At 41.9% G+C, this 251,189-nt stretch overlaps 3 protein-coding genes and 1 pseudogene across 8 annotated transcripts; 3 read left to right on the forward strand and 1 right to left on the reverse strand.

Moving 5' to 3' along the window:
- Window positions 1-18,794: 18,794 nt before the first annotated feature.
- Window positions 18,795-19,799, forward strand: LOC308515996 (dolichyl pyrophosphate Man9GlcNAc2 alpha-1,3-glucosyltransferase-like; annotated as a pseudogene). Its single transcript has 2 exons — window positions 18,795-18,877; window positions 19,012-19,799. The product of its transcript is annotated as a dolichyl pyrophosphate Man9GlcNAc2 alpha-1,3-glucosyltransferase-like (transcript).
- A 23,846-nt stretch (window positions 19,800-43,645) lies between these two features.
- Window positions 43,646-81,968, forward strand: SIRT5 (sirtuin 5). 5 transcript variants are annotated; one of them, XM_081087541.1, is made up of 10 exons: window positions 44,070-44,225; window positions 44,924-44,988; window positions 56,066-56,215; window positions 59,831-59,964; window positions 62,933-63,158; window positions 65,877-65,964; window positions 67,067-67,120; window positions 68,375-68,498; window positions 76,542-76,657; window positions 81,446-81,968. In XM_081087541.1, the coding sequence occupies exons 3-10, from the start codon at window positions 56,101-56,103 to the stop codon at window positions 81,519-81,521; spliced, it is 933 nt and encodes a 310-aa protein (XP_080943667.1). In that variant the 5' UTR covers window positions 44,070-44,225; window positions 44,924-44,988; window positions 56,066-56,100; the 3' UTR covers window positions 81,522-81,968. The 5 variants fall into 5 exon arrangements, with proteins under 5 accessions (XP_080943668.1, XP_080943666.1, XP_080943665.1 ...); XM_081087542.1 differs by lacking the exons at window positions 44,070-44,225; window positions 44,924-44,988 and adding an exon at window positions 43,646-43,853; XM_081087540.1 differs by lacking the exon at window positions 44,924-44,988 and having other exon boundaries at window positions 44,066-44,225.
- Window positions 81,969-85,071: 3,103 nt separating this feature from the next.
- Window positions 85,072-89,607, forward strand: NOL7 (nucleolar protein 7). The gene is made up of 8 exons (XM_081086254.1): window positions 85,072-85,455; window positions 85,538-85,598; window positions 86,208-86,266; window positions 87,505-87,536; window positions 87,760-87,838; window positions 88,188-88,309; window positions 88,386-88,463; window positions 89,002-89,607. Exons 1-8 carry the CDS (start codon window positions 85,193-85,195, stop codon window positions 89,076-89,078), a joined length of 771 nt encoding a protein of 256 aa, XP_080942380.1. The 5' UTR covers window positions 85,072-85,192; the 3' UTR covers window positions 89,079-89,607.
- Window positions 89,608-90,155: 548 nt separating this feature from the next.
- On the reverse strand, window positions 90,156-194,814 carry RANBP9 (RAN binding protein 9; the record flags this gene model as incomplete). The annotated part of the gene is made up of 14 exons (XM_081086253.1): window positions 90,156-91,145; window positions 94,724-94,835; window positions 101,839-101,990; window positions 103,747-103,868; window positions 107,310-107,454; window positions 108,588-108,778; window positions 110,195-110,303; window positions 111,669-111,781; window positions 114,634-114,818; window positions 128,151-128,173; window positions 133,210-133,377; window positions 134,546-134,598; window positions 172,313-172,424; window positions 194,262-194,814. 14 exons carry the CDS (start codon window positions 194,812-194,814, stop codon window positions 91,015-91,017), a joined length of 2,169 nt encoding a protein of 722 aa, XP_080942379.1. The 3' UTR covers window positions 90,156-91,014.
- Between the last annotated feature and the right edge of the window lie 56,375 nt (window positions 194,815-251,189).

The following is a 251,189-nucleotide window of genomic DNA, read 5'->3' on the forward strand; positions in this document are numbered from 1 at the left end:
TCCCCTGCCCAGGCCTAATGCTTCAGCCAGAGGTGTTAGGCCTGGGCAGGGGCAGAGCGGGAGATTGTGGGGAGCTGGGAGTCCCCTGCCCAGGCCTGACACCTCTGCCGGAGGCCTCAGGCCTGGTCAGGGGGCCGATCCAGTGATTGGTGATCGGAGGGTGATGAGGGTCAACTCCTCTGGCCGAGGCATCAGGCCAGGCAGGGGGCTGGGGGTCCCCTGCCCAGGCCTGATGCCTGGGCCAGAGGCATCAGGCCTGGGTGGGGGGCGGAGCCGGGGGTTGGAGGGATATGATGGTCCCCTTGCCCAGGCCTGAAGCCTGGGTCAGAGGCGTCAGGCTTGGGCGGGGGGTGGAGCAAGCGATCAGAGGGAGATGGGGGTCCCCTGCCCAGGCATGATTCCTGGGCCAGAGGCCTCAGGCCTGGGCGGGGGTCAGAGCCAGTGATCGGGGGGAGATGGGGGTCCCCTGTCCAAGCCTGACACCTCTGGTGGAGGCGTCAGGCCTGGGCAAGGGGCCGATCAGGCGATCGGAGGGTGATGGGGGTCTACGCCTCTGGCCGAGGCATCAGGCCTGGGCAAGGGGCAGAGCCAGCAATCGGAGGGGTCTAGGGGTCCCCTGCCCAGGCGTGACACCTCTGTCAGAGGTGTCAGGCCTGGGCAAGGGGCCGATCCTGCGATTGGAGGGTGATGGGGGTCAACGCCTGAGGGCTCCCAGTATGTGAGAGGGGGTAGGCTGGGCTGAGGGACACTTCCCCCGCCCCCACCCAGTGCACGAATTTCGTGCACCGGGCCCCTAGTCCTATATAATAAAAGCCTAATATGCAAATTTTCCCCTTGACGGAGAGTTCGACCAGGGGGCAGGGCTGGTGGCAGTGGCAGCAGATGGCTGAGGAAGGGAGGCCCCCCCGACTGACAGTCAGCAGCCGCTAGGGACCCTCTAGTTCAGTGATGGTGAACCTTTTGAGCTCGGAGTGTCAGCATTTTGAAAAACCCTAACTTAACTCAGGTGCTGTGTCACATATAGAAATTTTTTGATATTTGCAACCATAGTAACACAAAAACTTATATTTTTGATATTTCTTTTATATATTTAAATGCCATTTAACAAAGAAAAATCAACCAAAAAAATGAGTTCGAGTGTCACCTCTGACACGCGTGTCATAGGTTCACCATCACTGCTCTAGTAAGTTAATAAAGGGACTATTTACATAAGGGTGAGCAGGATTACAGGAAGTGACGAGGGGTGCTGAGACACCCAGAACCACCGAATGCCAGAAGCTGTTACCACCAGGACTGTAGAAGTAAAGGGAGGGAATGTGTTACCAAACGCAGTGAGCATCTCCATCTCCTGGAGGTGCCCTCCATTAGCAGAGAGCCCCCCTTAGTGAGGCTGTCCATAGGCAGCTCCCGGGCCACCATCAGGGCGAAGGACAGAGAATAAAGGGGTGGAGCAAGCAAGTGGAGAACACCCAGCACGTGACCACCACATCTCGTCCTGGGTCTGTCCACACACGGCATTAACTGAAGCCAGACAGCGTTTGAGCTCCAATTGCCTCTAACAGAGCCAACGTGCTCTGGCTCGTGCTTCCTCCCAAAATGCAGCTGTTTGACGTAGACCAGACAGTTCAGGGAGCATCAGATCTCGTCTGTCTCTTTCCCAGGGACTGCCCTGGGTTCAATCAGCACCGCGGAGCCTGCCAGCCCAGTGACATACAGAGGCAAGCTCTTTCCCCCCTTCATCAAGGATGAGTGAGCAAAATCCCAGAGCTGTCTCTCTTCTCAGCACCTGTCTTTTAACCCTTAGTGCTCTAACTTTTAACATTTTACTTCAAGGGGAAGGCAGCAACAAAGAGCAAATGATTTTTCAGGCCGGTTGTGCTCACCTAGTCGTGGGTTGTGTCTGCAGGTAGGTGGCAGGGAGGGGCACATGTGCCTGCCAAGCATCTTAGCCCAGGAAAGAGGGAAGGAAAGGGTGGGAGTCACAGGCAGAGATCAGTGTGTTACCATGGAAAGAGGAGAGGAAGGGTTTTCTCTTGAGAATCAGGAGAACTTGAAGAGAAGATGTACGGTAAGCTTCAAAACAAAAGCAGCCTCCAAGGCCTGAAATAAATACCCACACTGGAGGGACTGCTGTGTCAAGCACAGGCCGCAGCAGCCTGCCCCGGGGGCGGGGGGGAAGGGGGGGGGAGGGGGTGGGCCTCCTCGCACTTGGCCCGGCCTTTAGAAGATCCAGGATCTCACAACTCAAGTGACAGCTGCCCTGCAACCTCTAGGTGGGGAAAGGAGGGGGCAGGCTGGAAGAGGAGTGTTCATGCTGTATCCCTTTCTTAGTGGTAAAGTGGATTTTATTTAAATTGTGGGAAGAAGGGGGGCTTTCCTCCCCTGTTAGACTTGTCACTCAGCTTCATCTCCCAAGGCACCTGGAAGATCAGCATCTTAATAATGTTTGACAAGAACTGCTCTCAAGTGGAGAACAATTATACAACATGGCAAGTTAGGATGAAGCCCAGATTGAAAGATGAGCAAGTCACAAATACACTGGAGTGTGGGGGAGGGTGGGGTGCGGAATCGTAAGTGGCCCAACCATGTTTCCTAGTCTGGTTCTTAAGGGTCCCAGGTGTTTCCCTTTACTCATTGTTTACACAAAGGATCCCTGATAGTGATAATAAACAAACAAATGAATGAATGAACAAATGGATGGATGAATGAATGAATGAATGAATGGAGCTACTTTAAAATGGAGCAGAGCTGCCATGCCAGAGGAACTGCATTACATGTCTTATGCCTCAAATCTTTGACATGTTAAACAGGGCAAAATAACCTTTGGATTGGGACCAAAGCAACGCTGTTTGTAAAGATAATAAGAAAGCACTTATTATGACTACTGAACCGATGTCTACTGAACTGAAAAATTTTTAATTGCTTAGAATTAACATCACTATGTTACATTATCTGCACAAATGGAAATGCCTTCCTTCTATTGATGTAATTGTCCCCCTTCCCTTTCTCATAAATACCATTGTTTGTGTCTCCTAATTGGAACACTATTTGGGTTTCTGCCTGAATCAGTACATTCTGAGTAGATATTCTTATTGATCTTAAATAAATGCTTGTTGCCTCTTTCTTTGAAAGTCCTTTTATGTTTAGGTTAACACAGTGGAGAGAGACCAAAAAGGTCATTATCAAATGCCCAGTGGTCATAGTCTGGGCTGCCCCACCTCCAGTATTGCTCTATTAATGACATGCCTATCAGCCTCATCACTCGGACCCTAAACCAGGAAGTCATCTTGGACTCTTCCCTTTCCTCCAACATGCAGTATTCCACCAGTCATCAAGTCTGACTGAAAAGGCAAATAAAACATTTATTGTGCAGCTATGATGTGCCAAGCACAATCAAGGTAGTGAGGGATTATAGGCCTAAGGCCCTCACAGCCCAGGAGTTTACAATCTTATCAGATAGGACAATAATCAATATATAAACAAATAAAATAATCTCAGATTATGTGTGAAGCTGCTTTTGTCTGTTAGGTAAAAGAAACTGACTTAATTGTAGTTGTGGAGAAGACTTCAGAGGTTCATAATTAGTGGCTGAGACTGTCATCAAGGACCCAGGTTCTTCCCATCTCTCTGCTCTGCCATCTTGTTTTGCTTTGTACTAAGGCCAGAAGCAAGGTGGCTGCAGCAGCTCCCGGCACCACCTTCAGACATTACCAAGGCCAGTGGGAGCAGAGGGGCCCTCTCTTCCTGTGGCTCTCCAAGGAGGGCGGCACTAACTTCCTGCCGTGTTTCATTAGCTACAATTGGGTCACCTACCCATTCCAGAACCAAAGACTAGCAGAGGGCCTGGGATGCCTTTAGAACAAACAGGATGGAGTCTCTCCCCCAAGGGGGTCTGGGGGAAGGTGATATCTGAACAAAATTAAGGTTCTTTTAAGGAGGAAGAAGAGGGGAACAAATTCTGGGCTGGCAGTCAACAGTGTTGACAATAATTTTAAAAGGGCATTAAAAATAAGATGGGGGCTGGCTGGTGTTGCTCAGTGGTTGAGCATCAACCCATGAATCAGGAGGTCAAGATTCAATTTCCTGTCAGGGCACATGCCTGGGTTGCAGGCTCAATCCCCAGTAGAGGGCATGCAGGAGGCAGCCAATGGATGATTCTCTCTCATCATTGATGTTTCTCTCTCTCTCTCTCTCTCTCTCTCCCTTCCTCTCTGAAATCGATAAAACATATTTTTTTTAAAAAAATAAGATGTGGTAACAAGACAGAGGGGATCAGGAAAGGCTGCCTTGGATCTCACCCCCATTGCCACCAGCTGTGGTTATGCCAGTAGCCTCCTAACTGGTCTTCCAGCTGCCAGCCTTCCCGCCCTCAGTCCATGAAACCATTTTTCATATTGCCCCAATGAATCTGCTGAAAATGCAGCTCTGCTCATGTCATTTTCTTCCAGTAGCTCCTATTTCATATGGGATAAAAAGACAAACTTTTTGGCATGATGTGATAATTGAGTACTTATAATTGAGTACTTACTTCATGCAAAGCAGTATTCTACGCACTTTCTATTGTGTTTTTACTTCACCTCTCAGGATAGCCCTGTGATGATAATGCTTTTATAGCTCCATGTGTAGACAGGTGATCTGGCACTGGGATGTTAAATATCGTGTCCCTATTTACTACTCCAACACGTGATCACAAACGTATTACCAGCACAAATTGATTATCTTACCCTTTTGAAGGTCAGAAGTCTGAGGTCCGTTTCCAGTCAAGATGCCTGCTGAGCGGCGTTCCTGCTGGAGGCTCTGCATTTTTTTGCCTCTTGTACCTTCTAGGGCAGCGGTTCTCAACCTTCCTAATGCCACGACCCTTTAATACAGTCCTCATGTTGAGGTGACCCCCAACCATAAAATTATTTTCGTTGCTACTTCATAACTGTAATTTTGCTACTGTTACAAATCATAATGTAAATATCTGATATGCAGGATGTATTTTCATTGTTACAAATTGAACATAATGAAAGCATAGTGATTAATCACAAAAACAATATGTAATTATATATGTGTTTTCCGATGACCTTAGGCAACCCCTGTGAAAGGGTCGTTCGACCCCCATAGGGGTCGCGACCCACAGGTTGAGAACCGCTGTTCTAGAGGCTGCCTGTATTCATTGCCACGTGGCCGTGTCGCTTGACCTGTTTCCATCCTCTCGTTTCCTTCCCTCCTTTCTGGTTTCCTGCCTCCTCCCATAAGGACCGTTGTGATTACATTGGGCTCACTCAGATAATCCAGGATAATACCCCCAGCTCAAGAACCTTAATCACATCTGCAAAGTCCCCTTTGGCGTGTAAGGTAACAGAGTCACAGGATACAGAGAGTAAGAGAGGGACATCTGTAGGAAGCCTTAGTTATTCTGTCTACCACTCCCAAGGTCAGAGGGCAAGGAAGTAGTAGAACCAAGGTTTGAATTCAGGCTCTGCAGCTCCCAGAAGAGGCCAGGCCCTGCCTCCAAATCTGACCGTTTTGTCTTCTACCTGGAAGACCTCTTCTGCGTACCCCAGCCCCTCACATGCTAATTACCGCTGAACCTCAGGACCCAGCTCACAGTGATCTCTCTGGGAAGCTTTCCTTGACAGCTTTTTCCCTATCCTCCACCCCTGCACCTCTCCTCTGGCTGGATGTCCCTCCTCTGTGCTCCCGCGTGCCAGAGCTCACTACTGAAATAACACACAACTCTGAATGTGAATTGGCTTCGCATAGAGTGCATGGAGCTCAGGCAAACTGGTTGGTGGTTGGTTGGTTGGTTGGTTGAATAAATTGGCTGAAGGTAAGACATTTGAAAGAAGATAAAATATTTTAAAAGCTAATACATATTAGGGAAGCTAATACATATTAGGCTTTTTGGGCAATAGTCTTTTGTAATCTGTTTAAGGGTTGAAGTACATTTTGGGGTTTGGAATACCTTATAATTTTTAAATTCATTGATTGACGAGAGAGAGAGAGAGAGAGAGAGAGAGAGAGAGAGAGAGAGAGAGACATCCATTTGTTGTTCCGCTTATTTATTTCTTCATTTATTAGTTGATTCTTGTATGTGCCCTGGCTGGAGATGGAACCCAAAACCTTGATGTATCAGGATAAGGCTCTAAGCAACTGAGTTACCCGGCCAGGGCTGGAATACCTTATACTTTTAAGAACCAAAGGGATCAGTGTAGGGCTCAGAGAAAGAGGCAGGTAAGTGGCCCTCTCCTGTTGCTCTAGCTTTCTAGCTCAGTCATCAGGTGGGATAGGAAATGAGGGAATGAGTTTCAGGACAGGAGATGGATTCTAGTCTAAAGAGTGCGCATGTGGTTATGGGTCTCTCTCAGGGACAGCGGTGTGATGGATGAGGCACAGGGTGAGTGTCAATCCTTTAACCACTCCCTGATTTGTGGACGTCCAGTTCATTAGAGCTTAGAATTTGAAGCCCACACCACACACACACACACACACACACACACACACACACACACTGTGGGGAATAAAATTAAATGTGTAGCCACAGTCACAAATCTAGTAAGTACTAGAGCCAGGTTTGGAACCCACACTGTCTGGGTTTAATAATGTGTGCTTAACACTGCATCATGCTACCCGTCAAATACCAATTGTGCTTTACGTATCTATTTTAAGTTTTCTTTTTAAAAAAATGTATCTTTATTGTTGAAAGTATAACAGATGCTCCCTTCCCCCCCCCCATGGCCCCCTCCACCCCATACCTCCCCTTAAAACTTCACAACACTATTATCTGTTTCCATGGGTGATGCATATATGCATGTAACTTCTTTGTTTAATCTCTCCCCACCCACCCACTCACGTCTTCCCTCTGAGATTTGACAGTCTGTTCCATGCTTCTATGTCTCTGGATCTATTTTGTTCATCAGTTTATTTTGTTCATTAGATTCCACATATGAGTGAGATCATGTGATACTTGTCTTTCTCTGACTTGTCTTTAATGCAATTACTTTGGAAAAGAAAGCAAATATTTGGAGACTTTGGAGCCTGGCCTAGTGGGCAGCCATGTCACAGAAAGAAATAAAGTCTAGGAGAAGAGAGGGTGAAAGAAGGGGTGAGAATGAATTTCAAAGGGCATGTCTCAAAACCAGATGTCAGGAGGGTGAGCGTAGCACTAGGTCAATGAGCCATTGTCAGGACCATTTGTTTTCTAAATGACTTTGCTTCTCAAAATCTGCAATGATCATTCACTGAGGATTATGATTTTTACCAAGGAAAAAGGAATCTTAAATGTAAAAGAAATTTTATGCTATAACTCAAACTAATTCAATGCTGTGCACAAGACACAGAATGACTTCTCACCCAAAAGGGCATATTTATTTCAAGTGTGCCATTTGCCAATGAGTTGAATCAGTCAGGGGTCCTAAAAGGCCCTGCCTAATATTCTGAATTGTGTTTTTATCTAATAAAAAAAATATAAAACCCTTCTGTTTCCCTGTTTCTAGGGAAGCTAAAATGCCAACATAGCTTGATATAAACCATGCTCCCCTAAGCAAACCAACATACACTTTTGTTGAATAATAAATGGACTAGGGATTTAATTCTTATTTCCCCAAAAGAGGTATTAATATATATTGACTAGCATGTGTGCACAGTTCAACTCTGCTTACCAGCCATAGGTAGGTCCCTGAGATAAGCCAAAGCCTTAGCATGGTGGAGAGTATTGGCAATTTTCCAAAGGTAGCCTTTTTCTACAAACATGAAGCTCTGCATTCATAACAATTGTGCTATGTCTTGCTTAAACATAACAATAACACCTACAACATTGAGGGTCCAGTCCATCATTTTACAGATGAGGAAGTTAGGGTGAGGGAGATGCATAACTCGAGGTCCTTGAGTTTAGGGCAGAGACCCAGGCTGGGGGTGTGGGTTTGGCAAGTTTCAAGATAATAAAGAGAGGAGGCAACCAGAAACAGCAACATTGAAGGGTAAACAGAGGAGAGAACAGTAAAGAGGCTCTGGGAGTGCTCCTAAACATGGAAGGAGAGGGGGAGAGAGAGAGAGAGAGAGAGAGAGAGAGAGAGAGAGAGAGAGAGAGAGACCAAGGTCTGGGAACCAGATGAAGAAAACAGTCAAAGCAGCAGTCATCCTGTCACAAAGCTGAACAGGGGTCAAGAAAGAGAAGAGCTGAAAAATCCCATGGATGTGGCGACTGGAGGCCACCGGTGACCTTTGGCAGAGCTTTCAGCTGAGTTTTGGGGACAGAAGCAGATCTCAGGCGCTCCATGAGGGGTGGGAGGTGAGTGGAGACACACTTGGGGGCTTCCTTTGAGAAGTTGGCTGTAAGAAGAGAGGGGAGAGGGTACTGTGGCTGGGCAGGTCTCAGGTGGGGGGAGACATGTCTTCATGCTCCTGACCTTTGGAGACAGGCAGTGAAGAGGGAAGACTAGAAGTATGGGAGAGGTGAGGACTAACCATCAGAGCCACGGAAGGAGACAGGAAGAGTTCCCTCCTCATTAGACACCCAGCTTGGCATACCAGCCAGAGGGACCTGGTGAGGAACGTCCTACTTCCAATGACAGGAGAATTCACTAAAATCTCAGTTGATTGAAATGCCCAGAGAGGACTAACTTAGTGCTCCCCCAGTTTGTGATCTGAAAGGCTAGGGAGACCCCATGTCTCCCTAAACTACCCTGGCGAAGGTGCCCTGGTGCAGGCAATTTTCATTTTTCTGTGTCAGAAAAACACTACAGGTATGAGGAAATTTTTTCTAAACCAAGTCTATCGCCAAACCGGTTTGGCTCAGTGGATGGAGCTTCGGCCTGCGGACTGAGGGGTCCCGGGTTCGATTCCGGTCAGGGGCATGTACCTTGGTTGCGAGCACATCCCTACTGTGGGGCGTGCAGGAGGCAGCTGATCAATCTCTCTCATCGATGTTTCTGACTCTCTATCCCTCTCCCTTCTCTGTAAAAATTCAATAAAATATATTTAAAAATATAAAAAATAAACCAAGTCTATCAAAGAATACATTCTGGTCCTAATAAATGACCACAGAGGCCTAATGGTTCTTAATTTGGCATTTTAATCACGACCACTAATCTATTTGGAGGTAATTTATTCTCTCTGGAAACTGGCTGAAGACATTGATTCAGCCTTTATTCAATGATTGTTATTGTTGTTTTACATGAAGATGGTTAATAGGCCCTGCCTGTTACCCCAAAACTACAATAACTGGGTGTTCTTTCTTGGTCCAGAAGGGAATAAAATCCAGCACACTGGAGGGAGCGGGGGCAGGTCAGAAGGTTCCCAGGTGTCTCCAAAGTGGCTCACAGACTTAGGGCAGCCCTGAATATAGAGTCACTTGGAGAAAAAAAATTTTTTTTTTAGATGAAGGGAGAAAAGTAGAGATAGAAACATCATTGAGAGAGGAACATGCCTCCTGCATGCCCCCTGTTGGGGATTGAGCCTGCAACCCAGGCATGTGACCTGACAGGGAATCAAACCAGTGACCTCTTGCTTTATGGGTTGCCGCTCAATCACTGAGCCACACCAGCTGGACTGGAGAGATTTTTAAAAACAGTGGTGCCTGGGCACCCTCTCCAGAGACTCTGACCCAAGTGATCAACAGAGGACCTGCGCAGTTTATTAAGGTGTCCAGGCGAGTCTACTGTGTAGCCAGGATGGAGAATCTGTGGCCTAAACCTGGTCCCTTCATTAAATCAGCCCAGGCCAATGAGTCAACCTTGAGTCTTACCTCTTCCATATCGTCCAATTTTCTACCGTGGCCTTCTGCCACCAATGATTATAGGGTGAGGAGAAACTCCACTTTGTTTCCCTGCTAATTTACCTGGGAAGTAAAACCAGCACCACCCTTTTCCCCCTTCTATTGAATTTGTTGGGGTGACACTAGTTAACAAAATTATACAGGTTTCAGGTGCACAATGCTACAAGACATCTTCTGTACACTGTATTGTTTGTTCACCACCCAAGTCAAGTCTTCGTCTATCACCATTTATCCCACCCACAACCTCCTCCATCCCTCCATACCACCCCCCCCCAACCCCTGCAATCACCAAGCTTTTGTCCGTGTCCATGAAACCAGTACTACCTTAAACCACCAGCCATTTATACCTTTGTGCTTTGACCCCTTCCTTACCTTTAGGGCACGAACCCTTTGGGAAGTTAACTGGTCAGATTTCTGATGGCAAGAGAAGTGCAGAAAAAGGTAAGGAACAACAGAAAATCAACTCAATTCCTTCATCTGAACCATTCTCCCAATTCTCTGAATTCCACAGAAAGTTCCCATTCTGCTCATACGCCATCCTCTGTGGTACAGTTAGCTAAGCCTGCAGTGGGAGAGGGGACTTGAACAACTCAGGCATGTAGCAGTATCCAAAAATGGGAGGCTGTCAGGGAGGGCGAATGAAGAGAAAGATACATTTGTTGGGGTGGTGAGGCGTGCAGAAATTTGAGGAAGTTCACACCCTAGGCAGTAAATCAATCCTCTGTCAGCCACATGAACCTTAAGAGAAGTTAAATAGCTTTCTCCAGGCTTCAAAGTGGATGCCAGGTGTCTGTGACTCCACAGTTGGTTTATTTTCTCTGAGTGGTGTTGGCATCATGTTGAAATAGGCCCACAGTTGCTTATTTGAAACCGCTGGGGCCAGAGTGGCTTGGAATTTAAATTTGGGGGGGATTTTAAAAAAGTAAAACATTAATATGTCTGCAGCAAAACTTACTAATATTTTTACCAAAGAGGTCGAGAAAGCTCAGATCAGCTTTTATCAATCAGGCCAGGTTGTACCACCAAATTTAGGATTCAGAGCTGTTTGGAATTTGGTAATTGCAGATAAAGGACTGTGGAGATGAATGTCAAGGGAAAGAATTGTATGTAGCAACAAACATTTATTGGAGAGTACATATTTGCCAGACATTCTGCAATGCTCTAGACAGGCATAACCTTCACAATAACCTTGTGAGATAAGTACTATTTCTATACTTATTCTAAAAATCAGGAAACTGAGGCATGGAAGTGTGGATGAAAAATGGTTCTAGGAAAGTAACCTCACCGGGTGGCGATCTGATCATAAATCCTGAGCGAGGCAGGTCATGGCGGGTGGTCACCCCAGGCATATAACTGCTTTAGTAAAAGGTTTATCTTTGCCTTAAGCAAGGCCTGTCCATTATTTTTTGTGCATCTAAATTAACACATCTTTGAAATAACATCTCAAGAGGATGTTACCATTATAATAAACCTGGTTATTATTTAACTGGGAAGGAACAAAGGGAATGAATATTAGACACATGACCAGTCAGGCCTGAGTGACATGAAAATAAAAACTATTAATTCTCCTGGGGGGACCTCTGGAAATGCTGATTCTAGGGGTACCCCAATCTTGTTAACTATCTTGTAATCCAATCCTTGCCTTTCTTTCTCCCACCTTCCTGTAATCTACCTTACGTCCTCGCCTTAATTCCAAATGCATAAAAGAAACTGCAAGCTGCCATTCTCTGGAGCATTTGAGATCTTGCTTCCCAGCCATTGTGGTCAGTTCAGCTCAAATAAAATCTTATTAAAAATTGTGGAACTGTACACTTGAAACCTATGTAATTTTATTGACCAATGTAACCCCAATAAATTCAATACAAAAATTCATTACATGTTTGAATGTTCTTACATTGACAGATGGGTTGAGTAACTTGCCTAGTCACCTGTCTAATAAATGCATTCATTTGTTCAGTCCCCGTTTAAATTAACATCTTATAGAGAAAAATTTTTAGAGAATATATATATTTTTTTATTTTAGTGAATGGTAGACTATTTCCAGAATGACTGGCTGGGCACTGGGCCCTGGTCTGAAAGTGTAACATAGTGAAATGCTCTCTCTATTTCCAGCCTGCATTTCTCCCATGGTCTTCAGGAAGTAGCTACTGCTATAGATGTGCTATTACAGGAATTCTGCTTGAGGCTTGAGCTTTTGGCAAGGATTTGAAGGAGCCTCAAAACCAGTCTCAGATCAGCAGGGGTCAAGAGACTTGGGAACAAAGAGATTTGGAGATTTCATGCTCTTCCTTGGATCCTTGTTGATGCCTAGATGTCACACACCTCTTGCCTTACCTATTTTCCCTTCCCTTGACATAAAAGAAGCCTGAATTCTGGGCTCTCTTAAAATGGATTTGTGGAAGCTGTAAGTGCCCCCACCCCACCCCACCCTCATCTTCTTAAGCAGGCGCCTTCTCGATTAATAAAACTTTCCTTACTCCAAACTCAGACATTTTCAATATTGGCCTTTTGAAGCATCTGCACACGAACCTTAAGCCTGTAACAAAATGCATTCATTTGCTGCTTGTTGAACACCCACAAAGTTCTGGCATGTTTACAGCATTAGATCCACTTCTGATAAAGCAGAACAGTGTGTGAACTTCCACGAACGCAGTGTTGTAAAATGAAGGGTGGACAGTTGAGGAAGGCTCTTCCTTGGTGATGAGACTCCACGTGTCCATGGCAGAACCTGGCATGAACAGTGTGTTCTGCCTCATGTATAACTCAGCTTCCTCTGGAATGATAACCTTTGCCTTCCTAAGTAAGCTACTAAAACTCATGCGTGGTCCTACTACTGTTCCCACTACTGTTTTTTCAGGATACACTTTACTGTCAAAGATTTATCAGAAAAGTATCAATGTTCTAATAATTATTGAAATAGAGAGTCTTGAACTTTACACAACCATTTAAAATTCTGAAAGAAAAATGCACTTTGCTGCCCTGAATGGTTTGGCTCAGTGGATAGAGCGTCGGCCTGCAGACTGAAGGGTCCCAGGTTCGATTCTGGTCAAGGGTATGTACCTTGGTTGCGAGCACATCTCATCGATGTTTCTAACTCTCTGTCCCTCTCCCTTCCTCTCTGTAAAAAATCAATAAAATATGTTTTAAAAAATGTACTTTGTTAATCTTTTTTTTCCTTTTAGAACTGAAAATTATTGTGCAAATAGTATAAATAATATAGACCATATAAATAATGCCAGCTACCATGCATGTATTTTGTGATTAACTGAATTTTTTTATTTCAGAAAAGTAGAAAATTGTCCTTTTTCCATAAATGCATTTTTTTTTAAAATATTGGTTGTTATCTTAAGAGTTATTTTATTAGGCTTAGGCAATAAAATTATCCAGATAACACGATCCAAAGGGAAGAAAGGTTTATCCATAAAAAAAATCTATGGGCAACTTTGAACAAATTTATTCTTAAAAAAATAATGATGCGTCCTTATGCTGAGTGGGCTTGCCCTACAATATGGTCTACTACTTCTTCACAAGGCTCCCTCTGGTGCTTAATAAAATCCAACTTCCCCCAGCTCTTTTCTAATTATCCTAAAAAGTTATCCATTGATACCTCACAAATTATTTAAAAAGCTAGAACATTTGACCACATTTTGAAAAATATTGAGTACATAGTACTTTCTCAACAAATGTTTGTTGAATGCATTGGGATATTCCTATCAACCTCACATCATAAACCAAGCAATGAAGGCAGACAGAGGTAATTTAACTTTCATCTATTGGCTATGTGACCTTGGACACATAGTCACATTACTTTCTTTCTTTATTCAACAAATATTTGTTGACTGTTAATCCATGTCAGGCACCATCCCTTTCCCCTCCCATATTGGTGCAGGGGACACAATAGTTGGGAGGCAGGTATGGTTCTTGCCTTCATGAATCTTACAAACTGAGAGGTCCTCCAACTTGGTGTGCATCAGAATCACCCAGGAGACTTACAAAGAAAATGGTTGCTGGGCCCAATGGGCAGAGTTTCTGATTCAGTGGGGTAGGGATGAAGAATTTGCATTTCTAACAAGTTTTCAGGGGATGGTGCTGCAGCAAGCCTGGGGCCCCACCGCAAGAGCCTCTCCTCTAAGAGGAATACAGCCCCAGGAGCATAAGGGCTATGAGAAGCAGTCCATGGGGATAGAGGAAGCTTCCCCAGACACAGCATATTTAACCAGTTCAAAGGCCTTAACATCTCTGAGACTGTGATACAGTAATCACTGACCATTCTTTTCACTCTTTAAAATCTCCAAAATCGAAATCATTTGCTGAAATATTGCCACAACATTTAATTAGACAGAACCTTATGTATGAAGGTCTGGAAAACATGAAGCATGTAAAAAAAAAAAAACAACACAAAAGAATTTTGATATGGTTGGCAGATATTCTCTTTGAAGGAGAGAAGACTGAGAATTAAGAAGAGTGGGGCCAGGCCACAAAGCTTTCCTGTTCTTCCTGCTTACACTCTAGGCCAGTGGTTCCCAAAGGATGGTCCCAGACCTGAGAACTTGTTAGAAATGGAATTCCCTGGGCCCCACCCCACACCTACTTGATCAGAGACTCTAGGGGTGGGATCCAGCAATGTGGGAGTTAACAAACCCTCCAGCTGATGACACTGAAGTTTGTCTGCTTAAGTATCTGACTTGGGAACAGAAACCAAGTGTATGTCTAACGGTGTAACTCTAGTCTCAGCACTCCCTTGCTTAAAATCCTCTAACATTCCCCAGTAACTGCTTAGTAGGCAGAGGGCTGACCCTTGTGCGTTCAAGTCTAAAGTTCAAATTCCTTAGAATAATTTAAAAAGAAATTACAGTCTTCCCCAATTTCTTCTATTCAGTTTCAATTGGAGGGGTTCTTGGTGCCTGGGTAGATGGAGGAGCTCCTGTAGGACCTCCAGCCTGGACTAATTGTGTTCCTTCATGATGTGAAAGAAAAGTGGGCTTTGCAATAAACCTGACAAGCTGGTGGGGGGAGGGCAGGGAGGGAGAGGGAGACACATGGCGAGCCTGACAGGTTTGGTGACCAAAGGTAACCACATAGGATGGTCTGATCATAAATTCCTAACTACACAGCCCATGGTGGGTCGTCACATCTCAGGCCTATAGCTTCCTTAGCAAAGGTCTATCTTTAAGTGAGCTCTGTCCATTGTTCTTATGCATCTAGGATAACAGGCCTTTGAAATGTCAGAGTGATTTTCTTTTCTAGACCTCTCGAAGGCGCAACTGCAGGCACCAGAGCACAGAACCCCTCATTGTTATCTTATTCCCTGAATACCGTCTCCATGTGCTGCCATTGTTAATTATTAACTATTCTGTACCCATCAATGTAAAAGAAATATGTGTTCCTCCATTTGGCTTATAACCTAATCCTAGAAATTTCCCCGATATGATTTCTCCCACCTCCTTAACCTATCACCCATGGATTTCATGAACCTTCCTAACGTCTTCTCCTTTGATTCTAACATATGAAGGGAACTGCAAAATCGCCATTCTCCAGACCATTTCTCAATCTGTTAAGATCTTGCTTTCAGGCATGCACTCAAAATTTGGCTCAAACAAACTCTTATAAAATTTTTCTATATTTGAATGTTCATGAGGTCCAAAATGTCACCCATCACACCACTTTTCAGAAAATTCAAGGTGTTCACAGAGGTAAACTGCCGGGGCTGACCGGCAGACCCTGAACGATGGATGAATGATACTCTGACACACGTTTCTGTGAAAGAGAAGCTAAGGGGCTAGTTGGCATAAGGAGCCAAAAAAGCCCTGATTGCCTGCCTCCTTAGGCTTTTATTGTAACAACAGCTTGACCTAAAATTAACCTCTAGATACAATCAGCAGGGTAAGTATCCTTGAGAAAGCACATGCTTCTACAAGCTCAGGTCTAAAAGACTAAACAGAGACCTTGGCAAAACACCCAGGACTCAGACTTGTTTGGAAAAGTCAAGGTAGGGGCTGCTGCCTTTGGCAAGGTCCCCCCAAAGGCCCCCAACCTTTCAGAGAATCCTCCTTACAGACATTCCAACCAAGTCCTGTGCTTCCCCACAGTAAACCTGGCCCCACAGCTACTCATTGGCAAAACAAAAACCACCACCACCACCAACAACAACAAAAAAAGCCAAACTCTGGCCTTTAGAGCAGTTATTCAGGAAAAAATTATGTTGCAGACACCAATACCTTGATGATGCTAAAGATGACAATAGCTGAGAGAGGACAGAGGAACTGTGGTGTCAGCTTCACCAGGGAAAAACTAGTCAGGCCCAGTTATCCAGAATCTACAATTTGCATACTCATGGTTCTTCCAGAGACTATTCCTACCAAGAAATTAATTACAGCACTCTGTTTACCATTGCAGGGGCGTGGGTGGAGGGTTCTCCTGTGTGCCTACTGTTTCCCTTCAAAGAGTAGTGTAGGGGTTCAGAACAAGCTGCCCCACTATGTGCCTGCCTCCATGGTATGCAGATTACTTTTGAGCTAAAGGCAGCCAAGACCCTACAGGCTCAAAAGAAACTTCTGCTCCACACTTAACTCTCTAGAATAATTAAATTAAGAGCCTGGCCCACAATAAGAGTTATCACCAGCAGCCACATTTTACCTATCTGTATGGCAGGGCAAACTCCTGATTACTGAACATGTGCTCTTCCTGCAATTACCTTCTGAGCCCCAAGGTGCCTTAGCTCATCCCTAACTTAGAATGTCTTATAGACCTTATTTTCTCTTTCTGTCTCTGAACCTCTTATATATGGAGTCTCTGGCTCTCTCATGTATTCATATAATGGGGTGACCTGTGGAGACGACCACCAGGGACTCAGATCAAAATTGAAGAGCCTTTATTAAGCTGGCCAGCGACTACAGTTACAGCACCCTGCAGAAACAGAGGCTGAACTGCAGTCCCGACTACAGGAATTACAGCGTTTTTATTTGCAAAAACCACAAAGTTAGTTACAAAGCCTTGTTTACACAATTTGTTCCGGGCACAATACAGTATCAGTACAGTGACTACCTTTCTATTTATGTGTTCTAGGACAGCGTGCCCTGCCTGGCCAAAGTGCCAAATATGCAGCCCAGCACCTCCGGGCCTTCTGAGAAAGAAGGCCTGCGTGCTGGGAAGGGGCCATGAGACCACATCCCAAGGCCTGGCCTGGTGTCAGCACTGACAACTCAATCTAGGGCATAGTTTACGGCCTCTCTGGAATGGGAGTAGGCCTATTTTCCTTATTATTTAAGACAGAAGCCAGAATAGCAGGGTTAAAATTTCAAACAGCAGTTTTTATATAAGATGGATACTTCATGCAGAGTTCCCATACTTATGTATGTAATTAAATTTGGTTGTTTTCTCCTGTTAAGTTGCCTCACGTCTATTTGATGATTAGAACAGAACCTGGAGGGCAGAGGAAAGAGTCTTCTTCCCCATAGGAGCATTGAAGACATCCCTACTTTCTTCCCAAGTTTAGGAATTTGCAGCAGCCTAATCATTACATCCTATTCATATCTCTCTTTTTTTGTTTTCTTTCTGGTTTATTGAAGAACTCTAAAGTTTGATTTCGCCCTTTGAGTCTTGATCATTTAAAGCTAGAAGTGAATACACAAATGCTCTGTACACATGGGACCTGCCTGTATTTTAAAGCTCTGACCTGCAGACCTGGCTGAAAAACACCATGACAGCAGCAAATGATTGTTACAGCCATAATGATTAAAAGTTCTTTTCTTCATAATTTGGTGCTTCTCACCTTTAGTGCACAATAGAATCACCTGGGAAGCTTAAAACGAAAAAAGAAAAAAACAATACCTGGGCTCCACTCCAGATAAATTAAATTCAATCAAAATTTGGGGGATGAGGGTGGGTGAGGAGTCGAAGGATCTGGGCATCTGTTTAATACGTTTCCCCAGGCAGATTTAGTGTGCTGCCAGGGTTAAGAACCATGTGACTTGCTGACACCTTGGGCAGTCACTGGTTCCTCTACCCATCACTATTCCTTGGTTTACCTCCTCATTTTGATTAAATACATCCTCCAGCAGCCTTTTAGGAAAGGTGTACAGGATGTAAGTTTTCTGAGTCTTAAAATGTCTGAAATGTCTTTTATTTGGTTCTCACCCTTCACTAAAGTATGATGAACGAATAGTTCACTATATGAGCTAATACACTAAGAGTTTGCCTGTGCACAGAAGTTTATGTCACCATAATGATCCCTCCGAATTTTGAAAAACTGCTCAGGAATCCTGAGTTTTTCTTGGAGATTCTTAGAGTATCCTATAAAGCTCTTGAGAAGCCTCCTGCTTTTCTAATTCTCATTCAGTCAAGTGGGATCTATTATTTTTCTCTGGAAAGTTTAATCTTCTTTATCTGTGGTGTTTAGAAATTAAGCCTGAAGAAGGGAAGGGAGAGGAAAAAAGAGAGGGAGAAAGATTATGTTTATATATTGTATTGGAATATACAGGGCCATTTCAGTGAGGAGACTCATGTCAAATGTTTTAAATATTATTTTCTTAATAATTTCCTTCTCTCCATTTTCTCTATGCTCACTTTCTGGACTCCTACTTGTTGATCACTTGACCTCCGGATTTGATATTTCAGACATTTTTCTCACTCTCAAATTTTCCGTCCCCCCCCCCCCCAAGATGTCTTTGACTGTTTTCCAACCATATCACCAAATTTCTTATTTCAGACAACACTTAATTTCTTTTTGAGGCTATTTAAATAAACACAACAAAAATTTTTCTAGAACCCCGCCGCGGGGGCGAGCGCGCAGGCGCCTTCTAGGAACCCGCTGCACGCGCGAATCTCAACTCCGGTAGGCGGCGGGGCTACTTCTTCACAGACATAAAAAAATCAGTATTTGTTTGGAAACGAAGCATCACTTAAAATCCTCTCCAACTCCTAATTCCAACGAATTGATAACATTCTCTGATCAAGAAGAGAAGTGACTGACAGCGTGTTAAAAGTATTCTGGCACTGGTCGCGTTTTTTCCCTCCCTACATTTGAAGAAACATGGAGAAATGGTACTTGATGACAACTGTGGTCTTAGTAGGACTAACAGTACGGTGGACAGTATCTCATAATTCTTATTCAGGGTAGAGAAGGCATGTTATTAGATTGAAAGGAAGAGATCAGTGGAGAAGAAGATTGGGAGTGATGTGAGAGAAAGGGAGGGAGAATTGATGGAGTGTGGACCAGGAGATTGGAGATGGGATTAAATTTAACCCTGTGCTGGAAAACCCCCTATGTTTGGTGATTATGAAGCTCAGAGACACTGGCAAGAAATCACTTTTAATTTACCAATCAAGCAATGGTATTTTAACAGCAGTGATAACAATGTACTGTATTGGGGATTGGACTATCCACCTCTTACAGCTTATCATAGTCTTATGTGCATATGTGGCAAAGGTTATAAATCCAGATTGGATTGCTCTCCATACCTCACGTGGACATGAGAGTCAGGCACACAAGCTCTTCATGCGTGCAACAGTGTTAATTGCTGATTTGCTGATTTACATACCTGCAGTGGTTTTGTACTGATGTTGTTTAAAAGAAATGTCAACTAAGAAAAAGGTTGCTAAGGCATTATGCATATTGCTGTATCCAGGCCTTATTCTTACTGACTATGGACATTTTCAGTATAATTCTGTTCGTGCTGTTCGTTAAGCTGGCTGCGCTGTTGTGGCTTCCTTCGTTCCCTGCTGGCTGCCCTTCGTTACAGAAAAGGAGCAAACCCTGCAGGTTCTCAGGAGGCTCTTCCCAGTGGGTCGTGGATTATTTGAGGATAAAGGAGCCAGTATTTGGTGCAGCCTAAGTGTCTTTCTGAAGATCAAGAATATTTTGCCACATCATACCCAGATAAAAATCAGTTTTTGTTTTACATGTTTGAGCCTGCTTCCTGCATGTATAAAATTAATACCTCAGCCCTCTCCCAAAGGATTCAGATATACTCTGGTTACCTGTGCATTATCATTCTTTTTATTTTCTTTCCAAGTACATGAAAAGTCCATTCTCTAAAAAAAAAAAAAAAAGAAAGAAAATTTTTTTTCTGGAAATATTCAAGCATATTTTGACATTTATCTGGGAAAATAAACCACAAAAGCCCTTAATGTTCTAAGAGGTGATACGTTGAGAGGGGACAAGCCTTGTCAGATATTAAAACATACACAAAGCCTTAGTAATAAAAACAATATGGTATTATGCACAAAAAGACAAATAGAGCCTTGTAGCAGAATAGAAAGTCCAAAAACAGATTCAATCTTATAAATAAATTTAATTCATGAAAAAGGTAACATTTCCAATCAGTATAGTAAAAATAGGCTTTTTAGAAAAAGATATTGCAGTAACTGGGAAGCTATTTGGAATAAGCTAGAGTTGGATTCATACTTCACACCAGACTCAAAATAGATCAAAGTTTTAATGTAAAGAATTAAACTGTAGCCGAAACCGGTTTGGCTCAGTGGATAGAGCATCGGCCTGTGGACTGAAAGGTCCCAGGTTCAATTCCGGTCAAGGGCATGTACCTGGGTTGCGGGCACATCCCCAGTGGGAGATGTGCAGGAGGCAGCTGATCGATGTTTCTCTCTCATCGATGTTTCTGACTCTCTATCTCTCTCACTTCCTTTCTATAAAAAAATCAATAAAATATATTTTAAAAAAAAGAATTAAACTGTATAGCATACAAATATCTAATAGAAGAAAATAGGGGTGATGTTTTAAAACTAAGAAATAGAGAAGGCCTTCCTAATTATGACTAAAAATTCACAAATCTCCACAGAAAAGATTGATACATTTAACTACACAGAAAACAAGGAAACAAACAAAAATCTACATGGCAAAAATAGCAAAAGAAAAATCAAAAGATAGAGTGGGGAAATATTTGTAAATTATATGACAAAGGGCTAATTTTTCTAATGCATATCAATGACCCTTACACATATGAAAATATGAACAACTTCACTTATAAAAAGAAAAATATAAATGTAAACTGCACCAGGATGCCATTTTTAACCTATCAGATTGACCCCCCCCCCCCAAAAAAAAACACCTTAAAAATTTGCTATCACACTTTGTTAGAAAGGCTGGGGAGAAATAGGTACTCCCATATTTTGTTGGTGCAAAATCATACAACAGCTTTTTGAGGGGAATCTGGCAATTCTACCAGAAATACATATATATCTTCCTGTTGACCCAGCAATCTCTCTTCTGAGGATATAGCTTACACATCTTTTCCATAAGTAAGATTTAACATATGTACAAGTTTATTGATTGTGGCATAATTTTTAAAATTTAGAGATTATAAACAACTCATATATTTAGTGGTTAAATACTAGTTAAATAAGTGAAGGCACGCCCATTTGATGGAATACTATGCAGCCGTAAAAAGGAGTGTGGAAGACCCCTACTGATGTGAAGAGATCTATCTACAAGGCAGCATCATTAAGTAAGGAAATGAAGGTACAAAATAGTGTATATAGAATGTATAGAATATGCTACTTATAGTGAAATAAGAATATCTATTATATTCATCTTTATTTATACTTATTTACATTAAGAAACAGTAAGAAACTGATAAAATATATTCTCTTTGGGAGGAATGATTAATCAATATTCAATTCCTCTGAGGATATGAAATGGATTTGAGTGAATTGTGGAGGCTTTATTTGTTTTTCTGTTTCCTGAATTATTTACTTTGGTCTCTATATCAGTTAGAAATGTTTTCAGCCACAAGTCACAAAAAGCTTAAATAAACAAGAAATACGGTGTTAGGCAGATGCTGGGCATTGGTTAGGGCTGGTATCTCTACAGTTCTCTTTTTGCATTTTAAAAGTCTTTATTGTTGAGAGCATTACAGATGTCCTCCTTTTTCCCCCCATTGCCACCATCCATTTCTTCACCACCCTATTGTCTGTGTCCAAGGGCAATGCATATATGCATATGTTTTTGGTTAATCTCTTCCCCCCGCCTCCCTTCCCTCTGAAATTCGTCAGTCTGTTCCGTGTTTCCATGCCACTGGTTCTAGTTTATTCGTCAGTTTATTAGACCACATATAAGTGCGGCCCCAAGCCTGAAGACTGTCCTGGCTCCTGGTCTCTTTAAGGCAGTGGTTTTCAAATGAGGTGCGATTTTGTTCCCCAGGTAGAGTTGCCAAATTCAGCAAATAAATATACAACGAATGATTTGTTTGTATAAGTGTGTTTCAAACATTGCATGATTTATCTGAAATTCTCATTTAACTGGACAGCCTATATTTTATCTGGCAGCCCTATTCCCAGGGGATATTTGGCAATGCCTGGAGACATGTTTGGTTGTCACGACTCCAAGGGTGGGTAGAGGCCAGGGATGCTGTTACACATCCACAATGCCCAGTGCAGTCTCCCACCACGAAGAATTATTTGATCCAAAAAGGCAAGAGTGTCAAGATTGAGAAACCCTGCTCTAAGGCAAAGCTGTTTCCTTTCAGCTTCTGAGAATAAAGATCCAAGCTCCTGCCTGACATTTTGTGCCTAGGGTGGGGCACACTCATTTATTTTTTAAATCTCAGCATAATTTATTTTCCACGGTCATAGCAAAAATCAAACATTCTTCTCAGTGTTCTTCTATCGCTAATAGGCAGGCCACAGAAACCCTGGCCAAGAGAAGACAGCATCTGCATTAAGTCCCTGGCACTAGGGCCAGCCTGCACACGCTCCTTGAGCCTTTCCTTGGTAAAGCCAGCCTCACAAGCAGCCCTGAGCTGGGGGTGGGTTTGGAGGGAGCCTTCTCATCACATTCAGGCGGGGAGTCCCACCTTCCTGGTGGTGAGGAGAGGGACGTGGCCGGCCACACACAGCTGCACTGCTCATGAAGAGAGGCTTTCTTTGCAGGCCCGGGGTGGGAGGGAGAGGCAGCAGAAGGTGGGGATGGTATGCATGGCTGTTGGAGGACGACGTTTAAAAGAACCGGAGAGGAAGGAAGCAAAGGGGCGGGGAAGGTTTTCTGGTTGGAGATGTGTATAAATTCATGGGAGGTTATTTGAGGATATTTACCCCAAGCCCTATTCACAGTTGTCCTTGACATGAATGCCGGAACATTAGAATTCAGGGTCATCGCTCCTTTTCTGCAATTTCCTTCCCTCCCAGCAGACCCCTGGTTATAGCAGAAACTCAAACCCTCACACATGTTGGTGTGTATGCAAACAGAATGAACACGGATCCTCATTCACCCAGTTTGTAGGCTTTGATGTTCCTGGGGGAAAATTACTGGTAGGTTTTTTTTCTCCCCTTTATTTTATTAATTTTTAAAATAAAGACTTTTTTTTTTTAAAAAAAAAATCACTAACTGCTGACTCAAGGATAGAGACCAGGGGTTTTTTCGTTTTTGTTTTTGAAAATTTAAAAACTAAAAATTCATCATGAAGTCAAGTATGATGAATCAGGCTGTTAGCTATATAAAAGCCTGGCTTTTTCTGGAAAATCTGTCTTAGCAGTTCTCTGCTTGCTGGAGAAAAGAATGCAAGAAGCATAAAAAGCCAGACTGTGCACACAGCTTTATAAACACTGGAAAAACCCCTTTTAGGCTCTGCTGTGGTCTAGCACAGCCTAGATAACAAAACCTATGAGTGAGGGGTGGAGCTTGGGGGGTGGGCACTCATGACTGTTCATTGTTTGTCTGCAGTAAAGTCCTGAATTGACTGCCAGATAGTGTTTGTAATTTTTGTCTGAACTTTAGTGACTGCATCTATTTCTATTGGAAAGTATTGTAAACTAAACTAAATCATATATGTCTAGATATTTTTAAAATAGTCTGATCTATTTATGCATTGTGAAGGTAGTAGAGATGTGTTAGGGGAAAAACTCAGAAAAATTTAAAATAGAGAAAATAATACTTGAACCATATTTGAACCCATAGCTGTTCACCCACAGAGACAATCCTTGCCTTTGACATATTTCTTTCCAGGTTTTCTCTAAAGCTTAGTTTTTAGATTGAAATCTTATAATGACTCTTTAGATGTAAGGTTCTAGCTCACTCAAAAAAAAAAAAAAACCACAAACAAAACAAACACAAGAAATAAGAACTATCATTTATTGTGCAATTACTGTTTGCCAGACATATTGCTAACACTTTATTTACGTAAATCCACTTACTAATCAAAACAACCTGATGGAGAAGAGACTGTTGTTACTTCCCATTTTATAGATGAAAAACTGAGTCTCTTACTAGCCACAGAGTAAGTGGCAAAACTAAGCATACCCTACTGTTTTCACACCTAATTTTGAACATGACCTTTTCCCTGTTATAACTCTAAGCATAATTTTAATTGTGGTCAATATACTGAGTTGTTATAATTTATGAAACATTTATTTATCATTGGACATTTGGGTTACTTCCAATTTCTTGTGGTTGTGGGTAATGTTAAACTTTTATCTGTGATTGTGGATAATGTAACAAATATCTTTGAGCAAAATTATTTTTAGATTTAGATGTTTTAGGAATAGATGGGATTTCTCTGGCCAGGCAGTTCAGTTGTTTAAAGCATCATCCTGACATGCCAAGGTTTGGGGTTCAATCCCTGGTCAGGGCACATACAAGAATCAGCCAGTGAGTGCATGAATAAGTGAAACAACAAATTGATGTTTCTCTCTCTCTCTCTCTCTCTCTCTCTCTCTCTCTCTCTCTCTTTCTCAAAATCAATCAATAAATAAAGAAAGAATAGATGGAATTTCTAAAAATGTGTTTAAGGAGTGCTACATATAGAGAATCACACTGATGTCCAAATAGGCCCCTTTCTCTGTATCTTTATGAGCAATGGGAATTATTATTGAAAAATAATTTAGTTGACTTTTTAGAAAGAAATTTATACTAAGTGGTTGAATTTAATTTTGCTTTATAAGTAGCCAGATCAAAATATTTTTAATTCATTTGTTGGCCAGAAATAAATCTCCTTTTATGAAGTTTTTCATCCAGCTATTTATTGGGGCTTTAATGTTTTTCCAACCAAATTCAGTGAATAATTAGATAGCAAATATTTTGTCATTTGTCATGGTCTCAGTATTGTCCTCAGGTTGCTATTTTTCTTTTACATTCGATTACTTTTGTCATAACATTTAGAAATGTTCATTTTAAACCTCCCGGTGTTTTCCACTGTGCTGTCTCTCATGTAGAGTTCAGACACTCCTTTTTTTCTCCAAGTAAACGGTTTTTAATACTTCTGAGAAATTTCTCAGTAGTATTTATATAAATTAAGGTTCAAAATAACACAGAGAAAAACAACATACCCCTACCTCAACCCCAGCTTTACTTGAAAAATTTGATTGCCGTGAGCTGTGGATTTCAAACCAACCGGAACTGATTTGTGCAAGCCAGCCCCGGGCACAGTTCTGGCTCCTGCACTCCCCTGGCAAGCCAACCCAGGGTTTAACAGCTCGCATTATGTGAGGTCGAAAATTCTCCAGTACAGCTCGTTTGAAACTCTTCTTCTGCCACGCAGATCCATTTGCCTTTGTTCCATTCTCAGCACAGCCAGAACAGCTAGGCATTGTCCCCTGGGGACACTTGCCCAGTGCATGGTAGGCTCTCAATAAATAGTTTTTGATTAAAATTTATATTTAAAACCTCTAAATAGAGCATTCTCAGGCTCCCCCTCTCTAAGTTAAATGAGCTAATAACTTTTCTATTTTTAACCCTTTCGATCATCTCTGTGTTTCTCTCTAACTTACTTCCAGGCGCTCCCAATCTCTTCAGGCATTGTCTCCAAGCTGAGACAGAGAAGTCTGTGTCCTCGGGTCCCCCTGCCCCAGAACCTCCAGGGTGGGCTGAGAGTCACTTAGCACCCTCACCTACAGTTTGGCTCACCTGGAGATGTGATGTAGGTCAACCTGGAATAGATAGAGGCTGACACAAAGATGCAAGGCCAGAAGGGGTAAGACTGGCTGGGGACGGAACTGAGCTCTCAGGCCCAGGAATGCCAGGCACAGGCAATAGCTAGCTGAGGCTCACAAGCTGGCATTGAACTGAAGATCATCCTGTTTCAAAAATAACCCTCATTAGCAGTGAAAATATTTGGCATTAATGTAAGTTGATACATTAATGTCAGCAGATAGTCCCATATGCTCTTTACTAGAGGCCCAGTGCACGAAATTTGTGCACTGGCCGGGGGGGGGGGGGCGGGGGGAGGAATCCCTCAGCCTGGCCTTCGTCCTCTCGCAGTTTGGGAGCCCTCGGGGGATGTCTGACTGATGGCTTAGGCCCGCTCCCCTTGAGCCAGCAGTCAGACATCCTTAGCGCTGCTGCGGAGGTGGGAGAGGCTCCCACCACCACCACTGTGCTGGTCAGCAGTGAGCCTGGCTTTTGGCTGAGCAGCACTCTCCCTGTGGGAGTGTACTGACCACCAGGGGGCAGCTCCTGCATTGAGCGTCTGCCCCCTGGTGGTCAGTGCACGTCATAGCGACCCATCATTCTGCCGTTCGGTTGCTTTGCATATTAACCTTTTATTATATAGAATAGTAAGCTAACTCTCAAAATATTTAAGATATTGTCTGAGAACAGCATGCATGCCCCCATCCTTAAAATATCCTCAGGAAAGATCAGACTAATACAAATAATAGCGCTATAAGCCTTGTTCCTATGTCACTCTATATTTGATGCAGAGGTCACCATTATTACTTTTGAAAATGATAATAAAGGAACTGGAGACTGGAAAATGGAGGGGCTTTGATAGCTGTTGTTTTACCTGAAAAATGTATGTAGTTTTTATTTTAAATCATCAGAAGTTTCTCTTCCCAGTACTTGACAACCTTAGTTGTTACTAAAATCAAATTAAGAATGGGTGACATGAGAGCTCAAATGCTGTGCAAAAACCTTGCTCAGAGATGAAAGCCATTTTCAACGTAAGCCAAAAATAGGTCAGTACCTTAACCTGCTCAGGGAAAGAAAAGGAAGACCCTAGTTTTTAAAAAGATTTAAAAGTGGGATAGGGAGAAATATAACATTATAGCCACTACCAGCAGCTTACTAAGAGCCACACATCTTAACAAATGCTTTATGTATGATTTTATTCAATTCTGTGAAACAGGTATTATTTCCATTTTACAGATAAAGAAACTAAAGCTCAGAGAAATTAATTTAGTCAAGTCCATACAGCCAGTGAGCAGGGGACCATGATTTCAATTAAAACCTGTCTGATACCAAAGCTTAGACTTCTTAAAAAATATATTTTTTTATTGATTTCAGAGAGGAAGAGATAGAAACATCAATGATGAGAGAGAATCATTGATCGGCTGCTTCCTGCACCCTTCTACTGGGGATCAAGCCTGCAACCAGAACCGGGACCCTTCAGTCCACAGGCGACACTCTATCCACTGAGCCAAACCAGCTAGGGCAAAGCTCAGACTCTTAATCCTTACTCAGAGCTGTTTGAAACCTAGCTTAACCACTACTTTATGACCTTAACTAAGCTACTTAACATCCGGAGCCTTAGTGTCCTCATACATCAAATGAGCTTCTGTAGTGACATCTGTCATTTTTGGCTGCCCAACATCTATTTCCCAGTGGACTTCTAACAGTATATTGATTTTCTCTTGGGTGATCACTCTCTTCCATTCTTATTTAGTGCATGTGGCTCAGATGCAGCTGGTCTACCTCTCCACTCCTTGGGGGATTCGGGACCCACGTCTGGCCAATCATCATCTTCCAGCCTCCTGGCCCCAGTGATTACTTTTAGGGTGGTCACATGACCCAAGCTAAGCCAATGAGATTCAGCCCCTGTCTGGTAGCCTCACTGGCGCGGAGACATTCTGTTCCTACCGGTGTAAACCTTTTGTGGCCACCTTTACCACTACCTAGAAAGAGCCTGCCTGAGAATAAAACCAAAAAGAAGCAAAAACTGCATGTCTCTGCACTTTATCGTTTCTGAAAATTCTCACACACAAAACCACAATTAGATGACAAAAACGCTCTGTTCCTTAAGCCAGTTTGAAGTAGGTCTCTGCCTCTTGCAATGGAAGTTTCCATTAAAGCATTATGTAAAATGCTTAGCATCGTGTTTGGCACCTATGAAACCTTCAACAAATAATAGTTATTATTTTTTAGGACATCTTTCCCAAAGTGCATGCACTATTTAAAAATTAAAAATAAAAAAGGAACTTTTGCTTTGTTTTACTTATTTGGCCTAAAAAAGAAATACATTCCCATCTCCCTCCCTGTCCCCATTTTAATATTTGTCAGGGGGAAAGGAGTTATGTGGCTTACTTAAATGTCTCATGTCACCTTCATTGGATGCTCAATATAGTTCCCAAAAAAGAGGATTTCACCAACCAGGAAACATGTCCATGAGCTTGGCGATGCTCAGCTCAGACTTCCAGCTAAGCGTTCTTTCCAACATCCATACCTACTTCCCTGGTTCATGATCTGGACACTGAAATGTGGCAGAACCCCAAAGTAATTGGTTGTTTTGTTGGTTTTGTTGGTTTGTTTTTTGAGCCAGCAGCAGAATTACTGGATGGTTGATTTGGAAAATGACCTCTCAATAGTTTAGCTGCTGGGTTTTGTTTCTCCACACTCAACAGGTTCTGTTCCCACCTGCCCTGGGTCGAATGACCCTATACCACTTGCCTTCTCTAGAATAATGCTTTCTGCTGCCTCAGAAATAAACAACTGACAGCTAAGAGGTTAATTGGTATCCAGAGGATAGAATGCAAGAGTGAAACAAGAAGTTGATGTAGGCCCAAGCTTTTTCTACTGACCCTGCAGAAGATTCATTTCCTTCGGTTCTCTCATTAAGTCACTATTGCTTAATTACAGGGTTCTCTGAAAGGCAAAGGAAACCAAGTTTGAATTCCCTTCCGAAGGTTTTCTTCAGCTTCTCTGAGGAGCGTAAGAAGGAAAACTGGAAGACAAACACTGTTCTGACGCTTTACTGGAGGTAGCACCTATTGATTTTGTATGGCAGGGCCCTGGGTTGCCTGTGAGTGCTTTTAACCTGCCCTTGCTTGAGAGTCCTACAAAAACGTATTACATTTTTTGCCAAATACGTTTTAAATGGACCCTGCTACTAAGCAAAGAATAATAGAATATTAATTTCTAATCACACTTAAGAAATGACTCCTTAGCTTAAGCTAAAATTCTCTCTTTTTTAAATGATTTTTGAGAAAGTGTGAGAGAGAAACATTGACTTGTTCCACTTATTTATGCATTCATTGGTTGCCTCTTGGATATGCCTTGACCAAGGATCAAACCTGAAACCTTAGTGTATCTATGGGGGACATACTAAGCAACTGAGCTACCCAACCAGGGCTAAAATTCTCTTTTTAATATCAATTTTAGTGACCCGAGCTCTAAGTCACCTCTTCCATTAACTCCTCAGAAGGTCATTTTTAGAACATGAGTGTGAATGTATAAAAACGCAGGGAGAAATGTCTGAAGTGGCAGTTTCAGTGTCTAAGCTTAAGGCCTTGAACCACACTGATTTACAAGTCCTATCACAGCATGATTATCAGCCCTTCTTGGCTAACACTTCTCCAAGCCAAGTTTTAAACAGCTCATCACTTAATCTCTCTCTTTCCTTTGAGTGGCCTGGCTCAAGAGCAGCCTTCTTCCAATGAATGATATAGTGTTGGACTCTTCTTTTTGTATTGAATTACACTGTACAATCCCAGGTTTGACAGTGCCTCACCACCAGACCTTGGGCCAGTCACTTAACCTCCATGTCCAAGTGGCTGCACTTAAAGTGGAAGATGTTAACAGTGACCTGAAAATTCAGGAAAGAATAACTTATTAATGATTTGAAAGCACTTAAGACCCATAAAGCACTATAAAAATCTCTCTTGCAATAATATGCAACTAGCATTAAATGAAGCATGATAGCCAATTGCCATAGTGGAAGCGAACCACTTAAGCACCGTTTTGGCATCCTGTGAATTCAAGCAACGGAGGATATATATCCCTTTTCCACCACAAGGTTTTTGCCAAAGGACAAATCCATCAAAGTAAGTGGACACTTGTGAATTTGCCTTCTGCTCATTTCCCTGTGGTTGTACTGTAACAATTTGATGTAATTCAAATCTCTCTTTATGTGTCAAAAAGTCTGGGGTCTCCTCATTGCCGTTGTTTGTTTTATTATTATTTTTTTCTTGACCAAGAAGATAGAAAGCAAAGCTTGTACTATTCAACAAGTTGGAACATAAAATGCTAGCTGGTTTGGCGTGTGTAAGAGTCTTGTCTCGAAACTGCAGTGGAGTATGTGGAAGGAGCGATGGACAGGCAAGTGGATCCCTGTCAACCATCTCAGTGTTTTGCAAGAGGTGTAGATGTGCTATTGTAATGCGAGTCATTTCTGGACCCAAAGAGGCCAATTTTAGACAACACTTTAAAGAGATAGTGTTTACTGTCACAGTGGATATTGTTCCCTTGCTGTACCTGCTTCCACTGTTGGAGAATTCTCCCATCTTAGGAATTTTGCTAGGAGGCAGAGTCTGCATTGGACTCAAGAAGGTGAAAATGCAATATTCTCACTTTCCTAGGACACCGCCACAGGACAGTGCCCAAGAAAGGCACCTGCCCTGGACTTTGAAGACAGAGCTAGGAAGGGGCCAGAAGGAACTCTCTCTCTGACAGTGGTGAAGGATGTGGAAGCTCAACTCCCTGGGCAGGAGAGAAAGTGATGCTGTGGCAGCATCCATATCCAGAGTGAGCAGAGTCCACAGCTCAAGTTCAGATGTGGTTCCCAGTGGGGCTGGCTATAAAGGTGTTCTTTCTATAGCAGTTCTACAGTGGGATTTTGAACATTGCTCCTGATCGGAGATCTCAAACTTGCTCCCAGTAATTCTGTGAAATACCTGGTACCCTTTTGCTGTTGTTTACCTTTAAATGTGAAATTTCCAAACATACACAAAAATAGAGGGAACAGTCTAACAAACACTCCTTACCTATCTGCTATCTCCCCACCCTCCACTCCTTCAGGTATAATAGAGCTGCTAGCCAAGATCTTTTTTTATGTTTTAAAATATATTTTCATTTTGAAACAATTAAAAACTTACAGAAAAGTTGGGAGTACCATACAATTAACTTTCTGAACCATTTGGCAATAATTGCTGATCTGATGTCCCATTATTTCCAAGTACTTTAGCATGTATTTTCTGCAAACAAGAGCATTCTCCTACATAACCACAGGACAACAGTTACAATCAGGAAATTAACTTTGACACATCACTACCACCTAATCCTCAGACCCATTAAAGTTTATTCATTTGACCCAATAATGAATTTCACAGCCAAAGCATGCAGGTCATGATCATGTGAAGCATTTGGCTGTCATGTTTCTTTAGTCTCCTTCTGCCTGGGACAGTTCCTTAGTCTTTCAGTGGCTTTCATGACCATGACCTTGATACTTTTCAAAGATAATAGCTAAGTTATTTTGTAGAATATCCTTCAGCTGGGTTTGTCTGATGTCTCCTCACTATTAGATTAAGTTACCATTTTTGGAAGTGATAGCATCCTATAAGTTCTGATTGTCCCATTACTGATGATGTCTACTTTCAACCCTTTGATTTAGGTGATGTATACCAGGCATAATAAGTATTTTCTGGCATGGTACTTGGAAAATATCTAAATATCCTGTTCTGCATCAAAGTTTATATATAGACAGTGTTATATATATTACATTCCTATGGTTTTCTTTTTATTTCATAGGTTGTAATCCTTTATTATTATTTTTTTTTCATGTTTAAATTATCCCGTATTTGGCCAGTTGGGAGCCCCTTCACACTGGCGCCTATTACCTTCTGATGTTCACATCATTCCTGGAGCATGTTCTTGCTTTCTGACACTACAAGATGTTCCGGCATCATTTCGTTCTTTCCCTGTGCCAGGCATGTTAAGTGATACTAGGGTATTGCTGCTCCCAGTCTTTCAGTAGACGGAACTAGGAATATATATAAGCATATGCATATACACACATACACAATCACATTACATCTAAATTTCTATCTACCTATCTATCTATCATCTATCTAATGAAAACTATAAGTTTACACTGATACCTCCACTTCCCAAACACTAGAGTTTATTTTAGTTTTTCTTCTTTCTTTTGACTGCCAGTGAGAAACATCGTTCATATTATTGCTGAATCATATGGCAGTTCTAATTTTAATTTTATTAGGAAACTCCATACTGTTTTCCATAGCGGCTGTGCCATTTACATTCCCACCAATAGTGCACGAGGGTTCCCTCTTCTCTATATCCTCCCCAACACTTGTAATTTCTTGTCTTTTTCATAGTAGTCATTATAATAAATATGATGTGATATCTCATTGTGGTTTTGACTTGCATTTCCCTGGTGATTAGTGATGTGGACTACCTTTTCATGCATCTGTTGGACATCTGTATGTCTTCTTTGAATAAATGTCTATTCGGTTCTTCTGCCCCTTTTAAAATCAGATTGGGGTTGTTCAGGGCTTTTTTGCTATTGAGTTGTATAAGTTCTTTATTTTAGATAGTAATCCCTTGCCACATATATAATTAACAAGTATTTTCTTTCATTTCGGAGGTTGCCTTTTTATTTGTTGATAGTTTCCTTTGCTGTTCAGGAGCCTTTTAGCTTAATGTGTTCCCACTTATTTATTTTTGCTTTTGTTGCCTTTGCTTTTGGTGCCAACCCCAAAAAGTCACCAGCAAGACCAATGTCAAGGAGCTCACTCCCTATGTTTTCTTCCAGGACAGTGATGGCGAACCTATGACACGCGTGTCAGAGGTGACACACAAACTCCTTTTTTTGGTTGATTTTTCTTTGTTAAATGGCATTTAAATATATAAAATAAATATCAAAAATATAAGTCTTTGGTTGCAATATAAGTACTATGGTTGCAAATATCAAAAAATTTCTATATGTGACACGGCACCAGAGTTAAGTTTGGGTTTTTCAAAATGCTGACATGCCGAGCTCAAAAGGTTTGCCATCACTGTCCTAGGAGTTCTATGGCTTCAGATCTTATGTTCAAGTCTTTAGTCCATTTTAAGGTGTCTTTTGTTGTAGTGTTGTGGAGGTGAGACTGCTCTAAGATATAACCTCTGCCTGATGCATGAGCTGGACCCAGATCAGGGGATAGAAATTGCTTCTCACAAACCCCTCTTGGAGACTGTCCGATTGCAATCAGTGTTCGTTGTGACATAAACCAGGACCCCTCTCCTGCCTCCCACTATATGCTGGTTCCTAGAACAGGCTGTTATCCTGACCTGGTCAAACATGTGAAGTAATTTTCTCTACCTGTAGCATTCACATACTAGTACCTATGGCTACCCTCCCACCCCCATATAATTCTTTGGCACCTGCCAAGTGGGGCAGGAATCCATATTGTCTTTAAGTCACTCAAGACATACCTCATATGTAACTTTCCCTTAATAAATTCTATTAATTACCATAGTGGAATGGCCAGCCTCTTTCTTCGGTCTTTCCCTGACCTCCGCTTGGGATGTAGATTTTCAGTTTTGGGACCTTTCCTTAGGTCTGTGTGTACTAACAGGTATAAGATAGAGGTACAGTTTCATTCCTTTGCATATAGCTGTCAAGTTTTCCTGAAATGATTTATTGAAGATTATCCTTCCCCATTGTATAGTCTTGACTGCTTTGTCATATATAATTGACCAGATACACATGGGATTATTTCTGGGCTTCCTATTCTGTTCCATTGGTGTGTGTATCTGCTTTTATGCCAATGCATACTATTTTCATTACTATAGCTTTGTGATATAGTTAAAAATCAGGAAGTGTGATACCTTAGCATTCTTCTTTCTCAAGATTTCTTTGGATACTCAGGGTTTTTGTGGTTCCACACAAATTTTAGGACTGTTTGTTCTATTTCTCTGAAAAATGCCATAGGAATTTTAATAGGGATTGCATTGTTTCTATAGATTGCTTTAGGCAGTATGGGCATTTTTAACAATGTTAATTCTTCCAATCCATGAACATGGAATATCTTTCCATTTATTTGTGTCTTTCTCAATTTCTTTCATCAGTGTACAGGTCTTTCCTCTTCCCTGTTAAAATTATTCCTAGGTATTTTGTTCTCTTGATGAAATTATAAATGGGATTGTTTTTCAAATTTCTCTGCCTAATCATTTGTTATTAGTGTATACAAATACAGCTGCGTTTTGTATGTTGATTTTGTATCCTGCAACTGTACTGAATTATTTATTGTTCTGACAGTTTTTTGATGGAGTCTTTAGGGTTTTCTAGATATGATACCATGTCACCTTTAAATAGAGATAGTTTTACTTCTTCCATTCTAATTTGTTTTTTTTTCTTTTTTTTTTCTGTTCATCAGATTATTTATTCACTTGATTCTTAGATTCACTTGTTGATAGATGCATATTTGTTGTTCATAATTTGTATCTGTACCTTTTTCTTCCTCTTCCTCTTCTTAAAGGATATCTTTCAGCATTTCATATAATACTGGTTTGGTGGTGATGAACTCCTTTAGCTTTTCCTTATCTGTGAAGCTCTTTATCTGACCTTCAATTCTGAATGATAGCTTTGCTGGATAAAGTAATCTTGGTTGTAGGTTCTTGGTATTCATCACTTTGAATATTTCTTGCCACTCCCTTCTGGCCTGCAAAGTTTCTGTTGAGAAATCAGCTGACAGTCATATGGGTATTCCCTTGTAGGTAACTGAGTTTCTTTCTCTTGCTGCTTTTAAGATTCTCTCTTTGTCTTTTGCTCTTGGCATTTTAATTATGATGTGTCTTGGTGTGGTCCTCTTTGGATTCCTTTTGTTTGGAGTTCTCCGCGCTTCTTGGACCTGTAAGTCCATTTCTTTCACCAGGTGGGGGAAGTTTTCTGTCATTATTTCTTCAAATAGGTTTTCAATATCTTGCTCTCTCTCATCTTCTGGCACCCCTATAATTCTGATGTTGGTATGCTTGAAGCTGTCCCAGAGGCTCCTTACACTATCCTCGCATTTTTGGATTCTTTTTTCATTCCGCCCCTCCGGTTGGGTGTTTTTTGCTTCCTCGCATTTCAAATCATTGACTTGATTCTTGCGCTCCTCTGGTCTGCTGTCGGGAGTCTGTATAATATTCGTTATTTCAGTCTGTGTATGCTTAATTTCTAGTTGGTTCCCCATCATAACATCGAGGGTCTCATTAGTTTTCTTGTAGATCTCATTAAGTTTATTGGTGGCTTCTAAACAGTTCTTGAGAGACCTTAAAAGTGTGGTTCTGAACTCTAGATCTTCCATTGACAATTTTGTCCTGTTTCTTTGTCTCCGCATTTTGTTATGCTTTCTTGGTGCACCCCCTAGTGGTCTTTGTGCGCAGTCTTGTAGTTAAGCCATGATTGTTGTAGCTAATACCAGGGAGGGTTTGACCTCCAGGCCAAGTGGCTATGAGAATCCTCTCATTTGAATACCTTTTATTCCTATTTCTTGCTTAATTATTCTAACTAAGACTTCCAATACTATGTTGAATAAAAGTGGAAAAAGTGTGAATCCTTCCTTATTCCCTATCTTAGAGAAAAATCTTTCAACTTTTTACTGATAAATATAATGTTAGTTGTGGGTATTATTATGTGGAGGTACATTCCCTCTTTACCCACTTCATTAAGAGTTTTTATCATAAATTGATGTTGAAGATTGACAAAGGCCTTTTCTGCATTTATTGAAAATATCATATGATTTTTTTATCCTTCACGTTGTTAATGAGGTATGTCACATTGAAAGTTGATTGCTTTGTGCATATTGAACCATCCTTGCATCCATGGAATAAATCCCACTTCACCATATGATCATTTAACATGTTGTTGAATTAGGTTTTTAAACGGACTTTTGCATCCGTGTTTTTCAGGGATATTGGCCTGTAATGTTCTTTTATTGTAGTGTCCTTGTCTTATTTTAGTATCAGGGTAATCCTGGTCTCACAAAATGAATTTGAAAGTATTCCCTTCTCTTCTATTTTTTTGGAAGAGTTTGAGAAGGATTGGTATTAATTATAATTTAAATGTTTGGTAAAAAGCACCAGTGAATCCATCTGGTCCCATACTTTTGTTTGTTGAGAGGTTTTTAATTCGTGATTCAACCTCTTTACTAGTAATTGGTCTGTTCAGATTTTCAATTTCTTTATGATTCTGCAGGTTGGTAGGTTGTACATTTCTAGGAATTTATCCATTTCTTCTAAGTTATTCAATTTGTTGATGTATAATTATTCATAGTAGCCTCATGATCCTTTGTATTTCTGTGGTATCAGTTGCAACATCTCTTCCATTTCTGATTTTATTTATTTCAGTTCTTTTCTTGGTAAGACTGTCAAAAGATTTATCTATATTTGTTTATCTTTAAAAAGAACAGCTCTTAATTTCATTGATCTTTCTATTGTCTTTTTAGTCTGTATTTCATTTATTTCCACTCTGATATTTGGTATTTCCTTTCTTCTACTAAGTTTGGGCTTAGTCTGTTCTTCTAATTCCTTTAGGTATAAAATTAGGGTTGTTTTTTTTGAGATCTTTCTTATTTATTAATGTAGGCATTTATCACTATGAAATTCCCTTTTTCTTTGCTCTTGCCGCATCCCATAAGTTTTGGTATGTTAGTCTCCATTTTCATTTGTATCAAGACAGTTTTTGATTTCTTTTTTGTTCCTTCTTTGACCCACTGGTTGTTAGCAGCATGTTGTTTAATCACCACATGTTTGAATTGTCTAGTTTTCTTCTTGAAATCCTATATAATAAAAGCCTAATATGCTAAGTGTCTGACTGTTGGACTGTTCAACCAGTTGCTATGGCATGCACTGACCACCAGGGGGCACACTCTCTGACCAGTAGGTTAGCTTGATGCTGGGGTCCCGAAGATTGGGACTGGGTGAGACGGGCCGGACATGCCCTGGAGCCCTCCCACGATCCCTTCCTAGGCCCGATTGTGCATCAGTGGGGTTCCTCGGCCTGGGCTGCGCCCTCTTGCAATCCAGGACCCCTTGGGGGATATCAGTGAGCCAGTTTTGGCCCAATCCCCACAGGCCAGGCTGAAGGACCCCATTCGTACATGAATCTGTGCACCGAGCCTCTAGTTGATTTATAATTTCATACCATTGTGGTGAGACAAGATGCTTGATAATGATTTCAATCTTCTTAAATTTATTAAAAGATCAACCATAAGATTTATTATGAAAAATCTTCTGTGTGCTCTTGAGAGAAGTGTGTATTCTGCTTCTTTTAAATGAAATGTTCTGCATATGTCTATTAAGTCCATCTGGTTTAACATGTTGTTTAAGTCTAATGCTTCCTTATCGATTTTCTGTCCAGGTGACCTATCCACTAAAGAAAGTAGGGCATTAAAGTCCTCTAATATTATTGTAGTGCTGTCTATCTCTCCCTTTAGGTGTGTTAATATTTTCTTTATATATTTGGGTGCTTAACCTTTATAAATATTATATCCTCTTGTTGGAGTGATCTCTTTATCCTATATAATAAAAGCCTAATATGCAAATCAACTGAACGGCAGAACAACCGGTGGAATGACTGGTCACTATGATGCACACTGACTACCAGGGGACAGATGCTCAATGCAGGAGCTGCCCCCAGCCTGCAGGCCCCAGGCCAGCCAAGGCAGGTGCCAGCGGGGGGTCCCCTGTTTGCCCCACTGGTTGCCCCACAGATTGGCCTTGATGGCGGCCAGGCCTAGGGACCCTACCCATGCATGAATTTTGTGCATTGGGCCTCTAGTCGTTATATAATGCTCTTCTTTGTCTCTTACTACAGTCTTTGACTTAAAGTCTATTTTGTCTGATATTAGTAAAGCTACTGCAGCTATTTTTTGGTTTCCATTTGCATGGACTACCTTCTCCACCCCTTCACTGTCAGTCTGTGCATATGTGCCCTTAAACCTGAATAGTCAGGTCTTCTTTTTTTTCTTGTTTGTTTGTTTTTTTTTTTTTCATTCAACTACTCTGTCTTTTGATTGGAGCATTTAGTTCATTTACATTTAAAGTACATATTGATTGGAATGAAAGTATTATTATTTTAGCAAGTGTTTATGGCTGTTTTAGAATTCCTTTTTTTCTTCTTCTTCTCTTGCTCTTTTTGTAATTGATGATTTTCTGTAGTGGTATGCTTAGATTCCTTTCTCTTTGTTTTTTATGTACTACCAGAAGGTCTTGCTTTGTTGTCACCATCAGGCTTACATAAAACAACTTATATTTATAACAGTGCATTTTAAGTTAATAACAGCTTGTTTGAATGCATTATAAAGCTCTACATTTTTATTCTACCTCTCCTCATGTTTTATCTTGTTATCAATTAACAAATTATTTAAAGTTATTTATCCAATATCTTTAAAAATACATTCATTTTTTTCTAATTAAATCAGCCAGAATTACTTTCTGTTGCTGCAATTAAGAACCAGACTGCTGCCCTGGCTGCTGTGGTTCAGTTGGTTGGGCATCATCCTGTGCACCAAAAACTTAGGGGCTTAAAACAACAAACATTTTCACTACCTTACAAGAAACAGAAGTAGCTTAGCATGAAGATCCCTCAGCAGCAGTCAAGCCTTCAGATGATAGCAGCTCTTAGCTGACACCTTAGATGCACCTTCATGAGCGATCCTGAGCACCATCACAAAGCTAAGCTGCTCCCAAATTCCTGACACAGCAACTGTGAGATAATAAGTGTTTATTGTTTGGAGCTGCCAAGTTTTGTCATAATTCGTTACATAGCAATAGGTAATTCTAAACCTATACCCTTGTTTTCTGTTTATAGCTCTTTTTTCCTTTCAAAACATGTTCTTATTGATTTTAGAGAGAGAGGAATGGAGAGAGAGAGAAACATTGATGTAAAAGAGAAACATCTATTGGTTGTCTCCTGCACGTGCCCTGATCAGGGATCGAACCTACAATCCAGGAATCAAACCAGCAACCCTTGGGTACACAGGACAATGCTCAACCAACTAAGGCACACAGACCAGGGCTACAGTTCTTATTTTTTAAAGTCAGGTTGTTGAGATATAATTTATATACAGTAAAATTCATCATTTTTAGGGGTACAATTTTATGAGTTTTGACAAATATATGTATAGTCATATAATCCCCTCCTCAAAGAAGAAATAGAATATTTCTATCTCATGCTTTTTTGTAACCAATCCTTTACTCCACCCACATCACTGTCATCTAATCTGATTTTTATGCCTATAGTTTGCATTTTCCAGAATGTGATATAAATTAAATCAAGCAAATTTTGAGTTTTGTTTTTTTCACTTAACATGATGCTTTTGAGAGTTGTCTATACTGCTGCATATGTTATTCATTTCTCCCTTGTTATTCCTTAGTAGTATCTTTTTGTAAGGCTCTACCACAATTTGGTTATCCATTCACAATTGATGGACATTTGGGTTACTGCCAGGTTTTGGCAATTTAAAATACAGCTGCTATATACATTAGTTTTGAGATGTTTCTGTGCACATGTTTCCATTTTAATTGAAATACCCACGAGTGAGATTTCTGGATCAAATGGATCACAAACCTAAATGTAAAACCTAAATCTATTAAACTTCTGCAGCTACATTTTCCAATATAACTTTCTGTAGTGAAGGAAATATCTTATTATTCTGCCCCCCCTATCTCCTGTTCACCATCCCTTACAATTCAGTTCAGTTATTCGTGTCAATTTTATTTTCTTAAGTGTGGGTTGTGTGTATTGTTGCTGTATTAGATGCAGACCTGTTATATACAGACTAGAGACCTGGTGCACGAAATTGTGCACTCGCGGGGGTGGGGGGGCAGGGTCTCTCAGCCCTGCCTGTGCCCTCTCACAGTCTGGGAGCCGTTGGGGTATGTCAGGCTCAGGGCTTCTGGCTGAGTGGCACTCCCCCTGTGGGAGCACACTGACCACCAGGGGGCAGCTCCTGCATTGAGTGTCTGCCCCTGGTGGTCAGTGTGCATCATAGTGACCAGTCATTCCACCATTCAGTCGATCTGCATATTAGCCTTTTATTATATAGGATGTGATGACTGGCTGATGGAGGTGAAAGCCACACACCTTGGATGCTGTGTATGGGATCCGGCTTAGGGCAGGCAGGTCATTCTTAGTGTCAGCTGCTTCTCTGGCCTCACACTGGAACCTAAAGAACCCAAGGAGCTGTGCAGACAGAACATTGCTCTCTTGCTTTTCTCCACAAAGATCCCAAGACCAGTGCGTGATGATGTTACATTGTGGAAATAGACTGGAGCTGGGAAATACAGAATCTAGTGGGGCTGGGACTTAGCACAATTTCTGGATTGTGTTTATGTTTCTTGCAGTTTTGCAATCTTGAGGTTTATTTTCTTGTTGTTCTCCCTTTTAGAGTAAAAGCCTTAGAGAATTTCAGCTTTCTCCTAGTGTGTCAAAGTCAATCAACCAAAAGGCAGCAAGCACAAGTGTTCATGTCCATATTCATATTTGTACCAGAGTCCACCTCTGAAGGGCAGCATGATAATCAGTAAAGTTAGTGACCCTGAGAGGATATAAAGTTCAGGAGGAAGGGAAAAGGGTGGTATGTCTGAATTTCACTTAAGAAAGGAAATAGTACTATCTTGCCAGGATATGCACTGCTAACTTTTATGCACCTACCTGGTTATCCCAGGAAAACCTCCATAAATAGCATGAGTTATTGATCCAGTGCTATTTTTTATTAGTTTTGAGAGAGGGAGGAAGAGAGAGAAAGAGAAACATTGATCAGTTGCCTCCTGCGGTATGTGTCCTGACCTAGAATTGAACCCAACATCTTTTGTTGTATGGGACAACACTCCAACCAACTGAGCCTTACCGCACACTGGCCAGGGCGATCTACTTTTTTTTGCTAATTTTGTGTGTGTGTGCTGCTAGGCACTTATAAACAACTAGAGGCCCAGTGCATGAAATTTGTACATGGGTAGGGTCCCTGGCGGCTGCCTGCTGCCAGCCGGGGCCTGCCTTCCTGCAGTTGACTGGCCCCAGCGGTGGGCAAACTACGGCCCGCAGGCCGGATCCAGCCCGTTTGAAATGAATAAAACTAAAATAAAAAAAGACCGTACCCTTTTATGTAATGATGTTTACTTTGAATTTATATTAGTTCACACAAACACTCCATCCATGCTTTTGTTCCGGCCCTCCGGCCCAGTTTAAGAACCCATTGTGGCCCTCGAGTCAAAAAGTTTGCCCACCCCTGGTCGAACTCCCGGTCGAACTCCTGGTCAAGGGGACAATTTGCATATTAGGCTTTTATTATATAGGACTAGAGGCCTGGTGCACAATATTCATGCACAGGGGGGTGTGGTCCCCTCAGTGAGCCTGCACCCTCTCCAATCTGGGACCCCTTGGGGGATGTCCGACTGCCAGTTTAGGACCGGCAGTCAGACATCCTTCTCACAATCCAGGACCACTGACTCCTAACTGTTCACTTGCCTATCTGCCTGATTGCCCCTAACTGCCCCCCCTGCTAGCCTGGTCACCTCCAACTTCACCCCGGCCCTGCCAACCTGGTCACCCCTAATTGCCCTCCCCTGCCAGCCTGGTCGCCCCTAACTGCCACCCCCCACCAGCCTAGTCACCCCCAACTGCCTTCCTTACCAGCCTGGTCACCCCTCAATGCCCTCCCTGCTGGCCTGGTCGCCCCACACAGCCTGCTATTTGGTTGCCCCTCACTGCCCCCCCTGCCGGACTGGTCGCCTCACACAGCCTGTTGTTCAATCGTTTGGTTGTCCCTCACTAACACTCCTGCTGGCCTTGTCGCCCGCTCAGCCTGTTCAGTCGTCTGTTTGGTTGTTTTGGATGTGACGGCCCCTGGCTCTTTATATATATAGATAAGAAGGAGAAAGTAATTTGCTTCTCAATTTTAATAAAGATAGCCAAACCATTAACCTGAGTTCTGGGATGCTTTTCCTGTGAGGCTGTTCATTCATTTAATACATATTACACCAATAAATTGAGCATCAGGCACTGAAGGGCTGGAAATATCATGGTGAGAAATAGAAACAAAAGTGTCACCTTCAGTGAGCTTATAGTGGAGAGAAAATGTGATCAAATAAACAGAAATACATTTGAAATTTGATGGGATAACTGCTGTGGTACAGTAAAAGCCTTCATCAAAGACAAAGGACCTCACTTAGTGGGGCAGGGGAGGCTGGCTTCAGACAAGGCTTTCTTGAGGAAGTGACAATGAGCTAAGACTGGAAGGGAGAGAGGAGTTATTATGGAGTGAATGGGAAAAGAACATTCCTGGAAGAGGGAACAGCTTCTTGTCTTGGAAGGACAAGAACATCAAAAAGTTAAGCTGAAGCCCAGCTGCTGTGGCTCAGTGGTTGAGCACTGGCCCATGAACCAGAAGGTCAGGGGTTTGATTCCCAGTCAGGACACACACCTGGGTTGCAGGCTTGATCCCTAGTTGAGGGCATGTAGGAGGCAGCCAATCAATGATTCTCTCTCATCATTGATGTTTCTATTCTTCTTTCTCTCTCCCTTCCTTTCTGAAATTAATTTAAACATTTCTAAAAAAATTAAGCTGGACTTGCTTGAAAGATGGAAAGAATGGTGGCTGATGTTTCAAGAAGAGGATGTAGCCTGAAACTTGTGAGGAAGATTCAGCTCTCCCAAGCCTGGAAGAAAGGATGGGGCTGAAGGGTGATATGGAGGGTAGCTGGGGGTGGCAGACTCCTGGACCTTGATGGGATGCAATGTCTCAGAGGTGGCCCAACTATGGGTGGTAACAACGGGCTACATATTGGCCCTTCAGACCATGGAAGGCTTCAATGAGGGCACTGGCCTCTTCCTTCTCTACATCCCGCCCCCCCCCCCCCAAGTCTGGATGAAGGCAAGGATTAACACTTGATGGCTAATTCATAAGCACAAAAAGCAATGCAACAATAACACCTGAATGAGAGGCAATATGTGTGGTGGAGGGCTAAGTTCAAATCCCAGCTATTCTACTCAACAGATTTTCTGCCTGGCAGTTACTTGACTTCCCTGGGCCTCAGTTGCCTCACCTGTAAAGCAGAGATAACAAAATCTGTTCTACCACGTGGCGGGGGGATTTTAGTTGGCTAATACATGTGAAGTTCTTAGAAGTGTCTGTCACAAAGTTCCACATACAAGTTAGGGGGGAAATGGCAGCCAGATGTGAGGTCCTCCTCCAATGATCTTGGAACCTGTACGATCCTGAGGGGCCTGTAGGGGCCAGAGGGGCTCCAAAGTGGGCTGAATTCCCAGCTAAACTGTGGGAAATGGTTGAAGTTTGGGAAAAACAAATGTTAATGTAACTTTTTTTTTTTTTTGCGCTGGAGTTCTCAGACCACTGCTCTTTCGGATCCATTGGCACGCTCCAAAGCAAGTACATATATTCTAGGAAAAGTAGTCCTGGAGGTAAACTGGATTAAAGAAAAAGAAAGAGCCCTGACCAGTTTGGTTCAGTGGATAGAGCGTCAGCCTGCGGACTGAAAGGTCCCAGGTTCGATTCCGGCACATTCCCAATAGGGGGTGTGCAGGAGGCAGCTGATTGATGTTTCTCTGTCATTGATGTTTCTAACTATCCCTCTCCCCTCCTCTCTGTAAAAAATCAATAAAATATATTTTAAAAGGAAAAAGAAAAGAAAAAGAAGAAAGATGCCGGATTTTAAGAGTCGCCAGTCCTCGAAGCCCTCAAATAAAGCCCTTCCCACGGGCACGGGTAAGGACCCCGACACCAGCACTCGGGTTTGGTGGGCTAGCCTGGGAACCCAATGAACCACCACTGGAAATGGATGTTCCGGGGAAAGCCCCAACATCTGAAACGCTCTGTCCTGATTTGTGCGATCCAGCTGCGGCTCAAGAGGGAAACAGGGCGTAATTCACGACATCACGACATATCCGGGAAACTCTCAGAGACCAGGCTCGGCGCGGTCTCCTGCCTCGCTCCGCCGTCACCCAAACAGAAAAGCAAAGATACAAACGTTAATGACGAACAAGACCCGGGACCAGCCCCCACCGCTCGGGAGCCCGGCAGGTGTGGGTCTCAGGCAGGGGCCGCTGCAGCCCGCGCAGTTGGTCGCTCCGCCCCGCCCGGCCCCGCCCCACCCCGCGGCCTCCTGCCCGCCCCTGCGCCCGGGCGCCGCCGCCGCCGCCTCCTGCAGGTGCGTGTCCGCGGGCCGGGTCCCGGGGCCTCTCAGCTCCCGCCCGGGTCCCGCCGACGACGCGCTCCCGCGGGCCGCGCGCAGCTCCCAGTGCGGACCCGGACCCGGGTCGGAGCGCGCATGCGCAGCCAGTCTCTTCCCTCCCTCTCCCAGCCGCACCCCCGTCCCCGCCCCACCCCCGCGCTCGGGGCTCCCGGCGTCGGCGGTTGGGCGGGGGAGGACGGGCGGATGCGCGGAGGGGAGCGGCCCGGCCTCTGCGGGAGGGCCTAGGCTCCTCGGCCCGGAGTCCTGGCCCCGCAGCGGGGCGGCGGCTGCACGCGAGACCAGGGCGGGGGCAGGAAGCCAGGCTGCAGAGTAACGCGGCCCGAGCAGGTGGGCTGGTGGGCCGCTCGAGGGGGGCCCGGGAGCCCCTGCGCGGAGCGGAGCGGAGCGCCCCCTCGGAGCAGTCACCCTGGTCACCGCAGCGTCCGGGTGGCAGAGGGTGGGGGCCTGGGGCAGCGCGGTGGCCGTGGGCCTGGGAGGCGGGTGGGATCGGCAGAGTGTAAGGTGCAGCTGTCAGGACAGTGACCAGCCTGGCCGCGGGGTGTGAGGGGGCAGAAGCCGGCCGAGGAGGGTGATGCCCTAGGCTGTGCGGGTTGAAGGTCCGGGGACAGTTCGGGGCTTGGCCCTGTGGGTGGGAGCCGTCTGTCTGGAGTCCGGGGAGGAGGGGCCTCAGAGAGTTTGGTGGGAAACCAGGCGAGGGCGTCCCCGGGAGCCAGGAGAAGCAGGAGGAGAGGTGAGCAAACGGGTCGGAGACTGGACTTCATCGAGGTTTGACCTGGCGGAGGTCGCCAGTGACCTTGTCGGGGGCACGTGGTAGAGGAGGGCGGGGCAGGAGCCTGCCGGTGTTGACAGCCTGGGACTGGTGCGTTTCATAAGTTTAGCTCGTGGGTGTTCAAAGTATTTCTTGAACGCCTGTGTAAGTTTTGGGCGTTCCTTTGCAGTATACTTCTCATGAGCTTTCATTTTTTTGCGTGAAATATTTTTCTCTTGCATTCCTGATATAACCTTTCATTTATTATATTTTTCAGAATTAGTAGGTTGCCCCCTTTTTCCCACAGGGAACATACATTTTTCTTTTTTCCTACTTCCATAGGTGAGTTTCAGGTTTCACAAGAAAGCCTGGTTACACTGGGGACTGCCATTCCAGTGGTTCTCAACCTTCCTAATGCCGCGACCCTTTAAAACAGTTCCTCATGTTGTGGTGACCCCCCCCAACCATAAAATTATTTTCGTTGCTACTTCATAACTGTAATTTTGCTACTGTTATGAATCCTAATGTAAATATCGGATATGCAGGATGTATTTTCATTTTTACAAATTGAGCATAATTAAAGCATAGTGATTAATCAGAAAAACTATATGTAATTATATATGTGTTTTCCGATGACCATATGTGTTTTCGTTCGACCACCAAAGGGGTCGCTACCCACAGGTTGAGAACCGCTGCATTAGACTAATGCCAGTGTTTGGGAGCCTGTACCACCTCCAGAAAGCCTGTTTGATGAATGAGTTTATTTCCTCCCCTGAGGCTTGTCTTCTCCCCCTGAAGATACAATCAAGGCAGAATAATTGGTAGTTTCAGCCAGGGCAGTTTTCACCCTGGGGGTTTCTGAAGGGGATAACCTGAGTTCTCATTGCCCTGTGGCCTTTCCCTTTTCTTCTGGGAACCTCCTTTTACACTTGAACAGGGCTGTGAGCGTGTGGAAGGTAGGACCACTGCTCACTCCCACTCCCCCCAGGAAAGCAGATATATGTTGGCACTCAGACAATATTTTGTGGTAGCCTCTTTAAAACAGCCTTATGATCTGAGCATTTCTGATCTTGGAAATAAATTTCTGGTGGCACTGACCAGAAAAGATGCGAACATTTTGTTTTCATTCTCTACTTTGCTTTCACATTTACTGAGAGATTTGCAGACCATCTTGTAAATTAACAGGAAATTTGGCAAAACAATTACCACATTTATTTAAAAAAACAACAACATGTGAAATGTTGACTAATAAAACTGGTAGTAGAATGGATTTTGTAACCTGGCAGACCAAAATTTTCTCACTGGTTCATTATGTCAGCTATACATTAGATTTTCAGTAATAATTAGTATGATAAAAGATTTGAAATTCAAAAATACACACTTAGAGCATTTTTAATTTTATACAATTCTTGAGTGTGTGTATACATGTATGTGTGTATATATAATACATGTATGTCATTAAACATAATTCACATGAGAACTAAAGCTATCTTTACAAAATACTTGCTGATTGCATTGCCTAGGCCAGTGGTCAGCAAACTGCAGCTTGGCAAACCACGGCTCGCGAGCCACATGCGGCTTTTTGGCCCCTTGAGTGTGGCTCTTCCACAAAATACCGACTTCTGCACATGGGCCACGAAGTTTCAATCGCACTGTGCATGTGCGCTTGCACGTGGTATTTTGTGGAAGAGCCACACTCAAGGGGCCAAAGAGCCGCATGTAGCTCGTGAGCCGCGGTTTGCCTACCACAGGCCTAGGCAAGGGATCTAGAAAGCTAGTGATTTTTTGGAAATGTTGAAACATGAGCAAGTAAATCTTTTTTCTATTTTTTCACTTCGAGTTGACTGCTCTGGTGAAAGTAATTATTATTACTTAATAATAAAAACATTTGAGTAAAGAAACTTAGATGAAAAATAGTAACATTTTAACCGAATAATACAAGTCCTAATGTTGTCAATCCTACAATTAAAAATTCCTTAATATTCTCTGACAACACAACAAATTCAAACTCATGTTCAGAGTAGAATGAAGACTTGTCTTCATTGCACAGCTACTCAGCAGATGACCCATCCTTAGATCCTCATGTAGAAGAGTTACGCTGATAGCAGCATAGTCAACTGGTTTATGGTGCTGCCTCTGCCTTGTAAGAGCATCCAAACCTGTAGTGAATTTTTATAAGAATTTATTGGAGCCCAAACTGATAACATTGCCAGAAAGCAAGTTCTCAAATTCTCCGGAGAATGAGATTTGCAGTTTCTTTTTCTTCTTTTTATTTATTGATTCTAGACAAGAGGGGGAGAGGGGGAGTGAGAGAGAAGCATTGATTTGTTGCTTCACAGTTTATCTTTATTGTTGAAAGTAATACAGATGTACCCTTTTCCCTCCCATTTACCCCTTCCAGCCTACCCCCACCCCCCGGCCTTCACCACACTATTGTCTGTTTCCATGGATGGTGCATATCCTATATAGTAAAAGCCTAATATGTAAGTGTCTGGTCAGTTGGCCTTTCAAACAATTAAAGCATAATATGCTAATGATATGCTAAGGCTGCTCAACCACTCGCTATGACGTGCACTGACCACCAGGGGGCAGATGCTCTGACTGGTAGATTAGCTTGCTGCTGGAGACTTCCTGCAGACCTTCCCTGGCTGGCCAACCTTCCACGTCCCTCCCCAGCCCAATCATGCACCGGTGTGGTCCTTGGGCCTGCCTGCACCCTCTCACAATTGGGGACCCCTCAGGGAATGTGGGAGAGCCGGTTTCGGCCCAATGGCAGAACAACTGGTCGCTATGACGCACATTGACCACCAAGGGGCAGCCACTCAACCCAGGAGCTGCTCCCTGGTGGTCAGTGTGCTCCCACAGGGGGAGTGCCACTTAGCCAGAGGCTGGCTCACAGCTGGCGAGCACAGCAGTGGTGGTGGGAGCCTCTCCTGCCTCAGTGGCAGCGCTAAGGATGTCCAACTGCCAGCTTAGGCCCACCATCAGTCGGGCATTCCCCGAGGGCTCCTGGACTGCTAGAGGGCACAGGCCATGCTGAGGGAACCCCCCCCTTGTGAGTGCACTGGGCCTCTAGTATGCATATAAGTTCTTTGGTTAATCTCTCTCCATCCCACCCCCTCACCTCTGCCTTCCCTCTGAGATTTGACAGTCTGTTTCATGCTTCTATGTCTGTGGATCTATTTTGTTCATCAGTTTATTTTGTTCTTTAGATTCCACGTATGAGTGAGATCATGTTATACTTGTCTGACTGGCTTATTTTGTTTAGCATAATGCTTTCCTGGTCCCTCCATGCCAGAAGTGGGCAAACTTTTTGACTCGAGGGCCACAATGGGTTCTTAAACTGGACCAGAGGGCTGGAACAAAAGCATGGATGGAGTGTTTGTGTGAACTAATATAAATTCAAAGTAAACATCATTACATAAAAGGGTACGGTCTTTTTTTTTTTAGTTTTATTCATTTCAAACGGGCCGGATCCGACCCGCGGGCCATAGTTTGCCCACGGCTGCTCCATGCTATCTCAAAGGTTAAGAGATCCTTCTTGAAATTCTTAATGACTTTAAAATCTTACCTTCATGCCTGCCCTTGCCAGTGTGGCTCAGCTGGGTGGTCGTTGTCCCAACCACTAAAAGGTTGCCAGTTCCATTCCCGGGGCACATTTCCTGGGCTGTGGCTCCATCCCCCATAGGGGACATTCAGGAAGCACCTGATCAATGCTTTGCACTCACACTGATGTTCTGGCCTCTCTCTTTCCCTCTCCTTTTCTCTCTCTAAAAATCAATAAAAAAAGCCCCCAGTGTGGCTCTGTTGCTTGAGCATGGTCTCATGAACCAAGAGGTCACCAGTTAGGCCTGGCCGGTGTCGCTCAGTGGTTGAGTGTTGACCTTTGAACCAGGAGGTTACAGTTCAATTCCAGGTCTGGGCACATGCCCAGGTTGTGGGCTCAATCTCCAGTGTGAGGAATGCAGGAGGCAGCCAATTGTTGTTTATCTCCCTCTCCCTTCCTCTGTCTAAAAAAGTAAAAAAACAAAAAACAAACAAACAAAAAAACACATTTAAAATATCAATAAAAGATTTTTTAAATGTAATTTAAAAAATAAAATCCTACCTTCATGTCTGAGAAAAAAACATGACAATTTATTCAGGAGTTATTCAGAATTCTTTGACCATAAATGGGAATGTTTGCTAACATTTAAAATTAACAGAAGAAAATTTTCTAGATCAAATTAATGTCTCCTAATTAAAATATTATAAAGCAACAGTGGAATCAGACATCTTTGGGAGAAATAACTAAAGACATATATTAAGCTCAAAATGATAACGTAGTAACTTCATGCAACATGTAAGGAGCTTTTAGTAAAGTTAGACAGTACTGAGTACTTTAATCTTCACAGTTTTCAAGATGTGCAAGTTTAACAACATCATCTATGACAATATCTTAAAGCCTCAAATGGATCTGAGGAAACTGCTTTTTTTTAAATTTAACCTTATTGTTGAAAGTATTACAGATGTCCCCTTTTTTCCCCCATTGACCTACTTCATCCCACTCCACACACCCCCTCCCCAGGCCTTCCCAGCACTATTGTCTGTCCATGGGCTATGTGTACATGTTCTTTGGGAAAACGTATGCATATAAGTTCTTAGGGGAAAAAAACTTTTCTTGATAATTATTGAAGCTAGGGGATAGAACAATAACTCCTATTTTTATAGATGTTTAAGTCTTTCCATAATTAAAAAAATAAACTATAGTAACACCTTACTTATCCATTACTAATGTATTCCGATAATTAATTTTTCCAAACAAATTGAAGCTTGCCAAAGCTTATCATGCCCCAGCTGGTTGAAAATCATGCCAAGCTATTTTCTCCCATGGGGTGATTTTCATGATGGTTGGGCATTCCATTGTTAGAGTCTACAAGCTGCTCACCAGAGTGGCCTTCCTGGTGGTGATGTCTGAGTCTGCCTACCTTCTCCACTGGTAACCAATCAGCCAAGCGCCTTTTCTGACTCTGACCTAAATTCCCTGAGAAAATGACTCCAGGCAGCCAGAGGCTCTTGTCTCCTGAAGTGTTCTGGAAACCAGCACTACCCCATTTTCTCTTCAGTATTCCAATCTTCTCCTTTAGTTTTTTGTTTTGTTTTGTTTTTTAAATTATAGCAGAGACAGGTTACAATGAAAATTTGTTGACATGCTTTCTTCTTGTCATTAAGTGAGGTTTATTGAAATACAATTTATATACTATAAAATTCACTCTATTATAAAGTTCTATGAGATTTGAAAAACAAGCACAAAATACATAGAATTTTTCATTGCTTTTTTTATTGATTAAGGTATTACATATGTGTCCTTATCCCCCCATTGCTCCCCTCGCCCCTCCCCCACTCATGCCCTCACCCCCCTGGTGTCTGTGTCCATTGGTTAGGCTTATATGCGTGCATACAAGTCCTTTTGTTGATCTCTCCCCCTTACCCCCACCCTCCCCCCACTACCTTCCCTCTGAGTTGTGACGGTCTGATCAATGCTACTGTGTCACTGGATCTATTTTTGTTCATCAGTTTATGTTGTTCATTATATTCCACAAATGAGTGAGATCATGTGATATTTATCGTTCTCTGACTGGCTTATTTCACTTAGCATAATGCTCTCCAGTTCCATCCATGCTGTTGCAAATGGTAAGAATTCCTTCCTTTTTACCACAGCATAATTCCATTGTGTAGATGTACCACAGTTTTTTAATCCACTCATCTGCTGATGGGCACTTAGGCTGTTTCCACATCTTAGCTATGGTGAATTGTGCTGCTGTGAACATAGGGGTGCATATATCCTTTCTGATTGGTGTTTCTAGTTTCATTTTCTTGCATGTCTCTGTCCAATTTTCCCAACACCATTTATTGAAGAAACTGTCTTAACTCCACTGTCCTGTCTCCTTTGTCAAATATTAATTGAGCATAGTGGTTTGGGTTGATTTCTGGGTTCTCTGTTCTGTTCCACTGGCCTATATGTCTGTTCTTGTGCCAGTACCAGGCAGTTTTGAGAACGGTGGCTTTGTAATACAGCTTGATATCTGGTATTGTGATCCCTCCAACTTTGTTGTTCTTTCTCAGGATTGCTACAGCTATTCGGGGTCTTTTTTTATTCCAGATGAATATTTGGAGAAATTGTACTATGTCTGTGAAATATGCTGTTGGTATTTTAATGGAGAGTGCATTGAATCTATAGATTGCTTTGGGTAATATGGACATTTTAATGATGTTGATTCTACCAATCCATGAACACGGTATGTTCTTCCATCTGTTTATGCCTTCCTCTGTCTCTTTTTTCAGTGTCCTGTAGTTTTCCGGGTACAGGTCTTTTACCTCCTTAGTTAAGTTTATTCCTAGGTATCTTAATTTTTTTGGTGCGATGGTAAATGGGATTGTTTTTTTAATCCCTCTTTCTGTAAGTTCACTATTGGTGTATAAAAATACCATAGATTTCTTGGCGTTAATTTTGTATCCTGCTACATTGCTAAATTCATTTATTAAGTCTAATAATTTTTTGATGGCATCTTTAGAGTTTTCTATGTACAGTATCATGTCATCTGCGAATAATGACAGTTTTACGTCTTTTCCAATTTGGATGCCTTTTATTTCTTCTTCTTATCTAATTCCTATGGCTAGCACTTCCAATACTATGTCGAAAAGGAGTGGTGAAAGTGGGTATCCCTGTCTCGTTTCTGTTCTTAGGTGAAATGGTTTTAGTTTTTGCCCATTGAGTATGATGTTGGCTGTAGGTTTGTCATGTAAGGCTTTTATTATGTTGAGGTATGATCCCTCTATTCCCATTTTGCTAAGAGTTTTTATCAAGAAAGGGTGTTGGATTTTGTCAAATGTTTTTTTTGCATCAATTGATATGACTGTGATTTTTATCTCTCAATTGTTTATGTGATGTTTCACATTTATTGTTTTGCAGATATTGTACCATCCTTGCATCTCTGGGATAAATCCTACTTGGTCATGGTGTAGGACAGTGATGGTGAACATTTTGTGCTCGGCGTGTCAGCATTTTGAAAAACCCTAACTTAACTCTGGTGCCGTGTCACATATAGAAATTTTTTGATATTTGCAACCATAGTAAAACAAAGACTTATATTTTTGATATTTATTTTATATATTTAAATGCCATTTAACAAAGAAAAATCAACCAAAAAAATGAGTTTGCGTGTCACGTCTGACACGCGTGTCATAGATTCGCAATCACTGGTGTAGGATCTTTCTGATGTAATGCTAGATCCGATTTGCTAGAATTTTGTTAAGAATTTTGGCATCTGTGTTCATGAGGCGTATTGGCCTGTAATTCTCTTTCATTGTGTTGTCTTTATCTGGTTTTGGTATTAGGGTAATGCTGGCTTCATAGAATGAGCTTGGAAGTGTTCCTTCTTTTTGAATTTTTTTCGAATAGTCTGAGAATAGGTTTTAGTTCTTCTTTGAATGTTTGGTAAAACTCCCCTGTGAAGCCACCTGGCTCAGGCTTTTGTTTGCTGGAAGCTTTTTGATGACTGCTTCAGTTTCCTCCATAGTTATTGGCCTATTGAGATTTTTAGATTCTTCCTGATTGAGTTTTGGAAGGTTGTACTTTTCTAGGAATATGTCCATTTCATCTAGGTTGTCTAGTTTGTTGGAATAGAGTTTTCATAGTATTTTTTAACAATCCTTTGTATTTCTGTAGGTCTCTTGTTATTTCACCTCTTTCATTTCTGATTTTGTTTATTTGGATCCTCTCTCTTTGCTTCTTGGTAAGCCTGGTTAGAGGTTCATCAACCTTGTTTATCCTTTCAAAGAACCAGCTCTTGGTTTCATTGATTTTTATTTATTTATTTATTTTTTTGGTGTCTATGTCATTTATTTCCACCCTGATCTTTATTATCTCCTTCCTTCTGCTCACTCTGGGCTTTTCTTGTTGCTCTCTTTCTAATTCTTTAAGTTGTAGAGTTAGATGATTTATTACCATTTTTTCTTGTTCTCTGAGGTAGGTCTGTAGAGCTATAAACTTCCCTCTCACGACTGCTTTCACTGTGTCCCATTGATTTTGGATTGTTGTGTTTTCATTGTCATTCATTTTCAGGATGTTATAAATTTCTTCTTTGATCTCTTTGGTAACACAATCATTGTTTAATAGCATGATATTAAGCTTCCAAGTGTTTGAATTTTTTTATTTTTTTTATCATAGTTTATTTCTAATATTATGCCATTGTGATCTGAGAAGATGCTTGATATGATTTCAGTCTTCTGGAATTTGGAGAGACTTTGCCTGTGACCCAATATGTGGTCTATCTTTGAAAATGTCCCATGTGCACTTGAGAAGAACGTATATTCCGTGGCTTTGGGGTGAATTGTTCTGAAGATGTCAATTAAGTCCATCTGATCTAGTGAGTCATTTAGGATTGCTGTTTCTTTGCTGATTTTTTGTTTAGAGGATTTATCCAGTGATGTCAGTGGTGTATTAAAGTCCCCTATTATGATTGTATTGTTGTTAATCTCTCCCCTGATATCTTCCAGGAGGGGTTTTTTTTTTTAATGTATTTGGGTGCTCCTGCATTGGGTGCATACTAGTATATGTTTACCAGGGTTATATCCTCTTGTTGTATTGATCCCTTTAGTATCCTGATCTCTTGTTATGGCCTTCACTTTGAGGTCTATTTTGTCAGATATAAGTATTGCTACCCCAGCTTTCTTTTCCTTTCCATTTGCCTGATAGATATTTTTCCCTCCCTTCACCTACAGTCTGTGTGAGTCCCTTGTTCTGAGTTGGATCTCTTGTAGACAGCATGCATAAGGGTCATGTTTTTTTTTTTTTTTAATCTATTCAGCCACTCAATGTCTTTTGATTGGAGCATTTAGTCCATTTACATTTAAAGTTATTATTGAAAGGTACTTGTTTGTAGCCATTTTTATTTTTTGTGCCTGTGTTCCTTCTTCCCTTTTTATTTCTTCTTTTTATACCAGTCCCTTTAGCATTTCTTTCATTGCTGGCTTGGTAGTGATAAACTCCCTTAGCCTTTTTTGTCTGTGAAGCTCCTTATTTCCCCTTCAATTTTGAATGATAGCTTTGCTGGATAGAGTATTCTTGGATTTAGTCCCTTGCTTTGCATCACTTTGTAAATTTCCTTCCATTCCTTTCTGGCCTGATGTGTTTCTGTTGAGAAATCATTTGATAATCTAATGGGATATCCCTTGTAGGTAATTTTCTGTCTCTCTCTTGCAGCCTTTAAGATTCCCTCTTTGTCCTAAACGTTTGCCATTATAATTATGATGTGTCTTGATGTGGGTCTTTTTGGGTTCATCTTGTTTGGGACTCTCTGTGCTTGTGTGCCTTTTTTCTTCTCCACATTAGGGAAGTTTTCTGATATTATTTCTTCAAATAGGTTTTCTAACCCTTGTTCCTCTTCCTGTCATTCTGGCACCCCTATTTTTCATTGCTTTAAAAAAGTTTCTTGGGCCTACTTGTCTCTTCCCTCCCCCGGACCCTGAAAACCACAGATGTGATTTCTCTACTTACAGTTTTGCCTTTTCAGAATATCATATAAATGGCAAGCATTTGAAATCTTGCTCCTGGCATATGTCATCAGTTTGGCTCACATAAACTCTTATAAATATTTATTCTCTACAGGTTTGGATGTTTCTTACCTTCACATTATATGCTAGAAAGGGCATGGTGGTGAAATTGACAAAAGGGTACAAATGTAAACATGGTTGGAAGAGACTTCTCTAAGGAAAAGATATTTAAGCTGAGATGTAATGCATGAGAAGGGCCAAGGGAATTATAGAATGGCAAAAAGAAAATCAGGTACAGAGAACCTGAGCAGAGACTAAATAAGGGTATGGCAGGCAACACATTGAATTCAGGAACAGATATGAGAAGTGAGTTATATTCTATTTAACCCAACATTAAAGAGATTTGCAGAAATGTAATCAATACCACTCCTTTAAGTATATTTTTGTTATTGTTGAAAATATAGTTCTTTTTTTAATAAAAATATGTAATGGGTTAAAAAAAAGAATATCTCAATAGTCACAAACATGTAGTCTTTCACTTAGTATAATGCTTATCTTTATCTTATTTATTTTTTAAAGAAAACTTTATTTTGAAATATTTTTAAGTTTACAGATATGTTGCAAATATGTACATAGAGTTCCCAGATACTATTTACCCAACTTCCCCTAAGGTTAATATCTGACATAATTACAGTACAGTGGTCTGAACAAGGACATTTACATCTATACCATACTATTAACTAATTTTCAGACTTCATTCAAATTTTGTCAGTTCTCTCACTAAAGATCTTTTTCAAGTTTTGAATCCAGTCTAGGATATCACATTGCATTTAGTTGTCCTGTTTCTTCAGTTTCCAACCTGGGACAAGTCCCCAGTCTTTATCTTTCATAACCTTAATAACATTTTTAAAGAGTATTAGCCAGTTTTGCTGTAGAATGATCCTCAATTGGGATTTTTCTGATGCTTTCTTACAATTAAATTGAGCAAATGCATTTTGGGGGAAAAATACAACACAAATGATGTTTTGCCCTCCTCATTGCATCCTACCAGGAGGGTACATGAAGTCAGTGTCTTATTACTGGGGGATTGACTTTGACTACTTGGTTAAGATAGTGTCTGCCAGGTTTTTCCACTGCAGGTTACTATTATCTAATTCTTTAAAAATTCATCCATGTTGTTTTATGTATTAGCAGTTGGTTCTTTTATTGCTGAACCGTATTTCATTGCATGGATAGACCACAATTTGTTACCCATTTATATGTTGATGGCCATTTGAATTGCTTACAGTTTTTGGCCTCGCACTATCTCATAGGCCTTGGTGTTCTCCTATTAAACATAAATAATTTCACAGAACACCTTTATCCGTTTATTGTCATAAAAATATTTTTTATGCTTACTTTAGTTCTCAGAATTTACATTCTTATAGAACAGTATTTTAACCAAAAAATGAGAGGCCAATGATTTTCACACCTTTTTAAAAGCTACTGAAGCTGTTTTTCAAATGAATTCTCATATCTAACCCCTCCTCAATCTTCTAAGGCAGATTCTCAAATTTGAGCATCAGAATCACCTGGACACAAATGTGGGCCCCCACCCCCAAAATGTCTGATTCATGGGCCTGGGGTGGAGCCCAAGACTTTGCATTTCTAATAAATCTCAGGTGGTTCTGTTGCTGCTGGTCTGGGGAACCACACATGAGAACCACTGCTCCAGGGCATGTAGGTGCTCTTGAGAACCGATTGAAAACAGCTGAATACCATGAAGATCTCACACTAAAAATATTGTGAAGGCCTTTATATATAATATATGTACATATATAATAGATATTTGTAAAATACAATTGTTTTCTGATTGTTTCTATTTGTTTTTGTGATTTTTCTGAAGTCCATCTCAAGAATTAATACTATAAAGAAAACCTGATGGGACTTCTCCAGATTGTCCCCAGCCGATTAATTTCCCAACTGTATTGTGGATTGAAGTCTCCAGTTGCCACAGGAACCAAGATTTGCCTAACAATGGCTCGTCCAAGTTCAAGTAGGTCTTTCTTAGCCTGCCATCTCCTCATCTCTAATGGAATTTGAAGTACCTGAAAGTTCCTACACTTTGAGGGGAATGATTATATTGAAATGGGTGCTGGGCAAGATTTTGGAGGAGGCCATTCTGTCCTTTTCTCCTTAGGCAAGCCCCTTCCAAGACAGGTCAGAGATGATCTCTTAATAGTTAAGGTAAGTCTGTTTAAGAATTTGTTGCTTCTCATAAAATATTTGCACCTAAGCCTTTCACACATTATTTGTATTTTAAACCCTTCATCTCTCTGCAGGGGAGAAAAGCTGTTGATTGTCCTACAGGGTAATATTGGATTAAATTTTTTACTGGTTAGAAATGATTTGTATCTCTAACCAAACACAAGCAACCAAAGCCAAACTTGTAAGATAGGTGCTGGTGAGAAGGAAAGAGGTTTATTCAAGTGCTGGCAACCTGAGAAGATGAGGGACTCTCATCCCAAAGATCATCTTAACATCTCAGTGCAGGTGGAGGTTTTTATTAGGAAGGAGAGGGAAAGCAGAACAAAGAAATCAGGGGTAGGTGGGGTTGAAAGTTCCCTATATGTAAATAAGCACAGTCCATTCCCAATGATTATCTTAAAGCTGGTCAAGTGGAGGTCATTTTTATGGTCGAGAGTAAGCAAGTCTCCTGGAGCCAGCATGTCCTTCCCTGAAGCTAGTTCCTGTTATATGCTCAGAAAGCTGCTAGCAATTTATGGCAGGCATGACAAGCCTGGCCTTTGTTTTAAGGCATCTATCCTCTTCCCTGATTTGGGGAAATTATATGTTATTTAATCAAGAAGGTTATTTTGTTGATTAGCATAAGATTTCATGTATCCTCTGTAAATCTCTACCTGACAAAAACCTACAAGTTAACATATCTGGGCCCTTCCTCTGTAGTGGGTATAGAGTTTAACAGATTTATGTAATAAATGATCCCTGTTAAACAGTTCTTCAATGTGGCATTGAAAGGCCAAGTTGAACTCTTTTTGCCTCATTTTCAACTTTTGGATAACTTTTTCTAATATTACAAGTCTGCTGAATTGTAATAATACCTCCTTCCATTTTGCCCAATCTCAGGAACAATAAAGAGCCCAAATAACCCAGTTCCACTCATCTGTCCAACCCTTGGTGTTCACAGCTATGCAGGACAGGCTGCTAGAGGCTGTGGTGGGACCCAGAAGCATGTGCTTGACAAAAAGTGGGTCACCTGGGTCTGAAACTGTAAAACATGCTGGTGTGTTTTCCTTGAGCAGTTAGGAAATGCCGTCTATAACACAGCTTTAACATTATTATAGCTTACATCCTGTTTTCCAAAAACCAAACCTGAGTTGACTTCTTTATCTGTTTCTAGAAATTGCTTAAAGTGGTACCTTAGCAGAGCTCACTCTGACCTGGGAATCTATTCATCAAAAGGATGACAGACTTTACATTTGAAGTAGAAAAGGCATTCAGAGCAGGGGAAAGTTTTATGGGTGAACTTTGAAGTCCTTAAATATGTTTGTATGGTTCAACTCAGGAGTCATATAAATAGCTACAAGATGTAGTTAGCATCTTGTTCTCTCAGTGGATAGATCGGACTACAAACTCTGATCCACTCAGATTAGATATTTTTTTCAGAAATATTCTTGGTTGGACAGCTTTAGCAGGCCTTATTTTTCACATCAGTCCATTTCTGAAAGGTATGTGAGGGTAGGCAGAGTGTTAACATGGCTGGCAGGTAGTTGGGCTGGTTATACCTAAAGGCAACAGTGTGCCTGAGCCATCTTCATTCCTTTGAGCCTTGCTGTGAGAAAAGTGATCCCAGAGAGCTCCAGGAATGTGGCCATCAGGGAACTGGAGCCTCTGCTTTTCTGTTTCTGAAACCAGTTCCATCTCTTAGTGTATGCTCAGTCAGCCCAAGGGTTAACCTTGGTTGCCATTGGAAGACCAGAAAGTCCACTCCATCAGCTGTGGGACTCACTTCCATTTTTGCTGAACTTTTCTGTTAGCACAGGTTGGCCACTCCTAGATGTCTGCTTTGTGGCCCAGGCCAGCCCCAGGCAGTGCTGGTCTGGCACTTGCTTTTCCAGGTAGAGGGCAGAGAGGGAGTCTCACTTCTCCCTGAAGTTTATGCTCAGCTCTGTATGGCTTACATCTGGCTTGCTGGAGCTAAGCACTTACCCCTCGCATGAGGGCCTGCAGAGCCGCAGGTTCTGTGAGAGAAGGGTGTTGCTCTCAGCCATATGCTGGGTCCTGACCTAATACTCTGCCACCCAAGAGACACAGTGGCACTGTCAAATCTGGCTCCTTGTTCTTATCCTGGGATGAGGACATTCTCTTCAGGGGCAAACTCATCTTGTGACCCATGTGAAGTGCTTGGCACAGCCTGGGGTGCAGTGAGCCCTTACTCTGTAATGGCTACTGCCTGTGTTGGTCTGAGATCAGGGTAGAATGCCTGAAGGTGCAGAGCAAGGCCTTTGATCTAGAGGGCAAGCCATGGTCTGTGACTATGATTACGTAGTGCCGTGTTATTCTCTATGTTCAATTCCCTTTTGTTACCCCAAGTCTCTGATGACATCTTGTTAAAAAGTCTAGCTCTTATTTGAGCCATAAAGGAAAAAGTCACGTGTCTAGGTTTAGAGCACAGCATTTGTTCACAGGGGAGGGGCCCTCATCCTGACCTTTGGTAGTGATGCTGAAAGAAGGTAGGATTCTTTCGCACGTGTGTGCGCGCACACACACACACACACACACACACACACACACACACAACTTTACTTTCTTTACTTTCATGAAGGAAGTTGCATTCCCATCCATTAATCTTCATAGCAGCCCTGTTCTGGGGAGGACAGTATTATGCACACTAAATTGCCAAGGGAGCCCAGGATAGCAGAAGGTCAGTGATTCACAGAAGATCTCACACATGAGTGGAGGTGGAGCTGATTCAGAGCCAGTGCTGTGTGCCTGAAGGCCCTGCTTCTTTCTTAAGATGTTGTACATTCACACATCAAGGGCGTGGATAGCGTTTTCATGATACAGGAATGATTTTTATTTGAGTATCTTAAAGTATAATTTCACACAAGGTCAAGTTTCAAAATATAGATATCTCTTGCTTTTCCAAAGTTTGCTCTACACCAGCGGTCGCCAAACGGTGGTCCATGAGGTCCAAAAGATTGGCAACCACTGCTCTACACCACTTCACTATTACAAAAAACTAAATTAGTATCTGTTTTCTCTAACCAAAAGAAAACTGAAGAGGATTTTGCATTGAAAAAAGGTTTAAGACAAAAATAGCATTCAGCATTAGTCTTGCAGCGAGTTACAGAGACAGGGCACACCCCAGCAGCAAGAGGGCCCCCCAAGCTCCTTCTCTGGAAGCTAGATTCAGCATCAAGCACTGCAGCTTTGAACTGTGTCTGTGAGCATCTGTGCTTTATCTCCACTTATTTTGTGCATCCATTAGCACAACGTGCCCTAAGGTAGTTGCTTCTCTGCTTTATGCAAGTTTTCATAAGAAACACTCTACTTTCAGAGAGCAGGGGAAACCTATGCAGATGATTGGTATGAGATATAAATATCCAAATGGTGCACTGGATTGATAAAGATTTTATTCTCTCTTTAGGTATGGCCGATTTTCGGAAACTTTTTGCAAAAGCAAACCACATAGTCATCATTTCAGGGGCTGGTATTAGTGCTGAAAGTGGGATTCCAACTTTCAGAGGAGCCGGAGGTTATTGGAGGAAATGGCAAGCTCAGGTTAGTAGTGTTTCCAGAATATTAAGAGGATGTCCTGAAAGAAACCATAACAGAGTTTGACTCAGAACCTAATGATGGCTGAAACCCAGAGAGCAAAGTTTTGAAATTGGCAGTGACTCTTGTCCTGTTCATTTTGGCATCGACACAATGTCCATGTGATTAAGATCTGAGATTTAAGCAAAGCAGCCACGTCCCTTATTTTTTAGGTAAGTATAATTTGCATTTTTTCAGAAAAAAAAAAATAGAATCAGAAAACCTTGATTAGCATAATTCATTACTATAGATATTGAAATTAAGGATTACACATTTTAAAGTTTCTGTGAACTTTTCATATTAACATTGAAGTTGAATTCTTGAAGACCTAGAGCTTAATAATCAAAACTTTATATGAAGGCCATTAGAAATTAAGTTCTTTGGGGGTGTGGATTTTTCAAAAAAAAATTTATTGAGGTATATTAGCCATACAATAAAATTCACCCATTTTAAGTACACAATTCAGTAACTTCTAACAAGTGTATACAGAGTGTAGCTACTACCAAGATCACATGTGGAACATTTCTGTACCCCGAATTATTCCCTCAGGCCCTCTGCAGTCAGTCTCCTGCACTGCCCCCAGCAATCCCTAATTTTGAGGGCAGGGAATTTTGTCTGTTTCATTCATTGTTCCTTCCCCAGCTCTGAGAACTCTGGAACAATGTAAGTGCTTAATAGATGTTTCTTGGTTGAATGAAAGCAATCATAAATAATTACTTCAATACCTGACTTCCAAATTTAGCAGATGATTTCTTATTGAGTGAAGGGTTAATGAACCTGCCCTTCTTTCCTGAATGAAAGGTCTCAGGATGGCAAATGTTTAGGACAACCATGTCAAACTGCCGCCCGTGGGCCACATGTGACCCACAACGAATATTTTTGGGGCCCAGCCAATGTAATGGTATGTAAGAAACGTTTTAATAAAAATTTCGTTACTTAATTTTTACAATATTCCATTATACATAATTATTAATAACTACAACATTTGCTAATGACTATTATAATCATGTTGCATTCATTTCCCTTACGTACCTTACGTGACTTATGCGCCTTACGCACAAGTGCACCATTTCTCTCCACTAATACTAGCAGCAAATATTTTAGCTACCGATTGCCATGTCATTGGTCTTTTACTGACTTGTTTGGTGTGAAAAACAGGAAATATTTCACTTTCAGAGAACAAGTGTTATGCTTATTAATTTGTGCAGTTATTCAGTGTTGGGTAAGTTAATGTTCAAGAAAAATATTAATTTTTATTAAAATGTTCTATTATTTTATGTTAACAATCACTCATTTATTTCAGCCCTTTGTATTCAACATGTCTCTATAGAAATAAACCTATGTTTCTATGAAAATTGAAGCTTTTGTTTTTTTGAGGCCCACATAAACTTGCTCCTTGTTTACTTGGCCCATGTTAGCCTTTGAGTTTGACATGCTTGGTTTAGGACAGTGGTCGGCAAACTCATTAGTCAACAGAGCCAATATCAACAGTACAACGATTGAAATTTCTTTTGAGAGCAAAATTTTTTAAACTTAAACTATATAGGTAGGTACATTGTTATTAACTTAATTAGGGTACTCCTAAGGCTTAGGAAGAGCCACACTCAAGGGACCAAAAAGCCGCATGTGGCTCTCGAGCCGCAGTTTGCCGACCACAGGTTTAGGATGTTCTGTCACCCCTCTGCTGCCCTCCAGGTAAAGCCTGGGGATGTAGACATGGCATCATCACCTTAAAGGTGAAGGAGAGGAGAAGGAAGAGTGAGGGCCATTAGGGTCCCACAAGAAAGAGGAGCCACAGAGAACCTCCACTGATTTAGAGATCCAGGGGATGGGGCTCAGATGGTGTCAGGAGGAACTTACAGAGGGTGGTCAGTCAGGTCAGAGCAGCTGATTTTGTGGGGAAGCAATAGATTACGTTTGACTCCAGCTGTGTTCCCAGGACACATACAGGGTGGGGCACAAAAGTAGGCTTACAGCTGTGAGTTCATGAAGCACAGTTTATTCTTGTTTTATTAATTAATTACTGTAAATCCACTTTTTCCCACCCCTGTATATCCAGGTTCATGTGCTTCAGGCCACTTGTGCTCTAAGTAGAGGGCAAGAAGGAAGGAAGTACAGGGTTGAAATGGATAATCCACAGCGTAGATGATCCACTCCCCAAATGAAGGCTGACATGGCTACCAGGCAGTTAGGGACCTTTACAGTAAAATAAAATGCATGATGCCACCACTGCCACCACGGAGACACAGAATACTTTGGTCATTGCCAAGGTTCCCTTGTATATTTCCTGTCAGCTTCCAGCCCTAGACAACTACTTCTCTGCTGTCTGTTCACTGTAGATGAGATTTGTCTGTCCTAGAAGAGGCATTGCACCTTAAAATACATATTCTTCTATGTTTTGTTAATATAATGTGTATGGTGAGTGTGTAACTGTAAGTGATAAAAACTGAGTTTCTCAACTATGGCCATTATACTTCAATTGGACATTTTACATTTCACTTTTTTTCCTGGACAAATGATACTGACTCCATACATTTTGGAGCTCCAACCTAAATTATCTTCTTGCATATTACTTTACCTCATGTTCATAACTTCCTTGAGGGTCAAATGGGACAGGTTGTATTTTCTCTGAGTTATAATTGGGGAAATTAAAACCAATTTCTCCAAGGTTTCTTGTTAGTTCCAGGATTGGGACACAGGCTGGTGCCCAGGCCCCTGCCCTGTGTCTGCCACGCTGCACGAACCTAAGCAGACGTGTGCCAGCTTGCACCCTCCCAGAGCTGCCTGCCCATTGTAGGGAAAGAGGGGCCGGCCAGTGTTTGCCGCCACTGCCCCGGCACTCCAAGGTTCGTTCGCGCCGCTGCCTGTGCTCTGTGCTCTGGACGGAGCATGAGCGCTCGTTCCCTCCCTGACTCCTGCCTCCTCTCACCCCCAGACCCTGGCCACTCCCGAGGCCTTTGCCCAAAACCCGTCCCTGGTGTGGGAGTTCTACCACTACCGGCGGGAAGTCATTCAGCGCGTGAAGCCAAACCCCGGGCACCTCGCCATCGCTGAGTGTGAGGCCCGGCTGCGTGAGCAGGGCCGCCGGGTCATGGTCATCACCCAAAACATCGATGAGCTGCACCGCAAGGCTGGCACCAAGAACCTTCTGGAAATCCACGGTGAGAACCCCCAGCCTCACACGGGAAGGGGAACTAGACTTGAAAGCATATGTCCTGCCATTTTCCACGTGGACTCACGGAAACAGAATCTGCATTTTGACAACACACCCAGGTGTCTGGTGTGCGCCTGCTACACCGGAAAGCGCTAGTCTGCACAGCTGCGCGCCCGCCCTGAGCAGCTCTTGAGGGGGCTGTGCCAGAGACAACTGCCCAGCTGCGCTGAAGGGAACCAGGAGGGGCGGGCCATTGAACAGGTGGCTTTAGCAGGATCTGGCATGGGGGGCCTTGGCATTCCTGGGGTATCTATTTACTTTCCCTTTGTCCCACTTGGTACTGTCTACTAGGCTGTGCTTCTGCTAAGCCCTCCAGCCTTTAGGGAGCTACCTGCTCAGCGACCTTCACTGAGTCGAGCCCACCAAGTTGTGACACACATAGGTTTTGTCTTAGGTCCCTCTGGCTTTCCCTCTCTTCCCTGACGACAGCCTCCTTTCCCCCTCTTGTCTTCTTGCTCCTTTCCCCTCTTTGCTCTCACCAAAAATCTAATAAACCCATTCATACAAGAGCATCAATGGGCAAGCAAGGATTTTTTCCCAAGGACATTTGCATTTAAGAGTCTACAAAACTTAAATTCCAAGGGATGCATTTCTAATAGTGGCTTTTCCAGGAGCAGTGAGCCAATGGGGATGGTGCTTGTGTGCGCACGCCGTGAGGTTGCCCATTTTTGCCTAGGCTTATGGTCACCCTGATAATGAGAGTTGAGCACTGTGTGCTTGGATCCCATCCCATCCCTTTTTTGTGTCCTAACAGTGTCAGCCACCTACTAACCGAAGTCTTTTTGGCACCTTCTTCTGTTGGATCTAGGATACTTTCCACATGGCTCTTCTCGTTTCTCTGCAGTGTCAGATTATAGGCTGTCACTTGCCATGTAGAATGTATAAAATCGGAATCCAGTTATTTTAAGCATTAAATAAGATAATATATACATATTAGTTGGGACTTTTTTTGTTTGCAGGTGATGAGAACTCTCTTCAAATTCAGGTAAAAACAAAAGGAAGCCCTTTCTTTCATCAAATTGAAGATGCAACAGTTTTTTAATGTGATACTTAGAAAGAAAATCATCTGCCCAAATCATGATATCTTATTTTATTACTCCTTAGAATTCACTGCTTTATACAAATAGAAAGGGCTTGTTAAAACTTATTTAGATACATATTTTTAGAAACGATCACTCTCATGCATATAAAAAACAAAACATGGGTAAAATAGAGTGGTTACGATATTTCTTCTGAATGACCTCTGAAGGCCTCCGCGGCGTCAGTGACTGCTTTCCGCAGTGTGTGGGACCGGTGACGCCGCATTTCCTAAGGGGGATCCTCTCATCTCTGCGTTTCCCTCCCAAGCTGCTGACACACATTCTGCGGGTTTGATGTTGGGCCTTTCTTGATCTTACCAAAAGGTGTGAGTGGAAGGTTCTAGATGGCAACCAGGACTCATTTTTCTTCCCCAAATGAACCTTAACTGGTTTGTTGGCTGAAATATGCAGACGCTGCCTTTGTCCAGTCAGGACACATGCCAGTCATTGGTGTAATCCTTCAACAAGTCTGTGCAAGTGCTGGCTGTGGCAACCACATTACACCCGTCATGTGGCCAGTGGCAGTTACAGGACGCGTCTGAACTTCAGAGATGCTAACGGGAAAGTAGCCATGCTAAAACTGACAAAATACGTACATTGGTTGGCAACACTGAGGAGCCTGGGAGAAGCTGACGTCAGCAGCAGGCTCACTGTCTTTCTCTCCCTGTCTCTCTGCCTCTCCTTCCCTCAGCTTTGCTCACTCGCAGTTACTTTACCTCTCGCTCTGTAGTTGATCGCCTACATGTGCTAGCAAAGTAACGTCTGGCAGCTCCAGGCTCACTCTAGCTTAGCTCTCTCCTCAGAAAACCAACCTCGGGGAGCCTTGCTTGGGTCACTTACCTGCTGTTAACCAAACACTATCACTAGAGGGATGGGGTACTGGGATTGGACCAGTCTGAAACGTGTATCCAAGCTTGTATTTTAGGATGTGATTGACACCTTCATCAGCTTGGCATGGGAGAGAGGAGAGATGGGTCCTCAACAGAGTGACACTGGACAATGGAACAATGTGTATCCACCACAGTGTGTGTGACATGCTCAGCACAGCACTGGGCACATGACAATATGTAGTGAATTGTGGTCACCATTATTGGGTGAGCTTAACAAATGGTTGCTAGTTTTACAGTTATTTTCTTCATTTATTAGTTGATTGATTATTGATTGATCTGGTTTTACATAAAATATTCAAGCTTTATTAATTTAAAATTAAGATTTGTAAACACATCCCAAGCTATTAAACCTTTATCAATCATGTACTTAGTAAATCATGCCCTTAGTTGGTTGGCTTCATCTACCCTATTGATCAGTTCAGGCCTACCTGAGCATCACTCTGAGTAATGTGAGAGCTCCTTAGTCATGAATAATTATTTCATCTGTCTCTCTTCCCTCTAGAGTACAAAGTCCAGGAGGGTAGATGCTCCTGGCTTGTTCAATAATGCTGCATGCCTTTACATTTCCCATGATGCCTAGGGTAGGCCCATTTGCTAAAATGAAAATATAAAAACTAAGTGATTTTGTACCATTTTGGACATGGAGACAGTTGCTCTTGATATTATTTCTGGTCTTGCTTGACTTATGTTTTTCAGGTAGCATATTCAAAACTCAATGCACCTCTTGTGGGGTTGTGGCTGAGAATTACAAGAGTCCAATTTGTGAAGCTTTTGCAGGAAAAGGGTAATTATGCTGTACTATAGAATAAGTGTGTGTTGTTTTCTCTTTTAAATTGAACATAAATGCGAGGAAAATGAAATATTAATCTAAGATTTGCATGGATATTTATAAAAAATAGGATCCAATACATTATACCATATTATGAAAGAAATATTTTGCTCTCAATTTATAATATTAAGTGAAAACCACAGGATCTAACTCTATATAGTTTGATCCCAACTTTGTATTTTTTTTTAATCCTCACCCAAAAAATGAGGATATTTTTCCATTGATTTTAGAGAGTGGAAGGGAGGAGGGAAGATGAAAGAGAGAGAGAGTAAGGGAAAAGAGAGAGAGGGAGATATCAACATGACAGAGAGATATCGATTGGTTGTCTCCCACATGTGCCCCAGCAGGGTGGGGATCAGACCTGCAACGCAGGTACAAGCCTTTGAGTGCCGTTAATAAGGAATGGAACCTGTGGCCCTCGGTGCTCAGGCCCACACTCTAACCACTGAGCCATGCCAGTCAGGGCCCAACTTTGTATTTAAACTCTCTCTCTCTCTCTCTCTCCTCCTCTCTCCTCCCATGTTGATGTATTTGTGTATAGATGACAGACCTAAAAAAAAGCGCAGCAAAATTTTAACAGCAATTATCAGGAGTGGTGGGATGATAGGTAGTTGTGATTTCTGCTTTATATCTTTTTGAATTTTTCAACATTTCTATGATGAATGTGTACTATTATTGTAGTTAGGGAAAGAAATTAAGAGTAGACTCAGAATATTGAGAAAAATTCTACCTTATTTTAAATCAGTATAAAGTATACAAGAAATATATTAACATAATGTCATTGAAGAAGATTCAAATGATTACATATAAAATGTAAGTCACGAAATTCCCCCGTTAGCGCATATGGCTGCTCCACCTCCTCCCCACATACAAATTCCCTCTTGAGGTAAAACCACTAGTAATTAGTTGGTGTCCATTCTTTGAGTAGCTCATGTATTAATTAGGAGTTTTGTACCATACCCTGCTATGCAAATATACATACTTATTGGGTTATGTTATTCCTTTGTTCTTTGATGATACCAATGACATTTTCTCTTTTCTAATATTGTTTATTCAGTGCTCCAGAACCCGAAACGCAAGATGCCAGAATCCCAGTGGAGAAACTTCCCCGGTGGGTAAAATCTTTAATCTATACTTGTTGTTCCAGGTTGCAAGAAAAGAAAGTTAGGAATCAAAATCCAAGTTCATTTGGTGAGATGCCTCTTAAATCCTCAAATGTAAATACCAGTCCTGACCTATGAGGCCAAGGGCAGAAATAGAGAGGATGAACCAAACCTGTGGAAAGAAAACTGCTTTTCAATCCTTCTTGCTTTTCATTAGTTACTGTCATCTTCATCCTCTTCCTCCTCATCAGTGTTATTAATCCAGTTTTATGGAGACAGTAAAAGGTCTTGCAAAGATGAAATTATAGGACCAAAATGTTGTAGATTTTTTTAAAAACCTAGAAAGATTTTTGTCAAGTTTTCAAAGCCAGATATTAAAATAGCACTTCCAAAAGTGTTTCAGCGAGCACTATATCCATGTGATGTTCATAGGCATTGCTTGAAAGAAAGATGTTATGTGCTCAGATCACACTAGATTAAACCAAGTCAGAGTATGTTTGCTTTACTGTAGGACTTCTCAGAGCATTTCATATGCTAAAGTATATTGTTACTCTCTAAAAAGTGGTTACAATATGCTAATATCTCACTGGTTTATTTGACCACAGAACCCTTTTTATTTTTCTTAATAAGGCTTTTCATTACTAAATGCTAAAGTTTCTATTTGAAAGAACAGGGACTCCTGAGGGGTTCCTGGGTAGGACATTAATATGATGAAAACTATGTTTGGGGGAGGTTACTTTAGAAGGTAGAATAAAATGACTAAGAGAGAGTGGGGAGGAAATGGTGACAGGTTTCTAGTAATTGATACTGGAGAACTTGACTATAGACAGGATCAGAGAGAGGCGAATCTCAGAGAAAATAAAAGGAGGTCATTGATGAAGTTAGGGGATGATTGGGTGTTTGAGACAAAGCTTAGTCCAGTGTGTCCTCCCAGGCCTGGGTCACTGAGCAGAGTCATGCCCATGAGGGTGATGAAGTCACTGTGAAAGAGAAAACTGTTTAACGATTAGGTCAAGCTTAGCTGAAACACATTTGTCTCTAAATCAACCCAATGCATTCAGACAAAATAGAAACTTTATAAGGCAGTTAAAGTTAGTGCTTCATATTCAGGACAAGCTCCTATGGGCTGGGAGGGCAGGGATGGTGATCAGGGGATGAGGTGACCTATCTGGACAGACTGGATTTGGGGCAGCCCCTGGTCTTCCTCCGACCCTCCTGGCAGACCTTCAGGCAAGGTTGAGTTAAGGATGATGTTTTCACAGGTGTGAAGAGGCAGGATGCGGGGGCCTGCTGCGACCTTATGTAGTGTGGTTTGGAGAAAACCTGGACTCTGCCATTCTGGAGGAGGTTGACAAAGAGCTGGCCCTCTGTGACTTATGTCTAGTGGTAGGTTTCGTTTTTACCTGATTGTGGGGATTTTCTGAAACACCAGGACTGGGGTGAAGATTAATGTTGTTCCCTCCCTCCCAATCACCCTCTTTTCCTCCCTCCCTCCCTCCCTCCCTCCCTCCTTCCCTCTCTTCCTTCCTTCTTCCCTCCCTCCCTTCCTTTCTCTCTCCCTCCATCCTTTCCTCCCTTCCTACTTTCCTTCCTTCTTTCCTTCTCTTAAGATGTGTTTTGAGAATTGTGGTGTTCTACATAAAAACTAAAAAATAGTGAATAAGAATTTATCTTAAAATACAAAACAATACAAGACCATGTCTTCGGCTTCTCAAATCCTTTTCTCCCCACAAAAAATATCATAAAAAGAGCATGTTATTGGTTCTAATTTTTAAAATAATACATGCTCATTATTAAATTTAATTGAGAAAACACAAAAAGAAGAAATTAAAAATCCGATAATTCTACCATACAAAAATAATCAGTTAGCATTTTAGTATGTTTTCTTCTAGACCTGGGATGAGCAAACTGTGGCCTATGGGCCAAATCTGACCTGCCACCTGTTTTCGTAAATAAAGTTTTATTGGAATATAGCCATGCCCTTTCTTCTTTGTATAGTCTGTAGTTACTTTCACACTACATTGGCAGAGCTGAATGTTTGCAACAGAGACCATGTGGCCTATGAAACCTTAAAAAAAACAGCACTATTTGGTCTTTTACAGAAAAAAGTTTGCACACCCCTGGTCTAGACCTTTCCACGTGAAGATGTACACATACTGATTAAAATTTTTAAAAATGTGTACATACTCCCAAAACACTAATTAGAAAGAATATATGCACCCTATGTTAATTGCAGCCTTATTTAAAATAGTGAAGATATGGAAGCAACTCAGTGTCTATCAATAAATGAGTGGATAAAAAAGATGTGGTACATATATACAATGGATTACTACTCAGCCATGAAAAGAATGAAATCTTACCATTTGTGACAGCATTGATGGACCCAGAGGGTATTGTGCTAAGTGAAATAAGTTAGACAGAGAAAAACAAATACCATATGATTTCACTTACATGTGGAATCTAAAGAACAAAATAAATGGAAAAAAAAATTGAAACAGACTTAGAGATACAGAGAACAGACTGATGGTTGCCAAAGGGAGTTGATTAGGGGGCTGAGTGAAAAAGGTGAAGGAATGGATAATTACTAATTGGAAGTTACAAAACAGTCCTGGGGATGTAAATTATAGCTTAGGGAATCTAGTCAATAATCTACACTAATAAAAGACAAACACACAAATTGACCATACCTTTGCTACACCTTAAGCCACACCCACCAGCCAATCAGAGCGACTATATGCAAATTAACCCAACCAAGATGGCAGCTGGCAGCCACAGAGCTGGAGCAAGTAGGAGGCATGGTTGCCCCAATGATGGAGGAAGCCAAGCTTCCCATGGCAGCTCTGAGCTCCACTCAGAGCAACAAAGTTTCAATTATAGAAGGTAAATAAATTCCAGAATAAATGTAAAAAAAAAAAAAATGGAGAGGCTGGGAGCTTCCGTCGCCAGGGGGGCTTGGCCAGCCTGAAAACGGCCCTCAGCCCCTCACACAGACTGGCCAGGTACCCCAGTGGGGACCCCCACCCTAAAGGAGGTCTAACCAGCCTGCAAACAGCCATCAGCCCCTCACCCAGGCTGGCCAGGCACCCCAGTGGGAACCCCCACCCTGAAGGGTGTGTGACCAGCTGCAAACAGCCATCAACCCCTGCCCAGGCTGGCCAGGCACCCCAGCAGGACCCCCATCCTGATCTGGGACACCCTTCAGGGCAAACCAGCCGGCCCCCACCCATTCACCAGGCCTCTATCCTATCTAATAAAAGAGAAACATGGTAATTAGCGTACGACTGCTACCCTTCCCATTGGCTAATCAGGGCTATATGCAAATTAACTGCCAGCCAAGATGGCGGCCGGCAGCCAGGCAGCTTGAAACTAACATGAGGCTTGCTTGCTTCAGTGACGGAGGAAACCAACGAGGAAACCAACGTTCCCCGCCTGCCTTGCCTGCCTCTGAGCCTGCAGTTTGAAACATTGTAACAAATATAGAAGCTAAACAAAACCCCAGAAACCTGCTTTCAGCGAGCCGGGATCTCAGAGCTGGAGTTATACATTGTTTTGATTATAGAACCTAAACAAACCAGATACCTGCTTTCAGCAGCAGAGGCCTAAGAGCTGGAGCCTCAGAGCTAAAGCTGGCCCAGAATAAAAAAAAAAAAGAAAAAGAAAAAAAGGAGCAGTTGGGAGCAACAGCCCTGGCCAGACTGGCCAGACACCCCAGTGGGGACCCCCACCCTGAAGGGTGTGTGACCAGCTGCAAACAGCCATCATCCCCTCACCCAGTCTGGCCAGGCATCCCAGTGGGGACCCCCACCCTGATCCAGGACAACTTTCAGGGCAAACCAGCCAGCCCCACCCATGCACCAGGCCTCTATCCTATATAGTAAAAGGGTAATATGCCTCCCAGCACCGGGATCAGCGGAGCCGCGAGGCCTCCCAGCACTGGGATCAGCGTGATGGTGCAGCGCCCAAACCCCCTGATCGCCCTGTGGCTCTGTGTGTGATGGGGGGGCGGGGCCACAACCTCCCTATCCGCCCAGCTCTGTTCATGACAGGGGAAGGTGCCCCAACTTCCTGATCAGCCCTGCTACAGAGCCCTGATACGGGGGAGCTCCCCAACCCCCTGATCGCCCTGCGGCTCTGTGTATGACAGGGTGCGGCACCCCAACCCCCTGATGGGCCCTGCTCTTTGCATGACAGGGAGGAGCTCCCCAACCCCCTGATCAACCCTGCTCTGTGTGTGATAGTGGGGAGCTCCCAACCCCCCCAACCCCTGCCCACGGGCCCTCTTCTGTGTGTGATGGGGTAGAGCCATAACCTCCCCATCGGCCCTGCCCTGAGTGTGACAGTGGCAGTGCCCCAACCCTCTGATCCGCCCTGCTCTGTGTGTGACGGGGCGGTGCCCCAACTCCCCTATTGGCCCTACTCTGTGAGTGACAGGGAGGAGCTCCCCAAACCCCTGATTGACCCTGCTCTGTGCGTGATAGGGCGGAGCTCTCAACCCCCCTGATGGGCCCTGCTCTGTGTGTGACAGGGGGCAGCGCCCCAACCCCTTGATTGGCCCTGCTCTGTGCGTGATAGGGGGTGGTGCCGCAACCTCCCCATCGACCATGCCTTGAGCTTGACGGGGTGGTGCCCCAACCCCCCAATCGTCCCTACCCTGAGCGTGACTGAGGGTGGCATCGCAACCTCCTGATCCGCCCTGCTCTGAGCCCGACCAGGGGCTGCACCTAGGGATTGGGCCTACCCTCTGCCACCCGGGAACAGGCCTAAGCCAGCAGGGCCTTATCTCCCGAGGGGTCCCAGACTGCGAGAGGGCACAGGCCAGGCTGAGGGACGCCCCCTTCTCCCTGAGTGCACAAATTTTTGTGCACCAGGCCTCTAGTCCTATTTAATAAAGGGGTAATATGCAAATTGACCCTAACAGAAGAGCGACTGGGAATCACTGGTCACTATGACACACACTGACCACCAGGGGGCAGGCGCTCAATGCAGAAGCTGCCCCCTGGTGGTCAGTGCGCTCCCACAGGGGGAGCTCTGCTCAGCTACAAGCCGGGCTGACAGCTGCCAGTACAGCAGTGGTGGTGGGAGCCTCTCCTGCCTCCTCAGCAGTGCTAAGGATGTCCGACTGCAGCTTAGGCCTGCTCCCCGCTGGCAAGTGTATATCCCATCTTTGTTTGCAATTTGCATCCCTCCTGGGCTGCCAGAGGGATGTCTGACTGCCAGCTTAGGCCCATTTCCCTGGTGAGTGGGCCTAAGCCAGTAGGTGTCATCCCCTAAGAGGTCCCAGACTTCAAGAGGGCACACGCCAGGGTGAGGCCCAGCCCCCCCCCCCCCCCCCCCCGCCGAGTGCACAAATATTTGTGCACTGGGCCTCTAGTCTATAATAATAAAAGCATAATATGCTAATTAGACCTTCCATACAAAGCTGGGGCAGCGGGGCCAAGGCAGAAGTGGCTGCCAAGGCAGTGGGGGCCAAGCCCCTTGCACAAATTTCGTGCATCGGGCCTCCAGTATTGTAATAACTATGTATGATGTTAGGTGGGTACTGGAAATACTGGGGGAAGCACTTTGTAAAGAATATGATAGTTAACTGCTATGCCATACACCTGAAACCAATATAAAATAATACTGGTGTAAATGGTAATTTAAAAAAAATTTAAATGGGTCCATATATGTTCTTTTTTGAAACTATTTTATTCATGTAGCAATTCACTTAGCATATTCCATGTCAGTACATCATCTTTTAATTGGCTATGCAGTGTTCTGGTGTATGCATTTAACCAAATCTCTATTATTGGACATTCAGGCTGTTTCAAATTTTGATACTTTAAACAACGTTATAGTGAATAGCCTTAGACATAACTCTTTTTAAAAAATGTATTGATTAATTTTTAGAGAGAGAGAAACATTGATGTGATATTCCACTTTTATTTATGCATTAATTGGTTGCTTCTTTTATGTGTCCTGATGGTGGATCGAACCTGCAATCTTGGCATACCAGGATGATGCTGTAACCAACTAAGCTACCTGGCCAGGGCCTCAGACATAACTTTTTTTTTTTAATAAATATTTTATTGATTTTTTACAGAGAGGAAGGGAGAGGGATAGAGTTAGAAACATCGATGAGAGAGAAACATCGATGAGAAAGAAACATCGATCAGCTGCCTCCTGCACACCTCCTACTGGGGATGTGCCCGCAACCAAGGTACATGCCCTTGACCAGAATCGAACCTGGGGCCCTTCAGTCTGCAGGCCGACACTCTATCCACTGAGCCAAACTGTTTAGGGCTCAGACATAACTTTTAACATGCTCATCAAATTATTGTCTTAGGACAAATTTTCTAGAAGTGGAATTAACTGGACAAAGGGTAGGCATATTTCAAATTTTCCTTAACATGTCTTTAAAAGCAGAGTCACTTTCTCATGGATGCGTACTCATTCAGCCAGTGTTTAATGAGTTCATCCCGAAGTTGAGTATAGGGTCAGTGGCTAGGTGAAAAAAGCTGGTTTGTAAAATATGTTCTGATCTTCCCATTCCTTCTCCCCAATCACCCCTCTCTACCCCCTCACAAAACCTCAGTACTTGAGTCCTGGCTAAGAAAGAATTCAGAGTGAAGACTCAAATATAAGCAAAAGTTTATTTAGAAAGTCACAGAGGTAGAAGAAGTGAGTCAGGGAAGAAATAAGCCAGCTAGTCTTCCCATTCTTGTAAAGAATGTTTATAAAACTCCTAGAGGCCCAGTGCACAAAAATTTGTGCACTCGGGGGGGGGGGGGGGCGGTCCCTCAGCCCAGCCTGTGCCCTCTCACAGTTTTGGAACCCTCGGGGGATGACCACCTACTGACTTAGGCCGGCTCACCGGGGAATTGGGCCTAAGCTGGCAGTCAGACATCCCTCTGGCAGCCCGGGAGCCCTCAGGGGATGTCCACTTGCCAGTGGGAAGCAGGGCTAACCTGCAGTCAGACATCCTTAGTGCTGCTGAGGAGGCGGGAGAGGCTCCTACCACCACTGCTGTACTGGCAGTCGTCAGCCTGGCTTGTGGCTGAGCAGAGCTCCCCCTATGGGAGCGCACTGACCACCAGGGGGCAGCTTCTGCATTGAGCGCCTGCCCCCTGGTGGTCAGTGTGTGTCATAGTGACCAGTGATTCCCAGTCGCTCTGCTGTTAGCGTCAATTTGCATATTACCCTTTTATTAAATAGGATAGAAGCCTGGTGAATGGGTGGGGGCCGGCTGGTTTGCCCTGCGGGTGTTCCAGATAAGGTGGGGGTCCCGCTGGGGTCTCTGGCCAGTGTGGGTAAGGGTCTGAGGGCCATTTTCAGACTGGCCACACCCCTTCAGGCTGGGGGTCCCTGCTTTTTGGGGTCCAGCCCCAGCAGGTCCGGGGGTTCCCAAAGGTGTGGATGGAGTCGGCGAAGAAGGAATGACATGGAGACAGTGTTCAGCTGATCAGCAGCCTAGCCAGGTTCTCTAGCCAGGTTCTAGCCAGGATCTCCAGGCAGGTTCTGTGTCTTATTGTCTTGTTACATCTGTATTTATACCAGTTGATTTTAATCTTATCAATTTCTATTCCAAAGGTTAGGGCGTTTCTTATCTCTATTCCAGGGAGTAAAGATTATGTAGCTTAAGAGTGATTGTTCATAGTTAAAGTGATTAACTACCCGCCTGGAACTTAGTTAAGGGGTTTTATTCCCTCCCTAACTTCAGGGAAAAATCCCTACCTAGGGAAACAACCTTTCTCAGAGAGGTGACCTTGGTTAAAACACATAGCACCAAGAAGGGGAGCAAACATATTAAGAACAGTATGCCATATACGCCAGGTCCCTTGAAACATATGCTATGCAGATGTTTCTTCCTTGCAGCGACTGTGTCAAGCAGCAAGGATGGACTGGCTTCTGGCACCGGCTGGAGTGCCTGGCCAGCCTGGGTGAGAGGCTGATGGCTGTTTGCAGGCTGGCCACAGCCCCTTCAGTGTGGGGGTCCCTGCTGGGGGGCTTAGCCAGCCTGCAAACAGCCATCAGCCCCTCAACAAGACTGGCCAGGCACTCCAGCGGGGACCCTCACCCCATGAAGGTGTAGCCAGCCTGGGTGAAGGGCTGATGGCTGTTTGCAGGCTGGCCACAGCCCCATTAGGGTGGGGGTCCCTGCTGGGTGCCAGGCCAGCCTGGGTGATGGGCTGAGGGCCGTTTTTAGGCTGGCCACACCCCCTTCAGGTTGGGGGGTCCTGCTGGGTGTTATGGGTCCACTCAGTGAGATAGACCACCAACTGAGAATTCAAATTTAAGAGCCTTTATTAAGCTGGCCAGCTGACTACAGTTACAGCACCCTGCCGAAGCAGAGGCTGAACTGCAGCAATGACTACCGGAATTACAGTACTTTTATTTGCAAAAACCACAAAGTTACAAAGCCTTGTTTACATAATTAGTTCTCGACACAGTATAGCATCATACAGTGACTACCTTCCTATCTATGTGTTCTAGGAACAGAGAGTACAGAGTGCCGGGAAGGGGCCATGAGACCATATCTCAAGGCCTGGCCTGATGTCAGTACCTTCCTATCTATGTGTTTTAGGAACAGGCAGCACAACGTGCCCCGTCTGGCCGAAGTGTCAGATATGCAGCCCAGTACACTGGGGTGCCTGGCCATCCTGGATGAGGGGCTGATGGCTGTTTGCAGGCTGACCACAGCCCCCAGCCACCCAAGCTCCCTGTGGAGGCTGGCTGGAAGCAGGTATCTGGGATTTATTTATCTTCTATAATTGAAACTTTGTTGCCTTTTGCAGAGGCCACAGCCGGCCAGGGCAGGCGGGAAGCTTGGCTTCCTCCATTGCCGGGGCAACCAAGCCTCCTGCTTGCTCCAGCTCTGTGGCTGCCAGCCGCCATCTTGGTTGGGTTAATTTGCATATAGTCGCTCTGATTGGCTGGTGGGCATAGCTTGGGGCGTAGGGAAGGTACGGTCAATTTGCATGTTTCTCTTTTATTAGATAAGATATCCATAGGGGATAACCTGAAAGAATATCCATCAAAATGTGAGCAGGGGTTATCTTGGGGTAGTAGGATTATGAAGATATGTATTTATTTATTTATTTGAGTTATCTAACTTAGAAAAAAAGGATCATGGATTATTTACATCACTGCAAAGAACAGAAACAAAAACAAAACCAACCCCAGAGGTGATGAGTCATTTCATTGCCACTTTCTCCATTTGCACAACCCTCCTTTTCATAACACATCTTTCTGAGTTCTAGTGATCAGCCAAAAAGACGCCTCCTAACTCCTGATTTGTCCCTTAAATCCTCTCCATTTATCTCATCCAGCTTAGTTTTCCCCCCACACCTGCAACCACAAACCTGCCTGGGCTTATGTGAGATTTTCTGAAAAAATGTTTCTTCTTGCATAGTGTGGTCATTTGTCTGTTTACATCTGTTTGCTTTGTAGGTGGGAACTTCCTCCTTGGTTTATCCTGCTGCCATGTTTGCCCCTCAGGTGTCTGCCAGGGGTGTGCCAGTGGCTGAATTTAACATGGAAATCACCCAAGCCACAAACAAATTCAGGTACAGGGATTACCAGGGTGGGAAATGGAAGGCATTGAGCAGGATTGGACATGGTCATCTAAAGACATTTTATCTACTGTTCTGTTCTAATTAAAAAAAAAAGACACACTGAATTTGTGTTTTATTTGGTCTGTCGTTGCTTTTTTGGAAGAACAAAATATTGTTAACTGTAGACTAAGGTGGCTCTGTCTTTTTACAGGGGGTTTGCCATAGGACTTTAATTTTTTCACATTTTGAAAGCTTTCTTTGATTCCTTTGGCTTTGCTTTCATTTGTCTTTTTAAGTAGATTTAGTGATGGCAGGCATTTGGATGTAGGTAAGCTGAATGAATGCTGAGCAGTAAGCCTTGGAGATACCAGCCAGAACTTCTTCCCACTGTTCTCATGGTGAGGCTGCTACCCACACGTCTCTATCTAATTGCCAAGAATATTTGTACTTGTGTCTTTGTTATGATACTGACTCTGTTTCCCACATTTGTGTGGAAAGAGTAGATCATCATAGTATGCATTTTTAGCCCATTCATGTCTTCACCTTTTTTTCCTTTCTTGTTTCACCCCTGCCTTTTAATTTAGTTTATATTTTATTGTTAGTCTGCTTAATTCCTTTCTAGAATGAGATACAATAGAAATAACTAAGCATAAATAAATAAAATTCTAAAACACCACTGAAACTCTTGTCATTACTTCAGTCAGTGGTTTTCAAACTCGGCTACATATATTTAAAATACTGATGAGTTGGTACCACCCATGCCATTCTGATATAATATCTTTTCCAGATATTTTTAATCAGCTACAGTGTATCCTCAATCCATAAGTGGTGGGACCTAGAAAGATATCCTTTAAAAAAAATCACTCTCTATGTAAAACTTATACTCTGAAAACTACAGAATGCTATCAAAAGAAGTAAAGAAAACCTAAATATCTACAGAAGGACATCCATGTATACGGATTGGACAACTTAATATTATGAAGGTGGCATTACTCCCCAAATTGATTTGCAGATTCACCCATTCTCTATCAAAATTGCTACTGGCTTCTTTGCTGAACTGACAAGGTGATCCTAAAATTTATGTGAAAATGCAAGGGACCCAAAAAGCCTAAACAAAGAGAAGAATAAAGTTGGAGAACTTATACTTCCCAATTACAAAACTTACTACAAGGTTACAGTTTTCAAGATAGTGGGGTTCTGACATAAGGGTAGACATACAGATCAGTGGAATAGAATTGATAGTCCAGAAAAAAACCCTCACATTTATGGCCAACTGACTTTTGAAAAAGTATGAAGAGAAAGCAGTGATGGAAAGAATAGTCTTTTTAGCAAATGGTGCTGGAGCAGCTGGATAGCCACATGCAAAAGATTGGAATTGGACCCCTTTACACCATATACAAAAAATAACTCACAGGGATCAGAGGCCTAAATATAAGAGCTACAAATATATAAAATTCTTAAAAGAAAATGAAGGAGTAACTCTTTGTTACCTTGAGTTTGTCAAACCCTTTTGTATGACATAAAAATCACAGGTAACATAAGAAAAAATGGATAAATTATCGCTTCTAGGCCTTTTGGCTGAGATCAAGTGTGGAAAAATGGATACATTGGACTTTATCAAAATGAAAAATTTCTTTACTTCAATGGACACCATCAATAAAGAGAAAAAGACAACCCACAGAATGGGAGAAAATATTTGTAAGACTAATATTTGATAAGGAATGTGTATCCAGAATATATAAAGAATTCTCACAAATCAATAATAAAAAGACAAATAATCCAATTAAAAAGTGGGTCAAAGATTCAAATGGACAGTTTTCCAAATATATACATATGGTCAATAAAAACATTGAAAAGATGCTGAACATCATTAATCATTAGGGAAATGTAAATTAAAAGCCCAAGATACCACTTAACAACCTGTAGTATGGCTCTGCAGAAGTCCCTTCTTATCCACAAGGGATATATTCCACGACCCTCCAGTGGATGCCTGAAATCACAGATTGCACTGAACTGTATATATATTGTGTTTTCCTATACACACATAGCTATGATAAAGTTTAATTTATAAATTAGGCACAGTAAGAGATTAACAGCAATAACTAATAAAATAGAATACTTACAATATATTGTAATAAATGTGATATGAGTAAAAAAGTATGCAGTTACTCAAAGAAGGGAGTTGTTATGATTCTTTGCAGCTTGTCCTGGGAAAGTATGTTTCCTACTTGCCGGGAGCTGGTCCATTCTTGCTGTTTCAAGGGACCTGGCATATATGGCATACTGTTCTTAATATGTTTGCTCACCTTCTTGGCACTATGTGTTTTAACCAAGGTCACCTCTCTGAGAAAGGTTGTTTCCCCAGGTAGGGATTTTCCCCTGAAGTTAGGGAGGGAATAAAACCCCTTAACTAAGTGCCAGGCGGGTAATTAATCACTTTACGAACAATCATGCTTAAGCTACATAATCTTTACTCCCTGGAATGGAGATAAGAAACGCCCTAACCTTTGGAATAGAGATTGATAGGATTGGAATCAACTGGTAGAACACAGAACCTAGACACAGAACCTAGAGAAGAACCTAGAGAAGAACCTAGAGACGGAACATGGCAAAAGATCCTGGACAGAAACTGGCCACAGAACCTAGAGACAGAACCTAGCGAGAGAACCTGGATAGAACATGGCAAGAGAACCTGACTAGAACCTGGTGACTGAACCTGGCTGGAGAACCTAGCGAGAGAACCTGGCAAAAGATCCTGGACAGGACCTGGCTACAGAACTTGGTTGGAGAACCTAGACAGAACCTGGCTGGAGACCCTGACAAGAGAACCCGGCTATGATGATCACCTGAATGCTGCCTCTGTGTCATTCCTTCTTCGCCGACTCCGTCCACACCTTTGGGGACCCCTGGACCTGCTGGGGTTGGACCCCAGCACCTACTCACTCTTCAGCTGGCTTTATCTGTGTCTCTTATTCCCATCTGAGGGATGGCAGGGCTGATTTTCACTGGCCAAGCTCAGTATTACCTTTTCAATGTCAATTGTAATTCTTAGTTTTTGGTTTTTATAGATGGATGTACTGGGAGAACTGGGCTACATAAACCACGAAATGAAAGGAATTTCAGATGGCATGGCCACTCAGATTTTGGACCTCCTTCCAAGTTACATGCTAAAATGCCATAGTAGTATCTTATTTCATTGTCTGTTAGCTGACAATTCTATCAGACCCTCTTTCCATTTTATTGAAAGCAAGGATGAAAAGGCCCTATTTGCATAAGGATGTGATATCCAGTCTTTTGTTTTCTTTAATCTACACCAATATTTCAAATGTCTCTTTAGTTAGCACCCGATAGGTTTTCACACTCTGGGCTAAGGCACCATCTAAGATTTGGGGTGAGTGAGGGGTGCAGCTTGCCTTTGTGAAGTAGGGGAAGGGGGAAGTGAAAAGGGGCACTTGAGAGTCACTTTCTTAAGAAGGAGACCATGTGGGATTGAGGATATGGAAATTCCCTGAAAGCTCTCCATGCCTTGGAGGCTATAATTCAGTGGTTCTCAACCTTCCTAATGCCGCGACCCTTTAATACAGTTCCTCATGTGGTGGTGACCCCCAACCATAAAATTATTTTCGTTGCTACTTCATAACTGTAATTTTGCTACTGTTATGAATCGTAATGTAAATATCTGATATGCAGGATGTATTTTCATTGTTCACGACCCACAGGTTGAGAACCGCTGCATAATTCTTGGACAGTCCTCAAGGGACTATGACCACTGTGCTGGGGAGGAGCTTTCTAGCGGCCAGTGTTCAGCGCGCTGAGCGTGGCAGGAGTGGAAATGCCAATGGCCAGGGATGCCCATTAGTGGCACTTTGTGATGTGAACAGTGTTTAAGGGATAAGGCGTTAACGATTTGTGTTGTATCACAATTGGTAATATGATGAATTACATTAAGCAGATGCTTTCTTCATTTTTAATTGTGCTCAATGGGTTTTCTTATTAATAATATACTACAAAACCCTGCTATTTTTCTGCCCTAACTATTTTCTCTTGAAGGAAGCAGAAATCATTGATTTTTCTTCCTCCTCTTTGCTTTTTCTTTTTTCTTTTCTTTTTTTCTCCTTTCTGACTACAAGTCAGAGCTCTTTGTGAAAGGTATGGTTTGAGAGGTTGTTGGCGCAGCTAAAATCCTGTGGTCTGTATGGTGCATGAAGTTATTTTTCTCTTTCCTTAGTACATATGAATGCTGTTTTAATGTAGTATGTAGATATCATAAAACTTAAAACTTTCATTATGGCCCTGGCCCTGTAGCTCAGTTGGTTAGAAAGTCATCCCAGTTCACCAAGGTTTCGGGTTCAATCTTTGGTCAGGGCACATACAAGAAGCAACCAATGAATGAATGAATAAGTGGAACAACATATCAATGTTTCTTTCCCCCCTCCCCTCCCTCTCTCTCTCTCTCTCTCAAATCAACTAAAAACAACCTTTTATGAGTTTGGCAATATAATCATGAAATACAATTTACAATCATATCTGCCCCTGCTCTTTAAAATAAAATTCTTATTTATACCACCTAAATTCTAGGCATTTCCTTTCCTAAATTTTCTTGATCACAAGGACCAACCACGGTGAAATGTCTATATCTTGAGTTGTCAGAAACTAAATGAAAGAAGTGGGCACAAAAGCTCATATTGCCACATTTGTGAGAATTTGGATTTTCCTCTGGGTAAAATTAAGAAATGTGTGACTTGCTGAAGTAGTATGCTGGTTTCTCTCCTAACTGCTGTATTTGTCCTTCTGTTTCAGGTTTCATTTCCAAGGGCTCTGTGGTAGGACCCTTCCTGAAGCCCTGGCTCCTCATGAAACAGAGACAGTTTCTTAATTGTCCTGGGAAGGAAGAGATTATAGTACATCTAAGTACCAGGCCACAAACAGAAGACACACAGTCTTGTGGATGGGAGCTGAATATTGGAAGATCTAAAAATAGTCTCTGATTTCCTGGCTGGGATCCAACCTGTTGATAAGTGGTAGGGGCCTTGGAGGTAACTGTAGCAAATATAGGTATAAGAAGTCAGAGAGCTGTAAAGTTAATGCATGTTATTTGGTTTGAATTTAAACATAACATACCTCTGATCCTCTGATGTGTTTGATTGATTATTGAGGGGGGAAATTCTAATTAGATTGTCTTAAAAATGTAACTATCCCAATCGTATTTTTGCTATTTGTCAAAGATAGAAGTAGAAAGGTAAAACATTGCTATTTCTGATTTTTATACAAATTTTGATGGAAAATAAAATCACTCTCTACAGGAGGTAATATATGGTATACAGATGTGACCCTGAGAGATATCTTTATTGAGGATTTTTTCTTTTCCGTGTTTACCTTGTTTGGCTGCTTTACCTCAAAATATGTGGGATAGCTTAGAACAGGAACTCAAGAAGGAAAAGTAGCAACAAGGTAGAAAATCAGGATGAGACCCCCACCCCAAAATGACACAAATATATAGATTCCAAAGGTATTCACAACTGACTAAAATGTAGTACTAGCCTTTTTAAAAAACATATGTTTTTATTGATTTCAGATAGAGGAAGGGAGAGGGAGAGAGAGAGAAATATCAATTGGCTGCCTCCTGCATGTCTCCTACTGGGGGACATGTGCCCTGACCCAGAATGGAACCTGTGCCCTTCTGGTGTATGAGATGATGCACAACCAACTAAGCCACAGGCTGGGCAGTACTAGCCTTCTTAGCAGCCAAGGAGGAAAGGGAGAGGTGATGGTTGACTATTTCTTGATATTATAAACACAGAAGCATATAGGCCCTTCAGGGTCTGCCAAACTTTCTCAGACACTGAATTCTGAAGGGAGTGTTTTCCATAGGACTTGACCTCAGAGTAAAGTAGCAAGAACACAGTTCTCACCTCAAGCCCCACACCTAATATAGTACCTAGGGCCTGTGGAATGCCTGCTTGCTCTCAGGCAAGCATCAGAAGCCTGACTGGGAGCAGTGGCCTTTAGTAAACAATGTAGGAAGGTCATACATAACAATGGCCCTTGGATCAGCTGGCCCCCTGGGTGATTACACAGTCTCATCACCTCAGCCCCTTACAAGAATTGATTTAATGTTACATCCTTGGCTTTTGTGGAAATAGATGACAAGACACCATCATACAAAACTTTCTACTGCATTTGCAAGTCATCTGTATATATAATACCCTAATATGCAAATAGACCGAACGGCAGAACAATGGAACAACAGAACAACCGGTCACTATGACGTGCACTGACCACGAGGGCGCGCACGCAGAACTTGGCAGCCCTCTGCAGCAGGTGGCAGAGCATGGAACATGGTGGGCGTCGGCCCCGGTGGGATGGTGGAGCAGGTGAGCGGGGTCGCCAGACCAAGGCAGGGTGCCAGTTGCTGTCATTGGGGTGAGCCTCTGATGGTTACTGAAAATTCTTTGCTCCTGTGCACTGCAGTCCCACCCCAGCACTCACACCTGCTGCCAGAGCCACCGCTCGCACCCGCTGCCTGCACCCGGCGTTGCCCCGATCGCTCATCCTGTCAGCGGGTGCGGTCACCCCTCAGGGCCAGCCTTTAGGGTTCACTTCACACGAGTGGCTCAAGGCATATATATTGAAGGGACTTGTGATACTTACAATGTAGTTTTTGCACATAAAATACCATTGTTCTCTTTTAATAGGTTTGTTGTTGGGCTTCTCAGTTACTTTAAACATTTTCCTAGTGTTAGCAATGATGGAAATCAGTATGCTGTCTCAATCTGATTATATTTTTAATCTCTATCTGCCCAAGGCCCAAATATTTCAGTACAGTTCTTTGCAACTCCTCTCAAATTGGGCCTTTGGTACCAGCAGCTTTGTGTGTGTGTTTTATCATTTGTGTTCACGTTTTGGTTTTATTAGAGAAAATGAAAGGAGAATTGAAAAAAAAAAGTGAGGTAGAAATTATTCAATTCCATTTAGTATTATTGAATGTCTTCCACATAATAGGCATTAGAAATATAATTAGTAAGACGTGGGCCTTGCCCTCAAGGACTTGACAGAATGTTGGGACAACTGTCGTGAAACTATTATACAATGTAGAAACTGCAGCAATAGAAATTTGTTCAAGATTCAGAGGAAAATGTAGTTAAAGATGGGCAGAGTGGGGATGGGTAGATGTTAAGGTCTTTGAAAGACCTTTAAAGGATGTCAGCCCTGGCCTGTGTTCAGGTATAAATAGTTCCACGTGGGGGAGTGTGTGTCATAAAGGGAACAGCATGTACAAATGCACGGCAAGTGTGAAACCTTGGTTTGATGGGAGAATGATAGATGACTCAGTATTGTATAATGGGTGGGAGAAGATAAACACAGTTCAGGAAAAGCCATGTATATTCCAAAAAATGGCATATACTTAGGACACAGAAATAGTACTAGGGTTGCATTCACTGAGTGCAGGGTGGCATTCTTTCACTGGATTCAGGATTTGGGATGGGCTGGCCATTGTTCAAGGTCCTGGGGTTGCACCAGGGAATCAGGTGGGCTCCCTACTCTCTCACAGAGCTTACATTTAAGTGGGGGCTGGGGGGCAGAGTCAGGTAATACACAGTTTGGGAAGTTGTCAGTGATGGACACAGAACAGAGCATGGACAGACTGGTGGAGGAGCTGGTGGTCGGGGTAGCCTGATAAACGGGGCCAAAGTCGCCCAGCACATATTTGGTGCCGGGAATTGATTTAATCCGTGTCTGCCAACTTCTCGGTGACAGCAGGTCCTGCAGCGATAGCGCATTCCTTCCCTTTGAGACGCCACTTCTCCGGGAGCGCGGAGTGAGGGGAGTCAGATCTATAAACACTGTCAGCGGTTCTCAACCTGTGGGTTGCGACCCCTTTGGGGGTCCAACGACCCTTTCACAGGGGTCGCCTAAGACCATCGGAAAACATATAATTACATATTGTTTTTGTGATTAATCACTATGCTTTAATTATGTTCAATTTGTAACAATGAAAATACATCCTGCATATCAGATATTTACATTACGATTCATCACAGTAGCAAAGTTACAGTTATGAAGTAGCAACGAGAATAATTTTATGGTTGGGGGGTCACCACAACATGAGGAACTGTATTAAAGGGTCGCGGCATTAGGAAGGTTGAGAACCACTGGATTAAGTGAATCCAGCTCCTGAGCACCTGATGGCGTGACCCGCGCCAGCCCGCCTTCAGGAGGCGGGGACTCAGCCGGACCTGCTGCCGGCACCCCAGCCAGGAAGGCAGCACGACGTCTGCCCGGCCGGCAAACAGCCCCACGCCCACCGGCTCCCACGGGTGCGCCGGCAGCAGCGAAGAGGGACTCCGGCAGCCTGGACGGAAGGACACGCCCCCAGCTTTCCTTAGGCCACGCCCTTCCCCGCCTGCGCATGCGCCTCCACTCGCTGTGGGGCTTCAGAACCTGCCGGGAGCGACTAAACTGGTGTCGCTTGCTCTTCGCGTCACGCTCGGCTTGCGGGCTGCTACTTCCGGGTCAGAGGTCGGACGGTCCGGCGCGACGTGGGCCATGGTGCAGCTCAGGCCACGCGCGTCCCGCGCCCCGGCGTCGGCGTCGGCGATGGTGGACGAGGGCCAGCCCGCCTCGGAGGAGGCGGAGCACGGCCTGTTGCTCGGGCAGCCCAGCAGCGGCGCGGCCGCCGAACCCTTAGAGGAAGACGGGGACGGGGACGGGGACGAGTGGGACGACGAGGCCCCAGAGGAGCTGACTTTCGCCAGCGCCCAGGCGGAAGCGCGGGAAGAGGAGCGGCGAGTCCGGGAGACGGCGCGCAGGTCGGGAGCGCACGGCGGGGCTGAGAACCGTCCCTCCCGTCCACTGTCTGTCCGCGCACTGACTTGTCTCCCTTTCTCTCAGGGATAAAACACTCCTGAAGGAGAAGAGGAAGCGACGCGAGGAGCTGTTCATTGAACAAAAGGTTCGAGTTGCAGGGAGGCATCTCCTTTTTTAAAAGCACCGGCTTGGGGTGGAACTCCCGTGCTTGTTGCAAAGCTGGTAGGATACGGAGGTGGGGGGCGGGGGAAGCCCTGTTTCTTCAGACATCGGTGAAAACGAAGGTGCTCGTACTCGTTGCTGCCCACCGCTTAAAAATGGGAGGGGGAGAGCTGTGAATTTGAAATCCTACGGCCCTGCATTCAGCTCGCCGCTCGCCGGCGGTAGTTGATGTGTGTCGCCGGGTTGCTGTTGGCCTTGCTGAGGTGTGTGGAACCTCAGGGCGGTGCGGACGGGGACGGCGCCGCTGTCGGGTGTTCGGCGGACGGGCCGCGGAGAGCCGACTGCAGGGGGACAGGCCCTGACTGCTCTCGGGTGCGCAGCGGCTGGAGGGTCGGGCGCCCTGTCCGGTCACACCGGTCTTCCCCACAGTGCCGAGCGGGCGCTGAGCGCCGTGACCGCAGCTCCCCCCAGCTTAGAGGCAGTGGTTTGTTGGCCGAGGATAGAAGGCAGCCCCCAAGCCTGTAACGTCACAAGCAACCCAGGTATGTTGTCATGGACCTCACGCAATTCTTTTAAACTGTCTTTATCTAAGAAAAGGAAACTCCTTCCAGACACCGTTCTAGAGAAGTTAACTGCAGCTTCACAGACAGAGTAAGTAATGGATCTTGTTATATTACTTGCTTACATACACCCATCTTTGAGATACATATGGAGCATTTATTTGAATCCACATAATTAAAGAAATAATAAAGCCTAAATGAGACAGTAAGGCTTCAGTTACACACGTTTTTTAATTTGGTGGGAAAGATGGAAGTATTTTACCTCTTTGCAGTCTTTCCCCATTTCTTTTTGTTCATTCCCACTGCCAACGCTAGCTTCTGAGTTCCTGATCCCAGAGTATTTATTCAGCAATTGTTGTGTATCTGTCACTGTACCAGGCAGGGTAAATGGTGAATAAAACAGGCGCCTTGAAATTTATCAGTCAGTGGAGTGGCAGACATCTACCTGCAGGCTCCTCCTAAAACTCAACTTGTCCCATACTTGCCTTACCTGCCACCACCCTGTCCTTCCTCCCGTTCCCCATTTCATTCAGCAGCGTTGCCACCCACTCAATGTTTGAAGCAAATGTCACAGTCATCCTCTTCCTCATCTATCCCATGAAGTCAGTCAAACCTTACTCAATTTAAACTTGTAAATATTTGTTTTTCTCTCCTCTCCCATTAATGCTTAGACCTATATCTTTCACTTGGTTTTCAAATGTCCTGTAGAACTTTTCCAGTTATTCAGATCCTGAATACATTAAACATAAAAACAAATGTATTTGGTGGCAGATTCCCCTTTTATCCTTTAAAACCAAACTCGTGTGACCTCTCGTTCTCTCACTCCACCCACCCCGTTACTTCCTCCTTGGAGCGTTTCTACTGTGCATGGCATAGGCATCTCATACTGTTTTGTCATTTTTCAGACCAGATTCCTTGAGCCTAGTCCATCTCCCTGCTTGTCGCTTGTGCTTGAACTGTTGAATTATTCCTTTGTGACTTCTCCAAATAAAAATGAGGCCTACCACTTTCCACTTTGGTATTTCACCTTTCACTTTAACTCCATTAACCACAGCAATCTGCTTCTTTGAAGCCTGTGGATATGCTTTCAAATTTTAAATTCTGAGAAGATACTCCCATCCAGTATATACTAGTTTGTTGATTGGGAATTGGTGGCCATGAATTTGGGGGGTGACTTGCTTTCTAAACCTGGTTAAAGATCCTGAGTCAAAACTGAGGGTGGTGGTAATGAAAGGGGGTATCTTACTTGTAAAATCAGATTTAACTGTAATGAGTTGAGTAATCTTGGCTGTCTGCCATTCCAATCAGTGTTTTTGTGTTCTCCCTTAGCATAAAGAAATCACCAGGAAAGTTAAAAGAAGGTATGAACTATTCTAAATTAAGTAACTTCTCATGTAAGTGTCAAAAGCATTTGTAGTCCAATGTTATTGGGAATAGGAATGGCTGGCCAAGTTTAGTTTGGGCCTATTGCCTTATTTCTTACAAGTTGGTGTGAGTAGATATTTAACAATGAACTCCAGGAAATGTTCTTGATTTATTTTTACGTAGGTGCTAACTAGAAATAAAACTTTTTTTATTTTTTAGATAATTTGCAGAAGAAAAATGAAGAATGTGAAAAAGGAAGTGAGTCCAAGAAAGTTAAAGAAAAAGTACAGTCTGTCGGGTAAGAAGAGTCTTTTTCTCATGTAGGATACAAAGGTAACTTTTTGAGAGAAGTGTTGGCTTATGTGGGAAAACATTTTAATTAGTAGCAGTTTCAGATTGGATCCTCTGGAAAACCAGTTGTGATACTTATATAAAAACAAAATATTTGCTCTTACTAAAATGTGAATAAAAACAAAGTATTTTGCTTACTAAAATGTATTAGCCCAATTCTTATAAAACAGCCCTGGAATTTATTTTTTATTTATTATCCTATCTGCATTTTGTTTTCACCTTTTGAGACAACTAAGAAAAATACTTGAAGCATGTTATCAACCTCATTCATTCTGACTTTTTGTTTTGGCTACCAGCCAGAATAAAAGCTACGTGGCTCGAAGGCTAAAAGATCAAGATCTGAGAGATTCAAGGCAACAAGCAGCCATAGCCTTCATACAGAATTCTTTGTATGGTCCAGGAACCAACAGGACTACTGGTAATTTCCTTATGGGCTGTTTGTCTCACTTTTTATTGCAGTAAACAAAGAAATGATAAATAATTCTCTTTTGTAGTAAATAAGTTCCTGTCGCTTAACAATAAGAGGTTACCAGTGAAAAAGGCTGCAGTCCAGTTTTTGAATAATGGTTGGGGTAAGGTCCAGCTTTATTTTCTTGGTTATGATAGTTTTATATATTGAATAATATTCCTTTTAAGGAAATAGCAAATACTCAAGTATGAATTACCTTTTTTTCTTATAATGGCTTCTATATTAATATTTTTTAAGTTGCTTCTGGAAAATAGGTCAGTATAAGTATGTATGTATATCTGACATAAAACCTAATTTAATAGACCTAATTTTAGTATTTATATTCATATAGAGCAGTGGTTCTCAACCTTCCTAATGCCGCGACCCTTTAATACAGTTCCTCATGTTGTGGTGACCCCCAATTTCATTGTTACAAATTGAACATAATTAAAGCATAGTGATTAATCACAGAAACAATATGTAATTATATATGTGTTTTCCCGTGGTCTTAGGCGGCCCCTGTGAAAGGGTCGTTCGACCCCCAAAGGGGTCACGACCCACAGGTTGAGAACCGCTGATATAGAGGATCTTGAAAAGTTTTTAATTCTTTTTTGGGAATATTTTCTCTCTAATATTCTTACTGCACCAACGTTGTATTCTAGGAACCCAGAAAAAACAAAATGCCAAGAGGTTTAAAAGACGGTGGATGGTCAGAAAGATGAAAACTTCTAAGAAGTAAATCAAAGCTAAATGAAGAATGACAACTTTGTATGTACGGAACTTACAGTTATTTAGTTTAGAAGATTAATTTGTCTTTGAAAATCTAATAAATCATTTTAAAGGATTACAAGTCATAAATCTATTTGGGGAAGTACCCCAACACATTTCATCCTTCTGGAATACAATTGTGCCTTTAGTCTTTGAGGGTCCTGGAGGAAATAGCAATTTAAAAGGAACTGTCTTCCTTTCTTTTTATAAATATTTATCCATTTAATTGAATACAAACGATACTGCTAATGGCACCTCTTCTGCCCCTCTTCCCAGTCCACAGTGTGGGTGTGTTGTGGCAGGAATGGCAGGGAGGAAGAGAAATGGACATCCAGGAAGTCTTTCCAACTGCAGCTCACAGATGCCTTAGAGCAGGGGTGGGCAAACTTTTTGACTCGAGGGCCACAATGGGTTCTTAAACTGGACCGGAGGGCCGGAACAAAAGCATGGATGGAGTGTTTGTGTGAACTAATATAAATTCAAAGTAAACATCATTACATAAAAGGGTACGGTCTTTTTTTTTTTTTTTTTTTAGTTTTATTCATTTTGAACGGGCGGCCCGCGGGCCGTAGTTTGCCCATGGCTGGCTTAGAGTCTCAGATGTTTTGGTGCTACTGATGAGAATTTGCTTCACAAAATATAGAATGAGAAAGAAGTAGCTGTGAAAATGCAATATCTAAGTGTAGATAAATACCTACTTTTCTTAAAGAAGATTCAAACCTCAGTGTACAAAATAATAGCCAAAGTGTATGGTCACCCTCTTGAACAGCTTGTTTAATTTTTACTTTTAACTGGTTTGGGGGTTTGCTTTACTGTCAAGTAACCTGTCTTTATTGTGATTATGAAAATAACGACATTAATTTTCCCCTTTCTTTCTAGTGTCACCCACATTATCAGGTCTGACTCTAATACAGGGAGGCTAGTAAACTGAACAGTTTTAGGTTGTAGAATTCAGACTTACAGTAAAAATTATTCATTAAGCTCTAATTTTATATTAATCATAAGAAATAGGTAAGTACCTAATATATAAATTCAGTTGACACTAATATCTGTAGAAGTAAATTTTTAATGGCTGGTTAATTATATCACTACATTTTTATTGCAATATAGTACTCATTTAAGCACTTAAAAATGGAAGGTGTACAAAGATTAAATTAAGACACAGTAAATTGACTAAATATTTGGTTTTTATATAAATAAAGGTCATAACCACACCGTTGACATATAATACTGTTATAATACAAGTTAAACTTGTGAGTCTACAACAGAATTCGTTGGTAGTTAAACAGGAAACAAAGTTGAAAAGACCATGTTAAAACAAAACTACTGGGACTAACAGGTCGGGATTGTAAGTAGCAACAAACATATTCACTCAGCTCCTGAGTATTTCAAGTTTTACAGTACACATTAAAAATGATTTCTTCCATCAACACTATAAATTCAAACTGTCAGATGTTTATGCATTTTGCAAGTTACACTGATTGAATGCTTATATGGGAGTGGGGGTCGGAACATCTCCCAATTTGAAATTTACATCACCCACATGCTAACACAACACAACTTGTTCCATTTCCTTCCCCCCCCTCGCCCCCCAACAAAGAAGGCAGGATTTTTTGGTTTCTTTTAGGTAATTGTTTTAAAGGATTTGTGATGATAAATTTGAACGTCTGAGATTCAGTAATATTTAACTCTTAGACAACTAAGAGATTAAAGATGGAAAATAATTTCTCCTAACACTAAGTTAGAAAATCATTTGCATCATGCTGTAAACTAGGAAGCAATGTAAAGCGACAAAAACCTGTCCCCAGTACATAATTAAAAAAATCTAAATTTCAAATCAGCAGACCTGGTCTACTTCCATGTTGACTATATGCCACAATATAAGTGTGAGCTCCTTGAATGCATAGCTAATGTAGGTAGTCTTCCACTGTGGCAAATGCGCAGGATCCAATTCCTGACCGAGCCATCAGTCCTAAACATTGTGTGGCCTGTCCCATTGCTAGGGCAAGTGGAGGTTGCTTTGGCAGATTGTGGGTTTCTGAGGAAAAATGATTAAAAATGAAAACAGCAATTAGCAAGATATTTTAAAAAACTTTTTCAGGAAAATATTGCATTATCTACAAAATTATCACTTTTAACTAGCAAAGATTGTTTCTAAGCAAATGATTAATTACCTTGGAAATACTACTCTGACAAGGTACTAGGTATTCAACTATAAGGAAAATTCTTGCAGAATTAGACTTAAAGCATTAGATACTCTAAATCTTTTAATTCCATATTAATTATGATGGGAAATATATATTTTGGCTGCTATTTTAATGGGGGGGCATAAGGAATATTTAGTATTTCTCTTCTATCTAAGTTAGAAAAAGGCACCAGGGTTTCAGTAAGTTTCATTGACGGATTCTTCTGGGGATAGGACACAACTGAGGCTGCTTAATTGTTCCCAAAGCATATTGGTAAATGTTATTTGGGTTGGTAAGGAGCAAGGGATGATGGTCACCATGAGAGATGATAGAGCAAAATTACTTATAATTTTGGAGGGGTAATTTACAATTGATAGTTCAAACATTTTAACTATCAAAATATTCAGGGTCCTACATACCAGAAATTTGTCAGACAGTTATAGTACAAATAATAATCTTTGTTCTTAGCTAGAAATGAAAAAAAAAAGTGAATGAATGATGAAAATGGCCAAACTTATAGAAGCTAGTACTTTCTCCTTGTGAATAGATGAATTTTAAATTTATATAGATTCCCAATTAATAAAATTAATGGTCCGTTAACAAAGGGCCAAAACAGTGATAAATGACTAGTAAGGCTCCATATGACTTAATTCAAAGGTTGTAATCTCAGAGAAAAAAAAGTTCTAGAACAGTGGTTCTCAACCTTCCTAATGCCGTGACCCTTTAATACAGTTCCTCATGTGGTGGTGACCCCCAACCATAAAATTATTTTTGTTGCTACTTCATAACTGTAATTTTGCTCCTGTTATGAATCGTAATGTAAATATCTGATATGCAGGATGTATTTTCATTGTTACAAATTGAACATAAAGCATAGTGATTAATCACAAAAACAATATGTAATTATATATGTGTTTTCCGATGGTCTTAGGCGACCCCTGTGAAAGGGTCGTTCGACCCCCAAAGGGGTCGCGACCTACAGGTTGAGAACCACTATTCTAGAAGGAGTGAAGCAAAAATAATGAAGCAAGTTCAGGATTTAAAGTACAAGAGGAAAGAAAATATGATTAAGAATAAGACTATGCAAAGAAAGATACACAGATTGGTGAGAAGGAGTAGTTTGAAAAGGTCTTTGGGTTAAGATTACTAAAATACTAGCTATCCTGTGGCAAGATGCTAGTTAGCTAAATTTTGATAGTGATAAACTTTTTTTTTTTTTTTTGCCAACTCTACACAGGGTTGACTTTATAATTTTAAATAATTCTGCCTTAATTTGAATTAATTCCTTTCAAAAATGTCTCCTGAATGTTTTCAGGGAAATAACCTTGTTGAAAGGTAAATATCTGGAGGTACTTTATTACAATTTTATTTGGCCAGGTGAGGCACCTCGTTATAAGCATTTAAAAATTTTTTTTTGCCTGTCCACCGGTGTGGCTCATAGCTGATCATTTACCTATGAACCAGGAAGTCACGGTTTGATTCCTGGTCAGGGCGCATGCCCAGGTTGCGGTCCCCAATGGGGGGTGTGCAAGAGGCAGCCAACAGATGATTCTCTCGTCACTGATGTTTCTATCTCTCTCTCCCCCTCCCCTTTCTCTTAAAACAACAAAAACATTAAAAAAAATTTTTTGGATATAAAATTTGCAAGAATTACATACAATTAATAAAACTTCAAGCACTATTTATAGATTACATAATTTAGAATTTATAGATATGCAGACACCCCCACTGCAGTTTAATAATCTTATTAAATTTAAGGACTATATGTGGATGAACCTACATAATATATAGTACAATATATAATACATAATATATGGATAATGGTCCCAAGTAATGTACTATTTTAAAATTTAGTTCCCTTGAAGAACACAAGATATAGAAACCTGTTTTAGGAAAACTGGTTACTTTCAAATTTTTCCAGGTCTGAGTGGTACCTAAATGCAAAGCAATGATAGGGCTTTATGATTACTGATAATGTAACTTAAAAATATGTAAGTATAGCAAACCATAATTTGCCCTACAATCCCAGCACTGCTACAAAGCTTTTTTTTTTCTTTACTAGCAGAGCTACATTAATTTCATAACCAAAGAAATTACAACACAATTAAACAATGAAAAGAAAACTCACATCATTCATTATATACAAGTTCTAAATTTAAGAAAAACTATAACACAAAGATATTACTCTTATTCCAAAACTTGTATGAGACCTTAACAGGAGTTAAAAATGAGTTTTATAAGGAAAAAAATACAGAGTAAGGCTCAAATATGTTGCTTGCTTTATATTCTGGCCATATGAGGCCCAGGCCCTCATTATAAGTCTCCATGTCTAAATACCCTTTACTCTGTGGAACTGTTCTATCTACCTAAAATAGTTTGAAACATGTTGCTAAAAGCCCCGAATACTAACAGGGCCAAATTGCACATAAAAGTTTTGTAAACTGGAGTCCCATTTTATCTGGGGAATTAGAAAAAGTCAGGTGAAAAAAATCACTCTTACCTGAATTACTGAAAAGAATTGCCCAGAAATTAAAACATAGCTTTACATAATTGACCCTATAGAGTTTAAATATAAATGCACAAAATCAGGGGTCCTCAAAGTTTTTAAACAGGGGGCCAGTTCACTGTCCCTCAGACCGTTGGAGGGTCGGACTATAGTTTAAAAAAAAACTATGAACAAATTCCTATGCACACTGCACATATCTTATTTTGAAGTAAAAACACAAAATGGGAACAAATACAATATCTGTATTTGCATGTGGCCCGTGGGCCGTAGTTTGAGGACCCCTGCACAAAATATACAGTTACATAATTCATATAAAAAGAGTATGTGTTCAACATGTAAACAATATAATTGTATTCTGTAGTGAGCTGCTCATAGGAATGGCAATCAACCGGGGAAACATTAAATTCCAATTTTTCACTTCATGCTCACCCCTGGCTAAGCTTATTTAAATTGCTGTTCTCTTCCTCACTCACTTTTTATTTGGGAAGGGCATGTAGTTGAATATGCTTAACTTTAATGCAACTATAATTTGACTCAAAGGGTTAGTAGTGACAGGGCATTTGCAAGTCACCTGGAAGCCCCTTTGTGCCTGTATTTGAAGCATGGTGGGAGCTGTAAAATGGGTGGCTCAGGCCAGAAATGTTTACATAACAAAAATTTCTAATTTCCAAACTTCCCAAGTACCACTGACATGAGTTTGACATAAAAAGGATGCATCCCAATGTACTGTTTTTAGTCCATTTGAATCCATTTAATCTGGAACTAAAATAACGGAGGAAGGTTACTATATTCTAAGGTAATCTTAATTTTAAAATGTAGAAAACCTTTCCCTTATGATTTTATTAAAATATAAAATGCCAACACAAATATCACCTCAAACATTCAAAGTATCTAGTTGGAGTTGTGCTTTTTAGCTTTACTTACCTAATATTGCACTGTTAAGAGCCGAGCATACAGGTTCTCTCTGAATTGGGTCAAGCTGATTTCCAACAGGGCTGTTCCAAGGATCTGAATAAGCTAGTAAACTGAATGCATCCTGTTGAAAAGAGCAATTTGGTTTTTAGTTCAAATAGTTCAACTACTATGCTCAACATGGTTACAAATTGAGACACTAAATACAGCTTTAAGGTACTAGACTACTGTGACATTTAAACCCATTTACTAGATTATGAACCAAAGCCTAATTTTCCATTCTTTTTGTAAATACATTCTCATTATCTCCCCCCATCTCTACAATACATACAGAGCAGGAATACTAAAAATTGAAAGAACGAATTCCTGTGAAATAGGCTAATACTGGTTAAGTTAAAGAGGAAGACAAAACGTTCAGATACTTTATAATTTATTACCACTGATATGAATTTGACATAAAAAGGATAGGGCCCACCTTTATCCAACCATCTTCAAGCCACCCCTCCTAAAGTAGCTGACACATCATAGTCTTTTCAAATGACTTTAATGGGAGGCACACACACAGTGGTTTCAGACATTGACATCAATCACCAGCCTGCATCATTAGTGTAGCCTTTAGCAATTAACGACCTAAGTATCAGTTTCATCATTTGTGTAATGGGGATTATAAGAGGTCATATTTCACAATGAAATATGAAATTAGCTAAATGAAATTAGCAATGTTGGTTCATTCTAATCTTTCAATAAATGATGTATTATTACTTTGCCAAAGGGAATACCCTAATCTGGAGTAATATTTAATATAGGTACAGATATAGTTATAGTTAGATACAGGGCACCTTCCCAATTTAGAACACATACGTGGAGAGGTGCTGAGGAAATCGTAAATCAGTGAATTCAGTAACTTTCAAAATGCTGGCTCTGGAAGTGTGGAAGACTGAGATTCCCAAAGATGATTATCTCCTAGGTACAGCTCCAGCATTCCTCTCAGTATCTTATTAGTGTTCTGAGAGAGCAGAGGTGGAGGAAAGGCTTCCTGGTCAACTGTATTCTTACCCTTTCTCATCCAAACTGGCCTATATATTGTGGAAATAAGGGAAGAATTGTCCATAAAGCAAAGCTGTGCAATTAGTCCACGGCTACCAGACAGGGAATACGTGTGTCTCTAAACAAACATGTGGGTCCCCCACTGTCGGTATTGCTAAGTATTTCACATCAGACTTCTCACCCCGATGATTATAATGAAAGTTCTTTGAAGATTAAAAAAATTATTATACTGTTTTGAATTCCCTGCAGTTACTGATAGGTGCTTGATATAGGGAAGAAGCTTCACACACCTGCTGATCACAAGACCTGCTTTTTACAGTTTTAAGGTATTTTATGCATCCCACAAAGCTACTTAGGTTGTATTTCCTGAATGCCCCCAATCCTAATTTATTGATGGAAAGAATATTAATAGTCTATATTCTATAAAGCTAACTCTAATCAAACACATTACTTCTAAAGACTGAGCTTTGCTCAAGCCTTAATTTACCCCACAACTATCTAATGAGATATCATCCCCAAATAAATTTTTAAAAGATATTCTAAAGAATTGTCCAGGGAATAATTGGTACATAAAAATTTTAAGCACAAAACTATCCTCCTGGGTCTATATATGCAGACATGCTACCAAAAAGGTGAAATGTCTCAAATCAAGACCATTTTTCTGTTTACACCCTCTAGTATTTAAAACGAAAACACAATGATAATGATGGTAGTAACTTATTATGCACTAACATTGTATGAGGCAATGTTTTAAGCGCTAATGTGGATCATCTTATTTAATCCTCACAAAAACCTTATGAGGTGGATACTATAATGTTCATCATACAGGGATGCAAACTCAGGCAGTAAGAAGTTAAGATCACACAGCTAGTATTTACTGTATGTACTTCTTTTAGTGAGAGAAGTCCCTTTTAATTTTCAATATAAATTTTAAGAGGAAAAAAGTCCAAAATTCTGCCCTATTGTTTTCAGTACAATTCAAACAAATATTTATTGGACACAGCAGCCAGACAACTGAGGACACACGGATCACCGGGACCTTGTCACTGTTTCAAGGACTCGCATAGTTTTGTGGAAAAAACAGACACATAAATAACATAGCATATTGCTTATTAACGTACAGTGTATTGTGTCACATGATGCAATCACAGAAATAGGCTCAAGCTACATGGACACAGGCTGAGCAAAAGGAGAAAAAGGCATGGTTGGAACCATGGGTAAGGGGTTAAATCCTAAAATGCCTCTAAAAACACTAAAAAGCTTGAATTTTTTGGCTAATAAGGCAATGGAGTTTTAAATACAGGAGTGGTATAGATTAGACTTGATTATAGAAGAATCACACAGCAACACTATGAAACAGTATAGAAGTAGAGTGAAGCTGTAATCAAGAAAACTAAACCTTAAAAAATAAAAAGGTTAACAGCATCAAGTTCCCAGTAGTACGTACCTAGCACCATATCTTCCTTTACAAAGGGAAAGAAATCAACAAAGCAACTTTAATGTTTAAAATCCTGCTATAAAACTAAATTGGTGATGGTAACCAAAGACATTATGGGTTACTTTTTATTTTAAAAACTAGAAGCCCGGTGCACAAAAATTTGTGCACTGGCAGGGAGGGGGGTGGCGGGGGTTGTCCCTCAGCCCCACTTGTGCCCTCTCACAGTCTGGGACCCCTCGGGAGATAACCACCTGCTGGCTTAGGCCCGCTCCCCGGGTGGCAGATGGCAGGCCCGATCCCTCAGTGCCTGCCCCGCCTCCCCGGGTCGCGCACACGGCAGGGCTGTTCCGGGGGTTGGGGTGCCGCTCTGGTTGCACACACGGCAGGGCCGATCCAGGGGTTGGGGTGCCGCCCCGGGTTGGGTTGCACACGGGACGCCTGGGCGAGCCGGTGGATCGCTGCTGCCCCGCCCGGCCGCCCCAGGTCGGGTCGCACACGACATGCCCGGATGGAGGCCGGGCGGGCTGACTGATTGCTGCTGGCCCGCCTAGCTCCCCGGGTCGGGTCACACACGGATGCCCGTCACCCTGGGTCGCAGATAGCAGGCACAGATGGCGGCAGGGCAGTCGGGATGGCACTGTCCTGCCCTGCCTGCAGTATGCAAATTAGTCGCCATCTTTGTTGGTGGCTAATTTGCATATCATGCTGATTAGCCAATGGGAGGCGTAGCGAAGGTACGGTCAATTACCATGTTTGTCTATTAGATAGGATATTACCTCAGTGAGAATAATTTCTGAGGGAAATGTGATTTCATTTAGGTAGGTTTCTGAAACTACTAAAATTTGCCTTAAAATCTGTAGCCATTTATAAATAGAATGAGTCTAAATGGCTCTACTGCTTCAATTACTGAAGTAAAAGTCCTGCTAACTGGGGCTGCTCATGCACATTCAACTCTCCGCACTGCCTATAGCAGTGCCTGGCCACACTGCGTAAGTTCAATAAATAGCTGCTGACCAAAGTCAGATAGTTCCCAGGGAGCCTCTGGCAGGCTTAGGCAGATATGGAACAAAAAGACAACAGGGAAAGAGGAAAGGAAGACAGACAAAACTAGAAAAAAGGTCAAGGGAAAATGGACTGCTGCAGGGACTCCCTACCATTTTACCACAGGTGGGCTGCAATGTGCCGGTTACTCCACAACTGAGGGAAGCAAATATTGTACATGTGCACCTTATCATAAAGCATTTTAGGTAATCTTATCTTTGACTTTACCCAAACCATTCTTTCCATATATATGTATATGATTCAGAAGTTTATACAAAACCAGAAAAATAAAAAATACCCCACTACATCACATGTAATCTGAAGTGAAGAATAAAAAGGAATAAAGTCTAAATATTTTCAACTATGGCAAAAACCTTTACTCTTCATGTTGCTTCAAATCCTTCAGCCTTGTTCTTTAGGTACTTTTAAGATTCGTTACTCGTTCCTATCTGGGTCAAGAAAAGTTTGGGGCATGGGAAAGCAGCTCAGAACATAAAGGAAGTCTTTTAAAGCAGTTGGCATTTGCTTAAAAGTCAAGAGATGCAAAATCAAAGCCATCTACATTCTTTAGATGAAGATGAATTACACTTTCACATAGTTCAATATATAATTAAGGAATATCTTTGAGAATAGGCCATGTAATGCCATTTTCTGAGCTTCATGCAAATTGGAATCAAGGACAGTAAGCTGATTGAGTGAAATCTTAAATTTTCAAAGGCACTGCAGAAATCACACATTCCTTCATCATGTTCAATTAGCATAAAGTTTTAGCAAGAAAACAGATGACCTGCTCTAAAAAATATCTATGAATTCTTAGGATCATCTCATATTCCCAAATATCCACTCAAACAACAGTTCTTAACGTGTAGTCCAGGGACACGGGTCCAAGGCCCTCTCAGAAGGTTTTGTGAAGTCAAAACTATTTTCATAGTAACACTGAAAGACTACTTTTATCTTTCTCCTTCTCTCAACTATATAGTGGAGGTAAGTATGAGAATCCAGCTCATCTTGATTAAAACTAACATTAAAGACTTGTGAAAATGTAAAGCAATGCTATGCTTCTCATTTATTCCCCATTTTGGGGAAGATAGTTTTTCCCCACAAAAATATTTAATTAATGGATTTACTGTTATTTCTAATGACTTGTTTTTACTTTTAGTTCTAATTTCTAGTATAGTAAAATCAATAAACTCTTTGAGAATCTTTCTAGACACCAAAAAGGTTGAGAACCTCGGTATCTAGCAAAATAATTTCCTAAATGGATGACTTTAGCTATCTTAATATAAACTCAAGAAAGGCCAAGAAATAAGTTTCTTCTTGCCACTCTTGATATGAGAAAAGGTTCTACGAAGTTGACAGTGATGAAAATACCCAATCTTGAAAAATCAGTTATACTTTTCAAATGAATTCAATCTCAATTGAATAAACATTCATTGAATACCTAGGTTCTGTATGCATAAGATATATTTAAAAGGGAGGGGTTAAGGAAAGACCTAGCCTGACCTCAAAGAACTTATAGGGCATAATCTTATAGGGCAAATGTGGACAGGTACTTTCCTAATAGTATATGAATGTCTGATAGGACTTTTTAAACAAAAAATAGCTGCCCATGTGGCTCAGTGGTTGAGAGTTAGGAGGTCATGGTTTGGTTCCTAGTCAAGGCACCTGCTCGGGTTGCAGGCTCAATCCCCAGTGGAGGGCATGAAGGAGGCAGCCAATCAGTGATTCTCTCTCATCACTGATGTTTCTCTCTCTCTCCCTTCCTCTCTGAAATCAATAAAAATTATTTATTTTAAAAAGGATGTTTAAAAATAAAAACAGCTTAAATCACATAATCCACCAATTTTCTTTTAAACTTTTTCTTTAAGAGCTGATGATCACTATTAGAAAAGCAGTTTGCTATCCAGTAGGTGAAGTACTAAGTATAGTGACTACACCTCTCTTCCCACCTCAGATACTGAAAATACAAGACTGCATACCTTTAATTGGAGATGTATATAGGTGTTTCCTTAACCCATCCTAGATCAAGCAGATATGTTATGTGCATGATTTTTGCTAACTTTATGCCATAATCAGTGCTACTAGGTGTTGCTACTGGTGCACTGACTCTCAGTTTGAATCCGGAAGGGAAGTCAGGAGCCTTGCCCTTTGCTACTACGTACATGACACCGAAGCAGCACAACATGAATCTCTCCTTGGTTTTTTGAACTTTCAAAAATTCAGGAGAAAATGTTTATAACTTAGCATCTTTGAGCCCAACCTGATACCACTGTAATAACCTGGTTATTAATAACTAGAAAGAAGCAAAGAGAAGGCTAGATAATGCAGGCATGCCATTTGTACAGCTTTGCCAGGAAGCTCCAGCTTAACGCTCTCCAGGTCTGAGTGACGTGGGAAGGTACTTGTCTGTCAATCACACCGGGGAACACGCCATAGATCAGAACAGGCATGGTCACTGCAAGTGTGGGAAGATTTGATATTCATTAAACTCCTAAACAAAGGAATTCCTCCCTTTGTTTGGCTCTGTTGGCCCTCCTGCTCTCTTAGCACTCTTGTTGCAGGGGGCATGCTCCCCTGCATTCTCCCACAAGGCCCACACAATGGACTAATGGATTACAATCAGTCTGATGCACTGTTGGACTCAACTCCACCATGGAACAGAAACTTTGGACACTGGTTTTGCTTCTAGCTCTGCCGAACCCCCAGCTGCATATTTTCCAAGACTGGTTTAAGGGAAATGGGACTTTGCAAACCAAGGGATATAATAACACACAAATAAACCTTTTAATATATCTCATTCTCCTGTGAGTCTTAGGAAATTATTTTTCTCAAGACATCCTAAGAACCCCACTCCCACTAGCAACGGAGAAATTCCACCCGTGCAATTCTCTGATAACAAACCTAACGCAGGATTAAAAATATATATACAATGGCTAGGTTAATGTTTCATAGACTTACAGGGCTGGTAGGACTTTTTTGCGTATGAAAGAAGCTTTTAAAGGAATAATATCTCCACAGCTAATTACAATCCTGACTTAAAGTAGGAGAAAATTCCAACTTCAAATGATACACAAAATTGTGCCTAACTTGCAAAATTGTTTAAATTGTATCCATCTTACTAGCTATCATAAATGTTAACTAGAAAAGACCTGAAAATTTATTAACTAGATGACCCAAAGTCCTTCACCAATCACCATCAAAATGAAAACCATGTACATATTAGACTTTCAATTTGCTACAACTCTGAGCAATGTTTACTAAAATAAAAATATCTCAAATTTACAGTTTTATCAGCATACTCACATTTTTCCTAACTTTGCCAATTTTATAGCTGAGAAAAGACTAAGAAAAGTAAGTTGATAAAGTGCACACAATGCTGACAGGTTGCACAATTGGGGATTGAATCCATACTTTTTACTTGAACTCCAATGCTACTTCCAGTAGAGCAGAACTGCCCAAACACATAGAACACTTTCACTCTCAAATAGGAAGCCAGGGAGGAGTTCATGTGCAACAAGAATTTCTAGCTCTATTCTGTGTTACAAAACTACAATTTAGTTCCTTTGATGCACTTATATTTTACAGGGGAAAACAAATGTACCTTCAACATTTTTTTATTTGCTGTGTTCTTGCCACATTCTCTCCTCAGCTGTTCACTCATTGCTTGTAGCTCTCTTCCAAAGTGAATCATTCTTTCTATGGCGGCTTGACTTCCTCCACACAACTGGCGTCTTAACTGACTTGAATCAACTTCTGTAACCAAAACAAACAAGTATTTTACTACCTTACTGAATGAAGTGCAATGGAGAAATGAACATAAATTGTTTATAACATTTTATATGTTTAATTTAGTAACTATTACCTAATGTTTTTCTCTAAATATGCAGATTTATTTAATTTAGTATGAAACTTTGCAGTTAAAAGGTATGTTTTATCTAGGTCTCAAGAGTCTAGGATCCAATATCTAGCATGCAGTTGAAAGTCAGGTGACAACCTTTCTCAGTGTTAGGATGTACCTATATGTCAAGGGAAATTTTATAAAAAGTTAAGCACAATTCTCTAAAACTACAATAAGCAACATTAAGAAAAAAAGAAAAAGTTAATAACTGCCTGTCAGGCTACTTTAACTGCCATAGAATAGAGACAGAATTAAATGATTCCTGGATGCTAAGGGAGGCTAAATAATTCCAATAAAAACATTACGCTCAGAAGAATACTACTTTTAGAAAATAATTTTAAGGTATATATTTTGGTTGACAGTAATGATTAATAATGTAACCAATTAAATTACTAATAATACATGTAATCACAATTGATTATGATGATATATAATAAGCACTTTGTTCTATTAGCTTTTCACAGATTAGCTCATTTAATTGTCACAATGATCTATGAAGCAGTTATTATAATATCCATTTTACAGATGAAGAAACTGAGACACAGAGCTCTTAAGTAACTTGTCCAAGGTTACACAGCTAGTAAGTGGCAGTTGCAGAATTTGAATCCAGGTAATTTGGCTGTATAACTCTTGTTCTTAAACACTATGCTCAAATTACTCTTTGAATTTTTAAGTTGCTGATTATTTGATAAAATAAAACTAGGCGGCCTTTTTAATCATACTCCTTGCTTGAAAAAAGGATTTCTACAGTAGAATACATAATCCCCAACAACAAGGTAGCTGTATAAATAATAAAATAATAACTACATTTATAAAGTAGTTTCTTATATATACCCATAACAATTTGAAAAAATACCCTTTAACCTCAAAATACTAAAAAGTCTAATGCTGGCTATGGAATTCTGATGAAGAAGAATTTATAAGCTTTAATAATGTTCACTTTCCAACTGATGGGAAAGTTTGCTGATGGTTTAACTTTACAATGCAGTTTACTACACAAGTTGTCAGAAAGTAAAATTAAGCATGACGGTTTAATTTAGGGGAAAGAGGAGGTGGAGTCACACTTAAGTACCTACTAAGTGCCAGGCACTGAACTATGAATAGTCACATATATTCTCATTAAATGAATTTAAGAAATTCTGTTTGATTAGAATTTATAAAAGCATCTCTACCCATTTGGCCTTTATTGGCTACAGCAAAATAAGTATAAAACCTTTCTATATCTCCAACCTTAAATATCCTCTAAAGCAGCGGTCACCAATCTTTCGGACCTCATGGACCGCCAGTGGTCCATGGACCACTGGTTGGCGACCGCTGCTCTAAAGGATATTTAACACTAAGTTGGTACCACTGCACTAATGACAGCGCTAACAACGAAGAAAACTCTGTAGCATTTAACTTCAGAAAGTAATATAAAGTAACTCTGCTCTGTCTAGCAACCCACTCTCACAAGAAAGTTTAAGAGAAGTAATGTGTATTATCAAATCCAATGGCACATTCATCTATCTTTAAATTTGATTTATGCTCATCAGCTGTAAATCAGTACGAATAAAAACATAACCTTGTAGTCATCATTTTTTTATTAAAAATGTAAGAAATATCACTGCAGACCCATTTCGGTGTCACAATCTTCCATTTCGTGGTCATGTTTAGAGCTACCATTTAGGAAACCATTGGATGAAGTTTCTCCAACTCCATTGGAGTAGTGATCTGTTTCCATGTCTACATCATTACTGAAAATGAAAAAACAAACCTAATTTTAGAAATCGCATACTTGCAGCTTAGTTTAAAATAAATTACTACTCAACTACATAGCCTACTTATAAAAATGATTTCATAAGACAAAAGCAATCTTCAAAGTAGGTATTTAGTTAAGTCTTGAATATATTCAAAGCCAAATATGTAGCTGACTTTTAACAAAGTTGTACTCCTGGAGATAAGGGAAATAAAGTACACATACTAAAAGTATTGCCAAATCTTAATTTAAAAATGTTGATTTGGATATTTAGTGTGTTTTCAATTTTCACTCATTTTACATTACAGAATAACTATGTGCCAATAACTACATTTGGACATACTATAGTAGTCAATGTAGGACCTTCAGATTCATCCACACAGGAAGCAACAAAAAATACCTAATCTTTAAGAATTGCCTATGATGATCTAGCTAACGATTACACAGCCCAAAAGGAAACATTTGATGAAAATTTAGGAAATATTTAAATAAAAATGACCTTTTCTATTAAAAAAGCAAGGGATATTCATTTCTTAGAAAAACCAAGAACATTGAATGCAGATGAACAAAAAGCACTCTACGCATAATGCCACCAGAGATGGTTAACACCTTGCATGACTTGTGTGTGTGGTTTAAGTACCGTGTGTGTGTGGGTGGGTACGTGCAACTTCTATCAGTAAAATCTATTTGGTGAAAAGACAGAGATCTATAAAGAAGGTGGCAATTGCCTTAGAACTCCATGAGTCAGAAAAGCTTTGTATTATATTGGTGACCTTTGAGAGTTGTTAAAAAAAATTAACATTAAAAACAATGTTTAGTAGAAATCCTTAAGAGCATAGCTTTTGGTGATCTTAATGATATACTAAACCATTTTTTAAGAAAACAATTCAATATACTATTTGAGGGATTCTTTCATTCAATACACATTCAAGAGCCCCTGAGCCAAGTTCTTCATGTTCCATGTTAGGTGCTAAGGATATAATGAAACTGCCTCTGTCCTGTAGGAGCAAACTACCTGTTAAAAGCTAAAAAAGTTATTGTATTGCAAAGGACTATTACTATGATAAAAGTTAATCACAAGGAGTGACACATGTGGAGGGGATATAAATCAAGGCAAAAATCCTGGAAGAAGTAACGTTAACTAGAACAGACATTAGCATGGAGAGGAAACTTTCAAATAGAGGGAAGTATAATGGAAAAAGCACAAGTCTGGAAGTCACAAATCCTGGGAAGTAGTCTCAGTTCTGCAACTTACTAGCTACTAATTATTGACCTTAAAAAAAGCCCACACATTTACTTTTTTGTTATTCAGCTCTACATCTGTAAAATGGTTTTCATAGTTAATACCATTTTTGCCTACTACACAATACTGTTGCAAGGAAAGCCATTAACAACTATAAAATAACTGTTACTGTTGAACAGTTTAAGGGGATTTAAAAGCTTATTTTCTTATACTGAACACAAGGGAGAATGCTGTGTCATCAACCCCTTATGTTACATTTCCTTCCCTGAACTCAGGTAATAATAGGTCCCTTTAGCAACTTCCTGCCATGAGGATAGTATTTAAGAGGAAAACTCACCAACTGATTGCAAAAAATGGCAGAATGCTCTATTAATGATAAAGTACTAAAATCTTACCCTTTAAAATTCCCATACATAATTTTTACTACTAAATATTCTAATTTTGTTTTTACTGTGTCATCTTTACTGTCAAAGACTACCCTGACCTCCTCAGCAAAAGATAGTTACTTTTTCTACTGTTCTCATATGACTTCTGTGGACCTCCATTATAGCCTGTACCACACACCATTACTTCAGTAAATTTTGGTCACTTGTGAAGGATAACATGGAGACTCTGATAAATTGCCAAATTTGCAAAAACAGATTTTTACATATATTTCTTTTTCTGGAGTCATATTTCCATTAAGATTCCTTGCTAAAAGTTAGGTTCTCTCTCCTTTGATAAAATCTGCACTGATGAACAATTTCCCCAAAATGTAGTGTGACAAATCAATTCATGTTATAAGACCAAACCAACATCAAATTGTAAAGTCTATCCATTATTTTTTTGTTATTTTTTAAATTGATTTTAGAGTGCGAGGAAGGGAAAGGGGGTGGAGAAGGAGAGGGAGAGAGGGAGAGAGGGAGAGGGAGGGAGGGAGGGAGAGAGAGAAAGAGAGAGAGAGAGTCCCACAACCTGTACATGTGCCCAGACCAGGAATCAAACCAGCAACCTTTCAGTGCACAGGATAATGCTCAACCAACTGAGACACACCAGCCAAGGTCATTATAATTATTTTTAAAATGTTATAACATGAGTTCTAAACCAAATTAAGATTCAAATGCTAGATGATTTGGGCAGGCTGAATTCATAGGATTTTGCTTTCACACACTAGTATTGAATTCAGGTGATTACATTTCAGGAACTTTTAATAGATTTCATGAACATTAAACCTGAGTATAGTATGACATACTAGAGGCCCAGTGCACAGCATTCGTGCATTGGGGGGTGGGGGAGTGGGTGGGGGGAATGACACACACCTCAGCCCTCAGCCTGACCTGCGCCCTTTCACAGTCCAGGATCCCTCGGGGATGTCTGGCTGCAGCTTAGGCCTGCTCCTGTCAGGAGCGCACTGACCACCAGGGGGCAGCTCCTGCGTTGAGCATCTGCCCCCCGGTGGTTAGTGTGAGCCATAGCGACCAGTCATTCTGCCATTCAGTTGATTTGCATATCACCCTTTTATTATATAGGATAGTCATCTTTTCTCTCAAAGCTCTTCCTGCCTAGCAAAATGGCTGACATCCAACAGGTCCTCAATACTACCCTCATGCTCTATGTTCTATATCAGTGGTTGCCAACCTTTTGGACCTCACGGACCACCAGTGGTCTGCGGACCATCAGCTGGCAACCACTGTTCTAAATGACTTAACCACATCTGCTATAGTCAAGCTACATAAAGATAGGCTCTTAAATAAGAGTTTTTATAAAATTAGTTAATTGAAAGTCAGTAAACATTCCACATACATTTACAGCAAAAAAATATACACAGAGGGAAACGTATCATATGTTAATACTAGAGGTTAAATACAATACTTTGACTTAACTTGGAAACATAACAAATGGTATGTGTGTGATCATCTATATAGGTCTGTGATGGCAGGAAGAGTAGACTGCAGAGCCCTGCATTTGTCCTTATAACCTCACTATAAGGGCAAGGAAATGGAGAGTAATAAGAAGGAACAAAGGAAAGAGCTTATATGCATACTGAGAGATTGAAAAGCTTTGGGAAACTTATTCCCTAACCTTTTATTCTCGAAGGGCTTGGGAATTCCTAGACCTCCATTATTGGGCATACAACTCAAATTTTCCAAATTATTAAACATGATAACAACTGATTTAGGCTGCTTATAGTAATGTAAAAGCTAGAGAAATCATTACCTGGTGAAGTTATTAACTTGCTGTGATCTTGACATGTTTATACTGTTCAGTTCTGGTACATTCAAATTAGTTGACTGGTGTTTACTATGGCAATATGATTGATGTGCTTTATTTGATATTACACCATTACTACAATTTTCAAAACCTGGAAAAAAAGAAGAAAAAGACAGATCATGAAAATAAAAACAAACATTAATTTGTTATTAGGTTGTAAATAATATACCCATATTCTGACTTTTGTATTTAAAATATAGGACTATTTAAATCAATGGACTATTTAAATAGTAAACAGTTAACTTCTTTGAAAAGATATATGTACACTTAATTGTGAGCTATAATTATCATCTCCTCTAACATTTATTGAAGGCTTCATTATGAATCAATCCCCCATGAGGGCCGTGTTATCATCACCCCCATTTTATTAAGGCTAAGAATTAATCCAAGTCTGAAGTGACTGTATATGATACTCAAGAGGGGAAGCAGCTAAGGATATAAACATGAGAATCATCTGCACTGTACAGGATGGTGATATAAAAACAGAGCTATATGCTGATTGAGAAAAAGCAAAGCTGTTATTCTATGAAAGGAAAGGAAAGACCACTTGACTTGTTTTATAAAGTTAAATGTACTGAGGAAGGTAACACCATGGGAAAATAGAATGAAAGAGACAAGCAAAGAAGGAAGACTAAGGAGGATTAGAAATAAACTTGTAGAAATCACCATAAAAGCTAAGAAAGGAGAGACTTCTAATCAAGAGAACACCAAAAGCCTTGGAGAATGAGGCTGGTGAGCAAACAAACAAACAAACAAAAACACAACAAAAATGGGAGGCAGGAGGTTGGTGGTGGGGAACAAGAGAAAATGAACTGGTCTTGGTTGAGAAAAAATAAGATAGATAGCAGGCAGCCCAGCTAGATTTGGTGATTAGTGGCATAAGACATCACAGACACATCACCCCCTTCAAATTTAAACTTCATTAAAACATATGTTTTCATTACCAAACATTTATGATTTAATTTCTAGAGACAACTTGAACATTAGCGTTTGTTTATGAAGATCTGCTAAAATAACTTATTCTCAGAAATAGCTCAAGTTACTTCCTGGTACTAAAAACACAGGCATCTGATCCACCATAGTTTTTCTTCCAGAGTATCTTGAGATCAAGTATACACATGTGCAAAACTGCTACAGAAGTATCTAGATTTTTTAAAATTTTATTGTGGTTCAAAAATATAAAGGGCAAAAATATAAAGATAATATCATAAGATTGAATCTCACCAGAAAAATGTGCAGCACTTCCTTTGCCTGATGCTAAACTGTGGATATTCATTCCATGGCTGGGGCTCATACTTGGACTACTAAAAGGTCGAGGGCTAACAGGATAACTGTCTTGAGATTTTGGACTCCGGCCTCCCAAACACCGTACTTCACTATCCGTACCATTCACCATTTCTATAAACTGACGCACTCTAAAAAAAGAAAAAAAATTTACTTGGATAATCTTCAAAGAGCCATTTATTTAATAGCAACAGATTTCTGAAAGGAGACATTTTAATAACTTGTATTTATCAATAACTTTGGCCTTAAGATAGTCGCTGGGTGGGGACGCACGCAGGCAGCATGACGGTAGCGCTGGGCAGGCCTGTGCGTGCCTCCCCTGGGAGCAGAAGTCCCGCCCACCAGCTCCTGCCTGCCCGTGCCTCCATCTGAAGCAGCCTCCACCTCCAAGGCAGCGTGACATTAGTGCTGGGCAGGCCTGCACACACCTCCGCTGGGGGCGGAAGTCCCCATCCCTGTTGCCACCCATAGTATGTGTGCATGCAGCCTGTTGAACTGTTGTGACTGTGACACTGTTAGGACCAATTAGCATATTACCTCTTTATACATATATATATATATACTGGTTAGAATATTTTTTAATTTTCCAGAAAAATAGACTATATGCAAAAGCTGTATGTCCTTTCATCAAGATTTACTAAGAAAATGAAAGTTTATCTGTAGCTATAATAAAATCAAAATGGACTACCATTTTAGCCCCCAAATAATTTAATCAAAATAATATTTGCACTTGGTAGCAAATCAAATCAGATATAAGAACACGATGGAATTCCAACAGATATTTCATCACCCCTATTCATAGCAGCATTATTCACAATACCCAACTGTGGGAACAACTCAAAGATGGATGAGTGAATAAACAAAATGTGGTATATGAATACAATGGAATAACATTCAGCCTGCAAAAGGAAGGAAATTCTGACAGAGCTACAACACAGATGAACTTTGAGGACATTATGCTAAGGGAAATAAGCCAGTTAACAAAGGACAAATATTTCATAATTCCATTTATATGAGGTACACAGGGTAGTCAAATTCAAATTCAGAAAACAGAATGTTAGTTGTCAGGAGGTAGGGAGAGGAGAAATGGGGAGTTAATGTTTAATGGGTACCAAGTTTTAGTTAGAAAGGTTCTGGAGATGGACAGTTGGACTGATTAGAAAACAATGTGATGTACTTAATACTACTGAACTGTACATGTAAAAATGGCAATTTTTTGTTATGCATATTTATCACAATTTTTTAAAATGCCACAGACTTACTATGAGGTACTTTGCAGAAGGAAAAATAGATTCCCATCTTCTAAGTAAGATTTTCACATTTGGAAACACAGAGATAGAATGACAGAAAACCAAACAAAAGATGCCATCTGTTTATACTCCTCAACACAAGTATTTTTGTAACCTGTTATTTAAACGTGCTGTATTACAAAATTTTATGTCAATATTTGAAAGAAGGTTAAACAAAAATTAAAACATGGAAATTATTTTGATTACATATAACACACATATATAATAAATATAACGTATTTTATTAAACAAACTCACTTCAATGTGAAAAGAAGATTAGGATTTCTTTCAAGTAAACTTGGGTATAACTGTTGTGTTGTTTCAATGGCTTCTCCCATTCTTCCTGCTAACACCAATTTCTGAATTCCTATTTAGAGAAAAAGAGCAAAGGATTAATTTTTTAAAGAGTAGAAACACTATCATATAAGAAAAACACCTGTTAATCAATACTGAAATAAAAACTAAAGTAAAAAAGATGGCCCTGGCCAGTGTGGCTCAGTTGGTTGGTTGTCGTCCTGTGCACTAAAAGGTTGCCAGTGTGATTCCCAGTCAGGGCACACACCAGGGTTTTGGCTCAATCTCTGGTAGGGGGCATGGAGGAGACAGTCCATTGATGTTTTGCTTTCACATCCATGTCTCTCTCTCCCCAACCCCCTATCCCTCACTCTCAAAAAAATCAATTAAAAAATCTTAAAAAAAAAAGATGGCTATTTTTATGGCATACATGGTGTGTTGAAGGGTTCATGCACATATACTAATCTCCAAACTTATCAAATTACATTCAATAAGTATGTACAGCTTCTAATATGTCAACCATACCTCAATAAAGTGGTTTTTAAAAAGACCATAGGAAAGTCAAAGAAATAATACTCAAAATGTCTTATCAAATATGATAACCTTTTAATTTTATATCTTTATTGTTGAAAGTAATTATGATAACTTTTTGAAGCAGTACTAAAAGAATGCTAGACGTAGTAAGCTCTGAATTCAACAGACACTCATTGAGCATTCCTTGTGTCAGGTATTTGTTATATTAGATGATGAGGACACAAAGAATATGTGATCATTTCCTGTTCACAAGAGCTTATTATATATATAGTGAGACAAAGCATACAGTAGCTACAATATAATGTATTCAGTGATATTATAGCAGTTTGACCTATAAAAATTTTTTCTTTTCATTCATCATGATTTTGCCCATGTTTTGTTTTTATGCCTATACTCTAATCACGTTACACCCTTCCTGATGGATATACCATTTTTATGATGACTATGATACACTTATCATGCTGATTTACCTTTGTAAAAACAGGCCTCACTGCTCTGGCCAAAAGCACTAGAACCTAAGTAATAAATGCTTAAGATCAAAACTATCTTAAATTTAGATAGCAATTTAAATGCAAAGGTATCTATCTTTCTTGTATTACCTCCACTAACATCTAATTATGGGGCTACTTTACTAATAAATAAAATCATTTTACTAAATGTTTATTTCCTGGAAGGTCAATAAAACATTTTTTAAAAAGTGGTACACATTCTTACAAAGTCTCCAAAATTATATCTTTCTACATCCAGAATGCTAGCAAAGTCCTATGTGAATTTTTAAAAGGTAATCTTAAAAAATATCAGTAAAAATAAATTTCAGAGGCATCAATTTTAAAATTTATAAAGATCGATATAACCAAACCTATAATCTGAAAACAAGTGTGAGCCATACACCATAAGTCCTTACTTTGTCTATTCTTAATGGAAGCTAATTCTTCTAGAACGGTCTGGTCTGTAGATCTGGCAAAGGCCTCTGCTGTGGCACAGTACCCATGGTGAACTAAGTAAGATGAAACCATTCTTTAAAAAAAAAAAGAAGAAACACAACTTTTAGTCAAGAGAATACATGCTTCATACTACAATTTACATAAACAAGGTCTACTCTGGTGTTACAAAACTAATCTATTCCCTTGAAATAATTAAAGCTTTAATAACCTCAAGTTTAAAGTTCAAAAAATAATTTTGTTCTTTCATGTAGTATTTCCAAAACGATAACTGCAAATGCTATGTTGAGACTACTGTCCCTAAAAATAAGTATTATTAGAGAATCAAGGACACCCCATTTTCTCCAGGTCCTGTATGATTGTTTCCTATCCTTATATTCAATCCTACTCACCATAATTCCTGTTTCACATTTATCACAACTTATCTCAGTAAAGTGTTGTCATTTTGTAAAATAAAACAAATGTAAAATAACATTAACTCCTTGTATTCTGGACTTCAACCCCTTTCTTTATCTATTATAGTAGATGGATCACAAGTTGTGAACACAAGAAGTACTAAAGTGAACTTGGATAATCTTCTAGAAAAAAAGTCTATAAAGGTGAAAATACCAATCAGCCTTCTAATCTAAATCAATTAGTATGGCTGTGCACCAGGATATTAATTATTCAAATGTGATTTATATGTAAGTGACACTCTTCCAAAGAACAGGTTTATTTTGAATAAGCCACCAAGAGGCCAAAACATGTATTTACATTTAACCACAAACTTAGAAAAATTGCTGACTAAGCAATATTAACCCAGATAGTCAAAGCCAAATATTCAACTTTAAACCCGCCTTCATTTGGACTACTAAAGACCTGCTAGAAAATGGTAGGAAGAAGCAGTGGTTCAGGGAAGTGGGATTGACCAGAGGGTATTTTAAAAAACAGATTTTTCATTTTATTTCATTTAATTCAAATTATTTTAAGAGGCAGAACCTTTGAAAATAAACTTTCCAGGAGGTCATGTGAGTGTCTATTTCGTGAAGAATGGGGTTGGGGTGGGGGCTCTCATAGAACTCTGGCTGTAGGATAAGATGTTGTTTCCTCTGCTACTATCCTGCCATGAGGCTTAGTGGTGACCATTTTCAAAGCATTAAAGGGCAGTGACCCCAGGAACTTATCCTACCTAGCTCTAATTCATGGCAACTATGAGATTCTGGGTCAGGGTTCACTATTCTTTCAACTGCAGGACAAAAGTACTAGTGCAGATTCTGCAATACCTGATGATAATTGCTCTAGTGAAGAAGCATGTTTTCAGAATCATCAACATATCTTCCAATCATTATCTCCTCCAAAAGGTACACACAAAAACCTTTATTAGATTTTTCAATTTCAGCCTGTTCAAAGCAATTATAAAGACGTTTAAGATGAACTGTGTCAGATTGATGGTATCTGAAAGAATTCGTCATTTTCTTTGGTTATAGTAGTGAAAATGACTATTTAAACTTACTGGTGTTTATTTCATTTTTAAGTTTATACTATTTCAAGCTTTATAAGCTACCATTTAGTACTACTGATATCTGGTGTTATCTTAAGCCTTTCAGTAAAGGTAAGTCTAAAAAGGTGACTGTCATAGGAATTATTTTTCCTGACTTCCATAATGAAATTCTACTTTTTCATAAAAAGTAACTTAATAAAACAAATTGAAAATTTTTGGTAAAAAATGAGAGGTTATTCATTTTACAGTACTTTTATTGACTCCCAGTGTGTACTCTGCTGCTGCCCACCCTCCCCTGCTGCTATTAACTGGATCCTAAGTATTTATCCTGAACTTAGGATCCTAACTTCACCTTCACTGTTCCTTGGCTTTATTTCCTTTACCTCCTTTTAAATGTCTTATAATAGCACATACAAGCAAATGGCATTAAAATAATCATAAGATTTTTAAAAATTTCTTAAGCCAGAGGTTATTGGTCAGATTTTTCTATTTAGAATAGGAGCAATTAGAACCTTCCTAAATCTACATGATAAAAAATACTTAGCAAAAAAGGAATATTAGTAAAAAATAGCAGACATTATTTTTACAGAATAACTCATTCACTAGAAAAATGTAGCCAAATCCTGAAAACTCAAATATACATATTAAGTCTATATTCCAGTATATAAACTTTATCATTATTTTGATACTTATTCTTATTGGGTAGTAATTATTTTTTCCCCATAAATATTTAAACTCCTGAACAACATAGTCAAATTCATGTCAAAAAACATGATCCTGAATTATGCAATCTAAATTATCTTTCTGAATTTATCTTTTGCACTGGCAGTATTATTAGCTGAATCATGTAACCTATGGAAATCATTAAATGCTATTACTAATGCTAGAAAATGAATTACCCTAACCTAAGTGATCTAGTGTCACTTTATTTCTTCCATCAATAAGTCAGACTAACATACTATTCTGTATGTTCAAATCAAACATTATTTTTAATTGTTCAAAAAAGTGAGTTATTTTTAGAGATTAAAATATTCTTTTGTACCAAAAGAATAACATCCTATATAATAAAAGCGTAATATGCCAAGTGTCCGACTGTTCGACCAGTCACTATGACCGCACTGACCACCAGGAGGCAGACGCTCCGACCAGTAAGTTAGCTTGCTGCTGAGGTCCGGCTGATCGGGACTGGGCGAGATGGGCCAGACATGCCCTGGAGCCCTCCTGCGGTCCCTCCCCAGTCCCAATAGTGCACAGGTGGGATTCCTTGGCCTGGCCTGCACCCTCTTACAATCTGGGACCCCTTGGGGGATGTCAGAGAACCAGTTTCAGCCTGATCCCCAAAGGCCAGACCGAGGGATCCCACCAGTGCATGAATCCATGTACTGGGCCCTCTAGTATTTTATAAAAAAGTACTTTTGAATAATATCCATTCAAATTTCTTCACTTACTTTTGTATCATGGTCTGCCATTCTCCTTCTCTATCTCCAATAGGAAACCGGTCTATCTGTGCCTGTATTTTGGTTCTCCACTCCCGCATGTAGTCTTCTATATCAAACACAAAAGGATGTTGCCCAAAATTGGCATCAACGACCTCTCCTGGTGTCTGGAGCCCAACGGTGGGATATAAATTTGGCTGTAAGACAACACATTTCGCTAAGCATCTCTCCCTTTTATGTTAAAGACATTTATTCTTTCAAATGCTATTTCTTTAAAACAACAGAACTACTAATTTTGTTTGTAAATATTTTAAAATCTCAATCCAAAACTAGTAGAAGAAGACTAAAAGCAAATACTCTAAAATACAATCTATACCAGATAGAAAAATCTCATTTCTTGTAATCTAATCAGGGAGGAAGGGAGGGAGGGAGGGAGGGAGGGAGGGAGGGAGGGAGGGAGGAAGGAAGGGAGGAAGGGAGGAAGGGAGGAAGGAAGGAAGGAAGGAAGGAAGGGAGGAAGGAAGGAAGGAAGGAAGGAAGGAAGGAAAAAGGAAGAGACAACCTCAGTACTTTTTTATTCAGAGACCACATGAAAACAAATTTTTAATAAATAATAAATTGCTCTTAAGAATATGTCATATAGGTCCTGGCCAGTGTGGCTCAGTTGGTTGGAATGGGTCCCATACACTGAAAGGTCTTGGTTTCAATTCCGGACCCAGGTCCAGGCCCATGTGAAGGCAACCGATTGTTTCTCTCTCACATTGATGCTCTCCCCCCACCCCCGTCTCTAAAAAGAAAAAAGAAATCAATGAATATGTCCTTGGGTGAGGATTTAAGAAAAGAAAGTCATATACTAGTTACAGAGATTCAAGTATAAATACATAACTCAGGTTTATCCTTTTATATATGATACTAGAGGCCTGGTGCACAAAAATTTGTGCACTGGTTGGGGAGAGGGGTGAGGGCTGTCCCTCAGCCCCACTTGTGCCCTCTCATAGTCTGGGACCCCTGGGGAGATAACCACCTGCTGGCTTAGGCCCGCTCCCCGGGTGGCAGATGGCAGGCCCGATCTGGGGGTTGGGGTGCACTCAGGATGCCCTGGGCGGGTCGCACACAGGATTCCCCAGGCGGGCTGGCTGATCGCTGCTGGCCCGCCCAGCCACCCCGGATCGGGTCGCACACAGTCCGCCCGTGGTCGCAGATAGCAGGCCCGGATGGCGGCAGGGCAGGCAGGATGGCACTGTCCCACCCTGCCTGCAGTATGCAAATTAGCCACCATCTTTGTTGGTGGCTAATTTGCATATTGTGCTGATTAGCCCATGGGAGGTGTAGTGAAGGTACAGTCAATTACCATGTTTGTCTATTATTAGATAGGATATGTGATGCATTTCTAGAAATGAATGTGAAAGCTAGTTACCACAAAAGTACAATCCTAACTAGGCAAGTGCTATTTAAAGTTTACTAATTTCATTTATTTGTCTATTTGGGATGCCTTTATAAAAGGACTAGAGGCCTGGTGCACGAAATCGTGCACTGGTGGGGTCCCTCAGTATGGCCTGCAGGGAATGGCCTGAAACTGCCAGTCTGTCGCTGCCTGCCACTCCTGCCTACCGCTCCTGCTCATCCCAGCCCCACTGCACCTGCCACGGGCTCGCGCCCAGTCAGTCCCTATCGGGAGAGGCTCACGCCACCACAGCGGCGCTCACCAGCTGTGAGCCCTGTGTCTGGTACCCATTGGTCAGTTGGGCGGCACTCCCGCTGTGGGAGCACACTGACCACGAGGAGGCAGCTCCTGCATTGAGCGTCTGACCCCTGGTAGTCAGTGCACGTCATAGCAACTAGTCGACCCATCATTTGGTTGTTCAATTGCTTAGGCTTTTATATATATACTAGAGGCCTGTTGCATGAAGAGATTCGTGCACTAGGCCTTCCCCTCCCTTGGCTGCTGGCACCGGTTTTCCTCTGGCACCCGGGACCCAGGCCTTCGCTCTGGCTGGGCTCTGGCCAGAGACCCGCCCTCCCCCGCCCCTGCAGCCGTCAGGCTTCGCTGCTCCGCTGATCCTGGGGCCGTGAGGCCTGGTGGCTCCGCTGATCCCAGGGGCGTGAGGCCTCCCGGCTCTGCTGATCCCGGTGCCATGAGGCCTTGCCGCTCGGCAGGCTTCGGGTACGTTTGGCTTCGCTCCACTGCTTGGAGCCTAGTATGCAAATTAACCACCATCTTTGTTGGCGATTAATTTGCATATTGCCCTGATTAGCCAATGGGAAGCGTAGCGAAGGTACAGTCAATTACCCTTTTTGTCTTTTATTAGATATGATAGATGGTTATAAGCAAAACACAGTCCTATTAAGAGTGGGGATTCTCTATATAAAAATAAAAAACTCAAATGCACATATTTCAAGAGAGGAAAAGGATGAATTTAAAGTTCATAAAGAAATGCATTTAGATATACTCCAAGATTTTGAGGCTAATCAATTTAATAGCTTCAAGTATACAAAAACAAACAAACAAAAAAATCAAAGTCCTTCTTTTGGCTCTATCACTAGTTGTTACATCTAAAGAGAGAATGAGTTACTAAATGTCTACTAAATGGCTGTGATTAGTCATTATAATAATCCTGTGAAGTAATTACTACTGTTTACAATTATAAAACTACAGAGATTGAGACTCAGGGGCAAATTAACTTGCTCATGGTCTTTCTACACTATGGCAGAGATAAGATTGGAACAGGTTTATCTGACACCAAATCTAAGTCCAATTTTTCTTCTTAAAACTCCAAATCCTACTTCATCATCATTCTGTGTCTTATTTCTTTGCTTTACTGATTATCACAAATATTTTCTGAACAAAATTATGTAAAGATGATTGGGCATAATTTGTGTATAAGATGCTTAAACAGATTTCACAGTAAAAAGCTAGAAGAATGTGCTTAAAAACAACTGAACAACCGAGCAACCAAATCACAAACAAGAGTACTGTGTTAAAACACTGAGAAATATAGTTGTATCGGGTTAAGGGGAGAAATGATAATGCAATGCACAAAAAAGCACTGACTCTTAATAATCAACAAAACCAGAAAGTTACTAGAATTTTAAGCCAAAAACAAGTCAAATATTTACTACGACCTTCCCATTTCATCAATGAGAAAACAGACCTAGAGTTTAAGGAATTTATCCAATAGAACACCACTTATTAATGACATACAGGGAAAAAACTCAGGTCTCTCTACTTCTAGCACAGTATTCTCCCCACTAAAACCCATTACAAAATTATGATGTGTTTTAGAACAAAAAGATATAAAGCCAAGGCTCTTAATAAGGATATAAATAGAATAAAAAGCAATCCTATTCATTAAGCAGAGTTTATAATTCTGATGTTCAGAAACGTCCAAACAGAGATGCTTTTAAAATGGTTTGCTAACCTTAATTTTTCTTAACAAATTCAGGAAAAGAACTCAGATCAATACTACAAAAATCAGCATTCATGAATACTCTGATAAAAAAATGTGCCCTACAAAGGTTTCAGTAATAGTGTGAACAACAACAAAATTGGGGGGGGGGGGGGACAAAAACATTTTAGATTAAAAAAAAGTTTCAAACTTCCCTATGACAAAACCTGCCATAAAGGTCAAGAAAAATAAACTTTATAGAACAAATATCTGCCACACATGTGAGAAAGGATCACTTCAAATATAAAAAATTCTCATAATACAGGTAGACAAAGATTACTAGTTCAATTACAATAAAAACACTTTGTTCAATTTTAAAAAATGCAAATAAAAACAAGTTGATTTTTTTTTTGCACATCAGGTTAAGATTTAAGACTGAGAATACTCAAGTATTGATGAAGTTTGAGAAAATAAGCCCTCTCTTCCACTGTACACAGAAATGTAAACTGATCTTTTAAAAAGAAATTTTGGCAAAATCTATTAAAATTGACAAAGCAATTTCACTTGTAACAATGTAATCCTATAGAAAAACAAACATATACAAGGATATATGTCCTATAGCACTGTTTGTAATTGCAAATAAAAAATTAAAAAGAATGTCCATTTATAGGACATTGACCGAAACCCAGACTCCAATAATTATGATATGCCATTATTTTATGTCTAAGAAATAACACTGCCCATTAAATTCTGACAGACCACAGATCCTAAGATGCCACAATAAATGTTAAATTATAAAATTAAACAAAATAAGTAAAAAAATGTGTACACTGACAAAGATGCCCAATATATATTACTAAATGAAGAAAGCAAGCTATAGAATAGTACATAAACTATAACCCCATCTTTTCTGTAAACATTTATACAATGGACATACTGGTTAACATAAGTTTAGAAATAGATTTGAAAGGATATATACCCAAGGTAACACAGTCATCATATTTAAAGAGGCTGGCACATTTGTGTATTTCTAAACATTTCTATTATCTGCATACTAAAACTATATATCACTGTTGTAATCATAAAGTGATATAATACTGAAAATCTGTTAAAGTCAGGTGGGCTCAATGAAAAGTAACTAAGCTTTAATATCATTTACTCGACCTTAAAACTAAAGAATTTGAGGAAAAGGAATTAAGGACATAGCATTTAACTGGTAAACTATAAATTTAAAAAATGTAATAGCCCTAGCTGGTTTGGCTCAGTGGATAGAGCATCGGCCTGCAGACTGAGGGGTCCCGGGTTCAATTCCAGTCAAGGGCACATGCCTGGGTTGCAGGCTCAATCCCCAGTAGGGGGCTTTGCAGGAGGCAGCCAGTCAATGATTCTCTCTCATCATTGATGTTTCTATCTCTCTCTCCTTCTTTGTTCCTCTCTGAAATCAATAAAAATATATTTTTAAAAAAATGTAATAGAAATCTTAAATTGCAAGATTATAGATTTCTAAAAGTAGAATATAACAATGCAATGGTTTCTGGTTTACTCAGAGTTGTACAGCCATCATCATTATCAAATTTACATTTTCATCACTCCAAAAAAGTAACCCATACCCATCACAGTCACTCCCCGTTCCTCATCACTGTAACTCTGATTACCATTAATCTACTTTCTGATCCTAAAGATTTGCCTATTCTGGACATTTTGTATAAACAGAATTATACAATGTATGTCTTTTGTGACTGGGTTCTTTCATTTAGCATAACGTTTCGAGGTCCATCCATGTTGTAGTATGTATCTCAATTATGGATTTATGTAAAACAATGTCTCCCAGGAAACTGTTTCTCAAACAACAACAAAAAACAACAACACAACAACACAAAAATCACTCCTGCCCATGTAGAATTAGACAAAAGTGAGAATAATTTAAGTCTCTAATAAGATAATAGAAAAATAGATCTCCTCATTTCTATTGCCTTAGGAAAAAATAGATACTATTCAAAAGCTAAATATATACAATAAAATCATATTCTCTATAGCATAAGCTTTATTTCATTTAAAATATTTTTTTTATGAAAATAAAAGCAAATAATGTATCTATAAAAAGATTTCAAATCAGCCTAAGGAACTGGAAAGCTGGATTATTTTAAATGAGAAATGCTTCTATAACAAAAGAACTTTACTAAATCCCATACTGAATTAGTCAGTTTATAAATGGACATTTCTCAAACTGGTGAGGCAAGCTGGGGAAGAAACATTATTCTGAAGTAGATCTAAGGTTTTCAAGTTGTATAAACACCCTGTGCTCCATGATAACTCTAATAGGTCAGTGATGGCGAACCTATGATACGCGTGTCAAAGGTCACACGCAAACTCATTTTTTTGGTTGATTTTTGTTAAATGGCATTTAAATATATAAAATAAATATCAAAAATATAAGTCTTTGTTTTACTATGGCTGCAAATATCAAAAAATTTCTATATGTGACACGACACCAGAGTTAAGTTAGGGTTTTTCAAAATGCTGACACACCAAGTTCAAAAGGTTCGCCATCACTGGTCTAGGTAAACTTTTTGTTCTGTAAATATACATACTCTCTACCAGGATTTAATGCTACAACTAAAGAGTGACACATCACAGGTACAAAACACATACAAATACTTGTTTGGTGGTCCCTTTAAGGGAAGACTTTTTCCTCCCTTTTTAAGTAGAAGAATGGTATGTTGCATGTGTAAGTCCCAGAAGATCTCAGTCATAAAAATAAAGAACTCTCCAAACCACAATCACCATAATCACCACTTTACTCACTGTTACAAACTGAGTATCACCACTGGTTAATTATAGACAAGGCAAAACATAACTGGGGATTCTAAAGTGGGACAAAAAAATAGTTAGAAGGTAAGAAAAACATTTCCACAACCAGCTAAGCCTTTTCCAAATAAATGATCACCATCTACCAAGAAACAAAGAATCTGCTCACTCTGACAAGTTGATTTTATTTTAGTGCCACGAAAAGAGAGAAAAAAAATCCATCCGGTAAGTCCTTTAACCAATTCCAAATGAAACTTACAAAACGCTTGCAATGGTTCTGAACATCAACCTACCTACCACCATCCACGCCTATGCTCAACCACCCTTCCCTCCTACCCCCTTCACCAAAGATGCTCTTCTTTTTTAATCCTTGTAGGGAGGACAAGCTTAGGGGGGTGGGGAGGGGGAGGAGAAGAGGAGAGGGGAAGAGGGGAAGGGGGAAGGGTGGACAGGGGGACGGGGGGGGGGGGGGGGCGGGGGGAGAGAGGGGGAGAGAGAGGGATCAAACCAGCAAACATTTGGTATATGGGACGACACTCCAACCAACTAAGCTACCCAGACGGGGCCTCAGGTCCAAAATCTTGAAGTTAGATACTGATTCTCATATTTTCACATCTAATTCATCAAAAAATTCTCTTGGCTTACAGTGGATTTTTAAAAAAATACTTATTTTTTATTCATACTCTTGAGTCCATCTGGAACTTACTGTGGTATAAATATAAAACAAAATCCTAAGATTATATGTATTTTTAACATAAACATTTGTCCCACCACTACTTATTAAATAATGCTTCTTGGTGGGTAATTTTGGTCTGTAGACTCTGAATTTTCTTGGGTTAGCGAAGTTTTTTCTATAGCTTTGATTTCTTCTGTTTTTCTAGGATTTTCTTGAGGAATATTAATAATCTATACCTTAGATGTCTTTTCTCTGCCTCTGAGTATCCTGTCATCTCAAAACACCCCTGAAACTGGAATGTGTCTTATAATCAATGGCATCCTACATCTGGCCAGGCAGCTGTTATGATGCAACTGTCACTGCCGGCACAGGTGTGAATTGTTAAAAAATGAGCTCTCAAAAAAAATCTGGGACTTGATTATTTTTCCTGATGAAACAGGAAAACTGCTACCTTAAGACATTTTAGTCAATAAGCCAACTAAGAAAAGAATACAAGAGTCCTGGCTATTGTCAGAAAACCTGTGGTTAATACTTTCTGGCAATATTAAGAAAGTGATAGCAACAAAACCTGTACAATGCAATCAGGAGCTTAGAAGAAAATACCAGACATAATGGAGAACTCTTAAGAAATGTTCTTGATGGCATAGAGGACAACGTCATGTATAAAACCACAGACATCAACATTAAAAAAGTGTTAAGAACTTGGACTCTGAACATAAGAAGTTTGGGAAACACTTTAGTCAATTTATATTGCTACTAGAGGCCCAGTACACAAAAATTTGTGCATTCGGGGGGAAGAGGGGGTCCCTCAGGCCGGCCTGTGCTCTCTCGCAGTCTGGGACCCCTCGGGAGATAACGCCCTGCTGGCTTAGGCCTGCTCCCGGGTGGCAGAGGGCAGGCCCAATCCCTAGGTGCAGCCCCTGGTAGGGCTCAGACCAGGGCCGATTGGGAAGTTGGGGCGCCGCCCCCTGTCACGCACAGAGCAGGGCGGATCGGGAGATTGCGATGCCACCCTTAGTTATGCTCAGGGTAGGGCTGATTGGGGGGTTGGGGCACCGCCCCCTGTCACACTCAAGGCAGGGTCGATGGGGAGGTTTCAGCGCCACCCCCTCACGTACAGAGCAGGGCCCATCAGGGGGTTGGGCCTCCATACCCTGTCATGCACAGAGCAGGGTCGATCAGGGGTTTGGGGAGCTCCCCCCTGTCACGCACAGAGCAGGGCTGATCAGGGGGTTGGGGAACTCCCTCCTGTCACTCACAGAGTAGGGCCCATAGGGGAGTTGGGGCACCGCCCTGTCACACAAAGAGCAGGGCAGATCAGGAGGTTGGGGTGCCGCACCGTCACACTCAGGGCAGGGCCAATGGGGAGGTTATGGCTCTACCCCGTCACATGAAGAGCAGGGCCCGTGGGGGGCAGTTAGGGCATCTCCCTCTATCACCCACAGAGCAGGGCCGATCATGGGGTTGGGGCGCCGCCACTGTCACACTCAGGGCAGGGCCGATGGGGAGGTTATTGCTCTACCCTGTCACACACAGAGCAGGTCCCGTGGGGGGTGGGGGGGTGTTGGGGCACCGCACCCTGTCACACACAGAGCAGGCCTGATCAGGGGGTTGGGCTGCACCCTATCACACACAGAGCCACAGGGCAATCAGGGGGTTGGGGAGCTCCCCCGTATCAGGCACAGAGCAGGGCTGATCAGGGGGTTGGGGCGCCTTCCCCTGTCAAGAACAGAGCAGGGCTGATAGAGAGGTTGTGGCCCCACCCCCTGTCACACACAGAGCCTCAGGGCGATCAGGGGATTTGGGCGCTGCCCCCTGTCACACTGACCCTGGTGCCAGGAGGCCTCGTGGCTCCGCTGATCCCGGTGCTGGGAGGCATATTACCCTTTTACTATATAGGATAGAGGCCTGGTGCACGTGTGGGGGCCGGCTGGTTTGCCCTGAAGGGTGTCCTGGATCAGGGTGGGGGTCCCCACTGGGGTGCCTGGCCAGCCTGGATGAGGGGATGATGGCTGTTTGCAGATGGTCACACACCCTTCAGGGTGGGGGTCCCCACTGGGGTGCCTGGCCAGTCTGGGTGAGGGGCTGAGGGCTGTTTTCAGGCTGGCGGGTGATGGAAGCTCCCAACTGCTTCTTTTTTTCTTTTATTTTTTTTATTCTGGGCCAGCTTTAGCTCTGAGGCTCCAGCCCTTAGGCCTCCACTGCTGAAAGCAGGTATCTGGTTTGTTTCGGTTCTATAATGGAAACAATGTATAACTCCAGCTCTGAGATCCCGGCTCGCTGAAAGCAGGTTTCTGGGGTTTTGTTTAGCTTCTATATTTGTTACAATGTTTCTTAAACTGCAGGCTCATAGGCCGGCAAGGCAGGTGAGGAACGTTGGAGTCCTCCGTCACTGAAGCAAGCAAGCCTCATGTTAGTTTCAAGCTGCCTGGCTGCCGGCCGCCATCGTGGCTGGCAGTTAATTTGCATATCACCCTGATTAGCCAATAGGAAGGGTAGCGGTCGTACACTAATTACCATGTTTCTCTTTTATTAGATATAATTTCATCATTTTTAGGCATACAAGTAATACTGATTAAAAATATATTAAGTACCCTCAAAGATCAATGGGTAAATGTAAAATAAAAATTCTAAGTGATAAGAGAGCATATATATATGTATATGTATGTGTGTGTGTGTGTGTGTGTATATACATATAAATAAAAGCCCAGCAACTGGAATGGTGTGTGTGTGCGTGTGTGTGTGTGTGTGTGTGTGTGTGTATAAATAAAAGCCCAGCAACTGGAATGGTGGAACGACCAGGCACTATGACATGCACTACGGTGGCCAACTGGCCCGATCTGAGCCCCGATCTCCCCCCCCCCTTCCTGCAGCCCCTTCCCCCAGCCACGGCCAGCCAACTGCCTGTGGCCCCTTTCCCTGGCCCACTCCATCCCCGATTGCCGCCCCCCCCATGCTGATTGGGGGCAGGGTGAGCCGGACCACACCCATGTAAGAATTTGTGCACCAGGCCTCTAGTTGAATTATAGTTTGCTAGTTTTCCCCTCCTAGTGTTATATGTTGTGCATATATTACAACTAGAGGCCCGGTGCACAGATTCATGCACTGGTGGAGTCCCTCGGCCTGGCCTGTGAGGACTGGGCTGAAACCAGCAGTCCAACATCCCCTGAGGGGTCCCAGATTACGAGAGGGTGCAGGCCAGGCTGAGGGACTCCACTGGTGCATGGTTTTGTGCACCAGGCCTCTAGTATGCATATAATATCTTTGGTTAAGCTCTTCCCACCCTCCCCACTTCCCTCTGAGATTCATCAGTCTGTTCCATGCTTCCATGCCTGTGCGTTGAGCATCTGCCCCCTGGTAGTCAGTGTGCCTCATAGCTACTGGTCAAACGACCACTTAGGCTTTTATATATATACTAGAGGCCCAGTGCACAAAAATTTGTGCACTCGGGGGAAGGGGGGGTCCCTCAGCCTGGCCTGTGTCCTCTCACAGTCTGGGACCCCTCGGTAGATAACGACCTGCTGGCTTAGGCCTGGTCCTGGGTGGCAGAGGGCAGACCCAATCCCTAGGTGCAGCCCCTGGTCGGGCTCAGAGCAGGGACGATTGGGGAGTTGGGGTGCCTTCCCCTGTCATGCACAGAGCAGGGCAGATTGGGAGGTTGTGATGCCACCCTCAGTCACACTCAGGGTAGGGCCCAACAGGGGGGTTGGGGCTCTGTACCCTGTCATGCACAGAGCAGGGCCCATCAGGGGGGTTGGGGCTCTGTACCCTGTCATGCACTGAGCAGGGTCACTCATGGGGTTGGGGAGCTCCCCCCTGTCATGCACAGACCAGGGTCGATCAGGGGGTTGAGGAGCTCCCCCCGTCACTCACAGAGTAGGGCCGATAGGGGAGTTGGGGCACCGCCCCGTCACATTCAGGGCAGGGCGGATCAGGGGATTGGGGCGCCGCCCTCTATCACCCACAGAGCAGGGCCGATCAGGTGGTTGGGGTGCTGCCACTCTCATACTCAGGGCAGGGCCAATGGGGAGGTTATGGTTCTACCCCGTCACACACAGAGCAGGGCCCGTGTGGGGCAGGGGGATTGGGGCGCCTCACCCTGTCACACACAGAGCCGCAGGGCGATCAGAGGTTTTGGGCGCTGGCCCCTGTCACACTGATCCCGGTGCCGGGAGGCCTCTCGGCTCTGCTGATCCCGGTGCTGGGAGGCATATTACCCTTTTACTATATAGGATAGAGGCCTGGTGCATGGGTGGGGCTGGGTGGTTTGCCCTGAAGGGTGTCCTGGATCAGGGTGGGGGTCCCCACTGGGGTGCCTGGCCAGCCTGGATGAGGGGATGATGGCTGTTTGCAGCTGGTCACACACCCTTCAGGGTGGGGGTCCCTACTGGGGTGCCTGGCCAGCCTGGATGAGGGGATGATGGCTGTTTGCAGATGGTCACACACCCTTCAGGGTGGGGGTCCCCACTGGGGTGCCTGGCCAGTCTGGGTGAGGGGCTGAGGGCTGTTTTCAGGCTGGGACTGAAGCTCCCAACTGCTCCTTTTTTTCTTTTTCTTTTTTTATTCTGGGCCGGCTTTAGCCTGGCTCCAGCTCTGAGGCTTCCGCTGCTGAAAGAAGGTATCTGGTTTGTTTCGGTTCTATAATCGAAACTCTGTATCAACTCCAGCTCTGAGATCCCAGCTTGCTGCAAGCTGGTTTCTGGGGTTTTGTTTAGCTTCTATATTTGTTACAATGTTTCTTAAACTGCAGGCTCAGAGGCCGGCAAGGCAGGCGGGGAACATTGGCTTCCTCCGTCACTGAAGCAAGCAAGCCTCATGTTAGTTTCAAGCTGCCTGGCTGCCGGCCGCCATCTTGGCTGGCAGTTAATTTGCATATCGCCCTGATTAGCCAATGGGAAGGGTAGCGGTCGTACGCCAATTACCATGTTTCTCTTTTATTAGATAGGATAATATATACTAGAGGCCCAGTGCACAAAATTCGTGCACTGGGGGGGCGGGGGGCAGAGGGGGGTGTTCCTCAGCCTGGTTTGCAGCCTTTCCAATCCGGGACCCCTTGGGGGATGTCTGCCGATTTAGGCCGGATCCCGCTATACTGGCAGTCAGACATCCCTCTCGCAATCCGGGACTGCTGACTCCTGACTGATCACCTGCCTGCCTGATCGCCCCTAACCCCTCAGCCTGCCTGCCTGATCACCCCTAACTGCTCCTGCCTGACTGATCGCCCCTAACTGCTCTCCCCTGCTGTCCTGATTGTCCCTAACTCTGCCTCGGCCCCAGCCACCGTGGTTTTGTACAGAAGGACATCCGGAAGACATCTGGTCTAATTAGCATATTATGTTTTTATTAGTATAGACCAGCCGTGGGCAAACTACGGCCCGTGGGCCGGATCCGGCCCGTTCGGCTGTTCTATCCAGCTCGCGGAGCCGAAAGAGCGGAGGGTTCTCTTGCTCTCCCCTCCGCTCCTTCACCAGCAGCAGTGTTAACATGGCAACGTCGGGAAACATAGCCGCAGCTCCTTCTTCTGAGTCCAGTTTAAGAACCCATTGTGGCCCTCGAGTCAAAAAGTTTGCCCACCCCTGGTATAGACAGAGCCTTAGATTTGGTAAATAAGGTATCTAGAATCACACTTTTTACACCTCACCTGAATTTCTGTAATAGCCCCGCTCAAGTCTGTTTGTCTCTACCCTTACTCTCCCCCCTCCCTTCCCCAGCCTAATTTTTCCATCCAGCTGCCAGAGGTCCTTTGAAAACTAAAGCTGTACCATGATAACTAAAAAACTCTGCAATGTCTCTGTATTTCACTCAAAGTAAATGCTGAAGTCCTTACAATGGCCCTCAAGGTCCAGATGATCTAGCCAACCCCCACACCCATCATTACCTCTGACTCATCTCCTACTACTCTCTGCCTTTCTCATGTCTCTCTACCTGACTTCATGCTATTCTTCAAACATACCAGACATGCTCCTGCTTTAGTACCATAACCCTAACTGTTCCCTTTGCCTGGAACATTCTTGATCTATATATCCATTTAGTTATCTCCCTTACTTCTTCAAAAGCCTCTGCTCAAATATTACCTTGACCAAAGGTGAGCAAATTGTATATCCTGTGTTCTGTTTGGTATTCCCACACTCTCTTTATTCTCTTTATTTGAAAAGTGCTTAAAACCTTTTAAAATATAATTTACTTATTTTTAATGTATTGTTTATTCTCTAACTACTCCAGCTTGAATTTTCTAAGAGGACAGAGACCTTACTATTTTCTTGACGGATATATCACAGAACCTGCCACACAGTATGCGTGCAATACACACTAAATTACAAAATGACTAGAATTGCTGTACAAGCACTTGCTAAAAAGTCCAATACCAAATAAACATTTAAAATAAACACAATGACATTAAAAAGTATATTTTAATAATAAATTCTGATTTATTTTTTAGCTACAACGAAGTTCCCTTGTGCAACGGTGTGCAGTGAAATTTGGAGCTTAATTTCTGAAGATCCACACCAATGGTGACTAGAGAAATATCTCTAGTCTATGCACAGCATATAAATTGAATGTCAATAAGAATGCATTCTAAACAAGTTTAGTACTAGTTTTATACTTTAATTAAAAATGCAAAACTGATTTTTTTAAAAAAACAACAATACAAGTCTTACCGGTAGGTCAGTGAAAGCAATACCTGAAGGGAAAAAAAAGGTGGCATTAGAAGCTGTTTTGCAAAGGCAGACTATGGTGACAAGCTAAATTTCTAATTAAAATGAAGAAAAAAGAACGGCAAAGGCAGAGAAGAAAAAAAAATTAAAAACCCAAATATAAAATAATGAGTGATTTTTTCTTAATAACACTAACAGGTGTGACTGAATGCTGATCCTTTTTCAAGATCACACAGCAATTTTATTTTAGGGGTACTGCTGTTGACTCCAGGATTTCTGAAATGATTTTAGATACGTCTTCAAAGCTATGTTAGACATCATGTAAGAAAATCAGTTGTAAAATAATCATTTGAATTTCGACCAATATCCAAGGTGCTTTATCCAACCTTAATCATTTAATCTTCCTCACTTAGATTTAGCTTTTAAATAATTTTGGAAGGGAAAGATTTTATGTTGCACTAAAAAGGTAAACAATGTAAAATACAGTCTGTTTGTTCTTTAAAAAAATAAATTTTCTTATAAAAGAATATTCTTGAATAACCTTTGACTACTCTGAAAAAAAATTCCTCCTTCAAAGGATAAAGATGTAAACAGTTGAGAATTTCTCTTGAATGTCCTCTGACAGTAGTTTCAAGTCATGCTTCAAATACACTTGAATAATGATAATATTGGAATAAGTCTCCTAGCATCCCAAAGTGGTTATTTAATAAACTCCCTTAAAATATTAAAATATATTATTTAGCTGAAAATAATAAACCAAACGTTCCTATAGCACTTTATTCATATGTTTAAAAAGACTTGAGTTCTAGAATAATGGCAAGGGGTGGTGTCGGTGAATGGGTTAATATCAAACCTTCCAGTCTAAACACACATTAAAACAAACTGGAAGACCACACCAGCACTACCCCTACAGTGATGATCACCACAGAAAAAGTGAGGGCATTTCTGTTAAATTATCTTCCCACTTGAGATTCTTTAACTATATAATTGTACTGTACCATCAGGAAACTGACTCTATCCATGAAAGTATTAATGTTAAAAGATAAACTGACCATAAATCTTTACTATATATGCTTTAAAATAAATGTGTATAAATAGTGCTTTGTAGTGAAAGTCTTTTTTGAAACTAGTAAATTAACGCCCTGCCACTCTGGTGAAATAATCTGATTACTTTTAGCTTCATTCATAGAAAAGCAAAGTGACTGTGGGCCAAACAACTATGAAAATTTATTCTAAAAATTTCAGAAAACTTTTACAGAAAACAATAAAGAATAAATATTTCAATAAAATGTTACCAAACATAATTGCCATTTTCATAAAAGCCTAATCAATTATTTTCCTCAAACATGTCTATTTACAAAACTGCCAAATTTATATTCCTTTAGTAAAAAATTCCTTTTTGCTATTAATTACTCAAATCGCTCTTTACTAAACACTCTCATGAAAACTCCAACTTAATTTCATAGGTTAACACTTTTGACCACTGCCAAATATAGCTATCTAAGCCTATAAATAGTGAGACCACAAAAAGATGCCAGTTTAATAAGTTGGTATAATTATTTAAATACACAAAAAGCAAGTTTTTTATATTTCTAACTTCCTGATTTGTCAAGATGCTTTTTGAAAAGTGATCTTCAATTGATGAATGATACTCATTAAAACTAAGTAAAAAAATTTCAAATTACGTTAACCTAAAAATTGAAATGTTTCTCCTTTGTTTCTCAAATAAAAACCTTTCCATTTCTCCTTTTATAGTAAATACATATTTTAAAAACCTTCATGAGACAGAAATTAAAGATGTATCAGCTTTTGGGTAAAACTTATCCACTTTGGGAAGTACTACAAGGAGCAGTAACTAAATAATATTTTATCTTCGAAATGTTAGACTCTGGACCAGAGGGAAGCACAATTCTCCTATAAAGAGCCAGAGAGTAAATATTTCCTTCTCCTTAAGCCATATGGCCTCTGTTACAACTACTCAATTCTGCCACCGTAGCAGGAAGGCAGCCATACACAGTGCATAAAAATGGATGTGGCTGCATTCCAGTAAACCTTAGAAAAAACAGACAGGAGACAGATTTGGCACATCTAAAGAAATTTGGTTCTAAAGAAATAACTATGCTCACCAATGTTTCACCACTGCATCCCTGGCACCTAGCCTAGAGTGTGGCAAACAATGATGACAAACATTTACTGAGCACTCACTTTGTGTCAGGCAATCAGTTAAGAATTGTACATGCATCATTTCAGTTTAGTCTAACAACCTTAAAAAGGTAGGCATCATAGTGAAACTATTTTACAAACTGAGGCACAGAAATGTGTTAAATAACTTGCATAAGGTCACATGGCCTAAACCAGGAGACAAAATCGGGCAACTAAAGAAACCATATTAACCACTATATACTGCCTCTCTATGTGCTTAATAAATATTTATTAATTTATAAATAATGTCAAATGTCTCAAATTTACTTTAAAAAATTGAATGTAATTCCATCATTATGTACCCTTTAAAAAAAATCTCACATTTTAAAAAGTTTTCTTATTCAGAAGATTTAAATATCTGTAAAAATCTAACAGAAAAAAAACAAAATCACCTCTTCTCATATTTCAAAATAAAATTTCTCTGGAATAAAGTTTTAAAAAACTGTAAAAGACTGATTTTAATTTTAAAATATGCCTTTTGCATTTCTGAACCCAAAGTCATACCTAAGAGAGGATTTCTCCTGGTTTAAGATATTCAATATCTTTAGCAGCCAAAACACCTAAGACTACCCCAGTTAACTGCTTTGATAAGTCAAAGCCAGAATAGTAACAACGAATAAATTGAAGGGGCTGTATCTTTATAGAAACCAGTTAGCTATAACAATCAAATTACAAATACACAACAAATTTGCATGGCATCCTTAACATTCTTACACTGGTAAGAATACTTAACCCTTGAACAAAGCAGAGGCTTAGGACACTGACCCCTGTGCAGTTAAAAATCCACATATAATTTCTGAATCCCCACAAATGCTTAACTACTAATAGCCTACTGTTGACCACTACTCTTACCAATAAATAGTTAACACATAATTTGTACATCATATGTATTATATCCTGTATTCTTACAATAAAACTAGAGAAAAGAAAATATTAAGAAAATCATAAAGAAGATAAAATACAGTTACAGTACTGTATGTATTTACTGAAAAAAATCCACATACAAGTGGATTAAAACCTGTTCTATGATGAACTGTGTATAAGGATCTTTTGTGGACTTGAGACAATCTTTAAGTCAGATAACACAGGACTTCAGAATCAATATTAATAATCAGAAGGAAGCATTTTAAGCCAAATATAAAGACACTCACTTTATATTAAGAATATGTTGAGAAACTAATAAAAAATAACTATTACCAATACACTTGGAAATTTAGAATTTTTCTCTGAAATGACAGAAAGAATAGTTTTTGTATTAAAGAATATATATTACGTGTCTAAGCATACCATTTGCAATCTAATTTTTAAATACTGTTTATAAGTAAACTAGAGGCCCGGTGCACGAAATTCATGCATGGGGGCAGGGGGGAAGGTGTGTGTGTCGCTCAACTAAGCTGTACCCTCTCCAATCTGGGACCCCTCGAAGGATGTCCGACTGCCCGTTTAGGCCCGATCCAGGACTGCTGGCCCCCAACCGCTCACCTGCCTGGCTGCCTGATTGCCCCTAACTGCTTCTGCCTGCCAGCTTGATCACCCCCTAACCCAGGGGTCCTCAAACTTTTTAAACAGGAGGCCAGTTCACTGTCCCTCAGACCATTGGAGGGCTGGATTATAGTTTAAAAAAAAAACTATGAACAAATTCCTATGCACACTGCACATATCTTATTTTGAAGTAAAAAAACAAAACGGGAATATTTGTATTTGCATGTGGCCCGCGGGCCGTAGTTTGAGGACCCCTGCCCTAACCATTCCCCTGCAGGCCCAATCACCCCCAACTGCCCTCCCCTACAGGCCTGGTCACCCCCAACTGCCCTCTTCTGTCAGCCCGGTCACCCCTAACTGCCCTCCCCTACAGGCCTGATCACCCCCAACTGCCCTCCCTTTCAGGCCTGGTGCCCCCCAACTGCTCTCCCCTGTAGGACATCTTTGATCACATGCGGGCAGTCATCTTGTGTGTTGGAATGATGGTCAATTTGCATATTGCCTCTATTATATAGGATTGAAACTTCTGCCTTCTGGGGTTACTCAGTTTTTGACTCCTTTCACTTTATCTCATCAGAAATAATTTGCTATGAATCAAGGCTATTTCAAACAGTAAAAGTACTGTGAAACCTTTATATTTTTAAAACACTAATCTTGCTACCCTTTATGCTTTCCATAATGAGGAGAAAAAAAACCCCACAAAAAAACCTAAAAGAACTGCTATGAAATGGGAGTGTAACAACCATATATAATTTTAAATTTGAAGTATTTTGAGTTCCTATTTAACTAAAAACCCTATTTTTCTATTAGTCTTACAATGAATAGGTATCTTCATGTTTTTATTAATCTATTTATCTCTTAATTAGTCACCTACCTGTCTTTCATTCTTAGAAGTGTTGCTGTTATCTGCTTGTTTTAATTCTGATCCCTTTTGCAGAACTTATAGTCACCATTCTTTATCAATCTTTGTTAGCAGGCATGACCTTTAGTGTGTCAGTGCCCTTCACTTGGTTGGTAGCATCAAGCTTTTCCTTTATTTTACCCCCATGCTGGACTAAAAACTGACAGCCCTATTTCTTAGCACCTGTTAACCTAGAGAATTGAATCATACGGTGAAGGGCTTTATTCAAAGCAAAGCAGAAAACACTTCTATTATTACAATAAATATCTGAGCATAGGAATTATTTTTAGTTTATCCCTATACATGTGATACAATGTGCCTGCACAGAATACAATTTTTCACCATTTTGTCAACTTTCACCTGGAAGGAACAAAGAAATAGCTTCCAGAGGCATCTACTTATAAAGAAGACTATCATAATGCAAGTACAATAATAACAATATTTGGTTATTTTGCATGCAATACATTATGTTAGTACCTAAACTATGTCCATTCTTGGTGTAGAAGCAGGTATTGTTGATAAGGTTAACACAACAGCCAATGACATCACCAGTCGTAAAAGTTGGTCCATAAGGTTGTCCCGTTCCAGAAGAACAAAATGAATGTCCATCATCCCCATGATAACCATATGAATGTTTATCCCAGCCTAAAGAGAAAGTTCCAGTATATTTACAATGAAATGAAAAGTTCCACTATGCTACAATTTATCCACAAAGATTATGGAAAAATAAGCAAGAAGAGTACAACAGATAACACAGACATAAAATTCCCAAATGTACATTACATTTAAATTCTCAACAATTACACGACATAATTTCTATATTAAAATACTATTTACAGCCCACTGGGCATGGCTCAGTGGGTTGAGCATGACCTATGAAATAGGAGGTCAGGGTTCGGTTCCTGGTCAGGGAACATGCCCCAGTTGCAGGCTTGAGCCCCAGTGAGGGCCATGCAGGAGGCAGCTGATCAACAATTCTCTCTCATCATTGATGTTTCTCTATCCCTTTCCCTTCCTCTCTGATATCAGTAAAAATAAAAAAAAAAAAATATAATATATATATATACACACACACTATTAATAACATTAAGGAAAATGAACTCAACACACAGAATACAAAAACATGTATTAAACAGAGAGGACTCCTAAACAACAACAACAAAAAAGCAAGACACGTTTTCCATGCCTATTTCCTTCGGTAAAACACCAAAGGAATTTTGCTTTGACTTGATTTACACACACACACGCACAAATATACACACGCGCAGTTTAATATAAAATAGAAGTTTTCTATTTTGCTTTCTAGTTTCAAAAAGCTTACCCCCAAATTAATTTTAAGCATTAGTAAATAGAACACCAGAAATATAATCATCTGATTAATAATGGTTTTGAGAAACAGTCTGACATCTGAATTCACACCTTCCTTAATTTACTTTTAACATCAGGCCTACATTCTGAGAATATTAACAACTGAAATATAAACAATTGAAAATGGGTTAGAAGCCAAGAATGTGTTGGGTAGCAAACAGAGCTAACCACATTAAAATGTTTAAAGTTGGTATGACAATGTACTGAAAGTCAAAAATACAATAAATAAATAAATAAAACAAAATGCATGGTATATATGTATTAAATTATGCCAAATAGCAAAAAAATTTCAATTTATTTTAACAACTCAGTTTCTACTTTGGACTCATAGTATAGGTAATTAAAAATACAGAAAATCACTGTACTTTACTATTTCAAGTTATTAACAAAGTTTTAGCCACAAAGATCTATGAGACTATACTATATAGTTCAATTACAACTGTACCTGGTAATCTATTCATGTTCACACCTTGAGCAGACAGACCAATTCCCATGTAACTGTTAAAAAAAAATAAAAAGGAAGAAAAGCAGATTATTATAGTCATATTATATATAAATAACCAATACCAAGTTGAAATTCATAGGATAGCTAAAAAAGTTATTGCAATTCTTTAAATAGCAAAAAGGGAAACATTAAGCAACACTAAAACTCAGATCACAGCAAATTCCAATAATCATTCATAAACACACCCAAAGTATCCTATATAATAAAAGCCTAATATGCTAGATCGTTCGACCAGCTGCTATGATGTGCACTGACCACCTGGGGGCAGATGCTCTGACCAGTAGGTTAGCTTGCTGCTAGGGTCCAGCCAATCAGGACTGGGCAAGACGGACCAGACACGCTCTGGAGCCCTCCCGCAGTCCCTTCCCGATCTGGACTGGGTGAGACAGGCCAGACACGCCCTGGACAAATCTGTGCACCAGGCAAGTTTCGGTCCCATCCCTGAAGGCCAGGCCAAGGGACCCCACGGTTGGTGCATGGCTCTAGTTGGTAATTATGCACTCTATTAAACAGAGAGGACTCCTACAAAATAAAAAAAGACACGTTTTTCATGCAATAAAAATCTTCCCAATTTATTAACACATTTTTAGGATTTAGACTTCTAATAAAAAGTACTGAGGAGCTTGTGGAAGAAATCCTACATACAGTGGGGCCTTGACTTATGAGTTTAATTCGTTCCGAGACCGAGCTCGTTAAGGAGCTCGTTAACTCAAATTACTCTATCAACTCAATGCAAAAAATCAGCAGAGAAACAGCTGGTATCTCAAAAAACTCGTTAGTCAGGACACTCGTAAGTCAAGGCCCCACCGTAATAAAAGCGTAGCATGGAAATTGTCCCCTTGACTGAGTTGTCCGGGAGTTTGACTAGCGGGGGAAGGGAGGAAGGCCCCAACCTGCCCTAGGCTCTAGGGACCGTACCAGTGCACAAATTTCATACACTAGGCCTCTAGTGTTAAATAAGAAACAAATGGGGCCCAGCTGGTGCGGCTGAGTGTCAGCCCATGAACCAGGAGGTCACGGTTCGATTCCTGGCCAGAGCACATGCCGGGGTTACAGACAGGCTCGATCCCCAGTAGTGGGTGTGTAGGAGGCAGCTGATCAATGTTTCTCTCTAATAAATGTTTCTGTCTACCCCTCTCCTTTCCTCTCTCTAAAACCAATTTTTAAAAAATTGATTTTAAACCAATGTTTCGAAAGGACACAGTAAAAATCCAGAACGCACAACCATACAAAATAACAACAGATACATACTTAGAAAAAATGTCAATTTCATATAAAAACATCTGAAATCCTTAATAAAATTACACTAAAAAGTATATACTATAGAGTATCTATATATTGGTTTTTGAAAAGTGTTTTGGCAAATTGACAAAACTCACCTAAACATAAGACTCTCAATTATTAGTTTTTGAAACTAGAAGAAAATTATCTCCACAAAAGAAATACAAGAGAAGATAATAATTAAGGTATGCAATTAATTTTTAAAGTGTTATAAAATACTAATAAAACCTGATAAAAATAGTTCAAAAAGAGAAAAGTCTAAAACAATACACTTGTCAGTACTGAAGCAAAAAGAAAACCTAAAAAAAAAAAAAATCTGAATCCAATTTGTTAAAAAGCTAATTGACTGTGATTGTATCAAGACTTAAAATGGCATTTAACAAATTTCAGGGACCATTCCTAATAAAAACTCAAATAAAATAAGGATAAAAGTAAACTACTTAAGTATGACACACTTTTTCCCAAATATATTCAGAGCAAGCAAAATATTCAATAGTGAAATACTGAAGCCATTTCCATTAAAATCAGAAATATGAAGATGCCTATAATGGTTCAACATTGTTTTTGAATGTTTCAGATAATTCAAAATTAGAACACTAAGTGACCTCTAAAAATATTAAAATATAAAATCATGTTCATTTTTAGCTGCTGTTATTCTGTACACAAAATCTACTCAACTCTGAATGAATATTCACTGACATCTCACAAGAAAACATCAAATCCAGAAGATAGTGGAATGAAATATATAAAAGTACAGAAAAGGAAGTGGGGGACCCATGCCAATACAGGGTGTTATATTCATGGAAATAACCTTCATGAAAATAAAATGAAAACATCTATACATATAAAGAGGTGATATGCTAATTGTCCATTACGTGTCCCAGTAATGACCAATTTGCATACTGACAGACCAGCAGGAGGGTGGGCGCGCACAGCAGGGCGAGGGCGGCAGGCGGCAGGCGGGAGCCAAGTTCCCAGGGGTCTGAGGAGAGTGCCTGACACTAGCCTGGACTGCAAAGAAGGAAGAGGAAGCAGCCACGGGAGCTCTTCCAATCCCCCTGCACAGACACCCTACCCCAGTCCCCGCACCACTGGGGGGAAGGACGAACACCCTACCCTGGCCCCTGCACCCCCAGGGGGACAGGGAGGCTGACTGGCCGGGGAGAAGACCCAGCCTCAGGGGTAGCTGCAGCCCACACCTCCGACTCCCTATCTCTTGTCCCGCCACACCCGCCAGGAGCGCCCACAACAATAGCACACCAGCAACCACCCATCAGCACCCCTGAGACACCAGGCCTCTGGCCCGCTGCTGCCGGGCCCCCTCCACTGGGGCTGAGCACGCCTCTCCTCCCTACAACTCCAGACCCAGGTGGAAGCAGACCTGAGCGGCCCCCCAGGGTTAGACGCCCCCCCCCCCCCGTGCACCCCCCCCTCCCAGCAGCAGCACCATCTCCTCAGCGAAAGTGCGCTGAACCTCCCTGGTGGCATGGCTAAACCCTCCCTCCTAGCTCGCCTGGCTCCGCCCTGGCCCGGCCCCCACCCTGCTCTAGGAGATTGGAGCCCTGCCCTGAGCAGATACAGCTGTGAAACAGCCACATACAATTTAAAGAATGGCGCCAAGTGGGAAGGTTTGACAGTTACTCCCCCTTCGGTCTTGCCACCCCCCTAGTGCCCCCCTAACACCCTGCCCCCCACCAGTGCCTCCAGGGATGACCATTGCTACAGGGCTGCTGGCCAGAGCCCGCCCCTCCAAGGCCTGCAGAACCCTCTGCAAAGCTTCTATAGCTACATTTCCAGGAAACAATCATGCCCTCCTCCCCTAATCAGCACCTGCTACCTGCAAGGGTACCCATGAGCTTAAAAATAATCCCTTCTCGTTTAGACATCACTTACTTGATGAAACATTTCTAGGTTTATTAGCTCAGAACCTCCTCATGACAACCCAGTGAGGTAGGCAGAGAAGAGATTACAATTCCCATGGTATATGCATATGTATTCAGAAATGAAGCTCAGAGAGGAAAAGTGTCAAGCCCAGTGGTTCCCAAGGTGCAGCACATGCCCCACTGGGGGGGGTGGGGGGGGGATTTGATTTTAAGTGGGGGCAATTCGAGAATGAGTTAACAGTGAATTTTTTGCATTTCTTATGGTTCTAGGGGGCCTCATCTACAGCATTTCCTACCTAATAAAAGGCTAATATGCAAATGACCGAATGGTGGAATGACAGGTCACTATGATGCACACTGACTACCAGGGGGCAGACACTCAACACAGGAGCTGCTCCGTGGTGGTCAGTGTGCTCCCACAGGGGGAGTGCCGCTCAGCCAGAAGCCTGGCTCATGGCTGGTGAGCACAGCAGCAGTGATGGGAGCCTCTCCTGCCTCCGTGGCAATGCTAAGTATGTCTGACTGACGGCTTAGGCCCAGTAAGCCGTCAGTCGGACATCCCCCCAGAGATCCTGGACTGTGAGAGGGCACAGGCCAGGCTGAGGAAACAACCCCCCCACCCCCACCCCAAGTGCATGAATTTCATGCAGCAGACCTCTAGTTTTTAGATAAAACAAAAATAATAGAATGTGTTACCAGCACACCTGCACTAAGAATGCTAAAGTAAGTCTGCCAAATTGAAATGAAATGACATCAGATAGTTGGACTTTCAGAAAGGAATGAAGAGCACTGGAAATAATTCACACATGGGTACGTAATAAAAGACTGATTTCACTCTTAATCTTCTTAAAACATATCACTCTTCAAAGCAAAGACAACATTTATTATGCAATTTATAAGATATGTAGATGTGATACATATGAAAACTACAGCAAAAACAAGAGGGAGCCAATGAACCTATATAATTGGAAGTTTCTACATTTTATGTGAAATGATACAACGTTCTCAGGAGATTATGAAAACAGGCATCTATATATATAAAAGCCCAGCGACCGGAATGGAAGAATGACCAGAACTACCAGAATGACTGGTGGCTATGATGTGCACTGTGGCAGCCAACCAGCCTGATCCGGCCCCAATCGGCCCCCAACACCCCAATCGGGGGCAGGGCCAGCCACCAACTGTCCGCAGCCCCTCCCCCTGGCTGCCCCCCCACCCCGCACTGATCAGCCTAGGGATCCCACCCGTGCACGAATTCGTGCACCAAGCCTCTAGTATATAATACAATCTCTAGAGCAAACACTAAAAACTTCAAAAAGATATAGTTAAAAAGCCACTAGGTAAATTAAGATGGAATTCTAGAAATATATCAAATAATAATAATAATATATAAACATCAGGTAGTGTTTAACCCAGGAATGCTAGGTTGATTTAACAAACACAAATCAATGTATTTTACTAAATTAGTCAAAAACACATATGATCATTTAAATTGTTGCAGGAAAAAATTATTTAACAGAATTCAACATCCATTCACAATAAAAATTCTTAGCAAACTAAAAATACAAGGGAACTTCCTCGACCTACATTTATAAAAATACCTGCAGCTAGCATATTTAATATTGAAGAATAAGGCAAGAATGCCATCTGTCACTACTTATATTCAATCTTAGACATTTCAATAACACAATAAAGAGAAATAAAAGGCATAAATAATAAAAAGGAAGATATAAAACAAGCTTTATCTGTAGGAGAAATGACCATTTATAAATTTATTTAAAAAGCCCTAAGGAACCTACAAATAATCAGAATTAAGTGAATTTAACAAGGTTGCAGGATACAAGGTTACTAGTGTACTTGTATATACTGAAGCAAACACTTGGAAAAGGAAATTTAAAAAACACATACATGTACAGTAACACCAGAAAATATAAAACACTTCAGAACTGAACATAAGACCTGCAATACCTTTACTAAAAATTACCAAACATTACTAAAGGGAATTTTAAAAGATTTAAATAAATGGAGAGATATATAATGTGTAGAGATTGAAAGACTCCATATTATTCAGGCTGCAATTCTCTTCAAATTGATCTTTAGAATCAATGCAATCCAAATCATAATCATACTAGAAAGTTTTGACCAGGGCCAGTCATAGGCTTTTGCTGAGTGGTCTCAGAACCAGCACTGTCACTTACTGAGTTTGAACCTGTATCAATCTGGTAAACATCACTCACCTCTACCTGGTGACTTACTGAGAGCCTACCTCATGCAACTTGAGGAAAGCCAGGGACTCAGTTACTGAGCCTAACAGGCAGCCAACAGGCAGAGAAAGGCGGAGGTGGATTTACAAGTGTCTTGGGACTTCTGCTGACCTGCTCTCAGGCCAGTGCTGGTAAAAGCTGGCCTTGGTGCACAATTTGGTTCTTCCCAGAGCAGAGGAAGCCAAAAACTTTGGATTGCTTTGCAGCCCCAAACAGGTTGCCCAGGGTCAGTAATAGGCACCATGTGACATTGGCCTGCACCAGAGTCCCTCCCAAGAAGGTCCAGAACCAACCCACCCAGTGGCCAGCTTCAGACAACACCAGAGCAGGAATCTAATTAATTTCATAAACAATATATCCAAAGGGATATCTAGGCAGGCACCAGACCCTACTAAGGCAAATTCTGCTTCATGTGGACAGCATCAGCACAGCAGCTTGTAACACTGTGGTTGGGGTTGATTCTCAAATAGCCTGAGGGTTGACCACATGCACAAGTGGGACAATACCAATCAAGACTCAATCACAAAAGGAGAGGCTACATAACCCATACAAGGGACATTCCTCGAGCACCAAACTCAGGTGAGCAAGAAGACTGTGCCACTCGGTCCAACAGGACACCTACTACATAAGGCCATCCTACCAATACTTGGAGTCATGGCAGATCTACCTAATACATAGACACAAGCACAAAAGAGGTAGCCAAAATGGGGAGACAAGAAAACATACCTCAAATATAAGAACAGGAGATATCGATAAAAAAAGAGCAAAATGAAATGGAGAAAAGCAGTGTAACAGATATAGAACTAGAAAATATGGTTATAAAGATACTCAAGAAACTTAGTGAGAACTATAACAGCATGAAAAAAAGACAACAAACCCATAAAATCGAACCAGTCAGAAAAGAATACAACATCTCAAATGAACAATACACTACGAGGAATAAACCATAGGTTAGATGCAGAGGATTGAATCAGCAATTTGGAAGACACAGTAGAGAAAAACACAATCAGACCAGGAAAAAATGAAGATAGTTTAAGAAAAGTTTGGAGTAACATAACAACATCTGCATCACAGGGGTACCAGAAGAAGAAAAGAGAGAAAGGGACCAAGAAACTATTTCATGAAATGACTGAAAACTCACCTAACTTGGTGAAGGAAAAAGACACACAAGTCCAAGAAGCACAGAGTCCCAAACAAAATGAACCCAAAAGGCCCACACAAGAAACATCACAATTAAAATGACAAAGGTTAAAGACAAAAAGAGAGTCTTAAAAGCAACAAGAGAAAGATAGTTAGCTACCTACAAGGGAGCTCCTAAAGGATGGTCAGTTGATTTCTCAACAGAATTATTTCGGGCCAGAACAGATTGGCATGAAATATTCAAAGTGATAAAAGAAGCAAGAATCTACAACCAAGTCCACTTTATCAGCAAGGCTAGCATTTAAAACCGAAGGAGAAATAGAGAGCTTCCCAGAACACAAAAAGTTAAAGGAATGCATTACACCAAACCAATATTACAAAAAATGTTAAAGGGTCTTCTTTAAGAAGAAAAAAAAACAGGGGAACATAGTCAAAATAATATAATGGTGGAGGATTAAGATGGTGACTGGCAAGAATGTAGGGAGGGAGAGAGTGTGAGAGAGTAAGGGAGCGATAGAGAAGTGTGTGGTGTGTGTGTGTATGAGCTAGGGACAGTTAGATCCTGTAGGTCTTCCAAGGGGCTGCCAAACTGGGCAGTCTTAGACAGCGAAACTCCGCTGCCACCACGGACACTACGGGGGTGGCCAGCGTGGGCACAGAGACCATGCCATATTTAAAAACAGAACTGCTTGAGGCTAGGATCCTAGCATCAGCAATACCCAATCTGGTCTCAGACACAAACCGGGACCCTGCAGCCACTAGGGACAAAGACCTGCGACCACAGCTGCAGACCCACAGACACCAGGAATCCAGACATCACAGCCACAGATTTCTGTGAGTCACAGAGCCCATTCCCCTACCCACAGGCTCACTGCAGCACCACAGGAACTGCTGGTCCCGCCCAACGCACAGGACTGCAGCTCCGCTATGGGAATTTGAGCCTCGGCGCGCATATGAACATTGGGAATCTGTTCCCCGTAATGCAATCGGGCAACCAAACCCCACGTCCATGTAGAGCGGAAGTGCCACTGGACTTCGATTCTGGGCAAGCACACACGGAAGTCTGTTTTCTGCAACACAGGAGTGGACCTCCTGCCGACACAGTGCAACTCTGCAACCTGGACTCCGAAGCAGACCAGGGACCCTGATTCTCCATGTGAGAGGCAGCACTGAGCACCGGTGACTTGACTCTGTTTCTCATCATGTCTGCCTGGGGTCCCTGATTTCCAGTGCATTAACACTAAGAGCCAGTGATTCCAATTCTTGGCGCATGCGCACACAGGGACCCTGATTCTCAGCGTAAGGCCACACCAAGCAAAAGAGACTCTGATACTCGATTCTTGATGCGGGCACAGGGGGACTCTGACTCTTGGCATGCCCTAGGGAACTCTGATTTTCAACACACTCCAGCAGGGTCTCTCTTTCAGCACGGCACAGGCAAAGTTCTTGATTCTAGGTGAGCACACGAGGCCACACTGAGTGCCGGTGACTCTGATCCTGGGTGAGTGTGGCTCCCACCAACCCACAGCAGCCACATGGCTTGGTGTTGGAGCGCTTCAGTGACACTCGGGTGGCACGAAGCTCCCACTGCACACAGCCCAGTCCCCCGCAACTTGGCATTTGAACCTTCTGGGGATAGTTATAATGGGGAGACATCGAAACAATCCCCAGAGGAAAGAAAATGAGGAGTCGCCAAAAAAGGAAATAAATGAAATAGAAGCATGCAACGTGACAGAAAAAGAATTCAGAGTAATGGTCCTACAGGTCATACACCCGGTGGATGAGAAAATCAACAATCTATGCAAAAATCAGGAAGAAATCAAAAGTGATATAGCTATAATCAAAAACACCGTGGAAGATTTCAACAGTAGACAAGAAGAAGCAGAGGACCAAATTAGTGAGTTAGAAGATAAGGTAGAGAAACAAACCCAATCTGAACAGCAACTGGAGAAAAAAATTAAAAAGCAGGAGAACAGCCTAAGGAAGCTTTGGGACAACACAAAACGAAGTAACATACATATAATAGGGCTGCCAGAAGGACAAATAGAGCAGCAAGGATTAGAAAATCTATTTGAAGAAATAATGACAGAAAACTTCCCTGATATGGGGAAGAAAAAAGTTACACAAGTACAGTGTGCGCCAAGCAAGATGAATCCAAAAGACCCACACCAAGACACATCATAATTACAATGTCAAATGTTAACAACAAAGAGAGAATCTTAAAGGCTGCGAGAGAGAGACAGAGAATTACCTACAAAGGATCCCCCATCAGAGTATCAAATGATTTCTCAACAGAAACAAATCAAGCTAGCAGGGAATGGAAAGAGGTAAACAAAGTGATGCAAAGCAAAGGACTTAATCCAAAAATACTCTATCCAGCAAGACTATCTATCAGAATTGAAGGGGAAATCAGGAGCTTCGCAGCCAAAAAAAGGCTAAGGGAGTTTATCACTACCAAGCCGGCAATGCAAGAAATGCTAAAGGAAATGCTGTAACAGGAAGAAATAGAAAGGGAGGAAGGAACACAAGCATAAAGTACAGAATGGTTACAAACAAGTACCTATCAATAATAACATTAAACATAAATGGATTAAATGCTCCAATCAAAAGACACTGAGTGAATGGATAAGAAAACATGACCCATATATATGCTGTCTACAGGAGACCCAGCTCAGAACAAGGGACTCACACAGACTGAAAGTGAAAGGATGGAAAAATATCGATCAGGCGAATGGAAATTAAAAAAAAGCTGGGGTAGCAATACTTGTATATGACAAAACAGATCTCAAAGTGAAGACCATAATAAGAGACAAGAAAGGCCACTTCATAATTCTAAAGAGATCGATACAACAAGAGGCTATAACTCCGGTAAACATTTATGCACCCAATGCAGGAGCACCCAAATACATAAAAAAACTTCTGAAAGATATCAGGAGAGAGACTGACAGCAACACAATCATAGTAGGAGACTTTAATATCCCATTAACATCACTGGATAAATCCTCTAGCCAAAAAATTAGCAAAGAAACATCAATCCTAAATGACTCACTAGATCAGATGGACTTAATCGACATCTTTAGAACATTCCATCCCAAAACTACAGAATATATATTCTGTAGCGCACATGGGACATTTTCAAAGATAGACCACATACTGGGACACAGGCAAAGTCTCTCCAAATTCAAGAGGACTGAAATCATATCAAGCATCTTCTCTGATCACAATAGCATAAAATTAGAAATCAACTAAAGTAAAAACAATCACAAAAATTCAAACACTTGGAGGCTGAATAGCACACTATTAAAGAATGAGTGGGTTACCAAAGAGAGCAAGGAAGAAATAAAACACATCCTGGAAACAAACGACAATGAAAACACAACAATCCAAAATCTTTGGGACATAGTGAAAGCAGTCCTGAGAGGGAAGTTCATAGCATTACAGGCCTACCTCACAAAATAAGAAAAACTGGTAATAAACCATCTAACTCTGCAACTTGAATTAGCATGAGAGCAACAAGAAAAGTCCAGTGCAAGCAGAAGGAAGGAAATAATAAAGATCAGAGTGGAAATGTATGACATAGAGACCAAAAAAAAACAATACAAAAGATCAATGAAACCAAGAGCTGGTTCTTTGAAAGGATAAACAAGATTGATGAACCTCTCACCAGGCTCACCATGAAGCAAAGAGAGGACCCAAATAAACAAAATCAGAAATGAAAGAGGTGAAATAAGAACAGACCCCACAGAAATATGAAGAATCGTAAAAAAATACTATGAGCAACTCTACTCCAACAAACTGATCAACTTAGAAGAAATGGACATATTCCTAAAAAACACGACTTTCTAAAACTCAACCAGGAGGAATCAAAAAGTCTGAATAGGCCAATAACTATGGAGGAAATTGAAGCAGTAATCATAAAACTTCCAACAAACAAAAGCCCTGGACTAGACAGCTTCACAGGGGAGTTTTATCAAACATTCAAAGAAGAAATAAAACCAATCCTCCTCAGACTATTCCAAAAAAATTCAAGAGGAAGGAGCACTTCCAAGCTCTTTCTACGAAGCCAGCATTACCCTAATCACAAAACCAGATAAAGACAATACAAGGAAAGAGAATTATAGGCCAATATTCCTCATGAATATAGACGCCAAAATCCTCAGCAAAATTCTAGCAAATTGAATCCAGCATTACATTAGAAATCCAACACCCTTTCTTGCTATAAACTCTCAGCAAGGTGGGAATAGAAAGATCATACCTCAACATAGTAACAGCCATATATGATAAACCCACAGCCAACATCATACTCTATGGACAAAAACTAAACCCATTTCCCCTAAGAACAGGAACAAGACAGGGATGCCCACTCTCACCACTCCTGTTCAACATAGTACTGGAAGTGCTAGCTATAGCAATTAGACAAGAAGAAGAAATAAAAGGCATCCAAATTGGAAAAGAAGAAGTAAAACTGTTCTTATTTGCAGATGACATGATATTGTACATAGAAAACCCTGAAGACTCCATCAAAAACTACTAGAGTTAATAAATGAATTCAGCAATGTAGCAGGATACAAAATTAACACAAAGAAGTCTATGGCTTTTCTATACACCAATAATGAACTCACAGAAAGAGAAATTTAAAAAGCAATCCCATTTACCATTGCTACAAAAAATTTAAGATACCAAGGGATAAACTTAACCAAGGAGACAAAGGACCTGTACTCAGAAAATTTCAGGACACTAAAAGGAGAGATAGAGGAAGTCATGAACAAATGGAAGAATATACCATGTTCAGGGATTGGTAGAATCAACATCATTAAAATGTCCATACTACCCAAAGCAATCTATAAATTCAACACAATCCCCATTAAAATATAAATGGCATACTTCAAAGACCTAGAACAAATTCTCCAAAAATTCATCTGGAATAAAAAAAGACCCCAAATAGCTGCAGCAATCTTGAGAAAGAATAACAATGTTGGAGGGAACATAATACCAGCTATCAAGCTATATTACAAAGCCACTGTTCTCAAAACTGCCTGGTACTGGCACAAGAACAGACATATAGACCAGTGGAACAGGACAGAGAACCCAGAAATCGACACAAGCCAGTATGCTCAATTAATATTGGACAAAGGAGGCAAGATGATACATTGGAGACAAGACAGTCTCTTCAATAAATGGTGTTGGGAAAACGGGACAGATTCTTGCAAAAAAATGAAACTAGACCACCAACTTACACCATATACAAAAATAAACTCAAAATGGATAAAAAGACTTAAACATAAGATGGGAAACCATAAAAATCTTAGAAGAAGCCATAGGCAACAAAAGAGCAGACATTTGTCTTGGCAATATCTATACTGATACAGCTCCTAGGGCAATGGAAACTAAAGAGAAAATAAACAAATGGGACTATGCCAAAATAAAAAGCTTCTGCACTGCAAAAGAAACCATCAACAAAACAACAAAAAGCCCACTGCATGGGAGAATGTATTTGCCAATGTTATCTCCGATAAGGGTTTAATCTCTAACATTTACAGGGAACTGATACAACTTAACAAAAGGAAGCTAAACAATCCAATCAAAAAATGGGCAAAGGACCTAAATAGACACTTTTCGAAACAGGACATTCAGAAAGCCAAGAGACATATGCAAACAAGCTCAAAGTCACTAATAATCGGAGAGATGGAAATCAAAACAACAATGAGGTACCATCTCATACCTGTCAGAATGGCTATCATCAACAAATGACAAGTGCTGGCGAGGATGTGAACAAAAAGGAACCCTCCGTCACAGCTGGTGGGAATGTAGACTGTGGTGCAGCCACTGTGGAAAACAGTATGGCATTTCCTCAAAAAATTAAAAATGGAACTGCCATTTGACCCAGTAACACCACTTCTAGGAATATATCCCAAGAAACCAGAAACACCAATCAGAAAGGATATATGCATCCCTATGTTCAAAGCAGCACAATTTACAATAGCTAAGATTTAGAAACAGCCTAAATGCCCATTAGCAGATGAATGGATTAGAAAACTGTGGTACATCTACACAATGGAATACTACGCTGTAAAAAAGAAATAATCCTTACCATTTGCAACAGCATGGATGGATCTGGGGAGCATTATGCTAAGTGAAATAAGCCAGTCACTGAAAGATAAACACCACATGAGCTCACTCATTTATGGATAATAAAGAATATTACAAACTGTTGAACAAAAATAGACAGGCAAAGAAGCATCGAACAGACTGTCAAACTACAGTGGGAAGGTAGGGGAGGGTTGGGGGAGTACGAGATCAACCGAAGGACTTGTATGCATGCATATAAGCACAACCAACAGATGCAAGACACTGGGGGTGGGGGGACGAGAGCAAGTACCAGGGGGAGGGGAGGCCGGGGGGAGGTCAGTGGGGAAAAAAAAAAGGAGACATATGTACTACTATTTGTAATACCTTAAACAACAACATTAAATTTAAAAAAATACAAGGGCAATACATATCTATCAATAATCACTTTAAATGTAAATGGCTTAAATCTTACAATCAAAAGACACAGGATAGCTGAATCGATAAGAAAAGAAGACCCATATATATGCTACCTACAAGAGATCCACCCCAGAACGAAAGATACACACAGACTGAAAGTTAAGAAAGGAAAAGGTTATTTCATGCAAATAGAAAAGGATAAAAGCTAGGATAGCAATACTTATATTTGACAAAATAGACTTTAAAACAAAGATTATAAAAGAGACAAAGAAGGACATTACATAATGATAAAGAGAGCTATCCAACAAGAGGATATAAACCCCTATAAACATTTAGGCACCCAACATAGGAGTACCTAAATATATAAAGCAAATCCTGATGGACATAAAAGGAGATGTCCATAGTAATACAGTCACAGTAGGAGTTTTTAAACCTCATTGACCCCAATGAATAATCTTCCAGACAGAAAATCAACATGGAAACACCAGCCTTAAATAACACTAGATCAGATGGATTTAATTGATATCTTCAGAGCATTTCACCCCAAAGCATAAGACTATACATTCAGTCCTTTCACATGCACATGGAATCCTTTCCAGGATAAACTACGTTAGGACATACAACAAGTATCAATAAATTTAAGAAGAATGAAATCATATCAAGCATCTTCTCTGACCATAATGAGACTAGAAGTCAACCACAAGAAAATAACTGAAAACACACAAGCACATGTAGGCTAAACAACATATTACTAAACAATGAATGGGTTAACAATGAGATCAAGAAAAAGCATTTAATAAAATCCAGCACCCATTTATGATAAAAACTCTGAGCAAAGTGTGAATAGAGGGAACACCTCAACATAATAAAGGCCATATGTGCATGACAAACACACAGCCAATGTCCTTCTCAATGGGCTAAAACTAAAATTGTTTCCCTTAAGATCAGTAATAAGACAGGGATGTCACTTTCACCCTCTTATTCAACATAGTACTGGAAATCCCAGCCACAGCAATAAGACAAGAAATAAAAAACATCCAAATTGGAAAGAAATAAAGTAGGATTATCATTATTTGCAGACAACATGACACTGTATGTAGAGAACTCTATAGATTCCACACTAAAAAAACCTTTAGAATTGATAAATGAATTCAGCAATGTAGCAGGGCACAAATATATATCCAGAAATCAGTTGCATTTTTATACACCAATTAGAGGCCCGGTGCACAAAATTTGTGCACTGGGCCTCTCAGCCCAGCCTGCACCCTCTCCAATCCGGGATCCCTCTCACAATCCAGGGCCGCTGGCTCCTAACTGCTCACCTGCCTGCCTGCCTGATTGCCCCTAACTGCCCCCCATGGCAGCCTGATCACCCCTAACCACCTCTGCCTGCCAGCCTGATCGCCCCTAACTGTCCCCCTTGCCAGCCTGGTCGCCCCCAACTGCCCTGGTTGCCCCTTACTGCGCCCCCCTGCGGGCCTGGTCTCCCCAACTGCCACCCTCCCCCCCCCCCCCCGCCAGAATGGTCGCCGCACGCAGCCTGCTGCTCAGTCGTTTGGTCGTCCCTCACTAACCCCCCTGCCGGCCTATTTGCCCCACGCAGCCTGCTGTTCAGTTCTTTGGTCGTCCCTCACTAATACCCCTGCAGGCCTAGTTGCCCCATGCTGCCTGCTGTTCAGTTGTTTGGTTGACCCTCATTAACCCCCCTGCTAGCCTTGTTGTCCCACGCAGCCTGCTGTTTGGTAGTTACTGTGATGGCGTCCCAGGCAATTTGCATATTTCTCTATTATTAGTATAGATAATGAACTATCAGGGAAACTAAGAAAACAATCCCATTTATGATTGCATCACAAATAAAATACCTAGGAATAAATTTAAGCAAGGAGATAAAAGACCTGTACTCAGAAAAGTTTAAGACACTAAAGCACAAAACTATAGAAGAAGATGCAAATAAGTGGAAGCATATAACAACATGTTCACGGATAGGAAGAACATTATTAAAATGTTCATACTTCCCAAAACAATCTATAGATGCAACACAATTCCTACCAAGGTACCAATGGCATATTTCACAGAACTAGAATATTTCAAAAATCTATATGAACACACAAAAGACCCCAAAAAGCCTTAACTATCTTGAGATTTAAGAATAAAGTTGGAGGCACATGCTATCTGACATCAAACTGTACTACAAGGCGATTATTAATCAAAACAGCATGGTACTGGCATAAAAAAAACAGACATATAGATAAATGGAACAGAATAAAGAGCCCAGAAATAAACCTACACCTTTACAGTCAATTGATATTTAACAAAAGAGGCAAGAACATACAATGGGTAAAGACAGTCTATTCAATAAATGATATTGGGAAAATTGGACAGGTATATGCAAAAAAATGAAACTAGACCATTAACTTACGCAATACACAGGAATAAACTCAACCTGGATAAAAGACTTAAATATTATACTCAAACCATAAAAATCCTTCAAGAAAACATAGGCAGTAAAATGTCTGACATTTCTCTTAGCAATATTTTTTCTGATACATCTCCTCAGGCAAGGGAAGCAAAAATAAAAGTTAACTAACAGGACTATATCAAACTAAAAATGTTTTGCACAGCGAAGGAAACCATCAACAAAATGAAAAGACAACCCAATGAATGGAAGAACATATATGCCAATGATGCATCTGGTAAGGTGTTTATATCCAAAAATTTATAAAGAAATTATACAAGTTAAAACAAACAACAAAAAAACAATATAAGACAAACGACCTGAATAGACACTTCCCCAAAGAGTACATACAGATGGCTAACAGACATATGAAAAGATGCTCAACATCACTTATCAGAGAAATGCCAATGAAAACCACAATGAGATATCAGCTCACACCTGTCAGAATTGCTATCATCAATAAGCCAACAAACAAGTGTTGGCAAGGATTCAAAGAAAAGACAACCCTGTGCACTGTTGGTGGGAATGCAGATTGCTCCAGCCACTGGGGGAAGTAGTAAGGAGTTACCTCAAAAAGTTAAAAATGGAACGGCCTTATGACCCAGTGATTTCACTTCTGGGATCAAAAAAACCCAAAACGTTAATTCAAAAGAATATATGCACCCTTATATTCATTGCAGCATTATTTACAATAGCCAAGATTTAGAAGCAGCCCAAGTGCCCATCAGTAGGTGAGTGGATAAAAAAGCTGTGGTACATTTACACAATGGACTACTACTTGACCATTTTCCAAAAAAGAAGGAAATCTTACACTTTGCAATAGCATGGATCAACACTATATTATTGAAATAAGCCAGTCAGAGAAAGGCAAGTACCATATGATTCCTCTCATATGATGAATCTAATGAACAAAATAAACTAACAAACAAAACAGAAATAGACTCATAGATACAAAGAACACTGTCAGCTGTCAAAGGGGGCAGGGTGAAAAAGATGAAGGCATTAAACAAAAAACACAAAACAAACAAAAAAAGTAAAAAACTTCAGACACAGACAACAGTAATGGTGATTACCAGAGGAAAAGGGGGACGGGTGGAGGTAGAACAGGGTAAAAGGAGAATAGTGATGGAAGGAGACTTATCTTGGGGTAGTAAACACACAATACAATATACTGATGATGTATTAAAGAACTGTACACCTGAAACTTACATAATTTTATTAACCAACTAGAGGCCGTGAACAAAATTCATACAAGGGGGAGGGGGAGTTTCCTCAGCCCAGCCTGCACCCTCTCCAATCTGGGACCCCTCAGGGGATGTCTGACTGCCGATTCAGATTGGGCCTAAACTGGCAGTTGGACATACCTTTTGCAATCCAGGACCTCTGGCTCCTAACAACTTGCCTCCCTGCCTGCCTGATCGCCCCCTAACCACTCTACCCTGCCGCCTGATCACTCCCTAACTGCTCTCCCCTGCTGGCCTGATCACCCCTAACTGCCTCTGCCTTGGCCCCTGCCACTGTGGCTTTGTCTGGAAGGATGTCTGGTCTAATTAGCATATTACCCTTTTATTAGTATTGATTAGTATAGATGTCACCCCAATAAATTCAATTAAAATAAGAAATAAAAAAGAAAGTGAATTACTGATACATGCAATATGGATGATCTAAAAAATGTTATAGTGAATCGTATGATTCCTTTCATATAAAGTTGTAAAATCAGACAAAATGAGAAGGTAAAGACAGGGCTCATTGGGAAATAGCACAAGGGAACTTTTCTGAGGATGACAGTATTGTTCTATATTTTGACAGAAGTTTCCATTTCACAGGTCTATGTATCTGCAAAAGTTACCAAGTAGTACACTTAAAATTTGTGTATTTTGCTATACATAAATATTATAATTTCAAAAGAGTGAACAATATCAAATTCTAATTAATATGTATACTGCAGCCCGGCTGGCGTGGCTCAGTGATTGAGTGTCAACCTATGAATCAGAAGGTCATGGTTTGATTCCCGATCAGGGCCCATGCCCAGGTTGTGGGCTCAATCCCCAGTTGGGGGCATGTAGGAGACAGCCAATCAATGATTCTTTCTCATCGCTGATGTTTCTAACTCTCTCTCCCCCTACCTTCCTCTCTGAAATCAGTAACAATATATTAAAAAATAAAATAAAATATGCATACTGCAGTGATTTGGTGTGAAGTCTACTTTGAAATGCATCAAAAAATAAGATAGACCAATGAATGGATAGATATGAGGTAAAGCAATTAGTTTTGCTATATCACAACATTTAAGTTCTTTAAAATCACCATACTAAACAAAATCAAAATAAATAAATCTACAGTGTTTATGGGGAAAATAAGGTTAAGAGCAGTGTTCCAAAATTTCAACAGTAACACACACACACACACACACACACACACACACACACACAAAGATAGAATACAATTTAATTTAAACTCAAAATTCAATAAAAAGTTTTACACAAGTTAAGTTGTTAAAAAGAATACTACAATAAATGTGGCATATTACACTGAAAAAGACCTTAAGTTTACTTGAGGAAGTGGGTGACATTAAGATTACAGCTTGTAAATTATTTCAAAGTGGTGGAAAGAAAGTTATCTGAGAAGGGAAAAATTGTAACACCGGATATGCATGGGTGTGGCTTATAACACAGTGAACCAAGATAGCTGGTAGATGTTTGAGGTGTTGCATGACATATGAAAACATGCTCAAATTCAACAACAGTGAAGGAATGACAAGATTTAAGCACACAGGCATAAGAAATTTATTATTGTGGTACTATGTGTTTAAAAAGGGAAATGGTCGTGGATACTTTTCAGAACAATATATCAATACATAATCTCAAATTATACATTTATTAGCATTGTTAAGTAGATAACAGTTGTACCAGATATCAAACAACAGAACTAAGAGGACTAGGTTAGTTTAATTCCTATTATAGATAGGAATTAGGTTACTATTACTGCTTTATATTGTTAATGCTATGTACTAGTAACCTAATTAGATTACCAACAGATTTCTCATCAGAAATCATGGAAGCCAGAAGGCAGTGGCATACACTTTTATGACAATACCAAAAAGGAGACGGAAGAAAATGGAGATAAAATGGACCAAAGTTTACTATGCTATTAAAGTCAAGTTGGTATTATTAATCTAAATTATATTAAGTTATGATCTGAGTAAGCCTCCAGAGCAACCACCAAGAAAAACTCACAACTTGAAATGAGTTTCCCTAAAACCAGCAATCCAATTCTTAGACATCTACCCAGGAGAAATGAAAATACATCCACAAAAAACTATTACACGAATGTTTGTAAAAACATTATTCATAACAGGCAAAAAAAAGTGTTTATAGCTACTGATGAATGGATAAACAAAATGTGATATATATCCTTATAATGGGATATTAGTTTGCAACAATGGGGAAAAGATTACTGATAAATGCTATAGCATGAATGAACCTTGAAAACATGCAAAGATAAATAAGTAAAAAACAAATGGTCACAAATTGCATGATTCCCTTTATATGAAATTTCCAGTATAGGACACTCTATAAAAACAAAATAGGTAAGTGGTCACCTAAGACTGGGAGAAGTGACTGCTAATGGGGATAGGATTTCTTTTTCAGGTGATGAAAATGTTCTAAAATTAAACAGTGGTAATGGTTGTGCAATTCTGTGATACACTAAAAACTAACCAAAATATGTTTTTAAAAAAGCGTAAATTTTTTTGGTATGTGAATTATGTCTCACTGAAACTCACTGTCAAAACATAAACAAGAGGACTTCTGATTTTAGCTCCAATATGTAAAGAGCTTGAATTGTGTCACTTATTTTCAAAACAAGGAAAAAGTGAACAAATTGAAAAATCAACAACTCTTCTTAGAGTCACCAGAAAACTGAGTTTACAAGGCAACAAGCCTCCAGGAAAATTGAAAAGAATCAGATTGAGCTTTCCAGGAGCAGGAGCCTCTGAAGATGGTAACTGGTAGGAATATTTTAAAGGTAATTTGTGTAAGTAAGCTAGCTTGAGCTTTAAAATCCTTCCCATCTTTTTTTTTTAAATATATTTTTATTGATTTCACAGAGGGAAAGGGAGAGGTAGAAACATCAATGATGAGAGAGAATCACTGATCAGCTGCCTCTGGCATACCCTACATTGGGAATCAAACCTACAACTTGGGCATGTGCCTTGACCGGGAATCGAACCATGACCTCCTAGTTCATAGGTTGATGCTCAACTACTGAGCCACGCCGGATGGGCAAAATCCTTCCCATCTTAAAGAAGTCTCCACATATTCATGAGTTTTACCTTGGGAACTCCACTAGATTATTTTCAGAAAAAAAATTCCTTCCAGTTTTGGGCTGGGGTAGAGGAAGAGTGGATATGCCCAGGGCAATCAGTTCTCCTTAACAAAGACTTGCTTCCAAGGGAAACTACTGTATTAGAGCCTTATCTGACCTAGAGTAAGGACAATTAGACAACTCCAGTCCCAGCTAGCCTTCCTGACTAAAAGGGGAAAAAATACTACAACTCCTCTGAAGATCATAACCTGATCCACTACAACAACTAAGATTTAATCATAACATTATACAACACATGTCCATTCCCCAGAACCTTATCACCACATCAACAAGGTTCCAGGATAAAAACAGATGACAAGTGAGAGAGCTGCAAGACACAGACTATAAGGAGTTTCTAGAGAAACCCTAAAACAGGAAAGATAAGGAAACAGGAAAATAAAGCCTCTGACACCTATAAACAATACAAACACACTTAGCAAACATTAAATGTGGCATAAATACAAGCCAGATAATTATGTACCTGAGTTCCTATCTATACTAATAAAAGGGTAATATGCTAATTAGACCAGGAGACCTTCCAGACAAAGCCATGGTGCCGGGGCTGAGGCAGAGGCAGTTAGGGGCGAGCAGGCCTGCAAGGGGGGGCATTTGGGGGCAATCAGGCTGGCAAGGGGCATTTTGGGGCGATTAGGCCGGCGGGGGGTGGGGTGGGAGCTGGGAGTGAGCAGGCCAGCAGGGGAGGGGGCAGTTGGAAGTGATCAGGCCAGCGGGGGGCAGGGGGGACACCTGGGGGCCAGCAGGCCGGCAGGCAGAGTGGTTAGGAGCGGTTAGGAGCCAGTGGTCCCAGATTGCGAGAGGGATGTCCAACTGCTGGTTTAGGCCCGATCACACAGATTGGAGAGGGTGCAGGTCAGGCTGAGGGATACCCTCCCCCCTGCATGAATTTCATGCACCGCACCACTAGTTATATAATAAATCATATAATTGTCAACAAAAAATTACACTGCATGACAAAAAGCAATACAAATTATATTCTAAAGAGACAAAGCAAGCATCAAAACCAAAATCAGATACAGCAGAGATTTTGGAATTATAAAACTAAGAATTTAAGATAACTGTTACTTTATATGCTATTGGCTATAAGAATAAAAGCAAAATGCTAGAAATCAAAACCAGTAACTCAAATCAAGCATGCTTTCGATGGGCTAAACACAATTGAGGAAACAATCAGTCAGCATGCAGCTATATCAATGGAAATGTCCCAAACTGAAATGCCAGAAAAGGGGGAAAAGAATATATAAAACCTGTGGAACTATAAGGGGTGTAACATACATATAATGGGAATACTAGAAGAAGGAGAGAAATTGAAGTTAATTACGGACACCAAATCAAAATTCTAGAAAAATCAGAGAACACAAAAGAGGTTAAACAGAAAAACATCAACACCTAGGCTTATAATATTCAAATTGCAAAAGTCAAACAGAAAATCCTGAAATAAGCTGAAGTACACACATACAACAACAACCAAAAGAAAACAAGAAAACACCTTACTTATATGAAAGAAGAGTAAGAATTATGTCAGACTTCTCTTTAGAAACCATGCAAGCAAAAAAAAAAAAAAAAGATTGGAGTGAATTATCTGAGTATTGAAATAAAAAAACTACCAACCTATAATTAGATATCCAGGGAAATTTATCAGACAAACAAAAACTGAGGGAATTTGTTGCCAATAGACCTGCCTTGCAAGAAGTATTAAAAGTTCTTCAGAAAAAAGAAAAAGACATATATGAGAAACTCAGATCTACATAAAGGAAGAGGTTCCATTGGCATAACTGCATACTGACTGATAAAATAAAAATAAAATCTTTTAATTTTCTTATTCTGAATTGAGCTCAGATAACTGTTTAAAAAATAACAGTAACAATCAATGTTAGTTTACTAATATGTGAAATGAATAAGAGCAATATTATAAAGGACAGGAGGAAGGAATTGGTTATAATCCTATAGAATAAAACGTAGTATGCAAATTATCCCTTCGACCTGAGTTCTTCCGGGAGTTCAACCAGGGGGCAGACTGGCCAGGGGAAGGGAGGGAGGTCCTGGCACTGGCAGGCAGCCGGGGGAAGGAAGGGAGGCTCCCACGGGCAGTGGCAGGGAGAAGGGAAGGAGTACCCAGCCAGCAGTCAGCAGCTACTAGGGACCCTACCAGTGCACGTGTGCACTGGTTGTACTGTTATAAAGCACCTACATTGCCTCTAAAATGGTAAAGTATTATTTGAAAATAGACTTGTATTAGTTGAAATTAGCCTATCGCAAACCCCAGGGCAATGACCAATAAAATTTTAAAAGTAAATATAACTGATATATTAAGATAGAAGAGAAAATGCAATTATAAAATGCTCAATTAAAACCAGAGAAGGAAGAAAACAAGATTAAAAAAGGAAAGGCATTAAGGAACAAATGCTATGAATAGAAAATACTTTCAAATAGGGTTGATATCAACCTAACTATAAACAATAGCCACTTTCAATCAGAAAGGTCTAAAAACACCAATTAAAAGAAACTGAAAGAGTGGATAAAAAACAAGCCTCAAATATATGTTGTCTACAAGAAGTCAACTTTAAATATAAAGATACAGATAAATTAAAAGTAAAGGGATGGAGAAAGGTACATCATGCTAACACTAATCAAAAGAAAGCTGGACTAGCTATACGGATTTCAAACAAATCAGACTTCAGAACAAGGAAAACTATCAGGGATAAAAAAATTAATAATAAAAGGTCAATTCTCGAAGGCAACATAACAATCCTCAATATTTATGTGCTTTTTAACAAAGTGTCAAAAGATCTGAGGCAAAAACTGATAGAATTTTAAGGAAGAACAGTTACATCCACTATTATAACTGGAGACACCAAAAAAACCTGCATCTTTATCTTCCAGACAAAGCAGGCAGAAAACTAGCAAGGGTACAGTCAAACTCAATAGCATTATCAATTAACTGGATTTCATAACATTTATAGAATACTTCATCCAATAGCAGCAGAATACACATTATTCTCATGCTCACAAAAATATTCACCAAGATGGACCACCGCATTCTGGGTCATAAGACAAATCATAAGATATTTTAAAAATTGAAATAATACAAAATATGCTCAGACCACAATTGAATTAAACCAAAAATCAAAAAAAGATATTTAGAAAAATCCCAAAGGAATATTACAAAATAAAACAAACAGCTATAGACCAGCATCTCTCTTGAACATAAATGTAAAAAATCCACAACAAAATATTAGCATATCAAATCCAACAAAGTACAAAAAAAAAAAAAAATACACACTACAACCAAGGTGGATTTATCTCACACATGCAAAGCTGGCTCAAATTTAAAAATCAATTAATATAATTTATTTCATCAACAGGCTAAAGAAGAAAAATCCTGATTATAATAGTAGATGCAGGAAAAGCACTTGACAAAATCTAACACGCTTATTCATGATTAAAACTCTGAGTAAAGTAGGAATAGAGGGAAACTTTCTCACCTTAAAAAAGAACATCTACATAATACCTACAGTTAACATCATACTTAATGGTGAGAAACTAGATACTTTTCCACCAAGATTGGGAACAAGGAAAAGATGTCTCCTCTCACCCCTCCTATTCAACACCACAATGGAAGTTCTAGTAACTCAAGGAGAACAAGAAAAAGAAATAAAAGAATTACAGATTGCAAAGGAAGAAATAAAACTGTCTGATTTTTGCAGCTGATAAGAATGTCTATGTAGAAAATCCCAAAGAACTGACAAAGCACTCTAATAAGGGATTATATAGCAAGGTTGTAGGATACAAGGTTAATCTACAAAAGTCAATCCCTAGTGGAATTGTGCGCCCAACACCTGAATAATTCTGTTAACCAGTGTCACCCCAATAAATTCAACAGGAAGGGGGGGAAGTCAATCACTACATATTAGTAATGAACAATCTGAATTTGAAATTTAAAAAATTGTGTCATTTAATTAGCACATGAAAAAGGAAACAGGTATACTGTTAACAAAATATGTACAAGATTTATATGACGAAACTATAAAACTGATTTAAAAATTGAAGAACTAAATAAATGGAGAGAGATTCTACATTTGTGAACAAGATAACTCAATGCTGTTAAGATGTTGGTTTGATCCGCTGATACAACATGATCCCAATCAAATCCCAAGCAAGCTATTTTATGGATATCAACAAGCTGACTCTAAAGTTTATATGAAAAAATAAAAGATCCAAAATAGCAAACACAATGCTAAAGAAAAATGAAGCTGAAGAACTGACACTAACCAGCTTCAAGCATACACACTATAAATCTACAGTATTTAAAGACCACATTTAGGGGGGAAAAAGACAAATAGATCAATGAAATAGAATAGAAAGCCCAGAAATAGACCCACAAAAATATAGTTAACTGATTTTTGACAAAGCAGCAAAGGCTATTCAATGGAGAAAAGAGTTTTCAACAGATGGTACTGAACAAATAGATATCTACTTGAAAAAGTGAATACAGACAGAGACCTTTTTTTTTTTTTTTTTGCTTAAAGTATTACAAAGGGTATTACATATGTGTCCTTTTTTCCCCCCGCCCTTGACAGTCCCCTAGACTCCCCTATCCCCCAGTGTGTTATGTCCATTGGTTATGCTTATATGCATGCATACAAGTCCTTTGGTTGATCTCTTACGCCCCTCCCTCCTGCCCCTCAACCCTCCCCAGCCTTCCCGCTGCAGTTTGACAATCTGTTTGAGGCAGCTCTGCCTCTGTATCTATTATTGTTCAAAAGTTTATACTGGTCTCTATTATCCATGAATGAGTGAGATCATGTGGTATTTTTCCTTCATTGACTGGCTTATTTCACTTAGCATAATGCTCTCCAGTTCCATCCATGACGTTGCAAATGGTAAGAGTTCCTTCCTTTTTAGAGCAGCATAGTATTCCATCGTGTAGATGTACCACAGTTTTCTAATCCATTCATCTACTGATGGGCACTTAGGCTGTTTCCACATCTTAGCTATGGTGAATTGTGCTGCTATGAACGTAGGGGTGCATATATCCTTTCTGATTGGTGTTTCTGGTTTCTTGGGATAAATTCCTAGAAGTGGGATCACAGGGTCAAATGGGAGTTCCATTTGAAGTTTTTTAAGGAAACTCCATACTGTCTTCCATAGTGGCTGCACCAGTCTGCATTCCCACCAGCAGTGCACAAGTGTTCCTTTTTCTCCACATCCTCTCCAGCACTTGTCGTTTGTTGATTTGTTGATGATAGCCAGTCTGACAGGTGTGAGATGGTACCGCATTGTTGTTTTGATTTGCATCTCTCGGATGATTAGTGACTTTGAGCATGTTTTCATATGTCTCTTGGCTTTCTGAATGTCCTCTTTTGAAAGGTGTCTATTTAGGTCCTTTGCCCATTTTTTGATTGGATTGTTTATCTTCCTTTTGTTAAGTTGTATGAGTTCCCTATAAATTTTGGAGATTAGGCCCTTATCAGATATGACATTGGCAAATACGTTTTCCCACACAGTGGGTTTTCTCGTTGTTTTGTTGATGGTTTCTTTTGCTGTGCAGAAGCTTTTTATTTTGATGTAGTGCCATTTGTTCATTTTTTCTTTAGTTTCAAGTGCCCTAGGAGCTGTATCAGTGAAGAAATTGCTTCAGCATATGTCTGAGATTTTGTTGCCTTTGGATTCTTCTAGAATTTTTATGGTTTCCTGTCGTACATTTAAGTCCTTTATCCATTTTGAGTTTATTTTTGTGTATGGTGTAAGTTGGTGTTCTAGTTTCATTTTCTTGCATATATCTGTCCAATTTTCCCAACATCATTTACTGAAGAGACAGACTATCTTGGCTCCATTGTATGTTCTTGCCTCCTTTGTCAAATATTAATTGAGCATATTGGTTCGGGCCGATTTCTGGGCTCTCTATTCTATTCCATTGATCTATATGCCTGTTCTTGTGCCAGTACCAGGCAGTTTTGAGAAGAGTGGCTTTGTAATACATCTTGATATCTGGTATTGAGATCCCACCTACTTTGTTCTTTTTCACAGAGACCTTCTTACATCTCTCACAAAAATTACTCAAAATGAACTGGAGACCAAAATATAAAACTCAAAATTATAAACTGTCTAAAAAAAAATTTAGGTAACCTTAGATTCAGCTATGACTTTTTAGATACAAAACGGAAAGCAAGATCTGTGAAGAAAACAAAAAGGTACGTTGGACTTCATTAAAATTAAAAACTTCTGCTCTTCAAGACAGAGTTAAGAGAATGAAAGCTAGCCATATATTGGGAGAAAATATTTGCAAGATAACTTAAAAGTGGAAAAAAAATCTGAACAGATACTTCAGCAAAGAAGATCTACAAAATGGTAAACAAGCATATGAAAAGATGCTTAATATCATACATCATTAGGGAACTGGCAAATTAAAACAAAGAAAAAATATCACTACACACCTATTATAGTGGTTTTTTAAAAGAATAAAAAACCTGACATACCAATTGTTAGTGAGGAGCAACAGAAACTCTCATTAATTGCTGGTGAGAATGCAAAATGAAAATGGTAAAGCCAGTTTGGAAGACATTTAGCAGTTTCTTATAAACTTAAACAGTCTTGCCATATGGCCCAGCAATCATGCTTCTAGTGAGCATATTTACTCAAGTGAGCTGAAGACCTGGTTCATACAAAAACCTGCACATGAATGTTTATGGGAGTTTCACTCATAACTGTCAAAAACTAGAAATAACCAAGATGTTCCTCAATAGGATAAAACAGTGGTACATCCATACAATGGAGTATTACTAACTGATAAAAAGCATCTATCAAGGCATGACGAGACACAGAAATCTGAAATGCATATTGCTAAGTGAAAGAAACCAGTCTAAAAAGGTTACATACTATATAATTCCAATTATCAAATTATGGAGGCAGTACAAAACATCAGTGGTTACTAGTTTGAAGATGAAGGGTAGAAAGGAAATGGGGGAAGGGAGGAATAGGTGGACCTAGAGGATTTTTAGGGCAATGAAACCATTCTGTATGAAACTATAATAGCAGATACATGACATTTGGCATATGCCAAAACCCACAATACTACTCAACACATAGTGAACCATAATGTAATGTATGGACTTTTTAAATAAATTTAGTATCAATATTGGTTCAACAATTATAAAAATATACCATACTAATGCAGGATATAAACAGAGGAAACTGTGGGGGAGAGGGAGATACAGGAACTCTATGTACTATTTAATTTTTCTATAAATCTAAACTCATAATCAACATAAACTGGAAATAACCTAGCCCTTCAACTGGTGAGAGGATAAAGAAATTGTGGTACATTCTTACAATGCAATACTACTCAGTAATGAAAAGCAATAAACTACTGGTACAAGCATCAACATGTATTAATCTCAAATGTATTATGCTAAATTTAAAAAGTCAGTCTCAAAAGGTTACATGCCACATAGATCCTTTTATATGTCAGTTTTGAAAAAGAAAACCTTTAGGGAAGAAGAATATGGTTGTCAGAAGTTACAAGTGTAGGAAAAATTAATGAAGGGGCATTCCCTTTTAGGAAACTTTGGAGAGTGATGAAATTATTTTGCAACTTGATCATGGTGGTGGTTGCAGGACTCTATGCATTAGTCAAAACTCAGAACCAGACAAACAAAAAAGGTGAACTTTATGTTAATTTAAAATAAATTTTAAAAAGAGGAATACTCCAATAAAAATGTCACACATCAAAGTAAACATAAAAAATATGTGGCCTCACTAGTAATCAAAGAAATTCTCCTCAAAATGGCAAACCAACCTGGCTGGTGTGGCTCAATGGTTGAGCATAAACCCATGCACCAAGAAGTCACCAGTTCAATTCCCTGTCAGGACACATGCCCGGTGGGCTTGATCCCCAGTAGGGGGGCATGCAAGAGGCAGTCAATCGATGATGTTTCTCTCATCAGTGTTTCTATCTCTCCCTCTAAATCAATAAAATCATTTTTTAAAAAACTAGCAAACCATTTTTCACTTAATATATCCTAAAGAAAATAACCATGGATATATGCAAACTTATCTACAAGAACATTTAATGCAGTGTTGCTTATGTTATATAAAAACCAGGACTAACCTATATGTGGAACAGTAAATCATTGTACATGCATATATTTAAATTATGTGGCACTTCGGCCCCCATCTAAAGAAGGCTCCACCCAGGCCCTGTCCACTATGCAAACTGGAGGGCTACAAGAAGAGAGAGAGAGCCCTGAAACTGAGAAGCCATTAAACTTTCACCAGGCCCTGCTAGAAGCCCCAAAGCTTTAAAAACAAAATAAACCTCCAAGGTAATTATAAATACTGCTATAAAAATAGTATTTAATAAATTGTAAAAATACAAGATTATAATGAGAGGGAAAGCATGTTGTAAAATATCTTGTGGATTTGTTAGAAATATAAACTGACAATGTTTTCCAAAAGGATAATATAGATGGTAGATATAAAATAATTCAATTTTTAGCAATTTCAAAAAGACTGGTAAGCTAGACATTTTTATCCTATAGGACTGGTTAGCTTTTAATTTACAAGAGAATTCATTTAACCAGTACCTTATTTGAAACTCAAACAGTTTTATCACTATAGATTTCTTAACACACGTTTATAAATTATAGAAAAGAAAATTTCAAATTATACTAAATGTTAGCTTCTCAGTAAGCATTCATCTAATGGGCATAATGGTCATCTATCTAACTCCTTGCTTGATGCTTTATTTTAAAAATTCAAATTCTGAATAACTTCTTCATGTAACTCAAGATACAAGAGGGATCTTTTTGACTTACAGGACTTAAATTACTTAATATCTTTTGAAATAATCCATTATTTCTGCAGAATGACATCATGAATACAATGACATGACACATAAATTAAGAGTACCAAATGAGCCCAGCTTGTGTAGGTCAGCGTTTGAGCATCTACCCAAAAACCAGGAGGTCACCTGCTCAATTCCCAGTCAGGGCATATGGTGGGGTTGCAGGCTCAATCCCCAGTAAGGGGCGTGCAGGAGGCAGCTGATCAATGATTCTCATCATTCATGTTTCTATCTCTCTCTCCCTTCCTCTCTCTGAAAGCAATAAAAATAATTTTTTTAAAAAGTACCAAGAGATAATTATTGCTATAAGAAACACTGATATCTCTCTCTATATACACACACATACACACACAAACACACACACACACACACACTGAGTGGCCAGATTATTTTGATCACCTGACATTTGTAGGCAAATTAGCTATAATTTCGTGCTGAAGTTGCTAGTGAGCCAAACCATTATAAATAGGGAAGCAGGTTGTTTACCATGACAGTAGAAGTGATTTTTTTCTGAAGATATGGGTAAACAACGCGATTTAATAGCCTTTGAACGTGGGATATGTATTATGATGAGTGGCCAGATTATTATGACCACCCCATCAGTACTTCGTTGGGCCATCTTTTGCCTTCAATACTGCGGCAATTCTTTTTGGCACTGACTCCACGAGATGTTGAAAGATGATGCGAGGAATCTGACACCATGCCTGATGAATAGCACTGTCCAGTTCTGTGAGATTTGATGGTTGTGGAACCAGCTGCCTGATGGCTCTTTTCACTTCGTCCCACAAATGCTCATTTGGATTGAGATCTGGTGATGGTGGGGGCCACCTAAGCAAGGTAAAGTCTCCCTCATGTTCTTGAAACCACTCCTACACAATACGAGCGCCGTGGCATGGCACATTGTCTTGTTGGAAGAAGCCATCTGCATTTGGGATACGCCATCAACATGATAGGATGAACTTGATCAGCAACGATACTTAGGTATGCTGTGCTATTCAGGCGTTGTTCCACACAAATTAAAGGGCCCAAATCATGCCAGGAAAACATGCCCCAAACCATAACACTGCCCCCACCAGCTTGAAGGGTTGTACTCATGCATGTGGGGTGCATGCGTTCATGCTGTTTCCGCCAAATTCTCACTCTGCCATCTGCATGATGCAACTGGAAACGTGATTCATCGGACCACATGACTTTTTTCCAGTGCTCGACTGTCCAACCTTGTGTTCCTGTGCGAATTGGAGACGTTTTATCTTGGTGACTGCAGACAGCAAAGGTGTTCGAACAGGCCTTTGGCTTCCATATCCCATATGATGCAGTGTACGGCTAATTTGCCTACAAACGTCAGGTGGTCATAATAATTGGGCGTGTGCGTGTGCATGGGCCTCGTATGTATGTGTATGTATATATGTGTATGTATATATATACATATACACACACACACACACACACACACACACACACACACACACACACTAGAAGCCCGTTGCACGAAGATTTGCACAATAGGCCTTCCTTCCCCTGGCTGCTGGCACCAGTTTTCTCCAGCACCCGGGACCCAGGCCTTTGGTCCGGCTGCAGCGAGGCTTGTCTTCAGTCTTCAGTCTTCGCTCCACGGCTGCGTATACAAATTAACCACCATCTTTGTTGGGTTAATTTGCATAATTGCTCTGATTGGCTGGTGGGAATAGCAGAGTGACACCAATTTGCATGTTTCTCTTTTATTAATGTAGATACATATGTGTGTGTGTGTGTGTGTGTGTGTGTATATGTATATATATACATACACATATATACATACACATACATACATTAGAGGCCCAGTGCATCAAAATTCATGCACTGGAGAGGGGGTCCCTCAGCCCGGCCTGCCCCGTCTCACAGTTCAGGAGCCCTCAGGGGCATGAGGCAACCAGGCGATCAGGAGGAGATGTCCCATCTCTGCTGCTGCCACTGCCAGCAGTGCAAGCCTCAGCCGGCCCTGGTTACCTGAGCCTTGGGCCGGCCCTGGGCGGCTTGGGGGCTGAGGGGACTGGGGGACTCCGGAGGCAGGTGTGCAGAGTCAGAATGGCTATCATCAACAAATGACAAGTGCTGGCGAGGATGTGAAAAAAAGGTACCCTTGTGCACTGCTGGTGGGAATGCAGACTGGTGCAGCCACTGTGGAAAACAGTATGGAGTTTCCTCAAAAAATTAAAAATGGAACTGCCATTTGACCCAGTAATCCCACGTCTAGGACCATATCCCAAGAAATCAGAAACACCAATCAGAAAGGATATATGCACCCCTATGTTCATAGCAGCACAATTCACCATAGCTAAGATTTGGAAACAGCCTAAGTGCCCATCAGCACACGAGTGGATTAAAAAACTATGGTACATCTACACCATAGATGTATGCTGCGGTGAAAAAGGAGTTCTTACCATTTGCAACAGCATGGATGGAACTGGAGAGCATTATGCCAAGCGAAATAAACCAGTCAGAGAAAGATAAATATCACATGATCTCATGATAAATATCACATGAGTGGGGGAGTGGGGAGGGGGCAATGGAGTGGTAAGGACACATATGTAATACCTTAATCAATATAGAAGAAAACACAATAAAAGAAGTGGCTACTAATTCATGTGTTGGAGAGCATTATCAATTCTTTGGTTGGAAACTGACACCTCTCCCAATGAAAGAAGAAATTTTAGCAAAAAAGAAAAAGTGTGATGTTGAATGAGACAAATCAACAAACAAAAAAAATGTATACTATAATCAAAAGATTTCCAAGACAATGTAGTTACATTTTTTGCGATAAAGTCTTTTTAACTCTGACATTAATTTTCAAATTTCATTATGACTTCTTTAACATACCTCTTTTATTTTTTGTTCTTTTAACTTATGAAGAAATTGCCTTTTGGCCAATTAATTGTGCAGCAAAAACGTTTGCGATAAAAATGCTTACAGGAAAAATAATGAGAACCAGGACAGTTACCTATTACTCAGAAGCTACCAATCTTAAACATTTCAAGAATATATGAACATACACCCATTTCTTCTTTACGTGGAAGAGGGAACATATAACCATTCAATCAAACATTGAAAGTGGACTGTGATTCATATTTAATTAAACTAAAAATATTTCATCAAAAGTTGCAGATGCACCTGTAAAAAATATTTCAATCAAGTTTTTAAAACATGCATAATTCAGGGTTAAAAGAAAAAAGCAATCACTAACAAAAAAACTTTAAGAACTTATAAAGCAAACAAACAAAAAAAGCAATTGTCTAGAGAACTCAGGTTCTGAAAGATCACGAACACATCAGAAGTATGACAAAGTAAGGAGATAAAACTTTACCTGACCACTGTACTAGTAATGATTTTTTTTTGCTGTATTTTATATGATGTTTAGACATCTTAAAAAGCTTTCTGGTGAGAGACTGCTCATCCCAAGGCTAGCCTTTTCTTAAAAAAAAAAAATTGCAAAGGACTTGGCCAAAAACATCTCTCTCATATACAAGCCAACCAATTCCAAGTCAACAGCCCCAGCCATCTTCTTATCTATCTCACACACAGATGCACACAAGCCAGAATTTCCCTTGCCCAGGGTCAGGTACCAACCACTCCTATAGCCCAAACCCCACCACTGGAATTATTAAAACACTAGAGGACCGGTACACTAGAGGTCCTCCTGTGATGGGGGCTGATTTGGGCCAGCTGGCTGGGAGGAACCACGGGAGGTTGGCTGGCTGGGGAAGGACCGCAGGAGGACGCCATGGAATGTCCAACCCGTCTCTCCCAGTCCAGATCAGGGCTGATCGGGGCTGGCCAGCAGGGGAGGGACTGCAGGAGGTTGGCTGGCCGGGACGGACCAAGTGAGGGCTTCAGGGCACGTCCAGCCCATCTCGCCCATTCCTGATCAGCTGGAACCCAGCAGCAAGCTAACTTACCGGTTAGAACCTGTCATTGCTCATCATAGCAACTGGTCGAACACTCAGACACTTAGCCTATTAGGCTTTTATTATACAGGATGCCAACCCTAAACTGTTTACCCTGCCCTGCCCTGCTTTTCCCTTGGGAACCTCAAAAACACTCTGACCTAGGCCTTCTTCTCACTCCTGTCTTCTGCCACCTGTCCAAACCCTTATGCTTTCCCTCTGACACTGAGTGGCATTTGTGACCCCTCTCTGGGACCTGTGAGAATAATAAACTTCCTTCCTAGTCTCATTCTTATTTCCTCCTGGTCACAACTTTACCACATCACATTCAACATGTGCACTCATAAAACAGCCACTGTTAGTATACAAAATTCAATATGCATATCCAAAATATTACAAAGTCCTAATTATCTGAGCCAACAGAATTGAAGTAAATAATTTACAATGGAAGTAACAGAAAATGAGAATTCTTTTTTTCAATACTACTATTCGAACCTAGAACATTTTGATTTCTTGTCTGTGACAAAATTCTGTTACAAATTAATTCTATGGTGGCAGCAAAGCAGCTATTTCTCTCTCTATATACTGCACCTGCCCGCATTCCTCCCAAAGCAGAAAGATCACAGAAAACAAAAATTGACAGGCTCTATTTCTTCCACAACAATAGGTATCAAACCATCAGTTCCATAATTCTCCTATTACCTCTCAAGGAGTATATAAATACACAATACCAAAATGGACTTCAAGTACCTATTCATTTATCTTGTCTTTTAAGTAATAATTAAGATAATAAGCCTCTAACATCAACAAAAGCATACTACTAGTTTGAGAGTTCCTCTAAAAACTCTTTGTCAAATAATGTCATCTGTAGTTTGTAAAAACAAATAAACATAACTTGGTTTCCTGACTTTGTTCAAAGTAGCTTGTTATAGTGTTAAATACAGTATAAGAAAAAGAACTTATCACATTACACATATAAAACAAATCCTACTTATCACCTCATAAGCACTAAATTATTTATGACTCTAATAAAATAAAATTTTTATTTAACAAAATTCTATACATTACAATAAATTCCATATTTAAAATCCTTTTATTTTTCATCATGTCCCTACAAAATTAATGAACAATGAAAAGCAGCAATTCCAAATCATACAAATAAGTCAGCAAGAAACTGCTTCCAATTTCAACTATAAATTTTACAGGTGCTTTCCATCATACTTAGTGACAAATACCTATAAAACTATTAAGATTGAGATGTATTTTACTGTTTGATTTTCAGCAATATTTTTCTTCACAAGTGTTATAACTTAAAATATACACTAGGTCTTTAAGCCTTTTTTATAGCAAGTCTCCAATTTTTAATTTAAATATGTGGGAAAATAGTGTTTTTATTTGCATCATGAAAGAATTAAAAGAAAAAAAAGAAAAGTTATATCAGAAATAAAGACAAACTAAATGCAACACAAGAGTGGAACAAACCCCACAAGAAAGAACAGAATGGAGGAAAATTTTAAAATAAACAAATAAAGAAGAAAAAGATTTTGTGAACAAATGATATAAAAGTTAGGCAAAGAAGATCTAACACACTCATAATTGGAGACCACCCTCCCACCCCTGTTCCCGCCCCAAAAGAAACCTATGTATTGAAACAGGACAAATACTGAAAACTCATAAAAGAAAAATTTTCTGAAATAAAAGACTTAGCCCTATTATTTAAGGCCATACATGAAGGTTAATGACAAGACATAACTCAAGTATTGGTACTTTTTTAAAAAGGAAAAATCTTTTCGGCATGTAAGCAAAATACCCAGTTTCATGTAAGGGGAAAAGCATAAGACTTTGACAATAATACTTCATATCCAAGTCCATGGAGCTCACAAGAAAATGTAAGGCATGGATTTTATACCCAATCAATCTTTCAAATATAATGGATGCAATGGTCACAAACAAGTTATGAACCAAAAAGGACTGAAATAATATTGTCTCCCATGAGCTCTTCCTGAGCTCTCTGGTAAAGAGTGAGCTTCAGACAACCAAAATACACAAGAGAAGTTTTGGGACAAGATCTGGTGGTGATGTTGAACATATTGAATTTAGAACTAACATTAAATGATGAGATTTCAGATGTTCTTTTACAACAGATAGATATACTAATACAATTAACAAAATGGAGATGGGTAGACTTTACCAAAAAAAGAATGAAATATTGATAGACTGGACTACCTAAAATGAATCTCACATGCATCAAATTAAGTGAAAAAACATCATACTCAAAAGGTTACATTTATGTGACATTTCCATTTATATGACATTCTGGTTTCAAAAGGAAAAACTATAGAAATAGAAAACAAATAAGTGGTTTCCAGGAGTTAGGGGTGGCTGGAGGATTTGATTATAAAAGGGCAACAAAAGGGGATTTTGGGAGGTGAGGGAACTGTTCCACATCTTGACTGTGGTAGTTATTACATAATTGTATTTTATTTCTCTAAACTCACAGAACTCTACGCGCCATCCCAAAAAGTGAATTTTACTGCATGCAAATCAACAATAAATTTTTAAATGCCAAAAATATAGATACCAGGGAAGAGGGAAGGGAATGTGAAGAGGTTATTACTAATTCCATTACTGCTCACAAAAAGGAGGGGCCTGCAGGTATTAGTATAAAAGTAACTTTCTAAATGTAAAAATATACTAATCTCTAAAATAGCAAAGAAAATAAACTACATTATAAAAAAACACACACACAAAATTCAAAACTGACAAAAATGTTTAAAGCAGGGGTCCTCAAACTTTTTAAACAGGGGGCCAGTTCACTGTCCCTCAGACCGTTGGAGGGCCAGACTATAGTTTAAAAAAAAACTATGAACAAATTCCTATGCACACTGCACATATTTTATTTTGAAGTAAAAAAACAAAACGGGAACAAATACAATATTCGTATTTGCATGTGGCCCGCGGGCCGTAGTTTGAGGACCCCTGGTTTAAAGTTTCCTTTCACTATGTTCAGAAGCTAACCACTTCCCCTATCTAGAAAAGCAACTAGTGTCACCAGTTATCTGTGATACATGTTCAGAGTTTTCTGTGGCAATATTTACTTATATTTTCAAAAGGAAATGATAGAAAGATAAACCAAGAACCGTATGATACCATTTTTAAACCATTCCAGAAACAGCAAACTATAGAAACAGAAAACCAATCAGCAGTTGCCAGGGACTGGAGATAGGGCAGAACTGTCTATAAAGGGGAAGAATGGAGGAGCATTAGAGGGGTGGGCAGTAATAAAACTATTCTATATATTGATTATGGCGGTAGTGAAATGACCATACACATCTGTCAAAACTCACAGAACTACACACTAAAAATAATAAATGATAAACTTTACTATATGTAAAATATAGCTAATTTTACAATTGAAAAAAAGAAAGAAAGAAAGAAAACCTGGCAACAAAGAGATAAGCCTGAAAAATTAGAAAGGAGTTCATCTTCATGAAGGACCCTAAGAAGTTTTAATGATAGAATTAGCTCAAACTGGCCCTATCCTGTTTCTAACAAGATACTGAGTTGTTTTTCAGAGACAACAAAACAAGACCACAAGTCATTCTTGAGAAGCACAAGTATAGGAATTTTGACCTCCAATCACACCCAGAGGTCGTCCACCCAACCTTCACCAAAAGCAAAGCCTAAAGGCTTTCAGAAGTAAAGTCTCCACTGTCCAGAAAATCCGTTGCCTGAAGCCCCTACCATATCTCATCATGAATGACCCAAGTTCCAAAGCCCTTCTACAGAAACCTGCCTTCAGCACTTGTGCATACCAGCCAGTTCCCTTTAACCGCTTAAATCTCGCCCGGAAGCCTGGATGAGGGAGACAGATTTGAACTCTGCATCCTGTCTCCTTACCAATTCACCTCTCAATAAAGCTTTTTTCTTTTCTTAAAATCTGGTGCCATAGTATTGGCTTCTACCTGTGTCAGGGAGTGAGCCCTTGCTTGGTAACAAAGTTTTAGATTTTATCCTCAAAGCAACAGGCATACTAAATGATCTCAAGAAGGGGAAGTCACAATTCAGTTCTGTATTAAAAAGAACACTAATAATTATAGAATGAAATAAGAAAACAGGGAGCCCTAGCCAGTTTGGTTCAGTGGATAGAGCATGAGCCTGCGGATCGAAAGGTCCCAGGTTCGATTACGGACAAGGGCATGTACCTCAATTGCATGCTCCTCCTCAGCCCAGGCTCTGATCGGGGCACCTGCAGGAGGCAACCAATCGATATGTTTCTCTCACACTGATATTTCTCTCTGTCTAAAAATGGATGGAAAAATATCCTCAGGTGAGGATTTTTTAAAAAAGAAAAAGAATAAAACAGGGAGCAACTAGGAAACTAATGAACCAACCACCTCAGGAGTTTAAGGGATAAATTACCAAGACCTTACTAAGGTAGAGGCTTTAGAGATGGACAAAGAAAGTAAAACCAAGAAGTTCCTTGACTTTCTAGCAACTAACCAACTAACCAAGCTAGCATTGAAAAAAAGATTTCAGACAAGCTATATTTAAGTGCCTGTGAGGTATTCAAATGCTAACATCTGGTTAGATATTGGTCCAGAGCTCAGGGGAACAGCCTGAGCTGTAGTTTAGATTTGAAATTCATCAAGGTATTTGCAGTCATAAAAATATAAAGTCGAGATCATGGCAAAGGTAGACTATGTAGTGTAAAAGGAAAAGAGAACCCTGGGAATCATCCTGCACAACACCAGCATGATGGGGTTAAGGATATAATTTGAGTTCAAAAGGAACTGGCTTACTAAATATGCAGCAATAGAGTTAGAAATTATTACAATCATGCCTACTTCAACTTGGGTCTCTCAACTCAGAAAGATACAGGGTAAGAAAAGGCATGGGAAAATGACTCACTATCTCTATTATTTAATTCCAATTCTTCATTTTAAAGACAAACCTACCAGAGAAACTTGGTTAATATAAACATTCTGAATTAAAACAAAAATAATTACCCAAGAATAGCAAACCATTTTTCCCACCACAATTTACTTACCCATCTCTTCCCTTACTGACAATTTTTACTTCAAAATAATAAATCCCACAGGCTGCTGGTATTGGATGTGTGGCACGAACTGATGCTGCATCTTTTGGGGTTTTGCCATGACCTGCATACAAAACAGAAAGGAAAAAAAAATCAAATGATATCCAAATGAGAATCTTAACAAATAATTCAAGAACAAATATCGTTTACAGAGTAATATATATATATATATATATATTTGCATCCATGAGTATAAATAATTAAAGACTTAATGGTCATCACAATTAATCCAATATGCAAAATGCCCAAGCTAGCCATGGAACTCTTCACACAGTAGTAGTTTTAATAAAATTTCAGAATCTAAACACACTGAACCTAGCAGTCCTTTAGGAAAATTAAGTATTTGAGTAGATTGTATTTTTAAGAGAAGGAAAAAAAGGCTGCATTTGAAGAACATGAGAATATGATCTTAATTTTATTCATCTAAATTTGCGTATCATTTATAAAATTTCTAAACAATACTATTTTGCAAAATAGCCTGCTTTTTAAAAAAGAAGCATCTGTATCACAGAGTATATTTTTAAGTGAAATTTTATACAATTAGATTGAACTGGCAAAAGAGCATTCTTAAAGAATTTATAATTTTGTTCTGTGACATATCATTTATTCTATATAAACGCTGACCTATAAATTGCTTTGGTCAATTACAGCATGAGAAATAGCTAATCTCTAGTTGTATTTTCTTTCTTTAAAAAAAAGAAATATAATCCCATACCATTGCTGATATCCTTAGAAAATCTGTTAGATAATAGCCTTAAACATCTTAAATTAGCTATCTCTCAATTTTGATCCCAGAGGGTGTCTGTCCTTCACTCATAATCACCTCCCTTGTCCCTTGCCCAAGACACAATTAACCTTGAAAACTAGCATGTGCAAAATAAGCCCATAAAACCACAGAATATGAATAAAGACAGAAGCTAAAATAGCTGGCCAAAAAGTACTCAAAGAGAATGAGTGAGACCAGTCTCCACAATCCCCAAAAAGGCTGTATGAGAAACAATACTCTAAAATCATTATTCAGGTGTTCTAGTTAGATATGTTCCACACAATACAAACTATGTCATTAATCTCTTTTTAAAATATATTTTCATTGATTTCAGAGAGGAAGGGAGAGGGAGAGAGAGAAACATCAATGATGAGAGAGAATCACTGATCAGCTGCCTCCTGCACGCCCCCTACTGGGAATGAGCCTGCAACCCAAAGATGTGCCATGACCGGGAATTGAACCGTGACCTCCTGGTTCATAGGTTCAGGCTCAACCACTGAGCAACGCCAGCTTGGCTAACCTTTCAGTCACACTATAGCAATACCTTCATGAGGAGCAGAATTCCCCACCTAATATTTACCATGATTGTTTTAACACTAAAAAACTTAAATCACAAATTATAGCTTAGCCATACAATAACCATCACAAACCAATGAGGTCATATCTTCCCTTACCATGCACTTCATCAAATAACCAATGTACATCTTATCATTAAACAGTTAAGTTTACAGTTGTAATGCAAATTAGCCGATGTTTACATGGCCTGAAAGAAAGTGTTGAACTCCACAGCTCCTTTCTATTACCATAAAAACTTGTGTCCATAGATGTCTTAAGTATATATGGTGTTGTGTTATGAAGAGAAATAGATGACCGCTGGCAGGTGATAAGCTTGGCTAAGAACATAAAAGTGGAAGCAGCAACATACAGACTAAAACTGCTTTAACATATGCAGGTAATAGATTTATACTGAGCTAAGCAGGAAAACACAAACAGCACAAATCTGCAGAATGATACCAGTGACTTTTTAAAAATAGATATTTAGTAAGTTATGGTTTTAGCAAAACATCTTTTCAGTAAAAATATGTTAAAAATAATTGACTTGCCAGGAGAAAAGATCATGTAAATTAAATACATTAAAAAAATTTAGACAGTTAAAATAAATCCAAAGTAAACCCTAATTAACTTTGGAGTCCTAAATCAACTAGCTTTTATATTTGTTTTAGGTTTTTTTGGAAGAGAAATGATCGAAACTTTCAGAGATAAGATCATCTCAAGGCATACTCAGTAATAATAATAATTAGTAATTTATTATTTACACCTGTCATGCAAATTAGCCCATGTTCACATACATTTTATACTATGTGAAAGGCACTGGTTCTAAGAGCATTATTAACTTATTTAGCATTCAAAACAACTTATGAAGTAGATACTATTTATTTGTATATCAAAAACTAGAGGCCCAGTGCACGAAATTCATGCACTCAGGGGATCCCTCAGCCCGGCCTAAACCCTCTCGCAGTCCAGGAGCTCTCAGGGGATGTCCAACTGCTGCGGAGGCAGGAGAGGCTCCCACCACTGCCACTGCGCTCGCCAGCCATGAGCCCGGCTTCTGGCTGATCAGTGGTCCCCCTGTGAAAGCACACTGACCACCAGGGGGCAGAGGTGGTCAGTGAGCATCATAGCAACCAGTCATTCTGCCGTTCAGTCTATTTGCATATTAGCCTTTATTATATAGGATGAGGAAACTAAGGGAAAATAAAGAACTGCTCAAGGTTATACTGCTGTGTGAGAATTCTAAACCAGGATTTGTGCTGGGATTTAAATTCAAGAAGTCTGATCCAGTGCAGCTCCTAACCCATAGGAAGGATTTAGTTACAATGAGCATTCTGGGATCACCTCACATGTATTCCCATCTCCTATCCTTCCTACTTCTTTGGGAAAAGAGATAGAAAATATTTAGGGTAAACAATCTCTCAAAGCATTATGTGCTTTTCTATAGCTTTCTCTCATCCAACATCTGTGAAATAGGTATTATTTAACCTCATTTTTTTAAATGGAAAAATTCTTAGAAATTATATCACCTTGTCCCAAATTAGTAGAATCATGTTAAATCGATTATGAATTAAAATCCCCTACATTTTTCCATTATGCAAAGATAACTGTAAAAAACTACACGATCATAAATCTTCATTATGCTCTAAGACATTGTAGAAAAATTCTATAAATATTTAAATATTTAGGAAAAAGTTTAGATGTAAGATTAAAAGATTCATGTTGTGAGGCTGGGTGAAAAGGTGAAGGATTAGGCAAAACCAACAACAACAAAAACCACCACCTCTTAGACAATAGCATGGTGATCAGCAGAGGGAAAAAGGGTGGGGGCAGGCAGAAGAAGGTAAAAGGAGGATAAATGGTGAGGGAAGGAGACTTGACTTGGGATGTTGAACACACAATATAATAACTGATGTATTGTAGAATTGTACACCTGAATCTATGTAATTTTATTAACTAACTAGAGGCCCGGTTAATAAAATAAACTGGGGGGGAGGGGGTCCTCAGCCCAGCCTGCACCCTTTCCAATCTGGATCCCCTGTGGGATCAGGCCCTAAACCAGCAGCCAGACATCCCTCTCACAATCCAGGACTGCTGGATCCCAACCACTCGCCTGCCTGCCTGCCTGACTGCCCCTAACCACTCCCCTGCTAGCCTGATCACCCCCTAACAACTCCCCTGCCAGCCTGACTGATACCTAACTGCTCCCCTGCCGGCCCAACTGCCCAAAACTGCCCTTCCCTGCCGGCCTGGTCACCCCTAACTACCCTCCCCTACCGGACTGGTTGCCTCTAACTGCCCTCCCCTGCAGGTCTGGTCCCCCCAACTGCCCTCCCCTGCTGGCCTGGTAGCCCCTAACTGCCCTCCCCTGCTGGCCTGATCGCCCACAACTGCCCTCCCCTGCCGGCCATCTTATGAATGTGGGTGCTGCCATCTTTGAGGGCAGGGCAGCCAATTAGCATATTCCCTTCTTATTGGCTGTGGGCGCCACCCTCTTTGAGGGTGGGGCAGTCAATTAGCATATTCCCTCCTTATTAGCTGTGGGCACCACCATCCTTTGCGATAGCATGAGGGTCAATTAGCATATTCCCTCTTTATTAGATAGGATGTCACCCCAATAAATTCAATTTTTTTAAATATATTTTATTGGTTTCAGAGAGGAAGGGAGAAGGAGAGAGAGACAGAAACATCAATGATCAGAGAAAATCATCGACTGGCTGTCTCCTGCATGCCCCACACTGGGGATCAAGCCCACAACCTGGGCATGTGCCCTTGACCAGAATCGAACCTGTGGCCCTCTGGTCCTCAGGCCGACGCTGTAACCACTGAGCCCAACTGGCTAGGGCTAAATTCAATTTTTTAAAAAAGGATTCATGCTATTTCTTAGGTGAGACTACTATTATCAGACTGAAGGGCCTACTTCTAATAATGTTCATAAGCAGGAATTTTATTACCTAAAATTCTGTGGTGACCAAAATACAACCTTACACTACCAAAATGTAAACTTTTAAAAACACAAGTCTTCACTACTGAGCATTTTCCACATGGTTCAAGAAGAAAATACATTTACTGCTTCAAAACTCTAAGGCTAGAAAAAGTTAGTTCTTTCTATTAAATCTTTTGACTAGTTTTGTTGAAATGGAAAGGGTCTGAATAGTCCATCCCATCCCCCTCCATTCTCCAACATGCTACCAAGTGTCTTTCTGAAAATATAAATTTGCCTTCCTTGTACCACTATCCCTCAATACAATTAAAATTCTTTCTTAAAAGCCTCCTGTTAAACCTAGGAAAAAGATAAACTTCCAGAAAGCCTTGTTTGAGCTCCCCCTCCCCCAGCATTTTCTATCTCCTTTCTGCTCCAGCTACATTCACCAGGCCAGTCTTTGCCCCAAGCAATTCCCTCTAACTGGTAAGCTTGCCCTTCCTTCTCAGCCTGGGTAGGTCCTATTCAGATCTTAGCTCAAGCTGTACTTCCTCAATTACTCTTTCTCTACCCTCTCTGACTTGGTCTAATTTCCTTTTTATATGTCCCTCATAGTAACACATACCTTTCCCATACATTAAAACACTTAACAGCTAGCTATTTGAGATTATTTCACATTTTTGAATTTTAATTCCTGAACACTTTTTGCATTTTAATTCCTACTGACATCCACCCTAACTTCAATCTTTCCTCCTGGAGCCATAATGATCTCCTCAAACGATTCCAACTCCGAAATATTAAATTCTCATAAAGTCTGTTCTGCTACAAAACACATTTCTTGAATACAAATTAGCTGATATGCACTTGATAAATGTGGGAATGATGTCAGCATAAGAAAAAGTCATCTAGTTCATAACACAGCTTTCCCCAGTACATTAATGAATGAAAGAGAAAAGTTTAGCACGTACAAAAGGCCCTAAGTCAACGAAGACTGGGATTCCCACAGAAGTGCATTCCTATAATGCCCAAAACTTAGTGACTTCAGGAACTACTTACACTTGCCACTATATGAAGCCATCTGGGGAAAATGCAAATGCAGTGCAGATCAAAAAGTGCTAAGATATTTCCTCTTTGGTTATGTCTGCATGGACTCAAACATCTCATGCATGTTTATTTTATGCTTTGGGTTATAATTCAATACTACTTTATTTTGTTGCTCAAACTGTTCCCCCTTAGGCTATTGGGAGTGTTTTTCAGTTGGCTCTCTGACACTCAGACACACTTCCATGATGTGTCCTTATTTGTTTGTTACGTTCTAGCACCACAAGATGCTAGTATAGTTCCTGCCCCCCTCCTAGAATGAGGGATTTCTCCAAGGAGCCCTGGCAAATAGCATTAGAAGCCAGCTCTAGGTATTAGTATGCTAGTTGTTATGGAAGTACTAGAGGCCCAGTGCACAGATTCGTGCACACTGAAAGGAAAACAATTAGAAGAAACATTTTAGAGGCTGGGGAGGGACTGCAGGAGGGCTCCAGGGCGTGTTAGGCCTGTCTTGCCCAGTCCCGAACGGCTGGAACCCAGCAGCAAGCTAACCTACCGGTTGGAGCATCTGCCTCCTCGTGATCAGTGTGCATCATAGAGACTATCTGAACGGTCGGACACTTAGCATATTAGGCTTTTATTATATAGGACTAGAGGCGAGGCCCAGTGCATAAAAATTTGTGCACTCGGGGGCTCCTTCAGCCCGGCCTATGCCCTCTTGCAGTCTGGGACGCCTCGGAGGATGTCCACCTGCTGGCTTAGGCCCGCTCCCTGGGGGATCAGGCCCCAGCTGGCAGTCAGACATCCCTCTGGCAGCCCGGCAGCCCTCAGGGGATGTTCACTTACCAGCGGGGAGCAGACCTAAGCTGCAGTCGGACATCCTTAGCGCTGCTGAGGAGGCAGGAAAGGCTCCCACCACCATCACTGTACTGGCAGCCATCAGCCTGGCTTGTGGCTGAGCAGAGCATCCACATGTGGGAGCGCACTGACCACCAGGGGACAGCTCCTGCATTGAGCATCTGCCCACTGGTGGTCAGTGTGTGTCATAGTGACCAGGCATTCCCAGTTTTTCTGCTGTTAGGGTCAGTTTGCTAATTACCCTTTCATTATATAGGATAGAGGCCTGGTGCACGGGTGGGGGCCGGCTGGTTTGCCCTGAAGGGTGTCACGGATCAGGGTGGGGGTCCCGCTGGGGTGCCTGGCCAGCCTGGGTGAGGGGCTAATGGCTGTTTGCAGGCTGGTCAAGCCCCACCTCCCAAGTAAGGACCCACACCCCACGGAGGTTTCGCCAGCCTGGGTGAGGGGCTGATGGCTGTTTGCAGGCTGGCCACACCCCCTTTAGAGTGGGGGGGTCCTCACTGGGGTGCCTGGCCAGTGTGGGTGAGAGGCTGAGGACGTTTTCAGGCTGGCCAAGCCCCCCAGTGATGGAAGCTCCCAGCCTCTCCTTTTTTTCTTTTTCTTTTTATTCTGGGATTTATTTACCTTCTATAATTCAAACTTTGTAGCCTTGAGGGGAGCTCAGAGCTGGCCAGGGTGGGTGGGAAGCTTGGCTTCCTCCATCGCCAGGGGCAACCCAAAGCCTTCTGCTCGCTCCAGCTCCATGGCCACGGCCAGCTGAGAGCAGGTATTTGGGGTTTATTTATCTTCTATGATTGAAACTTTGTTGCCTTCAGTGGAGCTCAGAGCCGGCTGTGGCAAGCAGGAAGCTTGGCTTCCTCCATCACTGGGGCAACCGAGCCTCCTGCTCGCTCCAGCTCCGTGGCTGTCGGCCGCCATCTTGGTTGGGTTAATTTGCATATAGTCGCTCTGATTGGCTGGTGGGTGTGGCTTAAGGCATAGTGAAGGTATGGTCAATTTGCATGTTTGTCTTTTATTAGTGTAGATTATTACTTTCAGGTGTCCTCATTGACAAGAGCAAGGAAATATGTGGTTTATACTAAACCCCTGCATATACACATATCTGTATTTCCATGTTATCATTTGTGTCAATATTAAACTAAACACGAGTTCATGGTGATTTCTCCAACTCTAATCACCACATGGACCACTCTAACCCAGGGATGGGCAAACTTTTTGACTCGAGGGCCACAATGGGTTTTTAAACTGGACTCAGAAGAAGGAGCTGCGGCCGTGTTTCCCAACATTGCCATGTTAACACTGCTGCTGGTGAAGGAGCGGAGGGGAGAGCAAGAGAACCCTCCGCTCTTTCGGCTCCGCGGGCTGGATAGAACAGCCGAACGGCCGGATCCGGCCCGTGGGCCGTAGTTTGCCCACGGCTGCTCTAACCTCTGCTTTTTATCCATAAATTCCCACTCCAACGATAAGAAACCTAGCTCCTATCATCTGCCATCCATTGATTTACTTATTCAATTCTAGTATGTAGCAGTAACAGAATTTTTAACTCATATCCCCAAGGAATATGACTTTATCAAGAGTTCAGTACTCACCTAGTTTATTTTTTTAAAATATACTTTTATTGATTTCAGAGAGGAAGAGAGAGGGGATGAGGAGGAGAGAGAGAAACATCAATGATGAGAATGAATCATTGATCGGCTGCCTTCTGCATGTCCCCTGCTGGGGATCGTGCCTGCAACCCGGGCATGTGCCCTTGACCGGAATCAAACCTGGGACCCTTTAGTCTGTAGGCCAACGCTCTATCCACTGAGCCAAACCAGCTAGGGCTCCCCTACTTTCTTCTACCTTTAGTTTTACAGACCCCACTGATTTCCAAAGTTATTTAGCTCAGTACCTTTCTCTTCCCCTTCTCCAGGCTGTTTCATACGTTTGTAAAAGATTATGTGATCACATTCTGCATTCTATCCTGGGATTTCCCCCCTTCTTCTAAATGATTTTTTAATTTCCATCCATTAAGGTTCATTTTCCATGCTGTAAAATTCTATGGGTTTGATAAATAAATACAGTGTCAGGTATCCACAATTACGTATCATACAGAATACTTTAACTGACCTAAAAAATCCACTGTACTTTGCTATTCCCACCCTCTCTTTCTTCCTTCAAAGCCCCTACCAACCAGTCATCTTCTTACTACATCTATGGTTTTGTCTTTTCCAGGTCATATAATTGAAATCACAGTATGTAATCTTTTCAGTCCGGCTTCTTTCAGTCAGCAATATGCACTTAAGATCCACTGTTGCCGAAACCGGTTTGGCTCAGTGGATAGAGCGTCGGCCTGCGGACTGAAGGGTCCCAGGTTCGATTCCGGTCAAGGGCATGTACCTGGGTTGCGGGCATATCCCCAGTAGGAGATGTGCAGGAGGCAGCTGATCGATGTTTCTCTCTCATCGATGTTTCTAACTCTATCTCTCTCCCTTCATTTTTGTAAAAAATCAATAAAATATATTTAAAAAAAAAAAAAAAAAGATCCACTGTGTCTTTGCATGGATGGGTAGCTCATTTCTTTTTATCACTGAATAATATTTTATTGTATGGATATACCAGAGTTTATCCATTCACCTATGGAAAAGCATCTTTGTTGCTTGTTTGGGGCAATTATGAGAAAACCTGCTATGAACATTCATGTGCAGGTATTTGTGTGGGCATAAGTTTTCAAATCAGTTGAGTAAATAGCAAGGAGCTGAATTGAAGGATCATATGGTAAAACTATGTTTAGCTTTGTTAGAAACTGCCAAACCATCTTCCAAAGTGGTGGTATCACTTTGCATTCCCACCAGCAATGTCTGAGGGTTCCTGTTGCTCTGCATCCTCCCCAACAATTAGCATTGCCAGGTTTTCTTTGGATTTTAGCCATTCTAATTGCTAAAGGTAGGTATTTCCTCTGTTTAAAAAAAAAAAGTGAAAAATACTAAATCCCGAATCAGATTTTTATTTTTGATTAGAGCCGTCAAGTGCTCACATCTCTAAGAAGGAAGCCCAAACCCTGAGGCTTAAGGATGTGAAGGATCAGCAGCCAGTGTAATATTGGGCACAAATGCCAGTGGAAATTTAACTGTGCTTATATTTTATTAGGACTATTATTTTTGTATTTTCTGGTTACAAAGTTCCACAGGTTTTAAGTGGTCTGCACAGCCTTCTTTTTCCCATAAGCCCTGCTACTTTTAGAGTGCAATTTTGTGGAAAACATGGGGTTTCCTCCAGTAACACATTTTTGGCATTACAGCAGAAACGCCTATACTTTCCCCTAGGACACACCACCCTATCTTCTCCTGTTTCTAAAGACTTCACTTCTATACTTTCCAACATCAAAGGAATTCCAATTCCCTGGACCCTTTCTTGGTTTTTTTTAATCTTCCTTTTTCCTCCCCCAGGATGGGCTTACATGGTAATCACTTAAAACCTCCCAAATAGCCTTGATTTTCCTCAGATGCCTATCCTTTCATCACACCCCATCAGCAAAACCACAGCCTTAGATCAATACTATAATCTCCCTTCCCTAACTCCTGCTCTGAGCATTTGGCCTCCACTGAATAAAGTTCAACAATCTTGCAAAGACCCACTCTTACAAAGTCAGCTGGGCTCTCCCACTGCTATCAACAATACACTCAGAAATCTTGAGTTTGTTCCCCATTCCCCTCTGTGTCTAGCTCACATTTTCACCATTCACTTTAAGCCCACTACTCGAACTCGGTGAGCACACTACCTTGACTATCTAATCTAATAAAAGACAAACATGCAAATTGACCGTAACCTTGCTACGCCGTAAGCCATGCCCACCAGCCAATCAGAGCGACTATATGCAAATTAACCCAACCAAGATGGGGGCCAGGAGCCACGAAGCTGAAGCGAGCAGGAGGCTTGGTTGCTCCAGTGATGGAGGAAGCCAAGCTTCCCGGCTGGCTCTGAGCTCCACGGAAGGCAACAAAGTTTCAATTATAGAAGGTAAATAGGTCCCAGAATAAAAAAAGAAAAACAAAAAAAAGGAGAGGCTGGGAGCTTCCGTCGCCAGGGGGCTTGGCCAGCCTGAAAACGGCCTTCAACCCTTCACTCAGGCTGGCCAAACCTCCATGGGGTGAGGGTTCCCACTGGGAGGAGCTTGACCAGCCTGCAAACAGCCATCAGTCCCTCACCCAAGCTGGCCAGACACCCCAGGGGGGACCCCCACCCTGAAGGGGGTGTGACCAGCGTGCAAACAGCCATCAGCCCCTCACCCAGGCTGGCCAGGCACTCCAGCGGGACCCCCACCCTGATCCAGGACACCCTTCAGGGCAAACCAGCTGGCCTCAACCCATGCACCAGGCCTCTATCCTATATAATAAAAGGGTAATTTGCAAACTGACCCTAACAGCAGAACGACTGGGAATGTCTGGTCATTATGACACACACTGACAACCAGGGGGCCGACGCTTAATGCAAGAGCTGCCCCCTGGTGGTCAGTGCACTCCCACAGGGGGAGCTGTGCTCAGCCACAAGCCAGGCTGACAGCTGCCAGTACAGAGGTGGTGCTGGGAGCCTCTCCCGCCTCCTCAGCAGTGCTAAGGATGTCCGACTGCAGCTTAGGTCTGCTCCCTGCTGGCAAGTGGATATCCCCCGAGGGCTCCCAGGCTGCCAGAGTGATGTCTGACTGTCAGCTTACGCCCAATTCCCTGGGGAATGGGCCTAAGCCAGCAGGTGTTCATCCCCTGAGGGGTCCCAGACTGCAAGAGGGCACAGGCTGGGCTGAGGGACCCCACCCCGCCAAGTGCACAAATTTTTTTGCACCAGGCCTCTAGTTTTTATCATAAAACAGGACTTAAATGGGACTCCACCATGATATATGGTCATGAGTTCTATCCTCTACTTTCCTATTACAAATTGGTCTATATCCATAACATTCTCATGGCAGCCCTCTTGGCGCAGTGGGCAGCGCATCAGTCTCATAACATTCTTCACCTCTTCCACTATTATCAAAGTGAATAGCATGCACTCCTCTTCAAGAAAAACCATCCTGTGCTCCTGAACTACTTTCCTCACTCTAGGCCAGCGGTACTCAACCTATGGGTCGCGACCCCTTTGGCAGTCGAATGATCCTTTCACAGGGGTCGCCTATGACCATCCTGTATATCAGAATTTACATTACGATTCATAACAGTAGCAACATTACAGTTATGAAGTAGCAACGAAAATAATTTTATGGTTGGGTTACAACATGAGGAACTGTATTTAAAGAGCCAGAAGGTTGAGAACCACTGCTCTAGGCCCTTGCTTACAGCCTTCCAAGTTGTATTTTCATCGTTTCTCTCTTTACTTTCCTTCTCAATCTATAAGGACAATCTCAAAAAATGTATACACTTTTCATAAAATGTAGGGTAGGGCAAAAGTAGGTTTATAGTAGTGAGTATGCAAAACAGAGTTTATTCTTGTACTAGAGGCCCAGTGCACAAAAATTTGTGCACTCGGGGGAGGGGGTTCCCTCAGCCCAGCCTGTGCCCTCTCGCAGTCTGGGACCCCTCAGGGGATGAACACCTGCTGGCTTAGGACCGCTCCCCAGGGAATTGGGCCTAAGCTGGCAGTCAGACATCACTCTGGCAGCCCGGGAGCCCTCGGGGATGTCCACTTGCCAGCGGGGAGCAGGCCTAAGTTGCAGTCAGACATCCTTAGCACTGCTGAGGAGGCGGGAGAGGTTCCCACCACCACCGCTGTACTGGCAGCCATCAGCCTGGCTTGTGGCTGAGCACAGCTCCCCCTGTAGGAGCGCACTGACCACCAGGGGGCAGCTCCTGCATTTAGCATCTGTCCCCTGGTGGTCAGTGTGTGTCATAGTGACCAGTCATTCCCAGTCTTTCTGCTGTTAGGGTCAATTTGCATATTACCCTTTTATTATATAGGATTATTATTCATTAATGTATTAGAAAACTCCTGTAAACCTACTTTTGCCCCACACTGTATATGCTCCTGTGGTATAAATCACTGTCAATAATGCACTGAGGTTGGTGGTGAGCATAATGAACTTTTAAAAAAAGTTTTTAATGTAATAAAAACAAGTACAGTTAGTAATTATTTGTTAAAATGCGTTAAATTTTGTATACATTTATTGTGATGCCATACCTTGGACTGACATCTTACTCTCATCTAACTTATATCTCTTCAGTTTTATCTACACAGACAAACTAAAATGAAACTTACTTAGAAATGATATAGTAGTCTCTAACAGTACTTTCTAAAGGGGATTTTAGGGATAATTTTGGATTATGTGGATTTTCATCTTACATGCTGACATTAGAAGCTAATTGCCAGGTACAATGTAACTCCACTATTAGCCAGTCATTAAAAAACAAAACACAGACCTATTTAAAACCACAGACCTAGAGACAACCAAGATGGCAGCATAGGTAAACACCTGAATTTGCTGCCATGCACTACCACATTAAAACTACAACTAAAAGACAAAACCTGAATTTGCTGCCATGCACTACCACATTAAAACTACAACTAAAAGACAAAACGAATACCATCCAGAACCACAAGAAGGTTGGCTGAGTGGAAATTCTACAACTAGAAGGAAAGGGAAAAGCGCATTGAGTCCGATAGGAGGTGCAGTGGTGTGGAAGTGTGGAGGTATGGAGGCTCACGTGAAAGAGGCTGGCAGCTGGGTACGCTCTTGTCTTTTTCAGTCGGGAGGGAGAAACAAGCTCCCAACTGCTCTGAACTACAGTTCCAGGTGAGAATTTGGGGACCCAGACTCATACAGAGAGAAACTGGACTGTCTGGCATCGGGCCGGAACGTGAGGGCAGCTTTCTCGCAGAGGTGCTTGCAGCGGTCACTGTTCCTGCACAGGGCCGCGGGACACAGACCCCAGGACCTCTCTGAGGCAGAGCAGACTGGCAGCCATTGCGTTTTGCTCGACCCCAGTGATTCCCTGAGATGCCGCCCCACCCAAGCTGTATGCAGAGGCTTTTGCATATGAATGGCCTGGTCTTTCTCCACCTAAAAACCTGGGCAGACTCAGTGAGCGCCAAAGCCCCACTGAAGCAAGTCCTGCCCCATAAGGGTGTCTCCAGCACAGAAGTTCTCCCATTGTAGACACAACTGGAGGTCAATTCCACTCAGTGATGCCAACAGCAATCAAGGCTTAACTACAAGACTGTGCACCCAGCCCACAAAGGGGTGCACCAAGAGTGTCCACCTCAGGTAATTAGGGAGGCTGAGCCACTGGGCCCTATGGACACCTAGCACACAAAGCCACTCTATCAACACAGGGAAGCAGTCAAAATGTGGAGACAAAGAAACAGGTCACAAATGAAAGAAATGGAGGAAAGCAAACTACTGGATATAGAGTTCAAAACCACAGTTATAAGGTTACTCAAGAATCTTCTAGAAACCTCTGAGAAATTTAGTGAGACCCTCAAGGATATGAAAAAGGACCAATTAGAAATTAAGCATACACTGACTGAAATAAAGAATAATATACAGAGATCCAACAGCAGACCAGAGGATCCCAAGAATCAAGTCAAAGATTTGAAATACAAAGTAGCAAAAAACACCCAACCGGAAAAGCAAAAGGAAAAAAGAATACAAAAATATGAAGATAGTGCCAGGAGGCTCTGGGACAACTTCAAGCCTACCAACATCCAAATTATAGGGGTGCCAGAAGAAGAAAGAGAGCAAGATATTGAAAACCTATTTGAAGAAATAATGACAGAAAACTTCCCCTACCTGCTGAAAGAAATAGACTTACAAGTCCAGGAAGCGCAGAGAACCCCAAACAAAAGGAATCCAAAGAGGACCACACCAAGACACATCATAACTAAAATGCCAAGGGCAAAAGACAAAGAGAGAATCTTAAAAGCAGCAAGAGAAAGAAAGTCAGTTACCTACAAGGGAGTACCCATACGACTCTCAGCTGATTTCTCAACAGAAACTATGCAGGCCAGAAGGGAGTGGCAGGAAATATTCAAAGTGATGAATACCAAGAACCTACAACCAAGATTACTCTACCCACCAAAGCTATCATTCAGAATTGAAGGTCAGATAAAGAGCTTCACAGATAAGAAAAAGCTAAAGGAGTTCATCACCACCAAACCAGTATTATATGAAATGCTGAAGGGTATTCTCTAAGAAGAGGAAGAAGAAAAAGGTAAAGATAAAAATTATGAACAACAAAGTGACAACAAATACGTATCTATCAATAAGTGAATCTAAAAATCAAGTGAATAAAAAATCTGACAAACAGAATGGTCAATACAATAGAATCAGGGGCATAGAAAGGGAGCGGACTGAGAATTCTTGGGGAGGGAAGGGGGGTGCAAAAAGAGACTGGACAAAAATCGTACACCTATGGACAAGGACAGTGGGGGGGGGGGTAAGGGTAGGGGGTGGGGTGGGAACCAGTTGGAGGGGAGCTATGGGGGGGGGGGAAGAGGAACAACTGTAATAATCTGAATAAAGATTTTTTTAAAATAATAAAATAAAAATTAATTTAAAAAACAAACAAACCTGATTTAACCTCAATCCTCCTCTAGGCACTCCCTAACCTCTTTCTTCATCTATATTTCTCAAGAGTAATCTATATTCACTTTCTCTCTGCTTGGTCCCTTCTGTTTATTCTGATTTTTCCCCCACCACTCAATTCAAACTGTTCTCCCTGAGATCACAATAATCTAATTTCCAAATTCAGTGGAAAATTTTCTGTGCCTATTTCACTAAACCTATCTGTTGCAATTGACACCAAAGAGCACTTCATTTCTGATACTCCTCTGCTCAGCTTCTGTGACACCACACTCCTCTTTCCAGGTCCCTCTTAACAATTCCTTCTTGGGATCCATCCAGTCTTTTCATGTTAGTGTTGCTCAGGGTGCCATCTTTGACCCACTGCTCTTCTCACTTCACTTACTCTTTTCATACACTCCCAGAGTTCCAACTACCAAGAGGTAATTCCCAAATCAATCATGACCTGGACCTCTCCCACGCTTCAGGCAATAATGGTCCCTGCCAATCTGCCTTACACACTTCTCTACTGAAAGAAGTAGAGCCCAGACCATCCTTTGTGCTAGGAGGATGTTTTATATATCCCTAGAGGCCCGTTGCATGAAATTCGTGCATGGGATGGGGGAGTCCCCTCAGTCCAGCCTGCACCCTCTCCAATCCAGGACCCCTCGGAGGATGTTGACTGCCGTTTAGGCCCAATCCCTGGGATTGCGCTTCCTGGACTTGTAAGTTTATTTCTTTCACCAGGCAGTCAGACATTCCTCTCGCAATCCAGGACCGATGGCTCCTAACTGCTCACCTTCCTGCCTGCCTGATCGCCCCTAACTGCCCCCACCCCTGCTAGCCTGATCACCCCTAACCGCCTCTGCCTGCCAGCCTGATCGTCCCTATCTGCCCCCCACCCCCCGCCGGCCTGGTCACTCCTCACTGCCCCCCTTGCCAACCTGCTCACCCCATGCAGCCGGCTGTTTGGTCACTGCATGAGGGCATCCTGACCAATTTGCATATTGCCCTTTTATTAGTATAGATTACTACCCTCACAGTCCTACAGCTGATTCAATACATGTCAGCACCTGACATTGAAAGTCACCAATTCACACCACAGCATATAATGAAAAGCTATGCCAATGAAGAATGATGACAATTAGCAAGACCAACTTGGTAAGTCTCTCAGGAATTTGAAATAGGAAGGAAAGAATAAGTCAAGAGAAAAAAAGAGAAGTAATAAAACCAGAAACTAGTGACTGCAGCTGAGTCACTTTAGAAGGGGAATAAAGTAACAAACCATGAACTCCAGCTGTTGTGATTACTGGAGCCACCTTAACCCAGAAGACCTGTTCTTTGTGTAAGGCTTGCTTCTTTGGCTTTTTCTGGTTTCCATGAAGTCAGATCCCATGACTAAGATTTCCATTTTTACTTATCTTCAAATATATTGTAACTAGAGGCCTGATGCATGAAAATTCATGCAAGACTAGGCCTTCCTACCCCCGGCTGCCAGCCCTGGCTTCCCTCCAGTATCCAGGACCCGGGCTTCTCTACTCCGGCCGCTGGCAGGCACCTGGAACCCGGGCTGGCTTTCCCCGGGCTGCCCACATGCACCCAAGACCTGAGCTGGCTTCCCCCAGGCTACCTGCAGGCACCCGGGACCCAGGCTGGCTTCCCCTGGGCTGCCCTCAGGCACCTGGGACCCAGCTGGCTTCCCTCCAGCCCTGGCTTCGTCAGGAAGGACATCCAGAATGACATCCGGTCTAATTAGCATATTGCCCTTTTATTATTATAGATACTTCTTAAAATTATTATTTGATTCATGGTTCCTTGCAAGAACCTAACAGAGCCAGAAACCCAACCATCAACTTTGATTTCTCTCTCCATCATCCCATTATATCCTGTCAGTGCTACTTTAAAACGTTACAACTATGTTTGTTCTTCTCCACCCCTGCCACTGATCAAGTTCAGATCCTTACAGTGGGGCCTTGACTTACGAGTTTAATTCATTCCGTGACGGAGCTCGTAACTCAAATTACTCGTATGTCAAATCTTAAAGTGAACGAGTGAGACACGTGATGCTGGGCTGATGTAGTGGGGTTCACTGTGACCTTCGCTGCGCCAACTAGCGGTGGGGTATCTGAAGCTGGCTCGTAACCCGAATTTTAGCTCGCAACTCAAAGCAAAAAATCGGCCCAAAGACGGCTTGTATCTCGAAAAACTCGTTAGTTGGGACACTCGTAAGTCAAGGCCACACTGTATTTCTGATGTGGTCTGCTGGAACAGTCTTCTAAATGGGTTTGATATACCCAATATTGTACCCATTGAATCTATCTTTTAATTATTGTGTAATCTGACAAAAATGAAAATATGAACCAGTCACTTCCTATTTAAAATCCTTTAATGATTCATCTCCTACAGAATAAGATCTAAGCTCAATAAAATATTCTATAAGGCCTCTCACAATCTTTTTCCAGCTGCTCCTTGTTGCACACTTAAATTCCAATCACCCAAAACTGCTTGTAGTTCCAAACATATACAAGAATTCTCCGTGCTTTCTTGCTTGTAATACCTAACCCCTCCTCTTCCCCTACAGACTACTTATCTTTTAAGACTGACCACTAGCCTCATCCCCTCTAAAAGCTATCCCTGACACCAACTTCATCCCTTCCAATGTCAGCCTGAGTAGCACTTCTCCTGCCCTCCAACGTGTGCTCTTTGTAACACTTCCTTTACCACATCATGCCCTTGGTGCTCTTTGAATAAAAAGACAGTATTGCATGCACCTCTGAGTGCCCAGAACCTTGCACAATGTAAACAAACACTCACTAAAAGGTTGCTGAATAAATGAAAAAATAAGTAAATAGAGATCAAGGCATATACACAAACTAGAGGGCCGGTGCACGGAGAGATTCATGCACGGTGGGGTCCCTCAGCCTGGCCTGCGCCCTCTCACAATCCGGAAGCCCTTGGGGAATGTTGGACTGCCGGTTTCGGCCCGATCCCCACAGATCAGGCTGAAACCAGCAGTCCGACATCCCCTGAGGAATGTAGTAGTGCACAAAGTGGCAGGTAGCTGGGGAGGAGCCCAACCCAGAGTCCGGCGCCACACCGCTTTCCTTATCCCAGCCCCATGGCACACGCCTCTGCCACCACTTGGTAGCGCTGCCATGGAGGTAGGCGAGGCTCGAGCCAGCGCAGCTGCACTTGCCAGCCATGAGCCCAACGTCTGGCACCCATCAGTCAGCTGAGCGGTGCTCCTACTGTTGGGAGCGCACTGACCACCAGGGGGCAGCTCCTGTATTGAGCGTCTGCCCCCTGGTGGTCAGTGAACGTCACAGCAACCTGTCAAGCAGTTGACCAGTTGTGTAGGGTTTTATATATATAGACTAAAGACCCGATGCATGAAAATTCATGCAAGAGTAGGCCTTTCTTCCCCCGGCTGCCGGCACCAGCTTCCCCCTGGCACCCAGACCCAGGTTTCCCTCCTCCCACCGCCCGCAGGCACCTGGGACCCGGGCTGGCTTCCCCAGCTTTGTCAGGAAGGATGTCCGGAATGATGTCTGGTCTAATTAGCATATTACCCTTTTATTATTATAGAAGATGTCTAGCAGGATATCTGCTAAACAGCAACTGCTCAATGAATTATCATTACTATTGTCTATTTTACTGCAAATATGATTATTAGACTCACTTGATTCTTTCAAATTTTCAACTGGTATTTTTAAAGCTAAATTTCCCAGAAATCTGGGAAATGCTCAGTTTGGTTTTTAAATTCCTTGATTTTTGAGGAGCAATTTTATATCACCCCCATAATTCTTATAGGACATTTGTATTGGCAGGCAAGCAAATATTTATTGAGGTATTTGTTCAACCTTAAGAAGTGAAAGAAAGCAGATAAGCAATTAAACTTAGGTCTAATGGCAGTTGATATTGAGGGGGAGGGGAATTAGGCATACCAAAAGATAAACCTATTTGGTTAGATACTGTTAATAATGCTTTAAATTAAAAATGCAATCCACTATTTCATTGCTTCCTACCATTCCCAACTTACACTCATCTTCTAAGCTGCCCTAAATTAGCATAATCAAGGTGTCTGGACTCTTCCATGGCATTAGTGTGATCCAGGTAACACTTTTCTCCAGAAGTAATTTTAATGTCAACTATTCTTCAAAAAGTTCTAAATATGATCAATGAATTTTACCTACTTGAGATACTTAAAAATCTCACACAAATTGAAATAGGCAATTTGGTATAGTGGAAAGAGCTACATTTAGAATCTGTGAAAACAAGTTTCAATCCTGGCTTAACTGTGACTGGCAAAATCTAACCTCTTTCTCAGATCTAAAATGAGAATTCCACCACCTTGCCCAAATCTACTTCTATAAAATATCCAAAGAGTGATAACTTCACAAATATAAAAATGAAATCTGTAACTGAAACCATTTCTGGTAATCAAAGCAAATTCATGAAAATGCTTTAAGTTGGAATAAAGTTATCATTATAACTTAAGTCTAAACTTGTCATATTTGTATTTATTCAAAGCTGACAACTGTAAAAAGGAAAGAAACGTACCTGAGTATTTCAACAGTTGGTGTGAAACTGCTAAGCAAAAGGTTTTGTTGTGGGTTTGTTGTTGTTTTTTTAACGTACAGAATACACACCCTATTTCTCTGCAATCCAAACAACTTTGTCTATTTGCCTGGCATTATTTATTATTAATCCCTTCAGATCACTTAAGGAACCACACACTGCGACCAAAAACAGTAATTCCAACTTAAAAGAATAAACTCTTAAAAACAGAAAGTGGTCAGAGCAAAAGAAACCAAGATATTTCTATTTCAAAGGTAAGGATAATTCTCATTCTGGAAAATAATTATCACTCCTTTAAAATTCTGTAATATGCAAAAAAACTTTGTGAACAGTAGTTATTAATGTCAAATGTGTCTCAAAATGCTTAGGTAAAAACAATGCAGCACAATGATAGGTTAAATAAAATTAACTCTGCTTATTTTGGGACTTCAAAGTTTTACTTACCCACGACCTACTACACTTCCCCTTTTCTCCCTTCCTTTATTACTGGGACAGAGTTGCCCAGTACTTTTGGTGTGATCCACTCAGAAAAACAACAGGAAGAAAAACACCCAACACATTAAAATAACAAGACAAGAGGAAGAGGCAGTAGAAGGGGGGAAAAAGAGACTGTGTTTGCATCAAGGGGGAAGGGAGAGACAAAGGGGAGAAAGAAAGGGATGAGAGCAAAAGGATGACAAACAACAAAATCTGTTCTTCCGGAAATAATGGTTTATGATTATAAAAGAGTGAAGTTTCCAGAAAGTGAATCTTACTTAGTCTTACACAACAGAAAGTAATACAGAGGCCAACAAGAAAAATAATTGAGACAGCAGTGTCATAAATATTCCAAACGCCAACCAATTTCACACAAGCATGAACTTTTCTCTGACCTAAATCATCAACTTTATGTAAAAGGAGTTAGTAAAACTAATCAAACCATGTTACAGTGCTAAATAAACTGTAATCACGCATCTTAGATAGCATGGAAATTCAGAGCTGGAAATTTCCTTCCCAGCCATCCAGCTCAACTCCCTCCTCAGGCAGAGAAAGAAACTGATGCCCTGTTTTGTAACATGCCTAAAATCACAAATGATTGCAGAATTCAGGAAAGCTAGAACTCTTTGTTCAATAATCTTCCATATCTTCTGCTTCTGATTTTTGTAAGTTAATTATTAACCATCAACCATACATTTAAAAAGTTTGTCAAGTCTAACAAAAAGCTTTCTGCTGGCCAGATCAGAAGTAAACACCTCATAACATAGCACTCACTGTTCACACAAATTAAAACAGAAAATTAAACAATAGCCTTGACAGGGTATTATCAAAATATCCGAACTTAAGAAAAAAAACAAGAGCCCAGTATTCTAAAATTTTCAGCCATTTCAGTTAAGAAGCATATGGGAAGCTTTTCTCTGGGTCTATGAATAAAAAGAAGAAATATTCAACAAGGCCTATTTTTATACGTGGTTCTATGCAGTCAAATCATTTGGTAGATTTGTCCCCATTCTCCTTTCTGATTAAATAGTTACTTATTTGTCAAGGTTCTTCTTAAATTTCAGTTCTGTATACTTTAAGTATTTAACCACAATTGTTTATACCCTCTCTATCCATGTCACTAGAACCTGATTAAAACCATCCCTTTGTAGCCAATCAAAATAAGGCTGCTTTGAATGTAAAAGCTCCAGATTCAGGTTTGGGGCCTAAAAAACTGGATTTGTTTCCAGGCAAATACATTGGATTGTTCCTCCCCGCCACCCCACCCCATCCCACCACACACACACACAAGTAAACTTGATGCATGCTCTTAATTTGGGCTACATTTTTAAAATTCCCATTGCAACTTATAATTTTATATAAAACTGATCTGCATGAAGCTTTGTTTTAATATAGCAGACACTGATGAGGGAAGACGGAGACAAGCACAAGCCTAAGGTTTTTTTTTTTTTAACTGCAGGTGTAAAACCCAAGCCAATTTTCTTTAAAATACTAAATAACGTGTTTTTTTTAAAAAAAAAATCCTTGTTTTCAACCAAACTTCACATAATGCCAACACGTAAATATACGGCATTTCCAATCAGCAGTGGTAGATTTCTGCTCCCGGAAGAAAACGCGGACTCCTGAGGTTTCACCTCTCTTACCCTCCCAGCTGCCTTCCGTAAGACACACTGACTGCAAACTTGGGCCCCTCGTCCCTTTGTGCCCCCCTACCAGCCCCCCCAAATCTCTGGCCTAATTTTGGACAAAATCCCCCACTGATGACTCCTCCCCCTGTCTACCCCTGCACGCCCTTAGCAATTACACCTCGGCATCGGGCCTCTCTCCCCCCGGGTAAGAAGAGAACGCCTGACCCACGCCACCTGGAGAACAATGTAACCCAACTCCGAGCCCATGGATTCCTCCATCCAGGCCCCAAGATTTATCTCCGGGGGAAATCAGAAAGCGAGTCGTGTCCTGTCATGCTGGCTTCCCCCGAGGTGTCCTAGTCCCAGCCCAGGCTGACCGCCCCGTGACGCCGAGGAGCAGGTTACTCACCTTCCCGGCCCCGGCCCGCGCACCTTCCCCACGACCCCATCCCGCCCCGGGGCAGCAGCGCGGCGGCGAGTGCCCTCCGAGGGCGCCCGGGCCCGGAGGGAGGGAGGGAGGGGGCGGGGGCGGACGAGGCGGCGGGGACCCCTACCTTTGTAGTGCACCCGCAGGTTGTTCTGCGACAGGCCGATGTAGCTGAACTTGTCCTTGGGGCTCCAGGACCGCGGCAGCGGCGTCTCCTGCTCGTCCACGGCCGGGTAGAGGCGCTTCAGCCGCCGCTGCAGCTCCTTCTCCTGCTCGTTCAGGGCCGAGTCCCCGTGCGGGAAGGGCGCCGCGGCGCTGCTGCCCGCCAGGGCCGGGCCCGGGGCTGGGGCGCCTCCGGCCGGGCCGGGGCCCGCGGCGAGACCCGGCGGCGCGCTGGCGGCCGAGGCGGGCGGCGGGGGCGGCGGGGGCGGCGGGGCCGCGGTGGCCGGGGGCGGCGGCGGCGGCGGCGGCGGGTGCAGGAGCAGGGCGGCCGCCGCGGCCCCCAAGCCGCCGCCGCCGCCACCCGCACCGCCACCGGGCGAGCCGGCGGGCGAGGAGCCGGCGCTGACGGCCGGGGGCGCGGGCAGGACGACTCCGGAGACCGGGGCCACGGCCGCCGGCGGTGGCGGCGGCAGCTGCTGCTGTGGCTGCGGCGGCGGCGGCGGCGGCTGCCCGGACATCCCGGCCGCGACTCAGTCCGCGGCCGCCTCCACCTCTTCCCTCCTTCCTCCTCCGCTTCCCGGGGGCGCTGTCGCTGCGGCCGCCGGCACCAGGCGCCCAGTCCGCCCGCCCCGGAAGCAGGCGGCGGGCCGCGCGCCCAGGGAGAGCGCGACGGTTGGGGGTCGGGGTCGGGGCCGGGTGGGCGGCGGGCCCGGGAGCCCGAAAGAACGTTGGCGGAGCGCGGGCCGGGCCGGGCCGAGGCGAGGCGAGGCGAGACGGAGCGCGGGCGGGAGGGCGCGGAGGCAGCCGCTGCGGCCGCTGCTCTCGCGGCTGTTTCCCGGCGGGCGGGCCAGGCCGGCGCGAGACGCTGCGCGCGGGCGGCGCTGGGCGAGGGGGCGGCACCGAGCGCGAGCGGCGCGGGGGGCGGGGAAGCGCCGGCGGCGGGGCCCGGGCGGCGGGGTGGGGGCGCGGCCCGAACGGCGGAGCCCGTTCCCCGGCCCGCAGGCGGCTCGCGGACGCGGCGCGGGGGTCCCCGAGGAGGTCCCCGCCCCCTCCGCCGAGCTCACCGTCCCCCCCCCCCCCCGTATCTCCTCCTCCTACTTTACTTCTTTTTGTTGTCGTCGCCCCACCTCCCCACCGTGGGGTTCCCGCTGGAGCGGCGGGGCTGCTGCTCGCCCAGGCGAAAGTAATCGAGCCCCGCTGGGGCCTCCGGAGCGCTTGGGCTCGGGGACCCCGAATCCGGTCCCGAGGTGAGCAGTGTGGAGAGTGCCCCCGGGCCCCCCGGGACAGGTTCCGGTGGGCCTCCCTGCGGACGAACCCACTTCATACTTGTCAGTATTCAATACCTTGACGTTGTCATTAGGGGGTGGAAACCTTTCCTGAAGGCAGGCTCCCCCTTAAAACAGCGAGCATTGTGTGGCTTAATTTTACGAGGCCCTTATGCACGGACGGTGGTGGGTGTGTAACAGGTACACCCCCAACGCCGGCGGCTTCAGAGAGCAGTCAGAAGACAAGGCTCCGTGTGTACGTTATAGGAAGGGCTCCTAGAGACATCAAAACATTTTTATAGGCTCGTTAATTTTCATAACAGGCCTCTTCGGGTAGCAAAGAATTGTGCTCATTTAAAAATATATTGTTATTGATTTCAGAGGGGAAGAGAGAGAGAGAGAGAAACATCAATGATGAGAGAGAATCATTGATCCGCTGCCTCCTGCACGCGGTCCACTGGGGATGGAGCCCACAACCCCAGCATGTGTCCGGACCAGGAGCTGAACTGCGACCTCCTGGTTCATACGTAGCTGCTCAACCACTGAGCCATGCCAGCCCGGCTGTGCTCAGTTTTAAAACCAGGAAATGTTCACTGAGGTCAGCAGAGTCAAAAATAGGACTTCCCACTTTGCAGTTCCCAATCGAGTGCTTTGCATGGTCCCCAAATTTGGCCCAAGCTGCCAAGTGATGCTCTCTGACCCATCCTAGAATTACTGTTTTGTTTTCACCACTTCCCTTTATGTTATCCTTTCCTTAGTGGACAAAACTGGACCTTACATGGATAAACTACATGACATAAATTCTGATATTTTGTTTGCTTCCAAAGATATTATCATGGCAGTTGACCAAATAAGCAAGGGACAGTTTGCTGGATAGAGAATTCTTTATTTTGTCTTGATGGTGATTGAACTGAAGGCCCTCAATGTCTGGCCAGAACTAATAGACACTTAGTCTAATTTCTCAATTACCCAACTAGATCCCCTGTTGTTCTTTAATAAAAATATTTGATCTGCCGAAACCGGTTTGGCTCAGCGGATAGAGCGTCGGCCTGCGGACTGAGGGGTCCCAGGTTTGATTCCGGTCAAGGGCATGTACCTGGGTTGCAGGCACATCCCCAGTGGGAGATGTGCAGGAGGCGGCTGATCAATGTTTCTCTCCCATCGATGTTTCTAACTCTCTGTCCCTCTCCCTTCCTCTCTGTAAAAAATCAATAAAATATATTAAAAAAATATATATTTGATCTATTGTTTGATGACTTTTTCAAGTCATTGCACTTTAAATGTTGCCATTGTATTTAACTTGTTCTAAAACTTTCATTAATATTACAGTGACAATGAATCAAATGTAAGCCAATCTCTGTTTAATGTTGACTAGCCAAGGTAGAATAAATGGACTCCAAGCCTTACTCAAACTTTCTCAAAGTTCTCATCAAGGTTTTATGTGTGAAGGTGTAATTTTTTTCCTGTCAGCACACTTGGAAACTGTAGAACTTTACGCATCCTGGGAATGGTTGAGGAAATAAAAGTATCTGACATTTTGTTGGAAGCTTTTTATAGGAATAACTGGTTTTCTCCAAACAAGCAAGCTCAAGAAATTAATGATTTCAGTTCGGGGGAGGATGTTGTGAAACAGGCACTTATACTGAAGGTGGCAGAGAACATTGATAATGTCATTCATTTTATTTTATTTTTTTAAATATATTTTATTGATTTTTTACAGAGAGGAAGAGAGAGAGATAGTTAGAAACATCGATGAGAGAGAAACATCGATCAGTTGCCTCCTGCACACCTCCCGCCAGGGATGTGCCCCCAACCAAGGTACATGCCCTTGAGCGGAATCGAACCTGGGACCCTTCAGTCCACAGGCCGATGCTCTATCCACTGAGCCAAACCGGTACAGCATGTCATTCATTTTAGAAAGCTACCTATTTTGTAATATTTATAAAGAGACATGAAGGTGTTCATGCCTATTGACTTATTTCTACCAAAAACACAAAAAAGTAACAAAATTAAAATGTGGAAGAAATTTCGGTCTAAACATGTTCAACAGGAAGTATTGATGGATGAAATACGAAAGCAAACAAAATGCTCAGCATGAAGGGACTAGTTGAAGAAAGCATCGTATACCCCTCTCAATGGAATTAGGACTGCAGGAGCACATATAGTACTTTTATTTTTTTTAATGCCTCCTCTCTGGGCAGGGAAATTGCCAAAAGAATGAGGCCAAAAATTAGAAAAAGACACTTCTTCCTGTTGATTTAGTCAGTGGAGACTGAGCTCAATTGCAGATCCACTTCTGCCAGGCCTCTTTCACAGCCACGGGCTGAAATAAGTATTAGATGGCCTCTTTAAAAATGGTTTTGAAGACATGGAAAAGTGATGTGGATGTGCTACATGGAACAAGGCTACACCATAATTATAATTTGCCAAAACTGTTACTAAAAAGACATTAAGGAAAATCCCAAACTGTTTTATAATGGACAATGGCAATACATAATTAAAAGTAACTTTTTTATTACAAAACTAGAGGCCTGTGCACGAAATTCATACATGGGGGTGTGGGGGGGTGTCCCTCAGCTCAGCCTGCACCCTCTCCAATCAGGGCCTAAATGGGCAGTCGGACATCCCTCTCACAATCCAGGACTCTGGCTCCCAACTGCTGACCTGCCTGCCTGATGCCCCTAACTGCTTCTGTCTGCCAGCCTGATCACCCTCTAACCCAGGGGTGGGCAAACTTTTTGACTTGAGGGCCACAATGGGTTCTTAAACTGGACTGGAGGGCCGGAACAAAAGCATGGATGGAGTGTTTGTGTGAACTAATATAAATTCAAAGTAAACATCATTACATAAAAGGGTACGGTCTTTTGTTTTTTTGGTTTTATTCATTTCAAATGGGCCGGATCCGGCCCGCGGGCCGTAGTTTGCCCACGGCTGCTCTAACCACTCCCCTGCCAGCCTGATCAATGCCTAACTGCTCCCCTGCCAGACTGGTTGCCCTAACTGCCCTCCCCTGCAGGCCTGGTTCCCCCCAACTGTCCTCCCCTGCAGGGCTGATCACCCCCAACTTCCCTCCTCTGCAGGCCTGGTGCCCCTCAACTTCCCTCCCCTATAGGCCTGGTTGCTCCCAACTGCCCTCCCCTGCTGGCCTGGTTACTCCCAACTGCCCTCCCCTGCAGGCCTGGTTCCCCCCAACTGTCCTCCCTTGCAGGCCTGGTCGCCCTCAACTGCCCTCCTCTGCCGGCCATCTTTGACCACATGGGGTGGCCATCTTGTGTGTTGGAGTGATGGTCAATTTGCATATACTCTTTTATTAAATAGGATATTAAACTTGTACATAAAGATATAAATGATAAAAATGCATTAGCCTTGAACTTCGCACTTTTTGTACCTGTTTTTTCCATCTTTACAATGTATTGCTATAATACCAATATGTATCTATCCACTGAGGTTCTCAGTAGCCAACAATAAGCAGCAAAAACTTATTGGAAAGATATGTATGGTTCTCAGAATTGAGCAGAAGGCTGGAAAACTAGCCCACATTCAGGGAAGAGGATAATACAAGGGTATAAATACCATTAGGCAGGGATCTTGTGACCATCTTTGAAAGCTGTCTATCACGGAGTCGGTGCAACTTCTGGTGAACCCAGAAAGACTGCATTGCCACACAGATCAAATATAGCTCTAGACCAGGGAGTGGCAAACTTTTTCTGTAATGGGTCAGTAGGAAATATTTTAGGCTCTATAGGCCATATGGTCACAACTACTCAACTTTGCCATTGTAGATGAAAAGAAGCCATAGAGGATCTGTTAACCAATGAATGTGGCTGTATTCCAATAAAACTTTATTACACACACACACACACACACACACACACACACACACACACAGGCAGCAAGCTAGATTTGGCCCACAGGTTATACTTTGTAATCCCTAGTCTAGATCATTTTATCGATAGTCCTTATAAACTATTCTCAACACTAAATGACAAGACCAAGTCTCTGACAATGAAATTCCAGGAGTTGATAAGTTTATTACCAATAGTGCATGCTGTGCCCTGGAGTCCCAGACAAGACTATGCCATATGTGTATGGAATCAGGATATTTTGGCAGCTGATGTGTGGTAAATTGAAATGCATGGCAAACAGCCGAACAATGCTAAGCAACTACAGCAGGATGAAGTCCAAATTGGAAGTAGTGCTCTGTCAGCATTTATTAAGCACCTATTATGTATGGAATCCTGTTTTGAGTTCTGGTGATGGAGTAAGCAAAAGGGGGAAGAGGGATTCCAAAGATGAAGAAGGCAGTATGGAACCTATTCCTGCAGTGAACACAGTAGAGTTGGAGAGGCTAACTTGGTACACATGAATTAGAGCAGGGCTTCTCAAACCTGAACGTGGGGATTTGCTGAGTGGGACCTGAGATTCTGCGTTCCTAGCAGGATTCCTGGTGATGCTGCTGCTGCTGGACCATCCTTTGACTAGCAAGGCAAGCATGGCCGGCCGTGAGTTTGACATGCTTGTGGGCCAGGTAGACAGTCTAATGAGGGGTGGACTTCTTATGTTATCTTGGCCAGACTAGGAAGGTGGTGCTGGCTATACCACCAAAAACAAGATAAGCTCTGGCGCTAAGGGTTCAAAGTGAAAAGAATCTGTAGAATCACAATGAATAATACAAGTGCATTATTCCATATTCATGCGTGAATGAAATGGTTACAGTTCAGTGTTCATTAATATATGTTAAAAACAAAAGTTATTCCATTTTTAGGACAATTTCATTAACATGCTCTAGAACAGCGGTTCTCAACCTGTGGGTCGCGACCCCTTTGGGGTCGAATGACCCTTTCATAGGGATCGCCTAAGACCATTGGAAAACACATATATAATTACATATTGTTTTTGTGATTAATCACTATGCTTTAATTATGTTCAATTTGTAACAATGAAATTGGGGGTCACCACAACATGAGGAACTGTATTAAAGGGTCGCAGCATTAAAGGTTGAGAACCACTGCTCTAGAAGAATTCGCACAGAAATTGCAATTTTGCCTTAAAAAACCTGAGCTAACAATTATTTAACAAATTATTTAACAATTATTTAACAAATTAGTCTACTGTCAATCTCCTGATTCTCCTCTCAATTTTCCTTTCTCCTTTTTCTTTTTTTTCCTCCTTTCCTTTTTCTAGTCCAGTGGTTGGCAAACCGCAGCTCGCGAGCCACATGCGGCTCTTTGGTCCCTGGAGTGTGGCTCTTCCACAAAATACCATGTGCGGGCACACATGTACGGTGCGATTGAAATTTCATGACCCATGCGCAGAAGTCGGTTTTCGGAAAGGAGATAGACAAAACAACTATACAAGACGAGTGTGGATGGGAGAGTTGGAAGGGGTCGACCTCAGCGAACATACCTCAATCAGATTGAGGACGTTTTTAGCAAAGGCCAGCTTAGGAGTACCCTAATTAAGTTAATAACAATGTACCTACCTACATAGTTTAAGTTTAAAAAATTTGACTCTCAAAAGAAATTTCAGTCATTGTACTGTTGATATTTGGCTCTGCTGACTAATGAGTTTGCCGACCACTGTTCTAGTCCATTAGAAACTCATTTGTCAAAACTCACATTTTTTCTTTCATATTGATTTTTATGTTTCCTCTTTCTTGTTTTCTTAGAGCAATATGTAAAGTTGCATTCAAAATGGAGTAGTAACAGGGCGCAGATGGCAGACGCTCACTTCCTCTGCACCGTCTCCCTCAGTGTTATAGGGCAGGCATGGGAAGGTTCTCAGTGGAATCATGGAATGTGAAGGATGCCCCAGAATTTCCTGAGTTCCACACGATACCACTGCTGGCCTAGGAAATGGCCATGGGTTCAGTGCATTCTATAGCCTCCAGGCAGTCAAAGTCCTGGTTGTTTTAGTTTATTCAGACCATTGTAACAAAATACCATAGACTGGGTGGTTTATAAACAGCAAACATTTATTACTGACAGATCTGGAGGCTGGGAAGTCCAAAATCAAGCAAGGTACAGCAGATTCAGTGTCTGGTGAGAACCAGCTTCCTGGTTCATAGATGGCCATCTTCTCACTGGGGTCTCTCTGGAGTCTCTTTTATAAGGCACTAACCCCATTCGTGGGGGCTCTACCCTCATGACCTAATCACCTCCCCTAAAGCCCCACTTCCTAATACCATCACAATGGGAATTAGGTTTCTACATATGAATTCCAGGGAGGGGGGGGCGGGAGGAAGACACACAATTTTTCAGTCTAGCAACACAGGGAAGAGATGAGAAAAGGGATGATAAAAATGAAAATAGAAAAAAAAAGGGGGGGGGGGAGGAAAAACAAAAAAGATGTGTCCTTAAAGGACAATGATAAGTAGTTCCCCAAAGTGCCAGATATCATTGTGGGCTATATAACTTGCCTACTCACTGGGGGTTAATCCCCTATTCCTGAGATGTAGGCTGCACTTTAGGCATGATTTATCGAGTACCTACTATATGCAATACACAGGGCTAGATAGCAGGTAGACATTAAAAAAAAAAAAAAAGATGAACCTAAGGTCCTTGCCCTAAAGGAGTTTATAGTTTTGTGGGAGAGAACATTATTTACACAACCAATTTTTCAAGGTAGATTGTGAAAAGTGCTACAATAGAGACAAAAGACCCACGGCTATTTTTCTGATATTCCAGGAAAAGTAATTCTCCAGTTTAAACCCATTGTTATAAGTAAAATGAATTAGTTGTTCAATTTAAATTTCTTTGTACCTAGTTTGTAGCCTGGAGATATACACATAATCATGATGGTCCTCAAAGAAGTTGCAAGGCCTAATTTGCAATCTAAGTAAATATTTTTAAAAACAATTTAGTGAAACAATTCATTTCACAATTCACTATTTCTTTCATCATGGCTACATGATTTTATGTTTGGTTACTAATATTTTAAACATTTTTGTTTGTTTTCCTTAGGTACCTTTCAAGATATGCAAGGAAAAAGATGCTCAGCAATATGTGAGGCTTTTTCAAATTGTCATATTTCAGGACATCTATATCTTAAAAAGCAACTGTTTCAAAAACTTCTTTAGTATTTTTCCACTTTCATCTGCAATTAGTTTATCTTACAAATATTTAACTTAGAAATAGGTATCAATTAGTTAAAGAGGAGTGGCCTTGGCTGTGGAATCCCTGGTTAGTTTTCTTTTTTTTTTTTTTTATTAAATCTTTATTGTTCAGATTATTACATTTGTTCCTCTTTTTCCCCCCACAACTTCCCTCCACCCAGTTCCCACCCACCCTCCGCCCTTACTCCCCACCCACTGTCCTCATTCATAGGTGCATGATTTTTGTCCAGTCTCTTCCCGCATCCCCCACACCCCTTTCCGCCCCAAGAATAGTCAGTCCACTCCCTTTCTATGCCCCTGATTCTATTATAATCTCCAGTTCATTCTGTTCATAAGATTATGTATTCCCTTGATTTTTAGATTCACTTGTTGATAGATGTGTATTTGTTGTTCATAATTTGTATCTTTACCTTTTTCTTCTTCTTCCTCTTCTTATAGGATACCTTTCAGCATTTCATATAATACTGGTTTGGTGGTGATGAACTCCTTTAGCTTTTTCTTATCTGTGAAGCTCTTTATCTGACCTTCAATTCTGAATGATAGCTTTGCTGGGTAAAGTAATCTTGGTTGTAGGTTCTTGGTATTCATCACTTTGAATATTTCTTGCCACTCCCTTCTGGCCTGCATAGTTTCTGTTGAGAAATCAGCTGAGAGTCGTATGGGTACTCCCTTGTAGGTAACTGAGTTTCTTTCTCTTGCTGCTTTTAAGAGTCTCTCTTTGTCTTTTGCTCTTGGCATTTTAATGATGATGTGTCTTAGTGTGGTCCTCTTTGGATTCCTTTTGTTTGGGGTTCTCTGCGCTTCCTGGACTTGTAAGTCTATTTCTTTCACCAGGTGGGGGAAGTTTTCTGTCATTATTTCTTCAAATAGGTTTTCAATATCTTGCTCTCTCTCTTCTTCTGGCACCCCTATAATTCGGATTTTGGTACACTTGAAGCTGTTCCAGAGGCTCCTTACACTATCTTTGTATTTTTGAATTCTTTTTTCCTTTTGCTTTTCTGGTTGGGTGTTTTTTGCTTCTTCATATTTCAAATCTTTGACTTGATTCTTGGGATCCTCTGGTCTGCTGTTGGGAGTCTGCATAATATTCTTTATTTCAGTCGGTGTATGCTTAATTTCTAGTTGGTCCTTTATCACAACATCGAGGGTCTCACTAGATTTCTTGAGGATCTCACTACATTTATCGGCGGTCTCACCAGTCTTTTCGAGGGCCTTACTAAATTTATCGGTGGCTTCTAGACAGTTCTTGAAACACCTTAAAAGCGTGTTTTGAACTCTATATTCAGCAGTTTGCTTTCTTCCATTTCTGTCATTTGCGTCCTGTTTCTTTGTCTCCGCATTTTTTTTTATGCTTTCTTGGTGCACCCCCTTGTGTTCTTTGTGCACAGTCTTGTTGTAGTTAAGCCTTGATTGTTGTAGGTAACACTGGGGGGGATTTGACCTCCAGGCCAATTGGCTGTGAGGATCAGCTGTGTCTGCAGTGGGAGAACTTCTGTCCTGATCTCTAGGGAGGTGCTAATCTAGCCTCTGCCTGAGGCTATCGAGCAAATACCTCCGTGCAAGGCTTGGGCGGGGCAAGTCCCAGGGGATCAACAGGGTGGGCGGAATGAGCAGTTATGGCTGCTCTCAGTCCTGCCTTCAGAGGCTCTGCTTCTCAGTGTCCCAGCAATTGGTGCAAGTACCTCGAAGAGAAAGCTGCCCTCGAGTTCCAACCAATGCCAGACAGTCCTGCTTCTCCTATTTGAGTCTGGGTCCCCAGAGACTCGCCCTGAACTGGAGCTCAGAGACTCCCTCCCGATTGAAAAGACAACCGCGCCCTCAGCCGCCAGCCCGCTCCGCATGTACCTCCGCACCTTAGTATTTTACTTCCGCACTGCGCCTCCTCTGAGTCTCGGTATGCTTTTCTCTTTCCTTCTAGTTGTAGAATTTCCACTCAGCCAGCCTTCCTGTGGTTCTGGGTGATGTCCATTTCATCTTTTATTTGTATTTGTGAAGTGGTTGTGCGAGGCATCAATCTCCAGTGTTTACCTATGCTGCCATCTTGGTTCTCTTCGATCATCTTCCCTGGTCTGTTTTCTAATATCATTAGCATTCTCAGTCCCTCATATGTGCTTTATGCCACTGTTCATCAGAAATCTTCTCATAGATAGTTGAGTTTTGGCATTAAGAAACCAAAGACATTTCTAGAGCATAATATGCCATCCCATAATAGTCCATAAGTATAATCAAAATCTACATGATTAGATAACAAAGCCACACTGACATGGGGGGAGGCGGGGTTGTGTAGTTGGCTAGGCTACTCATGACCAAGTGCATATTTCCATTCAGTGCACTAACCTCATCACACATGGGTTGTTATTTGTGCTTGGCAAAATTATGAACCAAAATTATGACAAGAACTTCTGGCCTCCTTCTAAAGAGTCAAGACTGGGTATTCAATGTGAATATAAGTGTACAAGTACTGCCCTGATCAGATTCTTCAATTGTGCACATCCCCCTTTATCTTAGTGTGGTTGTATAAGCACACACAAGCAGTAGATCCAAAATTAGCTCCCCAAATATCCACCTGTGAACCTGTGGATGTCATCTTATTTAGGAAGAAGGTCTTTGCAAATGCGATTAAATATCTTAAAATGAGATAATCCTAAGTTATTCTGGTGTGCCCTAAAGCCAATAGCAAGTGTCCTTGTAAAGAGAGGCAGAGGGAGATTTGAGACAGATGAGGAGAAGGCACACACAGAGAAGACCATGTGAAGGTAGAGCAGGAAGAGATGTGGCCACAAACCAAGGAGTGCCAACAGCCACTGGAAGCTGGAAGAAGCTAAGAATGGATTCTCTCCCCGCCCCCCCCCCCCCCCGCCCCCCAGAGAACTGGAGGAAGTGGGGCCCTGACAGCACCTTGATCTCAAACTTCTGACCTCCAGGATGATGAAGAGAATACATTGTTGTTGTAAGCCACAATATCTGTGGCAGCCACGGAATACTAATGCACACATACACTTCAAATATTTTTAGATCTTGGGCGGGGGGGGGGGGGGGGGGGTGGGGCCGGGGGAGAGTTGTATAAAGTTCTTAAGATTATGTATCTATGTATTGTGGAAGCAAGAGTAATACATTAGCACATGTCCTTCATCAAATTGCAATGCTTTTTATTTGAATGTACTTTTTTGTAAGATTCAGACCTCATGAGTCTTATAATTTATATACATAAATTTAGTATATATGTATACTCTTTCTCTGGATTCTGGCCACAGTTCAGTAAAGGAAGGGGTTACAAGCACCCTGGTTTGATGGGAAAATAATTCTATGATTGGGGTATGCATTGAAATTGCTCTTCCATTGAGCAGAAGCCATAAATGCCATACAACTGCCTTAAGGACATTATTATAGGGTCACCTTGGCTTCCACAGCTCAGGGCTGTTACTTTTTAACCATTACATACCTAATGACTTGTGTATTATGCTTTAACAACCCTTTAAAAATCTACCCCATGAGGATAACTTCGTAGGACGGGTCAGGTACCTCACAGCAGGTTTCCTAGCAGCAGAGCCTGAGATGGGGTTTCTGATGCAAGGGATTTTTTTTTTCTTTTGAAAGAGCATCTCCTCACCCTGGCCAGTGTGGTTCAGTTGTCCCGTGCACTGAAAGGTCTTGAGTTCTATTCCCAGTCAGGGCGTATATCCAGGTTGCAGGTTCAATCCCCGGTTGGGGTGCATGAGGGAGGCAACAGATAGATGTTTCTCTCTTCTCCTCTCTAAAATAAATAAATAAGTAATTTTTTTAAAAGAGCATCTTCTCAAGTGAAATCCATAGGGAATATGGGGAGCAAGATGGTGCAGAGAAAGAAGCCAGGTAAAGACGCGGGTTCAGTGAAGTCTGCCTTAAGCCTGCCCACACAGGGAGCCCTGGAGTGTATGGCACTGCAGCATTGCCTCAGCTTAGGCAGGAGTCCAGGACTTTTATAACCGGTATTAGTCATTCATTAGCTTAGACCACCTGCTTCCCTCGGGGAGCATAATATCTTGGGCATCTCTGGGGAAGGAGGCTCCTTTCAGGCAAGAGCAATTCTCTGGAAAAAGGTGTGGCAGGAGCCATTGGCAACCAACACAGCAGCCTGAGAGGGTGCACTAGCAGGTAATAGGAAATGCTCTGGGCACCAATAGCATGTAGGGATGCCTGGGCTCTGCTCCAAATGGCATTTCTAATCACACAGCTGATCATTTCAGTGAATACCTCTGCCATAGAGAACTCTGAAAGAAAGAAATGTTTGCATTATTGAAGAGTGTTGGAATTTTACAAGGCTTGTAAATCATATTATGGAGATATGATCAGCAAATACTTGCAAATTTTCATAGGAATATTCTGGAAAGAGTGTCTTTTGTAAAGAGTGACTTTTGTTAGCATGCATGTGTAGGCAGGAGCACAGTCAGAAGTTTGGCTGTGCTACGGTGCTCAGAGCTGCCCTCCGTCCTGTTCATTTTCATGGTCTGTACTGTATGTCTTTTCCACTCTCTATCGGCCCCATGAACGTCTATCTGTGTCGGCGTGGTTTAGTTTAGTCTGTAAGGTTATAGTAGGTACAGGTCATATCTATTTATTGTTCTTTATGTAACATGTTGCCCAATTACCTGCTTAACAACTGCTTCTTTTTGATGATGCAGTGTAGATACCTGACTGTTTGCTTTTTGATGATAGCAATCATGTACAAATAATTGCCCAGGCTTTAAACATATGACTCAGGCAGGAGCAGGACATGCACATTCAGATGCCTCTTCCTAGGCAGATAATGTGAAAGAGTGAACCAGGCTAGGTATAGGATAAAGCAACAGAGAGCTGTGGGAGCTGTAAAAGACTGGAGAGTGTAAAGGAATTCAAATCAGGATGTTTGAAACACTATGTGGAACAAACACGTCTGTGGGTCAGATGTGGCTAATGGGTGACCAGATAGTGGCCTGGAGGCTGGTCTGAACTCAAAGCTGAAAGTGCAGGCCAATCACAGATGTCCTGAGTGTGCTCTGAGGCCTTACATCTCTACCTGGCTCACTGAGGACCCTAAATTGTTATTATTTCCCTCTGCCCACAGTGGGTGGTTGGAAGCAGCAGATTTTTTTTTCGGTCACACTGCTTGGCCTGTAGAATCAGACCTAGAGCTCTTGAGATACTTCCTGGCTTGCCAGGGAAATCTGAGTCTTTAGTGCCCCATTATTTAACACAACCATGAGAAACACATTAAAACCCATTTCCTATTTGAGTGCCCTACATCAGGTAGCCACTCCTTAAATACTGCTTGATGCTACGAACATGTGAATTTCGTAATGCTTGATTCCAAGTCTTTATAACCCGCCCCGTGGTTTTCATTCTAAGAATGTTGCTTTTCATAGTTTGATTATGATGCCAAGATTACGTGTACAAATAGCGTGTTGACAAGGATGTGGAGAAGTCAGAATCTTCACATGCTGCTGGTGGGAATGCAAAGTGGGACAGCCACTGTGAAAAACAGTATGGTGGCTCCTCAAAAAATTAAACATAGGTTTACCATATGACCCTCCATTCCTACTCCTCTGCACATTCCCAAGAGGAATGAAAACATGTCCACATAGAAACTTGTACACAAATATTCATAGAAGTGTTATCAATAGTCAAAAGGTGGAAACAATCCAAATGTCTACCAGTGGATGAATGGATAAATAAAATGTACATATCCATACAATGGAATAGCATTCCCCGATAAAAAGGAATGAAATACTGATACAGGCTGCAACATGGCTGAACCTTCATGATTCATTTATATGAAATGTGCAGAGTAGGCCAATTCGTAGAGACAGAAAGTAAATTAGTGGTTGCTAGGAGCTAAGGGGAGGAGGAGATGGGTGGTGACTGCTAATAGTGTAGGGCTTCTTTCGGAAGTGATGAAAATGTTCTAAAATTCATTGTGATGATGGTTGCGCAACTTTTGAATATACTAAAAACCATTCAACTATACTTTAAATGGGTGATTTCTGTTGTATATGACTTATATCTCAACATAGCTGTTATTAAAAAAATGATTATATGTACCATGAAGGTTTGTGTATAGCCACCAAATACTGTGTACATGAATCTACTACAGTATAACTTTCAATGCTTTGCTCACTGTGGGGTACATAGTAGGTGATCAATAGATGTTTGTTGAATGAATGTTCAACAGATTTCTAAAAAACTAGAATAGTCCATGAATTTAAGGTGGGAGAGTTTGGTCATTTTAACTGTCTACATTTCTGGAAGATATTCTGAAAATCTATGGATTTTCTTTCCTACCAGAAAGAACCTAGCATAAAATCTGGCATTTGACATGCTCTCAATAAAAAGCAGTTCCTTTCTTCTTTTTTTTTTAGAAACAGGTTTAAAATCTATTATTCCACTTTCTTTACTTTGTATCAACTTTGTCATCTTTATAATGGATCATCAATGGAAATAGAAGTAGCGACTCAAAAAGACCAATATTACTTGTGTTCAACAGTGGGAGTTACACTCAGCTAAGAAATGGCTTCTTGAATTTTATAAATGTTTTGAATAAATGGACGAGTGGTTCTCAGACTTTTAAGAGTGCATCAGATTCACCTGAAGGATAGGTCCAGGTGGGACCCAAGCATTTACATTTCCCCAAATTCCTGGTTAGTGCCGATTCTTCCAGTCTGGGTAGGACTACTCTGAGAAACACTGGACTAAAAGTTACAGGAAAGTTAGAAATAAAGTACAAAGAACTTTTATTTTACTGAGCCATTTGAGAATAAGTTGCTGACATAATGCCCATCACATTCTAATATTTTAGTGTGGAATTCCTTAATAAGATAGTCTTCTGTATAACTAGAGTATGACCATTATGATCATGAAAGGAACACTGATGCATTGTTGCCATCTAATCTTCACACCCTACTCAAATTTCACAAATTGCCTCAAGAACATTGTTTATAGCCAAAAGATCCAGCTCAAAACCATGCCTTACATTAGGTTGTCATGTTTCCAACGCCACGGTACAGTTTCTCGTCTCTCCTCGACTTCCATGACCCTGGCCCTTGAAGATCACAGGCCAGCTATTTTTTAGAGTGCCCCCAAATTAGATTTGTCTGATATTTTCTCATGTTACACATCTTGGGCAGGAATGTTACAGAAATGTCTTTGTGTTCTTCTCAGTGCATCTGATCAAGTGCTGCATGATTGCAATGTCTCCTATTAATGACAATGCTAACCTTGATCATTTAATAAAGATGGCATCTGCCAGGCTAATCCACTATGAAGTTACTCCTTTGCCTCTTTGTAATTATTACATCTTTTATACAGAGGTATTTTGAAATGATCTAAATATCTCCTTTCTTACCAAACTTTCACTTTATTCATTTGATTATTTATTTATGTCTCTACTAGAGGCCTGGTGCATGAAATTCATGCTCTGACGGGGCGGGGGCGGGGGCGGGGGGGCTCAGCCTGGCCTGCACCCTCTCGCAGTCCGGGACCCCTCGCTCCTTACTGCCCGCCTGCTTGCTGCTCCTTATCGCTCAACTCACTGCTCCTTAGTGCTGCCGCGAAGGTGGGAGAGGCTCCTGCAACCTCCGCTGCCGTGAGCCCGAGCTCTGGCTGAGTGGCACTCCCGCTGTGGGAGCTCACTGACCACAAGGGGGCAGCTGCTGCTTTTAGCGTGTGCCCCCTGGTGGTCAGTGCACATCATAGCGACTGGTCATTATGGTTGTTATGGTCATTATGGCCATTATGGTCACTAGCTTTTTAAAAAAATATATTTTATTGATTTTTCACAGAGAGGAGGGGAGAGGGACAGAGAGTTGGAAACATCGATGAGAGAGGAACATTGATCAACTGCCTCCTGCACACCTCCTACTGGGGATGTGCCCGCAACCAAGGTACATGTCCTTAGTCGGAATCGAACCTGGGACCTTTCAGTCCATAGGCCGACGCTCTATCCACTGAGCCAAACTGGTTAGAGCAGGTCACTGGCTTTTTATGTATAGAGACTAGAGGCCCAGTGCATGAAATTCGTGCACGGGTGTGCGTGTGTGTCCCTCAGCCCAGCCTGCACCCTCTCCAATCTGGGACCCCTTGAGGGAAGTCTGACTGCCCGTTTAGGCATGATCCCACAATCCAGGACTGCTGACTCCCAACCAATCACCTGCCTGCCTGCCTGATTGCCCCCAACCACTCCCCTGCCAGCCTGATCAATGCCTAACTGTTCCCCTGCTGGCCCTATTGCCCCTAACTGCCCTCCCTTGCTGGCCTGGTCACCCCTAACTGTCTTCCCCATTCCCTGCTGGCCCAGTCACCCCTAACTGCCCTTCCCTGCTGGCCTGGTCATCCCTACTGCCCTCCACTGAAGGCCTGGCCCCCCAAACTGCCTTCCCCTGCAGGCCTGGTCCCCCCCAACTGCCTTCCCCTGCAGGCCTGGTCCTCCCCCAATTGCCCTCCCCTGCCGGCCATCTTGTGGTGGCCATTTTGTGTCCACATGGGGGTGACCATCTTGTGTATTGGAGAGATAGTCAATTTGCATATCACCTCTTTATTAGATAGGACTAGAGGCCCGGTGCACAAAAATTTATGCACTCGAGGGGGGGGGGGGCGCTCAGTCCAGCCTGTGCCCTCTCGCAGTCTGGGACCCCTCAGGGGATGTCCACCTGCTGGCTTAGGCCCACTCCCTGGGGGATCGGGCTTAAACTGGCAGTCAGACATCCCTCTGGCAGCCCGGCAGCCCTCGGGGGATGTCCACTTGCCAGCGGGGAGCAGGCCTAAGCTGCAGTCGGACATCCTTCGCGCTGCTGAGGAGGTGGGAGAGGCTCCTGCCACCACCGCTCTGCTGGCAGCAGTCAGCCTGGCTTGTGGCTAAGCACAGCTCCCCCTGTGGGAGCGCACTGACCACCAGGGGGCAGCTCCTGCATTGAGTGCCCCCTGGTGGTTAGTGTGTGTCATAGTGACCAGTCATTCCCACTTGTTCTACTGTTAGGGTCAATTTGCATATTACCCTTTTATTATATAGGATAGAGGCCTGGTGCACGGGTAGGGGCCGGTTGGTTTGCCCTGAAGGGTGTCCCGGATCAGGGTGGGGGTCCCACTGGGGTGCCTGGCCAGCCTGGGTGAGGGGCTGAGGGCCGTTTTCAGGCTGGCAATGCCCCCCAGAAACCCAAGCTCCCAGTTTCTCCTTTTTTTCTTCTCTTTTTTTCCCCTCGGATTTATTTATCTTCTATAATTGAAACTTCATAGCCTTGAGCGGAGCCCAGGGCAGGCAGGAAGCTTGGCTTCCTCCATCGCCAGGGGCAACCCAAGCCTCCTGCTCGCTCCAGCTCCAAGGCTGCCACCATCTTAGTTGGGTTAATTTGCATACTTGCTCATGATTGACTGGTGGGCGTGGATTGTGTGTGTGGCTTGAGTGTAGCAGAGGGATGGTTAATTTGCATGTTTCTCTTTTATTATATAGGACTAGAGGCCTGGGGCACAAAAATTTGTGCACTCGGGGGGGGAGGGGGGGCCCCTCAGCCTGGCCTGTGCCCTCTCACAGTCTGGGACCCCTCGGGAGATAACGCCCTGCTGGCTTAGGCCTGCTCCCGGGTGGCAGAGGACAGGCCCAATCCCTAGGTGCAGCCCCTGGTCGGGCTCAGAGCAGGGCCGACTGGGGAGTTGGGGCGCTGCCCCCTGTCATGCACAGAGCAGGGTGGATTGGGAGGCTGCGATGCCACCCTCAGTCACGCTCAGGGTAGGGCCGATTGGGGGGTTGGGGCACCACCCCCTGTCACACTCAAGGCAGGGTCGATGGGGAGGTTGCGGCGCCAACCCCTGTCATGCACAGAGCAGGGCCAATCCGGGAATTGGGGCGCTGCCCCCTGTCACTCACAGAGCAGGGCCCATCGGGGGGTTGGGGCTCCTTACCCTGTCACGCACAGAGCAGGGCCAATCCGGGGATTGGGGAGCTCCCCCCTGTCAGGCACAGAGCAGGGCCCATCAGGGGTTGAGGAGCTCCCCCCTGTCACTCACAGAGTAGGGCCAATAGGGGAGTTGGGGCGCCGCCACTGTCACACTCAGGGCAGGGCCGATGGGGAGGTTATGGCTCTACCCCATCACCCACAGAGCAGGGCCCATGGGGGGGGTTGGGGTGCCGCCCTCTATCACCCACAGAGCAGGACCAATCAGGGGGTTGGGGCACCGCCACTCTCACACTCAGGGCAGGGCCGATGGGGAGGTTATGGCTCTACCCTGTCACACACAGAGTAGGGCCGATCAGGGGGTTGGGTCGCTGCACCCTGTCACACACAGAGCAGGGCAGATCAGGGGGTGGGGGTTTCACCACTCTCACACTCAGGACAGGGCCGATGGGGAGGTTATGGCTCTACCCTGTCACACACAGAGCCGCAGGGCGATCAGGGGGTTTGGGCGCTGCCCCCTGTCACGCTGATCCCGGTGCTGGGAGGCCTCGTGGCTCCACTGATCCCAGTGCTAGGAGGCATATTACCCATTTACTATGTAGGATAGAGGCCTGGTGCATGGGTGGGGCTGGCTGGGTTGCCATGAAAGGTGTCCTGGATCAGGGTGGGGGTCCCCACTGGGGTGCCTGGCCAGCCTGGGTGAGGGGATGATGGCTGTTTGCAGCTGGTCACACACCCTTCAGGGTGGGGGTCCCCACTGGGGTGCCTGGCCAGTCTGGGTGAGGGGCTCAGGGCTGAAGCTCCCAACTGCTCCTTTTTTTCTTTTCTATTTTTTTATTCTGGGCCAGCTTTAGCTCTGGCTCCAGCTCTGAGGCCTCTGCTGCTGAAAGCAGGTATCTGGTTTGTTTGGGTTCTATAATTGAAACAATGTATAACTCCAGCTCTGAGATCCCGGCTCACTGAAAGCAGGTTTTTGGGTTTTATTTAGCTTCTATATTTGTTATAATGTTTCAAACTGCAGGCTCAGAGGCCAGCAAGGCAGGCAGGGAACATTGATTTCCTCCGTCACTGAAGCAAGCAAGCTTCATGTTAGTTTTTAGCTGCCTGGCTGCCGGCTGCCATCTTGGCTGGTAGTTAATTTGCATATCACCCTGATTAGCCAATGGGAAGGGTAGCGGTCGTATGCTAATTACCATGTTTCTCTTTTATTAGATAGGATGGGTTTGTGGTTTCCTATTTTATTCAATAAATTCATAATCCACTACTGTAATAATTTATTTTAATGCTGAAATCATTCTGAATTGGCTTATGGGAGCCCTTTTAATCTGGGTTTCTATATCCTTTTGACATGTCTCCATCATTCTTTGAGCACTTCCTTGTTTTCTGACACAACAAAATGTTCTAGATTCATCTTATACTTTCTATGCTGCAGCCTTGGAATTAGTAATTTCTCTAAGAAGTTGAGGTTCCTTTTAGTTGAAAATGACATTTGAAACCCAGATCTGGGAACCAAATGTGCTTATTGTTATTGGAGTATTGCTGCCTTTATGCCTTCTCAGTGAGAGCTAAGGTATATATACTACATATATTGCTGGGTAACAAATTACCACAAATTTAGTAGCTTAAGACAACACATTTGTTTTCTTATGGTTTTTGAGGTCAGGAGTCCTTGCATGTCTTAGCTGGCTCTCCGGCTTCAGGCTTTCATAAAGTATCAGCTGGGGCTGTGGTTTTATTTCCAGGCTCAGCCGGGACAAGATCCCCTCCAAGCTCAGGTGGAGGGAGAATTCAGTTCCTTGAGGATTTGTGGGACTGAGGGCCTCCTTTTCTCACTGGCTGTTGGCTGGAGGCTGCCCTCAGCTCCTTGCCACGTGGGCCTCTCCAGAGGGCAATTCACAACATAGCAGCTTGTTGTAAATGTTTCCCCCCACGCCCCGCGTGGTTCAGGGTTCAGGATCTGGAAGAGGAGCCACACACAAATGAAAGAAAAGAGACAAGAGATAATTTGGAAATATTGGGGGCCAGGCGGGTAAGTCCAACTCAAGGGGAAGGACTTCCACTGGTGCTCAGGCCTCACCAACCTTTTATGGACTACACCCATAGCCCTTAGGCAGGCAAGTTCCAGTAACACACAGACTATCTTAGCAATAAGGATTTACATGACTATCTGGTGGGGAAGTTGCTTCAGCTACCATTGTCTGGACTAACAGTGGGTGCACAGCTCTGACCTTTGCTAGGGCTTCAAGGGTCACCAGCCTTCCGGGTTCTCTGTCCATACCTCTCTGCTAGTGAAGACAATAGGCGGTTTCCCACAGCAGCTGGCTTCACCAACGCCACCAGGGAGAGTGTCTCCAAGCAAGACAGACATATAATCTATGTAACATAATACAGAAATGACATCCTACTGTCTTTGCTCTATATTCTGTTATTTATAAGCAAGGGGAGGGAAATACACAAGGGCTTGAATACCAGGAGATGTGGGTTGCTGGAGGCCATCTTAGGAGTCTCTTACTGCACTCACCTTCCCCAGTGACAGAGGCAGGGGACACCCAGGCTTCCCAAAGTGAATAATTGGGGGCCATCTCCAAGTCTGTCTGCTACAATACACATTCGCACATGTACATCTGTTTACATTTCTATCCTCTATCTTATCTATCTGCCATCTCTCATTTTTCTACCGTGGTTTATACAAATCATGGTTTATACAAATACATCTAATTCCAACCCAACACCTCAGAGCCCATATTTCTTCCTTTCCATATGTGTGACTCCCTTCTATGACAGTGGAAAAACCTCATCTATTTATTCATGTGATCAATTCCCTATCTTTGCTGCCACCCCTCCCCTCTTACAGATGTTTTCGTCTATGCTCAGGCTCTGACATCTACATCAGGCTCCGGTCATGAAGATGCCTCAGACTCTGACACATTCAGAGCCGCCTGAGTGTGGGTGCCTTCGCCCTCATGGACTCCCTCTTGCTGGGGTTCTGACACACCGCAGTTAACCCTTTCTCGTCACAACATTAATGTTGACCTCACTCTGCCCCGTCTCATACCTTAGGGCTAAATCACCTGGAAAGAAGGGAAGGTAAAGAGCACATTTCTCTTTAATGATTCCATTATTTTCCTCCTTAAACACAATTCTCCTTCCCTCTCCCCAAAGATGGGAGAATAGGTAGAAAATATTCCCTGAACAGATGGTGTAAAACGGCAGTGGCTATTCTGTGATTTGCAGCCTGCTAGCTGGAGTTGGAGGAACTCTAATGTGTGAAGCAGCAAAAGAAATATAGAGAAAGGACAAAGGGAAACACTTTTGCTTGAGCTCATCTATTTTCCACTTTGAAATGCCCACTTTTCTGTTCTGCACATTAGTTTGATTTCTCACTTCATGTAAAAGCCAGCTCCTGAGGCTCCTTCCTCCACAGAAGTCTCTCACTAACCTTGACCCAACCATTTATTCCCCTTTAAAATTCTAATCTATACTCAAGTCTTTGTGACCACATTCTAATGCTGGATTTTCTATGACCTTGTGTCGATCTCTAGCTCTTTTATGTATACACATCTTTTTTCCTGAAGATAGTAAGTTCCTTAAAGATATACTTCATGCCCTGGCCATGAGGCTCAGCTGTTTGGAGTATTGTCCTATACACCAAAAGATTGCGGGTTCAATTCCAGTTAGGGCACATACCCAGGTTGTAGGTTCAATTCGTGGTTGGGGCACATATGGGAGGCAACTGATCTGCATTTCTCTCTCACATTGATGTTTTTCTCTCTCTCTTTAGAGAGAAAACATATCCTCGGAAGAGGATTCCAAAAATATATATACTTCATTGTGTCTCTAATATGTTTGTTGAGTGATTGAAACCAGCCCTGGGTGGGAACATGATATTGAGGAGAGGAACCTTTTCAGATGGGTGACCACTAGCTATTTCGTCTCTTGTTCTCTTGTTTAGTTCAGTCTCTTGACTGAAGGCAAGCACAGCACAGCATTGGAATGTTCCGTAAATGTGTGCTGAATTATAATTTAACACATACAGTTACCCCACCTCCCCAGGATACACGAGCCCCAGAAGCCACTGCATCACATGCCACCTACCCCAGATGAGTGGTCAGGGACATGCAAATAGAACTGGAGGAAGAGCTTGATTTCTACCCCTGTTTTTCTGGACCCTGTACATAATACGAGCCCCATACTTTAGAGGAGTCTCACTGAATGTGGATGCCCAATTATATTTACACACCATTGAAAAAGTAGTACCAAAGATTAAGACCATCTTCTGCTACAGCGTGTGAGTTAAGAAAGGCAGCATCTGTTGCCCTGATAAGAAAATAGTAACTTCCTAGCATGACATGTGCCCTCAGTCTTTTATTGTGTCCCAGACATGGGGTTAAGGGAGTTGCTTCTCATGGATCCCTCGGGGCTATTTAGTGGACTGGGCTCCACGTGATTTAAATTTCAGACGTATCTATAACAACGAATCAGAAGTTTGTTTGTCTTACAATAATATTCCTGGTAACTGTGTAGGGGTGAATATTAGTCAGCATCACAGAAATGTTAACGAGTTAGGCCCAGGCACTAAAAAGCATCAGACCTGGAAAGGCTTTACTTTCTGTCCAGTAAACCTTCCAAGAGCCCTTGTGGGTCATTATTTTTTTCTTGTTGTGCTCATGATGAGTAATAAGATAGTGCCTTTGGGTTGTACGCCGTATTTTAAGATATATTATCAATCAGCTTTCCCTAAACCCCCCTGATCTACAACCCCTTGGAAACAGACCCAAAGCACCATACAGTCACCACCTGCAGTACACCCGTCCCGCCACCGCTGGGGTGACAGCCCCAGTCCCACTCCAAGCAGGGCTCCTTTAAGGGGTGGAAACAGGGAAGAATGCATGCGGGCGGCCAAAACAACATGTGAGCCTGGCGAGGAGGATCCCGAACCGAGCACGTGAAGGGAGAGCTGCAAAACGTAAACAGTGCTCTTGCTTCTTGGCAAAAACAAGAGACAAAAGACATCTCGTAGGAGAAAGAAAAGGCATTTTCAGATGTGACAGTGATAGCCATTTTTAGAAGAGCTCCCGTCCCCTCCCCCTCCGATAAACTTAAAACTGTTTTGCTTTTTGAAAAATAGAACATTCCAGTTGAGTTCTAGGAAGTAATTGGATACACATGTGTACACACACACACACACACACACACACCACGTGCCCATGTGGAGGCCAGGGAATATCTGATGATATGAATAGAGCATGTTGACTTGTTATGTATGACAGGGATCACAGGGCTGCCTCTGAGCGTTCTTGTCCCTTCCGCAGCGCTGAGGGGAAGGCTGCAGTGCTTTCGGATAGGATCAGCTCCATAAGGAACTATTTCTTAAGGTTCTCCTAGTCCTTTGTTTGCATAACTACCATTCTAAATCAACAAAGTCTCATGATGAGAAAGAGACGGGTTGAAAAAGGAGGCTGGACAATGGCAAGCAGTATAAATCTACTCAAACACACATGCTATCTGAGAAACAGTAAAAATGAGAAGCTTTTGCTCAAGGCAGGTTCTATGAGGAATTTTTTTGTTTAGCAACATTTTGGGATATTTCTGAATCTTCAGTTATCCGGTTTGCTTAATTTAAGTCTTACCTTTATTAATAACCCTGGAAATGATTGCTTTTCCATTTACCAGACTAGTAGGTAGTGGAAAGGGCGGGGACTTTGGGGCCACACCTAACTGTAACCCACTTCTTGCCCCTAACTGAGAGCAGGGAGCCATTTTGCCTCTGATGTTAAGTTTCTACATCTGCAAAATGGGTGTCATTTGTCCAACCTCACAGAATAGTCTGCAGTACTCCCACCAGGGCTGGCCCAGGCTGGGTACACAAGGAATGAAAGTGACATTGGTTTTGGTTAATTAGAGTCAGAAGCCTACAGAGGTTGCACATCACACAAGGTCAGCAACTGAAACTAATTTATGCCTGGGCCATGGAGAGGGCAACCTCCCGCTCTATGGATTCAGGATGGAGAGTGTGGATTGTGCAGGAAGGCCACTGGGAAAACGTCCTTCGAAATCCACTGGAGACATGAAAGGACACATGTTGCATGATTCCACTTATACAAGGGACCCAGAATAGGCAAACTCACAGAGACAGCAGGTAGAATAGAGGTTGCCAGGTGAGTTATGCTTTATGAGTACAGGGTTTCAGTCTGGGATAACGGGAAAATTATTGAAATGAATAGTGGTGATGGTTGCACAACAGTGTAAATGCATGTAATGTCACTGAATGGTGAAAATGGCAAATTTTATGTTATGTATATTTTATCACAATTTAAAAACTAAAAAAATCCATTGGAATGAAGCAGATCAAGATATATCCAATTGTGGAATACTATGTAGCTGTTAGAAAGAATGCAGTAGGTTTTATTCTATGGACATAGAAAGATACCCAGGATATACTGTTAAGTGAAAAAACCATATGTGTACTCTAATCATCGGTTTCCCCTGGAACGTTTAGATCTGTGATTCTCTGGCCCCACCCCAGACCCACTGGATCAGAATCTGTGGGGTAACAAGGTCCCCAGCAGATTCTTGTGCACATGGGTGTCTGGGAGACTGAAGCCCAAACCACTATGCACACTTAAAGCCAGATTTATAAGAGTAGTATCAATATTAATATATGCATAGGAAAACTTTACTTGAAATTGTGTGGACTTTTTTTTTTTTAAACTGAGCAGTTTATTCTAGAATTGGACCCCCCAAATTTTTTATTCAATTGCCCATGAACTGGGTTTATATCCAGTCTTATTATTGGCTTAAGAATTATTCCGTCAGAAGTTTAAAAATGTTTTTCTCTTGTATCTCTTGCCTTTTTTAAACAACATACTAAAACTTTATTAACCTAAACTCAATTATGAATTGTAATACATTCATTTGAAATATGGTGAAGTCTTGGGATAATTTAAGGAGAAATTATTTAGTAAGTAAATTGACAGGCTAAATAAATAAAGCCAGACCCTTTTGTTAAATTTTAAGGATTTTTATACATTAATTATTCCTGATTGCAAATGAGATGTTAACATTCAAAAGAAACATGACAGTGCTTCTTACTACACATTCTGATAGTACTTAACTAATTGGTTAAGTGTAGCTTAATGTACTAGAACTAATTTCCTTAGGAATAACTCTATAATCCATATACTTTCAAGTAGCGTAAATTCTACTACCTTTCCAACTCGACTGAATTAATGAGGTTTTATCTTACCATGTGCTGAACAATATTATGTAGTTATCATGAGTTTGATTAAACTGTGAAGTTTCACTCACTGAGACATCTCTATGCCTCAGTTTCTCCATCTGTAAAATGGGCACATTAAGGGCTACCAGCAGAGTCACCACCTGTGGTTGGGCAGGTTTTGAGAACTGCACAGTTTTAGGAGGCACCGGTCACAACCTGCACTACTGTGAGCCACTGCTCTGCGTGGAGGGTTCCTGAGGGTATCACATGAGTTAATATACACGAGCTAGTGGAACTGTGCCCAGTGAAGAATAAGCACTGTTTGTGCTTGATCATTTTAACTGAATAGGTCTTGATTCAAAGAAGTATTGCCCTCAAATAAATACTGTGATGAACAAGAGAAATGAATTTGGAGAGCATGATATGCTTTCCTCAATCAAAATCAATTGATTTGGTAAGCAATTATTGCATCCTTCCATTCAAAAAGTCTGCCATAATACAATATGGACATAACATTTCTGCCTTCAGGGGGCCCAGAATGTAGTGACAGACACACAAATACAACTAGCTAGAGGCTCTGGGCCACACAAACTCCAAGACCCAGCTCCGCCATCACCAGCTTCACCTCAGCATAACCTCTTTAAACCCAAGTTTCTTTGCCAGTATAGTAGGGAGAATTATAACCGCATCACAGAGTTATCAGGGGGGTGAAGGAAGACAAAGCATGCCAGTACTTCCTGTTATTTTAGGCAACAGTAAACTTTCAGAATGTGCTTGGTTGCTCACCTGCTCATGATCTCATCCACAGCATCATTATCATACAGGCAACCGCCTTCTCTTTCCAGTTTGCCTGCCCTTCCCCGCGTGCCCATTTGTTTCCAGAGGCCACTTACTCCCGTCACTGTGCTGTTGCCATTTTTCTCCTACCTGGCCTTTTCTCTCTAGCATTTATTGTAAACCCTTAAGTGGAGCCCAATGCAACCTCCTTAAACCAAGGCCTTGGAGAAAGGCCAAGAGAGATGGAAATCTAGTTAAATTACTTACCAGCACTCGGCCTCTGCTCGTTAGGGTTAGTAAAGTGACAAGGGTTCTGTCTTCATGCTGTAAAATGTGGGTTTGTCCTCATTAAGTCCTCAGAGTATAAATTTTCTCACATGTAAAAATTGTGCCCTAGGTTTTTCTTTGTTTCGTGTGTGGTTATTCCTTGCTTCTGATCTTGAAAGTAGAAATATTAATTGTTGCCATGCTTAGTAATTTTAAAAAGTGGGATTTGTAAAAAAAAAAAAAAAAAAAAAAAAAAAAAGCTTATTTGTTCATTAAATGAGTCTCCTGAACAGCCAGCTGAGGGTTAGACGTCAAAGGGAGCTGTGGTAGAGACTGGTCCTCAAGGAATTACGAGGAAGTGTCAGTTATACCCACACACCCAGAGGGTTTGATTCATTCAAGGCACCACAGGCAGGAACTTAAGGCCTACAAGTTTTCCCAGGAACTATGAAAATGTTTGCGTCCTGAAAAAAATATATTATGTCCAAAATATGAAAAGAAAATGACAATATCAAATACATGAGTAATTGAACGTCCACAAAATGTAACTTTATGCCAACCACACCCAAATTTGTTATTTATAAAAAGTTACCCAGACTGTGGGGGCTAATCTGTTCCACACCTCTCCCATCTCCTGGGGGATGTGTGAGAGCAGTCCTGAAATATGTGCATTACTTTCAGAGGGCGGCTGTAACAAAGTGTCACAGTCTGAGTGGCTTAAACAACAGGAATTAATTATCTCTATAAATTCTGGAGGCCAGAAGTCCCAAATCAAGGCCTTGGTAGGATTTGTTCCTTCTGAGGGCTGTGGGGGTGACTCTGTTCCACACTTGTCCCCTAGCTTCATGTAGTTCACAGGCCATCTCTGGCATTTCTTGACTTGTGTGTCTGTGTCCAAATTTACCCCTTTTTGTTAAGACACCAGCCCTACTGGATTAGGGACCCGCCCTACTCCAGTATGACCTCATTCTAATTGAACTAATTATATACACAACACCTTTCCCCCAAATAAGGTCACTTTCTGAGATTAGGACTTCAACATATGAATTTTGGGGGACACATTTACCCCATAACAGTGGGTGAAGAAATGATGGGAAGAAGGCCAGAGCAGAAATGATGGGAGGAAGGCCAGAGCAGAAGCACATGTGAAAGCTTTGCAGAGACCAGAGAACTCAGGGCTGTCTGGGAACAGAAACAGGAGGGCCAGATGCAGCTGGGGTGGGTGCAAGGCAGATGACAAAGTATTTTGTAAACCAAACATGAGTGTATTCTAAAGGCCAGGATTTCTCAATGTGATATTTAAAAAAACAAAACAACAATAAAACAATCCTTATGCATCTCTGCCTTCCTTTACCCTCCTCTTACCAAACTCTCCTAGCCCTAAGATCCTGAGAGCTAACTAAAAAAACACAAAGTCTAAAGGTTTAGGGAGCACCCTGGGTCACAGGTTTGTTCCTGGCACAGTCCAGGTGAGAATCCAAGGAACTGAGTGTTCAGTGGCTTCTGTCTACACCCGGCTATTTTTATTAGTCTCATTTAGCAGGTAATTCTTTGTTGTTGTGGTTTCTTAGATCATAATTCTTTGGGTCCATTTTTTAAAAGTAGAATTCTGCAATTCTAAATAAAGTAATCTTGTCAACATCACTACCCATATTTAAATGTTTTATGAAGATAGTGTAGACTGGTAATCAGGCATAGGAGAAAAGCTGAAATTATCTGTTTCTGTGTCGATTTTCTCCAAGCACCTCCAGGTCAGGAACTATATTATTTCCATATCCTGTATTATTCCTGTATCCCACTGTTAATACCGCACTCAATAAATACTAAACCAAGGAACAGAGAACCACCCCTTCCTCAGCTCAGAGGTCTGTTCTAGGTTGGGTGTTCTGTAGTGCCCAGGAGGGGGCGCTATGGACACAGCTTCAAGACTCCAGGCTTGGCACTATAAACCTTTTCAGACCAAGAAGTTAATAGCCTAAATAATGTCCAGGAGGCTCAGACTATTCCTGAAAAAAACTCCATGGTATGCCCCAAACCTAGGAACAACCCTGCTCAAAATAGAAAAGCCAAATGTGTACCAGAAGGTATCCTTTTAAAAAAGACACAATCCAGAAGCCACAAGAAAAAAATGGGATTCTTGAGGGAAACCAAGATGGCAGCATAGGTAAACACTGGAGATTGCTGCCTCGCACAACCATTTCAAAAATACAACTAAAAGACGAAATGGACATCACCCAGAACCACAGGAAGGCTGGCTGAGTGGAAATTCTACAACTAGAAGGAAAGAGAAAAGCATACCGAGACTCAGAGGAGGCGCAGTGCGGTAGTAAAATACTAAGGTGCAGAGGTGCGTGCGGAGCAGGCTGGCAGCTGAGGGCGCAGTTGTCGTTTTCAATCCGGAGGGAGTCTCAGGCTCTGAGCTCCAGTTCCGGGCGAGTCTCTAGGGACCCAGACTCATACTGGAGAAGTGGGACTCTCTGGCAGCGGTTGGAACTCGAGGGCAGCTTTCTCTCCGAGGGGCTTGCAGCGATTACTGGGACATTGAGAAGCAAAGCCTCTGAGGGCAGGACTGAGAGCAGCCATAACTGCTAGCCCTGCCTTGTTGATCCCGTGGGACCCGCCCTGCCCAAGCCCTGCAGGGAGGCTTTTGCTGGATAGCCTCAGGCAAAGGTTCAATTAGCACCTCCCTAGAGATCCAGGAGCCAGGAAGCCCAGAGGTCAAAGTGGGACCATCCAGTTTGCAGCTCCATGGAAACATAAAGGACACACACAGGGGGCAGACTCAGTGAGCACCAAAGCCCCATTGAAGCAAGTTTTGCCCCAGAGGGGTTTCTCCAGCACAGAAGTTCTCCCACTGCAGACACAGCTGATTCTCACAGCCAATTGGCCTGGAGGCCAATTCCTCCCAGTGATACCTACAACAATCAAGGCTTAACTACAAGAAGACTGTGCACAAAGACCACAAGGGGGTGCACCAAGAGTGTCCTCCTCAGGTAATTGGGGAGGCTGAACCACTAGACCCTAGAGGACACTTAGCACAGAAAACCACTGTATCAACACAGGGAAGCATAAAAAATGCGGAGACAAAGATAAAGGACACAAATGACAGAAATGGAGGAAAGCAAACTACTGGATATAGAGTTCAAAACCATACTTTTAAGGACTTTCAACAATTTTCTAGAAACTGCCGATAAACTTGAGATCTACAAGAAATCTAATGAGACCCTTGATGTGGTGATAAAGAACCAACTAGAAATTAAGCATACACTGACTGAAATAAAGAATATTACACAGACTCCCAACAGCAGACTAGAGGATTGCAAGAATCAAGCCAACGATTTGAAATACGAAGAAGCAAAAAACACCCAACCAGAAAAGCAAAAGGAAAAAAGAATACAAAAATACGAAGATAGCGTAAGGAGCCTTTGGAACAGCTTCAAGCGTACCAACATCTGAATTATAGGGGTGCCAGAAGAAGAGAGAGAGCAAGATATTGAAAACCTATTTGAAGAAATAATGACAGAAAACTTCCCTCACCTGGTGAAAGAAATAGACTTACAAGTCCAGGAAGCGCAGAGAACCCCAAACAAAAGGAATCCAAAGAGGACCACACCAAGACACATCATAATTAAAATGCCAAGAGCAAAAGACAAAGAGAGACTCTTAAAAGCAGCAAGAGAAAGAAAGTCAGTTACCTACAAGGGAGTACCCATACGACTGTCAGCTGATTCCTCAACAGAAACTTTGCAGGCCAGAAGGGAGTGGCAAGAAATATTCAAAGTGATGAATACCAAGAACCTACAACCAAGATTACTTTACCCAGCAAAGCTATCATTCAGAATTGAAGGTCAGATAAAGAGCTTCACAGATAAGAAAAAGCTAAAGGAGTTCATCACCACCAAACCAGTATTATATGAAATGCTGAAAGGTATCCTTTAAGAAGAGGAGGAAGAAGAAAAAGGTAAAGATACAAATTATGAACAACAAATACACATCTATTAACAAGTGAATCTAAAAATCAAGTGAATAATCTGATGAACAGAATGAACTGGTGATTATAATATAATCAGGGGCATAGAAAGGGAGTGAACTGACTATTCTTGGGGGAGAAAGGGGTGTGGGGGATGTGGGAAAAGACTGGACAAAAATCGTGCACCTATGGATGAGGACAGTGGGTAGGGAGTGATGGAGGAGGGTGGGGTGGGTACTGGGAGGAGGGGAGTTATGGGGGGGGGGAAAGAGAAACAAATGTAATAATCTGAACAATATTTAATAAAAAAGAAAAAACTGGACAGATGTGACTATATTTAAAAAATTATAAACCTCACCCTGGCCAGTTTTTTTCAGTGGTTAGAGATTGGCCTGGGGACTGAAGGGTAGCAGGTTTGATTCCGGTTGCAGGCTCCATCCCTGGCACTGGTCAGGGCTCATGTGGCAGGCAACCAATTGATGTTTCTCTCTCTCTCCCTCAACCTTCCACTTTCTCTAAAAAGCAATGAGGAAAAATATATCCTCTGGTGAGGAATAACAAAAAACAAACATATCTATATCTACACTAATAAAAGAGAAACATGCAAATTGGTGTCACTCCGCTACCCTTCCCATTGGCTAATCAGGGCGACATGCAAATTAACTGCCAGCCAAGATGGCGGCCGGCAGCCAGGCAGCTTGAAGCGAACATGAGGCTTGCTTGCTTCAGTGACGGAGGACTCCAGCGTTCCCCGCCTGCCGCTGCCAGCCTCTGAGCTTGCAGTTTGAAACATTGTTACAAATATAGAAGCTAAACAAAACCCCAGAAACATGCTTTCAGCAAGCCGGGATCTCAGAGCTGGAGTTGAAACAGTGTTTCGATTATAGAACCCAAACAAACCAGATACCTGCTTTCAGCAGCGGAGGCCTAAGAGCTGGAGCCAAGCCTCAGAGCTAAAGCTGGCCCAGAAGAAAAAAGAAAAAAGAAAAAAGGAGCGGTTGGGATCTTCAGTCACCCGCCAACTTGAAAACAGCCCTCAGCCCCTCACCCAGATTGGCCAGGAACCCCAGTGGGGACCCTCACCCTGATCCAGGACACCCTTCAGGGCAAACCAGCCGACCCCACCCGTGCACCAGGTCTCAATCCTATATAGTAAAAGGGTAATATGCCTCCCAGCACCGGGATCAGCATAGCCACGAGGCCTCCCGGCACCAGGATCAGTGTGACGGGGGCAGCGCCCAAACCCCCTGATCACCCTGCGGCTCTGTGTGTGACAGGGGGTGGGGCCACAACCTCCCTATCAGCCCTGCTCTGTTCGTGACAGGGGAAGGCACCCCAACCCCCTGATGAGCCCTGCTCTGTGCCTGATAGCAGGGAGCTCCCCAACCCCCTGATCGCCCTGCGGCTCTGTGTGTGACAGGGTGCGGTGCCCCAACCTCCTGATCGGCCCTGCTGTGTGTGTGACGGGGTAGAGCCATAACCTCCCCATCGGCCCTGCCTTGAGTGTGACAGTGGTGGCACCCCAACCCCCTGAACGGCCCTGCTCTGTGCGTGACAGGGGGCAACACCCCAACCCCCTGATCTGCCCAGCTCTGTGCGTGACTGTGTACGGAGCCCCAAACCCCCTGATGGACCCTGCTCTGTGAGTGACAGGGGGTGGTGCCGCAACCTCCCCATCAACCCTGCCTTGAATGTGACAGGGGGCGGTGCTCCAAACCCCCAATCGGCCCTACCCTGAACGTGACTGAGGGTGGCATCACAACCTCCTGATCCGCCCTGCTCTGTGCATGACAGAGGGTGGCGCCCCAACTCCCCAATCAGCCCTGCCCTGAGCCCGACCAGGGGCTGCACCTAGGGATTGTGCCTGCCCTCTGCCACCCGGGAGCAGGCCTAAGCCAGCAGGGCGTTATCTCCCGAGGGGTCCCAGACTGCGAGAGGGCACAGGCCGGGCTGAGGGACCCCCCTCCCCCCCAAGTGCACAAATTTTTGTGCACCGGGCCTCTAGTCCTATATCATAAAAGGGTAATATGCAAATTGACCCTAACAGTAGAATAAGTGGGAATGACTGGTCACTATGACACACACTGACCACCAGGGGGTAGACGCTCAATGCAGGAGCTGCCCCCTGCTGGTCAGTGTGCTCCCACAGGGGGAGCTCTGCTCAGCCACAAACCAGGCTGATGGCTGTCAGCACAGCGGTGGTGGCAGGAGCCTCTCCCGCCTCCTCACCAGCGCTAAGGATGTCCAACTGCAGCTTAGGCTTGCTCCCTGCTGGCAAGTGGACATCCCCCGAGGGCTGCCGGGCTGCAAGAGGGATGTCTGACTGCCAGCTTAGGCACAATCCCCCAGGGATTTTTGTGCATCAGGCCTCTAGTATATATATAAAGCCAGTGACCATAATGCGGTAACAACCAGAACGACCATTTGCAATGATGCCTGCTGTAGCCAGGAAACTGGCCCAATAGGGGGCGGGGCTCACTGGCCACCCCCCCTGCAGCCCCTCCTCCTGGCCAGCCCTGTCCCTGATTGTCCCTCCCACCCCAATAGGGGGTGGGGCCAGCCGGCCAACCTCCTGCAGCCCTTCCCCCCACCTGGCCCCACCCCAGATTGGCCCCCCCACTCTGATCATGGGCAGAGCCAGCTGGCCCACCACCCACAGCCCCTCTCCATGGCTGGCCCCAACCCTGATCAGCCCCCACCACTCCGATCAGCCCACAGCCTCTCCCCACAGCCAGCTCCACCCCTGATCAGTCCCCCACACACCAATCAGGGGTGGGGCTGGCCAGCCAACTTCCCACGGTCCCTACCCCGGCCGCCCCCCCCCCACCTTATTTGGGGGAAGGGCCAGCCGGCCCACCACCCACATCCCCTCCCCATAGCCGGCCTTGCCCCCAATCAGCCTCCCCATCCCAATCGGGGGCGGGGTCCTCCAGCCAAACTCCTGTCATCCCCTCCAGACAGTTCCGGCCCTGATCTGCCCCAACTGGGGCCCAGCCAGCTGGACCCCACCTGTGCACAAATTTGTGTATACACTGGGCCTCTAGTATATATATAAAACAAAAGACATTTAAAAAAATTAAAAGACATATGATAGGCTAGAGTAAAATATTTACATCTTATATATTAGACTAAGGTTTAGTATCCTAAATACATACAAAGAACCAGTGAGGAAAAACTCAAAACTCAAAAGGAAAAGAGCCAAAGATGAACAAGTAATTCATAGGTTAGCAATACAGATGGTTTGCAGACAATCAAAGGACTCGCCAGTGATCCAAGTAATAATAATAAAACAGCAATGAGTAGCTATTTTGCCTACTTGATTGTCAAAAATCCAATGTTGGTAAAGCTGGGGGCCAAAGGGCACTCCAGAGGAAAGTGTAACTTGGTTTATTTCTGGAAGGCAATTGGCAGCATCTATCAAAATTTAAAAGGTAAAAATGCTTGTACCCAGAAAGTCCAATTCCAGAAATGTTTTTAAATATGTTTTTATGGATTTAGAGAGAAAAGGAGAAGGAGAGATAGAAACATCAACACAGATCAGCTGTCTCCTGCACACCCCTTATTGGGGATCAAACCTGAAACCTGGGCATGTGCTCTGACCAGGAATTGAACTGGTTGCCTCTTGGTGCATGGATTGACACTCCATCACTGAGCAACACCAGCTGGGCCAATTCCAGAAACTGACTTCAATAATGACACAACTAACCTTAACTGAACACTTACAATGTGGCTGTTTCTATGCCAGATTTCTGTCATAAAATGGCCTGTTGAGTGTGGGTCTATATCTCCATTTTCCAGAAAGAGAAACTGAGGCTTAGGGAAGTTAAGTTTTTGCAGCTACTAATTAGTGAAACCAGGATTTAAATCCAGGCAGTCTGATTTCAGAGCCCATACATATAATCACTACCTTTAACATGTTTAACACATGTGCATGAGAAGATATACAGGGTGTCCCAAAAATGTATGCACACTTTAACAGCTGATAGCTCAATTTTGAAAATGAAATGTATTTTAATAAACACTATCTTTATAATTAGTCAAAGTGTGTGTATACATTTTTGAGGACACCTTCTATATAGCATTATTATAATATAGAGACTAAATCTAAAATTGTAAGATTAGAAGGAAGGTTCAATAAGTAAGTTACAGTGTACTAGGGGATACTAGGCAGCAAGTAGGTACTGACAGGGAAACTACTCCTGCTATATAATTGAGTGGGAAAAAGCAAATTGTAAAAATCATGAGTAATATAATTGATGACTTAAAAACACACACACACAAAAACTAAATGTGTGTATGTAAAAAAGGACACACACCAAATTGTTTACAGTGGTTATTCCTTTGGTGTGGAAGGGGGGAGACATTCACTTCTTTACTTTAAATATGTATCATTTTGGTGTCTTTACCTAGTAAGTACTGAAAAGCTTAACTCAAAGGAGCTTAAGTACAAAAGGGGAACTTTTGCTCACATACAGGAAGGTCAGAGGTCTGCTGTGATTTGGCAACTTCATAATGTCTTCAAGGAGTTGGTTTCTTTCCATCTCTCTTCTCAACCTTCTGTTGGGTCAGCTGCATTCTTTTTTTAAATTTTATTTTTTAATTACAGTTTACATTTAGTATTATTTTGTATTAATTTCAGGTGTACAGCATAGTCATTAGACAATCAAAAACTTTACAAAGTAGTCCCCCCAATATTTCAAGCACTCACCTGGCACTGTTCACAGTTATTACAATACTGGAGGCCTGGTGCATGAAATTCATGCACTGGTAGGGTCCCTAGACTTGGCCAGTGATCAGGGCTGATCTGTTGGGCAACTGATGGGGTGATCGGGGAGGCCCCCGCTGGCATCTGCCTTGGCTGACCTGGGGCCTGTGGGTTGAGTGTCATCCTGCATTGAGTGTCTGCCCCCTGGTGGTCAGTGCGCTTCATAGCGGCCAGTCGTTCTGCTGGTCATTCCACCATCCAGTCAATTTGCATATTAAGATTTTATAATATAGGACTATTGACTAGATTCCCTATGCTGTAACCCCCTAGGACAATTTTGTGACTACCAATTTGTAGTTCTTAATCCCTTCACCCAGTTCCCCCAACTCTCCTTCCCTCTGGCAGTGATCAATTTGTTCTCTATATCTATGAGTCTGTTCTATTTCACTTATTTATTTTGCTCTTTAGATTCCACATATAAATGAAATCATATGGCATTTGTCTTTCTCTGATTTATTTCACTTAGCATAATACCCTCTAGATCCATCCATGCTGTTACAAAGGATAAGATTTCATTCTTTTTATGGCTGAATAATATTCCATTGTATATATGTACCACATCTTTTTTACCCACTTGTCTATTGATGGGTACCCCCTTTGCTTCCATATCTTGGTTATTGTAAATAATACTGTAATGAGCATAGGGGTGAATATATTCTTTCAAATTAGTGCTTTGGGTTTCTTAGGATATATGCCCAGAAGTGGAATCGCTAAGTCATAAGGCAGTTCCATTTTTAATTTTTAAAAAAATATATTTTATTGATTTTTTACAGAGAGAAAGGGAGAGGGATAGAGTTAGAAACATCGATGAGAGAGATCGATCAGCTGCCTCCTGCACACTCCCTACTGGGTATGTGCCCGCAACCAAGGTACATGCCCTTGGCCAGAATCGAACCTGGGACCCTTGAGTCTGCAGGCCGATGCTCTATCCACTGAGCCAAACCGGTTAGGGCCCATTTTTAATTTTTTGAGGATCCTCCATACTGTTTTCCATAGTGTCTGCACCAATCTGCATTACCATCAATGTGCACAAGGGTTCCCTTTTCTCCACATCCTCATTAACACTTGTTTTTTGTTGATGATAGCCAATCTGACAGGTATGAGGTGATATCTCATTTTGGTTTTAATTTGCACTTCTCTGATGATTAGAGATGTTGAACATCTTTTCATATATCTCTCGGCCATCTATATGTCCTCTTTGGAGAAGTGTTTATTCAGGTCTTCTGCCCACTTTTTAAATTGGGTTGTTTGTTTTTCATGTTGAGTTGTATGAGTTCTTTATCACTTTTGGGTGTTAACCCCTTATCAGATGTATCATTGTTGAATATCTTCTTTCATTCAGTAGGTTGTCTTTTTGTTTTGTTGATGGTTATCTTTGCTGTGCAAAACAATTTTAGTTTGATATAGTCTCATTTGATTATTTTTTCTTTTCTTTCCCTTGCCCAAGGAGATATGTCAGAAAAAATATTGCTAAGAGAATTATCAGAGATTTATTATCTATGTTTTCTTCTGTGAGTTACATTTAATTCTTTAATTCATTTTGAGTTTATTTTTGCACATGATATAAGAAGGTGGTATCGTTTCTTTTTTTTTTTTTTCATAAATCTATTCAATTTTCTCCAACACCATTTATTGAATAAACGATCTTTACCCTATCTTCTTGGCTCCTTTGTCATATATTCATTTACCATATAGGAGTGGGTTTATTTTTGAGTTCTCTATTCTGTTGCATTGATTTATTTACCTGTTTTTATGCCAGTATGTCTCATGCTGGTTTTGATTACTATGGCCTTGTGGTATAGTTTGATATCAGGTAGCATAAAATCTCCAATTTTGTTCTTTTTTCTCAAGATTGCTGTGGTTATTTGATCTCTTTTGTGGTCCCATGTAAATTTTTGGAATATTTGTTCTAGTTCTGTGAAAAATGCCATTGGTATTTTAATAGAAATCCATTGTATCTATAGATTGGCTTGGTAGTACGGATATTTTAATGATGTTAGTTCTTCCTATCCATGAGCATGGTATATGTTTCCATTTATTTGTATCTTTTTCAGTTTATTTCTTCAATGTCTTACAATTTTTTTGAGTACAGGTCTTTTAAAAGAATGTATACTCTGTTCTGGGGTGAAATGCTCTGAAAATATCAACTAAAGTTATCTGGCTTAGTGTGTCTTCTAAGACCAATGTTTCCATGTTGATTTTCTGTTTGGAAGATCTATCCTTTTATCTCACTGGGGGTGTTAAAGTCCCCTACTATGATCTCTCCATTTTTTGTCAATAAAGATTTGCTTTATATATTTAGGTGCTGTGTGCAAAAATGTTTACAAGGATTATATCCTCTTGTTGGGCTGAACCCTTTATCATTCTGTAATGTCCTTCTATGTCTTTTATTATAGTCTCTGTTTTAAAGTCTATTTTGTAATATATAACAGCCTTTTTTCTTTTTTAATTGCATGAAATATTTTCTTTCATCTTTTTACTTTCAGTAGAATGGAAGTGTTCATCTAAGAATGGCTTTTACACTGGAAAGGATTTAAAACAACAGCAACATACAAAGAAACAAAAAAACAAAGAGTATGTCATGGGACCATAGGGCCCATGAGCCTGAAGTAGTTCCTATCTGGACCTTTATAGAAAACACCTTCTGATCTCTGGAAGGTATGAAGAGAAAAAGAAGAGGCTGAGACAATGCCGTTCCGGAGGCAGGATGAAACAGATACAGATTGGAGTCTCAGAAACAGAGGAAGGGAAGGGAAACAGAGAAAAAGGGAGGACGGGAGGGGTGGGGAGAAAGCCTAGACATAAAACATGAGTGCTTAGTAAAGTTAGTTGAAAAAAAAAAAACTGGCATGACTTCTTTAGACAAATGATCATGATGAATGCATATATTGTTCCCTTCTTTAAAGCACACCTTGAGGTCATTCTGACCTAAACTATGTATTCCCTTTTCTAATCTTACTCTATCAGGAAGTACATCCCTAATGGACATAAAAGTGGGAGTGTTAGAACTGGGAGGGACTTTGGTTGCAAGCTAATTCATCCCCGACATGATTCTGGTGAGGCAGCTGAAGCTTGGAGAGGAAAAGTGACATGGCCAGGTCACACCATGCACCACGCAGGAGCCAGAATGCTGACTTTTAATTCTAGTTCTTTCTATGCTCTATGGCTGCCATTTTTATATTCTTCGACAGTCCAATAGCATCTTTCTAGTTTCTAATGCATCCTCCATAACTCTTTCCAAATATTATACATTTATTTCTAGACATCATATTTCATTCCTTTTCAAACTTCTATTTGAAAAACCCTCCTTCATTTTTGTAAAATCAACATTATTGAGATATCCTTTTTTGGTGTGGTAAATATGCAAAACACAAATTTTACCATTTTAGTATTTTTAAGTGTGCAGTCTATGGCATTAAATACATTTACATTATTCTTTTAAACATTCACATTAAATGCTATCCATCGCCAACACAAAAAAGACAAACTTTTTCATCTTCCCCAATTGAAAATCTGTGCTCATTAAACAATGGTTGAGGTATAATTTACACGCAATAAAATCCCTATATTTTTTAAATCTATTTTTGTTAACTTCAGAGGGAAGGGGAGATAGAAACATCAATGATGAGAAAGTATCACTGGTCAGCTGCCTCCTGTATGCTCCCTACTGGGGAGAGAGCCCACAACCTGGGCATGTGCCCTGATGGGGGATTGAACCATGACCTCAACCACTGAGGAACACTGGCCAGGCTAAAATTCCTATTTTAAGTATACATTCTTTTTTTTGGATTTTGACAAATGTATATTCTTCAGTAATCACTACCATAATCAAAAGATATAGCATTTCTGTCACCACAAAATATTCCCTCATGGTCCTTTGCAGTCAGTTCCCAAACTCCACTTGTGACCTCTCAACTAGATTTGTGCTTGCTCAAAGCACATACTTTTGCTATCCTGAGGTCAAAAAAACATACTTCATTGTGGCTTTACTTTGTCTTTAAAAAAAATTGTGTATGAGAGTGAGCATTATAGATTATTTTCCCCTTTTCTAGAATTTCCTAAAAATGTGATCAGATATTTATACTCTGGTATTTGGCTCCTTTCACCGAGTTTAATGTTTTTGAAATTTACCCATGTTATATATATTACCAGTAATTTGTTCCTTTTTATTGCTGAATAGTATTTCATTATATGGCTACTAGAGGCCCGGTGCACAAAAATTTGTGCACCTGGGAGGGTCCCTCAGCCTGGCCTGTGCCCTCTCGCAGTCTGGGACCCCCCAGGGAATGACCACCTGCTGGCTTAGGCCTGCTCCCCAGGGGATTGGGCCTAAGCTGGCAGTCAGACATCCCCCTGGCAGCCCGGGAGCCCTCAGGGGATGTCCACTTGCCAGTGGGGAGCAGACCTAGCTGCAGTTGGACATCCTTAGTGCTGCTGAGGAGGCAGGAAGGCTCCCACCACCACCTCTGTACTGGCAGCCATCAGCCTGGCTTGTGGCTGAGCAGAGCTCCCCCTGTGGGAGCACACTGACCACCAGGGGGCAGCTACTGTATTGAACATCTGCCCCCTGGTGGTCAGTGTGTGTCATAGTGACCAGTGATTCCCAGTTGTTCTGCTGTTAGGGTCATTTTGCATATTACCTTTTTATTATATAGGATAGAGGCCTGGTGCATGGTTGGGGGCTGGCTGGTTTGCCCTGAAGGGTGTCCTGGATCAGGGTGTGGGGTCCTGCCTGGGTGAGTGGCTGATGGCTGTTTGCAGGCTGGCCACAGCTCCTTCAGGGTGGGGGTCCCTGTTGGGGTGCCTGGCCAACCTGGGTGAGGGGCTGAGGGTTGTTTGCAGGCTGGCCAAGCCCCCCAGCAGGGACCCTCACCCCATGAGGGTGTGGCCATCCTGGGTGAGGGGCTGATGGATCTTTGCAGGCTGGCCAAAGCCCCAGCTACCCAAGCTCCCAGTGGAGGCTGGCTGGAAGCAGGTATCTGGGATTTATTTAGCTTCTATAATTGAAACTTTGTTGCCTTTTGCAGAGGCCACAGCCGGCCAGAGCAGGCAGGAAGCTTGGCTTCCTCCATCGCTGGAGCAACCAAGCCTCCTGCTTGCTCCAGCTCCGTGGCTGCCGGCCGCCATCTTGGTTGGGTTAATTTGCATATAGTTGCTCTGATTGGCTGGTGAGCATGGCTTGGGCATAGCAAAGTTACGGTCAATTAACATCTTTGTCTTTTATTAGTGTAGATTCCAAAATTTGCTTATCGACTCACCTGCTGACAGACATTTTAGTTATTTTCAGTTTTGAATTATTTCTGTTATTATGAATAAAACTTCTATAAACACTCATTTACAAGACCTTGTGTGGATATATGTTTTCATTTCTCTTGGGTAAAAAACTAGGAGTAGAATTTCAGGGTCATATGGTTGGATAACTTTATAAGAAATCACCAAACTGTTTTCCAACATGGTTGTTCTGTTTTGTATTTCCACCAGCAGTGTATGAGAGTTTTATTGCTCTACATCCTTGCCAACACTTACTGGTGTTAATTTTTAAGATTTTAGCCTCTCTAGTGGATGTCTACTGGTATCTTATTATGGTTTTAATTTGCATTTCTCTGATGAATAAAAAACGGTGAGCATTTTTCATGTGTTTATTAGTCAGTTGTATATCTTATTTTGTAAAATCTTTGCTTAAATCTTTTACCCACTTTTAAAAATTAGGTTTTTGTATTATTATTGATTTGTAAGAGTTGTTTATACATCTGGCTATGAATCCTTTGTCAGATATATATGAATATCAGGAGTTAAAATTTGTCTAATTTATCAATTTTTTATTATGTTTTTGTGTTCCCTCTAAGAAATCTTTGCCTAATCTAATATTGTAAATACTTTTGCAATCTTTTTTAAAAATAAATATTACAGTATTAGCTTTTAAATATAGGTCTCTGATTATTTCATGTACTTTTAGGCTATGGTGTGAGGTATAAGTCAAGGCTCATTTTTCTATATGGATATCCAATTGTTCCAGCACATTTTATTGTAAAGATACCCTTATCTCATTGAATTACCTTGGCACTTGGTCAAAAAGCAATTGGCTATATATGAGAAGATGTATTTCTTCACTCTCTACTATATACTATTAATCTCTACATCTGTTCTTATACCAATACCACACTGTCTTAATTACTGTAGCTTTGTAGTTAAAACTGAAATCATTTACTGCAATTCCTCAAACTTTGTTCTTTTTAAAAGATTTTTTTGACATTTCTATGTCCTTTTCAATCCCATATAGATGAGCTTGTTAATTTCTTCAAAAATGTGTACTGAAATTTTGATAGGGATTACATTGAATCTATATATCAATTTTTTTTTCATTTAAAAATATCACTCAGAATTTGCTGACTCGTGCATGAGGGCTTGTATCCTTGTGTGTTCTGAGATTTTTTTATTGTGAGCTCATATCTCTTGGAAATCTATCTCTGATCATTCTTTGAGGCAGGAATTTAAAATGTGCTTTTTAGAGGAGATTTGTCTTTGTTTTTTTCCAGCCATAATTTACTACCCTGGCCTACATTAAACAAAATTCCAGGTATGAATTTTTAAAAATTCTTCATGATTTAAAGTATTACATGTCTCCTTTTCCCCCCATTGACCTCTCTCTGGCCGTTCCCACTCCCCAGCACATGCCCTCATCCCCCTACTGTCTGTGTCCATCGGATATGCTCATATGTATGCATATAAGTCCTTTGGTTGCTTTCTTATCCCTCCCCCACCTTCCCTCTGAGGTTGGACAGTCTGTTCGATGCTTCTATGTCTCTGGATCTATTTTTGTTCATCAGTTTATATTGTTCATTATATTCCTTAAATGAGTGAGATCATGTGATATTTATCTTTCTCCATCTGGCTTATTTCATTTAGCATAATGTTCTCCAGTTCCATCCATGCTGTTGCAAATGGTAAGAGTTCTTTCTTTTTTACAGCCATGTAGTATTACATTGGATAGATGTACCACCGATTTTTAATCCACTCATCTGCTGATGGGCACTTAGGCTGTTTCCAAATCTTAGCTATGGTGAATTGTGCCACTTGATCATGGTATATGATCTTTCTAATGTAATGCTGGATCCGATTTGCTAGAATTTTGTTGAGGATTTTAACATCTATGTTCACCAGGGATATTGGCCTGTAATTCTCTTTCTTTGTAGTGTCTTTATCTGGTCTTGGTATTAGGGTAATGCTAGCTTCATAGGAAGAGCTTGGAAGCATGCCTTCTTCTTGAATTATTTGGAATAGTCTAAGGAGGATAGGTTTTCATTCTTCTTTGAATGTTTGGTAAAAACTTCCCTGTGAAGCCATCCAGATAAGGGCTTTTGTTTGGTGGAAGTTTTTTGATTACTGCTTCAATTTTATTGGTAGTTATTGGCCTATTCAGATTTTTTTGATTCTTCCTGATTGAGTTTTGGAAGATTGTATTTTTCTAAGAATATGTCCAGCCAAAACCGGTTTGGCTCAGTGGATAGAGCATCGGCTTGCGGACTGAAGGGTCCCAGGTTCGATTCCGGTCAAGGGCATGTACCTTGGTTGCGGGCATATCCCCAGTGGGGGATGTGCAGGAGGCAGCTGATCGATGTTTCTCTCTCATCGATGTTTCTGGCTCTCTATCTCTCTCCCTTCCTCTCTGTAAAAAATCAATAAAATATATTTAAAAAAAAAAAAAAAGAATATGTCCATTTCATCTAGATTGTCCAGTTTGTTGGAGTAGAGTTGTTCATAGTATTTTTTTTTTTTTTTTTTACAATCTATTGTATGTCGGTGGGGTTGGTTTGTACTTCACCTTTTTCATTTCTTATTTTATTTATTTGGGTCCCCTCTCTTTGTTTCTTGGTGAGCCTGGCTAGAGGTTCATCAATCTTTTTTTATCCTTTCAAAGAACCAGCTCTTAATTTTATTGATTTTTTTTGTGTTGTTTTATTGGTCTCTATGTCATTTATTTCCACTCTGGTCTTTATTATTTCCTTCCTTCTGCTTACTCTGGGCTTTTCTTGTTGCTCTCTTTCTAATTCTTTAAGTTGTAGGGTTAGATAATTTACTACCATTTTTTCTTTTCTTTTTGAGGCAGACCTGTAGAGCTATGAACCTCCCTCTCAGGATTGCTTTCACTGTGTCCCATAGATTTTAGAGTGTTGTGTTTTCATTGTCATTTGTTTCCAGGATGCTTTTTATTCCTTCTTTGATCTCTTTGGTAACCCAATCATTATTTAATAGCATGCTATTTCACCTCCAAGTGTTTGATTTTAGGTATGGATTTTTGGAGAACCATGTAGTGTGAATTACAACTCTAAACCCATGTAACAGTGAACTTATAAGTCTAGTTTATTCTCTTAGCTTAGGTCAGGTTCCCCCAGAAACAGACCCTGAGACCTGATTTGAGTGCAAATTGTTTATTTTGGAGGTGATCTCAGATCACCCAGTAGGGAAGTGAGATAAGAAAAGGAATGGGATAGGTACATTTATGAGGAGAAGGCTACTATTGGATCACTGGGGCCCAATTTATCTAACTGATAAATTAGACAAATTTTAACTTCTGATATTCATATGCATCTGACGAAGGACTCATATTCAAATGTATAAACAACTCTTACAAAACTCCCCTAAAGGTGGTACATAATGTGCACTGGATTTGTGAGGGGTGAGAAAATTGGGGTATTTCTCTACCAATTCCTAATCATTATTGGTTGAAGACTGCTCTCCCCAAATCAGTAGCTCTCTACCTTCCAGCCTACCCAGCATGCAGATGGATCAGGCTCCTGCAGCCAGTCAGAGTCTTCAGGCAGACAGTCATACTCCCTTTCACAAAAAGAGATTTCCCTCTTAGGTTCCTTGTCATCCAGAAAATTTAAGTAGTGACTCTAACACTAACATGCTTCTCTGCCTCATCTGTGCTTCTGTGATGGTTAATTTTATGTAGGTGTCAAGTTGACTAGGCCACGGGCTGCCAAGATACATGGTCAAACATTCTGTGTGTCTGTGAGGGTGTTTCCGGATGGGATTAACATTTGAATCAGCAGACTGGGTAGAGCAGATAATGCTCCCTATATGGGTGGGCCTCATCCAACCAGTTGAAGACGTGCATAGAACATAGAGGCTGACTATTCTGTCAGTAAGAGGGATCTCTTACCGTCTGACTGCCTTGAGCTGGGACATTGGTCCGTTCCTGCCTCCTGACTCACACTGAGCCTCAAGCCTGCCAGTTTTGTGACTGGGACTTACACCATGGCTCTCCTAAGTCTCCAGGTTGCTGACTGCAGGTCTTGGGACTTCTCAGCCTCCATAACTTTGTGAACCAATTCCTTATAACAATTCTGTTTATGTATATACAGGGTAGGGCAGAGTAGGTTTACAGTTATTCATGTGGAAAATAATACAATAATTACTAAGTAATAATGCAAGAATAAACTGTGTTTTGCAAACAACTGTAAGCCTACTTTTGCTCACTTCTGTATATAATATAATCTGGTTGGGTTTTTTTTTTTTGAGAACCCTGACTAATATAGCTCCCACAGTAGAAACTGAATATGAGCCTCCTAATTTAATTTCCTTTCCCATCTGTGAGAGCTATGAATGGCTTTTCCTTAAGTTATCTATGGAGTAAATACATGACAGAAACAGTTTTGCTCAGGGCCCAAGGTCAGTTGAATTCGATATTGAGGAAAGAATGTTCCTCCATTGAGCATAGCCCTTGTTTTATTCTTTAAGAACTATAAGTTCCCCTTGTACGGAGCAGGAAAGCTGTAAGCCCTCTCCTGTCCTCCATATTTTGCAGGCATCACAAAAACCCAAAGAAGTGTTTAATAGTTTCTCTTTTTGTTATTGTAGCATGATGGTGCCCAATCTGATCAGTTTGATTTTTTTCAGTTTTCCCATGGATATCAGGGTGAGGAGGATTGATCGATTTGTGTCATAATACATGTGTGAAAAAATTCAGGAGTTAGAATTGTTTTAAATTAGGCCGACTCAGAGAGGACAGTCCTAATGAACTACAATGGGAATTTATTTAGAAGATAGAACAACTGAGTTTATATCCTTTGTTATAAAAATTGGAGACAATCAGCAACAGACTTGTTTTGATTCATCTTTTTTTTTTTTAAAAAAAAACAAAAACAAAACAATTGAACCATAAAAGTGTAAAAATAGATAAATAGGTTCACAATTTTCACCACTGTTGGTATGTGGAGGTGTGCTTTTGTGTGGCATTGCTAGACAAAGCAGGTGTGTAGGGTAGAGGGAGGTGCTTGATAATGATAAGTGGATTTTAGAACAGGTAGGGAGGAGGGGGCAACAGAAACAAGTGGGAAATGGGTGCCTACCTGTAGAAGTTTTATTACATCCATCTGCCCTCTTCAGTTTTTAACACAGTGAGTTTTCCATATAGATTGAATGGGCAATTCCAGTATCTCATAGACCCCTAGACAAGTGCTTCTCACACTACAGTGCATATGAACCACCTGGGTACCTTGTAAAATACAGATTCTGACTCTGGTGGGGCCTGGGATTCTGCATTTCTCACAAACCCCCAAAGGACCACATGTTAAATAGTAATGCCCTAGGAAAATACTTACTCTACAGTTCTCACTCAGCTGTCTCAAATTCCACCATTAACACTACCCTGCTTCCTAAAGCGAGATATTATCTTTAGTCATCAATATATTGACGTGAATTTGTTAATCAGATCTTTGTTGATTAGGTAGCAAAAATTTACAAGCAAGGAATCATTTTCAACAGAAAGTACTTTAATATTGAAAAACTATTTCATAGTTTAAACTATTTAATATTGAATCCCATTTTACATCACAGAAGTTCACACCTGCAGGAACTGAAAAGGAACAATGATAAAATATTGAACCACCGTGCCCCAGATATACAAAAGGTAGTAGTGCCTCTTGTTCGGTTGCTGAACTGTAATCCAGGAATTGGAGGCCTTACGAGGAGAATAGGGTGGAAGGTGAAACAGGAAACAATAAGGATATTGTATTGAGATTTGTGCCAGGTGCTGTGTACAGTGTGTGCTATGCTGTGCTGTCCAATCTCTAAAACAACCTTGAAATAGGTACGATTGTCATCCTCATTTACATACTGGGCTACTGAGGCTTAGAGGGGCTCTGTAAATTCCCTCAAGTCACTTAGTTAGAAAGTTGCAGCCTTCTCTGTTCCCAGAGACCATCCTTAAATGTAATTTATTTATTTACTCATTCATTCATTCATCCATTCAACAAACATTTATATCTGTTCCTGGCAGGCTCGAATATGTTGGATGTACAATAATGGCTAAAGAGAGTCTGCGTCCTCACACGAAGCTCACCCAGAGGAAGGCGCTGCCTAACTGGCGCTGTATTGAAGGCCTGTGGGAAGGAGGTCTCTGGCATCTGCCAGTGCAAAGATGTAATAGCCTCAGGAGCAAGGGTGAAACTTCTTAATTCCTCATTAACTGCAAGGATGTCTTCACCTGTTTTTCTACCTGTGGATGGCATTGCTCCAACAAAATAAGCAAAGGATGGCTTGGTGGCAGCTGGCATTTTGTCACTGGGCCCTACCCCTAAAGTGGTAGCAAACAGTGACTGTGGTCCTAGTGAGCGAAGGCAGTCTATGGTCCCTGGCATTTGAGGAAGTAGCCTCAGGACCACAAATCCAAACCATGGAAAGTCTTTGGCTAGTAGAGTCTGAAGTGTCTTAGCCATGCTTGTCATTTGGGAGAAGAAAAACTTGGTAGTCTGGCCAATGTTGCTCAGCGGTTGAGCATGAACCTATGAACCAGGAGGTCAGGGCACATGCCCGGGTTGCAGGCTTGATCCTCAGTGTGAGGCGTGCAGGAGGCAGCCAATCAATGATTCTCTGTCATCATTGATGCTTCTATCTCTCTCCCTCTCTAAAAAAAAAAAAAAGTAAAGAAAAACATGGTAAAAATCCAGCAGACCTTGAGAGTTGGGTGCTGTGTTTTGTTTCTGAGTGCGGGCATTCTAGTGATTGTCCTGATTATGGTGAGGGAAGACCAACAGCACTGACAGGGAGCTGCGGAAGGTGTCACCCTAACCTCTGGCCGTTTCTCTCTCACCCTTCCCCATTCCAGTCAAATATTTGAAATAGTCAATGATGAGGACCTTGAGAAATCTTTCCATGTGTTCATTCTCTGCTGGTACTTTAGTCAGAACCTCATGTAAATATGTCACCTAAAATCCTACATAGGAAGGCCCTAACCAGTTTGGCTCAGTGGATAGAGCGTCGGCCTGCAGACTGAAGGGTCCCAGGTTCGATTCTGGTCAAGGGCATGTACCTTGGTTGCGGGCACATCTCCAGTAGGAGGTGTGCAGAAGGCAGCTGATTGATGTTTCTCTCTCATTGATGTTTCTAACTCTCTATCCCTCTGCCTTCCACTCTATAAAAAAAATCAATAAAATATATTTTAAAAAAAATCCTACACAGGAAGTTTTCCATGAACAATGGGAAGTTTTAAGGGCAACTTCTACACCAATCAAGGTGCTTATCAGCACAGGAAAAAATAATTTGTAATTATGTATGGCAACAGATGTTAACTAGACTTATTGTGCTGATCATTTTGCAATATATACAAATGTTGACTCATTATGTTGTAAAATTGAAACGAATATAATGCCATATGTTAATTATACCTTAATAAAAAGAAAGAAAAAGCCCAAAGTGCTTCTCAATGATTATTTGGAATATTTTGCTGCAGGAAAACCTTTTGTGATCACTGTTTAATCAGGAAAGTGAGAAGTTTCCTTAAAACATTTCCCGCAGCATAGCTATCGAGCAGGTGAGCGTCTTTTCAGGAACTGGATGTAGTGCTGCTGAGACGCTCTATCTCATAATCAGGTGGGACTGACTCAGGGGGGCGGCTGGAGGCAGAGGGCAGCAGCTGGAGCCGGCGGTGTGTGAACAGGCTGTGTGTCGGGGGCTTGCATTAGGAGGAACCAGGAAATCAGACCCAGCACAAGGTGAGAGGAGAACTGGGACGGCAGGTGCACCAAAGCCAAGAAGTGGAGGTGCTTGGTGCCACTCTGTAGAGAAGCGAAAGAAGGGAGAAGTCAGGAGGCTTTTCCTCCGTCGGAGCCCTGGGGTCCTGGAGCTGGGACGTGATGACCAGGTCAGTGCCGTGGCAGCCTTCCCTCCCCGTCGTCTGACATTGATTGACCCACTTATTCATTCAACAAATATTTATCAAACACCTACAACTTGCCAGGCATTCTTCCAGGCTCTGGGGATACAACAGCGAACAAGGCAGACTCCCTGCCCTCCTGGCAAGGAGGAGGTCAGCTAGTAAGCAAATAAACAAGTGAAAAGGTCATCAGAGACTAAGGCGAATATAAAGCAAGGTAGGAGGGTTGGTGATGGTGTGGTCTGGGTGGACTTGCTATTTGTATAGAGTGTTCAGGAATGCCGTCTCTGATGATGGGAGACCTAGAGGATGGGAGGGGTGGGTTTTGCAGACCTCCTTAGCAAGAGTACTTTAAACAGTGCTTTACGGTCCTTAAGTATAGGAGGCCTGGAAAAGCCAGAAGCTTATATTGCCATGGGCTTTAAAGTCCACACAATTGGCATAACTCACAGAGCATTTGTAATGGCCTCAATGATACCTTATTTAATGAGATGTTGACTTTTTTTTTGTCCTCAGTTGAGGATATGCTTATTGATTTAAGAGACAGAGAGATCCGTTGCCTCCCAATTGCACCTGAACCAAGGATCGAACCCCCAACCTAGGTATGTGAGCTGATCAGGAATCGTCCCATAACCTTTTGGTGTATGGTAGTGGTCGGCAAACTCATTAGTCAACAGAGCCAAATATCAACAGTACAATGATTGAATTTCTTTTGAGAGCCAAAGTTTTTAAACTTAAACTATATAGGTAGGTACATTGTTATTAACTTAATTAGGGTACTCCTAAGGCTTAGGAAGAGCCACACTCAAGGGGCCAAAGAGCCGCATGTGACTCACAAGCCGCAGTTTGCTGACACGGGTATGGGATGACTTTCCAACCTGGGCTCTTTCCCACCATCCCCTTTTCATTGTATTCTAAGGTTATGCCAGAAGAAATATTCATAGCTTTCAAATTAACTGACCCCACAACTGGATTCAGGTGAAATGAAGCTGGCTGGGGGGTTTCCTACCAAGTGACATTTCAGGTGAGACCTGAAGGATGAGTTAAGAGTCAGCCAGGGGTGGGGGTTAGGGCCAAGTAGTCCAAGAAGAGGGAACACCATGTGAAAGCACCTGAGGTGGTGCGCTCGTCATGTCACTGTCCAGGTGATACTCCACAGCCTTTAATCTCCAAGCTCAGGATGGATACCTTCTTAGTGCAAGCCAGTGCTGGCAGCCACATGCACCCTACAGATATCACGCACATCTTCTGTCCCCCTACCCCATGCTGCTCTCAGGGTTCTGTTTATATTAAACTAGTGGCCCAATGCATGAATTTGTGCACAATGAAAGGTAATTAATTAGAAGAAATATTTTAATGTCGCTATTCGCCCTTTCTCTATAATAGAAGTGTCAACCAAATTCACAATAGACAATGACAGATTGAAACACACCTGTGCGACTGGCACCAGTGAGAGCTTTATATGTATCATGCATGCCTTTTATAGATATAGAATAAACTTGCTTAATTAGACCTGCTCTCTGATGTAGCTAAACTTTTTCCAGCCCAGTGAAGCACCCCAACTTCTCTTTTAGGTAATTGTCAGCAACACAGCAGTAAATATCAACACAAAGCAGATTATTATTGTAGATCATGCAGGGAGAACAAAGGGTAAAATATTTAACTGCAGCAGTGTTTGACTATATTCTATGCAGTGAGAAAACCTGAAGTCATTTCCCAGGTCCATCATTTCCTACTTCTTTTCAGTCAGGTCACGTTTCTAAACCAGTGGTTCTCAACCTTCCTAATGCTGTGACCCTTTAATACAGTTCCTCATGTTGTGGTGACCTCCAATTTCATTGTTACAAATTGAACATAATTAAAGCATAGTGATTAATCACAAAAACAATATATAATTATATATGTGTTTTCCAATGGTGTTAGGTGACCCCTTTGAAAGGGTCATTTGACCCCCAAAGGGGTCTCGACCCACAGGATGAGAACCGCTGTTCTAAACTTTCTAAATCTCCGTTTTCCGACTAATGAAAAGAAAATAAGATTCCATCGAGTCTCCTATCTACCTACTACTCCCGGACTTCTGTGAGGATCAAATGAGATGAGGCACTGGTAAACGCTTTACAGACATTTGGTTCACCTGTGAAATGTTTGCACCTGGCTATAAAGCAAGTTGTGTTCCTGGGCTGAAGAAACTGCAAGGAGGCTAGTAGTCGCTAGGGGGAGGAAGCCGGGCATTGCTACATGATGTCATTACCTGGCGCCCACAGCCACCATTTCCAGGCTGGGCTGGGCTGTGCGCCACATTTTGCGCCATGGGGTCTCAGCAGCATCAGCTGCAATTTGGTGGAGTGTCACTCCAGGGTGGTGGCGGGGCCTGTAGGAGAAGCCAAGTGTTGCTTTGTGGGCGCCAGGTCCACAGGGCCATTTCTCTGTGTACTTCAAGGCAGCTGCTTCATTGAACATCTGCCCCCTAGTGGTCAGTGCGTGTCATAGTGACAGGTCAGATGATTGGACACTTAGCATATTAGCCTTTTATATATATAGATGATGCTCCCTTAATTTTTAAAGCCTTCCCAAAGCCGTGAAACGACGGCTTGTGGCTCCTGCTGTGGGCCCTGAGGGCAGCTGACTTTCTGGCCCTGAACGGGAGTTCTCTTGCTTCATTGCCAGGCGCAGCCAGGCTCATCTAGCGACATCTGGACAATAACGTTCCTGCTCCATGTTTCAGCTTTTAAAAATTACATGCCGTTCTATGATCTTGCAGTCATATTTTGATGGGCTCAGGTTTTAATAAAAATTCAGTATTCTTTGAAGAAAATATGTAGTTATATTTAGTTTTATACTAGATATAGCAAAGAACCAAAAGTGTAATTATAGGTGTATCCAGTTTTTGGAAAAACAGATACATGAAAATTCTCTTAACATGGTTATATTTGGAGAGGATTTTTCACATTAAAAACATCACCACTTCCATGGCTGGTGTTTTTCAGTGGTTAGACCATTGGCCGGCCCACACACCAAAGAGTCATGGATTTGTGTGTGTTTTTAAAAAAATATATTTTTATTGATTTCAGAGAGGAAGGGAGAGGGAGGTAGAAACATCAATGACAAGAGAGAATCATTGATTGGCTGCCTCCTGCATGCTCCCTACTGGGAACCAAGCCCACAACCCAGGCATGTGCCCTTGACTGGAATTGAACCCAGGACCCTTTGGTCCACAGGCCAATGCTCTATCCACTGAGCCAAACCAGCTAGGGCTGACGGATCATGGATTTGATTACTGGTCAAGGGCACATACCTGGGCTGCAGATTTGATCCCCAGTCCTGGTCAGGGTATGTGTGGGAGGCAACCAATCAATGTGTTTTTCTCACATCTCTCTCTCTCTTTCCCCTACCCCCAGCCCCTGCTCCCTCCCTTCCACTCTCTCTTTAAAAAAAAAAAAAAAAAAAATCCATGGAGAAAATATCCTTGGGTGAGGATTCACAATAGCAACAAAAGTTTAAGTTCCCAGGCTAGTTAGAACAGGAATAGGATTGTTTCCTCATGCTTCAACCTGCATAATGTTAATAATTTTAGCAGCCTAGTTAAAGAGACTCCATTTTATACATTCCCTATCCTCACTCGTTCCTTGCATGATCTGGCCCCTGGACACCTCTCTGAGCCCACTTTCTGCTACTCTTCTCCAACCACACCAGCATGCGGTGGATGGTGAGAGGCACTGCCCATCACCCTTCAGGGACTGGGGTACTGCTGGCTGACAGTCCTCAGGAACTGAGAATGGCCTCCCCAACATCTCACCCCAGCCTTTCCCCATGGCAGCCACAGCTGAATGGCAAGCCGGTACAAGGGCCCAGCCCCTCTCCCTGGGGTGGGACAGCTCTGAAGGGCATCTAAACTTCAGAACTCCCCCTGGACTGTCTGGGGGCACTTGTTTGGACTGTATCCCGGCTCATCTTCCCAGTCTTGCTTCCTTCCACTCCAATCCCTTCTACAGGTTGATCCCAAGAGTGCACCCTAATAAACATCTCCCGTGCTAATCGCCACCTCAGAAACTGTTTCCTGGGGAACCCAACCTGGGAACAAAGCTCTTTGCTTTTCCTCCAACACCTCAACTACCCTTTTCCTCAGGGTTTTTGTAATGGCTGTTCCTTCTGCTTATAAGGCTCTTCTCCCAGATAGTCACATAGTTTACTCTCTCACGTTTCAAAGTCTCGGCTCAAATGTCCCAGAGCAAGTGGTCCTTCCTGACTTCCTCCTGTGTGAACTAGCAGGCACCACCATCACCACATTACTGTCCGCCTTACTCAGCTGAATTGTTTTCTACAGTATTTATCATCATTTGATATATTCTCCCTTGTTTATTTGTTTAATTGTCTCTTGCTATACTATTTCCCTAAGGGCAGGGACTTCATCTATTTTGTTCACTGCCATTTCCACGGCAACCAGACTAGTGCCTGACACGTAGTAGAGACTCAGCACCAAGTCAGGCTGGTGCTGGTCTTGCTCTGACCTGATGCCAGTCATTGGCCATTGACATAGTCCCTGCAATGGAAGTCCTGCCTGTGGGCTTCCATCTTGACCTGCCGATCCCTTGGATTCTGAGGCAATGCCTTCCTGGCTTCTATCCTCCATGACAAAGGGTCTGCCTTGTTAGTTCCTCCTCAGTTTTTCTAGAGATTGCAGTCCTGCTCCTATAGCGCAGGTCCTATTTACCTGCTATTAGATGAGCAGAAATCCAGATGTCATTGTATTGTAATTACCAGACTCCCCTGCCCCCCAATCCAAGTCCTCATCAATGTCCACCCATGGTCTGGTCAGCCTGCCTGTCCAGGTCCAAACTAGGAGCCACACCTCTTACCTTCAGCACCAAGGAGGACATTGACAGGCAGTGGCACTGCTGTAAGGAAAGAAGGGCCCGAGTGTGTACCCCAGCTCTGTCATTTACAGGGGTACACCCTTGTGCAAGTCGTTCACTTCCCTGTGCTCTGGCTTCCTCCCTTGGAAAGTGCAGTCACTGATGTCAGCCTTTCCCAGTGGCTGCCAACAGCACATGGGGACGTATGAAAGGGTCTGGTGCAAAGCTGGCGGTCTGCAAATTTCTCCTGACGCTACCGAAATCCTCTGAAACATCTGCCCTAGTGTGTTCAGTGTAGTAACACCATGTCCTCAGCAGGAAACTCTGAGACTGGATAACTCTGTGTGCCAAATAGAATATTTCCCATGGGAAAATATTCAGCATTACATGAAGTTCCATAATAATTTCAAACACATTGGGCCAATATAACCATAACCTGTGCAGCCAAATATATAGTCAGCCAAGTACATACTAGGTCCAGGCATTCTCTCATGTACGGGGAAGCACAGCTTCACCCCGAAAAGGTAGCCTTGAGTAGACAGGTGGTACTGAAGCATAATGATTTCTCTCTCCCATTCACACATTTGCCAGATTTAATGGAAACATTTATACTTAAACTTTGCCAAATTCCCAGAAACTTTTCTAGTTCTCATTATTATGTTATTCGAAGGAAGGGAGCAATTGCTTCAGTGGTAGGATGCGATATATTTAATAGAGTGCTGAAAGCAAGTTCAACACAAATGACCAATGTGGGCAGGTTGCACAAGTCTAGAGTTATTTCTGTGTGGGGCAATGTTTTCCTCCCTCTTGAGTTGGCTAATGATTTCCAGCAACTAGAACTCTGTCCAGTGCAATCCAGTTAGCCCACATTGAACACAGGGTCCTGAGAGGAGCTATGTCCACTCTGTTTTAGGGGGGTCCCAGTAAAGATGGAAACGGGAATGCGATTGGGATACTCATTTGTAATTTCTACTCTCGGTGTGAAAGTGGGTCATCAGCTCAGCAAAGGGAGTCTAAGAATACACAGTAAGATCACCACAATATCTGAAGTCTGAGCTAGCATCTCTTCGGGAATGAAAACCCATGTGGACACATGATGAACGTGTTTAATATTCTTCCACATGGCCAGGTATGGCGCTCCCCTGGCCAACCTGGATGAACTGTTTCATGCTGGCTTGGCAGGCCGCTCCAGGAGTCATGCATATGCTGAGCTCTCTGCAGTCGGCGCTGTCTCACCGCCAGCTGCCTTTTCTCTGAGACTCTGCCAGGAGGAGTGTGTTTAAGTCATTGATTACTATTGAGTCTGAGAGACACAGCCTCTCCCCTCAGCGCACTTGATCCATTGCGATGGACAGTTTCCAAGAAGGCAGTCGGGTTCCTTGTTCCTGTCCAGCTCATGGTTGTTCAGAGGCTCCCCATTTCCTCCTGGGAAGCTGAGTGTAGGAGTCAGGGGGGCACGTGAGCCAGCAAGTGTTTTCCAGGAGAAGCCTTATATATAGACTCCAGGCATACAGACTCAGGGTTTCATTTTCTAAAAAGTAGGAAATGCTGATGGTATGAAGAAAAAACTAAACAGGACACAGGGAAGAGTAAGTCTCCCTCAGCCCACTGACCTCCAGTTCCCTTCCCCGGAAGCAACTACTGTTACTAACATTTTGTGTCCTTCCAGGCAGTCTACACATATAAGAGGAGCTTTGATTTTTGAAATGCATTTTTATATGTTCAGCTGCAGTTGTTCATAAAATGCCTTTTCAAACAACTCTCCACGGTAACATAACGTTGGAACACACATAACACACCCACTCACACGGATATACACGTGTGCACACACAGTCATTCTCTTAAGCATAAAACAGAGGGGAAATGATGCAACAGAGAGTGACTAGATATATTCCAGTGAGCTGCAGTGGTTAGTGGGTTCTCAGATGGTTCCAGAAAGCTTTTTATACAGAAATAGCTCAGTGAGAACACCCCAGCCTACCCAGCCCACAGAACCAATCCCAGGAACTTGCCTGTGTGCAATCTTCCCCATGAAGCTCAAGTCTAAACACATCAGAGCTCTGCAGGCCACATGGTTGCCTTAATACTCTGGTTCCTCAGACTCTGCTGGCTTTTCCCCTCTGAGCCAGTGGAGTCTTATAGATTGCACCTGCTCCTTCTCCACCCCGAACAACATGCAGAAACTGAAAGCCCCCAAGTTTCTCTTAGCCATGCAGTTGACTAAAAACCCAACTTTCAGACTCTAAAGAAGAGGGGAAAACCCGTAAGTATAAAGCTAAGACACATCTGTCCATGTTTGGCAGAAATAAGAAAAGTCATCCTATCTATGAAGCTGTTCTGAAACTAAGTGGTTGCATAGTGTTTTGCAAATTGGGAAGGTCTGTTTGTCTTCAGAATAGAGGTGGCTGATGAGAGTGATACTGAGTAACTTGATAAGTTGTTGGTCTAGAGACTTTTTCCATAATTGAAATGTGGATGAGGACATTGAAGGACTGGCATTTACCTAGGAACTGACACAGAATACAAGCTGTCATAAATATTTGTAAAATCAGCCAATCTACAGGAACCTGGCTTAAAAAAAAATCACTCATCAAAAGCCAACATTGTAATAGAGGAGCCACAATGAAACCAATAGAAAAGGAGCATTTCCATTGAACAGCAGATGTACTGGGGAGTGTGGGCTTCACTCCTGGTTCAGGAGTAAGTATGGTTTTGGGGACCCTGGAAAGATCACACTTCAAGAAAATATTGCCTAACCTTCTGGCTAGTGAGTTGCCTGAAAATCCTTTCTGGTTGAGAAAGTCTTAAATTCCTCAATAACAGATAAAGTGTAATAAGCAAAAGCCACTGAAAAGAACAGCAATAATAATAACTAGAGTCCTGGTGCATGAAATTCATGCATGGGTAGGGTGCCTAGGCCTGGCCGACAATCAGGGCCGATCTGTGGGGCAACCGTGGGGTGATCGCCCCCCCCCCCCCCCACTGGCACCTGCCTTGGCTGGCCTGCGGCCTGTGGGAAACTCCTGCATTGAGTGTCTGTCCCCTGGTGGTCTGTGCGCATCATAGCGACTGGTCATTCCACCGTTCAGTCGATTTGCATATTAGGCTTTTATTATATAGGATGCTCCTTCTCTGAGTGGTACACGCTTTACTTACATTTATACTCAGGACTGTACATGAGTGAACTCCTTTTATCCCTTTGGTAGGCAGTCCCCAAGACAGCCCCTCCATGACCCTTGCTTCTCTGCATAGTCATGCCCATAGTCATAGAGGTGCCCTCCACTTGAAGCTGGGCTTGCCCTGTGACTCCTATGTAATTATTAGGATGCGGCAGAAGTGACACTGTGTTGTTTCCAAGGCTAGATCAGAAGGAGCCTTCCAGCTTCTCTCTTGATTTCTTGAACTGTCATTCTGGGGAAAGCCAATTGTCATAAAAAAATTGTCACTCACCCTGGCTGGTTTTGCTCAGTGGATAGAGTGTCAGCCTGCAGACTGAAGGGTCCCTGGTTTGATTCCAGTCAAGAGCACAAGCCTGGGTTGCAGGCTGGATCCCTAGCAGGGGACATGTAGGAGGCAGCCGATCAATGGTTCTCTCTTATCATTGA

The sequence above is a fragment of the Myotis nattereri genome, assembly GCF_964212035.1.
Source record: "Myotis nattereri genome assembly, chromosome: 3".
In the NCBI taxonomy this organism is placed as follows: Eukaryota; Metazoa; Chordata; class Mammalia; order Chiroptera; family Vespertilionidae; genus Myotis; species Myotis nattereri.

What these genes read in the sequence shown, in the direction of transcription:
- SIRT5 (XM_081087539.1), top strand. Translation starts at nt 56,101, where the DNA reads ATGGGACTTCTCCAGATTGTCCCCAGCCGATTAATTTCCCAACTGTAT. An exon ending in GAACCTTCTGGAAATCCACG is followed by an intron (nt 63,159 to 65,876) that starts GTGAGAACCCCC and finishes TATGTTTTTCAG; the next exon opens with GTAGCATATTCAAAACTCAA. An exon ending in GAAGCTTTTGCAGGAAAAGG is followed by an intron (nt 65,965 to 67,066) that starts GTAATTATGCTG and finishes TTGTTTATTCAG; the next exon opens with TGCTCCAGAACCCGAAACGC.
- NOL7 (XM_081086254.1), top strand. Translation starts at nt 85,193, where the DNA reads ATGGTGCAGCTCAGGCCACGCGCGTCCCGCGCCCCGGCGTCGGCGTCG. An exon ending in GTCCGGGAGACGGCGCGCAG is followed by an intron (nt 85,456 to 85,537) that starts GTCGGGAGCGCA and finishes CCTTTCTCTCAG; the next exon opens with GGATAAAACACTCCTGAAGG. An exon ending in ACTGCAGCTTCACAGACAGA is followed by an intron (nt 86,267 to 87,504) that starts GTAAGTAATGGA and finishes GTTCTCCCTTAG; the next exon opens with CATAAAGAAATCACCAGGAA.